The sequence below is a fragment of the Centropristis striata genome, chromosome 15, assembly GCF_030273125.1.
Source record: "Centropristis striata isolate RG_2023a ecotype Rhode Island chromosome 15, C.striata_1.0, whole genome shotgun sequence".
Lineage (NCBI taxonomy): Eukaryota > Metazoa > Chordata > Actinopteri > Perciformes > Serranidae > Centropristis > Centropristis striata.
In genome coordinates, this window is record NC_081531.1 from 31,708,502 (window position 1) to 31,924,466 (window position 215,965).

Genomic DNA, 215,965 nt, shown 5'->3' on the forward strand with positions numbered 1-215,965 from the left:
ATACACACACGCATTTATGCTGAAAAAGGTTGTTGAAATTATTACAGTTTATTTCAACTAATCAATCTAAATATATTACTAATAAATAAAATACATAATGAGAATAAAAGTCTATTTCATCTTACTGAAGGGAATGTTGATTTAGTCCATTTATCTTTTTTTTCTCTAATGGATTTTTATAGCATATTGTACATGTAAAGTCAACAATTAGGTGAACAATCAAAAACCATCTGATCAGACCATCAGGTCTGCATTTCAGTCTCTGAGCTTGAAGTTATACACTGGGAAAACCACAGCCAATTTGGTCTTTTTATAAAATTGGTCCCTTATTTTGGGAGTTCTCACTTTTCTCTCTCAGTTTAGCACTTAATTTAGTGCAATGTTTTTAACATAATAACAAAGTGCAAAAAAAACAACAATGGGGTAGATACCATCACAGGGACATTTGAGCTCAGATTTGCCAGCTTGCTCCACCTCTTTATGATGCTGTAATGAACAGGAATGAACAGTCAATCCCTCTGCCTCATACCACAGCCAGGGAGAGGCACAGGACCCACACTGCCCTTCAGAAACCTTCACCAACATTGTCTTGCCTTATGTGGGGGGCATAAAGGCACCCAGAGTTACAGGACTGAGGGAGACATACAATTGTCCATTTTTCTCAAGGTTTTGCTTTTAATGCCTTGGGAGAATGGCAGAAGGTGCAGATGAGGAAGAGATTCAGTTCCTGCGAACAGTAAGTGATGCTGTCTGCTTCTTCACAAAAAGTTTTAGTAAACTTATTAAGTCAACAATGTACAATTAATAGCCCTTTGTGTAATGAATTGTTGAATCTTAATAGGTCATAGTTTTTTCTGTGCTGGATAACTTTCTTTACATAGACTGAACACTGATTGCTAAGAACAGGTGGCTGGTTTTGTCGGCATTGTTATCTATTTATATCCCAGCAGGTTTCTTGATACTGTGTTGTTTCAAAGAAGGAAACTTCTGGTGCCAGGTGACAGAAAATCCACAGTCTTATAACAGATCACCCAAAGCATTTAGATACAGTGACATAAAAGTATTGTGTTTTTTTGAGACTGACACCGCCATATTTTCTTTGATGGTCAGCATTCACTTTGATGGCAATTAGGACAATTGAATATTTGTTTTAAAAAGTAGTTGATTCAATTTATAAAGCAAAAATCAACCTAAATACAACATTCAATTCTGATTTGTATGAATAGATTGTGTAACAGGCAGTTTTGTCTAGATTGGTGAATTTGAACATATCCATCCGGAAGCAATATGGGAGGCCACCAGACTCATTTGTTGGCAAATGCTTGAACCAATAATTAATTAAAAGCAAATGTAGTGTGAACTGATGGGCTTATTTGCACTGTAGGTTTTTTCTGTCTTTGCTTGTAGGTTGAAGATAAATTTGTTTGATCAAAAATTCTTACCACATGCCATCCTGTTAATATAGTATCATCAAGTTGTTTTGCTTGATGTTATTCCAGATTAAATGCTTTCACTGTTCTTTTTCACTTTTTGAGGGAATGAAAAAAGTAACAATTTCAGTATTGTGGGTAGTGTGCTATAATTTGTATTTGTATCAATGATATATATTTACTACACTGATAATTCATGTCATTAGATACAAAGCACCAATTTCCCTTAATTTTAGAAAAAGAAAATACATTTAAAAGATTGCAGTATGCCAAACTTATTTTTTTGAAATTAGTGATTAATTAAGGACTTATTTGCCCAAACATCATGTAATGTGTACTAATATTGTTGCTTATAGAAACAAACTGTTACGGATGGTGGTCATCTCATACAGACTACTCATTCTCTGTATGTAAATATTGACTGCAGCCCAAATGTATGATTAAGATGCCATGTTTTTTTTTTTTTTTAAATTAATTCATATAGTCTTTTCGGAGGCTTCCATACATTTCAAAGTTTTACTTCAAAGTTTTCCCATTTTTGCTCGATTGTTCTCACAGTGCATGTTATAAAACATTTAGTTTAGCTTATTTTTTATTTGTTGACATCACAGTTTATTACATGTTACACATTGATACGTTTAAATCAGTTTATTTTTGCTGCATTACTCAACCCTAAGCTATCGGATTTCCACTTTAGATCTCTGTGCCAAAGTCTACAGAAGGGCATTGTGGCCCCACAAGTAGTCTTCTGTATTCAACACTTTCTATTTGGATAGACAGCGTTGATCTCAGCTATTGTAGATATTCCACACAGCATCACTTGAGTTTCTTTAGACCCTGGTAACTTGAGCCCAGCCTGGCACTGATCATCAATAGACTTAATTTTAAGTATCACTTGAAACTCAGTTCCTTGAAGCCTCTTGATCATAAATTGTGTGTCTGATGTGGGACGGCAGTCTGTGTTTTTGCTGACACATTCAAATGTTTAACTTATTTAATCATGGCCATAAATAAATCTATAAAGGAGATGTTTCCAGTTGGCATTGTCTCAAGGCTTGTAACACAGCACTAAATTTGAATATGTTAACAATGTGTGATAAAGTTACTGTCAGTCTGGAGCTGTTCACCCTGAACTCAGAGTTCTATATATACTGTGTGAGGATTAGCAAGTTCAAAGCTTGCCCCATTTCAGCACCTGCTTACATCAGTCCATGTGGGAACTTTTACTACTAAACTAGAATTGTTCCTTTTCAGAGGGCGATTTCAAAACATTTTGTCAGATTTTTAGTAGTTCTTACATGACAAATCACCTGTGAAAAATGGTTTAAATGTAAGATAAACACCCTGCTGCTGGCTTCATGTTGTGTTGGTGCCATCTGTCTTCAGTCAGTCTGTCTGTCTGTCAGTCTGTTGGTGTTTCTGCCTGTAGACACATTCTTGTCCACACAGTAACTTGGGAACAGAACGTGACAGAAACTTGATACTTACGTCTGTCCTTAGCTATGGTAGGATTGTCCATTTGTCGCAGGGTCTCTTATATTTGCTGAATTGTCTTTAAGGTTGCAACACTGTCAGATTCACTTATTACTTAAATGTAAAGACTGGAGTAAATCATTAGCAAAGTATTGGCTTGACTTTCATGGCCACTGTATAGAATAGGTATTTCATTGTTATTGTTGAATAAGATATTTGAGTAGACCGTGTATTCAGGATATGAGATAGAGTAGATGAAGAGAGAACACTACAAACGATTACTCACGCACAATACAAAATTCTCTTGAATTGATTTTGTATTTATTTTATAATCTGTTGCAATTTTACAGTTACAGAAAAAATAATAAGTCACAAACTACATTAAAGTATGCAATAGTTTAACCCAAATACAAAATCTGTAACTATGTTGAACTCTTTTTACCAAAATGACGTGTTACTTACAGGCATGTGTATTGGTTAAGAGTATGAATGAACCAGAAGCATTTGCAGGTAGAAACACAGCTGAGTCTGAAGTTTTGAGCTGGGAGGAATTTGGAATATTCCCCTCCTCAGCAAGCTGACTAATTCCAGAATCGAATCTGTGCAATGTGCAATTTTTTTTTCCTGGCAGTCAAATCCTAAATATCTGTTGCTCTCCAGAAGGGGATGTGTGAACAGCAGGTGCAGCGGCCTGAAATAGAGATCTGAGGGGGAGTGGCTGGTGTCTTGGAGCCAGAGAGGTGGGGAGATTAGAGCTGGGCCAGTGACAGGCACAGAGAAATACACTAACAGGACAATAACAACTGAAGGTTAAGAAAAGTTGTGTAAGGAAACAGTTTTTTCTGTAGATTATTTTACTAGTGTCTTGTCTCAAGTTTCTTTCAATTGTTGGCCTCAATGTTGTCTCTCTGACTAAAGATTTGTGGGACAAAATAAATTATTTATTTGGCGAGACACTCTCTGTGTACTTCTAAATTAGCTTTAGTTATGTCACCCCTCATAAATATAGTAGTTTTCAGTTTGGGTTATATGGATTTGACCTATCAAATCATGAGTCATGAATGGCAAGTTTAATATCCTAAGCTATGAAATGTAAGAGGCATAATGTAATTTAAGGTTTACAGAAAGGGTAACTCTATAGATTTTACAGGTCCTAGTCAGAACTACAGTACAGCATATGTGAGAAAAAGCCAAAAGCCTTTTGTGAGCTCAGAGGCAGCTGCAAAAACTCTGAAGGATGAAGTCCAACAGTGTAACAGGGTTGCAATGCTAAATGTGTGTTTTCTTTTATGATTAAAGTGACATTACAAGAATACGCAGTTCTCCTGTGAAATGATAATATACACAATCCGAGTTGGTATAACAAACATTTTAGATTTTTAGTTTAATTTGGAGTGTTATTTTAGTTACACTGTAAAAAATGTTTGTAGAAATAACAGTCAAATTCTGTCAAATACATCAGAAATAGGGCGTAAAATTAAAAATTGTATATCACCGTATTAGACACTTTTAATTACCGTAAATCATGGAATAGCACAAAACTTTTACTTTTTTCTGTCATAAACTTGAAGAAACACACAGTTTCGCTGTAAAAATATAACATTTTCATGCAAAATTTAAGGAGAAATACCATGATGTTGGAATGAATGACACAATTACCCTAAAAATAGCAGGATTATTCAGTCTAAATGACAGTTTTGATATGTATCTGATATTTACATTTAAATTGAGAATAGAAAATCCACTCACTGTATTTTTTACGGTGAAGTTCTGGTAACCACAGCTGCCGGTAATATATTTTACAGTGTACATGGTTCCTGTACATGAGAATGATATTTCCCCCAGACAGTTCTGTTTGGGGATTTTTTGATGCATATCAATCCCTCATGTTTTCGTGCAAAAATGACCCTGAAAAACCATCTTCCTTTACCCTGGACTTGTTTTGTTTTTGTAGGATGACCAGGTTGTGCTACAGTGTACTGCATCTATTCTAAAGGAACAGATCAAGCTCTGTCTCTCATGTGAAGGGTTTGGGAATCGTCTGTGTTTCCTTGAGACCACCTCCAACGCTCAGGTAATAAAATATATTTTTTTAATGCCTTTGATGTAGTTTCATTAAATATTTTAATTTCGACTATACACAAGGTTTACTGGTTGTCCTGTGTTTCAGAATGTCCCTCCAGACCTCGCTATCTGCTGCTTCATTTTGGAGCAGTCCCTGTCTGTGCGGGCGTTACAGGAGATGCTGTCAAACTCTTCTGTGGACGAGGTGAGACATAATTCGGGGGAATTGAATACTACTTGGTAAAATTGTGCATTTTTTCCATGGGATATACTGATGATATAATAAACAAACAAAAATGTATTAATTCAACAACTGTAACTCACTTTGTTTCCTTTCTGCCACATGGTCCTTCACTCTCCCATCTGTCAACCATAGGCTGTCGATTTGGACAAATGGGTATGTTTGCTCTCCTGTCACTGTCTGAAACTGAAAATTCATGTCATAACTGCATTGCAGTTACCTTTCACAACCTTATGAGTATTATTATACGTAGAGTGTTATCTTGCAACACTGTTATTGTTTTGCTCATTTGCAATTAGCCTTCGTTTTACAACTGTGGACTGTGGTCTTTAAACGTACCCTTTTGAAATGAACAAGGCGAAGGTGTCACTTTGAAGGGGTTCCAAAATCAGAATGATAACCTTGTTTCTCAATCTACCTGCCTCTACCTCTTTCTTCCAGTCGTCACAAGGTGGGGGTCACCGAACTCTTCTGTACGGACATGCCATTCTTCTGAAGCACACTCACTCCAGCATGGTGAGCACATTTTCAAGTGTGGCCACTGCTAGATAGATAGATAGATAGATAGATAGATAGATAGATAGATAGATAGATAGATAGATAGATAGATAGATAGATAGATAGATAGATAGATAGATAGATAGATAGATAGATAGATAGATAGATAGATAGATAGATAGATAGATAGATAGATAGATAGATAGATAGATAGATAGATAGATAGATAGATAGATAGATAGATAGATAGATAGATAGATAGATAGATAGATAGATAGATAAAAATACAATAAAAATACAATAAAATATAAAGTGTCTAAAGAAGGAGTATGTATTAAGGAGTAGAATAGAATTCCAGTGCAGAATAAATATGAATATAAAGTATAAAAATGTTGGTGCTATGAAACAAATAAGGTGCAATGAACAGTGTGCATAAAGAACACATAAAGTGCATAGACAGTATGTAATGAACCAGACTATTATTTGTTATTGTACAGTGTAATGGCATGTGGCAGGAAAGATTTTTTGTATCTGTCCCTGTGACAGCGGAGCTGGAGCAGCCTGTGAGAGAAGCTGCTCTTTTCCTGTATATTATTATCTAATTTGTTTGGATTACATGTCACCTCACTACACTAAGCTATTGTCCTTTTTGTTTACTCTGCAGTACTTGTGCTGTTTGACTACTTCACGCTCACTGACGGACAAATTGGCTTTTGATGTGGGCTTGCAGGAAGACTCCACAGGTGGCTATGAACTTTACTGTCTGTTATGTCCCACAAACCCAATGTAGATTTCTGTATTTATTTATTTAAATCTATGTATCCTTCACAGGGGAGGCTTGCTGGTGGACCATCCATCCAGCCTCCAAGCAAAGGTCTGAAGGCGAGAAGGTCAGAGTGGGAGATGACCTCATTCTTGTCAGTGTTTCCTCAGAGAGATACCTGGTAACCAAGATTTTATTTTTTGCACTTTCACTGAAAATATGTCATCAGTAAATCCTACCAATACTGCCACCTGCACATTTTCAGCATCTGTCCTATGCCAGCGGTGACTTGATGGTAGATGCTTCTTTCATGCAAACACTGTGGACGATGACCCCTGTGATGTCTGGGTGTGAGCTGGCTGAAGGTCTGTAATATTGGTTGTTGCTAAAATGTATCTTTTGTCCAAAAAACACAATCCACTATCTTCTAGCAAAACAATTTCTTTCCTCTAGGTTTTCTGACTGGAGGGTATGTGCTCAGGCTGTTCCATGGTCACATGGATGAGTGTTTGGCAATCCCAGCAGCCGACCAGGGTGACGACCAGCGCAGGTAACCACCGTCTCTCATTGCTGTACATGCCGTCATTTATTAAGTCACTGTACCAATAGATTTTGGTTGTTATGTAATTCTTGACCATTTTCCAATCCATACCCCATACCTTTTTCTATTGAAAGACTTGAGTTTGGCTGAGAAACTGCCAAAGTTTTTGAGAGAACAAAACTTATTTTCTTTGTTGTTTTCATTACTTGCATTCAATGGCGGTTCTAGACCAATTTTACTGTGGGGGCCAAGGAGGGGCCAGTGTTTATTCAGAGGGGCACATTAAAAAAACGGCAAAGATGGTATTTAGGCATTCAAAACCTTTATTTTAGCTTATTTAAAAATACAATTTAAGTATGTTTGGAAGATAAAAATACACTGATTGAAACAATGAGATTACCAACAATAACAATTATTTTTGTACAACAATGAAATTTCTCAGTTTTGTGCACAATTACTTTTTATTTTATTTTGAAAGTGCAGTACAGTGAGAATGATTTTTTGACTTTTTTTCTTAATACACAAGCTTTTATTGCACAATTAAACTAGTGTACAGTGTACACATGCTGGGTTCCTGTTGTGTACAATGAGGTATTGTTTGAACCAAATATAGGTTAGAATTGTTCCGTTGTTCATCGTTATAAATTGATCATTTTACTATTAATTTGACACAGGGGCCACAGCAGGGGCCAAGGGCTTCTTCACAGGGGCAGTGGCCCCTGTAGGCCCCTGTGTAGAACCGCCACTGCTTGCATTCACTACCCAACATTACTTATGAGGGTTTCTCACCAGAAATTAGTTTCCAGGGTGGTCCCTGCTCTGCTATACCACCTAAGATAGTAACTAAGAGAGTAACTGAGAAAATGTGCGCGCTATCTGACAGTTTCAAGTGTCTGCAAGTTGATTGTCGTAATGTAATTTGGCTTGTTTGTTGTTGTTTTTTTCAGGGTTGCTCATTACGAAGGAGGGGCTGTATGCAGCCATGCTCGATCCTTGTGGAGACTTGAGCCACTACGTATCGCGTGAGCATTCCTTGCATTTAAATACGTGTAAATCATTTACATTTAGTGAAGTTACAGTATACTGAGGCTCATTCATCTGTGCCTCTTGGTAGTTGGAGCGGTGGTCACATTAAATGGGGCCAATCTTTCCGGATACGTCACATAACAACTGGCAGGTACCTTTATCTGGATGAAGAGAAAGGACTTCTGTTGGTGGATCCAGAGAAGGCAATTTCTAAGATGTCAGCCTTCTGCTTCAGAATTTCAAAGGTCTTTGTCAAGCAAAATCAGCTCTGCCAACTGTTAATTTAATCTCCATTGTGTAGATGTACGGATTCTTACAAGCCTGAATGAAATACACATTTGTTCTTTAAACTACAGGAAAAAATTGAAGTGACCCAAAAGCGAGACGTGGAAGGCATGGGCATCCCTGAGATTAAGTACGGAGAGTCCATGTGCTTCGTACAGCACGTTTCAGCCGGCCTTTGGCTTACATATGCTGCCGTTGATGCCAAATCTGCCCGTCTGGGTCCTCTGAAGAGAAAGGTAAAGTAGAATTATACATTATGAAGATCAGCAACAATAAAATTTACAATGAATGTATGAATGAGTATATGCTCAAGTTTTAAGAGCAACTATTCAATTCTTAGGCCATACTCCATAAAGAAGGTCACATGGATGATGCACTCACAGTGGCTCGATCTCAGACTGAAGAGTCCCAAGCTGCCAGAATGATTTTCAGCACAACAGGCCTCTTCAACCAGTTCATCAAGTAACACTGCTCCATTTTATCAAATAATTTGCTAATAGACTTGGGTTTTTTTAAGCTAAAGCATAATTGTTCTTGTATTCTTATGTTCTTTTGATGTCTCCAGAGGTCTAGATGCTCTGAGTGGGAAAAACAAATCTGCCAACACAACATCTCTGCCTATGGACACAGTGGTGCTCTCCCTGCAGGACCTCATTTTCTACTTCCGACCCCCCGATGAGGAGCTGGAGCATGAAGATAAACAGTTTAAGCTGCGCTCTCTCAAGAACAGACAGAATCTCTTCCAGGAAGAGGTTGGTCTCCATACTGAGGAATGGCTATATAAAAATGTGTAACAGTGGCTTGTTTTGGTGTAAATTTAGTTTGTTTTTTCTGTTTTTAACAGGGAATGATTACTCTTGTCCTGGACTGTGTTGATCGGCTTAATGTGTACAACACAGCAGCCCACTTTTCAGAGTATGCTGGGGAAGAAGCCGCAGAGTCATGGAAGGAGATAGTAAATTTACTCTACGAATTGCTCGGTACGCCCATCTGGTGATATTAGCTGAAATATTACTGTATTTCCAACATCTAGCCACCTTTCATGATCATGAGTATGAATCATTAACAATCTTTTTTGGTTCTTTTGGTTTTGTGAAGCTTCTTTGATCAGAGGTAATCGTGCCAACTGTGCCCTGTTCTGTGATAACCTTGACTGGTTGGTCAGCAAATTGGATCGTTTGGAGGCGTCTTCAGGTATACAATATAATTTATTTTATTCACTTAAAATAAATAAAATTAAGCTTAATTAAAATCTACAATGTTGATCTCTGTTCCTCATAAGTTCTCTCCAAAAGCCAACATATATATTAGAATGATCACTTAACTGTGAATGATGAAAGTGTCTATGTGGCTTAGACCCAATTACTTGAAACTGAATTTGAATTGTTACAAACCACATACAGAGGGATCCAAATAACGAGATCATCTGACAATATGATGCATTTGAAATAATAGTATTCCTGCAACAAACACTATGTGAAGCTTGCGATCACTGTAAAGTATTTTTTGTCTGTAGATTGGTGTATTACATTATATTTATTATTTGTACCTGTGTATTATATTGTATTGTGCTTTTCTACCATAGCATATAAACATGTAGTAATAGAGTTTATTTATATATTGTCCCATTTATTATGACAGGAATCCTGGAGGTCTTGTATTGTGTTCTGATTGAGAGTCCAGAGGTGCTGAATATTATCCAGGAGAATCACATCAAATCGATCATCTCTCTGCTGGATAAGCATGGACGCAATCATAAGGTCAGGAACATCCATCACTATTGGCTGAGCTGTTTACTAAGCATGCTGAGCAATCTGTTTACAGTTAATACATTCTTTAATATATAAAACATTTTGTCAAATCTTGAGCTACAAAGAACAATCGTAATTCATTTTTATCTCCTTTTTTGCCAGGTCTTGGATGTGCTCTGTTCGCTGTGTGTGTGTAATGGAGTTGCTGTAAGGTCAAATCAGAATCTCATCACAGAGAATCTGCTTCCAGGTCGTGACCTCCTACTTCAAACCAACATTATCAATTATGCAACCAGGTGGGTCTGCTTGTGTGAACACACTTCAATACGGACCAAAGATGATTTCTATCCTTTAGTGCTGAATCCCAATTATCTCAAAATCTGAGTTGGTTTTTTTTCTGTTCTTCAGCATGAGACCCAACATTTTCCTTGGAACTTGTGAAGGATCCACTCAGTATAAGAAGTGGTACTTTGAGGTGATGGTGGACCATGTGGAACCGTTCCTAACAGCTCAGCCATATCACCTGCGTGTGGGTTGGGCTCTGACCGAGGGCTACAGTCCTTACCCTGGTGGAGGGGAAGGCTGGGGGGGCAACGGGGTCGGAGATGACCTCTACTCCTACGGTTTTGACGGGCTTCACCTCTGGTCAGGTAAAGTAAACTGTGTATGACTTAGAAATAGTCTTTAAGTCTTATTAAAAGCTCTTTTATCTGTAAGTTTTTCATGCAATTGATTTTGTAAATCTTTTTTTCCACAGGACGAGTGCCGCGTCATGTTGCCACACCCAATCAGCACGTTCTGGCAGCAGAGGACGTTGTCAGCTGCTGTCTGGATCTGAGCGTGCCCAGTATTTCCTTCCGAATAAATGGGCATCCTGTTCAGGGCATGTTTGAGAACTTCAACCTGGACGGCTTGTTCTTCCCTGTTGTCAGCTTCTCTGCAGGCGTTAAGTAAGGCAGTGTGAATTGTATAATGGAATATTATGGATTTATTTTTTCTTTAATAAATACTTATGTCAATTTTCCACCCCGACTGCAAGGTTGCGATTTCTCCTCGGAGGGCGTCATGGGGATTTTAAGTTCCTTCCACCTCCAGGATATGCTCCATGTTACGAGGCAGTGCTGCCCCGGGACCGTCTGAGGATTGAGCCCATCAAGGAATATAAGCACGATTTTGACGGTGTTCGCAACCTGTTGGGGCCAACTCAGTCCCTCTCACATACTGCCTTCACTCCTTGCCCTGTGGACACTATCCAGGTATGATCCTATTCCATACTTTGTTGCATCCTCATCTTTTCCACCTCACTGAATTTGTTTTTCTTTCAGATTGTTCTTCCTCCTCATTTGGAGCGCATTCGAGAGAAGCTTGCAGAAAACAGCCATGAGTTATGGGCTGTTACTCGCATTGAACAAGGGTGGACCTTTGGAGCAGTGAGTGCTTTCAGTGTTTGCCATCAAAAATACAAGCGTACAATTAGCATTTCGGTAACACTTTCTATGAAGACTACATCTATAGTGCATTATGAGCGCATTCATAGTGAATTATAATGCTCATTATAATCAATCATAATGCATTATGACTGCACTCATAAACACATATAAAGCTTCATGATGCACTATATCAACAGTTATAAATATAGCTTATAATGACTTATAAATCCAAGTGTCTTATGAGTGCTCTTGACTGGTTATAAACTACAGGCTGACTGATGAGGCTTATAATACATTACAACTACTCATACCCCTCTATACACACACCTCAACAATCAATTGTTATAAGGACTCATAGGATGCCATAAGTATAAATAAATGATCAATGTATGCTTTAAGTAAAGTGAGGTTCATATAGATGCATCTATGATGCAGTATAGCTACTGCATTATAGATGCGTCTATATGAACCTCAGCTTTATATGTGTTTATGAATGCAGTCATAATGCATTATGATTGATTATAATGAGCATTATAATTCACTCTGAATGCGCTCATAATGCACTATAGATGTAGTCTTCATAGAAAGTGTTACCACAATTTCCTTAAAAATACTTTTTTTCTTTTACTTTTTAAAATCCACGTCAAGTTTCGTGACGACAACAAGAAGCTGCACCCCTGCCTCGTAGATTTCCAGAGTCTGCCTGAACCAGAGAAGAACTACAATTTAGCAATGTCAGGAGAGACTCTCAAGTAAGTCAGCGCCTTTCGCCTAATTAGCAGTACTGTGATTCCATCTCTTCAAGTTTCTCACACCTTATGTGATTCATTTCACAGGACTCTTCTGGCACTAGGCTGCCACGTAGGAATGGGAGATGAGAAAGCCGAGGAGAATCTGAAAAAGACCAAGCTCCCCAAAACGTGAGCTGCACGGCATTCATTTATTTCGTGGCTTTTTGTGAAATTGCTTCTCTTTTATCATGTATACTGTAATAACCCTGTAAAGGCTCTCTAAGACCCTGTCTGATCACAAAGCATTATTTGTTAGTTACATGCAGAGTAGCGGATATAAACCAGCCCCTTTGGACCTCAACCATGTCAAGCTCACACCTAATCAGAACACCTTAGTGGAGAGATTGGCAGAAAACGGACACAATGTGTGGGCAAGAGACCGGGTCCGCCAGGGCTGGACGTACAGTATTGTGCAGGTACAGCCCATTCATTTTATGATTATGATTACAATAATAATAAGTATGTCTTGGAGATGATGAGCCCATTCTGCATGAAGGTTCTCTTTTCTAAGTTTATTTTATTACATTTTCATGTTTTATATTATTTTCTTGTAAAGGATATAATGAACAAACGCAATCCCCGCCTGGTTCCTTACAACCTACTGGATGAAAAGACTAAAAAGACCAACAGAGACACCGTTTGTGCAGCTGTTCGCACTCTCATTGGATATGGTTACAACATAGAACCACCTGACCAGGAGAGCAGTAAGTTTGTACTGGTATCTACAAGCAGGCTGGCAGAAGTGTTTTCATTTTTTTTTAGATTCAGATTCAGATTCAGATTTGACTTTATTAATCCCACAGTAGGGAAATTTCTTTGTTACAGCCGCAAAGTTTCACACAATTAAGATAAAGATAAAAAATAAACAATCTAAGAAAAAGACATATTAACAATATACAAATATACAATAATAATAATAGTAATAATATACTATATACAACTTAGTGCAAATTTAAGTGGAGAAATGTGCAGAGTGCAGATTTATGCAAAAATGTTCAGGTTGTGTTTAATGTAGTCCAAAAAGATTCGTAATTTAAGATGCAGGCAATTTATCCCAGCTACAAGCTTTTCTATCAAGTGTTCATTACTGTGTTTGTGTTAATGTAGGTGGGCATGGACCAGCAGCAGGTGATAAGATCAGAGTGTTCAGAGCAGAGAAGTCTTATGGGGTCACACAGGGGAAGTGGTACTTTGAGTTTGAGGCTGTGACAGTCGGGGAGATGAGAGTGGGCTGGGCCAGACCCAGTGTTCGTGCAGACACTGAACTTGGTGCAGATGAGATGGCATATGTCTTCAATGGCTTCAAGGTAGGAGCAAAAACTGGTTTACATGCTCGATAAGGATTCCAAAACCTTTGTTATAATAAACTCTAAAATTAGCCACTTTCTTTTCCAGGCCCAACGTTGGCATGTGGGAACTGAGCCATTTGGTCGTCAGTGGCAATCTGGTGATGTGGTGGGTTGTATGATTGACCTCACAGAGATGAACATCATGTTTACACTCAACGGAGAAATGTTGATCAGCGACTCGGGCTCGGAGATGGCCTTCAAGGATATCGAGATAGGAGAGGGTAAGTAACGACTCACATCAAATCAAGTTCTCAGCGTGACTGATTGGATATTAGCACTAGTGGGTGTGTGTTTTTGATAATCATGTATGTATCAACTTCCCTAGGCTTTATACCTGTGTGCAGTCTGGGTCTGTCCCAGATCGGTAGGATCAACTTGGGTCAGAACGTAAGCAGTCTTCGTTATTTTACCATCTGTGGCCTGCAGGAGGGATTTGAACCTTTTGCTATCAACATGAAAAGAGACATAACTATGTGGTTCAGCAAGAGCCTTCCTCAGTACATCAACGTACCAACTGATCATCCTCACATGGAGGTACTGTGCATTCCTTATTGCAGATTTTGGATTAAAATATAAATCAATCAATCACTTGTAGATCACAAGCTGGCCTGCTTTCATTTATGCTGTAGGTGTCCCGTGTTGATGGGACAGTGGAAAGTGCCCCTTGTCTCAAAGTGACCCACAAGACATATGGGTCTCAGAACGCCAACACAGATCTGCTGTTCCTCAGACTTAGCATGCCAGTTGAGTTTCATGAGACCTTCAAAGTCCCAGCAGGCACCACCCTTCTTACCCGTGCCCTGACCATCCCTGAGGATGAGGTGGTAGAGGTGGACCCAGACTCTGACTTTGAAATACTCAAGAAGTCAGCTACTCGCAAAGAGCAGGAAGAGGAGAAGAAAGAACCCTCTGTGCCAAAAGAGATCCCTGCCATCAAAAATGGAGAGAACGAGAAGGATGCTTCAACTGAGAAAAGCAAGAAGAAAGGGTTCGTATAGCTTCATGTAGAGTGATTGATTGATTGATTGATTGATTGATTGATTGATTGATTGATTGATTGATTGATTGTCTTTATTTCGAACATGCAAGCAAGTAAAAAAACAACAACAAAAAAAACAAGTTTAAATATTAATAGATGAATAAATAAAAAACAAAACAAAAAAGCAAAAAAAAATTGAGAAGACAGACACTTTCTGCAAGCTCGAAAGGGAGTAGGAAGAAGTAAAAAAACTTATCGAGTCCTACCCCTTAACAGGTCTCTATATCTATATACATATATATATATATATGAATAATCAATATAGTCATATACAAATATTATAAACAATTATATATATATATACACTATAAACAATTTGTATTACATTGTAAATACCTATACATGTATATTGTAAATTACTATATAAATATAAATATTATGAACATAAATACAATTACCATGAGTATTACAAAACTACAGTCTACATATGTCCATGTTACAGAGGCTTTTCTAAATTTCTGTACTTTGTGAAGATGATGTCTTTATATTTGTTTTTAAACTGTCTTATGTTTTGGCTTTTCTGTACTTCCACACTTAACTTATTCCACAATTTAACTCCGTACATGCTGATACAAAAGCTCTTTTTGGTTGTGCGTGTGCGGTGGGCCTTGAAGTTTAGCTGTCCCCTTAGCTTATACCCTCCCTCCCGTTCAGAAAACATTGCCTGTATGTTTTTTGGTAGCATATTATTTCTGGCTTTGAAGAGTGTATGGGGTAGAAGGCTGGAATACCATGTTTATATATTCATATGAGTAACTGCTGCTGTTGTTTACAGATTCCTTTTCAAGGCGAAGAAGGCTGCATTAATAACTCCACCACCTGTTGTTCCCACCATGCCCCGTTTGATGGAAGATGTGGTGCCAGATGACAGGGATGACGTCGACATCATTCTCAACACCACTACAGTATGGATATAGCTGATGATATTCATACCCATTTAAAACTTAGGCACACTTTGCTTGATTGTTTTTATACTGTTATATGCACAGACAATAATTTACTCACTACATAAACAATATTGTCTTTAATCCTCATATATTTATTATATTATAGTATTTCTCATATTGAACTTGTTTTTCAGAACTGTAATAACTCTTAACATTTGCCTGAAATTGTCGTTCCACCCTCCTTTTTCTTTTTCCAGTATTATTATTCTGTGCGAGTGTTTGCTGGGCAGGAGCCCAGTGGTGTGTGGGTGGGCTGGATCACACCTGACTATCACCAGTATGACCCACATTTTGACCTCAGCAAAGTGAGAAATGTAACAGTCACTGTAGGTGACGATAAAGGAAACATTCACGACAGGTATGTTAAGCAACAAACAGCAAAAAAGTGTGTCTTTTTTATTTAAAAAGAGAACACAAATGCATGTTGTTTGCTTGTTTTTTTCTGTCTTCTTCAGTATAAAACGCAGTAACTGCTACATGGTTTGTGGAGGGGAGTTCAGCAGCTCCCAGCAGACCCGTGTCAGTCAAGAGGATTTTGTGATTGGCTGTCTTATTGATTTGGACACAGGACTCATGACGTTCACTGCTAATGGCAAAGAGATCAACACGTTTTACCAGGTCAGATAAGCTTCACTCTGGTACTCATACAGTTCCTATAGCAGTGATTCTCAACCTTTTTGACATGAAATATACCAAATTTCCACAGTAATGTATAAAAACAATTCTCCAGTCTAAATTAAGTACATTTATTTTTAATGTTTTCTTTTTTTTTAATTCCCCAAACCCATCTGGCGACCCCCAGAAACAATCTTGCGACCCCCAGGTTGAGAAACACTGTCTTATCAAGTCTTGTCTTTTTTTTGCAACCATGTTATGTTCCCTTTTTGCAGGTGGAGCCCAACACAAAACTGTTCCCAGCTGTCTTTGTCCTTCCTTCCAGTCAGAATATGATTCAGTTCGAACTAGGCAAACTCAAGGTCAGTCACACAGAATCACTCCACTCAGTCTGCCTCAGTCAAAACGACAATTACAAATGACCTTGTTATCTTATTGCCTTGATAGAACATCATGCCCATCTCAGCCGCCATGTTCCGAAGTGAACGCAAGAACCCAGTCCCTCAGTGCCCTCCGAGACTGGATGTTCAGATGTTAACCCCAGTAATCTGGAGCCGCATGCCCAACCACTTCCTGGCTCCAGAGACAGGACGTGTTAATGAGCGACTGGGCTGGGTGGTGCAGTGTCAGGAACCACTCACCATGATGGCCCTCCACATACCAGAGGAGAACAGGTCCGAGCTGCATCACTTTGCATATATCCGGTGCATTGTTAGCAGTTACAATAATGTTTTGCTCAGTCAAATGAATCCATTTTTACCCTCTAGGTGTATTGACATCCTGGAGCTGTCTGAACGTATGGACTTGCTGAAGTTCCACTATCACACTCTGAAGCTGTATGGCTTAGTGTGTGCATTGGGAAACAACCGCGTGGCTCACGCTCTGTGCAGTCATGTGGACGAGTCCCAGCTCTTCTACGCCATAGAGAACACCTACCTACCTGGACCAATGAGGAGCGGCTTCTACGACCTGCTCATCAGCATGCACCTGGAGTCTGCCAAAAGGAACCGGCTGGGAACTAACAAGGAATTCATAGTTCCAATGACAGATGAAACACGCAGTATCATTCTGTATTCTGACAAATCTCATGCTTTGCCTGGTGTTGGCCTCACTACATGTCTGCGTCCAAAGCTCCATTTCTCCTCTATTGGGTTTGTTGGAACAGATCCAGACATCTACACACTGAGTCCAGTCATCCCCTTACAGGTGAGGTTGAACAGATTTTGATGTTTTAGTTAACTCTTGAGTCAGTTATAATTAGTGGTGTCAACAATAATCGATTCGGCGATGCATCGCAATGCGGGGCATGCACGATTCAGCATTGATGCGGCAAAGTGCCATAATCGATTATGTTTATTTCCTGTCCTCCAGTGGAAAGTTGTGGGGGACAGGGTGGGAATTTCACACTCTGGCCTTGATTCCCTGTGAAAAAATGTTCAATTTACGGCCAAGGTGGCCTTTGCGCCCCTGTCAAAGTTCCAGTAAACACAACGCTAACCCGACCCACTCCCCATCCTTCGAGACTTGTGCACATCAACACATGGCTCATTTGAATATTCTAATGAGCCATGTGTTGATGCGCAGCACAGGTTAGCTAGCGGGACAAGCTGTTTTGATATGTTGTGACTGAAGTATGTGGTAGTATTTGACAGAACTTAACATTTACGTTTTTATAGAAAGTACTATTGATATTTAATTAACATTGCATTTGCCTATTTAAAGTCGACTCGTTAACGTTACATTTTTGCGTCATGAAAACTAGCGATAGCTAGCTAGGTGGGATATCGCTAACATCTTCCCTACCTCAGGAACAAGGGTTCGACATTTAGCTAATGTAAATTTCCTTTTTAAAACTTTTTAAAGTTCCTTTTTTATGGCAGGAGGAGGCATTTCTCTTTCCTTACTCTTAGATGAACTCAGGCAGAAGATTCATTTTGCCATCTTTTCAAAATATAGCCAATAAAATCTATTGTTATTAGGCCTATCTGACTGCTTGACTGACGAAAAATGTCCCTTGTTGTGTGCAGTATAATCGTGATGCATCGCAATGCATCGTAGAATCGAATTGAATCGAATCGTTACCTGGTGAATCGTAATCGAATCGAAATGTGAGGGCAGTGCCCATGCACACCCCTAGTTATAATCATATTTTTTTGTGAATTTGCAGGTGCTAAAGACCAAGGCCCTGAACATGCTGACGGAAGCTGTGCAAGATGGAGGTCAAGCCATGAGAGATCCTGTGGGAGGAAGTGTTGAGTTCCATTTTGTTCCAATCCTGAAGCTCATCAGTACCCTCCTCATCATGGGTGTGTTTGATGATGAAGACGTCACACACATCCTGAAGATGCTTGAGCCCACAGTCTTCAGTGGCAAGAAACCAGAGGAGCCTGCTGAGGAGAACGCCAATTTGAAGGAAGAGAAGGAACAAAAAGCACCCCCTAAAGTGGAGGCAGTGAAGGAAGAGGAGCAGGAATACATGGAGGAAGAAGAAGAGGAATATGAGGATGATGGTTTGGGTGAAGAGGAGGAGGAAGAAATGGAGGAAGAGGAAGAATTAGAGACCGAACCCATCATGCCACAGGTAGAACCAGCAGGTGAGACGGAGCAAGTAAATGGCGAGAAAGGAGCTGAGGAAACCGAGAAAGAGATTAAAGAGGAGAATAAAGAAGAACAACTAGAGCAAGGACTTTTCCAGATGAAGCTACCAGAGTCTGTCAAATTGCAGGTACGACAGGTCTACAGACACTTTCTTCCAGTTATTGTGTAACTATTAGTGATTCACTGTACTTTTTGTACTTTTGTCCGTCAGATGTGTGTTTTACTACAATACTTCTGTGACTGTGAGCTACGTCACAGAGTGGAGGCCATCACTGCCTTCTCAGACCAGTTTGTCAGCCAGATACAGTCCAACCAGAGGCAGCGCTACAATGAGCTCATGCTGGCCTTCACCATGAGTGCTGCCGAGACTGCCCGCAAGACCCGTGAATTTCGATCCCCACCTCAGGAGCAGGTAAACACACACAAATATACACAAGAAAATAATTTCTGCACTACTTTTTTCATTCATTGTTGTATCTTATTATATTTTCAAAGAAAACTGGGCAAATATAGATGACATAATATCAAATTGAGAACTTTTCAGTGCAGCTGGCACTGACATACTTCCCTTGTACCCTTTTTTGCTGTTGTGTAGGTCAACATGCTCATGAACTTCAAGAACTGTGCTGAAGATGAAGAGTGCCCTGTTCCTGATGAGGTCCGCGATGCTCTGCTGATGTTTCACAACGCTCTACTGGCTCACTGTGGTCAGTCTTCATCTATAGTATTAAGTCAACCGACAACGTTTTTGAATAAATACTAGACGTCAGATTTAAATACAAGTCACTCTATATAATTTAAAACTTTTCTCTTAGGTGTTCATATTGAAGAGGAAGAACAAGAGGAAGAAGTGGACAATTCTCTCCGCGGACGACTGGTCCGTTTGTTGGAAAAGGTGAAAAAAATCCGTGAGAAGAAAGTGGAGGTGGAGCCTGAGCCACAAGAAGATAAAAAACCAAGTGAGCCTCTCATCTTTTACATGTTGCATACAACTGCAAGTGGAAATACTTCCTTTTGTCAAGTGATCAATGAAAATAATATGATAAACTGTTTTTCCAGTAATTTTAGTGTAGCTGACTGATTTTTTGATCTCTTCTACAGTCACTTTAATACAGTACATAGTGTCTTTTTATTATTGCCTAACTCTTTGTTCTCTGTTTCCCAGGCACATTGCAGGAGCTTATTTCCCATACTATGATCCATTGGGCCCAGGAGTCTTTTATCCAGAACCCTGAGCTTGTGCGAATGATGTTCAGCCTCCTTCACAGACAGTATGATGGGCTGGGTGAGCTCATGCGGGCCCTCCCCAAGGCCTACACCATCAATGCAGTGTCAATTCACGACACCATGGACCTGCTGGAGTGCTTGGGTCAGATCCGCTCGCTGCTTATTGTTCAAATGGGTCCAGAGGAGGAGAGGCTTATGATTCAAAGCATCGGGTTAATATAAAAATTACATTTATTCAGAATGCCTTGCAATGAAGTGAGTTTTTGGATAATTATATATGACAGACACAGTGTGTCAAATAAATGTTTGTCTTCCTTAGGAACATCATGAGTAACAAAGTCTTCTATCAGCACCCCAACTTGATGCGAGCTCTGGGCATGCATGAAACTGTCATGGAGGTCATGGTTAATGTACTTGGTGGTGGGGACTCAAAGGTATGTTGTTTTTTTTTAATTCCACTCAATTGCATTGCAAGTATGCTAAATATACAGATTGATTTACTTTATATTACCACAATGTCACATACAGAAGTCGACAAAAAGATGAAGATAATGTTACTTAACTTTACCTCTGTAAAATGCTTCCTTCCCATAGGAGATCAGATTCCCTAGGGTGGTGACAAACTGCTGCCGTTTTCTCTGCTATTTCTGTCGCATCAGTCGTCAGAATCAGCGCTCTATGTTTGACCACCTCAGCTATCTTCTCCAGAACAGCGGCATCGGCCTTGGTGATTATCTTTGTCACGTTCCAACGTTATTCTCGATGATTTATTTATGATGTGTGAACTGTGATTAAGTTGGACATCATGTGCTGTTCTTTAGGAATGCGTGGCTCAACCCCATTGGACGTGGCTGCAGCCTCTTGTATCGACAACAACGAGCTGGCATTGGCCCTCCAAGAGCAGGACCTAGAAATGGTAAAACGCAATCAATATGTGCAAAACTAGCATTGTGATTAAGTCTTCGTCACTTGAATACACTGTTATCTCTCCAGGTGGTGAAATATTTAGCCGGGTGTGGACTTCAGAGTTGTCCAATGCTACTGGCTAAAGGCTATCCTGACATTGGCTGGAATCCCTGTGGTGGAGAGAAATACCTTGACTTTCTACGTTTTGCTGTATTCGTCAATGGTCAGATGTTTGATTTGCTACATAATATGCTATAAGCTACAGTATTTAACTCTAATGCCCATATTGTTTTTGTTTACTCTATATTTATAAAGCACAAATCATGCATACAATGCAGCACAAAGTGCTTAACATAAAAAAATGTAAGAAAAGATCATAAAAACAAGGAAAGTAAATACAGGACAGTATACAGGATAATATTAACATATTAACAGTTAATATGTTTTTATTCCCCTTCTGTAGGAGAGAGCGTTGAAGAGAATGCCAATGTGGTGGTACGTCTCCTCATTCGGCGGCCTGAGTGCTTTGGTCCCGCCCTGAGAGGAGAGGGTGGTAATGGTCTGCTGGCTGCAATTGAGGAGGCCATCAAAATATCAGAGGATCCTGCACGGGACGGCCCTAGTGTTAAGAAAGACAGACGCTTTCCAATGTAAGAGCTCTTTGCCTTGGTTTGAAGGCCTTCCACTACATAGAGTTGTAGTAACCAAACTGTGAGACACAGAGGAACAAAACTCTCTTTCTTAAGTACAAAGCTTTTTCTTCAGATTTTCAGACAAGCAGAGTAAGACCTGTAAAAACGAAGGCTGTGGATTGATTGAGAATACAGACAAAATAATGTTTTCACTATGCTCCTCCTGGACAGCTAGGATGCTTCTGGTCAGTAATCATAACACGAAAGTCCAAAGTCTCTGATCTGTTATGATTTAAAAAAACAGGATGATGTGCCGTTACCATCTCACCCATGTGGAGGCACTATTACATAAGGACACTGGAGTATAACACACGTTTAACTGTAGCCAACAACAGGGTCCTTTCTTATCTTTCCTCATCCTTTCCCACCAGTTGGACTTCTCACACACAGGTCTCTTTGTTTTGTAGATACAATATTATCATAAAGGAAAAGGCTCCAGCCTCCCTTCCAGGCTAGTGTCTTTCACAAAGATCTTTTCTTGTATTTCAGTTTTAAAACAACACAGACATTATTCATAATCTCCTGGGGGAAATGAGACAGATCTATTCATGCTAGCCCAGATTTTGATTTCAGGAATTTCTCTCAAACAGCTAGTACAAAGTTCCTTTTGGATAATTTGTCTTCCTCTCTTTGCATATTTTCTTTGCTTTCTGCTTCATAAAACATAAAACAAAAATAGATAATGCAACTATTGTATTTATTGTGATGAAAATACATTTAAGTAATGCATATCTCAGTTTTATTTCCAAACTTCAGGTTGCATTTAATGATGTGCCAACATGTGCATTATCTCCTCCAGTGTTGCTGTAGCAGAAAGATTTAAAGCCACTATTTTTTCTCTGGTAGGTTTGGAGGAGAGGAGCAGCATGAGGAGAACAAGGTGCACCTAGGAAATGCCATCATGTCCTTTTACTCTGCCCTTATTGACTTGCTAGGACGCTGTGCTCCAGAGATGCACGTAAGCTGTTTAGTAGCTACCATACTTCTAAAACAAGTTGAGAAAAAAAAACATGTATCTAGTTGAAAACATTTGTTTCTACAGTTGATCCAGGCTGGCAAGGGTGAAGCACTGAGAATCAGGGCCATCCTGAGGTCTCTGGTTCCTATTGAGGATCTGGTCGGAGTCATTAGTCTTCCCGTTCAGATTCCTTCATTCGGAAAAGGTAAACATTTGGGAAAACCTATTTAATCAATGTTGATTTCCTAAAAGCACCCAATTTGCAATGAGACATTTATAATTATTTTTCCAAAATGTTTTCTTGATGTCGTGCTTAGACAACAGCATCATAGAGCCCAAGATGTCAGCTAGTTTTGTGCCGGATCACAAGGCGCCAATGGTTCTGTTCCTGGACAGAGTGTATGGTATTGACAACCAGGACTTCCTGCTCCATGTGCTGGAGGTGGGCTTTCTGCCTGACATGAGGGCTGCTGCCTCTCTGGACACGGTGAGTCTCAATCATTTCACAAACGTACAGTCGTACATGGTTCTTGAGGAGAAGTGCAGAGCAGGATAATAACCAATAACAATACTGTTGGACTTAATTAACTTTTAGAATTTCTGTCTAACAGGTTGCTTTCAGCACCACGGAGATGGCCCTTGCTCTAAACCGCTACCTGTGTTCTGCTGTGTTGCCACTCATCACCAAGTGTGCCCCACTCTTTGCTGGCAGTGACCACAGAGCTATAATGATTGACTCAATGTTGCACACAATCTACCGGCTGTCTCGTGGACGAGCCTTCACAAAGGCACAAAGAGACATTATTGAAGAATGCCTCATGGCTTTGTGCAAGTGAGTTTAGCCTCATGGCAAACCTCTCAGAAAATCTAATACAGCCAGGTTTGTAGCTGAAGGCATCTTTGTTTATTTTTCTTTCAGACATCTACGTCCATCGATGCTTCAGCACCTGCTAAGACGGCTGGTGTTTGATGTGCCCATTCTCAACGAGTATGCCAAAATGCCACTGAAGGTATGAGGACCTATCAAATTTTTTGTTATTAAACTTTTTATTTGAAGAAAAACAAAACAGCACATACATGTTGCTCTACATCTTGTAAACATGTCAAGTATTTTCATCAAAACATACAAAGAAAGAAATGGTTTTAAAAAATAAACAACATAATATAAATAAAATCAAAATCAAATCCTTGCAAAAGCATTTAAACTCTATCACAATACTCTTACAAAGACATACTTATACCTAAATTGATAGGCAACTTGAAAATCAGAAAAAAATAAAATAAAGATAATAATGATAATTCGAAAATCATAATAACAGCCTTAATAATAGTGAGTTTATCTGCCCCATGTAAACCTTCCTTCATCCATGTTTTCTTCTGCAAACAGAACCTTATCATGGGGTGATAACATTGATGACAAGAGCAACATCAACTCAAATGATAATACTAGTAAATTAAATAAAGATAGTTTGCTACATACATGTATAGCCCTGACTAATACTAGTATAGTTATTGAAACAGAAACAAAAAAAAAAAAAAAAAACAGAACCAGGTGAGTGGAGTCAAGAACTCAAGAGGGGGTTTATCACTTTAACCAGTATCTTGCATCTAAGTTGTTAGATAGTTTGTCCAACTTTCCCAATAACTTTCAAATTTATCTTGTTCAAGCTTAAGAATGAATGTTAGGACCTATCAAATTTTAAAGAAAAAATGTTATTAAAACCTGGTGTATTTTACTTTACTATCTCTTTTCTATTTTTTATTTTTGCATCCTGCAGCTTTTGACAAATCACTACGAACGTTGTTGGAAATATTACTGCCTCCCTAATGGTTGGGCAAACTTTGGAGTCTCGTCAGAGGAGGAGCTGCATCTGACCCGCAAACTGTTTTGGGGGATCTTTGAATCACTAGCACACAAGGTAGAGCTCCTGCAATTTGAGATTTTTCTTTTCTAATATTTTAGATGTGTAAGTGCATATTGTAATATCTTATTATTGTGATTACAGAAATTCGATGCTGAGATTTTCAAAATCTCAATGCCATGCATCTGCGCCATTGCTGGAGCCATTCCTCCTGACTATGTAGACGCCAGCTACTCTTCCAAAACAGAAAAAAAGGCATCAGTAGACGCAGAGGGTAACTTTGATCCTAAACCAGTTGAGACCACAAAGTGAGTAATTTTTTGTCATTATGCCTTTCAAGACATATCTCTGTGGAATATTTAAAGGTGAATGGGCTGTTTCTCTCTCCAACCACAGCACTATCATCCCTGAGAGACTGGATCCCTTTATCAACAAATATGCTGAATATACACATGATAAATGGGCATTTGAAAAGGTAAAACTTTTTTCTTCACTCATCATAATCACTCACAGTAGTCAAATGCTATTCTAGCTAATGGAGAAGCAACACGTTGGGTTAGTTTGGTCAGAACAGCTTTACATGATGTGCTTGAATTAAAAAGGAAGTCATTATATGTGTAAGCATACATGAAAGCTGTAACATATAATGTTTGTCAATGTATGTTTCAGATCCAGAATAACTGGTCATACGGTGAGGTGCTGGATGAAAATGCAAAAACTCATCCCATGCTCCGACCCTACAAAACCTTCTCAGAGAAGGTAGGTTCACTGTCATGTTTTCAATTTTCCTGTATATTATGTCATCTGTCCCTGCGCATGATCACACTAACTTTTCCTTTTGCAGGACAAAGAGATCTACCGTTGGCCAATCAAGGAGTCAATCAAAGCCATGCTTGCATGGGAGTGGAACCTCGATAAAGCTAGAGAGGAAGAAGAGTCAGAAAAGAAGAAGGCAGTATCACGGAAAATATCACAGACTGCTCAGGTATAAAGTAGTTGTATGAATGTACTAATACTCAATCATGTTATCATGGCAGTGCTATTTATCGTACAGTATATAACGAAAACTCTTTCCCATCCAGGCAACCTATGACCCGAGCCAGGGCTACAGTCCACAGCCCATTGATATCACACACATGGCTCTGTCAAGAGACCTGCAGGTAAATGTTTGAACCTTCTGTGCTGTAAATTTGTCATCTGATCAATATTCACAATTTATATCTGTTCACAGTCTATGGCAGAGCAACTGGCAGAAAATTACCATAACACCTGGGGAAGGAAGAAAAAGTTGGAGCTGCAGTCCAAAGGTAAGATATGTTATTTTTGGAGGAGGGAACCTAGATACAGGACTATCATGACTAAGTCCAAAGGATGTTGAGACCAAGTCAAGACCATGTCCAAAGCAGATTAAATCCTGATTAAGACTATAATAGGTAATAGAGTCTTTCTACTGCTAATATAGTGATTCAGATTAAGATTAAGTTATGCAATCTAACACATAATGTTGGTAGAAATGGACAATCAGGCAACGTTCTGTACAGACCGACAATTCAGAGTCCAGCAATGCACGAGATTAAGAAAAGTGCAAGACTTAAATAAAGCTGGCCTCAAAAACTGTACTTCAGAACTACAGCCCTACGTAGACATACCAGAAATTCGTTTTTCGTTTTTTCCCCCATTCTCTTCAAGAGTTTTGATTGATTGATTTGATTGTCTCTTGTTTGTGTAGGAGGTGGGACACATCCTCTGCTGGTGCCCTACGATACTCTGACAGCAAAAGAAAAGGCACGAGATCGAGAGAAGGCTTATGAGCTGCTCAAGTTCCTGCAGCTTAATGGATATGCTGTCACAAGGTGATAATACAGAAGAACAGTTTATATACAACATTTTGCAGGGAGTTGTATTTGTTTCATAGTACTAAAGTTGATTTTTATTTGATCTACTACCACGTTCTTGGTTTAATGTGATAATTCTGTAGCACTTTGCACACAGTATCCTCAGATCACCTGGCTATTCGAATGACATAAACATGATTAGAGCACAACAGGTTACATCTGCACTGATCATATTAAAAGTAATCAAAATAAGGTGATGCAACACAGAATGACAGGATGCATTGTTTCTAAAGCTCTTTAATTACTGATAGACCAACAAAGGAAAACAGCCACACACAAAGCATTTTTAATTGTAGGTAATACCTTGTGTCACTTTATGATCATAGATCCAGAGCCAGCAATCAACTTTGGGGAAATCTTTCATTAAATTCATGTACAAAGTGCTGAACTCCGTTTCATTTTAGGGGCCTAAAAGATATGGAGTCTGACATCTCATCCATCGAGAAGAGATTTGCTTATGGTTTCCTGCAGAAGCTGTTGAAGTGGATGGAAATTGCCCAGGAGTTCATCGCTCATCTTGGTACTGTTGGGCAAGGATGAAGAGCATATACTGAAACATCTGACAATTGTTTTGTTGCAACTCAGCATTATAGTTCGTTTCCAGCGTAAATTTCATACCATCATAATTTGCAATGTGTTTCACAGAGGCTGTGGTAAGCAGTGGACGAGTGGAAAAGTCTCCTCATGAGCAGGAAATTAAATTCTTTGCCAAGGTGACTAATGTGTGAAGCTAGAGTGGTCGTTTTTTTAAAGACCTCAGTGTGAAAACTCTCTCTTTAAAAACTCTCTCTCTCCCTCAGATCTTGATGCCTCTAATCAACCAATACTTCAAAAACCACTGCCTCTACTTCTTGTCGACACCTGCAAAAGTTCTGGGTAGTGGTGGGCATTCTTCCAATAAGGAGAAGGAAATGATTGCAAGGTGCTCTCTCTTTTACATTAATATATATATATATCTCATACATGTTGTGTTGTGTTTTTTGTAACAGAACTTCCCATCCTTTTTTTCTGCTTTTCCTTTTTCTTGCATTTTCCTTTTCCTTTTCATCGTAGTATCTTCTGTAAAATGTCCGCTCTGGTGAGGCACAGAGTTTCTCTCTTTGGTAAGGTGTCAATTTCTCAACATCAGTCTTTCTGAATCTTTTCACTCTTTTTCTTTGTTTCTCATATGCTTATTGCCATAAGTCATGGGAGAGAGAGTGTCGTTGCTCTTGTTTTATATGTGTGTACAGTAAATGGTTATCTGAATGAAATTAAAAGTAGTGTATAAAAAGCCTCATGAGAGCCAGACTTCATTTGTATGTGCAGGAACGGACGCTCCAGCAATTGTGAACTGTCTTCATATTCTGGCACGGTCATTGGACGCAAGGTTTAGTAGTTGTTTATTTCTCACACAATGCCATGAAGATAAACAAGTTGTTGTTTTTTTTGAGTTATCATAATTGTTCATATTTGCTCCTTTAGGACAGTGATGAAGTCGGGGCCTGAGATTGTGAAAGCAGGGCTGCGGTCTTTCTTTGAGAGTGCTGCAGATGATATAGAGAAGATGGTAGAGAACCTCAAACTGGGCAAAGTATCCAAAGGCAATCAGGTAATATAAGTACACGGAATTTGAAATGCCGATGCTTGTATTGTTATCCCTGACTTTTGTTGCAAATGATCTTTTAAACATTGGACCAAAAATAGCCTTTGTCCAGTTTTGTGTTGCTTTTCTCCTTTAAAGCAAGTGAAAGGCGTGTCCCAGAACATTAACTACACAACCATCGCCCTGCTCCCGGTGCTTACTTCCCTGTTTGATCACATCGCTCAGCACCAGTTTGGAGATGATGTCATCTGTGAGTGCTTTCACATTCGTTTTATTTATGATTTACATTATGTTTGTCAGTGGAAGAAGTATTCAGATCCTTTACATCATTGAAAATACAAATACTAAACTGTGAAAATACAGAACTCCACTATGAGTAAATGTCCTTATTTCAAGTAAATGTAAGTATTATCAGCAAATTGTACTTTAAGTATCAAAGTAAAAGTACCCATTGTGCAGGAAAATGTTTCCTGTCAGTATTTTACTATTATATGTGTTGTTATGTTATGGTTGTGCTTATTTTAATTCCTTTATATACTTTGTCGAATCATTGTCACATAAGAACCATGTATTTTTTCACAGTCACATTTTTTTAAATAGTTTATTTAGCTCAAGAAGTAGGAGAATTTTCTATATACAAACGCATTGCAGTAAAGGGTACAATTTTTCCTCCAAGCAGAAGTAAGAGTAGAAATATAAAGATGCATAAAAGGGAAATACTCAAATAAAAAGCAATTACCTCAAAATTCTATTTAGTTACAGTCCACCACTGTGGACTGTGTACACTTATCAGTGTATCTTGACACTGCTGTACCTGCTTCTGTTTCTTATACAGTGGATGATCTACAGATGTCATGCTATCGCATCATGTGTAGCATCTACTCCCTTGGGACTGTCAAGAATCCACACGTTGAGAGGTAACCATATCTGCATACATTAATTTCTGTACAGTTATTTAAAAGTTGTACTTGGGAGCCTTTCTTTGTACTTTACTTTTACATTTACAGACAGAGGCCAGCGCTTGGAGAGTGTTTGGCTCACCTTGCAGCAGCTATGCCAGTGGCCTACTTAGAGCCCCATCTAAATGAATTCAACGCTTTCTCTGTCTACACCACAAAGACACCCAGAGAGAGAGCCAGTAAGTGCATTACCCCTTCCTCACATTTGTTTTCTGCCTGGCAAATTCCAATTTATTTCTCTTCCTCTCATCAATGCCAAAGTCTTGGGACTTCCCAACGAGGTCCAGGAATTATGCCCAGACATTCCAGAGCTGGATATTCTCCTGAAGGAGATTGGGGACTTGGCAGAGTCAGGTGCTCGTTATACTGAGATGCCTCACGTGATTGAAATCACCCTGCCCATGCTGTGTAACTACCTGCCTCGCTGGTGGGAGAGAGGACCTGAGAACTTCCCTGAAATGGAGGGCCGGGTCTGCACTGATGTCACATCAGAGCACCTTAATCAGCTGCTAGGCAGCATCATGAAAATTGTTGTCAACAACTTGGGTATCGATGAAGCTTCTTGGATGAAGAGGTTGGCTGGTGAGCACCTGTCAAAAATCTAATAACGTGTCACATGGTACACCTGAGTGAGTTTTTTTTTTACAAGTGAGATGGCACCCCTTGTTTTCTCTCTTAGTGTTTTCACAGCCCATTGTCAGCAGGGCAAAACCAGAAATGCTCAAGTCTCATTTCATCCCAACAATGGAGAAGCTGAAGAAACGCACTTCAAAGGTGGTGGCTGAAGAGGACCATTTGCGGATGGAGGGGAAATCAGAGGGGGATGAAGAAGACGGCACTATACGTGATGAGTTTGCTGTCCTCTGCAGAGACTTGTATGCCCTCTACCCTCTACTTATTCGCTATGTGGACAACAACAGGTAAAATAACAAACACCAATGTAATGTACATTTTGAGCTGTGAATCCTGCCTGGTGCTGAAAGAATTGAAACACATACAGTACAGGCCAAAAGTGTGGACACACACCTTCTCATTCAATGCGTTTTCTTTATTTTCACGACTATTTACATTATAGATTCTCACTGAAGGCATCAAAACTATGAATGAACACATATGGAATTATGTAGTTAACAAAAAAGTGTGAAATAACTGAAAACATGTCTTGTATTTTAGATTCCTCAAAGTAACCACCCTTTGCTTACTAGAATATAAGACATGTTTTCAGTTATTTCACACTTTTTTGTTAAGTACATAATTCCACATGTGTTCATTAGTAGTTTTGATGAATCTACAATGTAAATAGTCATGAAAATAAAGGAAACGCATTGAATGAGAAGGTGTGTCCAAACTTTTGGCCTGTACTGTATGCACCTATCTTTTCATATAATGTTCATTATATCAGTTTGTTGTGACTCAGGGGTCGGTTAAAGTAAATTTTCTGCTTCAGGGCAAGATGGCTGACATGCCCAGATGCAGATGCAGAAGAGCTCTTCCGAATGGTTGGAGAGGTCTTTATTTTCTGGTCCAAATCTCATGTAAGTTATTCATTTGGCCTTGAAATGCAACCATTTGCTTCAGCTTGTATATTTTCTAATGTTTCCCTGTTTCTCTCTCTTTTGTAGAACTTCAAACGAGAGGAGCAGAACTTTGTGGTGATGAATGAGATCAATAACATGTCATTCCTCACTGCTGACAGCAAGAGCAAGATGAGCAAGGTGAGTTGATGAAAGGCAGAACCAGGGCTGCAGCGGGACTGATCTTAAATCAGACATATTGTGAAACAACTGTGTGTATTCCTTTCTTTGTGCTGTTTTTTTTCTTTAATCATGATTGAAAAATGTACTTTACCAAAGATTTTCAGCCAGGTATTGATGGCCATTTATTAAACTATGATAACACTTAGTATGGCTGTAGGATAATCAAAATATTGGATCACACACTGTAATCCAACAAAGCAAACTGAAACAGAAAGGCCATGTGCGCCATCTTTACCAGGTACAGGATTTCAGTGCCTGAGTTTCTGGTAGTTTTCTGATTTTGTATATGTTCTATTTTTTATAATCCTTTTTCATTGGGCTTGGTAGAAACACAGGTTTTGATTTGAATTCACAATTTCTAGAACAGAAGCAGTTGTGTTAACAATATTCTCTCTTTGGCTGTCCCTTGTCCTCTTCTTTTGGGTTGCGGCTGGGTTTCCAGGGCGGGGACTCAGAGGTTAGACTTTGTTCCTGCACGACCGCTGTGCTGACCGCATGGCACCTCACTTTGGGGGAGCTTTTCATCAACCTCTCCAGCACACTGGCACTTCTGATCCACACACTCTCTCACACATCCACAAATACACACACTCACACACACACAAAGACACGCACATTCCATTCAGAGAGACATGACCCGAGGCAACTAATTCAGCACCAGCGATAAATGCTTTTTCTGTATATGCAGCTTGGCTGCTTAGTCATGAGTACTTTGCAGTCTATTAGCAGTGGAACAAAACTCAGTTGAGAATTTGTCATTTGCTATAAATATAGAGTTATATTTATTAATAGAATATGAAAATCCTAGCCAAAAGTTTCTTCAAAGGAGCAACAGATGGAACTTGGATCCACTTACACTGTCATGAGTATTTCAATACCCCAGTGTAAGAGCCTGTTCACTTGTGTACCAACACACACACACAGTCTTAGATCACTCAATGACTTCCACAAAGCTACTGATTTATCTCTACATAGACTTTAACTTCACTTAAATAAATAAATAAACATGCACTAGGAAGAAACACACATTATTCTCATAAAGGATCACTGGACAAAAGGGCAGGCCCCATCTGCGGGCCATCCCCTGTCCTGCCAGTGTGTGAGGGGGGGAGTCTGGAGGCGCTTGATGAAAGTACTCAGCTGTAGAGTTGGGCTCATGGCACTGGGCTTTACACTAAGCCCAAGGCGGCAGTGAGAGCACAGTGCCATCATCCTGTCACTGAGTTTGCTCTTTTCTGATCATAGTTGAGGTGGAGTCTTTTAGTATGTCTTTTGTTTCTTTTTGTTGAAGGATGGTTGACCTGTAGCTTTTGTAATGCAGCTTTTTGCCACTAGGGGATGATGTTAGTCTTCTCTGTGCTCTTTCTTCTCTCCTCCCTGGAAAAAGCCATGGATCATCATGGTTTAGTTTCCTTCCTAGTATCCACACTAACACATGACTTGATGCTTAACGCCACTGAAGCAGATTTCCTGAATCATTTGTTGGGTTCCCTCTTTAAAAAATGCTCAAAATGACCATGAACCTAACCATTACATTAATTCACTCTTATTATCTATATTATTCCGCAAAATGCTTTGCACCCTGTTCCCTCTAAACTAGTCTTCCATAACGCACTTGTGTTTGGCACTGATTTGAAGCAGAAGCAGTGGCTGGGTTAGTTAATTTGACACTGATAGTGTTTATTAATTAACTGAAATAGCGCGCAGAGGGCCTCAAGGGGATGTCTAACTATGACATTCAAACAAACACCCATTGTGAAAAGATTTCAAATAGAAAGCCTCTAACAGGCTTCATTTGTCACTTTTCCATTTCAGGCTTAATGTATGTGGTCTCAATTCTAATTTTAATTAATGAACAGGCCCACCTTTAAAATCTAGCCATTATTTTCACAAGGCAAGCTGAGGGTTTACACACTTTAGCCACTGAAAAGATAACCATAATAACAAACTTGGGATTTTATAAAGCGGACCATATTTGGTGCTTCTTGTACTTTCTAGGAGCAATATGTGTAATAACTGAGTGTTAATGAGTATTATTAATACCGCTTACCACACATCTATATAGTCATCAAGTCCCGAAGTTCGCTTTAAGTATTTGACTTTCTCAACTTGCCAGTAACTTTGCAACCTCTGCTGCACTGCGAGGTGGCTGTTACTGTGTGATTTTGTCATCTACACTTCTATGGATCAAATAGATATACCATGTGACCTATTCATAGAGCATGCATTTAATAGACTAAACATTCATATTACAAAATGCATCTATATATTGTATACTCTCATATACATTTGCACATCTTGGAGGACTCCAGAAAGAGCAGATAACAGAAGGACTGATATGCAGCCAATTTCCTGATTAAACTCAACAAACAAACCAAACATGTTTTTCAAATGCCTTATGATTTACTCATAAAAACATTGTGGCAGAGAATGCAGAATAAAATACTGCAAGTTTGACAAACGATTTCAGTGAGGGCTTTATGAGCATCTAGCAGCTATTATATTCCAACTATTGAGATTCAAATTAATTGGAGACAAAAAAAAATTCCACTCGACAAAGATCATAAACCCTTGAACTACAAGTAACTGAATAATTTAATACTGAGAAATGTTAATGCTATGGAAAACCGCAGCTCCCCTTTTTACTTGAGTTGAGCTGTCAACTTCCTCATAGACCCCTTTTTTTCGTAGATTTTTTTTTTTTGTAGAAGTTTGCAACCTGTACTTCTTCTACTCAGCTGGAGGATTACAGCTATGCATAGCCTATTGCACCAACTTCTGATCTGATTAGCTTAGTGTATTTGCTCGAAACCACTTGATGGAAATTTGCATTTCATTTTTGCAACATTTCAAATGTTCGCGTGAAATAAGCTTGGCAATTTAATCTAAACACGGTTTGTCTATGTGCTCAACCCCCTCATGTTTTTAAATCATAATGGCACCTGCTGGAGGGTGGAAATCCTCAGCACAATCATGGTGGAAAGATTATATTTATGTATTACAAATATGTTCTGTGTTTGTTTGATTGACACATTTTGTATTTCTAAACAAAATGCTTAGTTTGTTAATGGTGTTTAGCATTTGCACACCACATTGTGTGTCAGTAAATTGTGGGGGCATTTGTTAAACATGTTTTTATTTTTATTTTTTTTAAAAGTTTTATCAGGAAATTAGCTCCATAGACTGAACTCGCATAGAAACAGAACAGGAGTTCAGGAGGCGAGCACAGGGACATATCCCATGGACAGTTTGTTTTACTGTAGATGTGTGATTCTAACAGCCTGCTGACTAATAGGTCTCTAACTCTAATCTCAAGAGTTTTGTTATGTAACTTCATCTAATATTGTAATCTTTCACCAAGGGCTGCTGTTGTTACAAAATGTAATTCACAATTGGAGAAAAAGATATTTTGTTCCGGCAATTTATCCTGTCCACGGAATGCGGAATGGGTTGTCACTTGAATGAAATCTGTTTCTGTTGCATGTTTTGTAAATGCAATTTCACTTATTTTTATAAGACCCATTCCTTTCAGCTACCCTTTCCCCAAGCCAGCTATATCCCCACTTTGCCCACACATTTTCACTATACCCTCTACTTACCAGTCTGAGCTCAGAGAAACAAAGGGTTTTTTATATTTGGGGAAGAACAGACAATAGACATTCCAATATAGGTACTTCCTGTTCTTTACATATTGTTGACAGCAACATGTTTCATATAAATCCCCAGTGAATGTAGTTGGTTACTTCTACATGGCGAGATCTACTGTTTGCATAATTGCATTATTAGCATCTTGCAGTTCTGTATAGTGCTCAGCCTTTACTGAAAAGTATTGTAGAATTATGTTCAATAGTTATTATGAAAACAGTCGCCTATGTTTTGCCATACATTTTATTACATTTTATATTATATATAAAATATACTTTGTGTGATGTACAGTAGCATATACATGGAATCAGTTGCATTTTTTGTCTCATGGTGTTGCAGTCACTCCTTCCATTTTTGGAAAAAGTAGTTTATTACCAATGAGCACTTATATCCATGAAAGTGACTGCCTGGCATTGAATCAAGGCTGCAATATGTTTGGTACAAAGCAGCGGTAACTGTCGTGTCATACCTCTGGCATTTTGTGAGATACTATGAATGCTTTTTGGTTATTGTCCCTTTTCTCAGGGCGGAGGCTCAGACACCGAACGTACCAAGAAGAAACGGCGTGGAGATCGTTACTCTGTGCAGACTTCACTTATTGTGGCTGCCTTGAAAAAGATGCTCCCCACAGGCCTTAACATGTGCTCCCCGGCCGATCAGGAGCTTATCAACTTGGCCAAGATCAGATACTCTTTGGTAGATTTTTCATGACTTTGATTAAACTTGATCTAGTAAACATCTGTTGTTTGATGTTGAATGCTGTAAAACAGTAACCATTCCAGTTTTACCTCCAAAATCAGTTTTAGGCAGGCAATAGTTGATAAAACTTTTGCTTTGCAGAGAGACACTGATGAAGAAGTAAGAGAGTTCCTGCAGAACAACCTTCATCTTCAGGGAAAGGTATAATTCCTAGACTGCTGGTCCAATAGTGTTGTACAGTACAGGCCAAAAGTTTGGACACACACCTTCTCATTAAATGCGTTTTCTTTATTTACATGACTATTTACATTGTAGATTCTCACTGAAGGCATCAAAACTATGAATGAACACATATGGAATTATGTACTTAACAAAAAAGTGTGAAATAACTGAAAACATGTCTTGTATTTTAGATTCCTCAAAGTAACCACCCTTTGCTTACTAGAATATAAGACATGTTTTCAGTTATTTCACACTTTTTTGTTAAGTACATAATTCCATATGTGTTCATTAATAGTTTTGATGTATCTACAATGTAAATAGTCATGAAAATAAAGGAAACACATTGAATGAGAAGGTGTGTCCAAACTTTTGGCCTGTACTGTATTTACCACCAAGGAATCAGATTTGTGATGATAAATAATCTGCCAACATACTTATGAAAATGCTCTGTACCCATGTGTCGTGGAAAGGTGGACAACCCATCCATGCGCTGGCAAATGGCCCTGTACAAGGAGATGGCAGGGAAGGCTGAAGATGCTGACGCTCCAGTCAAAGTTGTCAAGCGAGTGCAGGAAGTTTCTGCTGTCCTCTACCACCTTGAAGTGGTGAGCTGTCATTCTCAACCATACCTGTACTAACTGTTGTAGTAAAGCATACTATCTCTCTTTAGCTCTGGAAAAAATAGGACTTTATTCTACTAGTTGTGTACATATTATCAGAAACAGATAAATAATTTACTTTATGTTTACTTTATATACTTTATAATTTTGTGTAGATGTGAAAGTTATTTACAAGTTGCTAATTATGTTGAGTTTGGAAGAAAACAGGGGAAAAATGTGCTGCTTTACAAGCACACTAAGAATACAGAAATAAGTCCCTTCTAATTTTCTTTGAAACCTTAGTTATTAGAGTAAAGGGAAGAGTAAAAACAAACAATCAAGGCATACTGCAATAAGAGCTATTTGATGCACAAATAGCTCTTATTGCAGTATACCTTGATTGTTTGTTTTTACTCTTCCTGTAAGTCGCTTTGGATAAAAGCGTCTGCTAAATGACTAAATGTAAATGTAAATGTATTAGTGTGATATGAACCATTCCACTGTGGTCCACTACAAGACAGCAAATAATAACAACTGATCAGAGGCAAATACTTGCTTGACTGTTATAAAGTCTGAGCTACAGTTTAAAAAAAATATGATTTAGTATCTGTGCTCAAAATAGAAGACAGCATTGGTGCAAATGTTTGAGGTAAATCAGTCGAAAAATGAACAGCTGTGACTTTAAGGAGCAGTGTGTAGGTTATAAGGTCAAGGTCAAGGTCACGTTTATTTATAGAGCACTTTATATACAACCAAGGTTGACCAAAGTGCTTTACATAACTGAATCACAACAAAAAATCCAATGCAATACAAGATACATAATTGAATAAAAAGACAATTTAATCTAATAATATATGAGATGAGATGTACAATACAGCACCCAGAAACAACTTTCTTCTCACGCAGGTTCAAAAGCCTGGGAGAAAAGCCTGGTCTTAAGAGAAGATTTAAAAATGTCCAATGTCTAAGGATATATGTTGGTGAAAATGGAATATAATATTCATAATTTTGTTTCCACTAGTGTATAAACACCTAAAACTAAGAATCATTAGTGTTTTTGTTCGCTTGGAAGGAGCCGTTCATATCTACATAGAAAGCGGGTGCTTTTCCACTGAGCTATGTTGCATCACAATGTTTCTACAGTAGCCCAGAACCAAACATTGGCTCTAGAGAGGGCCTTTTTTTATTATTATCGGAAGGCCATCATAGGTTCTAGTGCACACTTGGAAACAAAGGGCTGAAGGAAGGGGTAATCGGTGTATTCACACTGGTCCATTTTAAGGCTTTTCCTGCCGTACATAAAAAAATTACTATAGGAATTATTTTGGCCACTTTGTGGCTCTCACCAATGTCTATCTTCTGTGGCACAGACGGAGCACCCATTTAAATCCAAGAAGATGGTGTGGCACAAACTGTTGTCCAAGCAGAGGCGCAGGGCTGTGGTCGCCTGCTTTAGGATGACGCCACTATACAACATCCCAAGGTGAGGAAGGTGCATCAAGTCCAGAACTGACAAAGACAGACTGGGCAATTAATCAAACTTTATTTTAAATTACCATTTTTGGTTTTCAGTGTTTATGACAAGGCCATCAAGATGATACAATTTTTTTGCTTGCTTTCTGACTGGAATATCTTGAATAAAGTTAACCAAAATTTTGAATATATGTTAAGGAGTTTTCAGTAGGTTGCTGTTATGCTACAACATAGTTGATATTGTTTAATTTGATCAAATTTATTTTAATATTTTTTACATTATTTATTTGAAGTTGTACACTTTTTTTGTATTTTTTCAGTCAAGTCAATGAGTCATTATGTCAGTCATGTTTAACATAAGTGGTGGAATAATGTACAATCTGGGATGTTTGCTCACTAATTAACGTATATGTTTGAAAGCACAGATACATGTTTTATGTTTTGTTTGTTTTTTCATTGCAGGCACAGAGCATCAAATATGTTCCTTGAGGGATACAAACGCAATTGGCTTCACTCTGAGGGTTACTCATTTGAAGACAGGATGATAGATGACTTATCTGTGAGTGTCATCTCACATCTTACATCTGTTTCATCTTGAAGAGTTTTTTTTACCCTTCTGTGCTATCACTCAACCTTTCTCTTCTTGGACATGTCAGAAAGCAATGGAACAAGAGGAAGGAGACGAAGAGGAGGAAAAAGAAACAAAGCCAGATCCCCTCCACCAGCTTATTCTGCATTTCAGTCGTACCGCTCTAACAGAAAAGAGGTTAGATAAGTCCTCTCTGATCAAGCTGCTGGCATGTTATTCCTTGTTTACCAACTGTCTTCTCTTTTCTCCATTTCAGTAAACTTGATACAGATCATCTTTATATGGCATATGCAGATATTATGGCAAAGGTGAGTCATTACAAAGTTTTTTGACCTGAGCGTTGAAGTTTTTGCACAGTTTTCTTTGAAACACTCATATATTGTTTTCTTTTCCTTTCCATTTATTCAGAGTTGCCATATTGGTGAGGAAGAAGAAGGGGGAGAGGAAATGGTGGAAAATGCTGAGGATGAGATGTCCTTTGAGGTGCGACAGTCAGAACTGGTAATGGGCGGCCAGGGGCTAGGGACCAGGAACACAGTGGAGCGGTAGCTCTCAACGCATTGAGTGACGTCATCATCAGCGCATTACTTCACAATCACATCTCTCTCTTTTTCTTTGTGTCGTCTCCTTACCTCTGTCTGTTCTGTCTGTGCTCTGTCTCCTCTGTTACTATGTTCTGCTTCATTCATTGTGAGTTGCTTGATTTGGAAACACAAAGCTCCAATCCAGATGGATTTTTTTCAATGACAATGTGTAACCTAATCTTTTCAAATCCCACAACAATTTGGGACAAAGTCTTACTATACTTCAATTTCAACCAATTAATTAAACTTACCATTTACCACTTTTGTGTGTGCGACAAATCTGGATTGGGTCTTATTATATTAAATGAAGTCATTGTAATTTAACATCAACAATACTAATAAAGGTAATCAAAATAAAAATAATAATCACACTAATAAAACTTCACTTCAAAATCAGTTATCAACTCAACTTGATGGGCTGCGTAAACCACTTTGGATAAAGTTATGAAAACCAAGCATTGTGAAGGATAAATGTAGCTAAAAGATTTTCCTGTTACACAATAGCCTACCACATTGCCCATTACTCTAATTTTACTCTGCACAGCTGGCAACACCAGCTGCCACTGTGCCGGCCTGTATTGCATTTCTTTTGACAAGTTTAAACGTCTCAGTTGATCGACAGTGTCGTCACTAAAACAGCTTGTGCTGACTTTTACTGTTAGAGGCAACAGGAACGTAAGATTTGTTTGTTCTACCATAAAAAAAATTGTTGTGCTTTGTCACCACATTGTTGCTTTAAACTACTAAAGGGCTTATATCAAACTGGGGAGTTAGACATGCTAAAAGGCTGTAAAAAAAATAAAAAGGCTAGAGATTATATTTTTTCTGTTTTTAAAGGCCACTCAAATTCAAATCTCTTCGAAAATGATTGTGAATGTGATTTAACACACACTCATTGACTAGTGATGCCATTCCTCCCAGTTTATATAGCTGTCTTTCTCTCTGTCTCTCTCCCATCGCTCCATGTAATCCCTCTGACTGTCATAACATGTCAATAACTGAATGTTACTGATCAATGTTCCCTTCCCCCACTCACATAGCATACTGACAGACTACAGTGAAAGCCAGCGTAGAACACGCAACATTTAGAGCTCTTTATTTATACACATACTCATAGTATCAAAAGTCACATACATCATACAGTCCATAGTTCATAATGAGGTTTCATTAGACAGTCAGGGACTGCAGTTTGAGGTCCGACTGCACAACACGTAGTGGGTAGAGCGCGGCCAGGCATATGTGGGTAGGTGGGAGGGGGGTTGGGAGTGGGAGGGGAGGGAGGGAGGGGTGCTTTAGGGTCAGAATGTGGGATGCTACAACTTGATTTGTGATGTATGTGAACACAGGAATGTTACTCTGTCCTCTGAATTCAGAGATATTTATTTGATTGCCATTTTCCTTCTAAAAAGGCCATTTCATTCACAGTTGCTCAATATATATAAATTAAGATTTAGAGAGTAGAGTAGAAATTAAGGCCATTTAGAGCCAGAGCAATGCTTTTTTTTGTATTTGCTTTTTATATTTTTGCATTAATATATCAAAACATTTCTTAAAGCAAAGGCACACTGAATGAAATGGCAAAGAAATATCTCTGACACCAGGGGAATATAGTTCTTGTATAATTTAAAGTGTCTTATTTGCAGGGCCGCTGCAATAAAGACACTTTGGTAAACTACATGGCTAAAATGCTAAGCCAATGGGGCCGTTTCCTGTAGTCTAACGCTTGCTCCAGCCAGCAAACGTGAAGAAGTAGAGTAACAACTCCATGACTAATAAAGTGGGGTGACAGAATGTGTGCGAGGCTCAGAGAGGTACTTTATATGAACAGTAACAATCCATAATGCAAAAAGAAAATTAGCAGTGACAGAATATTTTATAAATTTATTGTTAATTCACAGAACTTAGACAACACATGAAAAGTTCTTTCTTGCTTTATGTATAGAGAGAGAGATTCCTAATGCTACAGTTATGTTTAATTTGTGAAAAGGTAAGTTGATAAGACTGTAATAAGATGAACAGCGAGGGCCTTGTGTGAAAGGAGAGTGGGTGTGAATTTAAATTGAGAATATGAATTGATAGAATGGACAACTCTTTACATTTAAACACCTGGAGCCTGTTGCACTAGGTGTAAATTCAGACTGAGCCTAGTTCTTATATAAGTGTTAAAGTGTATCTGTGATTTGGAAAAGGAACAAGAAGCCAAGCAACTTGGTTTCGGTTCTTGCCCCACCAATTGAATGTACAAGGATAAGATTTGCAACAAAGAATTGATCTACGTTGAAATATTTTTATTAAATATTGCTTCACAGGGACACCTCTAATCTGAAGGCAAATGTTGCGGTTAAAAAGACAGCTGGAGGACTTCCAGATATACTGCATCACTCACTTTTATTTTGTATGAATATTTCAAACCATATATTGAATGAGTTCTTTCAATTCTAATCTAGCACACTTTTTGTCAAATTCATTGATTGTCTCCTCACAGTCTGCTAACTGGGAAACAAACAATGAGAGACAAAAATAATCTCTCAGAGCATAACATAACATTAGTCCAGCCAAACAGCATTAGCTGCATTCATGCTTGTGCACAGAACAGTGAAAAGTTCATTAATGTGTACTGATTGGAGGGAATGTATATGTTTGGTTCAAGTTATAGTTCAAATTTCAACGATCTTTCTCCAGAATGGCAAACTCATTTAAAGCATTTTTTCAGTTCTTGTGTAAAATGTTGTTACTAAGAACTAAGGAAGGACTTATTTTTCATTGTTAATGGATTTATGAATAGTTGGTGCATCCCAATCCTGGTGTATTTGAGTCCACTCTATCTATTTAAATTCTCTGTGTGAAATATAACAGCACTAAATGTTAATGGTGTTTCTGTCCACTACAGGAAAAAGAAATGGAGAAACAAAGGCTCCTGTACCAGCAGTCCCGACTTCATAATCGTGGTGCTGCAGAGATGGTCCTGCAAATGATCAGTGCCTGCAAAGGTAGCTTTGTTCCTCATCTTCTTTTGTCCTGCAAACCTGACTGCACTGTTATTCAGTTTACCCATGCTAAGTTTATGTCTTTATCTTTTGTCATTGAGGTGAGACTGGACCAATGGTGACCACAACCCTCAAGCTGGGTATCTCCATCCTTAACGGAGGAAACAGTGAGGTTCAACGGGTATGTCTTCTGAAAACATTTTTGTCATTTTGAATATAAAGTAAGCTTAAAAAAAAGCTGTTTTTATGGGTAACCCCTCTTTTTTTGGTCAGAAAATGCTGGAGTACTTGAAGGATAAGAAGGACGTTGGATTCTTTTTGAGTGTCCAGGCGTTGATGCAGACATGCTGGTCAGTTTTCAGATTATTAACAAGATTTCAACTTTTGAATAGTGAAGTAACTTAAGTGGAAATGGGTTTATGATCTCTGCAGTGTCCTGGACCTGAATGCCTTTGAGAGGCAGAACAAGGCAGAGGGGCTGGGCATGGTTTCAGAGGAGGGCACTAGTAAGTCTCCTTACTCTCCTTACTCTCTTCGCATCACTTTTTCACACCTAATTGGGCCTAAGACAGACTAACACAGCCAGTGTTTGATAGCATCATGTAAATGATTATCTGCAGCATTTGAAGGTGCAGATCACTTTGTTAAATACACCTACATCACCCATCTAATTTCACGATAAAGTACATAATCACCAGTGATGGGGCACAAGTTTTATTTGAATATTGAAATACATGGTGACACTTACAATAACCAACTAAGTGATGTTTATAGATGGTTTATAAACCAATTATTAACCACTTACACAGTGCTATACATATTTAATCTTTAAAAGTTTTCAAACAATTTCTTAAAGGTATATGAATCATTTAAAAATCATTAACATACTTAATATGGTGTTAAAAATGTTAAAATGAGTAAAACTAAAACTATTAATAAACTATTGATTATAATTTATTGGTTTGTTAATGGTAAGGTAGCTATAAACTTACATTGATATACCATCGATTTGTCATTTATAGATGATGTAGTTAGTTAAACATTAATAAATTATGAATTTACCATTCTAAATGGCCTATATACAGTTTATAAATGGCGATTAAACATTAATAAACTATCTGTTTGCCATTTATAAATGATGGTTATTGTAAAGTGTTACCAAATAAATTCATATACTGTACCACAACAAAAGAATAATAACAGAACATGTACAACTCATGATACTACTATTGTCATTACCATTTGTTGTAATACAACGTTCAACCCAACAGCACAGGTGACATGACAGCAGCCGTCCTGTAAACTTTTGCTGAGCCTACATGGGCTAACATCATAGTATCAACCCTTTATCACCTGGAAGGATGACAATAGCAATTTTCGGAGGTGTTATAATTTCATTTTGTAATTTCTTATCACAAGCACACATTTTGGTGAACTTTGCACAGCAAGTTGTGGGCTAAAACCAAAGGGGATTTCGTATTTTTTAGCAACATCACATACATTCAGGAAGGAGAATAATGAAGCAGTAGCAAGTTATTTTCCTCATCAACATTAACATACAAAAAAAAAATCAATCAATTAAGATATAACAAATAGACATTCTGAGAATCTACTACTACATCCTCCATCTGTCACATTTCCTATTCAAATTTTGATTTAATTGAATGATTAGTTTCCTAACATGAAACATTAACACTTGTATAACAGTTAAATAATTAGATTTGAGGATTTATAGTTTAAGTTTATAGTATGTCTAGTAGTTTGACTTGTTGATTGGGCTTCACCTACTGTGTTACCAACTTTTTGTTGTCATCTAATTCTTGAGGTTCATTTGAAATTCTACCTGAATGAATTTGCCATGGAATGTTGTTAATCTCCCCCTCCTCATCTCTTAGTCCTCTACTGTTGTCAACACACTGATCCTCTCTCCCTTCCCCACGATCACTGCCACCTCTCCCTTGTCCCTCCTTTCATGGTCCTCAGACTTGAACCTAGATCGGGGTAAATCATGTTTCAGTCCATCTGCCTCTCTTTTCTCTCATTCCTTTTTCTCTCCTCTGTCCCTCTCGCGCCATCACTTCTTTTTCTAACGCTGAAACTCCACCAAGAGAGGATTGGATGCCTCTGTCCATCTTTCATGTTTCATAGCTCGTGCCCCTCCTTACATTACTCGTTCATTTCAAAAGACAATGAATGGAATCTGGTCTAATAAAACTGTGAGTGGACCCTTAATGAAAAATATTTGAGCTCCTCGTTTCACAACCTTAACTTCATCCACACTTTTCAGTTACATCATCTGTTGTTTATCGTTTGTAGTTGTCTGTTGTCTTAAATAGGTATTTTTCAACTGGGACACTATTTGACCTTGTTTTTGTGTCTAAGTGACTAATGGGGACAAGAATTTTTAAAATTGATCCCATACTGAGTGAGAGTGTTGCAGCCAGCAGCTACAAATGGGCTGTCCAGTGAAAGTGCTTGTTTTTGCCATTGACAGGCACAAAGTGTGTTTTTAAAGTCTGGGTAAAGTAAAGTATGAAAATATATTTTACAAGGTACAAAATAATAGCTGAAAACATGTTAAAAAAAAGACGATATATGACTGAACTTGCGTGTTTAAAATCATGTCTTGATGACACATTGGAGCTTCCTTTTCATAACTCTGCCCCCAACACTACATAATTATGTTTACCAATGGTGGCTAGCGTTGATACATTTACTTATAACGTTTGCTGAAGCTAACGTTAACTTGTGTCAGCGGTCATAGCAACAGAAGATTACAATGTCTAAGGTTATATCCTACATTCGCGCTATTTCTGGATCATTTTATGAACCTAAAAATAAGCCCTAATTGTCTGCAGTTGGTTGTAAGAACCTCCATGCTGAAGACAATGGCACACAAACCAAATTGTTTACACTTTTTTTTTCTCTGATTCAAATTTGGCTGGGTGTTTAATAACACAGTTTTCTGTGGTGTGGAAAAATCAGGTGCTTTATCCAGACAAAGTTTCTGACGATATTATGGAAAGCACCTTACAGAGAAATGAAAATGTTTTACCTTTTGCTCGATTCGGTCTGTTTGTTGTTGTGTCTAACCAAGAAGAAGTCTCATCCTGAAATCTGTGTGGCCTCTTCCAAACTGTCAAAATCAGATATGCTTTCAACCACAGCATTGAGTATCTTTTAGATAACGCTAAGCTTCCCTCTCTGTACTCCACCTTAGCAAACTCCCTCTCCGTCGTTGCTTGTCTTCTGGCAACAAGTCACCTTGTGGAATTTCAGAACAAGATTTCTCTTTGAGTGATGCTTGGTTAGGCCCAGTAACAAACAGACCGGATCAAGCAAAAGTTAGGGAAAAAGGTTTTTTTTGCTTTCCATAATGTTTTCAGACTCTCAGTAACAATCTGAGCCCATCATCGGTAAATACCTTTCAGTACAGCATGTTTGCCGGCTGCAGCGCTTTCACACAGAAACAAAATGAATGTGAATGTCGAGTGTACCAAATGTTGAATTGACAGATTTACAGACTTGGGTGTCTATTGGTCATTAGCTCAACTCTCCTCAATCTGTAATTTCCATTCAACTGAAGAATGTGCAGTCCTTTGTGCTGGATTCCCTTCAACATTTTGATGGACAATGCCCCAACCTCTCTGACATTTAACTCTGCTGCATTAGAGCATCGTTGGTGTGTGCTGCATGAATCTGTGTCTGTGTGTCAGTGTGTGTGTTCATTACAGTCAGTGGTGGATTGGGATTTTAAAATGTGCAGTAATTTTATCAAGCCTATCCATTATTAAATAAATACACAAATGCATTAATAATAAAAAAAATATGCCTATCAAATAAATTATAAAAATATGTTTTCCAAAGGACAATTTTTGTGTGGGAGTCAAGTCAAAAATCCAGTGTCAAAGTCCCCTGAAATAAATTAAAAGCATTTCTTTAAAATAAAGCCTGTTTATTTATTTAATGGACAACATTACCCATTTATATATATTTATTTTTACATGTATTTATATATTTATTGCCTCTTGGATTTATTTTTTCAGCTATATTTTTGTATTTCATAGGCATATTTATTTATTTATTTATTTATTTAATCTTGACTTAAATGGCATTTCATAGACACAAACTTGAAAATCCAGACTTTCTCTAACCTGCTCAGTTTTTACAATTTTTTTTGCATAATAAAAATTATAAAAGAAATGTCTACGTTAATCGATGATGATAAATCTTCAGGTGCGCCAGTTCACCCCTGAGTACTGCAATGTTCTGACTTTATTGCTGTCTTTCTATCTGTACAACATTGCATTATGTTTGTTTCTACGTGTTTTTAATGTGACTGTACAGTATGTCTGATATGTTTCTGTGTTCATTTATCACTGCAACTTTGTTTTGACATTAACTGAATGCATGTGATACTGTTTGTTGTTTGACGTTTGATTGTATGTCCGACCATTTTCAGAACACAGGCATTTGTAGTTCTTCTATGAATATTTTCATAAAATCAACTTATGCTTTAACTTATTTTTAAAAAAATGTAAAACTCGGTTCAGATGTGGTAAACTGCAGTGTTACTAAAATCAAATGAGCCATGATGGTAAGTTAAGAAATTTATTCAGTGTAATATCCCCTCAATTTTACCATGGTATTTAGTCTGACCTCAACCTGATTTTAGGATGTAATTCAACACTTTTGTTCATTTCCTTTTCTTTTAGATGAGAAAGTTATGTCTGATGATGAGTTCACCTGTGACCTCTTCCGTTTCCTGCAGCTGCTTTGTGAGGGTCACAATAATGGTGAGAATCAAATGAGAGTCAAATTAAAAAGTGTAAAAAGGAACGCTTCCGCAAATCATTCTTTCCAGCTGCCACAAGACTGTACAACACCAACACAACCTGAACATTTTTGCATAAATTTCTCCACTTAAATTTGCACTAAGTTGTATATAGTATATTATTATTATTATTATTATTATTATTATTATTATTATTATTATTATTGTATATTTGTATATTGTTAAATGTCTTTTCTTAGATTGTTTATTTTTTATCTTTATCTTAAAAATTGTGTGAAACTTTGCGGCTGTAACAAAGAAATTTCCCCACTGTGGGATTAATAAAATCAAATCTGAATCTGAAAATCAAGCCAAGTCATGATTTTCATTAAAGCAGACATTTTTCATCAAATGATCTCTTTGAACTTTTCTGCAGATTTCCAGAACTACTTGAGGACACAGACGGGCAGCACAACGACCATCAACGTCATCATCTGTACCGTAGATTACCTCCTCCGACTCCAGGTGCACTTTTGATTTAGCCAAAACCCTAAACATAAAGATTAAAAATAAAAGTTTGAAAGATTGGGGATTGTTCCGTCCCCAAAACGACATGTGTAACAGGATATACTATTAAATGTGTAGCGTTTTAGTTTTTATTTAGTAGTTCAGATAATCAAGAAAGTCAGATGATCGGGACCGTGTAAGTACTTTGTAAAAAGTAATTTTAATGTATTAAAAAGCAATAGACCTTTTGAAAAAAATCTTGCTTAAAAGTATTTTCATGTTTCAGGAATATTCTGCTTACTTCCCCTTTTTCCACTCAAGGAGTCTATCAGTGATTTCTACTGGTATTACTCTGGCAAGGACGTCATCGATGAACCAGGCAAAAAGAACTTCTCCAAAGCCATGACTGTGGCTAAACAGATTTTCAACAGCCTCACTGAATACATTCAGGTACATTTTGAACAAATCAGGCATCTAAACTAGCTGACTGTTTATTTTGCGTCTAACTAACTAACCTCTCTCTCTCAATTCAATTCAATTCAATTCAATTGGCTTTATTGGCATGACATAACGCTGTATATATTGCCAAAGCAAGCATCAGAAAAAGATAACAGTAAGGAATATTGAAAGCAATATTTACAATAAATTATTATAATTCTATTATTCATTTTAAAAGAAAACAAAAACTAATAACAATAAAAGAAAGCAATATTTACAATCATTGAATTAGAATCAACATATAATTTCTACAATCTGACTGTCCCAGCAAAAAAAGAAGAAAAAACAAAATAAAAAATAAAAACAAAACAACCAACAGCTGTGTGTCACTCACTGTCTCTCAGTGTGTGACAGGCAGAAACATAGACTGCTACTAATCTTCAGCTCTGTGACTCTTCCCCGAGGAGGAGCGGCAGTTTTTCCTCATCTGACCATTTTAAAAAACCTTTTTTGACAGATTCAAATTTTTGGAAATATGTTTCTCTAATTAGTTCATATTTTTTACATTTGGTGAGGAAGTGTAGCTCTCTCTCTCTCTCTCTCTCTATCTCTCTCTCTCTCTCTCTCTCTATCTCTCTCTCTCTCTCTCTCTCTCTCTCCCCCTCTCTCTCCCTCTCTCTCTCTCATTCTAATTCTAATTCAATTGGCTTTATTGCCATTACGTAACAATGTATATATTGCCAAAGCAAGCATCAGAAAAAAAGATAACAAGATAAGGAAAGCAATATTTACAATAAATTATTATAATTCTGTTATTCATTTTAAAAGAAAAGAAAAACTAATAACAATAAAAGAAAGCAATATTTACAATCTCTCTCTCTCTCTCTTTAGGGCCCATGCACCGGCAACCAGCAGTCCCTGGCCCACAGCAGGCTGTGGGATGCTATTGTCGGGTTCCTTCATGTCTTCGCCCACATGATGATGAAGCTGGCACAGGTACGCACATACGACTCAGTTAATCATACTTTCCGAATTAAAAATATGTGCTATAACCATAAAAAAAAATCAGGAAAAACAAAATCAGTGTTGCCATCTGCAACTTTATGTGTCGACGTAGTTCCCCGACCTCAATTCCTCAAGGATTTAAATCCATTATACAACTTTAATGTCATTACATATTTTATTTTCAGTGACCACGACAGAAATTGATGGTAACCTTGTGAACCAAATTGTGTATTGATGCCCATTTTGGGTGTCATATTGGCTCTCTGTAGTTATCACGAGTCTCAATAGTGAGCATCAATGTAGTGTTTATTGCGCTTTATGTTGGTGGAAGTTCACTTAATTACCCCATCATTGCCAAGCATTTAAGAGTGTCTCTCTGTGCACATATGCATATAACAGTATAAACCACACAGCGGCTCCTTACATGTGCATGAAAAAAATGTTAAATGTTGCCACAGGCCTCATTGTAAACATGCTTGTATATAATTGTTTATTAGGTTGCCAGTAAACACTGCATACGATAAGCCTGAATATTACATTAAGAGCAAAATCACTCATGATTTATTGATTCTATAAGTATTTCAACCTTTTATTTGTACTTCCAGTATGGGTTGGTTTCAAAGTTGTTCGACACATAAATATTCATTCAGACCAGCTGCTTTTTTTTTTACAAGACATTATGGCATGTTGCATCAGGAAACTTGCAGCTGTAAATAATAAAATGAATGATGGCTGAATTCCTCAACCTGATCAACTTAGTGTGATCAATCTGGCTGCAGGTTTTAACTTAATTATTTTAATTCACAATAAGTCAACCGTAAACTGGAAAAAACGTGGTAATGTGTTTTACATTTAATACATATTAAAGGATTTTTTTAACAGCAAAATTGTTCAGCAAAAAGGCCAAACAACTTTGCTTGAGTTTGTGTAATCTCAACAGCGAGAAACAGAACGACGTGCAGTTCTTCCACTGCCGTCTCCTCCCACCTTGTTCTGCAATGCTGGGTTGCAATGTGAATGGACGCCAATAATATGATGTTGCGTGATCAGAATGAATGTCCTTTTGGAGAAACACAGTGTGAAAAGGGCTAAAATGTGTGCTGAGAAAAAATCCTTTAATATGCATTTAATGTTGTACATATTATCAGCTTCTATTTTTTGTAAATTAAAAGAAAAAAACATTACTGAATTATAAGATGCACTTAAAGGCCATTTAACTAGTTAACAAACAAACCTGCTGAAAGTGTTGAACAACATTGATTTCAGACTTTATGGTGCAATTTTATTGCCACAAATAAAAGGTAAAAACACTTTGAGGGAAATCACCTGGCTTTTCCACTCTATGCAGTGCAGTCATTCTCTGAGGATGACTGAAGCTAATGGCACTTTTATTATCAGTGCAATGTTTTGCATGAATAACCCTTTAATTGTACATTCAGAGCCGAACCATACTTCATCCATACGTTCCCAGCTTAGCATACTCCTAACTCATATGACGACTAACACAGAATTACTTTCCCGTGCACTGTCCTTCTTTACCCGATAATTTCACAAGTATCAGCTGTTCTGTCTTGCAGTCTTTATCTTTGAAATAATACAATAAACCAGTGAACAGGCGATATTTTAAAATGTTTTATTCCAAAAAGTCTAATCATGGTGCAGTGTGTGAAATATGTGATGTAGTTTTACTTAGTTTGTGGATCTACACGATCCCAAAAATGTTTTTACTGTCAAATGAAAAAATATTTTTGTCATACACAAGAATATTTGAAAATGTAATGTTTTAAATTGTTTTTACAACTGAATAATGTATGTATTATTCAAACTGTCTTCCACATGGTCAATGCAGGGTAAAGTATGTATCCATTTTATTTATATATTGATGTGATATTGTGTTAACTAGTTTGTAATTTATTCAGTGTTGGTTTTCCTGCTCAGGCTGTTTTGTGGCTACCTGCTTTTAAAGATTAATTAAGAACACTTGATTTGAAATGTCTTAGTTAGTGATTTGTATGTCATGAAAGATCTAAAATGCCCAAATGAAAACAAAGCATTAAGTCTTTCACAATACAAAAACAAAATACATTTCAATTTCCATTTGTGTTTTATTTTTGTTTTATTTTAAAACCCATAATAAGATGTGTATTGTATTTAACTTTAATTTTGTATTGATTTGTTTGAAATTATTAGCATTTTAAATCTTTCAAAGAAAATAGAATTTAATGCAAACCAATATATTTCCAAACAAAACTAAGCACAAGGTCGAAGGAAACTTTTTTAAGAAGTTTGATCAAATACACTTGCAACATTTGTGATCTTATTGCAGCTTTCTGTTGGAATAGCTATAACAGATCCTCTTTGAAAAGTCACAAAGAGGATTGGATTTGCAACAGGAATGTAGTGCTTTGATTTTTTTTTGCAGTAAAAAGTAATGCAATAATGAGAAAACCTATTCTCAAATGTAATCTAAAATTTTTGTGTACTATACAGATTATACCATACAGAATTTTCTTCCTGAAACTACATAACTATATACACTGACCAGCAACTTTATTAGGAACACCAGTACAATGCAATGTTATACAACAGTTCTGCCATTAATTCTACAACTACAAAGATTATAGTTTTTCAGGTTTTGTTGATAATATTTCTACATCATGTTTATTACTGGTGTCACAGTGGGTGGTGGTGGTGTAAATTTAAATTGACAAGTGTTTCTTATATTCTGGCACTACCATGTCTTAAAATTGGGTGGCCAAAATATGAGAAACACCTCTTAATATAATGTACTCCAGTAAAACGACTGCAAACTACAACCTCTATAATGAAGCTGTACTTAAATGAATAGCTCTCTGACAGTGCCAGTGAAAACGGATTATTATTATTATTATTATTATTAGCTTAAGTAAAGGCATAATTTATGGATGGAGATGTTGTATTGGATCACACTAGGTTATACAACTGGACCTAATAAAGTGGCCAGTCTGTTTATATCCATACACATGTATATTTACCTTTTAGCCAGAATTCATTGTAATGTTGAATTTTATTTCTTTATTTATTTTCCATGGCTTTTTATTCATTTATTTATTGTATTTTATATAATGTAATATTTTTAACTTGCCGTCAGACAGCCCTTTCCGACATGGAACTGAAGCTGTTATATAAATGTATGCTCTCTTTAAAGACACCAGATTCCATTTACAAAAACAGTAATTTTACATCACAGAACAAAGTAGATGCTGGTCTACTGCCGTTTGAGTTATTGTGTGACTTTGGTGAATCAGAACCTTCCCTTTTAAAAAGCTAAATCCCAAAGCACACTAAATTTCTGTAGAATTCCTGTGCCAATGTCAACTCACGACATAATTATTCAAGAAAACACACTGAAACAGATCCTAAATCAATACTTGGATGAAGGTAAGATCGCAGGGTTGAAAAGTAGATTATCATCAGATCAGTCTGTCTTCTTTTAAGCACTTGAGTAAAATGTTGCAGCTTGAAGCATGCCTGCTTGTCCAATCTGCACCGCGTCAGGCCACAGGAATGACCTACTGAATATGGATTTCCAGACACAACAAAAATCTCCTTGTAATGAAGTATTTTGCTTTCTTGAACAGTCGCAACTATTGGGTACAGAACCTGGATTTTTAAAAGCAACAATATTGTAATGAACAACAAAAATTGTTTTTACTGAATCGATTAATTCATAACAAAGAAGCAGGTGACTACAAAACTTCCTGAGAGAGGGACTGACTTTTAACCTCCACTGTTGGAGTATACACTTTAATATGAGATTATTTGGTGTTGGAATATACATTTTAATGTGACATCCACTTTGTGTGCACACATTTAACAGGGGTTACGAATTTGTTGCCGATTTCATTCACTAATAATAATTAACCTAAAGGAATATGCTTTTTATTGGTGTTGTGTTGCTTTGTGGCTTCTGGTGGCTTTGGTTATAACACTCTTTAAAGCAAATACAAGGAGTCTTTAACTGGTTACAAAACATTCTCAATTTAATGCTGATATCTCTATTTGAGCTAAATAGACTATCAATGCGAAAATTGGCTGTTTCTATATCGTTATTGTTAATGCCTGTTCCCAGGTCGGATTTACTGTGAAATCAGATTCAACTGTTAACGGCACACAGACCGGAAGAGCCTATGTTTACATTTTCATAGGAATGTTTGGCAATGAGTAACATGTTAGCCAGTTAAGAGGAAGCAGGAGGAGTATTTTCTTGAGTTTTTTTTAATTTTTATGTCATATTCTGGAGTTATGGCTGAAAGAAAAAAATAAAATCACTCCCAAAACAAACACTACCGCTCTTGTCCACATGGATCGCCAAAATCAACACAAAATGAAAGTTCCTTGTATTTGCTTTAAGTATTTACATAACATTATTATATATTTGTATATTATATCTACTGTATATATGTTTTTGAAAATATATTTCATGGAATTCTGTTACGGTTGGCAATCCATGGCTTATTTAGGATTAGTCTTTCTATACACAAATCGTAGAAAGAGAATGAGACGGGCCAGTAGCATCACAAAGTATTCTGGTCTTTAATTCTGTTGACTTAATCTCTTGTTTCTCTGGATGAAGGAATAATGAGTTTAATATTTAGTTAGCAGGTTGTGTAGTGTTTTGTTAATAATAAATCCTGTAGGCAGTTGTAGCATTTATTGATGGGTTGGTATTCATCAAGGTGTTATGTTGCAAAAGATTCAGCCAATATATCTAATGCTCACAGTCATGAATATGTATTCACTATTCAGATAGGAATAGTGTGAAACTTAATGTGTGTTTGTATCTCATAGACAAAAATATAGAAATAGTTATGATAGTTGGAGATGGTTTAGTTTCATTTACATTCTGACATTTTCCTAAACCTTTCTCTCAGCATGAGGGTTTGGTTATTTAACTTCTTTTTGCAGCACCCTCTTTGTTGTGAATGTGAGTGTATGCAACACACAGTATCTTGAATGTACATGTTGTATTATAACAACTATTTGGGTTACTATATGTTCAAATAATTTTGTGTGATTCCACTTTTGTCTTGTGTTTTCCACTTCACCAGTGACTATTGCATCTCTATAATTCTGTGTAAACCCTCCCTTACGTGTTGAGTTTATATCAGATCTGTTCTCATTACTGTAAGATCTTGTGCATCTTTTTTATGGTCACAGGACTCCAGCCAGATCGGTCTGCTAAAGGAACTTCTTGACCTGCAGAAAGACATGGTTGTTATGTTGCTCTCACTATTAGAGGGTAAAAGAGTGTTTTTCTGTTGTTTGGTTTTGCAGCAGTTTTCATCTCTCCCTGTTTTTATCCTTTTCAAATCTCTTTTTGACTTTTACTCTGTATTATTCAGGGAACGTGGTAAATGGCACAATTGCCCGCCAGATGGTAGACATGTTGGTAGAGTCCTCCAGCAACGTGGAGATGATCCTCAAGTTCTTTGACATGTTCCTCAAACTGAAGGACATTGTGGCTTCGGATGCTTTCCGCGATTACGTCACAGACCCTCGAGGGCTGATCTCCAAGAAGGACTTCCAGAAGGCCATGGACAGTCAGAAACAGTACTCCCCATCTGAGATTCAGTTTCTTTTGTCCTGCTCAGAAGCAGATGAGAACGACATGATACACTACGAAGAGTTTGCCAATCGATTTCAAGAACCTGCCAAAGACATCGGGTTCAACATCGCCGTGCTCCTCACCAACCTGTCGGAGCACGTGCCCCATGACACCAGGCTACAGAACTTCCTAGGACAAGCAGAGAGTGTGCTGAACTACTTCCGCCCATTTTTGGGCCGTATTGAAATCATGGGTGCCAGCAGAAAGATTGAGCGCATCTACTTTGAAATCAGTGAAGTTAACCGCAGGCAGTGGGAGATGCCCCAAGTCAGAGAGTCCAAACGGCAGTTTATCTTTGATGTTGTCAATGAGGGCGGCGAATCAGAGAAGATGGAGATGTTTGTCAACTTCTGTGAGGACACCATCTTTGAGATGAATATAGCCTCGCAAATTTCCGAGCAGGAGGAAGAGGGAAAGGGGGAAGAAGATGACGAAGGAGATGAAGGTGGAGGCGAGGGAGGACAAGGAGGGGCAACAAACGGAGGAGGTGATGAGGACAGTAACGGAGAGGAAGTGCCGCCTGAATCAAGCTCTGCCTTTGCAGATTTCATAAACAGCATGCTCAGCTTCTTTAGCATTTTCACCTTCCGTAACCTGCGCAGACAGTATCGCAGAGTGAGAAAGATGACCTTCAAGGAGATTGTGGTTGCTTTGTCCACCTTTTTCTGGACCATCCTAATGAGTATACTCCACTTTATTTACAATGTGTGCAAAGGCTTCTTTATGATCATCTGGCAAACACTGTTTGGAGGTGGCTTAGTGGAGGGGGCTAAAAATATCACTGTGACTGAGATCCTAGCAAGCATGCCAGATCCAACGCAGGATGATGTGCACGGAGATGGACCAGGGGAGCCGAGGACAGGGGAAGAACAAGACACAGGAGGTGTAACAGACACTGGGGAGACTGGGAGCGGAGAGGAGGAAGAGGAGGACACCCAGGAGAAGGAGGGTGGGAGGATACCAGGTATTGATGCACCAGGTGGACTTGGAGACATGGGTGTAGAGTCACCTGTTGAACCACCAACTCCGGAAGGAACTCCCATAACAAAGAGAAAAATGGTGAGTTTTATTAAATGTATGCAAATATTGCCTTATTTACAGCTAAAACCCTTTTCCACTAACTTTAAACAGATTTCTCTCTCATTCACACACCTACATTCAAAGCAAGTTCAAAGCATTTCAACCAAAAATAAATTGGTAAGGAATCCGAAAGAGCAGGCTTTACTTGACCTAAACTGTGAACAATGACAGTGTCAGTGAGTGTGTCGTATTCTATTGATTGGAAAGAGAGGATGGAGAAGGCAATAATAGAAAAGTCAAGTCAGAATCGTCTGATTAATGGTTAGTTCAATTCTCCTGGATTCAATAATCCTGAGTGGAACCCGTTTTAAAACCACAACTACTTTGGTGGAAAAAAAGTATGGATGGTTATTAATCCAGTTCCTTTTTCTTGACAGATATCTTCTCCAAATTAAGACAGAAAAATATTGTATAGTATATATATATGTATAGTATTGGTGGCTTTTGTATATTTGTTTTTGTTTTGTTACAGCCACCAGAAGAGGCTGACGCGAGCCAGAAACCACCTGAACCTGTTCCTGTAGAGGAACCTCCTCCAGAACCTGAAAAGGCTGAGTAAGAGTCTTGAGTTGTTTTCTTGTCTTCATTAGTTTGCTCTCAACATATCTTGTCTCCGTCATGGTTCTAAATAACTAGACTAGACATTTTTGCCAAGACTATAAACTATAAATACTAATTTTTTTTTACCTCAATGAATATCTGCTAGCAAAACCAAAATACTGTTTCATCAAAATTACTGCCAGAATAAAATGCACAATACACCTGTAGTATTACTACACGGTGCAGAGTTGGACCTCAGTAGTGGATGTGGAGAGAAAAGACATGAGCAGAAAGATGGTAAATTCAAGGGTTGCTCATATGCACCAGTTGTAGCCTTAGTGAATCATGGTCACTAAGTTAAAGAAATACGGAAATAAAACAAAAACCTCATCGTGTGTTTGGTTTCCAGTGTTGAAAGTGGCGAGAAAGCAGAGAAAGAATCCCAGGTGAAGGAGGAAGAACAGCCAGAACCACCGAAGAAATCTGCAGCAAAAAAAGATAAGAAGCCGAAAAGGGAAGGAGGTTTCCAAATCTGGACTGAGCTGGAAACCCAAAGGAATAAATTCATGGTGACTTATTTACCAGTATTTGTTGCCAGAATAATATCTCTCTGTTATAGACTCATTAATCAAGTGAAAAATGTTCTTCTTTCTTTTGTAGAACTACCTCTCTCGAAACTTCTACAACCTGCGTTTTTTGGCTCTGTTCCTCGCATTTGCCCTGAACTTTATTCTGCTGTTCTACAAGGTAAAAAGATACTATCATATATTCAAATTATTTATTTTTTTACTCAATAATACACTCTTATATCTTTCTTACTGTTAGGTGCTTGTATCAAATAATTATTCGGTAACACTTTACAATAACCATCATTTATAAATGGTAAACAGATAGTTTGTTAATGTTTAATCATCATTTATAAACCATATATAGGCCATTTAGAATGGTAAATAGGTAATTTATTAATGTTGAACTAACTAAATAATTTATAAATGGCAAATAGATGGTATATTCATGTAAGTTTATAGTTACTTTGCCATTAAGAAACAATTAAACTATAATTATTAGTTTATTAATAGTTTAATTTGCACTCATTATAACATTTTAACACCATATTAAGTATGTTAATGATTTAGAAAAGATTCATATACATTTAAGAAATTGGTTGAAAACATTTTAGTGGGGCGGATTAGCTGAACAATCGTTCACTTTGTGATAAAAGCATGAAATTTGGTAGATGTGTTGGTGAATATGTTTCAAACAAATCTGGATATTGGGCCACCTCAAAAGCGCCCCCTAGTGGCCGTGGCAGGCATTTGTTATACAAATAAATCAATGATGAATAAAAACTGCCCTTTTAATAATACCAACTGGTGATGAATTGTATATTGCTGGAAAGCCTGATTAGTCACCTTTACAATGAGGTACAGCTTGTAAGGATCGTGCATTCATGGAATGAGCAACGGGGCTAAACGTGTGGGTAGCACCCCCCAAAAATGTGCATCCCCTGTGGGGCGGATTAGCTCAATAAATCACAAGAATTGTTTATTTTGCGATAGAAGCACACAATTTGGTGGATGTGTTGGTGGATATGTTTCAAACAAATCTGTATATTGGGCCATCGCAAATTCGCCCCCTAGTGGCCATAGCAGTCATTTTCTTCGTTAAAATTACAAAAAATATTTAAATTATTTCTTAAAATATTTAAAAAATGTAAACTAAATATACGAACTAAATTAAAAAATGTAAATACACATATTAAATTAACAAAAATCCAGTTAGACACTCTTTCAGTTATTTTTCCTGCCCCACCACAATCGGGCTAGCCATCGAGCTAGCTAGCAAATGAGCTAGCTAGCATTTGCTTCCTGGGACAAGCAGTGCAGTGCACTGTCCATCAAGGTATGTCTAAATATTTTATTTCACCTGTTATAATTATGAATAAAATATGCTATGAACATCATAAAGGCTAAAGAGAAAAACAATCATCATGGGCCTTGGCGGAAAAGCAAATTAGCAAGATAGCAAAAATAGGTACTTAAGCTAGCTAGTTAGCTTGGAACATGTATCAGTGGCTGTTGGGTGTGAAAGCTTAATAAGACACTGTTAAATTATGTCCTGTGGAATGTGGACATCCCTCTCTGCACACACACACACACACACACACACACACACACACAGGCACACACACACACACTATATGTAATGTCTCCTTTGCCCATGTGGTTCTTTTTTTCTTTTTTTTCAATGTATTTTATAACTCCATCACAGTTAGTCAGGCGGCTTAGGACCAGATTTGAGAAGAAAGGGGACACGCCGGACAAAAGCACTAAAATTTTTCCACATGCTCTCTATCACCAAAGGTTTCAACTCCTACCAGTTTCAACTGGTAGGAGCCACTTCATCAAGATTGCAGATCGGAGATGGCAGCCATATAAGCCATAAGCCATAAGTCTATGAGAACCAATATATCTTCCAAGCCACTTAGAAGGTCAATCTTGGTGTCAAAATATACATTTTCTGGGTCAAAGAATCATTTAAAGCTATTGTGAATATCACTGGATGACTCACTGTAAATAATTTGTTGATCAAGAACTGACATGAGATGAAAGCGTACCCTTGATTTTTTTGAGCAGTGTACATGGCAGCTAATCCACACTCTCCCGTGAACATTGATTCCAAACAGTTTCAACTCAGGACACCCTGCTGCAACTTGAAGCGAGTTGCCCAGTCTGAGTGAAAATGAACATATCTATTTGATCAAATAATCTTCTAGTGATATTCTCAATAGCTTTAAATGATTCCTGGACCCAGAAAATGTATATTTTGACACCAAGATAGACCTTGTAAGTGGCTTGGAAGATATAGCATTTCTCATAGACTTTATATGGCTGCCATCACCGCAATCTTGATGAAGGGGCTCCTACTAAAAATTGAAACCTATAATGATAGAGAGTATGTGGAAAAAATGTGGTGCTCTTGTCCGGCGTGTCCCCTTTATTTGGCTAAGCCGCCTGACTAAGTCACACACCTCAGTACAAGGATTTTGCCAGTAAGAGTAACCTGCTACAAGTAACCCTAGTAGAATTTTTAAAATGTATGATTTTTTTCTCTGTCTAAATGTGTTTTGTTTTTATTGTTGCAGGTCATACAATATTGAAAATTATTTTTTCTTTTTAAGGAGCAACAGAAGAATACAAGCCAAAGAGGAGGCCGTAGCCTGTGAATGGGAATATCAAGACCTAATAAAATGTTATACAAAGTTAATGTTCTTTTCTATTAGACTGTAATAAAGCTTTTGTCACTTTAACATGTCTCTAAATTATATTTGTGGTGCTGAAAACATGAAACAGCAGCTGAAGGGTAGGCAAAGCATTCCTCGCCAGTAACCACTGGCGGCCATTTTTAAAAATGGCCGCTTTTAAATGGCCATTTTTAAAAATGGCCGCCACAGACATCAGATTTTTTTTTGCGATGGCTCAATATCCAGATTCATTAAACATGTATTCAGCAATGAGTGTACCAAATTTGATGCTTTTATCACAAAATGAACGATTGTTCAACTAATCTGCCCCACTACACAGGGGATGCACATTTTTGGGGGGTGCTACCCACACGTTTAGCCCCGTTGCTCATTCCATGAATGCACGATCCTTACAAGCTGTACCTCGTTGTAAAGGTGACTAATCAGGCTTTCCAACAATATACAATTCATCACCAGTTGGTATTATTAAAAGCGCAGTTTTTATTCATCATTGATTTATTCGTATAACAAATGCCTGCCACGGCCACTAGGGGGCGCTTTTGAGGTGGCCCAATATCCAGATTTGTTCGAAACATATTCACCAACACATCTACCAAATTTCATGCTTTTATCACAAAGTGAACGATTGTTGTAAAATATTGAGCTAATCCGCCCCACTATTTAAAGATTAAATATGTAGTAAATTGTTAATAATTGGTTTATAAACCATCTATAAACATAACTTAGTTGGTTATTGTAAAGTGTTACCAATTATTCCACTGGATCAAGCTGACCTGGTCTACATTATGCTGTCTTGTTTAGGTGTCTGACAGCCCACCCAACGGTGAGGAGATGGAGGGATCTGGACTGTCTGAGGGAAGCGGGCTGTTTGAAGGCTCTGGGTTCTTTGAAGCCTCAGGAGAAGAGGCCGAGGGATCTGGAATGGATGAAGGAGATGAGGAAGAGGAAGACGTCCCAGTTTATTTCTATTTAGAGGAGAGCACTGGATACATGCAACCCACAATGTCTTTCATTGCTATCCTGCACACAGTTATCTCATTCATCTGTATCATTGGCTACAACTGCCTCAAGGTATGATGGGCAAACGGTAAAAACTGATCATAAATCATGATTTAAATATGCCCTATATTATTGGATTTGACTAGAAATTTTACCTCCATGTAGCTCAGTTTACACTGCTTTTTCTATTGTGTTGTCAGATTCCCCTGGTGATCTTTAAAAGGGAGAAAGAACTTGCAAGAAAGCTGGAGTTTGACGGCCTCTACATCACTGAACAGCCCGAGGATGATGATATTAAGGGCCAGTGGGACAGACTAGTCCTGAATACACCGTATGTGGATAAAGAAATAATCTCTGTCCTATCAGATGCTCTGTAAGGTGCAGTCAGCAGCTTTCATCCAATCCACTTTTGTCAAATGCAGCAAATATCTTTCTACAATCCACCAGCTGTCTGTTCTGTGTGCACTAGAAAGAAATCTGGTGTTTATACGTATTCTTGGCTCTGCAATTGGGAAACAAATAAAGTGGCTTGTACTGAGCCATACTACTGTTTCCAGACAGTGTCTTCATGCACAGGACAGGGGAAAGGCAAAAAGAAAAAGGCAATAGGCACAAGAGTCTTACTCCAGAATTGCTAACTGCACCTTTAATAGGGTTAAGATGTAGCAGGCACACATGTTATCTGTCTAAATGTACTCAATAAATGGTGTCCCTTCTTTTTCAGCTCATTCCCCAACAACTACTGGGATAAATTTGTCAAACGAAAGGTGAGTTTTGGTCTATTTTGGTGTTTTTTAAATGAGCTCTGTACAGCCTGTTAATGTGTGATGTAATGTCCGTGTCCAGGTTCTGGATAAGTACGGAGACATTTACGGCAGAGAAAGAATCGCTGAGCTCCTGGGGGTCGATTTAGCCTCCCTAGATGTGAGTCAACAACATGAGAAGAAACAGGAGGAACCAGACACCTCTGTGTTTACATGGTAACTTGCATATTTAACCAACAAAGATCAGATATTTTACTTTATGAATAATGTTATGAAATGGATTTCAACCTGCATTTTGTCTTTTTAGGATAACCTCCATTGATATCAAGTACCAGATCTGGAAATTTGGCGTTGTGTTCACCGACGGTGTAAGAAACCCATATTTACCTCAATATTGCACAATATACCACCCTGTTTCCAAAAATGATCAGAATTCAGAATTCAGTGTCCATCTATAAAAAAGTTAATCATTTGAGCTTAAAATATATTGTATTTGTCTCAATTTCTAACTAATTAGAAAAAATATTGCATTCTGTTTAATTTACATTTCATCCCAACTTATATGGAATTAAAGTTGCATTATACTTGTCTGGTCCAATTAATGTATAAAGCAGCACGTAATACAATACAACAGCAGTGAGTAAAGTAACATCAATAAAAGCAACAAAAAAATCTGAAATGATAAGCAATGGGGGAAAATAGAATATCATTACATATGACCAAATCTTAAACAGACCTATAATAAAACTTGTAAGATCAATTTTATGAAGTAGATAAAAATAAACCAGTATAAGATTAAGCTGAGGTGCTGGAGCTCTAGATGACCTTATCAAACTCAAATTATGGAGCATTCACACACTCAAATCTGTGCAAAAAATTCACAAATCTAAAGATTTTTGCACAGATTTGAGTTTGCATATGGTCTGTTGATTCAGTTTTAAGATTAATTTTATTAAAAACAAAAGATCACTAACAAAATGTAACGACTGAGAGCAACCAAATGCCGTTAAAAACATATGTGTCTTCAGTTTTTGTCTTAAAAAATGGAGGGGAATTATTAGTTCAAAGTGGAATGCTGTTCAAAGCCTTAGAGCTTCTACCACAAAGGCAAACAATTATTCTGAGGATGCAAATATGACCTTACCTCTGATATAACCTTTGTTGTTATCTCTTCTCAGACCTTCCTCTATCTCTGTTGGTACACAATAATGTCGCTGCTTGGGCATTACAACAACTTCTTCTTCGCCTGCCACTTGTTGGATATCGCCATGGGTGTCAAAACTCTGCGCACAATCCTGTCCTCAGTCACACACAATGGCAAACAGGCAAGTGCAGAAAAAAAGCTGGATAGTATTCATTTAGCTCCAGTTTGAATGTACTCACTGTTTCCTCCTTGTCTCTGCTAGCTCATGATGACGGTGGGCTTGTTGGCCGTGGTCGTGTACCTCTACACTGTCGTCGCCTTCAATTTCTTCCGCAAGTTTTACAACAAGAGTGAGGACGAAGACGAGCCAGATATGAAATGTGACGACATGATGACTGTAAGTTACTAGATAGATAGATAGAGAGATAGAGAGATAGAGAGATAGAGAGATAGATAGAGAGATAGATAGATAGATGTACTTTATTTATCCCAAGCTGGGAAATTACAGTGTAGCAGCAGCATTACACACAGAGACAATAACAACACAATTAAATAATTAAATAAAAAGAACAACCTAGGCATACTTCAAGCAATAAAATATAAAAAATACAATAAAATGTAATGTAAAAATACAAATAAAGTGTCTAAAGAAGGAGTATGTATTAAGGAGTAGAATAGAATTCCAGTGCAGAATAAATATGAATATGCAGTATAAAAATAAAAATGTTGCTGCTATGAAACAAATAAGGTGCAATGAACAGTGTGCATAAAAAACACATAAAGTGCATAACGACGGTATGTAATGAACCAGACTATTATTTGTTATTGTACAGTGTGATGGCATGTGGAAGGAAAGTACTGTTGATGAATGTGCACTCTTATTCATTTGTGACCACAGAACTTATCATATGTGATGTGTATTTCCTTTACTTCACTTCACAGTGTTACCTGTTCCACATGTACGTGGGTGTGCGTGCCGGCGGAGGCATCGGAGACGAGATCGAGGATCCCGCTGGAGATGAATATGAGCTTTATCGAGTGGTCTTTGATATAACTTTCTTCTTCTTTGTCATTGTCATTCTGCTGGCCATTATTCAAGGTAAAGATATGGCTATAATTGCAATTATATGGCACTTAAATGGAGTACCCTGACGTGCAAGGAAAAAGGGGAATAATGGGCCTCATTCAATGATATCTTCTTAAGTTTGTTCTTCAGAAATTTCTCAGATTCATGAAGGTGAACTTAAACTGCATAATGTTTCATAACTGTGATAGTATAATTATGAATCCAATTTCCTTATAAGTTAAAAGCATTTGGCAGTTGAACCTAATTTCCCACTTGAACAATGTAGTGTGACGTATATCCACTTTAAGATCTGCATGTCACAATTCCTGTCCAGATTACAGTAACATCATCTTGGCCTCCAGTGATCCCATTACAGGCCTTTTTATCCTTAAGTTTGTTACTTTCATTTTCACAGTTAGCTTTATACATATCGTATTATACTGTTTGTTTAATATAACGTGTTTTTATAATTTTTTATCATTTTTACCTAACTATCTAATAAGTGCAAAATATAATCTTTCTTTTTTTCAAATCAAGCCTACTATGGGTCTTGGGTGGGATGACATTGTTCTTAATGAACATAATTGCTGTGATTTGTGTTAGTGTAGTGTTCATTTATTTTAAAAGACCATATTTCTTTGTGAAATAATGAAAATATATGTAAAAAATATAATAAATAATGAAAATATTATATTTAATTAAAATCAGATAATTTTATACAACTTTATAATTATAAAAAAAACGCATTAAAAAAATATGTTGTGCACAAATATGTCAGCACTCAATTGTGCTCTTTAGTGTGCTTGGATTCTGTTCTTACCTCAGAACAAATCCCAAATAAGAAAAATATATAAGAAATAAGAAAAAAAATATAGAGAGAAATGTGCTCTCGAGAACTGTCAGTGAACAAGGCCCAATGTAAGGAGCTTTTAAAGACTCAAAACTGTTGATATAGAAAAATGATTTTAAAGGTATGTTTGGCACTTGGCAGATTTATAACTAGTGTGCATATACTGCAGGTCTGATCATTGATGCCTTCGGAGAACTCAGAGACCAACAAGAGCAAGTCAAGGAAGACATGGAGGTATGTTACTTTCAGCTGACACTATCCAGTTTTTGCATAATGTAGCTCTGATCCTCACGACTCATTATTATGCAGACAAAATGCTTCATATGTGGCATCGGAAGCGACTACTTTGATACAACGCCGCATGGCTTTGAGACGCACACTTTGGATGAACACAACCTGGCCAATTACATGTAAGTGTGCCTCCTCTCTGTTTTTTTTAGGTTGTCCCTAGATGTTTTTATTTTGTCTCTGCATAATGTACTTTATTACCCGTGTCTTTTTTTATCTACTGCTGATTTTAAATTAGTTTTTCTCTTTCTTGTTTCTGGTTTCTGTAGCACTTTGAGATTTCTGTATGAAAAGTGCTTTACAAATAAAATGTATTATTATTATTGTTATTCCTCTCTGTTAAAGTGTGTGCACATACTGTTTGTTTTTGTGTGTGCAAATATTGACATGTGAATCCTTTTTCAGGTTCTTCTTAATGTACCTTATCAACAAAGATGATACGGAGCACACCGGGCAGGTCAGCAATAATTGTTTTATTACGGTTTTGTTTTTATTGATCTTATTATTAGGATTCCCACTGACTGACAACACAATCTGCTCCTTTTACTTTTTTTTATTGAGTTATGTTATGGTCCATACAATTAAATTCATCATTCTCAATGGGCTTATTAGTCTCATTTATCTGAGCTACAGTTTAAACAAAAAAATCACAAATCTAAGTTAACATTTATAATACAGAAGAAAGTAAGAACCAGCAATGAAAACAAAAATACAGGTTAAAAAATACAAAAAGAAAACCAAACTTATCCTACGGAACTGCTAGTGCCATAATGTTACTAATATCATTTTACAAGAAAAGAAAAGATAAGACAACAAAGAAAAGATACAAATGATTGTCATGCAGGTGTTACATACTCAATCCAACATCCCCATCTTTTTTACAAACTTCTCTCTTTGCAGTATTATCAAAAAAGTAATCTTTTCTATTTTAAAGATACCACAAATTATGTAAATCCAATCTGCTATTCTAGGTATTTCTGGTTTTAGCCACTTTCTACTAATGTCTTTCCTGCCGGCTGCAGTTAGAATTTGAGAACAGATATCTAACCAGAGAATACACAGTCTCTAGTGTAAATGTCCACCTGGACAGTCTGCTGTTTTTCAGTTTCTGTTCTCATGCCGTCTCCTCCTTTGACTTCTTCTTCTCACATCCTCTGTTTAAGGAGTCGTACGTGTGGAAGATGTACCAGGAGCGTTGCTGGGACTTCTTCCCTGCTGGAGACTGTTTCAGAAAGCAATATGAGGATCAGCTTTCCTAGCTTTTAGTACTTTACACATAAAGATAAAATACTATTATTGAAGCACTACTGGTGTTCACCATTCCTGACAAAATTAACAACAAATTGATTTTGTCTTGAAAAAATAAAACTTATTTTCATGAACAGCTAATCGTATCAATATTACTACAAACTTTGGTAACTTGCAGAGAAATTGAACATGCTTTTTACATGCAAATGATAGTCACACCAACAAAAAGTTTTTTTAAGGGGAATTACTATTTAATCATATATCAAATTGCATGAAAATGTCTGTTTAGATGACAAACCCATTGTTCATGTGATAATGTGATAAAGTGCCTGAGCAGTAACATAAGCTGCATCAACTACTACATAGGTAACAGAATATCTTTGCTAGAAAAGTTGACTTTTCCTTTCTGTCTTTTTATGTAATGTAGTTTAACTCAAGTTAAAATATATACGTTTCCTTTGTGCTAATTGTCACTTTCACTTTAGCATATTTTATTTATTTCTCTGTTTAGTTTTCTTCAGATACTATAGCTTATGTTTGAGTTTAAATTATTTTATTTATTGTTTTTCAAGACAACTTTTCAAGTCTGCGATGATGAATAAATTCTGTGAAAGAATAAACTTCACTGTGGCGTGATCTTGATTTGATCTTGTGGTCAGCAGCAGCATGCATTGCATGAAATATTTGCATCATTTCCAGGATGAATTAAATTGTAGTTCAGTGAGTAAAATCTATGAAATAACGAGTGGTGATCTAAAGGTATAATTTAAAACATAGATTGTTCTTTTTCAACCTTTGCAGATTCACAGGTTATCTGCAGTTGAGCTACATTTACATCGCTGATATGTTTAAACAAAACTGTAATTTTAACATTTAATAAGTGTTTGTGTAGAAGTATTTAGTGTTGAAGACTGACTAGATGCCGTCTTAATTTGAAGAATAACAAAAGACACGATTGCACAGGAAAGGAGTCAAAAACTGTTGATCACCACTTATGTTATTTCATAGATTTTACTCACTGGACTACAGTTTACTACTTGTCTTTTCATGACTCTCTGGAACTGATGAAAGGTAAATTCTAGCAGCGGTGGAAAAAGTATTCAGATCCCTTACTTATGCAGAAGTACTAATACCACACTGAAATTACAGTAAAGTAAAAGTCCTGCATTCAAAATCTACTTCAGTAAAAGTACAAAAGTATCAGCATAAAAATGTACTTAAAGAATGAAAAGTGAAAGTACTCATTATGCAGAATGGCCCCACTGAGATCAGATTTTTATGTGGATTACAAATATATTGTGGATTATTATTATTGATGCATTTGTGTAAGCAGCATTTTAATTTTGTAAAGATAGGGCTCATTTTAACTACTTAATATACTTTTATGTGGTTGAATTTATAAACATGCGTAATAATTTTAACCCTTTATCAGGCAAAGAACCATATTTGGTAACTTGAGCTTCAGTAAATCATACAAGATTCAAGTTTTCCTTTATTGTAATTGAATTAAAAAAGTATACAACTAAATTTACGTGTGCTCCTCATATATAAGGTGCTTTAAAAAATACATTCAGACATTGCGCATATATGTAAAAAGTAGTCTAAAAAGATAATAAATAGTTTAAAGGTAAAAGATAAAGTGGTGATGGATGCAAATGATGTGTTATTGTCCATTTCGGGTTGCTGTGGGAAAGAGACTATAATAAATATAATAATAATAATGACTCAATTGACCTCGATTTGCAATATAAAAATGAAACATTTTGCAAAAAGTCTTGTAATATCCTCTAATAACACTTCAGGGTTGACATTTTCAATTTCCAGGAGTCCCTATAAAGGGTTAAACTGATCATGTTTTTATGTTAAATGTCGACCAGAAAAGTAACTTAAGATGTCAGCTAAATGTATTGGACTGAAAGTACAATATTTGCTTCAAAATGTAATGAAGTAGAAGTATAATTCCACAAATGTGGAAATACTCAAGTAAAATGTAAGTACCTCAAATTTGTACTTAAGTGCAGTACTTACTTAGTTATAGTCCACCACTGAATTCTAGCAAACGAAAAGTGCATTTTGGGCCCAAAATGTCGTTCTGGCTACTGTTGGCTTATCTGTCAGTCAACAAAGTAGATGCTGAAGATAATTCATGAATCTGATTTTGTCAATGTAAATTGATACTAAGACAAAAAAAAATCAAAGAAAAGTAATTTTACAGTGACTCTGCACACACTGCAGCAGTTTGTGTGTAACAACCCATTTTCATACCAAGCTGTTGAACTGTGGCCCTGTGGAACATCCCATCTGAACAGGGATTAAAGGCTGAGCATTAAAACTCACATTGAGTCTCATGTGCTTTTCACCCATCCTGTCCTCAAACATTTCCCTCTGAGCCTCGGACATGTCCGCTGCTAACATGAACGTCTCGGGGATCCACCACGGCGTGCTCAGGATGTATGGTGAGTTGATCCTCTTATTCACTGAACAATCATTATTTACTCCCTCTGTTATGACTGATATTTCATGCACTTCTTGTATATTTTATGGTAATCTTCAAAATTGATGTCCGTTCACTGTCAAGCTTTTAATGCTGATCTTGTTAATATTGTGTCCTGTTATAATAATAATAAGAGCATTGCAGGATTTTAATTGGAGTCTGTATCATGCTGGTGTTGTGTCGAATAAGTAGGATGAGAAATGTATTTTGTGTCTTAGTTTCTGTCCAAAACTGAGGTTTGTGCCAAAATGGCACATTACAAGTCATACTTATTAGAGTGCAATTATTTTAAGACTATTGGGATTTTGAGGCAAGGCAAGTTTATTTATAAAGCACATTTTAGCAGCAATACAATTCAAAGTGCTACCTATAAGACAGCAAAAACATCACCACAAAGGGCAGAAATGCATGAAAAGAGGACATTTAAGATCATTAAAAACAAAACCTTAAAAGATATATAGATTTTTTTAAATTTAGTCTTTTAATAGAAACTGCTGAAACAGTAGCTAAACTGTAAGAAATATAACATAAGAAATAAAAGGAGTAAAAGAAGAGAATCTTACAAATTTTCCCCTAATTTAAGAAAATGTATATATTATTTCAAAAATAAATATAGAGCATTGTGAAATGATTTTGTGGCAAAACCTGAAAAAATAATCAAAAAAATCTGAAGATGTTTTAAAATACAGTTTTTACTGTATGCATTTAGAATGAGTAGATCCAGATGTTTGCGTGTGATCATGGTCTACATCACCTGATTGGTTGAGCCTAACAGCCCCAGCCCCTTGATCCACCAACCACCTGACTGCCTCTAATCTGTGGGGATGATGACAGAGTGTTAATCCAGCTGTAGCCTGCCCTACTGCCATCATGATCACAGAGACCATGCTTAATACTGTCAACAAGATTTGGCTGTTTCATGGTTATGATTAGAAGTTCATCACAGCAGCATTTCTCCAAAAAGCACTACACTGTAAAAAAAAAAGAAAAGAAAAAGATAAACAATAGCTACTCAATAAAATTGAGGCAACATTATTATTAATTAAATCTAACTACTGTTATGACAAAGTGCCATGCGTATGCCTTTTCACATAACTTTCTGAACATTTTCACATAACTTTATAATCATTTTCACATAACTTTATATCTCTTTCAATTAATTTTATTTTTATATATAATTTAATTTTATTTATTTTCATGCGAACACAATCCGCCCTTTTCATCCTGTAAGGTAACAGGTCACAGCTGCTTCTTGTTCTTGCGTAGGATGCCTGCTATCTCAAGTCCTCAAGGTCGTAAGACTGTGCCTCCTTAACCAATACACACACACTCATTGTAACTATAAAAACTGTTAGCTCCCTTTGTCTGCAGATTCCCTCTGTGCAGACCTTTTTGACTGTACCTTGTGCTCTCCTAATTGCAATTGGAATAAAGCTTTTTTGCTTATACTCCAACGACTCAGTGATCTTTCCTCCTTATAACGATTTTTGCCACTACACTACGTTACAAGTTGAGTTAATAACAACTTAACAGGAAGTGCCTGTCAATTAAAAACAGGCTAATTCTATTGTGTTGGATTCATCCAAAATTCTCTTGATTTAGAATTACATACACATAAACATTATATTTAACGTGATCAAAATAAGTAGATTCTATCTCAAACATTTTTATGTTAAAGTTACTTAAACACCTGCCTCAAAATCAAGGATGCATTTATATTTAATACACTTTATCAAATATTTTAAGTAAAATGAAATGACTACAGAATAATTTATTACAGTGTAGGAACTATTCAGTACGTGTTCTGTGTTTTCCAGGTGGATTTATTTTCAAACAATGGAAGAAGAGGTTTCTGCTCCTGACAGCTGAGGGCAGTCTCCTTGTGTGCCACGATGCATCATCTCCCCCGGATCAGCTGGTGCTGCTGCCAAACAATTGTGAGGCGATTGTGGAAGGTGTGAAAATAATTCTTTCTTTTACATGAGTTTTATTCACAGCCCACAGAAGTTTTTTTTTCTTTTAAAAAAAAAAAGCTGTAGACACACAGGAAAATAACAGGTTAAACAGGCCTGGGCTCAGATAATTATCTGAGGGGAAAGGATTCAGTAGAGCGAAATATTATTTGATTAGTTAAGGTGTGACTTCTCGCTCAGCCGAGCAAAGATTTCACAGAAATAGATCTGTTAGAACATGTCAAAGTTTTCTTCAACACAAAGCTGGAAAGGCTAACACATCAGGATACACACAGATAAGAGTTCAACACAGAGCTAGAAAGACATATAATAACCTCCCTAATTTGTAAGAAGTTGGGATGCTTTGTAAAACATACATTTAAAAAAGAATGCACCAAATTCTAATTTCAGAGTTTATATTTACAGCGCAAAAGTTTATCAGATTGAAAATGAACCTATTAAAACCCACCTGCCCAGGTAGGTTTAGGGGATGGGAAGGAGTGAGTTCTTCTTAGAGCAGAATAATTCTCAGGCCAAAATACATGTATGAGGCTTCATTTGAAAGGTAACATCTTGTAGTTAAAATAAGATAAGATTTTCCTTTATTAGTCCCACAACAGGGAAATTTCCAGTATTACTGCAGCAAAGTGGATAGCAAGATCAAGAGGAGCTCCAATAAAAATAACTATAAATAGTAAATGAGCAGTACAAACTAGAATTACAAGAAAGGTATTTACAAATGAAGAGGTAAAAAATATTTTAAAAAGTAATAACAATTTACAATTTAAACAAGTAGAAATATAGAAAGTATTAACAATTTAGACGTGTAGAATATAAAAAAGTATTAACAGTTTAAACAAAAGGAAAATTCAAATTCAGGAACATTATACACATTGTAGACAGAGTCACCTGTTGAAGATGCAACCATTGCACGAAGAATAGTTTCTGCTGTATTATTTAGCACGTGGCTTAAATACTGACAAAAAAACTGATATAACACCAGTTTTTTGTCCAATCCAAATGGGTTCTAAGAGGTTAATTATATCATATTTGTACAGTTTTCAATTGAGTGTCGATTATAAAAGAATTAGCTAATTATCGCATTCTGTTTTGGGGTTGTTGTTTTTTTTAAGATAATATCCCAACTTTTGGTATCAGGGTTGTAAATCAGGATATAAAAATGATCTGTTAAAAGAAAAATGAACTACTTTCTTCTCCAAAAAGGCAAGGAAATCCTGGACCTGCCGAAACTCCCCTCCGGTGGATGCAGGGATTGCTGCTTTGCACTGATCCTCCCCCAGAATAAATACCTGCTGCTGCTCACTGAAACTCCAGCAGACTGCAGGTTTGCTTTCTCTACTAATTTACTTTGCTGTTGCATCTTGTTACGGTGAAACTATATACATTCCATTTCAGCTAAAGTTTTGTGGTGCAATCAGTTAGTTCCAGTGTTTTATGAAGTAAGCTTTGGGTGGAGGAGAAGATTGATAACACTGTCATGTTTGCCATTTATGCATGATTTAAACAGCTGGTCTGGCTACACTGAAGTGTAAAAACAACAAGAGAAGAGTCCACAAAGTCACTGGTCGCATCCCAAAAATTAGTCTGACACATAACCCCCCTAAAACCACAACCTTTACTCTTTTTTTCTGTATGGAATAAACAACATGTATCATTTGTTGCTTTGGCAGAGCCAGACAGCAGCTTTGACCTTTAGTGGTTAAGCCAAAATCAGGTACTTCACACAAGCATAGCTGTGTGGTCAATCCGAATACTTGCTTTGTCAGGGTGCCAAGGAAACAAAAGGGATTTATAGTTTGTTTGGAGTCTTCATGCTAAGCTAACTAACTTGTCTTAGCTTTAAGTGCACTGTAAAAAATGTCTGTAGATTTTACGGTGAAAAACTGCTAAACCATGACAGTAACAGACCGTAAAATGATAAATGGGTTAATTCAGTTTCAGTAACAATGAAACATCGTAAATGTATATATCAGCCAAAACAGTATTTAGTATTACATTTTTTTTTTAAATACAGTACTCCATTGTAAAATACACTGGCACCATGTTTGTCGTGCAAAAATATACTGTAATATATATACAAGCCGTCATTTTAGCATTTTTTTTTTTCACTGTTAAATGTACTAAACACCATATCTCCAACAGAAATATACTTTTATATTTAATGGTAAAATCTGGCATTTATAAAGTGTTTCTTGTCAATTATATGGCAGAGCAGCGTTTCTTTTGATGGAAAAACGTTTTATTTTCACGCTAAAATATGGACTAAAATGGCATCTTAAACGGGAAATTTTTTACCGTAAAAACAACAGGTTTGTTTTTATAGTGTGTGGTGCCTCATCTTACTTCTCGCACCAAAGCTAAAAGGTATATTTTCCAAAATATTTTTACCAAATTTTTTCTCATGTTGCTTATAACCACCTACTTGCCCTCTCCTCTATTTCTATCAGTCTTAACTGACTACACATTTTTCTTCCGTGCTTACCTTTGGCCTCAGTAGGGCATCTTACAACATTAACCTGTTCTGTGTAGGAGGTGTTCTCACCTGAGTGCACTGCACATTCCATCCTGTTCCTACCCTGTAGTTACGTCACTGGTATGCCCTTGAACTGATATATTGATGGATGTATAACTTGTATGGAGGTAATAACAGAATATCTTTCATCACTTTTTAGTCAATGGGTGAATACGCTAAAAAAGGTCAAAAAGGTGAGCAATAATACATATTTATTGTGTTGTTCTGGAAGCAATTCTTGAAACTTTACCTCACTGTATAAAATGACCTGTATTTTTCATTTAACCTCCTACAGAGTCTCTCATCACCTCTTAGTCCTTGTCAGCGACATCAGGTGCTACCACCACGCATTAATCTCCAGGATCTGGTGCCTGAGCAAATCCTGGACAAAGATCCACCAACTCCACCAATCAGCGACACAGAGGCAGCCTCCCCAGGGCCCATGACTTGTGCTTCCCCGAGGGAGAAAGGTGAGTTCAGGGCGTGTGCCTGTTAGAGTTTCTTGTGGCTAATCAGTATTAAATTTAATAGTTTAATCAAACTGTTTTTCAGTTGTTTACAAATCACTTAATCCCAACAGGCAGAAATTCTCCCCGCTCAAAGTATTACAAAGGAGGTGCACATTCAGCATCGTGTTTGCGCCATGGCACTATCAGTAATGCCCAAGCAGTGAGGGCGGTTTATCTTCTGATGGGAGGAGCTGCTGCTTCCTCTGCCATGGGCTACCTCGGCGCGTGCTCGCTCCCTAATCTGGAATCCAAAGCTCCCGACCTGCCACTCAACGCAGATTTCTCTGGCGTTGGACCAGCAGGAGCGTACCACACCGGCAGCCCTGCACTCGACTCCCCTCACTATAGCAGCTTTGACTTTGAAGTAGCAGACTCTGATTTTGATGCATTTGATTGTGGTGGATTTACTTTCTGATGCTGCATGGAGGCTTTGGATATGGATAGCTTTAATGAAACTGAAAATGTATTTGATGTTTCATTATGATTTTTCAAAATGACTTGGCTTCCAAATCATGATGCTTTTTTTTTTTATAGGAAAAATTAGTTCAGTCAATACTTTAAACCTGTAATAACTGATTTTTCAATAGTGAACTTACAGTTTATTTTTTATTTGCAAAAGAGCAACATTTAGCTGTTTTGTGTTTTTTCTCAGTCCACCTGGCGATTATAAGTCCAGTATTTTCTTTCTTTTAGCTGTTTTTGGTCTCTTGGACTGACTAAAAGAAGGGGATAGCCACTTTCAGCCTCGAACCTCAGTGTCCAGTAGTTGCAACTTTTCAATCACAAGACAGCTATGCTGTAAAGCATACCTGCTTTATCATCTATTTTACTCTAAATGGGAACATAATTACAATACAAATACAAAATGAACATCCTGTTGTATGGAAGAAGACTTGAAGGTGGCAATTGAGGCCATACATTTATTAGCAAAATGTTTGCTGAGGTAACAAGCGAGAAGTGAAGTCATTTTCACATGGACTTCTGTAAAATATGGTTTCTTTTTGCAGCCAGTCGAGTTGCCCCCTGCTGGCCATTAGAAAGAATGCAGGTTTAATGCACTTGACATGACCTCATTGACTTCACTTCTCAGACCCAAAGGTTGTCTCTATCAACACCAAAAGAAAATATCTGGGTCTTTAACAGCAAAATGTTGCACTAAGTTCAACAGCTGAGCAGGTGGTGTGCAATTGGGTTTTAGAGCTTTTTCTGCAATGCAGCGTCATCCAGCACAATGTTGTGTTGGCAAATCACAAACATGCAAGATTGCAAATGTGACATGAACAAAGTACTTCTACCTTGTGATTCTTGTAATGAAAGAAAAAATAGTTGTCGCATTGATAACTTTCCACAGTTGTAAAATCCTGTCTTTGATTATTACAAACCATTGTACAGTGTTTTGGTGTCTAATAAGCCTTTGAACGCATTATGCCAAAAACACACCATGAAGCAGGGAAGTGCATCTGTGCATCTGTGGAGGCGTGTAAATGCATTTTGGGAAAGAAGAAATTCTTTGCAGCACAGGTGAACACGTCACATGAGCCACAGGACTCTGTTTACTGATTGGCTGCAGGTATTTTCAGACCACAATTTGCAAAAAAGTTATACTATCCTGAAGCAGCCACTGCAGCTTTCCTTGGACTTGGATGGCACTGTTTGGTGTGTTTTCGGTGTACATCTGTTTGACCAGCTGTACTGTATTTCCTGGATGTTTGTTCATTAATGACCAATATGCACCTTTTTAAATGCAGCACTGATGATTAAATGAGCGATGATTTAATGTGTACTGTAACACCTACATTCGGATATGGGCATATGATAATTATTGCAAAATACATATTGTACATACGGCCCATACTGTATGTGATCTATTCGGCATGATAATTACTTTATTAACACTCTCATTGATATTTAATGTGAAAAAAAGTTGTGAGAACACATTATTGTCTATGTACATGTTCTGTACTGATACAAATCATAATTAAACCATGTTATCTATTCCATGAATACTAATGGGAGATTTGCAACATAACACATTCTGTAACCGTCTGTGGACTAATTAACCAATGAAGGCTCTTCTGAACATCAGCATCATCCTCTTTGTGCATACACTGTGTTTCTGTGAAATACCCAGTTGTTACTGTGCTTTATATCTATGTTAGGTTAAAAGAAGATCAATGTTATGTCTATTTGAGCCAATTTCACTCATATGAATAAAACTGATGTGGAAATTCGTCAAATGTACTTGCATTGTTTTTATTTTTAATATATTTATGCACACATAAATCACTGCATCTACATAAGAGTCACACAAGCCTGTCAGAAACATGTAACAAGTATCATGAGCATTAATGTTACTTCAAAGTGTCATTAATGTTCATGACACATCCCATGTCATGTTTATGACACACTCATGTCACTCTTATGTAGACACCTTCAAAATAAAGTGTTACCATATGTTGCTTAAGTCACAAGGGTATGTTCAAAAAATTGCCTAAGTTTACATTTTATTTTGACTTAGGCATAATAAATCTGCTTAAGTCACACACTTGACATAGGCCATTAGGGGTCAAATCACATGATCTGATCAACTGAGGATGTAGGCGATTTTACCATAGGTGGCCGGCATCATGAGGAGATGATTAAGGCACTAAAAAAAATTGACAAAAAATGACCTAGGCGATTATTTTAACAGTGTGACGAAATGAAACTATGATTAATGGGGAAAAACTAAACAAGAAACTGTTAGGGGTATGGTTTGGTATGGTTTGGTATGGTATGGTATAACTGTTAGGGGTATGGTTCAGTGCTGGTATGGTTTTTTTTGCTCATGGTTATCGCGAGAGTTTGGTCAACTTTTACAGTTTCGTATGCAAGGTCTCGCGAGAGTGTCTAGAAACCAAGATCATTTTCTCTTAATTTGTCAGTCACTATGTTATAAGTGAGGTATAAGGGGAGATATAGCTTGTGAAATATGATTGAAATATCTACTTTGGTGATTATGGAGACTTTGGTGATTTCACGTCTTGCGCCAGCTCAAAGTCAGCGCAGGAGGATTTCTCTCTCGGCTCAACTTTCACTCTTTGCTCTGTCACCGCATCGCCGCAGCAACGGTAGCCATAGCCACGCCTCGCTCCGTTGGTGTAGTGGGCAGTGTAGCAGCAGTGGTAGCAGGGCCCACCCTCTGTCTGTCTCTGCAGATAAATACTCGCAGCCTGCCTATTCCCAGGCATGGATGACGGTTGCACTCAGACATGGCACTGCGACATTATACTCTCGACTTCAAGCTCTCTACGGCAGGTAAAATAACCGCGACGAATAACAGCCAGTGCATTCAGGTTACAGCCAACTGCATGCTAGCTAGCTGGCTAGCATGCCGCTAGTCTGTCACTGCCCTTCAAAACAGTAACGCTATATCGATTTAGAAGAGACATGGCTGGTAATGTCAAATACACACATATATTTGGACAAGTAATGGTTTAAAGCTTGAAATTATTGTAGGTAAAATATCTAATTTTAATGTAATTTGCCTGGTCGTTAGTTAGGCGTTACATTTTTTTTTTAAGTTCACGACTATTCAGTCTCATTAACAATGTGGATAAAGTATGTTGGACCGAGTGGTGTCGCACAGGAAGTAGCGCATTTTCAGCCATTTTTGTAGTTGTATGTGCTGAGAATTAAAACAGAAGAGCTGTCTGATCCGGAGACTTGTTCAAGTGTGACAGCTAATAAGTCAATTAATATATACACCTTTTAAAATATATTTGTATAAATGAATAAAGTCCTTTTATACTTACATGTTGGCCCTTAAATTCTAATTTGTTTTATTGTGTTTGATTGATATCACTTATGTTTTCTGTATGTTTTTCTATAACACTGTAATAATAAAAAAAAAAAACAAGGTCTTAAACTGTAATTAGACCAGATCAGATTTATTTAAAAAAGTTGATTGCTCTTTTGAAGAAGTGTGTTTTCATTATTTTGCTATTATATTGTCATTATACTAGTGGTATTAAATTGTCTTAAAATAGCAATAATATGCATTTATGTCGGAGACAATATGTCATCCAACAAAATGTGCCTATTGTGACAGACCTAATCGTCACATTGCTATTATTATAAAACTAAAGGATCTGAGTACTTCTTTCAATGCCAATGCAGAGAATGAATTATTGTCCCACTCTCCATCTTTTCCCAGTTGACTCTGCTACGACAATTCCTGATCTACTGTCCATATTTCATGAGCAGGAAATGACAGAGACTGTCCATGAAACAAATGGGCAGGGATACCTCGGTACTTTTGTAGGCAAGAATGGCCGGTAAGAACAACATGTTTTTGACAGACAAAACTTTTGTATTTTCTTTGATCTGTGGTACAGAAGCAGGAAGTTGTAAAGAGTATTACATAATATAGATTTTAATATTGCTGCCACATGGAACCTTGAATTTTATTGTAAACATCTGAGCACAGATGTGCTTCTCATTAGTATACCCTCTGGAAATTAACGTATTAGCCGTTGTTTTTTGTTTGTTTGTTTAATGCTATGTGCGTATGTTAAGTGAGACTACAAATAGACTGTCTTTGGTTTCCCATGTACTACCCTGTAGTGTTTCTCTTTTATTGGTTTGTGGCTTGTTGCAAATGGTGACAGTTTGCTGTCAGCGTCTTGTTTGACAAGTTTAGGCAAGCCTTAGGCAACCTACAGTTTTAAGATGAAAAATGGGTGGGGTAGAATTTGGGGTCAACCGAGGTTTAGACTGGCATGCTGCTTATTTTTTAATGGAGTCTGAGATATTTTCAGCCTCAGAATGTTTTGTAAATACAGATCCAGATGTTACCAAAAGTCTAGTAGTAGTTCCAACTATCATTAAAAAACAGATGTTTGTTTGGATTATAAGGATTTTGATGCTGACAAGTTTTCGCAAAGAAACTTGTCACACCTCTCTTGCAGTAAGCGTAGGCCCATTCAATCATTATTCATTAACACAGTCAATTAGTTCATTTGGAAACGTCATGCACTTCTTGAAATAAAAAAAAGTGTATATATTTATAGATATATAATAGATAAAATATTATTTTATGCCCCAGCCTACTGTACTCGGTGACATTTTTCAGTAAGTTACTCAGTGAAAAACTGGTAAAAGCGTGCTGCTGTGAAGGAAATGTGTGCTGCACTGGAGGTGTAGCACCAGGCAAAACAAGAGTGTCATTGTGGAACAGGCTTTGAGTCAAAAATCATTTTATCTGGGGCATCTGGTAGAGCACATACCACTAAGGCTGAGTCCTTGTGGCGGGTATGAATCCGGCCGCAGGTCCCTCTGCTGCAGTGTCTTCCCCTCTGTCTCCCCCTTCCTCTCTCTCTCTCACTGTCTAATAAAGCTGAGAAATGCAACTTTTTTTAATCTTGTTTTTATAATCGTTGGAAGCCAAAATAGTAATTAAAAATATAATTTGATTTATGGCCCAGTTCAAGTATGCAGTCAGTCTGAATTCACAGTAATTTTCCAATCAACAAAATGATTAAAAAAAGATGATGCTTTCCACTGTGGAAAAGCTCTAATCATTCAACTTCCTTTGCAAAAGAGGAAACATTTCCACATCCATCTTTCAAAGGAGCAGGTTGTGTGTTCTTGAAAACTTCAGTCAAAAAAGTGTTGTAAAATTCTCTTTGTGCTAATCTCTTTGTCTTGACCCTTTATTTCTCAGGCTTGCAATTCTGCGTGTGAAGGCCCATGGGTTGATCACCGTTGATCTGCAGTGTTATGAAGATGATAACATTGCACAAGTAGACAATGTAGGTGATTTAAGAAAATTATTCAATACTTTGTCCATTTACTAGAATGGAATTTCTCTCTCTCCTGCCATCCAGTAGTCGTTGCTTCAGTAAAGTTTCCTGAATAAACTGTATTTCATTCAAGGATTATTTTTCAGCATCTATAAATATTAACGCATATTAAGCATTAGTCTGATTGGCTTTTTACTCGCTTGGCTGTCCCACTGTCTGTTTCTCCAGTCCTGTGGTAAAACACCATGCATTATAGATGACAGCAGACAATAAAATGAAGCGAGTGCATCCAAATTTAGTAAGTAACATAGATAAACTATCTCTCACTGTCTGTTTTGCTGTTGTTTTTGTGGGTGGTGTTTTACCACAGGAATGGAGAAACAGAGCAGTACAGCCCCACGAGCAAAATTGCTGTCATTTGGCCCAGTACAGAGTTGAGTTGTACTGGACTTGTACTTGTTGAGATTGGAATGGAGCATCCCTGGTTTTACAACTTGTTAGCCATACAGAAAACTGACTGTGATGTAAACAACATTTTTCAGTATTTACTGTAGACCTAAAAGTGAAATAGTGAAAGTAGGAACAGCATGGATCATTTCCTTTTTGAATAGCTTTACATAAGCACCAGTGTCTAGCATTATTGCCAGCACATGTTGTCTATTTGCCTCAGGTATGCAAACATGCACATTTGCCAATTCTGTAGAAATACAGCTGTGCCTGTAATTGCGGCAGAGCACCAGTAGATACATGCAGAGCACAGTGGAATTATATGGCTGTTGCATTGTTGTGCATTTGTTTCAGACTCAGTTTGTGTCTCCACAGCTTTTAAATGCACTGGAAACAAAGCTCAAGGAGATCTTAAAAGGCAATATTACAAGGGTGAAAAGGTAAGTATCTGGAAGTGCAATAACAATTTGTTGCAGATATTTCATGCAGTTTGCATGTTGCAGTAATACTGATTAATTGTGTTGTTCACTACTCGCCCCCAAGGCTTCCCGCCCTCGTACGAGGAGCAGAAGTGGACCGATACTGGCCCACAACTGATGGCAGACTGGTTGAGTATGACATGGACCAGATGGTGTATGAAGAAGATTCTGCATACCAAAACATAAAGATATTGCACTCACAGCAGTATGGAAATGTCCTAATACTGGATAATGATTTAAGTAAGTGTATACAACAATTAAATACATGGCATGATGACAAAATGCAGTTTGGCTGGTTAATGAAAAATGTTTTTATTCAGGTGTGTAAATGGTTTATTTTATTTACCTTGCAGACCTGGCAGAGAGCGATTTGGCCTACACCCAAGCCATCATGGGTGGTGGAAGAGTGAATTATGCTGGAAAAGAGGTGCTGATATTAGGAGGAGGTGACGGAGGCGTCCTGTATGAGATGATCAAACAAAAGCCAAAGATGGTCACCATGTTGGATATATCCTTTCTGGGTTCTGTTCTGCTGAACTTTTTTATTCCTGTGTTGTGTCTTTTTGTTTTTCCCACTAATACAGTACAGGCCAAAAGTTTGGACACACCCATCTCATTCAATGCGTTTTTCTTTATTTTCATGACTATTTACATTGTAGATTCTCACTGAAGGCATCAAAACTATGAATAAACACATATGGAATTATGTACTTAACAAAAAAAATGTGAAATAACTGAAAACATGTCTTGTATTTTAGATTCCTCAAAGTAGCCACCCTTTGCTTACTAGAATATAAGACATGTTTTCAGTTATTTCACACTTTTTTGTTAAGTACATAATTCCATATGTGTTCATTAATAGTTTTGATGAATCTACAATGTAAATAGTCATGAAAATAAAGGAAAAACATTGAATGAGAAGGTGTGTCCAAACTTTTGGCCTGTACTGTACATAATATTGCACATCTGCACCTGATGGATCATTCCTTAACGGAGTGTGCACATTGACCAGAAGGTGATAGACGCGTGCAAAAAGCACATGAGAGGAACTTGTGGCAATGTCCTCGACAACTTGAACGGAGATTGTTACCAAGTGAGTACAGAATGATTTTTTTTATGTCACTCCGGTACATTCTGTACATCTTCACATTAGTGCACCTGAATAACCGGTTTCACAAAGCTGCATTACCTTCCTCATGAAACACTTTACAAAACAGATTCAGTATTTTACTCAATTTGAGAGAAGAGCAAGTTATGTTTTAGACTGGATGCAACATCTGGATGTCTGCATGTTATTCTTAATGTGCCACATATTGTAATACATTTTTTAAATGTTTGTTGTTGTTCATTGATGTTTAAAGGGTTAAAGCTTTCTTTCAGATGTTTTTTCATATTTCTATGTGCTACAGAGGCTGAGGCATTTGATACTTTTTCTTATTTATTCATTTATTCGGTTATTTATGATGTTGATTTATATTACTTATATATTTTAAATCCTAATTAAGTTTTGGACAAAAGTAATTCTCAACAGTTAAAGCCAAAGGTTTAAGCTTTTAAATGTTTTTCTATTTCATGTCTCTATCTGCTACAGGCTGAGAAATGAATTATTCCGGAAACGACATTCTGTGCAGTTTTTCAGAAAAGCCTCAGGTTTTGGGAGGTTGTTTTGAAACAATGCTTGGGTTTTAGAGGGGGTTTTATGAGGCAGACTTAGTCATAATGGGTAAAGCATATTTTCCTAATGAAAGACACTTGAGTGGATTCTCTTCGTCTCCTGCATCACAGATACTAGTTGAGGACTGTGTCCCCGTGCTGAAGAAGTATGTCCAGGAAGGAAAGATGTTTGATTACATAATCAATGACCTGACAGCAATCCCAATTTCCACGGAACCAGAAGAAGGTTTCTATACGTTTTCTATTTATGTTTTATATACATATTCAGTTTACTCCACTTTACTGGTGCTGCATACATGCAGCTCAGCTTGTGTGTGAGCCTGTCTAACTGTCTGTTTTAGACTCTACATGGGAGTTCCTGCGTCTCATCCTAGATCTGTCAATAAAAGTTCTGCATCCTTCGGGCAAATACATAACACAAGTGAGTCTTGTCCTGTTTGGCAACAGCTGAGTATATTTAGTGCCAACTGTCACTAAACCAGGTATGCTCTTAAATTAGCCCCTGGAGGTGTGGGGTGTCTTTCTGGGGTTTCTGATGTAACGGGAAGTTTGTGCTGTTAGTCAGATTATCAACATAAGATGTAAGAATGGGGTTGAAATTGAGGGATGCCATCTATAACCAGATTGTTTCAGTTTAGCTAAGATAATAAAAGGTTGATTTTTGTCAGACAAGAGATGATGGGTTCCAGGATTTAATTTTGCCCAATGTGGTCCTTCTCCACACTGACTGTTTACCTGCAGTTGATCAAAGTCTGCGATCTGTCAATACTATGTGGACTACAAATGCAAAGCACAATGCTGCTGCCTCTTCTTTTTTTTCCTTTTTTTTTGCAATGAAGATACAAAGACATACAGAACATTTGCCGGCCCCGCCCCCAACAAACTAAGTAGATAAATGCAAAGAAAATGAGATAAGATAAAGAGATGCATACATTGAAATAAATGTTCAGCAAGGAAGGGCTAGAAGCAGCAAATGAAGGTAATGCAGAATACATAAAAGTCCACTCTATTGGTGACAACTTGGATATCAATAACATATAGGATGAATATTTAGATAAAGGCAAAGATAAAAATTAACGTGTGTAACCACAATGCTTGCTGATACCAAAATATGGTTCTGTGGCCTACAGATTCTGCAGAAAAAGTTTGCTCTTTACCTTTTTCTACTGAAACCTTCTGCATCCCTGAGAGCAATCTTTAAAAGCCTTTACAGAGTCTTGCTTCCTTTATTTGATGTATTTCCTGTTGAACTAGGTTATCTGGACAGGAAATATTGCAGGGGAGGGAACCGCAGCACAGTTGAACCAGTTGTATCGGTCTGTTATCTGATGGGATTGATGAAATTGTTCGCAGATATAAACTTTGTTCTCAATATTTTTCTCGGAATATTTGATGGAATAGGGAAATTTTTATTTTTATTGTTGCTCACCACTAGAACACACCACTTCCACTTTTAAGCCTCAAGTTTCTGTTGAAAGATTACCTATCTACAGTATGTGTCTGTTGTGAAATCTTTCTTTTCTGCTGCTGTCCCTCAGGGTAATGCTGAGACCCTGACAGAGGCACTGAGTCTGTACGAGGAACAGCTGGGGAAGCTCTCGTGTCCCGTGGAGTTCTCCAAAGAGGTGGTGTGTGTGCCCTCCTACTTGGAACAGTATCCTTTTATCACTTCTAAAGTTTTTCATATGCTAATGTTGTGAGTGAATTAATATACAACAAATAACACAATTTTCATTACATTATTTATTATTAAATGTATTTAAATTTATGATTTTTTGCACATCCCAAATGGTTTTATATTATAACATTTTTCTTATTACAACCCAGAAAGAAGTGTTGTAAAAATACACAAGTTTTTTTCAAGTAATTTTTTTGGCCCTTTTTAGCTTTATTCGATAGTGGTAAACATGCAGGAGAGGGATCCGAGCCGGATTCGAACCTGGGTCTGCTGCGACACAATAAACATAAAATGTACTCTCTAAGTACAGTTTCAATTAAATTAAATATATGTCACAAAGGATTAGTAAGTTATCACATTCTGTTTTGTCTACGTTTTAGACAATGTTCCAACTTTTCTGGAATCTGCAATTTTGATAATTATTTTTGTAGATTTGCCATTATTTCTATGGGAAATAACTGTTCTCAAAAAGTTAATTGCTGCTTTATAATCCTCTGAAGACAGTGTTATCACAACCAGTAGAAATGATGGACAAAACTAGAAAAGTTAGACCCAAGTTATAATGAACAAAAAATGTGAACACAAAAATTAAACTGAAATGAGAATTACTTGTCCACCTTAAAGGTCAGTCCACCTTAAGTGATCTGGGCTAGCTGCTTGTTGTGATGCTATCAAGTTCACTAAATGGATAAGATGAAGAAGATTACTTTTTTTAATCCCACAACGGGGAAATTCAACCTCTGCATTTAACCCCCGGGAAGCTGTGCAGGGGGGTTAGGTGCCTTGCTCAAGGGCACTTCAGTCCTAGGCCTGTCAGTACTGGGATTCGAACCTCCGACTCTCCAGTTACAAGCCCGATTCCTAACCTCTAGGCCATGGACTGCGACTACTATATACTAAAATATAGTAGTACTTTGTGTGTACAATCCTTAACTCTGTTGTGTCAGATGGGTTTTCTACTCCGTATGGAAGAAGTGAAGACGGAGACTTGTCTGCTTGAATCCCCAGCAGCTGGAATGTGAATGCTCGTCCCATTTCTGCTGTAGCCTTAAAGGTGTGTTCAGACTGAACGTGACATGAAAATAAGAGGCAACACAAAGTCTGGAAAGATACATTATTATATGTGAGCTTTAAAATATATAAAAAAAGAAATTGATCTATGAAAAAAGAAATAGCTACAGTTCCACAGTTTATTGTTAGTGAGCAGCTAACATCTGTACAAAAAGTGGCTGTTTTTAGTTAATAAGAATGGATTGCAAAACACTCCAGTGGTGAAGTTAGTGTGAATAAATCCAGATAAAAAATTGACCTTGCATTCAGTATGAGCACATCTTAAGGGGTACAATGGTGGTTTTATTATCCCCTCTCATCAACCACATTCTACCCTGACCCTCCGTTTCTTTCTTCCTGTTTTAGTTGCGTGTTACCATTGTTTGCTACAACTTTTCAGTTGTATTTCCTTTGTTGTTACTTGATTTGGAATGTCCATTTGCATGTATATTCTAAAAGGAACTGTTTGATGTTTAAACAGTGATTTGATACACTGATGACGTGGTGTAGCTCATCTCACAACAGGCGTGAGTTCTCATTTTCCTTAGGTCTAAGGTTTGTATAGACTCAGCACAGCTGAACTGAGTTGCTTTAAGCTGTTTTTGTTACTGCCTCTCAAATGTGATTTGAATCTTTCAGATTGTATCAACGCAATGTGATCATGCCCAGTGAGACTGAAGTGTTTAAGTCCAAATGTGTTTTAAAAGGGAAACGATTCCACCACTTTAATGCCACCTCTGTGCTTGTGCTGTTTTTATGTCATGTTTTATTAGCACCTTTTGGTTTCTCCTGATATGTTTTAAGTTTTTTTTTAAAAAGACTGTATTAGGTGCATGTAAAGGACGGTGAATGTAGCTTGCATATACAGTACACAGCACGTTTACACGTGAACAGCCCTGTGGGACTCAGTTGCATTTATTTATTCAATATAATTTCACCAAATGCTGTTCTGTCCCACTTGAGATATTCTGTGACCTCTACAATTAAAAGTGTTTTGGGGGGAAAAATCTTGACTTTTTGTTTTCTCTCCAAAAGAAATAGAATTGATAAATTATAATCACCTTTGGAGTATTTTAAGCATCAAGTATGAACAGTGAGCAGCAATACGATGTAGATACAGCCATTTATTAAAGGTTCGACAGTTGTTAGTGTGCCAGTCTGTTGCTCTAATAAGTTATGAAACTTTCAGGATGTTATTCTTTTTATTATATCAGAATAAAACAGTATGCTATCCAAACATTAAGGAATTTCAACAAAGTGCTTTTGCAGCTAAATCAACTTGAACATGTTATTAGAAATTAAGATGTAAGGTTTATTTGTGGCACACAGGACTTTTTGGATTAAAATTGCCATGGTGCCCCGGCTGTATGATGCTGTATTAGTCAGTTAGCTTGTCCTGATAATGACTTATTGACGATGAGTGCAACACACTGCTGGAATATGACTTATTTTATTGATTGCATCACTGTACAAAAGGTTCAGGTTCCTTGTGCAAGAAAAGTATGAATATAGAAAAGTGTGTAAAAATCAAGTGCAATGAATAATGTAGGACATGTAATTGGGCAGTATATAAATTACTTTCTATTAACATTATATACATTTTTTTAAAGAGTTGTTCTTTCTGGATTAGGTAGATCGGTGTCTGTATTGCCTGTTGATCTCGTTGAGCACCACGTCCATACTGGGGTCTTCATCCGCTGTGATTGCTCTGTCATCAAATGGGCTCCCTGTAACACAGCACTACTGTATTATTTCTATTTTTGTCAAAGCATTGATTAATTGCCTAGTCATTGTGTGAATTTGACATATTTTCTTTTGCTTCTGATGTATCTTTTTTTCTTCTATCTTCTATATTTTATGTGACAGTGAGCTCCTGGCTACTCTCAAAACAAAATGTGTTTAAACACACATTTAACTTATTTTTGTGAGTCACAATATCCTTTTTATCCCCCCTCCAATACTAGTATATCAATATATAAATATTAAATGATAACATTGCAGTCTACTGGCTGCCTTGTTTGCAGTTTTAATCCGGTTAGCACTCATCACACGAGGAAACTAATGCATGTCAAATCAAGGTAAAAGCAGAAGCTTGTTTTTGAGTCCCGCTACTCAGCCCTACCTAAAGCTTATGTTAATTGTAAAAAATCATAATCAAATTTGACTAAATAGTGACTAAATCATACACTAAATCCATCAGTCAGGTTGCTGTAACTCACCAATGCCATTACTCTGCTCTGAAGAGTCATTGACGAGGAAAGTAGTGGAGCTGGATGAGTTGTTGGATTTGGAGGACTTGTTGGACTTGGAGGACTTGGAGGATTCAAGAGATGTCAGTCTGGTCATCGAAGACTTCTTTACAGTCTTCTGTGTTGCCGTGCGGCTCCATTCTGTAAAAAGAAAAGATAATAAGGGAATTGTAGCATAATCAGTGATGCATGACATGTAGGTTTTTGAAGGTTTCCATCCAGACTGATCTCTAACCTGAGTTTTCTGCTATCCTCAATCTGCCGCAGCACAGGTAGGTCCTCCACTGCTTCCTCACAACTTCTTTCACCGCGCAGTAGAACACAAATATAAAGAAACCTAAAAAACAGAAATGGCATTTATATGAATTTTCCATGCATACATCTTCTCCCACTTAGAGCAGCTTTGTCCACTATTTTTTAAGCCATTTGATCACAAAATGCCCAATGTACGTCATTTGGTAAAAACATGTTAGCCGACAAGGAAAAGAAATATTCTGTGGAGCCTTGTTACCACTGTAGTGGTAAATAAGTCTGAGTAAAGGTTCTGTTGTGAGTGTGTGACTGTCTGGTGCACAAATGTGATGCTTTCATGCAAATATGTGTGTTCTGTGATGACTCATGATTCAGCTACAGACCACAGCCTACATTAAGAGACAAGATGGCTCTTCCAACCACCCACAGCAGACAGCACATGGCACTCAAAGGTCAGTTTTAAAATCAAGAATTGAATCATCTGAAGGTCGTAAGTAGCGGTGGGCAGGCAATTTTTTGTAAACTCTTCATTTTGTTTATTTTAAGTAAGGGAAGTTAGTGATTGTGCAATATAATGTTTTGAAGTTAGGGAACTCTTAGTTTGTTTTGTTGGCCTTAGCTCACCCTGAGGTAATTGAAGATTCACTTTTTTCTAGCTATAAGAAAATGTAAAAAATTAAATTTGGTATACATTCAGTTTTAGCCTCTGTGGCTGCTTAGGACTTGGGAAAATTTCTGACTTTACTTATTTTCATGTTGTGCAACATATTTTATGTTTTATTGTTCTCCAACTGTCTTCATCACGCAACAAACTTTAAGGTTTACTCCAGCCACCCAAAATTGTCAGATTTTCCCATTTTTAAGTTGCATAGCACAGGCAGAGTAGGAATATTATTACGTAAAGCACATTACTAATCATGAAACCTACTTTTGTTATCTTGTGCTGAGGAAGAGTTCATAGAATGAACGTTTGGCTGACGGATGTGCTAAAATTAAATCCATCCCACAATAATCTGGATTGATCTAATCCCAAATAAGATATCCCCAATAATGGTCTTCAACTCACCTTGTAAGGAGTTAAAGATGGCAAAGAGGTACATAAATGCCAGGTTAACAGGCCCCCAGGCGAAAAATGCAAAGCCCCAGGTGAGGCCCAGGAGTAGGGTTATCCCCGCCACACTGCGCACGTCCTGCAGCGTGGTGCGGTGCTGCACATTCTGAGGGTTCTGCCTCTTTATCCGACACAGCTGGACCAATACCACAACAAACATGGCAAGGTTGAAGAGAAAAATGATGCAAAAATAGGCCACCACTGCCACGTAGAAGGCAATGTCATTTTTCAGCCAACAACTGTTGAAGAGGATGGCCGAGAATTACGGGATTAGACGTTTGTTATTGCAGGTTTCATGTAGGTATTTGAACTGTATAACAGCATAATACTCACAAGTCATCACTCGAACCATCAGAAAACTTTCCATAGGAGACAAGACCATAGTTATCCTTGTCAATGGCAATGACAATAATGACCACAATCATGGGGACACCCCAGCCGACCAGTGAGAACTTCAGCATGTAGCGAGATATGTGGCTATTGAAGACTTTGACGAGGGCCAGGTACATGTGGACGGCCTCGAGTCCCATCCAGGTGAAGCTAACCAGCAGGAAGTAGTGCAGGAACCAGGCGGTGGAGATGCAGAGGCCCACGGCTTGTGGGTAGAGGGCCAGCCACGCATCCACCAGGAAGACGAGGTTCAGCAGCAGCAGAGCCATGCACAGTTGGATCAGGATTTTGGATGGAATGTCCTTTCGTAGCTTCCTGCAGTGTTTGGATAGTTGAGACAAAACAAAGCATCTCAGTGGAGTGTTTTCTTTTTTTTGTAATTTACTTTTTATTGGTTTTTGAAATGAACAAACAAACAATCAACATGAAGACCTATAGACAAATACAGAAAATATCAAAGAAAAAAGTAAAAGTGTACAAAAGGGGATTGGAAAACACCCAAAATTAAATGAATAAATAAAATAAAATAAAAAGGGGAAAGGTACAAAGAAATTAAAGTATTCTGATCGTCCAATCTGAGATTACCTGAAATCCGGTTTTATGGTAGAGACATATGTAATCAATTTTTGCCAATTTTCAATAAATACCTCTTTTTGTGTTCTTAAATTGAAAGTAATTCTTTCCATTACAAAGATACTGTACACAATATTGATCCATTCATCTGCACTAGGTGCCTCCCTCCTCAGCCATTTCTTTGTTATCGATTTCTTACAGGCCACCAATAATATTCTAAGTAAATATTTATCTTTATTCCTCCACTCCAGTTCCTCTAGATCCACTAAATATAATAAATTGAAACAAAAAGTTATTTTTGTTGAAAACACAGTCTCTAGAATTTGATGTACGCTCAACCAAAATGGGGCCACAACAGGGCAACACCAGAATATGTGATAGTGTGGAGTGTTTTCAATAAGCAATGTTAAAAAAGATTTGTGACCTATAGTAGTAGTAGCCCTACATATAAGTGGTAACTATAAAATGTTTCATTTATCTTGTAGCTCTCGATACTCACCCAAAGGACAAGTAGGTGAGGAGGGTGATCGACAGGAAGATGGCAGAGATTCCACAGCCGATATATGTGATGAAGGTCAGGATGGTGGCCTGGAGACGACTAGTTAGAGGCTCTCTGGCGAGATCCTGTACAACAACAACAAGAAAGTAACAGCAGAGTGGAAAAGTGTTTACAGAGTAAAAGAATACATGAAAACATTTAGAAAAATCCTTATATCCTCACCAGCAGTATTGCAAAACTGGTCAAATGGTTGCAGCCACAAATGGTCTCATTGTCCGTGCTGTTTCGGACAGAACAGCCTCTTGGATTCCAGCCACCTGATCCATCTGCCGTTTGAAAATGATAGATTAACCGTATATTTTTTTTCTTTGCTTACATTCACTTAATGTGTATAGACATGGTTGGAAAACTTACCATTTCTTGTAAAGTCCCAGAAAACACATGTAGCCACAAAATTAGCCTGTAGTTTAGGAAAAGGTACAAGAGCTGCTATCAATTTACAAACTCTAATTTAACATCTTTTTTTTTCTCTGTTCAGAATGATCGCTAAAACTCTGACATGTTGTGGGCTACCTCTATTTAAAGGCAGCTGCTAAAATGTTAAAATGTTAATAAAACAGTTTTTTTTACAAATTATATATATATATATATATATATATATATATATATATATATAATAGTATATAATAATATATATATATATATATAAATAAAATAAAAACAGACTTACTGGAACAGGCTCTATGTTTCTCAGATGAATTACCACATCATCCTCCAGTCTTGATATTGAGAAATTGGCCACACTTGCTCCAAGGATCCCGCTATTGAGTTTGCGTTCTCTCAAAGATCTGTCCTGCATGGACATTCGGAGACAACACAAGAAACACAAGTTGTCAGTTTGCAGGAACAATGGTATAGCATGCAATTTAAAATATGGCTCATCTGTTTCCTTTAGAACTTAACTTAATCAGGGGCATAAAATTCAAACCATATTTCACTTTGAATGGGACGTTTGTTGAATGTATTGACCTGGTACACTGTGCTCTCCTGGTAAAAATTAAACTGCACTCTGGAGACCTGCTGCTGTTGCTCACTGGTCAGGTCCTGTGTGAGAGAGGGGGGCAGCCTGATGGAGCCCTGAGGGATGGAGGAGTCTGCTCTCACACTCCTTCTGGGCCGTGTATCCCCTTTGACCTGCAACACACATGGGACATGAACACACAGGCTTACAACTAGATTTCACCATCAGAGACTTTCATTCCACTCTTTTTTTATGTGGGGCAACTGACAACAATCTGTCAGCAATCATTATTTGCAATAGCTGAGCTGCAACCAATTTCTTGCTCCATGCCACGTTCACAAAAACAAGTGTAATCCAGGGATGAACCCTTAGAAATCATATTAAAAAATGACAGTCAGTGTGATGAAAGGGAGGAGGCTGACCTTAAATGTTTTCATGCAGAAACAGAAACAGCCTTTTCACATTTGGAGACTTCTTTCAAATTAAATTAATTGAATTAATGAATTAAAACTGATGCTTTGATGTGTAAGCCTGCATTTCTTATTTGAGTAGGAGCCACTTCAGTCCAGTGTTTGTTTGTTTGTTTTTTAAATGGGTTACAAGATAGAAACCACTGATTTAACAAATGTATAGCACTGTACAAAAGTCTTAGGCAGGTGTGAAAAAAATCCTAGAAGAATTGATGCTGGTTTGAAGGCAAAAGGGTGATCACATCAAATATCAAATATTGATTTGTTTTTTTTTATTACATTACATTACATTACATGTCATTTAGCAGACGCTTTTGTCCAAAGCGACTTACAATAATTGCATTCAACCTGATGATTCATGATTCATGATTATTCTGTTCACTGACTTTGCATTTTGTTAATTGGTAAAAATAAACACATTTGCATTTCTATTTTTGAAAGCGTTCTTATTTTACAGTATGTTTTCACACTTGCCTAAAACTTGCACAGTACTGTATATGTGTTAAAAAATGTAGTGTAGTTGAAGTGTTAAATAGCCTAAAATGAAAATACTGAAGTACAACTAGTTTTAAATTGTAATTAAAAAGATTCCTATTCAGTATTTCACATTTGATTTTAACCTTAAAGTCCCCCCCCCCCCCCCCCCCCCCCCCCCCCCCCTTCCTGTTGTTCTAAGACATCAATATCTGCTGTAAAATAAGCTGTTAAAGCATCATAAATGCTTTGATGTATGACTGACACAATACTTCCGCCAGCTGTAACAAACTAGACTGTTTATGTCATACCTCTACATCACTGGGGTCTTTGATGGTGAAGAATGTTTCCTGAAAGTTGGAGCCATCTGCTGGTTTCACAGACAGAGCCACAGCCGGGGACAAGAGGGTCTGAGGTTCTCTATCGATGACCAGCTTCAACCCCACTGTATCAACAATCCCTATGATTCTGAGGGAAAAAAGAAAAGAATTGGTAATGTGCAAAATCTGAGCAATTAGTGCAATTCAGTGGTTGCCAACCCCTTTGTCGTGGACTAGAACGAGAACATTTGCTGGTGTGAGGAAGTGATATGATTTGTTAAAGAAATATGAAGAATTATGTGGTAATTACATTAAACTGAAACTTGTTCTTACCCTCAAATACGACCCATAGGAGTTAATATAATTTTTAATAATTAATAATTATATATAAACTAACTAAAAAACTTAACTAAAAAACAGTTTAAAGTTTAACATTACACAATATTTTGAAGAATATCAAATAAATTAATGTATGACCTGTTGGAGGAGTCAGACAGCACCTCAGGGGGGGCACCCAGCAGATTGCTAACGATGTGGACCGAGGTGTTCCCCAGCGCCAGGCTGACAGTCGGGCCGGACAATAGTCTCTCCAGCTGAGACACCAGCTGAGCCACCTGGCTGGAGTTCAGCTTGGACACGTCTCTGGTCAGCTCAAGCAGTGCATTGGCTTGGCCGTCAACTGTAATCAACACAATTTAAAGGGGACATTTTAATGATGTTCAAATCTTGTAAATGTTGCACACAACAACATGGTCTCACAGAAATCCGTGAAATAGCCACGGATTTTGCTTAACTCAAAATCCGTGGAATAGCCATGGAATTGCTCAAATTTCCGTGAAACTGACACGGATTTCGCTACAATGCAAGTTAATGACAGTCATATCCCGTGGCTATTCCAACACACAAAGTGATTATGTACATTCACTGAGTTAATATTTAGAAAATAAAACATATATAAGTCAAAATATTGATTTTTCACTAAAAATGAGAGAACTGTCCGCCATGTTTTTTGTTCTGACCGCCGGGACCTTGAAAGTCACGTGACTTGGAACAAACCAATAGCCACGGGATATGACTTTCATTAACTTGCATTGTAGCGAAATCCGTGTCAGTTTCACGGAAATTTGAGCAATTCCGTGGCTATTCCATGGATTTTGAGTTAAGCGAAATCCGTGGCTATTTCACAGATTTCTGTGAGACCAGGTTCCACACAATGCTGGTAACAAACCTGTGAGGTTAGACGCAGGGGTGGTGGCGTTAGGAGCTTGAGCTGTTGTGTTCAATGGGGATGAAGTAACATTTACAGACGAGGTGGTGGTGTTTGGAGCTTGGGTTGTTGTGTTCAGTGGGGATGAAGTAACATTTACAGTCGAGGTGGTGGTGTTAGGTTGTGTGACTGTCACATTTGGGCTTGGGGTGGTAGATGCCATATGAACACAGTGCTCATCCAGCTGCACAACCAATTTTTTATCATTTGGGCTATAAAGAAAAGGGACAAATTAGGAAATTTTACATCAGATAATACATTTTGATCAACCACAATACAAACAGCTCTTAAAAGATTAAGTAAAGTCAGTGCACCAGATAGAGTTATGAGAAAATCATACAAACCAGCTGAAGGGGAATGTGTCTATTTCTGGACAAGAGTCAGCAGGCTTTGGGTTAATGTCAGGCCAAATTAAAGTGGATATTAGTGGATCATCGCTGACTTCAAAATCTCCACAAATTGCTGTGTGACATAACAGAGAAAACACAAATGTGGCGTTTTACAGTTCATACCTGCAACTATTTTCTTGGCTGCATGACCTGATGTTTAATTGACTTGTTTCCCTGAACGTAATATACACACACCTGCTCTGGTCACTGCTCCATTGTAAGTGATTTTTGTCTCGGATTGAAACACATTCATCACGGCCTTTGACACGTTACAGACAGGAACCACATGGCCAAAGCGTAAAATCACTTTGCAGCTTTGACGACTAGGATTAAATTGCACAGATGTCAGTCACTGTTCAAACGTGTCAATACACATTAATATTGCTGCAAAGATAAAAATATGATTAGACTCACTTTGATGCTGTCTCTACACATTCAACATTGGAAGCCTGAGGAGAAATGTTCATTTTAGTCAAGTGATTATGTTAGTATCATGTTAAAATATGCTTTGTATACAAGATGCATTTTTGTGCATTGAAAGATAAGAAAATGTCCCTAAAACATGTTGTTTGTGCTTCAAGTGTCAATTAAGTGCCAAATGTTTTATTTCCTGAACATTCAAGCAGTGTAACACAAAAAAATGTCAAAAAGTGTCATAAAATTGCAGTGAATGCATTTTTGTGTGGTGTGAGGTGTCAATATTTCAGTTAACATTTCAATTAGCTGGTCGATGTATCAAAAAACAATATTTATTAATCCCTTGCTTTTAGATAATGCAGCAGAAATGGATTGATAACATTTCGATACGTTGTGCTCAATAGTCAAAATAGTCAATAGGCAGAAATATGTTACTTAACTTGAATCCTTTTCTTAACAACTGCCTTTGGAGTGGCTAATTTGAATTTGTATTGTTTAAATTTAATTGAAAAACTAACTAAAATGTGTTAAAATTGAAAGTTTATGCAAATTATTACACTTGTGGTTGTGCATTACCTTGTATTCAGATGCAATGTTGGACAATGGACATGATGCACTGCAAAGGAACATTACAAAGGTGGTGATTTATTTTTAAATTGATTAAAGGGTATTTATTAATTTACAATTTGTTTATGTTTGGAAAAACAGCAAACTCACTCAGCACTTGAAGGGCAGGTTGTTTGTGATTTTAGATTCGAAAGCTGTAAAGATAGACGAGTATTAGGATATGCAAGATAGCAGAAATATAATAAAATATACACCTACAGATGCCCGAATGTTTGAGGTAAGTGTGTAAACTTACCACGGTTGAGACATATAAACCGTTTATCGTAGAATCTTGTATTGAAATTTTAAATGTGTAGTATGCATCTGAAAACAAAGAAACAATATTCACTTGTAATACACTTTCTGACTGTATTTATTCAGATAGCAATCTGGCGGTTTTGTTAGGTGATAAATTACTTACCAGTTGCACTGCAGTAAGCAGAGCAGCTGCAGGTGTTGTTTTCCTTATCTGAAACAAAGTTAAAGCAAACTGGTTTATTGGATTTAAATGCTAGTGTAAACGACAAGGTCTACTGGCTATCTATAAGTATTAACTGGCTGTCACATTAGACGAGAAAGGGTAAAATACTGTTAAGATGTTGTGTAGTGGGTCAACCAAGGGTGTATCCAGCTTTTGTTATTCAGTTAATTCCTAATTTATCTGTGAAGCTCACTTTGCTTGTGCTCTATTGAGAAAGATGCTTTTTACCACCAGTGCTATGGCCATTGGTTTATCACAAGAGCTCTGATTTATGGGGGGATATATTGTTAGAAACTCACTGCATCCAGACCAAAACAAAACAAGATAGAGCATGTAAACTAGTTACTTTTAGCAGTATTGGCAAGGAAATGTGTCACCTTCAGGCAGCATCACGCTAGTTGTTTCCCCGTTTCTAGTGTTTATGCTAAGCTATGCTAACTGGCATACCAGTGGTCACAAGACTTGACTGGAGTCAGACTTGGCACATTCAAGGACTTGAGACCCAAGAATTTCTCTTTGACTTGGCATTCCTACTTAAGAATGTACTTGGGCTTGAGACAAATTTATTTAAAAGGGACTTTATCTGCATTTTTCTAGATATTGATTGAATATGTTTTTTTTTATTTTTTTATCTTTGGAACACAATTGGCAGACTTTCTTTAAAATATGCACACTCACAAACCTGGCAACCCAGGAGGCAGCAGAGGCAGCTATCATGGATGCAGCTAGTCAAATAGTAGTTTTATGAAGAATTATGTTACAATATTAAGAAGAAAACAGCTGTATACAAGGTATTCAGCTTAAAAAAATGTGACCTACACAACACCCGGCGTCATCCATAACTACAAAACCCACAAAGAAAGGTAATTTTCGTGAATGTGTGTGTGTTTTTTTATTTAATTTAGCTAACTAAGTAGCTAGTTATACTCATACTATAACTTCAGAGCTTCAATTTACTCTGTCGTTTATTTAGAAAGCTTGTTATTACTTGCCCTGAAATGAAACATTTCAGTAAAATGTGCAAGGTGTAAGCAGACTGCAACGGTTTTTGTTAATGAAAAAAAAACTTTTTTAACCACTTTCTTTCAAGGGATTTAATGTCAAAAATGACCGGTAACGTCTAATTTCCTCAATACATTTTATGATGAAACGAAATATTTCACTACATATTTCAATTTGATTTATTTTGTAATTAGCTTGCTTTCAGACTGTGACATGTTGTGTAATTAATGAAGTAAATTAGAAGCTACAACAAGTATGAATATATATATAAATAATCCCTTGTTTTAAGATAATATAGAAGAAATGGCTTGATAACATTTAGATTAGTCTTGGTCTAGCAAATAGTTCAAATAGTCTTTGGACAGAAATGTGTCCCCAGAAACTGAATTTTAATACTGTATATTTACATTTAACTCTCGTTAACTTGAATAATTATCGATCTCCTCCTGAAACTCTTAGCAAAAAGGGATATTTCCCAATGAGTAATCAATTCCTTGGACTTTCTTTTACATATTAATAATGTGCAATGTCTTTGTTGACAGTGTTCGTCAGTTAGTGATAAGGGGCTGAATACTTCCTTTCTGACTTTCTGTGGTTTGAAGGTGTTTAAGGCAAATGTTCAGAGCTCACCTCCACCACAGTTAGTTGAGTTGCTTTGAGAAACCTCATATGCAGGCCCAGAGTCTTCACTGTCAAAAGAAAGCCACATTTGATTAAAAAATGTGTCTAGCAGCCAACAACGTCATAAAAAAATGCAATATATTCAATAATACTGTATTTACCCTTAATCTTTTAGAAAACTTTGCAAAATACAACATATGAAGGGATATCCTGTTCTGTTAATTATGGTTGTTTTTAAGGATTGTAACATGTTATGTGTGTTACAATTAGGAAAAACAAACATTGTAAATTACAAACATCTTACCATGATGCACCAGTTGGGCCATTATAAGTGCAACTGTTTTGCTCTTGTATGTTGCTATCGCACCCACTTCCTATTGCACCTGTTTAATGACATGGGGTTGATTGCATTATGATAACTTGTTAGGTAGGTTATTATGCATTTCAGAGTATATTAGAGTGCAACACTCACCTATTCTATTTGCAGTCTTTCCCACCACTTGGATGTCAGAGGATGTTTTACTGGCGGCACAGAGCGCACGGAGGATACAACATGTAGGCACGCGCTGCTTCAGCTGCAGCGTCATGAAACACTTGGATCCTCTGAAGTACATGATCAGTGTGAACAACAAACAGATTTTTTATACTTATACTAGTCATTTGAAAATAGTTTATTTCACTCACCTTATTACAGGGTTTGTGGTGCATTCAACGTCAATATCCTGTTAAAATATAAATGAATCTTGATTCACATGATCCTTTTCACACACTGTAATCCACAGATACACTTAAAAGTTAACTTACTTGAAATAGCCCACTTGAACGGCCCTTCCTGACGACACTGAAAAATACATTGAGACAACACTAATGAAAAACCAGATTGGTTTAAAGCACGTCTATATCACTTCTAAAAGAAGACATATCACATTATGACCAGAGCCAACAATATGAATAGAACTCTTTTTGCAACCCAATTGAGGCCAGCATTATCTTGTTCATCCTAAATATAAGCAACAATGATGAAAATTAAACTTGGACCAAAATGTTCACTAATTCTTATCTAATCAACAGCAATAAACATACATTCATTGTTGCTTTAGGAAAATGTATCATATTTCATAATGAAAAATGATAAATTTACTGATCTGAAGTATTAGTAGTGGAGTAAATTTCGATAAGGGCCTTATCGTTTCTGCGGACAGGTCATTCTTATGACTCATCGCTTCTTGTGCTACTGCTACTCTACATATTTCAATGTCACATTTTTTTAGGGACAGGGTTGGCATACACCAGAATATGCTGCAATTCATTTTTTGCTTGTTCTTTCATCCAAGGTGTAGAAAAAGAAGCATTTTTGTACCAAATCACAAGTAACCTAAACACAAATACTTTCTCTGGATACCCTTTGTGGTCAAAACTGTGAGAATTTTCGTCTCCCTTTTGTTCATTCATTGGCATTCATTCATATTAGATTTGGCTGCAGTAATACCTGGTTTGTGTCGCACTGTCACCAATTTCTCGAGCTTTGCGCTCCTGTCTTGACTGACCGGGAGGTTTTTTATTTGTCCTTCCAGGAACGGCGTCAGGTAAAGTAGTTTCCCTGATGCTTTTTGTTGTTGCAGATGTAGTTTTGGTGCTTTTCGATGCTGTTGTTGTTTTAGGTGTAGTTTTGGTGGTTTTTGATGCTGTTGTTGTTGCAGATGTAATTTTGGTGCTTTTCGATGCTGTTGTTGTTTTAGGTGTAGTTTTGGTGCTTTTCGATGCTGTTGTTGTTTCAGGTGTAGTTTTGGTGGTTTTTGATGCTGTTGTTGTTGCAGATGTAGTTTTGGTACTTTTCGATGCTGTTGTTGTTTCGGGTGTAGTTGTGGTGCCTTTTGATGCTGTTGTTGTTTCAGGTGTAGTTGTGGTACTTTTTGATGCTGTTGTTGTTTCAGGTGTAGTTGTGGTACTTTTTGATGCTGTTGTTGTAAGTGTAGTTGCAGTGGTACTTTTCAATGTTGTTGTTTCAGGTGTAGTTGTGGTACTTTTTGATGCTGTCGTTGTAGGTGTAGTTGCAGTGGTGCTTTTTGATGCTGTTGATGTTGTAGGTGTAGTTATGGCGGTGCTTGTTAATGCTGTTGTTGAAGTTGTAGTTGTGACGGTGCTTTTTAACAGTGTTGATGTTGCAGTTGTAATTGCGGTGGTGTTTTTTAATGCTGTTGTTGCATCTGTAGCTGTACTGTAGCTTTGCAGGGTTGTTGTTGATGTTGTGAGTGTGGTCTTATATGAAGTGCTTGCAGATGTAGTTTGTGGAGAGGTAGGGGTGGCAGTTGTGTCTTCAGTGTTTGAAGACACGCAGCTCTGCATCTGGGATTGGAACGCAACCTCGAGCTGAGAAAAAGTACAATTCTCATTATGTTTAATCAAAGGCTAGAAACATCATATATCTGGTATTTTATTTAACGAGTAGTATATAACCAGTCTCCTAACATACCCATTCAGTGATTTCATCTTCAGTTTTCTGTTCTTTGACATCCACAGTGACATCAACAAAGTAGGATACTGTCATCAGAATGAAAGGCAGAATGTAGTTGAGGTGACAGATTTAAAAAATGGTCAAAATCAATGCAGCACAGATGGAGTTAACCAGGGGTAACCTAGATTATATTATACAACTGTTTTCGCAGGATGAGTTGTACTTTCCATAATTAGTAAACTGGTCTTAAAGGACAACTTCACTTTTTTTTTTTAAATTAATATTGCTTTTATTTATTTATTTTTAATCTTATACTGATAAGAATGCACTTCATTTTGTTGTACATGCGACCATGACAATAAAGATATTTTATCTATTCTATTCTATTTTTATTCTATTCAAACCTCACATAAACTTATGTTCATAATTTGATCCATTCGGTCGGGTAACATCTGGAAAGTCTAGAAGAGTTGCACAGTTGAATTATTTTATCCCCATTCAAGTTAGCGAAGCTGGAGGTAAGCCGGCTCAGCCGACAGAAGTCCCAGAAGAGCCATTGAAGAACTTTGAACTTTACTGGCTTCATGGGAAAACTTTTTTATTGTAATGAACTGGACCCTGTCTCCAATCCTTAATCCAGTTCGTCTTTATACATTCATGGTGAACTTAAAATAAGAGCAATTCATTTGGTTTCACTCCCAAACACTGGCCTCCTTCGTGAAAATCTGTTGATTTTGTGGGTTTACCTGGATTCTGTGTGTCTGTTGTAGTTCTGGAAAGAGGGGAAGGAGCAGGAAAGGTCTGAGAGAAAGCTTGGCCTGAAAGAAAGATTAATTATTTTTGTTTGCACAGATTGAATGTCAAAAGGAAAGGACTTCATTTCAGTTTGCCTGTAATTATTGTGACACTGGACATCATTGTAGACATTCTTGTATTTCAATTCATGGGGTTGACTGATATGTATACAGGTTTGTTATAGATTTTAAAGACTGAGACTGGACATTAATAATTAATAACAGGCAAATACATACATCAAATATAAATGTATCAACATATATATAAGAATGAACAAACAATCATTAAATATAGGATATCTTCTACATGATTTTTTTCTTGTTCCTTAAAAACAAAAGCAAATTAGGAAGCTCAGGTATATATGGCAGCTGGTCAAGGTTGTTTAGTTACATTCAGCTTTCTTCTTTTTGTTGTTTTTCCTTTTGGTCATATTTTTCCTCCAACAAAGAAGTTACAGCATTGTTGGGTTTTGTGTGATTAGGAAACAGCCATCAGACTAGAATTACAGGTTACAGAATAGGAGGTAAATTTAACATTTTCGTGTGTGTGTGTGTGTGTGTGTGTGTCATGACGAAACCATGAATGACTGGATTCCAGGCGTGTTAGACACCGTGGAGTTTATAAATAGAGGTGCAGAGTTGTCCGTCCAGATAAGGAAACCAGATGACAGACGCTGACACTCCATTGTCTGCAAACAACTCTAACGTGTCACAGCTGATGTCAGAGCATACCTGCCAATAGGATGACAAGCACAAGTTTGTGCAACCAGTGTAGCTGTTTGACACGTGAGCCTGAATTCTTCACTCTGTAATATAATAAAAAAAACAACCATTTAAAATGTTTATATGAAAATAAAACATTAATTCAATATTTAGCTCTTTTAAAGGGTCATCACCTACAAGAGATGCGGTCGGCATGCTCTATGTTTGGAGAGGCAGGCAGGAATACTGACATGGATGCTAAGCTATGTACTGCTGGAGTCAGAGGTAGCAACTAAACTAATGTTAGCCACCTAAAATATCAGTGTAGAGTGTTGAACCACATATAAATGTGTTGTGAACGTAAATGTTCACTTGCTTGCCTATGTACAAAGCGTGTTGCTGAAGGATTCCTCTTGAGGGGAACACCACATACCCTTAAACCTAATCACGTAAGGGCTCAAATAAAAGCACTGAAGCTTCTGAATTTACATGATGAAATGACAAACAAACATGGCGACACTCGAGAAGATCCAATTGTAGTTCTCAGATCGCGTTGGCATAAAAGTTGAAACCTGCCTCATTGACTCCTAAACCAAACGCGCCAGGTAAATGGCGAGTGGCGAGCAAGTGTCTCTCGTTTTGCCTATGCAACAAATACCTACACTACACTGCTCCTAGCGGTTATATGCATATTGCATCTCACAGGTGCGTGACTTTAATTGCTAAAGACGTGCACAACCAACGCTCCAAACCATGCAAGGTCATTTTACCTTGCAGAATGCAGGAGTTGCTGGTCTTCCGTTGCCTTTATTGGTTAGTTTGTTGGTGTTTTAAAGGGTTAGTTAAGATTGACCAAAGTCATACAATAATACAATTAAACTAACCAATGGGGGCAGCAGATAGAGTGGATTTACTCTTTTTGTCAATGAAGTATGGTGGCTTAGACAAGAGCATGTAGAATGGATTCAGATCCCCCTGCATTTCATTAACCAGGGCTGTCTGACAGCAAAGTAACAGTGGAAATATTGTAAATATAGTGAACATCGAAAGATTTTTTTTAGGTGCCTACCTTTTGCTACCTGGCACCTAACAGGTGCCAGGTACCTTTCTTGCCGATACGGGGGTTGTGCCGACAAGCATCTAGTCTAGCTAATGCACTGATTATGGATAAGTACCTCATACAACGTCATTTCAATTAATGCAAACTGTCATTATAATACCTATTGTTTAACAGCAAGCAGACAACAAAAGAGTGAGTCATACAAATAACTTCTCAGGCTTATCATGAGCACCCTTTTCCCATCACACCCAAGCCAATAAATGAAGGTCTGTCACGTTATTCTGTCGTAAAGATTTTTCTCTTTACTTTAGAACATTCAGTCAATTAACCGTATCTTGCACATTCCTCCTCAGACACACCTTTGAGTATAATCACAGCACAGTACAACAGAGTAAACACATTAGCTTTATCACAGTTTAGGGAAAGTGCCAACAGTAAAGTATAGCGAGTACATATTGCACTGTTTAGACACACATGGTGAATGTTTGCTTGGGCCACAGCTTTTTAGAGGGGCTTCTGTGGTAACAAAAGACATGTAATTCACTATACTTCTGCTTTTATATATTGACGTATTTAAAAAAATATAAAAGGATGTTATATTGTGGAATAAGTAAGGTCCAGGTATTGCTATACTACCTCAGTAATTTTAAAGACATTGTGGTATATCAGAAAAAAACTTAAATCCCCTCTGTTGTGAGTTTCACGCAGTGCTTCTTAAATATGGAGCCACAATGAGAATAAAAATCATTGCTCAGTGAGGGTAAAATCACCGCAAACATTTAAACAACAGCTGAAATCAACCCCTGACAGGAAAGACCCAGACGAAGTGACTGTTAGGAGTGATATCCAAAATATAGCTGATAGTGTTTAAGGAGAAGATGTTTTCTTGCCTTTTCATTTCGTAGAAGATAAAGTCCAAATTTTGCATCAACAGGACAAATCCACAGACCCATCCTTCCTCAGAAAGTTTTCTTTAGTCCCTTAATTCATTATAACCTGAGCATCATTGTACCACCAGTGTATTACTGGTGCATATCAGGTTTTCTTATGCTTTTAAAATGTTAATCAGTAAGTTGACATGTCACTTTACTCAAAGATCAAACATTCACAAACGCAGCCAGAAAGTCACAGAGTAAAAAACATAAAGCAAGACAGTCAGTATGACTAGAAAAACACTTATAAAACAACACTTAAACAGTTGAGAGTAGTTTAACTAATAAAGAAGACATTTATGTAGATAAACAGTATCTGAGAATAGCTTGGTAAAAGATCCAGACTAATACATAATAACTTAATTGAGACGCACCACCACCACCACCACCACCACCACTTTACCTGACGAAGGAAGCCAACATGTGCCAACATGAGGATCCATGAGAACAAATGCTTGGAGCTTTCATCATTTTGTCTTCATTTTGATGGAACATAACGTCCTGTAAGCAAATTCCAACCTTGAAAACAAAGCCAAACCACAAACTTTAGATGTACATTTTCTTCTCTGAGCCGTGTTGCTTCTTGTAGTCTGCTGTGTGAGTTCACTGTGACTTTGTCATGCATCTCAATAGCTGACACATGGGGCACGCCTTTCAAACCTGAACAGGTGGATGTCGCATGCATTCACTTTACCTTACTCTTGCTCAATAGTTATCCAGCTCCTGAACAGGACATTTAGATTTTACACAGATCAGAAAAGGGTCCACTGTGCTGCACTCTCATCCAAGATGATTATATTACACAACTAATGTCCCTGCAGGTTTTTGGAAGGAGGTGTTTTATGTTTTTCTATTTCTGCTTGGCTGTAAAGGTGCGCCTCAGGGTGTGTCCTAACCTGAATGAGTGAATGTTTTTCGTGACACAAATGACTACAAACAAGTGTTCCCAGGGAAACACTACAAAGCTCAAAGACTGCCGGCATTGAGATATTTATTGTGACGTCAGGAGAAGTCACGCACCAACAATTTTGAATAACATATTTTGGATGTTATGAGTCAAACACTAACTGATTATAAATAACTGACAAACTATGTTGTCAGAAGATATAAACAATGGTAATGAATTTGATCCTTCGTATCCAAGACATTTGTTATTCATGCATTATTCCAGCTTTTTGATCTCTAAAACATTAAATAGTGTCTATTGACACTAAAACAATCATTGGTGGCACATCATCTTGTTTACAGATTTGACACTTGTCAACAGTTCCCTGTAAATAAGTTATAATAATAGGTGTAGTTCTCTATCTGTACACCAGGGGGAGTCATGAGGATAGAGAAAACCACAAGCCAGTTTTTCATGTCTGCTACAGAGGATCCAAATAGTTTCTTTCTTTGTGGCTCCTGTGCTACTTTTGAAGGGTATGTAAAAGGCTTTATGTGATTATTGTGCACGATTGTTTTTGTTCACATAATGAAACCTTTACAACAGCTTCATCTGAAGAAACCAGGTGTCGTCAGTCACACTCTATACATCATTAGTTGCGCCGATCTAGAAAATGATCCAATGTTTGTAGAACTTGCATGTAGACTTCTATGGTACCAAACACATAAGGAGGTAGTCAACTTGGACTTATAGGTCATATGACCTGGAACAGTTGATACCTTCCCTCCAGCCTAAATATAAAAACAGTATCTTAAAAAAGTTACTAAAAAAGCATGCCACAAATCAGTTCATTCTTAATTCACTTCCTTAACGTTATTCATTCCCAGCAAGTTGATGATTAGTTCCCGGGATCCACTTTGTTTGAACGACTCTAAAAAAAATGGCATTACATTTGGTGGGGAGCACATTATGACCAAATTTAAGGCTTGGAATATGCCGGTTTTTACTTTGGACTTGAGATCAAAGACTTGCATAACAATGACATGTGCAAAAAGATAGTATTGATGCTCTTGCACCACATGGTGGAGGTTGCTTGTAACTTCTAACAGTAGGTTTTTATTCGTGCTTTGTGCAGTTTGGGAGACGTACAGATAGTGTTAGTGCATAGATATGAGTGGTTTCAGTCTTTGTAACCCTTGACAAGGGAGCAAAAAAAATATAGATTTTTAAAAATATTTAGATATTCCTATTAAATGCCTTTAAAGTTAGAAGAAAAAACCACAGGAGTGCATAAAACATATGTGGCGGTTGTGCCTGGAACAGATCAAAGTTCAGGCCTGAATGTGAATGAGTTTGAGTAACTAATGTGATGCCCCTCCCATTTAGATTTTTGAACAGGGCTGTGGTCACATTTCATCACATTATCCATCAATTACCTTTGATCAAATTAAAATTACGCTGGCTTCATGTACCATAGTACGGTGTTATGCAACCACAGTAGTATAGCTGTTTTAATGGCACGTAATCCCCTCCCTACATATTTTCTCCTTCTCTCCAATCCTCATCTGTTGATTCCTGTTTTTACATGAATTAGTATAAAATGTGCTCTCTTTTTTATTATGTACACAGTATTTATGAATATTCATAAAACTATGTGATACATTTTGCTTTTTATGGTAATTAATATTTTGTTGTTGTGATATTTATAGAATAAGCAATCCCAAAACCAAACATTAATTAATTTCAAACATTACTATACCACTTTCCCAAAATGTGGGGTTCAAATCCCCCTTGTCATGATTTACATGTGTGTTTTCTATGTGGGTTGAGAATTGTAATGCTTTTTTGGGTAAATAGCATAGAAATCCTGCTTTATGATAAGACCAGGAAATCTCACTTTTTACAACATGGGACCTTTAAGGCTATATTTTTGTAGCCTTTTGTTATACTTTGTCCACCTGCCATACACTTATGATATACATAGCATTATTAAGGATAGAAAGCAATCTCACCTTAAAGATGCAGTATGCAATTCTGGAAAAAGGTAGTTGATGATTGAGTCTTATTTCCAGGTTGTCAAATACTAATTATGTGGGTCCAAATCCAAAATCCAAAATATTTGATGACCTGGGAATGAGATTTAGCAATCAACTAGCTTTCTCTAAAATCGCATACCACACCTTTTCAGGTCTGTTTAATAGTTGTTCTAGAGCTATTGATCGTATGACATGATCATCCTGAGCAGATGGAGGTAAGGCTTTGATGCTTTAGGTATTAAAGGGCAATGATAAACTTTAAATCCTCAGCTTTTAAGCCAACATGGACGATATGTCATTACTGGATCGCGTGACTGCATGTGTGTGAAAGGAATCGTACATTATAGCATTTTTCAACTCATTGTTTCAATTTTAAGGCTGCACCTTAACAGTTTTGGTTCAGTGTTATTAATTATTGTGTGCTGCCAGAGATAAATAAAAGGTAAACTAAAGTGACGTAAAGTTAGGCTTTGTCAGAACATGTTTAACTTGACACACATCTTTAAGAGTAACCATTTATTTTTGAAGACAATTTACAGTAATTATACAATTTGATTTTTTGTTTCTAATCAAGAAGTAAAATATAATATATCTGTTAGAATAAAACTTTTTCTCTTATAAAACAGGCATGCCAAAAAATACCAAACACCCAGAAAAAATAACAGCCATTCAATCCAACAGCTGATCTCGGATTTTGTCCAAGTTGCAACTGAACACTCCTTGAGTAGAAAACATTATGAAAGGTATCTATGTTCTCATCAGCAAACTGTGCAAACTTGAGGTCATATCCCATTGCAGAGAAGTGTAAGACTGCTTATTGCAGCCTGGTGTTTTACTGTATAATGGTGAGAATAGTCAAAAATGAAGAAGCTGCATAGTTAATGCACTATGCATACATACTCCAGTAAATGATGTTGAAGAGTAGGTAAGCCATGGGAAATATGACCCTGGAGTAGGAGTCGATCATGTAGCTGTTGCTCATAATGAAGCGGAGGTTGTGTTTTAAAGGATGTTTGCGGCGCAGCCTGGTGCCTTCTGTGGGTCCGGAGACAGTAGAGTTTCGGGACTGGGTGTTCCTCTCTGTATTTGGGGTGCTGGAAACCTCTGGAAAAGAAGCCAGGTCAATCTCATTGTCATGAAAACAGCCATCGAACGCCATCGCCTGGCTTGCGTCGTAGGTGTTTGGTATCTGCAGTGACAGAGGCAGAAGAGTAGAGTTAGGCTGTCCAGATGGTAGGAAATTATTTTCTGTAGATCAAACATGTCACAGGGTGATTTAGGAAGTTATTCTAGGCCACACAAAAACGATTATGAATGACCTTTGCCCTTTTCAGCTTCTTCATCTCCTCCACCGTGGTGAAATAGTTGACAGCAGCGTACTCGATGACAGACAGAAAGACAAACAGGAAGCTTGCCCACAAGTAGATGTCTACGGCTTTGACGTAAGACACCTGTGGCATAGAGGCTGAGACACCAGTGATGATGGTGGACATCGTCAGAACCGTGGTGATACCTGGATACAGAAAGCACCAGTAAAACACATTATGAGTATTGTGATCTTACAGCCATTGTTTGGATGGATTATACTACACTGTCAAAAATAATCTGTTAAATTTACGGTAAAATACCGTCAGCTGTGGTTGCCAGAATTTTACCGTAAAAATGACAGTGAGTGGGTTTTCTACTGTAAATTTAAATGTAAATATCAGCAAAAACTGTAATTTAGACTGAGTAGTCCATTTATTTAAAGGTAATTGTGTCCTTGAGACAATATGGTATTTCTCCATTCATTTTACATGATTTTTAAAAATATTTTTACAGTAAAACTGTGTGTTTTTCAAAAGTTTTGTTCTATTCTGTGACAGTAATTAAAAGTGTCTATTATGGTGATATGCAATTTTTTATTCTAGGCCGTATTTCTCATGCAATTTGACAGCATTTTACTGTAATTTCTACAAACACTTTTTACAGTGTACAAACATATACTATGCTGGTGAATGTAAGTATCCAGATCAGAAATACCACAACATTAGTGAACAATAGGCATAATAAAATAGTTGGTCAAAATTCTTCATCTAAATATGAAGCACTTTAGTTTTAGAATAGTTTTGTAGCTACAGTAATTCAACCTTAACGTAAACACTAAAACACTTAAAAGAATAGATTGACATATTGGAATAAAAATGCTTATTCACTTTGCTCTTGCTGAAACTTTCATATGTAAAAAGACTTTTCGATAAATGTGAAGCTAAGAAGCTTACTGCAGCTGGCCAAGAAATAGTCTTGTACATAACCCTCCGTAAAACACAAATAACAGTTACACTACAGATGTATTTCTATTTAAACTACTTGGTTAGGTTTAGGCCCCAAAACTTCTTAGTTATGTCAAGTTTGTTAAGTTTGTCTAAAGATGTTAACTTCGAAGACATTCAACGTGACATACAACATAACTTAAAATTACAACATTGACTTTTGGTTTCAAATGGGACACAAACACTGTTTGACAGTCCTGTATTTTAGACACATCCATCCACCCAGACCTCCTCTCTACACGGACTTTGTCGCTCTTTATACTACGTATCTTAACTTCCTCTTTTGCTTCCGTCATAATATCTACGGCCACTAGAGGTCGCAACCGAACAAAAATGTCAACATGGGGCGTAATGAGATGCCTCTCATGGCTCATCATGATTATGTTGGTAATATACAGACTTAAGAGCATTACTTTTCGCAAAGATAGCTATGAGAACACTACTACTCTGAGAACAACTGGTAGACAGAAACCGGATATGTGTTTCAACTGATTTCATTTTTTGCTGCTTTTTCATTTTAGTGTATAAACATAGTCATTATAACATAGTCATAATAATCTTCTACTAACTCTCCATAAGAAAGTGATAAGGGTTTTTCCCCAAATGTTTCCTTTTAATAATTTTTTTTTTTTAAAAAGGAGTGATTTGTCTGTACCGATTCGGCTTGAAAATACAAGATACGTAGTATTTTTATTGTTTTATAAATCTGTCAACAAGTATAAAAGGCCATAGTGACATTTGGTCTCAGTACCCAGAGAGACACGGGCAGGTACAGCCCTCCTGTCTATCCAGAAAGACACCCAGGACAGCATCACCATGAGCATGGTGGGAAAGTACGTCTGAAGCATGAAGAAGAAGATGTGCCTCCTGAGAATGAAGTTTATGTAGAGTCGATTGTACCAACCTGAAACAGAAATAAATGGACAGAAGGTGGAGGTGGGGCAGGCGACGTGGGGAGTAGGGCATTGTAACAGTGAGCAGCAGCAGAAAATAACTAATATGAAAAACTCTGGAAAATATTGCATAAAACAAGCACAGGATTGTTTCAATTCTGAATCTAAGAAAGTACAAGATGGACCAGCAGGGAGAACCTAGAACTCTGACGAGAAAGTGATTATTTTCCGGGGCAGATCTGTCTAGAGCTGATGTTATATAACAACCTCTGAGAGCGGATAGTTCCCCACAAGATTATTTCACACTGAGAAGAAAATCTCCCTGGCCCCCATTCTGTCTCTCTTCCGACGTGACGGTAGAATCAAGCAGGGTTTCAGAAGGCTTGGTAGTCAGTCACGCAGCTGTAAAACTTTTTGAGCTTAGTGAGTGTTACCTTAAGACTGATGCAGGCTAGCTATTCCTCCCTGCTTCTACTTGTGATGCTAAGCTTAGCTAACCAGCTGTTGGCTTTAGCTTCGTATTGAGAGATATGAGAGTAGCATGTTAGAAAGGACATTACCTTTGTTTTTTTTAGTGTCACAAATATGTTTCTAATCTAAATGCATGAAGGGTGGAAGTTAGGTCGGAAGAAAACATGAGACATTCATCCAGGAGACGGCTGCACCCCAGTGTGAAACAAAAAGTCAACGTTGACTTACAGTTAATAACTTGCATAACGTACTTAACTTACGTACCTAATGTACAAATTATTGGTGCCCTATGGGAATGTTTCCAAAAATGGCGCCATCACTAGTTGCAGGTGATAAACGTCCTTATGCGTAAACATAACGGTGGCCGTTGTGAAATGGTCCCTGTTTCATTGGATTTAGCCAATAAAACTACTTGTAGTATGTTGGGGGAAAACAACATGGTTAGGTGTTATAAAAGATAGTTTGAAAAAATAGATGCACATAAATGCCAAAAGTAAGGAAGTCATGTAGCTGACATAATTACCAGAAGAGAAGTAATAACTTTGGTGATGTAAAAACCTGACACATGAAAGTTAAATGACATTACAGTTTACTTTGTTGTCACACTGGACCAGACAGCGGTCTCCTGGGTGAAACACCTTTGTTTGTCTAACCCATGCACAAGACCACCCGCCTGCCCCCCCTTAAAGCACTTTCTTTTTTACTTCCCCCTTTTTGTCATTGAAAATTATTACAGCCACTACAGGGCGCTTCAAACATAAATATGGGTCATAAAAAGATGATATACAAACTACACATGGAGTTCTATTTTGGGGTAGGACAGTCTCATAATGTAAGTTACGTAACAAACTTATTTTAATGCAAACCCAAATGTAGATATGTTTCACACTAATATCTACACATTTGAAACTGCCACGAAAATCCAGGAGAAAGTATGTTTTCTTACAAATGTAATAAGAAGAATGCAGTTCCATTTTATGGGAATGTCGTGCGTTGAAATCTGAAGCTATGAACTAATCTTCATCACACTGTTCTCACTGTTCGCTGGAGCTACAAGCAGGTGTGAAGTTGAAGAAAATCTAATACTGTATACAGGTGTTAACATCTGGAACTTTCTCTTAGAGGTGTGTTGTGGCACACATTGTATTTAGTTAAAATAAGGAGCTCTCTGGTTGTTTCCAAACCGGATACAACTCAGAGGGGCCCTCAAGACTCTGACCTCACATACCAGTACTGCTGTAGAAGGCAAGCCCAAAGGAAGGCTGGAAGTCTTCAATAAAAAACTGCGAGAGCACGATCTCGTCAGTCCTTAATGAATCGTTCCCATTCTTCCAGTAGAGCATTAGGTCGTTCTCATTGTAAGCATCTTTAAAAGAGGAGAGAGAAGAGTCATGGATGTTGTTCTCAGAGGAGAGGAGAGAGCACACAGAAATGGGACTCCCGACTCTCCTCTGAGATCAGGATCCATGCTTTATCCATGGACTATTTTAGGACAGATAGAGAGAGACAGAGAAGGAGAAACAGGCCAGAAAGACAAAAGATTTCCCACATATAGAAAGTAATCCCAACTCTTTCGTTAGTTATGACCAAAGTCAAGTTCAGAGCAGAGCAGAATGAAAAACAGAATCCCCAGTAAATCCTGCATCAGAAAAGCAGACATGTATAATGGACGGAGATTGACCTCATTGAGGATTATGACTTATTTAGTTTTCAAACGGAAGATGGCGGTGGTTACTGTGTGTTTGTGAAGTATGGTAGTGCACTGTGAGCTTTCCACTGTGTTTCTGTTCTAATAGTATAATGTTCACAGATATCCAAAAGTGTTTTCAAAAAGCAGCATCAATAATGTTTAATAATGTAGTGAGCCTAGCAGTGTCACCAGTGAGTGCCGTTTAATTACAAATCTGCGGCTCAAAGGTTGTGTAATACATTTTCTGGTAAATGTCAAGCAAGCACATTATGTAAAGTAGATTTTGTGCAATTTTAATGCAACAAAATAAACATGAATCCTCTGAAATGCAGCTTTGGTTATCCACACAGGCATTTGAAAAATATAATCAGTGTGCCAACTGTAGTATGATACTCACAGCTCTCCAGCTCCAGAGAGCAATTCTGTGTGTCCAGGGGGAAGCTACTGAAGTCCATTGAGCAAAGTGCAGTCACGGTGATCCTAAAACACAGCTTACAGTTAAAGAAACACCAACATAAATCAAGCAATTAAGCATCAGCAACTGTGTTCACAGAAATGTTTTTGTATTTGACTCAAACTGTGTGCATTCATTTCAGTGAACCAGCTAGTAAGATGTCAAAAATGATATTAAACAATATTACTGGACTGATGTTCAGCAGTTAGGATGTCAGATGGTTTGTTTCAATCACTAACTGTCTGTGTCTGACATGCTCTGTGGCCACAGCAAGCTGTTATGGATGGCGCCATATTGTCGACATCTGTGGCTGAAATGGATCTGATGAACGCTGTCTGAAAGCTTCTCATATTCCTTTCAGGCTCTGCTCGCAAATGCGTGCATTAATAATCCAGTGGATTGTTTTATATCTTGGTCGATATGCTTTTCAAAAGCTTTCATTCATACTTAAATATGTCTCATTGAATTACTATGCACAGGTAGGATTAAAGCTTGTCTATGTATCCTTTGAAACTTTAAAAAAATGACACTCTTCATATACAGTTAAATGAAGATGCAATATCATTTACTGATCTTCTCTGCTTTTGCTCATGGACTGTACAAAAGAAGTGGACATGTCCACAGTGACGTCGCCCATTGCCTTGTGGACTTTTTTCTATCACCATTTGACTTTTTTGGAGCTAGAGGTGACCATATTTGTACAGAAAAGTGGATCTGACTGAGAACTCGAGGACCAATAGCCTTACTTACCTCAACTGGCAACCTGACCCTTGTTCCTGAGGTTGCTTCTATAATTTTAGGTAAACTGAAGACAAGTTCACACCTATTAAAATGTAGCCTCTATCCTGACTGACTGGTTGCTGTGATAGTGAGTCTATTGACTTATAAATCACAAGGTAGCCAAGCTCTAAAGCATGTTGTATGTTGTTGTCTTTTTTACACAAAATTGGACCGTAATTTAAAAAATGAACATCATGTTGAATTGAAGAAGACTAAAATTAGCAGCTGAGACAAGAAAGTCATTAGGAAAATGTTTACTGTGGTACTGCGGTAACACTTTTGTACAGTCTCACTTCTTTTTGCAGCCAGCGGAGTCACCCCCTACTGGCCATAAGAAAGAATGCAGGCTTAAGGCACCACTGCATTGGCTTAATTTTTCAGACCCAGAGGCTTTGTCCACTTCTTTATACAGTCGATGCATTTGTTCTTCTTATGCAACAATAACGCATCACAGATTCACAACTGAAAACTGACTAAAGAAAAATTATGAAATTCTATTTTGTTTACCTGACACTGTAGAGGATATTACCGTCAGGAAAAACCCTCAGCATGATGTTCTCCATGGTTGTGTCATGGATAAAAGAGCGCTTTGAGTGGACAAAGAACACGTCAGGAACCCAAATTTTCTTCACAAGACGTGCATCAAATGTACGACTCTTGTTGCTGCTGGAGGGGAAGGCAAGGCGATCGTCCTGCCAGTAATGCCTCAGGTACAGAGTCATGGTGAAGTCCTGAAAACAAACAAAACAAAAAAAATAAACTGCACTGGTGCTCAAGCCCAGCAGAAAAAAAAGGTAACTGCAGAAATCCTCATGGCACGTACCATGTTTACTTCAGATATGCTGTCAACGCTCTCCACCTGGACATCGATGCCGACAGGAATAGCCGAACCTGCAAAAGGTCAAATGTTGTAATGGATCAGCGCTGTTGGATAACATCCTTCACGAATCATCTGTCTGCACATGTGGCAGAGATTATTTACTATAAATCCCACTGCACAGCTACACGAGATAAACTACATCTTATAGGCTACAGAGACAAAAGGTTAAATGGAAGTGATGCCCCTGATGTCCTGCTGGTTCTTAAGCATGATTCATACAGGCTGTAAAGCTGCAACATCAGTTACACAAGTCTGCTGGACAGGAAGCACAACATAAGATGCTACAAAATACTCAAAGGGTTTATAGATATCTCAAACATGTAATCAGCTTTTCATATTCTGGATTAGCCTTAATGTAACCAAACAGTATTATGAAATATTTGGCTGGGCACTATGAGACTATATCAGAGGAAATATCCAAATCTGTTTATTTGCATATGTAATGACCTTCTACAGTATATAAGGGCATTTGTTGTGCTGAGGGCACTCTCGCACACGCCCAAGAATTGGAGAGATGGCACCCAAAATAGATTGCAATCAGAAGAAAATTAGTAAAAACAACGTACTGCTGAATAAACTTAAAGTAAACATGATTTTTCAGTGCGTTGGTAATCAAAAACGTATATATTAAAGAAACATACACATATAAAACTAATAATAATCTCATATATAAATATACTAATAAAAAATATATGATGTTTAATATTATGTTCCTTAAATTTAAAACTTGCCTTTTCCTCGTTTTGGACAAAATTTGTATAATGTCAAAACTAAATTTTTGTTTTTTACTTATTTAGTAAAGAAAAAAAAAATTCAAGAAAAAAAAAAAAACAGGGCTTGGGCCAGCCTATGATGCCTGTTGTTGTGATAATGTCATTAATTGCACAGGATGATGTGCAGTGCCTGACAGAATTATTATTATTGTTATTATTGTTATTATTGTTATTTAGCCTGTGCTGTTGTTACCATTTGTATTGTGTTTTAGTTAAATAAAAAAATGGAAAATGTAATTAAAATTTTTTTTTTAAAAAGAAGTAAGAAAACATTGTGATGTGCAGGAATCAACAATCAAACAAAATTAAAAGGACATTTGTCCATATATCACTTGCTGTATGAGGCCCATTCTAGATTTCATTTACATAATTTCAGCTCCCTACAACAACCTTAAGGGCTAAAAAAATAGCTGAGTACGTAGATTAACAAATCACTCATCTTCCATAACTGCTGATTTCAGAGCGACTGGACTCTATCCCAGCATGCACTGCAAACAATCACAAACAATCCTATCAGTGGGCATTCAAGTTCACATGACCCGGAGTGAACCCACACAAACAAGAGGCCAGGGCCAAGAAACACACCAAGGCTTTTTACTTGCCTGTGTTATCAGTCCATTATTGATACGCTGCAAGCACTTATGCTTCAAACAACTGAAATGTTAAATACCTTCATGTTATACTGTTGATAAATATCCTATATAGTGCATAGTTGGTCCTTATGTCATCATCCAGCGGCAGAGTAGGTTAAAAGTATGATGTGTGCTTAACATCCCGTTCTCTCTGTGCTATTATCTAATGAAGGTAAGCACTCAAAACCATCAGGCTCCGATTACGGTAGAGAAGTGAAGTGGGAGGGATTATATCAGGCAGGTAGAGTCCTGGAGGGAAAGTCCTGTTTCACTTTACAGCACAAAAATAGAACATGCCTTTTTTTCAGATAGTAAAAACAAATACATTAATGTAAACAAATGAAGGACGTTTCTGGAAATTTACATTTTCCACTTCTCCCAGATTTATCAGAAATTGATTACTTAAAGCCTAATGGAGAATGTGTTTCTTTCCATTTCAAGTTTTTCACAGAAGACAGTATTACCCATCCTGTATATATGGGGTGTCTGGCTAAAGCCATTTCTTTGTAGTTACTATTCTAATACTATACTATTCAGTTTACCAAATATGTAAAAGGGAGTTTGTGGGGTTTTTTTGCACTCTCCCAGAGTCTTTGCAAGTCTCTTTATGGTCTGTTAGTGTGTCTTTGTGGTTGTTTTAGCCCTTTTCCTAGTTGTTGCGAGTCTCCGTGGTCTCTTTGCAGCTGTTTTGCATCTCTTTGTAGTTTTTGGGGCATTGGGTCTTTTTGTATCTCTTTGTAGTTCTTATAAGTTTGTTTGTGGTCATCCGGAGTTTGTCTCAGTGATATTTTGTAGGTGCCAGGGGAGAGACTGATTTGGGCTCATTCAGTCATCCATCCATGGTTCCAATTAAGAGTTGTTGTTTTTTGATCGTACACCAAAAAGTACTTACTTTTGGCTATGTGGTGGTGATTCACTTAATAGGAACCAAAGTTCCTCCAATTTACAATGTTAGCTCACTGAGGTTCTTGTTGGGCATTAAACTCTACAATACCATCAAAAGAGCAACTTGAGGTACAATACCATACAAACCTGAGGGGCTACAAGAGCTTGGCACTACAAACGAAACTTGAAATTAAATTCATGTTTCAGTAACTGATGGTGGATTGAGTCAACTCGAAGAGAGTCCGTTAATTCAAATCTCAGTGGCTGAGAGTCTTTAAAATATTTGGAAGTAGAGGTAAAACATTTATGGCCTGACACAACAGGCATTTTGATTCCATAACATGTCTTCTTTCAGACCAGTGGAAAGAAACATACTGTACACACACCAGGAAGAAATATTCAACTGTTCAACCACCCACACTTTGCTGATTTTGAAAGACCTTATTGTTTGCAAAGAAAACATGATGACATGAGAGTTGACACTGTAAAACTGCCAAACAGGAAGTGTTACGGTCAACTGGATGCTTTATGTTTTTGTACAATGCATATTTTGTACAATGCATATTTGCTGTGTTTGAAAAAAAAAAGAAAACTAATATGATACAACTGCTCCTACAGTAACTAAAAGGCAGATGTAATTAAGATTTTAAATAATTTGATACCTAAAACATCATCTAAGAGGAATGAGAGCGTCACTTAACCGCCTTTTGCGTTTAATTCAAGGTGAAATGAACCGTTTCCTCGAATTAATAGCAAGAACAAAGAATTCAGATTAAATCTACACCTGGGCTCCGATGCACGGAAAGAATACAAAGCTTGCCATATACAGATTTTTTTATACATATTCTGTGTCAGATATGAAAATAAAAATTAAGTATTCTAGTTTTTGTTTTTGAATATCCTCTTAACATCCGGCTTTTCCTCCCCCCCGCTGCACAGAATTAGGTGCGCAGTTCAGACTATTTTAGCTGTACTATTGTGTGCAGTCATTGTCTCTCACAGCAGACAATCTAGGTCACTCAGGGTTTTTTTTTGGAGGGCGTAATACCAAAGACAGCACAGTAACCCACATTAACCTTACTGAGGTGCCAGGAAAGCACATGGTTATTAAGTTACATGGTTACTGGCGCTGATTGGAAGAGATTGGGCTCAAATTTTGTCTTACAAATTCAAATCTCCACCCCTGATGTAGAAAAGAAAAGAACGGATGAGTATTTATTAATGTGTATATATACGTTTCATAAATATGGGTACATTTTTATTTTTATTTTTTTGTAATATTTATTGTTTTGGGTTGTTTTTTTTTCGATCTTCTGGTATAAATTCTGTGTGTTCCTTAGTTTCACCATTTTGTGGTATTTTGTATTGTTATTATCAAGTGTTTCTATCCTATTAATTATGGCTTTCTATCCCTGTTTTTATGTTTATTTTCTGCCAATTTATATCATGTAATTTTTTCATTGCAAAGCACTTTACACTCTGCATTCCTTATATGAAAGGTGCAACAGTCAGTAATGATAATTAAAAATAATAATTATCATGATAATACTAATAATGATGACTATTATTAGTGATCTGAATTTTTGTAAGGTATTGTCTGGTATTTCTTCAATAATAAGTATTATTATGAGGGGAAAAATTGTTTTAGTTTATACTGTATATTATGACGAATACATTCGGTTTGTGTCTTACCTCCAAAGCCTGGCCGCATTGCAAAATCATGGTCTTCAATCCGAAGCAGCTGCTCCGATTTAATTAGCAGAGACTTGGTGCTGTCCAGCTTTTTCAGCTTAAGATCCACCCGTCTGAGAACCAAAGAGAACAAATAGCAGCTTAACGTAGAATCTCTTTCTCTGTCTCTATCATCCCTCTCTTTCCAACTCAGACACACACTTGGAGCACAACTGACATCTGGTTGAAGGAGTTAGTGATGGTTAATTGGACTTTAGCACTCTGATTACAACCAAAGGCCTCGGTCTGGAGGAAATGAAAGTACTTTTAGTGATCTAACACTGTTGTAACTGGGTCACACGTAATGTGGGGCTTCTCTTGTGTCAGTCTCATGAATTAACCTTACACCTAAATTGTTTTGTTTGAGGTCCATCTGTCTTCAGCGTCTTCCTGGAAATCCTCATGAGTAGATTAATGTTAGCCAACTTTCATTTTCCAGTTAGTACGCTGAATATTGAAGTAATATTTTTTTTAAAAAGAGGAAGTCGGCCTTATGAAATACACAGATTATCTTTTTACCTAACGATGAATCACCCGCTCTAACCTTTCCGTATCTGTATTCTTGTATTCTTTACCATATTTGTGATGAAATTTTAAAGAAGTAAACAGAGAAACACAGATGCTAGATGTCAAAAAGTACATTTTAACAGCAGAAGCAGCTCCACAATTGCAACAAAGCAAGAAGATAAATGGGAAATCCCACTTTGGCTCACCCTCCATGCTTCTGTTTGGTGTTCTCCCCGTACTGCTCCTTGTGTCTCCTCTTGTTCGGGAAGTGGCTGCTGTTGAAGGTGACGGGCCACAACCAGGCCAAGCACATCAGTCTTAAGGCCAGGAGGGCCACTCTCATGGTTAAGCTGGGGCTGGAAAGACGAGAGGAACCCAAACGTTCCTCCCACTGCGTCAGTGTCTCGCCCAGGGAATGCCACAGCTGTCCCTGTCCTCTACTGGCATGTCCATGTCCCAGCAGCACTCATTCTGCTCCACCACACACACACCCTGCTACATTATCCTGCTGCTTCATCTCCTCTAACATGGTGAACATCAGTCAGATATCCAGTGCTTATCTCCAGCGCTCAGGCATCCCCCCCCGGGTGAGTTTGCTTGCACTGTGTCATCTCTTTGCTTACGTCTCCTGATACAACATGTTGCTCCGACTCCCCGCTGTCCCCACCCTCTGATTTAAAACCAAATATCAATTTATTCCTATAATGACAAAGGAATACCATTAATTCCTCTCTAATCTTCTTATCTGTGGTTGGTGAAATCTTTCGGTAACCTACAAACTGGAGGCAGCAGAGGGCGGGGAGAGGGATAATACAACCAGCAGTTTCATCATCATTCTGACCAGATAAAAATAAAAAGCCTGTAGCCTACTTTTTTATACATTGCGGGATTTTCCCTGGAGTTGCACACACTGTGGTGGTGGGAGGACGGATCCCATCCAGAGGGGACAGATGCAAGCATATGTCTGGGACACATCTGCAAACGTTGCACTTATGACTTCTGAGCAGATATCATTCATGGCAGAGGATATGATTCCTAAACTGAGGCTTTGAACCGTTTTCCCTCATCTCAGCAAAAGGGATTACGAATGCAGTCAGTGTTAAGACAAATGTCACCGTGATCGCATGCAGAACACCATTCACAACATGGAGTCAGCTCATAAACGTATCCTTGAAAATTGCAACCTTTTGTGGTTTGAATCTTGTTAAAAGAACACAGGACTTTTGCATTATGGACAAATATCGAAATAAAAGCAATGCATTATAATAAAAAAATATAATCCTTTTTAAAATCAAAACCACAATATTTTCCTAAACCTAACTAAATAGTCTTTGTGCCTCAGTCTAGTCAAGTAATCTTTGTGGCAACCCATGTTGGAGGTTTTTTTTTTTTTGTACCTTCACGTGACTTTCTAAATGTTTTTGTTTTCCTGTTTTTCACAGTTTTTACTCAACATTTATAGTGATTGATAGCACACAAGCTAAATAATGAGAATTTTACAAAATTGATAATTTGTAAAAGTATGAGATTCAATTTCTTTTTTTCCCTTAAGTTTTCTTTTAATTGTTTAAATTTCTAATATTAATTAATTAAAAGAAGCATTTAACTGCAATTAAACCAGCAATGTGTCCATAATTGAGAAATTTTGAAAAGTATGAGAATAATTTAAAAAAAATGTTTAAATGTTTTAATGTTGATTAAATTGTTCTAAATCCTTAGAAACAAAAGCATTTAACTGCATTAAACCAGCCAGCTGTCCTCATATAGATCTGCAGCATATAGATATTAATATATATTCAACATGACAGATTCTTGATGTGCTAATGCAATATGTGATATTATGCACAATAGACATACAGTAAATCATTATTATTAATGACAAAGAAGAATACAGTGTTCATGAAAATTATTCCAGTCTTAATAAAAATGATGAGGATTTACAGTCGCTCATTGAAACAAGCATGTTTAACAGGCTTTTATCTGGATCTGTATCAGAATCAATCTGAATCAGAATCAACACTGAAATCAAAACATGGACAGCGCGACTCTCCTGTAGTGACGTGGTCCCTTTAATCTGGGATTAAAGTTGATTGAGGGCAGACATGAGCAATGCCATCTTAAAGAATCATGCACGTGGACCTTGGCTCTCTTGTCCATGTGACCCTGCAGCTGCTGGACAGCAGGAGGCCGTTCACATGTGGACATGACATCTCATCTGTGCCCTCTAGAGGTCATCATCTGTCTGTAAAAGTACTAATACCACACAGTGGAAATACTCCACTACAAGTTAAAATCCTGCATTCATAAACCCTTTTTAAGTAAAAGTACTCTTTGTGCAGTAAAATGTTCCACATCAGTGTTTCACCATTGTATTTGATGTTTTTGGATTAATATTACTGCTGCATTAACCTATGTTGCAATTTGCTTCTGTACGTGTTTAGTGTGTTAATTGTAACTCCCTTATACACTGTTTGGTAATTTAACTCAAATTTGACTTGGTTTCTGATGTTTTATATTAGATATTTGGGTGTATTTCATCTAGTTGCCACAAAATAACATTGATAAATTCCAAAAATAAGTCAAAGTTTGTGTTAATAAGTTTGAATTCCATTTGCTAAGAGGATGTAACAGAATTGGGTGTTCATTTTTGAAGTACGTTATGCTTTAAAAACAATCAAACAAAAGTTGCATCTTCAATGGCAAGACAAAGTTGAATTTCTCTGATACATTTTTTTAAAAAATTGGAATAAAAAGCATGTTTTTTTATAAACACTTTTTTCCACAAGTGTCACAAATGTTGGGGGTCTCCCCTGCTTTATATATTGACCAATTTGCATTTCACAACCTCTCCTGTCCTCTCCTCTCTGCTCTGTGTAAACAGACTTTCAGTGAATATTTGTCACGTGACTGTTCGCCTTATCAGAATCAATCATGACTTCACAGCGTCTCTGAGGAGCAGGATTTAATATTATAAACAGGATCTAGTTATTACATATTTTATCTATTATCTGTTATTTATTTTTGGCAATGTTTTAATGAGACATGTAGAATAAAGTGATTTTGACAGAAAGATCCGTTTTAAGCTTCGTTTTGATTACTTTTTTGCTAACGGAACAATTGTAACCAATGGTCTGTTCAAGGATTCCTATTCAAGTTCACATTTCGCCTATTTTTTTTACATTTTCTTTCTACAATAAACTCTCAACTGTCCAAGATCTCAGAAAACAATCCTGCTATCAGCACAACGATAATGCATTTTTCAGCTGTTCCAAGAGTTTTTTAAAATGGTTTATTTTTGTTAAGAAGTACGAAAAAGATCAACACATAAAGGGACACTACATCCTTCATTTATCAGAAACATTCAAAATAAACACATCTGGAGATTTGAGGTTAACAAATGTACTGGAGTAAGAAAAATATAACACTTACCTCTGAGATAGTGAAGAAGTATGCAGGATATATTAAAGTACCAAAATTAGAAAACGTCCTTGGTTACATGTCATCTTTTTGTGACAATGTGATTTTATTTAGACAGATATCTGTAGGTTTTGATAAAGTGGCCATATCAGGAAAAAGTATAATACAAAGTGTCTTTTTTTCAGGATACAGGTTTGTCATATAGGAGATAAAAGAAACAACCTCTTTTTTTAGATACAGTGTTGTCTTGTTAACCCTCCTTCATCTACTTTAATGTTTCCCTCTGCTTTTTCTCTGCTGGGTGTGTCACTGTTTAATGATAATGTGTAATTTGTAGTTGCTTCTCCTATCAAAATATAATAACTGAACATAATTTTTGCCAGCATCACATGTCCTTTTAAAGTTAAACAAATTACAGCGGGTGTTAATGTGTCTTTGTGGACTATTTCAGTCGAGGTGTTGGGTGTAGTGAAGCGTTCACAAGGCGGCTGGTTAAACTTTTACCTGCCTGGTTAATTAGTCAGTGTTTCTTTGGTGTTAGGAAGGATGTAAACTGGAACTCACACACACAGTTCACTGCACACTGATTTGCTTTCACACACACGCATGCAAAATACTGCTACAGGACCAGCTACTCATCGCAGGCCGTCTGACATGGCAGAGACACATGGATTTATGATCATGCTGCTGATTTTCTTGGAGAAATTGTTTCTGACCAACTCTAAAGGTATTGTAATAGTCAGCATCTGTTTCTTCAGCACACAGATTATTCTCATAAAAATGATGTTAAAAAGATAAGATGCTTTACTGATGCTTATAATTCTGCAGTTTGTTATTCTAACCTTTTGGGTGAAGTGAGTTGTGATTTGTTTTGGAATTTATTTTGGTATAAAAATGCAAAATCAAAAGGATTCAATGCCAAAAGATAGGTGAGATAATGAAAAGTCTCAAACGAGAAAATGTTTCTTCACAGTTCTGTCATATATTATAAGTGTTTGCAACATGCAGATGGTGTATAAGGCTTTGTTCCATTGAAAAATCAATCAATTTTGATTAATAATGTTGCTTATTTTTGCAGACTGGGTACATTTTACACATTTAAAATATTTTTTCACCATAGAAAGCACAAATCTATGACACCATCCACACTGATGGTATTAGTTTATTTGTTCTAGATGTAAATGCCAGGCAAGCCACAGGACTTTAGCAACCTTTTAAAGAAAACATACATTTTACCAGCTGGTTGTTGGGGTTCAGAGGGTTAATTAATAGGTCAGCCATAATTTTAAAGCTCAGTTGTTCATGCAATGTAATGTCAGTTAAGTATGTGTTGAAGAATTTCATAGAGCTTCAAAAAATTACAGCTGTAACAAAATACATTAGTTTGCGTTAATACTTCCACAGCAGCAGTTAACACAGCTGCACTGTGTCCTCAACACGCTGAGTGTTACCCAGCTGTGACAGCTGCACACATCTGTGGGACTAAACAATAAAAAACAACAAAAACTCCATTTTCATAAAAACAAACACCTCAGATGTGTATTAGATAATAATACACAAAGGACAGAGGCATTTTTGTACCGATTTTGTATTTGTCGTCAGTGCATCACAGGTAACTCATAAAAAAATAGAGATTAGAACGATTTAAAGCAAACATAATCTGAACACAAACTAAAGTTTACTGTACAGATGTTAACTAAATGCATGCATTACAGTACAAACAGACATGTACTGCCATACCAAATAAACTTAAGAGTAAAATGTATGGAACAAACATATACGTGTCATCGTTTATCTGTGTGTTTACATGAGGTCAACAAAACTCACTGAGGATAAAATTAAATGTTTAAACAATAGAACTAACGTGTGAAGGAGGGTTACTGACATTTAGAGTTGTGTGTAAACAAGTGTTTGTGCCATCACAAGGGTGTTACACTAAATAGTTTCAGATTTTAGAGATGGACAGTTATTCAAATCGCTCTAAATTGTTTGTGTAGTATGTTGGCTACAGGCTGTTGAAAACACCACAGCTGTGATTGGAAATCGTTACTTAAATGCCTGAAAGAATGTGTAATTATGAAGGAAAATGGGAGAAGTGGTTACTTTAGTTGTTATTGTCATACTGCAGAGCTTACAACATGCACATGTCTTAAAATATAAATCAGATTGATTAAATTCTGTCAATATTCGCTTAATTACATAATGAGAACATAGATGCTTAACCCTTTTAATCTGGCAGTTAATTATTTGACTTAACAATTTAAAATGATGCAAATATTACTCTAAACAATTATTTCACAGGAAAGAAACAAGAAAGATACTTCATTTTGATCAGTACAACTCTAAAATTGAGTGGCGAGTTAGAAAAGCGAACAACGTTTATTCCTCATATTTCACAAGCAGGTTAATCCACAGAACCCTTTTGCTGGATATTATAAACTAAACAGGACAGGAAATGGTGTGAAAACAGTCTGATTGCATGGCTCGTCCACTGACTTCTCCGTTAAAGTTTTAAAAAATTACAAAACAAATTGCAATGTGAGTTTTTTTAAAGTGATAGTAGGTCTACGCAGTTTTCAAACAATAAACAAAATAGTCTGTTCCTGAAAATGTAGTCTTAACATTCTTAAAATGAAATGTGTCAAAAATGTACTTATTGAGTATATTAGTTCAAATGTACAAAGAAAAGTATAGAATTAGAAAACTACAACAAAACACACAAGCGGAGATGACAAATATGTAAACAATATATTCCTCTTGAGGCTTCATCTATCTCATAGTCTTGTTACCAGATGCAAACGTCACCTGCATCATCCCCGATGACTGCATCCTGCCCTGCAGCTTCAGACCCACCGGCACTGTGGTGATTCACTGGTACAAGCAGCAAATCCCTGTTCACAGCTACTACTACAACAAGGATCAGTTTGGACTCCAGAACAAGCACTTCAGTGGAAGGACTTGCCTGTTTAACCCGCACATCCCACACGGCAATGCCTCCCTGCTCCTCAGAAGGGTCAAAGTTCAAGACAAGGGCAGGTACAAGTGTTACACAAGCACACGGAAGGGCAACCAGGAGATGTTTGTCAACCTGGAGGTGAAAGGTCAGTACAAGTTGATGGTATCTTAAATTCCAGTTCTCTTCCATGTTGTTTTGGAGGTTTAATCTGTTGAATTAAGCACCGATGAAGCTGTGGGTGGTGAAGCGTCTCCATTCATAAATTACCCTCAAGGACGTGACAACAAGGTGGAACATTTTTTTTGCTCTCTTTTTTTCCACTACTGCCCAGCAGAAAGGCTCTTGGTTGTGTCTCAATGGCATAGCAGTTGTTGTAAAGCAGACAACAGCTATCAATGGTTGATTGTCATGTTATCATATAGAGAAATGTGAGTTTTAGCTGTTGGAACAGTTTTAAAGAGGTGACTGTTCAACTTTATGGTTATTTCAGAGGATGTACTCTGTGGTGCTGTTGAATTGCTTTGCAACTCAGGACAGAAAGGACATTTTGCACATGATTAGCTGTACTGGCATGAGGAAGAGAAAATATGTGTTACAGCTGGAGATTGCAGTTTTTATTGCAAAAGGCATTAAAAAACATGGTGCTAAGAATTAAAAATACATCCTTTCTCCTGCAGCTCTCCTCTTTCTGTCCTACGTTCCTCCCACAAGACTAGCACAGACATATGCACATGCTTCATTCAGAAACCTGTCAGAGTATTAGTCACTTATTTTAGTTATCCTGATCGTGATTGTGATCTCGATGCCATTACACAGCAGCAATTCTATAAAGAACTACCGTGCTGTTTTCTTTGCAAACCTGGGGGCCGGTAAAGCCCTGTGAGATGACATAATGCTACTCAAAGCTCTAGCCAGCTACATAAACATGAACAGGAATTGGCTGTGAACCTTTGGTTAAGGTTTGCAGAAGGCTAAACTATTTTCAACATTTTCTCTCCATCTCTGAAACATTTTTTGATAAGTCCATTTTCTTTTTCTGGGTTGCTTTGCAGTGAGGGAAGTTGTTGCCAGTGCTGCAGTAGAAACTTTTTCTGCAGGATTTTTCACTGTGAATCATTGAATCAGGCTCTCACCATCTCAGGGATGCACATGCACATGCATCAGCATTTGTAGAACAGCCAGTAGGAACACCCTTTCTCTTGTGATTTGATTGGGAAAACTGTCCCGTCATGAGCTAGATTTTCTAAAGTTGAAAGCAGAGCCAAGAGAAGGTGAGCAGAAAAGAGCAGGATTTTTTTTTTTTTTTTGAATATTTGCCTATTGTTGTTGTTTAAAGAGGAGATTTATACAATCGTTTCTGCAGGATTTCAGGCGACTAATGCCAAAAATATCCTCATAAAGGGTGTATAAAAAGATTAGTTCAATTTCTAACTGCAATGGCACATCTAACAGTCAGGTTTTTATTATAAAAGCTTTTGACTAAATGTCTGGATACAGTCTGCACTAGCTTATGTCGTGTCAGCTTGCCAGCCTAAAGTATATCGGGTGAATGAGGGCTTTAAAGTGCAACAGAAAAGCACAATCTGCTGACCATTTTTGGTGCTCTGTTCACTTTAAAACCATCGTTGAAACACATGAGAACACAAGTATGTGTAATTCTGGATGCCAGTGCCACTGATGTAATCACATTCCCATCAAACTGTTGTCACACTGTTATTTTCTCTGTCTTTTTTCAAGCTCTCATCCAGTCAGTGATCATGGAGATGACTGAGGAGCTGGTCACCTGCTCCTCTTACAACATCTACCCCGTCCCTCAGGTGACGTGGGCCACAGACCCCCCCTCTGCCCGGGAAGCTCTTGAAAATTCAACCATCAAAACCACCGACCACAAGGGTCTGCTCAGTGTGGAGAGCACGCTGAGGATTCTGGGTAATCTCTCCAGCTATACCTACTTCTGCTCTTTCATATCAGCTGACAAGACCCAGGTGTGGACTGCGTCTCGGAAAAATCAAGGTGTGTTTTGGTTACACAGTGAGATAGTTTTCATAAAGAAGATGACAGATAAAACCAAATATGCATGTTTAATATCTTTCAGAGGGTATAACACAAGAAGAAGGGCATGCATTGTCCATCCCATGCATCGCCCCACACAGCCTCCAGAATTTCTCCCTCACTTGGACCTTTGCCTCGTCCACTGAGCCCACAGTTATCATGAGATATGACACAAAAACCAGACTCACCTTTAACCTGTGGGAGGGTCAAGCTGAACTGGACCAGGACCTGCTTCTTCTGGGAGACGGATCACTTCTGCTTTACAAGCCAGACATTGAGGAGCACTCTGGGACATATACGTGCACACTGTCAGGCCTGCAGAGCAGACACATCGTTCAAACCAAAGTAAACATAACTGTTGCATCAATAAGTGAGTATTAGACTGTTTTGTTTTTTACATAAATTCTATAAAACCAGGTTGGAAAATAGAAAAAGAAATCACACCAAGAAATGTCACGTACGATTGCTTTGCAGGTGTGGACGAGCAGAGTGTGCAGAGATCCTGGTGGAGCACTGCAGCCTCTGCAGCTTTTTTCTTGTTCACCGTCACTGTAACCCTCCTTCAATGTGCAAGGCACAGAGGTATGTAAGATAATATTCATGGAAGTATTATAAAATACAAATCTTTCGGAAACCACCACTGACAAAACTTTAATGAAGTAGCATTTAAAATGAATGGATGAAAAGTTGTTTTCAAGCAAGTAAAATTGCATGAACACAAAGTGAAGTGACTCATGATCATTTGATTGGATCCTTTAAGCAGCAGAATCTTTTGGTAAAATAATATCTTTTTATATATATTTTTTTGTTTTCAACAAATTTCGATGTAAACTAAAGCAGTTTTGAAATATCTTGCTAATTAAAAAACAAACAAATGAGGTCATGCACAACCTAAAGTAATTGGTGGAATAACTCATTAGCACAATATCACACAGGATCTCTGTATTATAAAGTATTTCAGGACAAAGTACAATACAACCGTTTTTTTTTTGTTTTGTTTTGTTTTTTGGCCATACTGTACAATAAACATGATTAAAGTATTATTCTAGAGCGGTATAGGAAGTTTTGGACAAACTATACTATGACTGTTTTTTTACTTTTTTTTGGCATTTAGTTTTTATTTTTGGCATTCCATAATATAGTGTTTTTCTATATATATTTTTGGACATATTATACTAATGCCAATGTTTGATTTGCTCTTAGCAATGGAGACCAGAAGTGCCTCTCATAGATACAATGGAGCCAGTTTTGTTGAAGGTGGGCTTCACAAGCATCTAAATCTAAACACCACAGCTTCATACGTTATTGCACAACAAGGAGTCGAATGCAACAGACCACAACCGCAGTTTGAAGCACAGGATGAAGTGGCAGGCAGCACGCCAAACACAGCGCAGGACCGCACTGTGGATTTACCACCAGGTACTAAAATAGAACAAGAGGAAAAACCAGCAGGACCACCTGTGGAGGCAAATGATGGGCTGCAATCCAATAGTCTGGAGAGGGATGGATTTGGAAACACTGAGCCCCATGAACTTCAGCTTCCATAAATGAGCATAAATAATGCATGGAGACTGATAAACTACCTCCAACCAACAAACACATCGACATAAAAACAGATGGATTCTGTAATATTCATTAAGAGCATCTGCCTCGCCACGTCTTCATCATCAGTGTACAGTACCTGAATCATATACTGTGAAAAACTGTTGTTAACATGAGTCTAAGCTTGTTTTTCTGCCTTTAAAATAAAAAAAACATTTTGCAACATTTTCTGTACTGTGTTTACATTTGTATTCGTTTTTCGCAAATAAATAACGCAATGCACAGATGCATAATCAACAATAGGGTTTCATATAGACACAGAGCAAATGCAGAAGCAACTGAGCATTTTAGTTTATTTCAGAGTGCATAAATATTTCTCTCAGGAGTTCCCCTCCCACTAACATCAGCTGTTGTTATCTTCTCCTGGAGGATGAGGAGGAGTGAGGAGGCTCCGGTGAGGAGACGTCCAGCTCTGTTTAGGCATTTATTATGAGCTCTGTGAGGAGGACGAACCAGAGTTTGAATTTGATAATGAACAAATTACTACTACAGATAGGGACATGATTAAATTGTCTTTGCAAGCATGACACTGCCCAGAGATGTCAGTACCACGGCCCACACTACACCACAGCAGTGTGATTACAGGCTCAGTGGCGTAACAAACACTCAAACATCTTGTTTTGTGGTTTGCAACCAGTTTTCAGTTTAAACTGATGCTGTGTTCTTAATTGCATACATGTTCTTTGTACTTTTAGTACCTACCGCAGCTACCCTATGCAGTATGCATAGAGTACAATCAGGAATTCAGCTTAACATTGCACTTTAACCCTCATGCTCATATATATGTTGTGTATTGGATTGTTTGTCAGAATAACCAGGAAAGTATTCAGATCCTTTACTTCAGTAAAAGCACTTATACCTTAAAATATATCTATTTTTTAAAGTACAGTACTTGAGTAAATGTACTTTGTTACATTCCACCACTGAGGACAACCTGGTATTTTACACCTACTTTACTTCACATACTATGTATTGGGACATACTTCAACTTTTTAGGCTATGGTAAATAGTATGGTCGGATTGGAACACACCCCGAATCTGTTTATCTCGAGATCCCTGCAAGTAGGTGTGATGTGGTCATTTTACTGCCTATATCCTACTAATTTTATTCATGGAAATGGACTGTGGGGTCACCCTGCAGAAAGGCTTTGGGGCTGGTTCATTCTGTCAAAAGTCAAGAAACTGTGTTCAGGTGTGTGAAGGTTGATGGGGGTTAAACTTAGTATCCAGGGGCAGGTGAGAAACAAGGTTAGATTAGACAGGACAAAAATGAGTCGACAAGGCCAAATCAATGTTTGAAGAAAACAAACTCCAAAATTGCCTATTGACTTTGGCCTCTTGTGATTGGGTGAGACACTTGAGACTTTTCACGCTGTGACTCAGACCTTCCAACAATTACTAGAGTTGATCGTACTCTCACTCCCACAATCTGACACTAATTTTTCTTCCATCTTTCCCCCTTTCTCCTCTCTTCTAGTTTTTCCACCGCCTTCACTCAGAATCATCCTCTCTACATATGGTTCCAGTCTATAGTTTTAAAAAATGCAAACACATGCAACAGTTTGCAGCAAGCAGTGGTGTGGTTGCATTAAAGTCGTACCTTTTTTTTCCAAACCCTCTTTGGACAGGAAGTGTAGTAACATTCCAGCGCTCCATGACAATTAAATCTTTGCGTTGGCAATAAATGTAAACTGTCCCACTTTCCAAATGAGACCCTCCTGAGATGTATATGTGTCATTTTATTTCCCTGAAACTGTAAAGAATGAAAGAGAGTCAGACAGACTCGTGTGTGTGCGTGTGTGTGTGTGTGTGTGTGCACATGTGTGTGTTTTTATGACAAAGACCCCGGCTCTGTGTCTGGAAGTAATCATCTCGTCCAGGCAGCACTCCGCAGCCCCCTCCCTATGATGTAATTGGAGTTTTTTTTGCATGATGGTTTTACATTTTCAGTGGGATTCTGGGGGATTTTCTGAAGTAACTTTTCATTCATACTACTCTCCAAACTTGCTACTTTATTCTTTACCTGTTATTAATTTATTCTATTATTTAATTTACGCCCACATAATGTTTGTTTAATCAGTTTTGATATTAAAAAAAATCTATGACCTCGAAGAATAACCAGACTATGAGATGTTGCAGAGTGGGTAAAGTCTGACTGTTTTGAGGGCTTTTGACTCTTTGCCTGCACTGTCAGGAGGGGGAGTGAGGTTGGCTGGGTTTCAAACACAGCGATGGGGCCTCCTCCCGCCTCCACATACTGCTGAAACAACAATCTAACAGTCAACTTTGAGCACTAATACGTTTTTTTTGTGTGCTTTTTCTACTTTAGAAAAAACACATTGTGGAAAGAGTCCTCTGTGTGAGAACTGGGGAAAGTTTTCTGACTGAGGAGTACAGTCTATGAAGGTAAGAAGGAGTAAAAAAAAAAAAAAAAAAAAAGATATTAGACACTATCACATGAAAAGTACAGATTAGTCAGTAACTCAAACCAAGAGTCTCCATGCTGGACTATGATAATGGAAGTTAATTGATCATTTTGAGATCAGAATCAGCTACAAAACAGTGCTACAGGAGAATAAACATATTTAATTTGAAGACACTCAATAACGACTAAAAAGGTGATAATACTTGCTTAAATTATCCCTTTTTGCTTCTCCATAGGTGCAATTCTCTCCCTGACCAGAGGGGGGCAGCAGCAGCAGCGCCTGATGCTGAAAGTAAACACACCCCCTCCCTCTGCTGATCCTGAGCTTTGGCTAAAAGTTGAGGTGGGACTGGAAGGGAGGGAAAGGGGTCTTCTGTCTGATCCTTTGTCATGGGAAGACTTTACTCTGCTGTTTCAGACAGAGGGAGAGAGAGAAAGAGAGAGAGGACTTGAGCTTCAGCAGCAGCACACGCTAGAAAACTCAGGCGCAACTATGTGAATGGGAGAGAAATTAAAGGTTAGTCGCTTTTTCTTCTCTGTCTGCTCCTAATTATCCTGCAAACAGTGATGCTCTGGGAGAATCGCACGAATGCATTGACACTTGATTATTCATACTTTACAGTTGTTGCCAAATTTAGAGCTAAATGTAAGCAGAAAAAGTCAAATGACCTAAGAGTTTGTGTAGAAAATGTGAAGCTGCTGCAAAAAGAAATGTGCAAAAATTGATTTTGAGCTGTCACAGTTGTCTGGCTTTAGGAGGCTAAAAGGTGGTGGTTCACTCTAGAGGTTTATGACTTAACATTGCTGGAAAATGACACAAGAAATTAAAAAATATCAGTAAGTGCAGTTGAAGCTGCATTCCTCAGTTTTTGTTTGATGCCTGGTGTTGAATCAGAATGTATTGACTTCAGGGCTGAAATGAATAAATGATTCATGATAAATTGATCCAAAACAGACACTTCTAATTTGAACGTTGGCTGCTTTTCATTTTCTGTATGTGTATCACTGCACAAAGATATTCAGTTGGTCAGACAAAAAGAGACATTTGAAGATGTCACTTTGTAAATTAAAATAGGTATTTATCATCATTATTTTGCCATTTTATAGACCTAGTGATTAATGGAAACTGACAATATTGAGCTTACTAATTTTTGAGCTTATTTTGTTTAAAATAAATCTCCCATCTGTTTCTTTTAAATATACTTTCCATGGAAATAAAAAGAGTGGGCGAGACTTGTAAGGTAACAATGGCTCGAGCCAACATGACAGTATTTATCTGCAAAGGGTTAAAAACCTCTTATCCATGGCCATTCCTCAAACTGTTTACATCTCTCTGTGTTTATGATGTGCAGAATCCTGCCGGCTGTGGTCTGGGAGATGCAGTAAAATCTCCTGACTTGAGGCTGGGGTTTTTTTCCCCCTTTTTTCAGAAGGTCTGGAGAATGAACTCATGCTGATTGATTGTGTGACTGTGTAAAAGGATACCCTACTTCCTGTAGGCCTTCTCTCCAGACAGCAGGAGCAGAAAGTCTTGGATCAGCCATCTCTGTCTTTCTCCGCTGTGTGTGTGTGTGTGTGTGTGTGTATGAGAGAGAGAGTCTGTAGATTCAGGAAACAGTAACGTCTGACTTTTAAAATCCCACTTTAACCAATAATATCCTCAGTCAGTGTGATTGTTCTTAGATTGTGAGTTATGACCTGGAGTGTGGGGACCCGACGATGTAGTTTTATTGGGCTTATTTCTTTTTCTTAGAGGAGAGAGACTGGCTTTCTTTTGTGCTGTTGGCTGCTTAACATCTTCACCAGAAAACCTGAAGTTTTGAGGCAGTATAAGTATTGTTTTCATCATCATACAATCTATTTATTATATATTTATCTTGGGCTGATTAATTGTTTACTTCATAAAATGTTAAAAAAAAAAAAAAAAAACAGATGTAGAGTCACCAAGGCCCAGAAGAAATGCATATTATTTGGTATTTTTACTCAATTAATGCGATAAATGTTGTTTAAATGAAATAAAGAGAAGTTTAAAAATCAGTCCTGAATGACCCAGTGTGACCCCCTGACTTTGGCTGCTGTCTCAAAGAGAGGGAATACTTTTGAGAACTGGTCACTGGCTTGGGGCTAAAAGATAGATTAAGGTGCAGAGCGCTGCTATTCAGACTTGGTTTTTATTAGTGACAGACACTGAGCCAGACATAAAAACTTTCCTCCGGATCTGTTTTCCTACTCAGTCTTTTAGGAACGTTTTTTTTTCTTTCCGTTTAAATATGCACATCTGAAATATCTGCTTGAATTGAGGTATTGTTGTGGAGGATACATTGAGAGACCGCAAGGCATGGATTCAACTTCCTGTGAAGTTCTTTAAATCTTTTGTTGCTACATTGAAAGATGCTGCTGTGTGGCGTTGCAAGAAAACTATTTTAAAGAAAGTTGAAATGATACAATGAACACAAGAAGTTGATTTGGTATTTTCATGTTGTGTGAGTTTCATATTGATTCCCTCCCTTTTCTTCCTCTTCTCAGGGAAGAAAGCACGTCGGGCCCAGCTGAATCCTGCCACCCCAGACTGAATCAGAGCAAGGAAGTCAGTGTGATGAACAGCATGCTTCCTCAGAGGAGTGCTGTGGCCACACTGAGCTACAGCCCAGGTAAGATATCTCTTGATTTTGATCACTGTATTGGGTCATTGTGCAGCAAATCTCACAGTAATCTGCATTTTTAGATTGCAAATAAATGTATCCTCCCACCTCTGAAACAACAAAATGACTATAAACAAGATCATTTTAGTGAGTTAACATAATGTGCTTGATTGAGAACTTAACGGATGTTAAGTTAACATCCGTTAAGTTCTCAATCAAGCACGTTTATCTGGATAACTTTAAACAGAGGCTTTTTTTTCAGTCAAGATTGACTAAAAAATATCTTGCACTGCAGCTAGATTCTCGCAAGATCACATGAGAATCGTGGGATCACGAGATCTCAAGTCCATCTTGTCAGGCCTCAAGTAATATGTTTGTGTCTGAATAGCCAGTTGTTCGAACAATAAGCGTGCTGTGAGCCGCTGATGGCAGCTACAGGCGTGATTTAGGTGTGTGAGGCAACACGAGGCAACGTTCAAAACAATGATGGCAGTGTAGACAGTGATTGATAGATGGTTGTAAAGTCAAAAAATACAAATATAAATATAAAGCTTAAATACATTTTTCTGCAACCCCTGTCCTCAGCAGCACTTCTCCAGACTGGGCACATGCTGATTGCAAATGTTGGTAATTCACTGACTATGGATAAATACCTCATACAACACAACAACAAAATAAGTTAGGTTAAATCACTATTTTTCATACAAAGAAACTGTAAAAACAGCCATTATCATTGGAATTTGACCAGTCCGACAGTCCTTGAACTGATCAAAAGTTATGAAAGTTTCTGTTCGAAAAAGTAACCAAAATTAAGCTTAAAATAGTGATATTTCTGTCATAATCACTTTATTTTGCCACATGTGCCAAAACATTGCCACAAATAAACCGCTTGGAATAACTCGATCCTGTTAAAAACATTAAATTCTTCTTTCCTGTGTCCTTAGTGACACTCTTGATTCTGCACAGACGAACGGTCACGCGACAAATATTCACTGGAAATCTGTTTACACAGAGCAGAGAGGAGAGGACAAGAGAGGCTGCATGTAGAGGATGTCAAAATGCAAATAGTTCAATATGTATAGCATGTGGAGAGTCACTTTTCCCCCCTTTATTCATGACACTTGTGGACACTTGTAAAAGTGTTGTGTATATATAAATTCCATTTTATTTTTATATATAAAAATATATTGGTGAAATTCACTATAACATCATTCTTTTTGAGTTGTTCCCACTTCCCGCCATGATTGTGCTGATTCCATAGAGCTGCAGGACTCATATACTGCAGTAAAATACAAGGCCACAGTGAGTCAAATGTAAAAAGTACAGACAAAATACCCTGACACAGCTTGAGGGTTAAGTTAATGATACACGTCTTATTTGACCCATCAAACCAGAATTCATTTGTAAAACCCAAATTGATGATGGAGTTTTTGTGACAAAGGACATGGACATTCTTTACTATCACAACTCTGTAATGATTTAGCGTCCAGCCACCCATGACTCAGGGCACCGTCCTCACTCTCAGATATCTGGGCCGGGGTGGACGTGATTTCCCCTGCAGTCGAGACTATGATGCATTCTTGTCTTGGTCTACCAGCATTCTTCCATTTTTAGAAGAGGCTTAACCACTGATTGAGCCAGTGTTTGTATTGGGCTCAGAACTGTATGAGCGTACATTCTTCACTGGTTTCCCCCCCCTTACTCAGCACATGAGTGATAGCACTTCTCTTAGCTGAGTTGGTGCTTATTAAGTAGGTTACATTAAACCTGTCTCTATTACATACTCCAAAAAGGGGCAGATTTCATGCCCTGCCAACTCTCTCTTTTTCCCAGACTGTGTGAAGATGGAGCACAGCAGTAGTGGCTCAGTGGGTGGGACGTTGCTGAGGGGCTCCCGCTCTAAAGCAGAGCTGCAGGACCTGATGGAGACGCTGCAGCGCAGGAAGAGCGCCCTGGAGGCCAGCTTGAGGGCAGCCGAGTGCAGCCGCAAGTACCTCAGTGTACCTTCGCAGTCCACCAGGCCGCTGTCAATCCTCAGCAATACCGACCGCCCTCCGTCTGCCTCCAGAACTTTTTCCTACATGACCAGCAGCAGCGTGCCTCCATCGCCACGCCAAGGTGAACGCCAACTGAGCTCTAACGATTTGCTCCGTCATTCCCACCCTCGCCACCAGTCACAAGACAGTCTGTTGCTCTCCAACGCAGCAGAAGGAAGCTCTCTGCTCTCCTCCTATGGGCAGCACCTACCTCGTTCTCCCAGGGTCAAAAGTGGAGCAGCCAGCGTGCCGTCGAGCCCTCGCATGGGTCGCAGGCTCTACTCTCAGGGCAAAGCTGGAGGAGACTCTCGGCAGAGGAAGTACTCCACCGGCTCCCTCAACAGCCTGGGGATGCACAGTCGTTCTCTGCCGCGGCTTCACAACGCAGCAGAGCCCCCTGCTCTGTCGCTGCCGTCACGACACTCAGTGGGTTCCCACAGAGGCTCAGCAGGGCAGCGCCGCAGTCTCTCCTCGCTGGAGCAGCCGCCTGATGTGACCGTACCAGCAAGCATGCCCAGCACTCCAAGGAGAGCCAGCCTGGCCTCTCTGAGCTCTCTGGGTGTAGAGATGGACGGGACGGGCTTAGATCTGGGCTTCGGAGAGAGGAGATTGTCCTTTGGGAAGGGTGGGCTGGGTCCAGGGCAACGAGTGGGCAGCATCAGCTCTTTGAATGGGAAAGAGGAGCTAAGAGATTATCACCTGCACCAGAGAGATGAACGACTCAGGGAGCAGAAAGTCCAGAGATTGGTGAGTTTCTGTCGTAACAAACTACCTGTAGATCTGAGGTCTGCCCAAACGGTCAGCTCCTTTAAATCAGGACTAAAAACACTATTGCTTACTGAAGCGTACTCTTAACTTTAACACTTATCTGCTCTACTCTACTGCCCTTACTTTTTAACTACACAATGTTTGACTTGTTCTTTTTATTATTTTATCTCTTTTTTTTATCCTGCTGAATCTTATTTTATCCTATTTATACTTTTATTTCTATTTCCCTGTTTTAATTGACTGTTTTTACTATTTTCAATTGTGTCTTGCTGTTTTTAATGTGTATGTAAAGCACTTTGAATTACCTTGTGTTGAATTGTGCTATACAAATAAACTTGCCTTGCCTTATCCACAGCTTCTTAACAGCTTGTTAAAAAGCATGCAAGTTAACAGTAAAATGACTAAAACATTGTAATTTAATTCATCATCGTCTGCAGGAGTGTCAGCGCCTCGAGACCATCCTAAGCCTGTGCACTGGGTTGGGCCATGTGGAGAAGGAGCCGGCGGGCTCAGCTGTTTCTGACCTGCAGAAGATCAATAAGGAGCTGGAGAAGCTGCAGGTGTCAGACGATGAGTCAGTGTTCAGTGACTCTCCCAACGGCGCTGCTCCGGAGAGCTGCTTCGGAGCCAAAGCCAGAGACTTCCAACTCGCTGAGGAGCAGCAGGTCAGCCCACGTCAGCAGAGCGGCTACAGAGAGGCCAGGTCCCACTCGCCTGCTATCAGCCTGAACAGCAGCGCCCCCCTCACCCTCCACACACCACAGAGCCAAAGTAAGTTCTGCCAAATTAATGCTTATCGACAGTTTTTTTTAGAAATAAAAAACAGGAGGGTGAGATTGAATTCTGACAAGTCATAAAGATTTAGGAATTATATTAGACATTTTATTCACATTTTCACAGTTTGTGCTTGCATTTTGATATTTTTTTTAGATATGATAAGAGTTAAGATTTTCCTTTATTAGTCCCACAATAGGGAAATTTCCAGTATTGCAGCTTCAATAAAAAAAATAGTAAACAAGCAGTATAAACTAGAAATACAAGAAAGTATTGACAATTAAACAAGTAAAAAGTATTTAAAAAATAATTAACAATTTACAATTGAAACAAGTAGAAATATAAAAAATATTACCAATTCAAACAAAGAGGAAAATAAAATGTAGGTACATTATATTCAATGTAGACAGAGTCAACAGCTGAAAAAGCAACCATTGCACAGATAATATTGCACTTATAGATTAATTTAAATGAAATTAATGGTAAGATGTAATAAATCCAGGGACCATCTTAACAGAAGGAAGAGCTTTTTAGGTGGTCTGTATGTTTTTTCATGCACTATATTTGCTGTTTTCATTAGTTAATATTTGAACACTGAATGCAATTATACAAACAGCAATATCAGCCACAGATGACCAACAATACTACAAGGATTATATTCTTTAAAAAACAAGCAAGCTATAGTTACTAATTACATTTTCATGGTACATACATTTTGGAACCAAATGGAAGTTGCATTCATTGGGTTTTTTTTGTACACTTTGAGACAGAACAACAACAACAAGATAAGCTAACAAAGCCACAGTGCTGACCTGTTAACTAACATGTTATCTAGCAGATAGGGAGCAACATTAGCATTGATCTGTTTTTTTTTTTTCTGACCTCTTGATCATTATAAATCCAATATTCTCGCTAGTTTTTCATTGTTTCAGGTAGAAATTAGGTTGAGAATGAACAAAAATAGTGAAAAATTGCACCAAAGAAAAGCCCACAAAGAACCTTTTACATTTCTGGTATTATAGGAGTTACTTTAAATGTAAAAAAGTAGAATTTTAATGTCAGTCTTTTACTGTACCAGCAGGCTATTGCACCATAAAACTGCTGGTCATCGTGGGCCTTTTTTACACAAACGTTGTGACAGAGGGAAGTAAGCACAGGCATTAAAAATTGAAAATGACTGATGAGAAAAATCTATTAATAATATTTAATTTTAAGAAAGCTCCTTATTAGTTTTGGAAAAAACCCATCAGGAGGTAAAGTTCCTAATAATGGACTGAATGTTTTTGATTTAAAAGACCCAAAAGCTTCTGTCTCAAATATATCCATATACTTCTCCTTATTGAATTTGAGTTTTCCTCCCATCCTTTCTTCGCCTCCTCTTAATTACTTCCTGCTGCAGAAAGAGTGTTAAAGTGAGTGAGGAGATGACCGAGCTGTAGTGAAGCGGAATGGGACACACCCCTCCTGTGGAATGCAGTTTATCAGACTGCTGATTGCTTGTTGATCTTTGTTTGTTTACCTTTTGTAATATCAGCGTAAACGCTTTCACCCCCCCCCCCCCCCCCCCCCCCCCCACACACACACACACTGTTCCACAGAACTGAATTTTTCTGCAAACCATTTGTACAATTATTTTCAAGATATATTGAAACTTACAGCTGCTTTTAACCTACATTTTACAACCAGCAGTGTTAAAGGGGTTAATGTGGCCCAATGACAAATTTTGCCAGATATTATGTTCAAACGGGATTTGTCTGGATAAAAAGTGCAAACATATGTCATGAAGCCCTTGTGTAGCCTCTGAGTCAGATGCTCACAACTCATCCATGGTGGTTGGATTTAGTGGGTGTCTTGCACAGTTTTTACCCAAAACATCTCTTGGTTAACGCTGATTCCTCACAATCACAGCAGTTTGTACATTTCCTGTTTGTGTGGGTTGTTCAGACACATAAACAGGGAAATCACAGTTACACAAGACCTCCTCACAGCTTTCATGTTTCTACGATTTGGCCTCAACCTTTCTCTCATCAACTCTGTGAGGAGCTTTGCTGCACATACTGAGAAATGAACAAACATGTTTAATCTGCAAATATAAATATGTCAAATGTATCAAACGCTGCAATTTTAGGCATCAAACGCTGTGATTTAAGGCCCTCCTCCACTGTCCCAGTCCTAGTGCCGCTGAGTATCTGTCTCTGTAAAAATGCAGCTTCTTTTCCTTTTTTTTTTCTTTTCCACACTCTGCAGCAGTAACAACCTAATGGTGCGTCTGGTTTTAATGAAGAAGTCCTCGTTTTTGTTTCACCACTCAGCCATTCAAACTCAGGGGAACAGGAAATGACTTTATCCCAAAGAGAATTAGTGTGCCTCATGTGTGTGTGAGCACATGCACAACTGTGCGTGTGTGTGTTTCTGTGTGTGTGTGTGTGTGTGTGTGTGTGTGTGTGTGTGTGTGTGTGTGTGTGTGTGTGTGTGTGTGTGTGTGTGTGTATAAGAATGTTAGTGTGTATGGATGGCAAAGACGTGTTTTTCCAGATGTTTTGAACCTTTCTGCTGAGGCTAAATGGATAGAAGAACTTGTGAAAATGAGAATGTACACAGGTAACCCAGGTTATTTTGTATAGATTTATATTAGATTTCCAAGTTGAGACCATTGTCAGTTGTGATACAGGTTTATAGAGTCCAAATGCCGTCTCTTCCACCATCTGCATGCTCAGAGCAGTGAGTGCAGGAAGAAAGAGCGCCTGGGAAACTATAAATCCTAAAGCTGTCGGCCACATGAGACTGTGACACAAAAACAATCCTTCCGACTCCTTAAAGAGAGAATACCTGCTAATACAGGATCTTTTAAATGTACCCATGTAGGAGTATGAATGAATGTTTGCTGGTAGACGATGAAATATGTGGGAGTACTTGAGCGTGACTGGCAGTGGAGCGTACTGATAGAGATTTCCATTACACCATGGAGAAAAGAATCCTGCCACTGTTGTCAGCGATCCAGCTGTGGATGAGTTAAAACAGCAGCTGCTGTCATCTTATCCATAAAAAACTGATTCCACTGGCTGGTAAATTAGTTTAACAACAGATTTTATGTGTGGAAAAAATTAGTTTCTAATGTTAGTAAAAACTTTCAGCATTAACCCTCAGAACCCCAACAAGGCGTTTTTTTGCTCTTTTCACATTTTACTCTCTGTGGGCTTGTATTTCACTGCAATATATATGTCCTGCAGCTCTTTGGAATCAGTGCAATCAAGGCTAGAAGTGTGAACAAATCAAAAATGTCTTCTGTGCAGCATAACACCACTATAATGACATAAATCATGAAAAAATAACAAACACAAGTTGAATTTCTCTGATAAAGGTGGATTTTAAAATTGGAAGAACATTGAATTTATATATACAAAACTTTTCCAAGTGCCCACAAGTATCATGAATATTGGAAAAAAAATTAGTTCTCCACATGCTATACATTTTGAACTATTTCCATTTTTCCAACCTCTCCTCTCCTGTCCTCTCCTCTCTGCTCTGTGAAAACAGCCTGCAGTGATTTTCAGTGAATATTTGCTACGTGACGTATCAATCGTGTCTTCACAGTGTCAGTGAGCAGCGCAGAATTTAATTATTTAATATTTTTGTCAACGTTTTAAATGAGACATGTAGAATAAAGTGATTTCGACAGAAATATCACAAGTTTAAGATTTGTTTTGGTTACTTTTTCCAACCGAAACATTCATAACCTATGATCTATCTGTTGATAATGCTTGTTTTTGCAGTTTCTTTCTATGATTAACGTTCTATTTTTGGTGATAGCTGAAAGAAAACATCCCTAAAATTGGGTTCAGAGGGTTAAGCACTTCCACATGTCTATTAATTAAATACCCACCAGCTGACTCGCTGACCTTTTCCATATCGCAATTTTGATAAAATTTCTCTTTTTCAGTCCTATTATTGGCTTTAAATTCATCCACTGAATAATACATAATCATATGAATTTCCCATTGTCTGACAATAATTTATTGGAACCTTATTTATCACGCTTGCTTACTTAAATGTACACTAATATACAAGTATTTAGTTGCATGTGAACTGCCCTGTGCAGCCAAGCATTTTTATGCATTCCTGATGTCACGACAGGCCTTGGAGAGCGTGCAGCTGAAACAGGAAGTAACGCACATAGAGGAAGAGAGGATCCAAGTTCTGAACAACATCGAGGAGCTGGAGCAGAAGATCAAAGACCTGGACAACCAGATGGAGGAGTCTGTCCGAGAGGTAGAGCGCTCAGTGCAGTATAAACTGACACCTGAATTTTCTATTGTGAGATAAATTAAGTTTAAGTTAATCACTCAAGCATCACTCAATCCCAGTGGAGTCCAGCAGCCTCCTTATTTATTTTAACACAAAATTAAAAAATGGTTTCAAGTTTTAAACAATTAAAACCCTGATTCCAAAAAAGTTGGGATACTGTGTAAAATATAAGAATGCATCAAATCAGAGTATATACAAAAAATAAAAGATTCACAAATGATTTGCAAATAAATGCTTTCTTTGTTTACATTATATTTTTCACAGTGTCCTAACTTTTTTTTGGAATCTTGGTTGTATATATATTAACTTATTATTTAAATTATCATAATTTCTTTGTTCAACTGAAAAACCCTCTGTTTTAATTTTTTAAGAGTCATTGTGATTGATAAAACCATAATAACACTGCCATTGTTTAAAAAGTAAAATATTTATAAAATAAGTATGCAAATGATACAATAATAAAATAATAATAATTACATTATTTTTAAAACATTAATAAAATATGCGTGAAATGATAAATGATCATTTTAAAAATGTGTTATTATTTTTGTCTTTTACTGTATATTGTGATACCATGAAGCCATTATATATTTTAAAACTGTTATTCTACTGTGAAAATATCATACGCTCACATATATTTCATGTTCTGACAGCTCATTATAATGTCATTTTACCCTCATAAACTTTACTGCTGTTATTCTTCTCATCCTTTAGCCCTGCATGTTGTTTATGTTTCCCTGCAGGATGTGAGGAAGCTGCAAAAGTTATGCTTATTGCTCTTTTTCTGGCGAGTTTTCTACTCATAAATGTATAAATCAGTTTGCTTTACTCTGTGCTGCTGTTTTCTGCAGACAGAGGTGGAGTGTGCTCTGCTGGAGGGGGAGCAGGAGTCGGAGGTGGCGCAGCTGCAGAGGGAAAAGGAGCTTCTGGACCAACTGAAGGAAAAGCTTCATGGTGCTGAGAAGACGAGCCACACTGAGAAGTCACAGGTAAAACGATATATAACATTATCAAACTATGATAGGTTTTTGGTAGACCTATTCAGAGGCAAAGTGCATTTACTCAGGCACTATAATTGAGTACAAATTTGGGTAACACTTTACAATAACCATCTAAGTGGTGTTTATAGATGGTTTATAAACCAATTATTAACCATTTACAAAGTGCTATACATATTTAATCTTTAAATGTTTTCAAACAATTTCTTAAAGATGTTTGAATCATTTTTAAGTAATTTACATACTTAACATTGGTGTTAACATGTTATAATGAGTGCAAAACTATTAATAAACTAATAATTATAATGTCATTGTTTGTTAATAATAAAGTTACTATCAACTTACATTAATATACCATCTATTTGGCATTTATAAATTATAGTTCAACATTAATACATTTTCTATTTACCAACCAAATGGCCTATATACGGTTTATAAATGATGATTAAACTTTAATAAACTATCTGTTTACCATTTATAAATGGTCTATTTACCATCTATAAATGATGGTTATTGTAAAGTGTTACCCAAATTTGAAGTATTTTACTTTTCATTTCATGAAACTTTCAACTTCTATTGCACTACATTTCAGAGATAAATATTGCACTTTTTACCCCACTTCATTTACCCATCTGCTTTAATTCTTCTACAAATTAAGTTGTTTGCATACAAACATAAAGAGTTTATTAAATGTGTTTTGTTATGAATTAAATCACCCAATATTTATAAGTATAATATAAGTACAACTTAAAATTGTATTCAATCAATAAGTTAATAGAATATATAAATATAACAAATTAAATATTATTATTTTGAATGCAAAAACATTTTATGGTTTCCCGGTTCTCAAATATGGGGATTTGCTGCTTTTCCTTTGAAAATATATAATGCATTTGTTTAATAATTTAGAGGTCTGGACTGTTGTTTGGACAATACAAACATTGTAAATAATACTACATTGATATAATACTGTATATAATAGTATAACAGAGACTTTCTTTAAGTAATTGTATTACTTTAAGTACATTTTGCTTATTATACCTGCATACTTTAACTATAGTATGTGGACACGGGTTCACTAAAGCCGCAGCTCAAGTGAACTCTTAGGGATCAGGTTCAGTGCAACCACAGTTTCCTCTGACATGAGTTCAATTACATTTCCTTTAAAACCAAACAAACAAATTATGTTTTCAAGAGGAAATGATGACAATACCAGATGCAAGGGGGTTATAATAATAAAATACTGTGTTTCTGCACAAAGACCTTAGTTGACCTTCTCTGCAGCAGTATTCTTCTGGTACTCTGCTTAAACTAACTCAAATGGATAATACATCACAGTTTATTCTCACAAATTAGCTCATGTTAGCGAGCGCCAAGACTCACAGAAAACTCAAATACCTCAGGTCTCATTTTACACCTGTTCGATCTGTTTTATTCTTTTCTTCCCAATTTGTTCCATTTTGCACCTTTATTTTCTCTCTCAACCTTGTTCTTTGTAATCCTCCACACCTTCCTCTTTTTCCTGTCTCACATTCACAACTTCTGTTTTTGCCCTGGTATCTCTTAGACCCATATTTGGGAAGGACCCCAAATAGTTACCATATGTAAAAAAAAAAAAAATGTCAAGGCATCTGACTCCAATTTGGTGGAAAACTATAATCTCCTGAAACCTGACATCACTTTGAAGGACACAAGATTTAACACTTATTACACCCTCTGAACTCGAGGCATTATCATCGAAATTTGAACTTTCTGACAGTTCTTGAACTGATCCTAGCTTTCCGTTAGAAAAAACAACCAAAGGGAAGCTTAAAAGCTGTGATATTTCTGTCAAAATCACTTTATTCTAAATGTGTCATTTAAAATGTTGCCAAAAAGAAACCGTTTTGGATAACTGTTTTTGAATAACTAGATACATGTTAAAAACATTAAATTCTGCTCCTCAGCGACACTGTGAAGCCATGATTGATTCTGCTGAGACAATATGGTCACGTTACAATATTCACTGCAGGCTGTTTACACAGAGCAGAGAGGAGAGGACAGGATTGGTTGGACTTGGAAAAATGTTGTATTGATAAATGTAATTTTATGATTTTTGTCATTATATCTGCATGAAAGACATTTTAAGGTTTTTCCCCCTTCTAGCCATGATTGTGCTGATTTATTAGAGCTGCAGGACTTCACTGTATTGCAGTGAAATACAAGGCCACAGTAAGTAAAATGTAAAAAACAACAACCAAAAAAACATCCTGAAATGGCTTGGGGTTGAATGCTCTGCTAAAATCACACAGACTGGATAGTTAATTTCTTGTGCCCACAGTAGTTACAATTATTAAGCACTGTATTCTCCTATCTATTTATATACTTTTACTTTATTGTCTAATTGGGGTCATGTGTGTACATCTGTGCTGCTTTCAGGAGGCAGAGGAGAAGACAAAAAGTTTGGAGGAATTGGAGTTTCAGAAGCTGGAAAGAGAAATTAATCAGGACGAGGAAAAAGAAAGTCAGAACCAAGAGTTGCTGCGAGAGATTGCAGAGTGCCAGCGTCTTACCGTCACACGCAAGGTAAGGCGAGTGAGGGTTTTTTGAGTGTGCACGTAGCATGTGTTGCATGTTTAACATTGCAGGTAGTACTGGCACGTCATCACTGTTAAATGTCAATAATATCTGATTTATGGAGCATGATAACCTCTGGAATATGTGCTGTGTTTGGTTTAGAAAAAGCAGATGTTAAGTATTAGTGTGGCCTTTTTACTGCATGTTCATACCAACACACTGTCTTATTGTTCTCTTTTTCTTTCTGTTGAGGTTTCAATTACAAGCCCATAGAAATATTATGATTCTCATTTAACGAGTAGACTTCTTGTCAGACGTTTTTTTTAAAAAACAACATAATTAGAGTTTGGGTCTTAAGTTTCTAATATTACTAGATAAAGTGCATTTATTCAGTATTTAATCTAACCTTTGCGGTGACCATTTTAATCTTTTTTTTTTTTGTTTATTACAAATACTTCTTTGTGGTTTATTGTCATTAATCTTACTACAGGTTGTGCATGAAAATAAAGCTGCAAAATTGTGAGATTGGCAGAACAAAGCATGAACTAATTACAAGAAACAGCAATACCAACAATGGTAAGCATGAAGTACTGTTTATGTAGTGTTGAAGACAGAGAAAATTCACAGATTTTTCAAATGACGGCACTACCACAGAGAGAATATGTAGTTGTAGGAAAGAAAAAAATTCATCCTAAAATGAGGATTTGCTCTTGTTCCCTCTGCTGCTGCTCCAAATAAAAACACACCTGCAGTATCTGATAAGGTGACAACATTATTTGCCTCGTATAAAGTCGTAGGATATTGTGTGGTGATATTGTACTGTTTTGTTGTTGTTTTTTGTCACAGGAAAGACTCCTGACGCTGAAGAAACAGTCCTCACAGATTACCTTACAGGCTCAGCAAGAAAGAGAGAATTTTCAACGAGAGAAAAACAATTTGCTTGTCATGCTTCAGAAGGTAAGAACACTTTTTGCATGCTGATGCAGTGAAGATTTGATTTAATTTACTTAAAGATGTTATCCTGATGTCTGCAGGAAAGAGAGAAACTGGCATCTCTGGAAGGAAAGTATGCAGAGTTGTCTGAGGGGCAGAAGTTCACCACCAACCCTGCAGCCATCAAAGAGGTTGGTGTCAGTGACGGACACTCCTTTATCTTTACAAACTCTCGGTGTTGCTGATGAGAAGTCCTGGTAATCCTTTCCTGGCCTTTGTGCAGCATTCCCTGAAGGAAAGGAGGAGAAGCAGTAAAGAAAACTCTTCCCACCCGATGGACAGCCTACCTCACAGGAGGAGCCAGCAGCTCCTCACCTCTTACGGCAGATCGCTGGGACGCACGCTTTCTCCCAAGGTTATTACCTTCCTGTCAAAAGTAATCTCAGCAGACATTATACCTGAAGTAGGCAGGGTTTTTGGGCATCATTGGGCTTTCAGCATACTGGAATTGAAGTAGTCTGAGGGAAAACTAGACTTCTTCACCTCCTCTTGGCTCTGCTTTCAGGCTATAGATAATCTCGCCTGTGATGGGAGACTTCAATCACAGGTTGTTTCAGAGAAAGGTCAATCTATTTGGCTGTTCTCCAAATGCAGAGAAATGTGCAGGCCAGAAGTTGCTTTTCCAGGATTAGCAACAACTGCTCACACTGCAAAGCAACCCAAATAAGGTAGAGAAACTAAAAGAGAGTCTGACAATACAAACAAAAATCATCTGGCAATATGGGCAAAGCGTTTCAAAGCCAAAGACTCACAGCTGCAACTAATTCAGGTTCAACTAGAGCTTCAAATCACAATATGTTATCGTATAGAGCTGTACAGGCCAACAGGTTGGCAAAACAAAGCAAAAACCTCCTAAACGTCTTAACAGCCTCGGAATCACGATCAGGATAATTAAAATTAATTGGTGCATGTTTCTGTGACAGAGAAGGGAGAGCTGCAGGAAACTTGCCTAACCCAGTTTTAAAGGTGGCATGATCAAAATTAGGGTTTCAAATCTTAAAGGACGACTTGACTATAATTAAAGGATACTACAGTGCTATGGGAGAGGCCTTACTCTGATTCTGGACTGCAGAAAAGGGGATTTCACTGCCCTCATTATTTGTATCCAGACAGATTTCAGCATTTTGTCCCTGGGGAATGACCCACCCAGACAGGAATTCACAGTCTCACAACATCCACCCAGCCCATGAAATACTTTCAGTTTGTAGTAAAGGTTTTAGATCGTGATCTTTACCAGCGTGTGTGCTGCTGTTTCCTCCTCAGACCCACTTGCCGCTGTCCCAGAGCTCCAGCTGTGGCAGCGTGATCCCTCAAGGCTTCAGCTTCTCTCCCCGGGACCTGAACACCCGCCGCCTGCCCAAGAGTGAGTCAGAGTACTGGACTGTCGCATCTTGTCTTCATCAGATCTATACTGTGTGACTGGGTCGAAACCTCAGGCGTTTCACATGTAGGACAGCAGGAATCTGTGGCACGGCACAAAGAGAGCAACATTTAGTCCAAATCTGACATCAAAGACAACATGGTTGTACTCACAGAAGTACTGTACATTATATCAGATAGGAATTTCTGATTTTCAGGCACATTACTTGCTTGCACAGCTCACTCAAAGCAAGTTACATACAAAGTATCGGCACTTTGAGCTATGTATAATTCATTAGATACATGTAAACAGGTTTGAGAAACTTGTTTGAAGATAAGATCATTTTTTGTAATTCATGGATGTATACAACTTAGCCTAACACAGGTTGTAATTTCAATTTTTATTGGTAGTCAGAAATGACACAGGCATCACACATATTGTTTAAACAACACATTATTGTTTTTTGTTTTTAAACAACAGAAGGAAAAGGGAGAAAAATATATAAATTAATAAATAAATAATAAAAATAAAATACTATCAATAATAAAATAATAATATATAAATATATACATACACACAAAATACGCACATATTTAAAAATAAACTACCAAATAATAAAGAAGTACTATTAAGTATTTGTTTCGTGGGCTAAATATTTTGCTTTATATTTAAAAAAAAGGAAGACAGGAGACCTCAGTCAGTCTATCTTGGCCTTGTTGCTTCAGCTGGCTTTTTAAAAAATAAAGTTCTGATCCCACTAGGCAAACTTCTTAACAAACTGCAACCCTGTTATTGTGCTTTATAGGGCTTTTAATCAATTAAATCCTATGAATTAATTTGACTATTAGCTGTGATAAATCATGATTAATTGCTTGTTGTTTTTTGTCATAAGCCCGTAGGTTGATTAGTTAGATATTTGTCTGTTAAGGGGAGCCTTGTGGGTACCCCAAAAAACCCATAAAAACATTTATTAAACATTTTTTTCAGATATTCAGATGAGGTTGAGAGGAACCCTTGTGAAAATGGCTATGCAATTTTTTCCTACCCAAAATTTGGCCTAAGTTTGGAGCGAGAGTGACATGGTTGATACCGATTCACTGTTTAAAACTTAGCCTGAGCAGCCCAGCAAGCACAAGCTTTAACATTCATGTCCACTTTCTCACTGTAATATTTCCTTCTGTCAGCAGGCAACAGCCATGCACACATGAATGAAGAAAGACAGAGAAGAAGTGATTTTTGCAGCAGGATGGTTTCTGAGCCCAGCATGTTCTTGGACTCCTTCTCCTACCCAGACAACAGCCAGGCCTCAGACACCGTCAGTGTGGACAGCTCTGACAGCCTGGAGACCAGCTTCTCCGCCTGCTCCCCGGACAACATCTCCAGGTGAGAGAGAGAGAGCACGATGACGTGCTGCTTAAAATGATGCTTTGAAAAAAAGTTTAGACGGAGCAAAAATGTGTGAGTCAGAAGAGAAGAGGAGTTTTATTTTTAGAAATTAAGTTTGAGATTAAAGGCTGCAGGAGATGATGAGGAACAGAAAGAGGAAAAGCTTTTGGTTTTTGAAGAGGCTGTGCTTTGTGACAGAGCAGGGACAAATATATCAATGTTATCTAGCTCTCCTCACTCTTTCTCACTGTCACATGCACATTAGCGAATCCAGTCACAGCCCCTGTAATTTTCATGGTAATTTGTTGTGTTTAAAGGGATACTTTGGATTTCTTGAGGTGGGGTTATATGAGGTAAATATCAAAGCGGTTAACCTGCCCAAAGTTTGGAGAAGCAGGCAAGAGTACTGGAGTCAGCAGCACAATATATTTTAGCCACCTTAAAATAAACTATTTCAGATTAAGTTAGAATATTTTGACAGCTTTATCAGCACTTTTCGATGGGGTTCTAAAGCTATTATCCATGCTTCATTCAAAGACTCCATTACCAGACTCTTTTGACAAAAACAGCAATTTTACCTCACAGAACATGGTAGTTGCTGGTTTACCGCTGTCCCTGTTGGACATGTTTTTATGTTTGTGTTATTGTTTGTCTTTCTTTTTTTAAAGGGTTAGTCTCTCTAAGCAATCTTGTACAACACCGCTCCTGAAAATGATCCCTTTTAAAGGGGCACTTACACATTTGTTGTCAGGGAAGTCACAAAATCGTGTTATTGACCTTACCTTAGTTACCTTTTTGTGAATATTTTATACATTTTGTAAAAAAAAATAAAAAAAAATCTATGTATTTATTTTCAGTATTTGTAAAAAAAAAAAAAAAAAGCCTTAAGTATGTTTGCATGGCTTCATTTTTAAATGTTTTGTTTTTGTTAGTATGTATTCTGTCATCTAGATTTGTTTTGTTTTTTTTAATTTATGATCTATTTTCCATAAGCATGAGTGTAATTTTGCACTTATCAGAGAAATCTGGATCTTGTTGTGTTTTTGTTTTCCATTTCAATCAGTGCCAGTACGTCCAATATGGCGAAGATCGAGGAGATGGAGCGTTTACTCCGAGAGGCCCAAGCTGAGAAGCAAAGACTCCTCGAGCATCGGGTAATGTGCCAAACAAACCTGACCAAAACTTCTGGGATGTTTATGTCTGATGTGTAATTGACACTATGTTGCATGTGCAGGAGCGTGAGATGGAGATGCGCAGGCATGCTCTGGAGGAGGAGCGAAGGAGAAGAGAGGAGCTGGAGAAACGGCTGCAGGAGGAGACGAGCAGGAGACAGAAACTTGTAGAGAGAGAGGTGAAGCTCAGGGAGAAACAAAGATCACAGGTATTCAGAATCACTGGAGAGAAGAAGTTGAAATGTGGTGTTTTTCCACCAGAAACTTTGTTTAAATACTCCTTGAACAATCTTTTATTTAATTGCTTTTTCAATAGTCCCGGCTGTTGACTCGCTACCTCCCTGTACGGAAAGATGACTTTGATCTTCACGGCCATATCGAGGCAGCTGGACACAACCCAGATGCCTGCTTCCATCTGGCCATCACTGATAAAACCTGCCGAGGCTTCCTGGTTAAAATGGGCGGCAAGATTAAGACCTGGAAGAAACGCTGGTTTGTCTTCGACCAGAATCGCAGGACGCTGACTTACTATGCAGGTGAGGAACTCTTGCCCTCAGTTCTCTGCTCTAAATTTGCCGCTTTGAACCCCACCAACCTGTCGCCAGATTGAAGAGTACATTTTCTTTCACACATCGCCAAAAATACACCTTTATCTTGAAACTGTAACTGCAAGAAACTGTAAAAACAGGCATTATTGCTGGAATTTGAACTTTCTATCAGTCTTGAACAGATCATAGGCCCCAATGTTTCTGCTAGAAGGGTAACCAAAACAAAGCTTTAAACTGAAATATTACTTCTCCTGGTACACTCACTTCATTCTACAGGTCTCATTTAAAACATCACGAAAAAAAAAAGTTTGTCATAACTAGATCCTGTTAAAACATTAAATTCTGCTCCTCAGCGACACTGTGAAGCCATGATTGATTCTGCTGAATCAATGTGACAAATATTCACTTTCTGTTTTCACAGAGCAGAGAGGAGAGGACAGGAGAGTTTGTAAAATGCAAACAGTTCAACATGTATAGCATGTGGAGACCCAATTTTTTTTTTCTGATATTCATGACACTTGGCACTTGGAAAATTGTTGTATATATAAATTCCATTTTATTCCAATTTTTAAAAATAATTTATCAGACAAATTGAACTTGCGTTTTTTCTTTTTTTATGACTTATGTCATTATAACCCTGTTATTCTGCACTTAATACATTATTGAGTTGTTCCCACTTCTAGCCATGATTTAGCTGATTTCATAGAGCTGCAGGATTTATTTATTGTAGTGTACCACAAGGTATTACATAGTGGGTCAAATGTAAAAGGAGCAAAAAATGCCATGAAACATCTTTGGGTTCAAAAGTTACTGCAACATGTATGCTAGCATACTTTGGATGCTGGCCGAGCTTTGATCACAGTGTTCTCTTTATGTTCTTGCTGCAGACAAACATGAGACCAAGATGAAAGGAGTCATTTACTTCCAAGCCATAGAGGAGGTGTACTATGACCATTTAAAGAATGCACACAAAGTAAGTCAGTCTACATGCATGTTTGTGTGTCTGATTTCTGGCATGTGGCTACACATGCCTCATTTTCTTTGAATAACGTTGACATCTTCTGTTTTTTTCCCCTTCATTTGTCTTTCACCCTCACACACATGCACCACCTCACCCCTGTCCCCTCTATTCTCTTTTTTCTCAACATTACATTCACTTCTGCACCCAAGAGCCCCAATCCCTCGCTGACGTTCAGTGTGAAGACCCACGATCGGGTGTACTACATGGTGGCTCCGTCGCCTGAGGCCATGCGCATCTGGATGGATGTTATGGTTACGGGTGCAGAGGGACACATGCATTTCATGGTGTAGCTGATCCCAACAGACCACAGTCCACACCGCTAAATTTCATTGGTAAATGTTTGTCACATGAGAAGGTTTGTGGGACTTTGATCATAGTAACATTACAGCAAACACGCGTTGTGTACGGCTGAGATTTCATCAGGTCAACTAAAAAATCAACTTCTGTTTACAATTGTATTATTTGTTGCCTACAACTCATGCTCAGAAGCACACTTTATAATATAATCATGTATACCAGATCAACAAAATGTATACATAGTGTCATAATTAAGCTATTTAGTTATTTTTGTTGTTGTTTATGTACCATGAGAGGCTGAAGCATCACTAAATCTTGCACGTTTTCCTAGAGCACAACAAGTATTGGATGGAATTTAATACCCCCCTTCTATGTGACGATGCAAAGGTGCCCAGAGCTGCTTTCCTAAAAAAAAAAACTTTATTAAAGAATATTAAGAATTATATTACATGATATATAAGTATAGAAACTGAAAAAAGAAAGAATAAATAAAAATAAACAAAATAGCTAAAACCATTTTAAATCGTCCCAAGCATTGTTTTCTGCATTAAATATTCTATAAAGGAATTTTAATATAGGCACATATTGGAGAACATGTACACTGAAACAGATAGATACTATATGTCTGTAATAGGCCAAAATCAGACAATAAAATCAACAGATAAATCAGTAGAGCTCCAGCTTTAGAACAAAACCTCTGCTTCTCTCATACTCTACCTTTTTATGTTTTTCTTAATTATTCAAAAACTCAATCAGGGAAGCTTCTAAATGATTGGAAATGCAACATCTGCTACACTTCTTAACTGCGGTACATACTGATGCTGCTTGTCTATCACAGAGGCATATCTGCCAGACAGCTTTCTATAATTTTACATTTTTAGTGTTTGTATCTGACATGTTCAAAACAGAGTGTAAGTTGTAGGTCCACCTCTGTTTCTTTGCCTCCTCCTTCTTCTTCTGGTTGGACGTTAGGCTTTGTGGATCACAAATTATTGGTGAGCTTTTCCCAGCGTCCCGTCTGTATTTGTATTTGCAAAAATGCACATTTTTGTTTCAACTCAGATATCTATATTGTCACTAATATTCAAATGTAGTGAGTATAAGTAGTATTTCACATTTTAACTCAAGCATTTCATTGCTGCTGCCAGACTACAAGCATAAGCTGGTCTTGTCTGCTTATTTAAAGCACAGCTGAATGTCCTTCAAACCATATGCATGTCTCTTTGTATCACTTTCATTCTAAGTCTTAAATTGGACTTTTGTCCACATATGCAAACTTCAGTCATGAAGGAGACATGAATACAGGCACTTTTCAGGTTTTATTGTTATTATAATTATTTGTAATTGTAATATTCTTCTCATAAAAGTAGAAAAATCTGCTCCAGTCACATTGATGTGTCCAGAGCCAGTGTGCAGCTAGCTCCCTCTATCTATAGTAGAGGCTGCAGGCCTGATGTAATGTGGCCATGTTGTGCAGCAGTGATGCTGGATGTACTGCGTCACCACTTCCACATACGCATTTCAATATGCTTTTTCACCAGCAGAGGTCCTCAGTGCAGAGTTATTGCACTGACATGACGTAATGCCCTGAGCAGTACTCTTCAGTGATCCATATTTTCTCATGCTTGTATATTAAATATGTGCATCTATAAGTACATGCATGTCATGTTTGAGATTTGGAAACAAAACAAAAATCATGTTCAGGATCTTGAACACAATGATTTTTTAAAATAATTTTGTTTTGAATGTTTTATAAAAATCTATATGTTTGATCTGTATATCCTTTGACAGTCTGACTGTATCACTTTAACACCAGGCTGTTGTTTGACAGACTGCAGAGTGCAGGTGAGGCTGCAGAGCTGACAGTGTTGCAGATGAGATGCTTCTCCGTGAACAGAGGTATCTTTGATGTTTACATCTCAACCGCACACTGTCGCCCACTGTGTGAGCTTCGAAACCAAATGAATTACCCCATATATGTACAATTTTTTAATAAATTTATATTTTGTGTATGAACAATGGTAATTTTAGTCGATTATGATACAGTTTTATATCATTGGCATTTCATGTCGTGTTTCAATATGAATAAGAATAAATAATTTTGATTATGAACTGGTAATGTTATGGTTACTTGGTGTTTTAAATAGGTTTCACAGGCTGTAAAAACGTGATTATGTTAAACTCTTGGTTCTAGAAAGTTTTGATTTATATGTGGGAAAAAAAGCTTTTTAAATCCTAAAATAGTAGGAAAATGTGTTTTCCCATGGATATTGAGCACCATAGCATTATGTCAACATAATGTATCATCATGTGAATTGAAAGTCCTTTTATTTAGGGCTGCACAGTGCGTCTGTATTGAAGCTAAACTAGATCCTTTGAAAGGAGTTGCCTTTTATTTATCTTATAATAGCCCTGATAATACCACTATAGTATACCAGAAAAAATATAAACGTCTCAGAAACTCAAAAACAAGACTTTCTGGGAATGTAATATTATCTACTGTAAGCTGCTGCTTTTAAAAATTCATATAAATACATATCTTTTAGCTTTCGTAGGTGTGAACAGATGGGTTGTCTCAGACAAAATTCAGCATTTTTTATTTTTATTTTGTGTGACTGGTCCAGCTCAGGTCAACGCCAACACAGCATCTGTTAAACAAATAATCTATATAAAATATGCCTCAAAATGTGAGCATTATGATGATGCTAATTGCTATAATTCAATTTAATGCTCTTATTAGCACGTTTACTGTGAATGTGCTCATCAAGGCACTCATGTTTCTAAGCCCCTCCCCCCCAACCCCCCCAAATTCCGCAGCCTCTCATTGGTTGACCTAGTGGGGTTGGCATGGAAACACAGAATGAAGCATGCTAAATTAGGTTCTAAAGAGGCACATCGTCTCTCCAGAGGCAGAAACAGACACAAACACATACAGACCATAGAAAGCCCGGGTGGCCTCGGTGCATTATGGGTGCTGTAATTTGTCAAACATATTTGGGGCAAGGGGGCTGTCCTTAAAAGCACACAAATAACCCAGAATAAACAGATGCAATCCAAGACAGCTTATGCAATATTATTCAAAAGTGATTTCCCTGGTTGCACTTCACTCAAGGCTGCTGTCACTGTCACTTTAAAGCATGAAAGGTACATTGCTGGAAAATCATGTGAATGGATCCTGACAAAAGCCAACATTGTTTCAGACTCTTTAGCACGACAGCAGGGGTGGAGAAAGTGTTCAGATCCCTTACATAAGTAAAAGTACTAATAAACTTGAAATTACTCCACTGCAAGTAAAAGACAAGTATCAGAACCAAAATGTAAGTAAAAAGTACCCATAATGCAGAATGCACCCACTCAGATTGTTATATATTCTAAATATATGATTATTGTATTATTAATGATGCATTTATGTAAGCAGCATTTTAATTGTGCACTTTTAACTACTTAATATACTGCTATGAGGTTGTTCGGTTTTCTCAAATGGCTTTAAATTTGCCTCAAAATGTAGTGGAATAGAAGTATAAAGTTACATAAATGGAAATACTCAAGTAAAGTCCCTACAAATCATACTTAAGTACAGCACTTGAGTAAATTAGTTACATTCCACAACTTTATGACAGGATGCATTTTCTCCCCAGCAGTTTCCTGTAATGAAGAGCATGATATAATTTATCACACCGTGTCACAACGTAAAGCCCCCATAACCAGCCTGACCTCGCTCAAACAGGCATTAGTATAAATCTACATGCAGTTAAAGCCAGCTTTTAAATGCTTCAATACAAAATCGAATGTGTTTCCAAAAGGAAAACTGTGTTGTGTGAGAGCCTCAGGGGGATACTGTTCTTTTTCTCAGGCTTTTCACCCTCTGTAGTGTTTATCAGCACCTGATGTGGTGAAATCCTCGTGTTTTTCTCAGGCAAATGACGGTCCTCTCTCCTCAGCTTGTAGCCTCCAGCTTCCTGTAGCACACAGAGGTCTTTTTGTATCACCTCCACACTGCCTTTTCTTTTTCTTTTTCCACCCTTTGTCCTTTAAGCCTTATTCCTAACACCAAACCCCCGAACATCACCCCATGACTCGGATCAGCTTCCCATCTTTAACCTGAGGTTTTCCACTCCTTTTATTTTACACTACAGCCTTTTCTGTTGGAGTAACAATCTGCATTTTGTTCTTTTCTGCAATGACCTTAAGTTGATACTAAACCTCCAAATTAAATGTTCCACTCAGACATTATGCCTCTCATCCCCTGGGTGCGTTCACACTAAGAATAGCAATGACACACATTCCCTAACCCTTTTCCTGATAATAAGGTATGCATGTTAAGCGTTTTCCCTTGCAGCTGATTGGCTGAGCTCTGTCACACACACTGACATTCATGTGCTCGCTTTTCAGGTCAGTAAGCTTTGATTGTGATGGAATGATGTTCCTATGTGGACGCTCTGATTCATAGCTGTAGTAAGATGGTGCGCCACTGTGGGGATTTGTCAGTGGACATATAAACTGTTTGTCATATCTATTTACGCTGAGGTCATTTTCCTACAAGAGACGATGTATTTCTACTTCCTACATTTCTTATCTTTCTTAAAAACATGCAGAATATAATTCACAACTTAAACAGATTTCATCTTGCAAAGTACTCATTATTTTATTGATTAAATAGGAAACAGAGCAACATAAATGAGACTGTACACAGAGATATTGTTTCCCATCTGAGTATAAGTGGGATAAGGGTAAGGATGTGCCAGTGTACAAGAGATCTCATCTCAGCATCCTCTCTGTCTCGCTCAAAGTGCCATTCATAATGGCTGCTGTCCACTGGAAGGAGTTATTTCCATTCCTCCCTCAAAACCAGTCTGTTCCATAGTTCACAGTGAGATCTGATCATGTTACATATGAGCAGGCGGACACACAGGCGCTGTACAGTTCAACATCTTGTGCAAAAATTAATGGCACGTTTTTTGCTACATACAGCCAGAGATAGGTGTGGAATGTAAATTTGGTTCTTGCATTAATTTATAGCGCTCCTGCTGTTCTTCTCCTGACATAAATAAAAACGTAAAGGGACTGGTTATTTATCAAAGAGACTTGCTGGAAAGAAAGACAAAAAAGATTTGACGAGTCCTACAAAAAGTGGGAGTAACAAAAGTTAAAAGTACTGTAGAAAAAGATTAACTCTGAGAGTCTGTCGGAAAAAGCACCTTTTAAAAAGGCACTCGCCCATGTTGTGTGTGTGTGACTGTGTTCCCAGAAGACCTTTTTATCTTGCTTATCCTTAGTTACCGATGCTGCTGCATGTTCCGGTGTGACCCCGAACCTTTCCTGAGTGCGTGTCCAGTTGGCTCAACACCAAAGAGCCAGACTTGTTGCTTCGGCTCCTTGTGGAGATGTTTTGTGCTTGACTGCCGACAGCCTCCTTGACTCTATTTTCTGTTGTTTACGGTGTAGTGAAGCCAAAAGTTACAGTCTAGAAACATGAAAAAAGGATGCTCGTGTAGTTATATTGGAAAAAAAAGTTGCAGTCCAGGCCATACATAATTTGTATCGTTGCTTGATTCAGTCCATTGTTTTATTTTCTTATCTGTCCACCTCCAGCTGCAGGTTTGTTGCCAGCCCTGCGGACAGGAACCTTGGACACGGGTATCTTGGTGCGAGCGGGTTCTTTAGCTTGAGGGATCTGGGAGGCAGTGTGAGACTGTGCACCGTGCTTCACAGGGATCTTTGAGTCACGCGGTAAACTGGTGAGGGCTTTCGGCTGAGGGACCGGGTGACTCTCCTCCTGGCTGTGTTTTGAGGTGGGAACATAAGCGTCAACATCACCGATTTTATCTCTGCTCCCCGTATCATGTGAGTTGAAATGGGGCCTCTCATCCAGCACAGGAGTAGGTGGATCCCTGCTCGCTTCATCATCACCGTGTTGGCTGTCCCGGACAGGTAGCTTGCCTGCTCTGCCCCCTCCAACTATGGGTATTTTGCTAAGTCCTGATGCCTTTACTTGTGGTATCCTAGAGGCTCCCTGCAGGCTCGTTCGTGACTCATTATGCAGTTCCTCTGTTTTGGATGGCATGGTCTTTGCCCCCTGGGCAGCTGTGCTACTTGGACTCGTCAGCTGCCCATCGACTGATGCCTGTGCACTTCCTCTCATCTTAGCAGAGGTTTGGGCCTCACTCTGACATGGTGCAGGCATAGAAGGGAGAGAAGGGACAGGGCAAGGGGCAGGGGCTGGTGTGGGAGCTTTAGATTGAGACACTGGGATCTGAGCCGGAGGGTCTTTAGATACAGAAACTGGGATACGAACAGGGGCAGGGAATTCAGTAGATGCAGAAACTGGGTCACGAGCAAGGTCAGGAAAGTCTTTAGATACAGAAACTGGGATCTGAACAGGAGCAGGAGGTGCTTTGGATACAGAAACTGGGATCTGAGCAAGGGAAGGAGGGGGTTTAAATTGGGAAATCTGCATTTGTACAGGAGCAGGTAGATCTTTAGGTACAGAAACTGGGGTCTGAGCAGGAGCAGGGGGGGCTTTCGATTGGGAAACTTGAATTTGCACTGGAGCAGGCAGATCTTTAGACACAGAAACTGGGATCTGAGCAGGAGCAGGAGGAGGTTTAGATTGAGAAATTTGCATTAGAGCAGGAGCAGGTGGATCTTTAGATACAGAAATGTGGATCTGACCAAGGGAAGGAGGGGGTTTAGGTTGGGAAATCTGCATTGGAGCAGAAGCAGGTAGATCCTTAGATACAGAAATTGGGATCTGAACAGGAGCAGGAGGGGCTTTAGATTGGGAAACTTGAATTTGGGCTGGAGCAGACAGATCTTTAGATACAGAAATTGGGATCTGAACAGGAGCAGGAGGGGCTTTAGATTGAGAAACTTGAATTTGGGCTGGAGCAGGCAGATCTTTTGATACAGAAATTGGGATCTGAACAGGAGCAGGAGGGGCTTTAGATTGAGAAACTTGAATTTGGGCTGGAGCAGGCAGATCTTTTGACACAGAAATAAACATTTGAGCAGAAGCAGGAGGGGGTTTAGTTTGAGCAGCCTGCATTTCAGGAGCAGGAGAAGACTGCACTTTAGGTGCAGAAATTGGGATTTGGAAAGGAGCAGGAGGGGCTTTAGATTGAGAGACGGGGATCTGACCTGGAAGAGGTGCTGAGGATGCTGCAGAAACAACAGCATGGGTGTAAGGGGTCGGGGTCGGGGTCAGTGTGGGAGCAGAGGGTGTCTTATCTAAAAAGACAGGTGCAGGAGTAGGTTTAGTTGTGGGAGGAATCTTGTCTAAAGGAGTTGAGGATGGAGTTGGGACAGGTGCAGGACTGGGTTGAGTTTTAGTTGTGGCAGTAGTGGTAGAGGAAGGAACTGTTACAAGGGAGGGAGGGGGCTTACTTAAGTCTATTGGGCTGGAGGTCAGTATAGGTTTGGAAAGGGCCGCAGATACTGAGCCTGAGGTCGTAGTTAATGTGGGAACAGTTGTCGCCTTAGAGGGGATAACTGGTGCGGCAGAGGATGGTTTGGTTGTAACACCCAAGGCTGCTGATACTGTCACCGGGGCTTTAGATTCTCCTGCACCTGAACTTAGGGAAGTTTTGCTAGAAATTGAAGTTTGCTGGTTCAAACTGGGAGCTGAATCCAATTTAAGAGGTGGAGGTTGGACATAAGGAGGTGGGGGTTTCGCTGCTGGAGGAGTTGGAGTATATACAGGGATAGGTTTACTTACTGAAGCAAGTATTTGAGGAGGTGCTGCAATCTCTGAAGCCAATTTGCTAGCCGTAGAGGTAAGAGTTAGACTAGTTGAGGGGGCTTTGACTACAGTGGCCGGGGTGTTCGGTGGAGCTGTAGTAAGAGTAGAGGTGGTGCTCAGTGTGGATTTAATTGTCATCGCAGGAGGAGACGTTATTGGAGCTGAAAAGCTTGTTAATGTCGCAGGGCTAGTTGAGGGCTTTGTTGCGATTGCCGTAGGAGTTGGTTTGGTTTTAATGCTAGCAGGAGGCTCTGAAGCTGGAGTCGAGTCTGAGCTCACTTTGACTGAGTGAGTCGTCAAAGTGGAAGTTTTGGTCAGCGTCGTGATGATGGAGCTCGGCTTGGTAATGGGAGAAGAAGTTAAAGTTGTCTTCATCAGGGGAGTAGAGGATTGGGTGGAGGCTGTTGTGGGGATGGCTACAGGAGAGGGTTTTGCCGTAGCAGCAGTGCTGACAGAGGCGGAGGTCACAGGAGATGAGACGGCAGGTTTGTAGAAGGGAGATGTGGAGGATGGCGGGAATTCCTTTGCCACGGCATTGACGGGACTGCTGGCTTTCCCCCACTCTGCCTCTACATCAGCCATTATATCTCCACCTCCTGTGATCGAGTCAAAGGTCAGGAGAGAGGAGATGTCTGCCAGCAAGCAGCTCAGGCTGTTATCCCCGGGTACCAAGGGCGGTTCAGAGATGGGTAAAGGCAGCACATGCTCATTAGTTTTACTCACATTGCCTGCTGTCACCTGGGGACTTGTGGGCTTTGATGGGGACGTAGTCGCACTATCACTCTTGTCCGGCTCGCAGCTCTCAGTCTCGGGGCTGTCCAGAGAGCGAGGCTGGGATTTGGGGGTGAGGGTGAGGTCCTCTTTGATGATTTCCACGCTGTTGGCGCGGGACGACATGAGAAGCGGGCTCGGAGGGGCTTCCTCCTTCTCCTCCTTATCTTTCGATCTGAACTTAACATTGCCAAAGAGACCCTTCAGCCCGCGACGTTGCCGACCCACTGGCTGGGACAAGGTGTGGACTCTGCGGTCTCCAGTTCCTTTGCGGCCGCCCCTCAGCAGCGACAGGAAGCTGAGGGACTTGGCCGAGCTGGCTGAAGAAATGGAGGCGCGAGCTGGGGCAGCAGCGAGAACGCCATCTTCACCGAGCGTCTCCTCCTCTGACTGCTCCCTCTCTCCCTGACTCATCTCCTGTCCGTTTTCCTTGTCTGGCTCCTGCTCCGAATCTGGTGCAGTGTTGTCAGATAATCCATCAGTAGTAGTGCTTCTGATAACAGGTGACTTGTTGTTTCCGTCCCCTTTGCTTCGAATAGAAAAGATGTTACCTGGCTTGCGTTTGCCAAACAGCTTGAATCCTTTTCTGATTTTTCCACTGGACTGGGATTCACCAGGCGGGGGGTCCGTGTTCTCCGTTTGTACATCCATCTTCTCTCTGTTTCCCCCTTTCTCTGTATCCTCCAGTCAGTTGCTGCAGCTATTATTCCCCAGCCGGTGGAGTGAGCATTTAAATCCAGACTCTATCTCTGTCTGCCGCCTTGCTTTACCTCTGTTGCTCTCAGTGCGTTTCTTTATCGCTTGTCTGTATCCCTCCCTCTGTCTATCTCTCCCATCCAGCCCTTTCTCCTCTATTTCTCCCTCGAAAGCCCCTCCCCTTTGCATCGCTTTTTTTTTTTTGTCTGGCTGCTCTCCCCGGTTGCCATAGCAACTGAGGAGCTAAGCAGCTTTCGTCAGCAATGCAGAGCCAGGGGCTGTCATCAACCCACCCTGAACACAGCTTTCCCTTCCTCTCTCTCTTCCTCTCCTGTCTGATGACTCTGTTTACATAACAGCAAAGACAAATACTCCATTAATAGGGCTAAATTTTGATTCCAAATGATCTGGCTTTATATAAAACTTCTCATCCAGATTAATGCAACGTTTACCTTTATGTGCAGCCCTAATAATCTTTTAATGGAGCAGATCTGCTTTTATGCTAAATAAACCAGTCTCTCGTATCACAGCAGCATACAGTAAAGTTTTTTTAAAAATGTGAAAAACATTGCAGTTTTATAAATAGCTATTGAAGTGAAGTGCAATCATATATGGCATTTACATTTGAGAGATAATTATCATATTGATCTATATGCCAATATCTATCCAGTGTGCTTGATATTACTTAAAAAGCATAATTATAACACTAATTAGAGAACATATTTTTTCTAAAACAAATTTAATTCATCCTGTGAAATATAACTGTTGATGTTTCTATTGTAAGATCAAATTAAATCTTTCTTATTAATAATATGCATTAATTAATATTTTTGGGCGTGGCCTTATAACAACCAACAACAGCCCTGAGGAATCAATCAATCCACTGAGAATATTTACATTATTGTAAACTGATGGTAATGTTTATATGATATCTTAATGTCTAAAACATTTTGGCCAATATAATTTTGTCTAAACATAAATTTGAGCATTGTTTAGAATTCTGGCATTCAGTAAAACTGAGATGTGATTATTAGTTTCACACTTTTTCAGGTGATTGATGTGACAAAATATGTTTAGGAATCTCATTTGCCAATCTGTAGAAGTTACCACCACATGCAGTTTATCTGAGAAGTTAGTCTAAATTTAGTAAAGACCTTAGGAAGTCATGTGCATCCTGTCTTGCTTTTCACACACACACACGTTAATACACAACTTTTGAATCTAAAATTTCTTGCGTACATAGTTTTAAAATGCAAATCGTTTCTTCTTTAAATGAAAACTGTTAACTAATATGGATTAATTAATGAGAGTTATTAAGGCAGAGTGACTGGCTTTGGGGTGGAACAAGCGCGACCTCTTGTGGTAGATTAAGAAAGAGCATGCGGCACAGTTTGGCTGTAGACGGCTGTTAAGTGCACACTGAGTCTGAAAATAAAGCTGCTGTCTCATCCGCATGTATTCCCTGTCCCAAATAAGTCTGAGTAAGTGGGTCAGCTATCTTTGAACAAATCTGGCTGTTTTTCCAGGTTGTGTTAAGATACATTTGGGTTGAGGGTAGAGTCACACTAGAACAGAGTTACAGAGAGCAAAGAAAAAAGATTATGTTTTATTAAAAACTATTGGCCTGTTTTACAGGGAACATTAATGATTGCAGTAGAGATGAATTGACATGAAACCTAATTAAAAAATGTTCAGTGTTACAAAGATTTCCCTTTACAGTACATGGTGCTCAGTGAACAATAGAGAGAACAGATCATTTTATCAAATGTTATTATGCTTATAATATTTAGTATAATACATTCAATATGGTCATTGCAATAAATACATACATCAATAACCAACTAAAAACTCTGTGTCATCATTAATTGCCTAATTAACGACAAAAAACTACATCAGATGTCAATGCACAGTAGGCCTTTCCTCAATACCCCCCCCCATCTCTCTCTCACACACAAACACACACATTAACACAAATAAATAGGTGTTGTTATTTAATGTTCTCTAGGCAAATGTAAAAATACGAACCTGCACAATCCCATTGTTAAAGGCAACTGTTTCAGTTTTAACACTTTTTCACGCTTTGACACTATGTTTTGTTTCACAATTATTGACTCTAATAATTAGGCTTAAAGTAATAGTAATAGTTAGTAATAGTTTTCATTATGGCAGATATGCATGTTGCTTTTGCCAGAGATTTAAATGAGAAGACTGATACCACTCTGTATAGTTAATACTGTATGAGACATTAGCAAGACTACTGGAAGTTGCTGTGCACAAGAAAGAACAAGTCCTGCACATAAGCCACTCTAAAAACCAGCAGATTAAACAACAACATATAAGAAATACAAAATAAGTTCAAAATGTTCTGTCCATTCACTTGGAAAGTTGTTTTCATCATGCTCCGAACAATCGCTGTAAAATGTTTACACATGCCACCTACTGGCAGGTTGAGAAGGTTGTTATCAGCCCATTCAATGCCCTCTCGCTGAAAACAAAGCGGTTACCTTTAGTTAAAAAGCTGAAGTTTCCTCAAAATTACGCTACAAAACTACTTTTAAGGTTAAGGGGAAAAAAATCCTGGTTAGGCGTTATAAAACATAGTTCAAAAAGTAAAATAAATGCACGTAAAGGCCAGATGTTAAGTTGTTATGACGATGACGTGACTGGAAGTAATAGTTATGACTGTTATATAGAAAGGTTGGGGTTCATGTTGATGATGTTTTGATGCTGATGTTTCTTCAAATAGCTTTGTCTTTTGTTTTGACATGGGGCTCCTGGGTACTGTCGCCAGTACTGTCGTGGATGCAAAGCTATAAGCTTACTGGCCGCTCTCCGGCGTTGGTGGTCTGGCCGGTTTCCATCTTGGAATACATAGTTCTGTTTTATGTAACTAACACACTCTGTCATTGTATTTGCTGTCTTTCTCAAGAAACAAAGTAGTGCCAAGTGAAGTTGGTTTCTGATATGCCTTCCAGAACGGAAAGTAAGCTAATAGCTTTGCATCCACTACACTAGTGGAATGTATCTCATACAACTTAATGTCTAAAATCCCGAACTATCCCTTTAAGGACCTGGCTTGATTTGCCTCTCCCACCTGCTCTTAGAGTGACTTTTCGTGTTTAATACTCTGTTTCCTTGCCCCTCCCCCCCTTCACTCACACTCTATAACATCACTTCTGCCTCTGCATCGTTCATAATTACTATGGCCTGGCGCCCACTAAACAACACCCATTAATATAGCTTCCCATTCAATGGGCTGCTAACGACCTACTAGCCTACCAATAGGTGGAGCAGTCCCCTACTCGCCCATACTTGAGGGCTGATAAACAGCCATTCAATCTTATAACATTCGATTCAGGTGGTGTTGATTATGCTAGGAGGAACAGTTTCCCCGTTTCTAGTCTATCTAACAGGCAGTAGCTTCATATTTACTGTACAGACATAATGCCGGTGTCAATCAAAACAGAACAAGCACATGTCATAAATTATCAGAATTTTTCTTTAAAGCTTCAGTTCACCGAAATCACAAAAAGGAAAAAAAAACAACAACTCCCCTATCACATACAATTAACTCATTTGTTTTAACATCTTTGACATTTTAGCCTCCACTCTAATACAATTAAGGTGAATTAATTTATTTTTGGTGCACACAACATTCAAAAACCTTTAAACAATTCAACAGCCCATGTCTCTTTTCACTAACAGTGTCTCTTTTGCTCAGGGTAACTCACACCTCACTGTGGACAATCCTCACAGGGACTCTTTCTGGGGTAGAAAGTAGTAATGTGGGTATGTTGTCACCTAAAGGACACAAATATTGATAAATGTCAATGAGTACTGTGTGAAAAATGTTAACAAAAAGAAGTGATGTTTTCTCCCTACATTTGAGAGACAGAATGAAGTAAAATGATACATGAGATGGCTATTTGATGAGCTAGATGATCTGGTACATTCATAAAAGAACAGTTTTACCTTGGTCACATTTTTTAGCGTTCTGCTCATTGTCATGTTCCTCACAGGGGGGAAGTGGGTCATACGTTCGACGGTACAAAAATCGATTGACCAGACCAATGATGAACATCTCCATGATCATCATCTGCTGACTTAGCACTGCAGGAAAGAAAAGAAGAGAAAACAATAGGGCTTCAGATAGATTATTTCACCTCATACTTGAGCAGCTAATATTCAGAGGTGTTTCTTACTGGAGCCTCGAGCTGCACCAGAGAAGGGAGGGGAGCAGGCGATGGTTCCATCCAAGGCCAGGATGTTAATGACTGATGTCTGCAGCTGGCTCAGTACAAGCACTAGCTAAGGAGAACAAACAATACTTGATCAGTTACATATTATAGGAAAAGCTGTTAAAAGTGCATCAGGTGTTTCTGATCCAACCATTTGGCAACATCAGGTTAGTGCCCATTAGGAGCAAAATTGCAAAGACATGTTGCAGTGCCATGTAAACTGCCCTACATTCTAGAAAAACTTGTGTGCACTGATGCCCCAATGCATCCAGCTGGTGCCCCATGCACTACACATGTTAGTGGCTGTATTGACTCACCTGATACATGGCATACTTGGGTATAATTTTGGTGCTGCGTAGGAAGCGGTTAGTGTTCATGAAGATGATGGCAACAGGCCAGAGGGAGATGATAGTGAGAACGCCAATAAATGGATTAATCCAAATGGATGTACCAGTGATCTCTAGCTGAAAAAGTAGAAAAGGAAATATTTAAATGTCATGTTATGCTGCAGAACAATCATTGTGGAGAGAAGCATTTCAAACACTTACATCGCTTAGATCAAAGTTGCCGTTTGTCCACAATATTATAGAGAGGACAGAGAGCACCGTCTTTAAGATTGCATACTGAAGAGCACCCAACTTCAGCCAGAATAACAGTCGCCTGAAAGAACCACATTAGAAATGTACATCATCATGTGCAATGTGCAGTCAATACAGAAATAGTATAAAATTACTATAAATAAAATCAGGATTAAGAACACAAGCTTCAGTTATTAGAACAGTAACACCCAGAATGTATCTGTATAAACTGGTATAAATACCGTGAAAATGGCACCCAGGGTAAACATGGGCAGCAGCAGCAGCAAGGTCCTGTGCTGACCCTAAAGGTTTTACCGGAAAACCGCTGCAGAAAAGGATTGGTGCCCCCAAACTCCTCGATCAGCAGAACCAAAACCTTATACACCACAACTGCAAAATAACTACACAGAGCATAAGAAGAGATATTTGTTTAAAGGCTGGATTATAGAAAGCAGATATGTAGTGTACAAATCACTGTGGAATACTGAGTTTTGGTTTTGCCATGTGTGATTTTATATTTAAGCTTTTTCCACAAAGGGGGTCAAATGACGAGGTTAATTTGTGAACTTAAAAAATAAAGATCAGTTAATGGACATTGACCGAGCTGTGTAAATTGTTGCACTGTATGCACTGCACATAAAACAGAAAGCACGTAAAATTTATCACTGCAGGCGGCAAAAGCCTATAAAGATTTCCTGTATTTTATTGAAGTTGAGCACATGCTGATAGATATGGCGTGCTTTTCTGTGTGTGTAATGATTCATTGACTGGTTAAACTATATCATGTTCATCAACTTAATTTATACGATGCTTAAGTTGACATGATGTGTGTATACATAAATTGTTGCATATGAGAGGCTAGATTCATTTTTTAAAAAAGCATGGACAGAACATAACAAATAACTATGAAAAACTAGATTTTGTTTCAGTAAAATGCTCTAAATTCAGGTGTATTCACTGTGCTCTAAATTCAGGTGTATTCAGGTGTATTCACAGCATGGCTGACTCATTGGTAAAAAAGGCTGTTGAGCTAAATATAATTGAATAAGGCTTGATGGAGGGAAACATGATAAAGGTAGATATGGGTTTCTGTGACCTAAGAGTTGATATGTCATACAAGATAACAGCGGTGGGGAGTTCACTGCAAAGTGAGAACCAGCTACTGGTCTTGGCTTTTAGATAACAGACAGATCAGTGATGTTTAAAGTAAGAAAAGTAAGTCATTGTAGATAAGAGAGCATCCATGAATAGAGCTTCATATCAGATTCAATAATACCTTGGAGCTTTTTAGAATGAAAGACTTAATTACTCTTTTAGTTGAGAGGAAACATACCAGTTAGACGTCATGTCTGTGAACATGACTGCCCTCGGGATCCACATCCCAAAACAAGACATGGTAGAAATGACCTAAAACAGAGCAATGCAATAATGTGCACACATTTAGATTTCATGTTGTATTTATTTGTGGAAAGTTATTCCACAAAGCAATGATTAATATTTTCCTTTTAGAATTACAGGAGTAGCAACATCACAATAAGTCTGAATGCTTACTGGTGCTGCACCACTTATCCAGATGAGGGTCGTCTTCTTTGGGTAGGGTTGGGTTTTATAAATATACATGCACAGGTCCAGGTAGAGCAGCAGGGAGATGCAGGACATTAAGGTGAGCATGGAGTACAGGCACATTTGAAACAAATCTAGCTCTGATTTAAAACAGAGGAAAGAGAGAGACGGGACCAGATTATTTCATTGAACAAATATGTTTTTTGGCACAAATAATGACACGCAAAGCAGATTTAGCTGGGGTTAAAAATGGTGAGACAGTCTTGTGTTATTCTGGAACAGGGGCAGATAAAAGAAGAACACAACAACATCATAATAACAGCTCAGGCTCGTTGATAAGGAAATATTAACAGGAAGCTGGAAGATGTGGGTCACTTACGCTTTATCACGTCAATAGCCAGCGGTGGCTCTTGTAAACAAGCCGGATCAATGGTGATGTTGAGTGTTTCCTCCATGGCATGCAGATATTTCTTTTCTAATAAACTAAAGTTTAAAAAGAAACTGCTTCAAAAGAGCTCTCTTTGGAGAAAACCTGATCTTTTGTAAATAAAAGAAGGCCCATATGATCTGTTCTGCCGGTGAGCTCTAGTATCAGATTCAACAGCAAGTGTACTTTATCCTTTAGACGACTTTTAAGGAGTGAAGGTGGGGTGACAGTTTATGACAATACCTCCGTAAATAACCGCCTTCATTCATTCACAGACTTGTCAGGAGAGATGAACTTTGACAGGGTGTGTTGCTTTCTTTTCTGGTAATTATAAAATGTTATAAAAAGGCAAAGGAATTTCCTCTAAGCTCAAGCTATGCGTAATACATTTTTTAATTATGTTTCAGTGCCATCAGGGCACTTCTGAGTCAAATTGGGGTAACAAAACATTATTTTCATTAGTTTACTTCGTCATTGTTATGTCCACTAGTTCTCTTCAGGAATGGACAACTGAATTCTGTGAAAATGTGAGTGGTTGGCTTAGTGGTTCACAGGATGGATTAAATGGATCAAATATTTCTGACACTTTCCCACAGAGTAGTGTTCTGCCGATATAATCTGTAAATAATTCACATCGTATATATAAACTGATACTGATAGATACCAATATATATATGATAGGTTCATATCTGTCTGATAATATCACCCAAGGTATGTCGAGCTTGCTCTAATTGTTCCTGTTCTTCGGTTAGCTAAACTACAACCCAGATTCCCAAAACGTTGGGACGCTTTATAATTAACAGAATGTGTGGTTAAAAAAACCCCAGTCAGAGCAATAGGTATCTAGTCTTTCCACTGCATTCTGCTTTCATTAGGCTAAGTTTCTCCCATCGTACCACTTAATTTTATTTATGTTACATAGTTATGGAGACACATCGGTGCTTTCAGCTAAATGCATATTAACACGCTGATATCTAGCAGGTGTAATGATGCAATGCAGTCAGTTGCATTGTTATGGAGAGGTGAACGCCACGGGGGTCATTCACCTTGTTCCCAGCTCGTCATAACTCATGTGCCAGAGAAAAAGATAACAGAAACAAAACGATTACCTGAACATGTCAGAAAGGGCCAACTTCTTCAGTTCGTCCTTGAAAAAGTGAATTTTTAATTTTAATTTTTTATTTATTTTAACATAAAAACTTATACCAAAAAATGACTATATACATATAATAGACAACCCAGAAAACAATAATAATAAAAAAATAAACTTAAAAGGCAGCCTTCACCACTCACCCACACAGCACCTAAATAGTTCTTTTTTTTTTTTTTTAAGATTATTTTTTTGGCATTTTTACTGCTTTATTTGATAGAGACAGATAGAAAGGGGGAGACAGAGGGGAAGACATGCAGCAAAGTGACCTCAGGCTGGATTCAAACCCGGGTCTGCTGCAGCAAGCACACGGCCATGTGGTAAGCGCTCTACTAGTGTGAGCCACCAGGACGCCCCACCTTGATAGTTCTTAAAAATATACAGACATATATACACATAATAAGCCCAATCATATACATGAACCTACATACATAAATATACACATTCATTCTCTCTAAACAGTCGCCCCTTGAATAGAAAATTTTTTCTGCCATATTTGTCTACAGCTATCCTTTTTAAAAACTAAGAATCTTCTTTCTAAGGCCGACCACAATGACATTTTTGTGGTCAAAGCCAATTTTAGAAGTGGAAAATTCACTCATCATCATTATGGCGTCTGATACAATGGGGGCAAAACTGGCCATTTTTTCAAAAAGTCCCCAGTGTTAATGACACCTATGGGGAAAGTTTGTCTGACAGCAAGCTCAAAATCAAAGATTAGAAATTTCACAAATATTTTGTTTATTGTGCATGTCTGGTGTATACAAATAAAATTGTAAGATGCTCCGCATTTGATTTACAAATGCACAATTTTTTACTGTAGTCTTATTGTATTACAGATATGATTGCCTCTACAAAAAAACACATTTATAGCTCAAATTTATCAAATCATTTTCAATATTATATAGTTTAAACTACTTATGTCCTCTCTTTAAATTCCTCCGATTTTTGTTTAAAATAAACAATCACACCTTGTAGTTTCTTACATTACATTTATTGTTACAGAACATGAAAGCCCCCCTGCATGAATAGTTGTGTCCCAGTAAAACAGCAGTTCTTTACAGGCCTAACTACGCTAAAAGCAGCTCTGGCTGTTTGGGGTGCGTTAACTTCAGTCAGGGACGTTAGTTATTAAACTTCTGTGAGATTCTTTGAGTACATGCACATGGGTTAGCCCTAGTTATTGTCTACTGATTATTATCTGTGTCTACTGATCACTCCGGCAAACCCTACACTGTGCTCAGCATCATTTCCACTAAAATGAATGAATTACGCTACACAGAGAGGAGCGTTTATGATGACATATGGAATATAAAGTCTGCCTTATCTATGCTGGTACAGACTCAAGGACACAGTGCATCAAATGTCCCTGACCTTTCTCACAATATATTTTAACAGTTTCATTTTGTGCTCTTACTTTCAAATAAATCTTACCATTAAAAAACCCCAATAAAGACATTTAATCATTGGCATTGACACTCAAGATTGATTAATTTAAAAACAAATACAGACTTTAGCAAATAATTGATCATGAAAGTGAAAACATTCTGTTGAAGAGAACAATGCCCATAAAAAAAACTAAAATATAAATAAAACAAATACAAAAAATCAATAAACATGAAAGACTATTTATAAAAGCTTGAAAACAAATAAATTAGATATCTATAGTGCATAAAAAATGGCAATCTCATTGATAATTTCTACCCTGAACTAGTGGTTAGTGGTGCTTAAATAATTATTTGAAATGAAAGTGGATTTGGTCCTCACATTTTAAGCTTATATCACCTGTATGTTTGACTGCGGTATAAAATTTGAAATGTAAAAAACAAACATCTTAAAAGTGTAAACAGAAAGACCTTTTAAATATTTTCAATCATGTAAACTGTAAACTAAATCAGACTTTATGATAACTGACCACTGGTCGTAATAATTGCACTGTGCTTGGAGTTTAAAACTGTGTTGAAACGTTATACACGCCTCACTTTAGTGGTTCTCTCTTAGTTATTAATGCTTGATTAATACTGATGAAGGTTGATTCTCCAGTAGGAATGTATAATGTGATTAGTCAATGTATATAAAACACAGACAAAGTAGACAGGCATGGCTCAAGATGGAAAAAAAAAAAAACAGTCCCAGAGTTATTCAGATGCAATAAAAAACATTATTATCTTTGGCTCAAAAAAGATAAAAACCTGTGAATAACTTCTGCTGTACAGTCTGTGTTGACATGATAACAGTGTTGTGGTGCTGGTTTAAAGCATGCTGGATGAAGAATGGTCCATTTAATGTGCATACAAAAAATATTGCTTGAGGTTGCAAACTCAAAGTGAAGGAGGAGGACAGCTCCTGTAGAGGTGCTGATGCTCCTGGTTTAAGGCTTCATAGTTATCTGATGCACCTGCAACCTGCTTACCTTTGCATGGCAGCTGGTTCCCACGATTATCTGGTAATATCGCAAGATCGCAAATCAATCTCGTCAGGCTCCAGGTATTGTGTTCTGAGCTATCAGCGCCCCGTAAGGAGCTACTGACAGCTAAATTGAAAACACAGAGATGTGACTGTTCATTCTAAAAAACAATGGTGGTGACTCCTGAAGAGGTTATCATCAGATATCAGAACTGGAGATTGTTTTTAAGAAGAGAAAGCACTGAAAGCATTTGCTCTTCTACTGAGTGGTTTCAGCATGGACAGTGTGTGATGGTGATAAGACGGATGGTTCATCCAATCACCTGCCTGGTATTTTTTTTTTTTGTGAAAGTGTCTACTTCCAGTGACCGCTTCTCAGAAGGTTCTCTGTAGCAAACCATCTGGCAGCATCAGTTCAGCGGCCTGCAACAGCAACAAAGTACAAATAAACACAGGAGGACTAACCACCTAAACTCTGCAGTGTTCATGTTGTGTTTACGTACCGGCTATGGTTCACTCTCCATTGTCACCGACACTATCTGGCCTCCGTCTGCAAGGAAAATTGAGAAAAACTGTTTTTGCAAGAAAGTATTGAGCAAAAACACGGAACATAACAGCCATAATGCAGAAAAAGAAAATTGTGAGAAAAGGCATCAAAACAAACCGGTTTTCTCTTTGCTGTCGTCCGCTGCATGTTGAATGTTGTTACCAAGTACACACGGTTTGGCCTCCACATCAGCAGGGCTGCAATTAAAGTCACATTAGAGATAAAAACCAGCAAAAACGACTGAAATGAGATTGAATAGCTGAAAAAAAAAAAAGCTAACCTTTTGCCATTTTGCTGAAGGACACTGTTTGCCTGTTCAGGATCGATGTGTACCAATCTGGTAACATAGGAATGTCCATCTCCCAGACTGTTAAAATGGAGAGAAAGCCATAATTATTAAACATTAAATTTCATTAAAATAGCACTATTAATAGAAATGGACTGATACGTCTTCTAAAACAGAGCTAAGCTGTCTTAACGGTGTAATTTGCAATATTTCCACGTTAAAAATGTCCCACATGTTTCCAACAAACCAGGGAAATGTGTAATTTTATTAAAATCGGTTATAACAGTGTTTTTCATTTGGTGTCATAACGCTCTTAAGCCCTTAATTTGTAAGCATACAATGTCAAACACTTTTACTCAGTAATGGTAATACAGCATCATTTCTCACTAACTACATGCTATTTTTCCAACATAGTAATCCAGTACAAATCTAACTTATTTATCTCATATTTCAATATCGATCCAGCTTACTCTGATCTGCAACTAAGACAAGTGGCTCATGAAAGCCAACAAGCGAATGCGTACGGTTACAATTTACTGTTAAAGCAATGTTCAACATGCTTATAAAGATATTTTTAATTCTTCTCATCACAGATAACAGTGCCTGGCTACCCCTAGGCTAGAATAATGTGAGCTACAGTAGCTATATGGGTAGTCGACTCATCTAATGGTAAGTTGGTTGCAGTTATTTGATGACTGAAATGACATGCCGTTAATAAAGCTGCTAATATAATACATTAAGTCATTAACCATTGTTTGGAATGAGAGGCCTCCAGCTGCAGAAATTGCACCTATACTGTGCATTTAAGTACAAGTCAGAAGTCAGTAGAGTAGACTCGCCTTGAGAAAACAGGAAACATGCAGTACTTCGCTTGATCTCCAAACACCTCAGCTGCATTTCGGCTAAAGCCCAGAGAAAACCCATTTTTGTCTGGACCGTTTGTGAAGACAGGAGCCCTGAAAGCCTCTGAAAACACATGCAAAGATGAAGTTAGTCAGTCAGTGGTGACTTCTAAAATAAATCATAAGCTGAATTAAATATATTGTTCATAGCTACCTATAGTGGTCCTGTTCTTCCCCACGAGCCACAGATGGTAGCTGAGGAGTGACACGATGCTGATGAAGAACAGGGCAGCCACGAAAAACAGAAACAAGATGTGGAATTTGGCATGCGTGTCAGGCAGCTGTTTCTTCAGACAGGAAGTAAAAAGAACAAAAGTGTTAGTCTTGTCAGTTGGCAAGAATGTTTCCTGTTCCCTTGTCAAGTCATCTGCAGGAAAGTGGAAGATTTTATTGTTATTTTGGTGCCTCACGACAACATTCGACCTTTGCACGGGACAGTATGTTAGCAATTTTTTGTTAAAACGCAATATTCTCCTTCTCTGTTGGACTACGAGCCAGGAGCCATTGTCTCATGCAGAGCAGTTTGCTGAAGAGGATCTACTGATAAGCAATCACATGACACACTTGCAAACCACAGTGACACGTGGAAACAAAATTGGTCAATATCTTATAATGCAACCATCACATGCTTCACCGCAGCCCGACTGCTCTAAATGTTTCACTTCAAATCAATAATCAATTAAGTTATCATTCAGAAGATGTACGTTATTTGATTTTTTTGTTAAAATGGCAACATTAAAAGAAAGTTAACTGATTTGAAACCCTTGGCTAAAATTGTATTTATGTTTTGTCCTATAGTTTAACTAGCACTATGGTATGTCCTACTGTAAGAAATACAAAAAAATAAAATCATACAAGATCAAAATCTGAAATTAACTTGCATTCAAATTTTGCTCTTACTTGCATGATTTTATCCTTTTTTTATTGATATATAATGATTATTGCTGGAGGTTGCCTGATGCTTTAGATTTTTTTTTATTATTTTTTTTTTTTTTTATTTCCAACGTCTGCGTCTCTGTAATGCTGCACACATAAGAATAAACATCTTGAACTTCTAAATGGGCCTTGAAACATGCTACACATGCTACAGCCACCTTTATTTAACTGCAACTACAGAAATTGTTTACACATAAGAGCATGCCAGACAAACAAATGAATTAGCACATTTTTAAAAAGAGGAAGTTTCTGTACTCACTGTCCAGAATTTGATGAAATACTGGATGACTGTAGCACAAATGACGACACAGTAGAGTGAGGCATAGGCCAAGAACAACACGAAGTACTTGTAGTTTGAGAATCCAACACAGTTATTCACCCTGCAAGAAAAAACATCACACAAAGTTGCTCTAGATCATCCATAAATAAGATCATTTACTGATAATGCATGCATGAATGAATGTAAACAAGCTTAAATTAGCATACCAGGGGCAGTGATGGTCCATTTTCAACACACACCTTGAAGCGGAAGAATAAAGAAAACAAACGTGCTATTGGTACCATTTTGAAGATTTTAACATTTAAGATTAATTCTCCTGATCCAGATATCAAAAAGCAGTTATAAGACATGAGTAAATGCAGATGTAAGAAAAAAACATATTTCAAGATATTTTGTTTTCTCGCAGCCATTTCAACACTTAAGATGTTTGGAAACATAAAATCGTGAGCGAGAATCAGTAGAAACATGTCTGCTCAAAACAGCAAAAAAATTAAAAATCATGAGCCTCAATTATTCAGTGTGCACAGTTATAAAACACTCACATTTCACAGGTTGAGCAGTGATGGCAGCGGTCAGGTTTGATAACCTGGCAGTGGTCGCAGTATCGGATGGCTGTTCAGAAAAATGAAAGCAGAATCATTAAAAGTACTGTTGTATCTCTATGACTGTACTTTTTATGAAAGACAAAACCATCATGTGTATGTGAGGTAATAATAATAAGTATAAACAAAACAAGGATTTTAAGTGTGTTTTTCTGCCTCTTCCTTTGTTTAGAAGTGCTCTTTTAAATGTTTCAATCACACATTGACAGTGTCCATCACTTATTAATAATGGTTGAATATAAATATATTTATACAAATTACTTATTATATGTCCCAGTAACCGAGCAGCTGACATCATGATTACTAATGCCTAGAAAAACCAGGTGTAATCTGTTGAGTTGACGAGGTGCACTCAGGCAGCAACCTCCGGGTCTGAGCAGTGAGGCAAACCAGGAAATGCCTTAAGCTGCATTCTACTGAAAATTCCAACAGGGGTGCTGAGGGTGGCTGCAGAAGCATTTGGGTCCATCCATTTCAATACAAAATGAGAAAACTTCTCACTTGATTTCTAACCTCAGAATTTTTTTTTCGGACAACACTATAGTCTCAATCTCTAGTAAAAATCTTCTTCAAGACAATATGATGTTAATAGTGTAAATAATGGCCCCATTTAGAAGAAAATAAAAGATAAAGAATCATATGATTTAGGGCGTGGTTACCTTTGATTGACAGGTCACTGAAAAGGCAAGCCATCATCAGAAGAGAAGCAGAACAATGTGTAGCCACGGTAACGTGTCAATAAAGTTTATATACACACATGTATATATATATATATATATATATATATTAGGGCCGGGACTTTAACGCGTTAATTAAGATTAATTAATTACACAAAAATTAACGCGTTAAAAAAATTTACACATTTTAATCACACATATTTTGCACCGTGGAACGTTTCTCACTGGATGAGTTTCAGGCGGACCGATTATACTGGAGCACCAACTAGCGCTCATGAGTTCAGACAACAAAGTCCATTATTTATACAGTCTACGAGTGCACCTGAGTCTTTTTATGAAAAAAAAAACAGCGTTGCTCCTTTATCCACAAGGCCAAGATGCATGTGGCAATACATTTATGCAATTTTATTTGAGGCAATGCTTGTGACTTAACAGAAATGTTGCTGCTGTCTGCTTTAAAGCCACAGCTGGTGTTAAAATAGGAAGCTGATGGTTGAAATCCTCACCTCCGCCTGCTGTGCGTGTATACACGGGTAAATTTCTCGCCACTTTCTTCAGAATTTCTTGTTGTGTCTCGGCTCGTTCCTCTCTCTCGTACAGTTCCTTCTCTGCTCTGGGTAGACCGAACTGACAGGAGGAGAAAAGAGAGTGGAGTCAGAGACAGCTCGACAAACAACATCCTGTAAACTTGTAATGGACATTTATAGACAGATTTCTGTATATGTATATTTACCATATCCTTCTTTCTGAATAAGGCTATATTTGTAATTTCAACATTGGTGGGGACATATACTAAGCAGGGGTTCTGGGGTAAAGAAATATAGACGCCAGTCTACCAAAGGCGTTAAAAAACAGACATTTAGCAGCTGGTATTGTGTTTGCACCCTTCGGGCAAGGCATTTGGTTCATAACACGGAACGATTTTTTCACTATGAAATTGAGATGGGAAAGGATTTTTTATGGGACTGGGATGGAACAGGAGTGGGTTTTAAGTGTAAGCATCAAGCACTTAATTTCCAGCACTCCGATACATTTTTATGTACAAATTTATGGTGGTTATGTATTTATATGTGTAAAGAAAGACAAAATTTAGATGCCAGGAGACAATTTGAAATATAAAAATAGAATATAATGCAGTAAGGCTCTCAGGCATTCTGTATTGCTTTCAAATATTTATTCTCGTCTTGATCAACTTAATTTAATGTTATCCATGCAGAGTCAACACACATGTAGTAGTAACCTCTTTAAATGTGGATGTGGTCAATGATAAATAAATTAATCTTAATTAATTCATCCTGTATACTTTAATAGCTTGCGTGTTTCAGCATCCATATGTGTTTGCTAAATAAGTCGATATTCATAAAATCATAATGTCACAAGAATAAAGTCACAATATCTCAAGAAAAAAAAATCATCAAGCCTCCATAGTCTGCTGTGCATTACATTATTGCTCTGCTGATAGGGCAGTATATCTAAAATATACATAACCTCATTTGCAGTTTAGTAAAGCTGCTGTGTGTTGCTCTGAAAAACAGAAACTCTTTCCTAGTTTATTTACTTTCTTACCGCTTTTGAGGGTCCGGCTGGTTTGGTCCCGATAGTTTTCCAGTAGGACCATATAAACATGCCGAAGAAAATGTGAAAGATGACCAAATAGCTGACTGATGAGAGACAGAAAAAGTTAGATTTGCAGTTTTGACTGAATCTTTTCTCTAACATGAGAGGAATTGTGGGTATAACTTACTTCGTTCTGCATTATTTGGGATTGTATCTACATAAGGCAAAGAAAAAATGTTTATTAATGAGCAGTAATGAAAGAATGCATGACTGCACATCCCCCACCACCACACACACCACCCCTCTCTCACACCATGTGGCAGCAGCCTGGCACGGCCAGCGGTGACCCACCCATAACAGAGAGCTTTGTTTAAGCAGCTGGGATGTCCCTGTCCTGACCACAGCCGCTGAGTTACAGACAAAACTACAGTACGGCTACATGCAGATAATGGTGTCATCAGTTCCAGGCTGAAAAAAAACATACACAAAGTGCAGGGGAAGCAGTGCATGTCACGGCATGCAAAAGTGATCAATATCTATCTGTTGAAAATGACAATCAATACTCATGGATGAGATAAAAGAAGGAAATCATGTTCTCTACTTAATATTAGTCTGCTTAACAACGAATTAGGCAACCTGTTATGCTTTGTTGAATCATTGATTCCTCATTATGGTTAAATTAATGACTGTACAGCTGGCTAACAAGTGTTATGCATAACCGTTAAAACAACAACTTAAGGAATAACATCTTCTCTATCTTCTTATCGAGAACAGACATGAAAGAAATATGATTTAAAGTGTAATTGTATTCGCATCTCCAAGATGAAGTGCATGTGTTGAAATAAACATGCAAATATAAATACTATTATTATAGTATATATATATATATATATATAAAAGTTGTGTCAAATGAGTCAAAAATGAATGCAGCATATGTACCAAATATATTTTTTAGAAAAACATTTTAATAAGCTTTATATTAGTGAGCTATCTTGTCCCTTCATTTACAAGACACTGCATAGTTGAACATAAAACAACCAGAACTGTAATCGTATATGCATCTCCAAATTGAAGTACACTTGTATGTGTTAAAATATATAAAGTTAAAAAATATCTATAAAATAATAATAATATAATGTAATTAAAACGTCAACTGGTAAGTTGACGTAAGATATGTATAAACTCAAAATAAGTGCGTCAAATGTGTCTGAATAAATGCAACAAAAATGCAACAAAATTATTTTTAAAAAATGGGTAATACATTTGAACCCACTGATAATTTAACTAAATGTTTAAAACTGTGAAGAAAAAAATGATTATTTACATAAGCTTTTATACTAGTGAGCTATCTTGCCCCTTACTCTCCAACGCACTGCATTTTAAACAGAAAAAACAACCATCTAACGTTGAAAAAGTTTTCTTGCACCTGTATTCCAGTTAACTAGTTTTGTAATATGACAATGTTTATTACAGATGTCATGATGATTATTACTGTAATTATTCATTGCTGACTGCACAAGAGACCCAGAGACTGACTGTCTTTTCTCTCCCAGTCTAACGGAAAAAAGTTGTCCGGTTATATTAACGTTGTAAACACTGCTCAATGTTAGTGGTTTAATTGTTTGTAATAAAAGGAGATAGAGTCAGATTGTCCTGAGGTTTGTAAACAGTACGCAGCCTGGGGGTGACTTTAAATCTCACTTCAACTAGCTTATCAAAGTTGGCAACCCTCAAACTGTCAACACGAGCAGATATCCAGCCCCGACAGCGGCTAAATACTTACGAAAAGTGAGTGTACTTACAGACACAGAGCTCCACGACATAAGCGTAGTAAGACCAGCCGACAACCAGGTTTATAAACAGGACAGGTACCCAGTTCAGAGCCCGTTTGCAGCACCTCAGTACATGACAGGGCGCCATCTTTAATCCGTGTAGGGCATCAGCCGGCGGTGACGTCATGCTAATGGTTTTAAAGGGCCGAGCCAAAGATGATACAAGAGCAAGATAAGTACCTGAGATAGACGAGAGGCGCGGAGGTGTCTGTAGTTCTCAAGCATCTTGTGTGTAATTTAAATATAATTTTAACGCTCAGTTGAAGCCTTATACTCTATACAGTGTGCTTTGGTTTGACTACAGAGACCATAAAACGCAATAATAGACAAAAGTGAAGCCCTGTTTTAAGTCATTTTAGGTACGAAATTATTACACACACAAGTGAGGTATCTTGCATAGCACTTTGCATCTTTGTTTGGCTGTGTAAATGTTATTTATCTCTTTTAGTTAGGGATTGAGAACATAATGAAGAGTAGTAAATAGAAGATTTTTGTATTTAATTGATTGATTTAAATTACCAGTGTATATGGTGAATGGAAGATGTAACAATCATGAAGGAAGGAAGAAAGATACGACTCAATAAATACGTTAAAATTCCATTAAATAAAGTTTTTTTTTTTAATGATTGTATGCATTGATTAATGGACCAAAAAATCTGACGGTTATGTCAAAAGCTTGCGTGTTAACTTATTTCCCTCCACATTTTTTCCCTTATGTTAATTTATGGTTATTATTGTTATTATTATTATTATCATTATTATTATTATTATTATTATTATTATTATTGTTTGTTTATTTGTTTCTTTTTATTATTATTCATTTTCATTTAATTTTGCCAGGCAGCACATCAGAGCTTATCATTATTATTATTATTATTGATTATTATGATTTTCAGGGCTGTTTTGCTAAAAGCGGTTTATTCAGGTCATAAAACCAAAGGAACAACCCCAAAATAATCCAGGTTTTCATAACTACACGTGACACATTATACATTTCAAACCTGAACTAATTGACAGTCCGGCCACTTGGGGGCAGCAAAAGCAAAGTTAGAAACACAATAATATCACATCAATAACTTTTGTTTTGATATAGGACACTTTTTGGTAAACACTGACGGAAAAACTTTTAATTTCAGTCAAATTACTGACCAGACAGCCAAAGAATGAGCTATATATAGATCTTGCATTGCACTTTGCATCTTTGTTTGGCTGTGTAAATGTTATTTATCTCTTTTAGTTAGGGATGGAGAACATAATGAAGAAAATAATAAATATAAGATTTTTGTATTTAATTGATTGATTTAAATTACCAGTGTATATGGTGAATGGAAGCTGTAAAAATCATGAAGGAAGAAAGAAAGATACGACTCAATAAATACGTTAAAATTCCATTAAATAAAGATTTTTAAAAATGATTGTATGCATTGATTAATTGACCAAAAAATCTGACGGTTATGTCAAAAGCTTGCGTCTTAACCGATTTCCCTCCACACATTTTTCCCTTATCTTAATTTATGGTTATTATTATTATTATTATTGCAATAATTATTATTGTTTGTTTATTTGTTTCTTTTTATTATTATTAATTTTCAATGAAACACCTCAAAATTATCCAGGTTTTCATAACTACACGTGACACATTATACATTTCAAACCTGAACTAATTGACAGTCCGGCCACTTGGGGGCAGCAAAAGCAAAGTTGGAAACACGATAATATCACATCAATAACTTTTGTTTTGATATAGGACACTTTTTGGTAAACACTGACGGAAAAACTTTTAATTTCAGTCAAATTACTGACCAGACAGCCAAAGAATGAGCTATATATATATATCGCTCAGTCTGAAATTATTACAACTCACTCATACTCAATTATTGATTTCTATAAAGCAATATAAAGTACATATTGTTGATTATTGAAATGTATTTTTAAAAAGACCATAAATAAACAAACCAACCAAAAAAGATTGCATAAAAAAATAGTAGGTTCTAATTTGAAAAGGAATGGGAAGATGTGTGAACTTATCTAAGGCTTTGTTAGGCTTCCATATAAGAGTCACAAATGACAGAAGGCAAATAACATCCAAGCAACATTTTAATGTTATTTTATTTTCAGTGAAGAAATATTATGTACATTATGCTATATTGCACTTAAATAAACCAGTACTTATTTTTATTTGTTCATTTTCATTATCACCCTCTTAGACATTTTACCTACCAGATTAATAACCAAAGACAATCACAAAGATGATGTTGAGGATGACCTCATTGTACATGTTTACTGTATGTAGAGGCATCTTTGAGAGAGGAGCGTCCCCTCCCCGTCCTCACCTTTCTAGGTGAGGACGGGGAGGAAGGAGGGGACAGGGAGGGAGAGGCAGAGGCAGAGGCAGAGGCAGGGGAAGAGTCAGGAGAAACGGAGCGTCTTCTGGTTGGACTGCTGCTGGGGGAGCCGCGCGGTGACGAGTAGGGTGACAGAGCCTGAAGCACACGGCCACTGCGCTCCTGAATTGCATGCTACATAAAGAAAGAGACAGAAGAAAGTTCAGACGTACCTGACTACACTGAATCTATGGATGTATGGACAACTATCTAACAAAATAATATGAATGAGCCACTAAACAACAAACTAAATGTGACATTAACCCTCTAAAATAGTTATATTTCTGTCAAAATCATTTCATTCTACATGCATCATTAAAAACATGGCTAAAATATACTGTTTGGAATACCTAGACCCTGTTAAAAACATTAAACTCTGCTACCCAGCAACACAGATTGATTGCCATGATTGACTCTGCTGAGATAAACGGTTGTCATGTGACAAATATTCACTGAAAATCTGTTTACACAGAAGAGAGAGGAGAGGACAGGATGTAAACAGAGGTTATAAAAAATGCAAATAGTTAGATATGTATATCATGTGGAGGCCCAATTCTTTTTTTCCAATATTCATGACACTTGGAAAAGTGTTGAATAGTCCAATTTATTTATCAGAAATTCAACTTGTTTTTTCTTTTTCTTTTTAAGATTTATGTCATTATAACTGTTATTTTGCACCAAAGACATACAGTTGTTCCCACGTCTAGCCATAATTGTGTTGATTCCATAGAAGTGCATGACATATTGCAGTTAAATTCAAGGCCAATGTTGGTAAAATGTAAAAATAGCAAAAAATGCCCTGAAACTAAGGGCTAAAGCAAACTCACCCAGGCTCCGTCAGGTCCAAAAAGCTCCAGGAAGTTGCCAATGAATTCTCGTGACTTCTCTTCCCACTTGTGGATGAGATCTTGGCTCTTCTCTTCCACTCTGTAGACGAAGTGTTTGGACCTCTCCTCCAATGTATGGACCGTCTCTTTCATCTTGTCCACCTTCTCCTGCAGCCGGTATTTCTTCTCCTGGTAGTAAAAAAAAAAAGCACATTTGTAAATTTTGGTAGTGTTTATTTAAAATATGTCAAAATTATGCTAAAGGAATAAAATGAATGTTATTAAATTAAATGTTACTTACATTAATAAACCCAACATTGAGTTCCTGGGCTGTGTAGCCTCTTTGAAGGTTGCGTCGGACATAGATGTCATAGTTTCGGACGATACGAGTGATCAGATCAGACGTGGAGATGCCTTCTGTCCTCTCAGTGGCCACGAACATCCCTGACATGAAAACATCAATCATTATAATTAATAATGTAATGTGAGAAAGAACAGGACTAAAATTCATCATGTGAATATTTGAACCTGGTCTCACAGAAATCCGTGAAATAGCCACGGATTTCGCTTAACTCAAAATCCGTGGAATAGCCACGGAATCGCTCAAATTTCTGTAAAACTGACACGGATTTCGCTACAATGCAAGTTAATGACAGTCATATCCCGTGGCTATTGGTTTGTTCCAAGTCACGTGACTTTCAAGGTCCCAGTGGTCAGAATAAAAAACATGGCGGACAGTTCTCTCATTTTTATTGAAAAATCAATATTTTGACTTAGTTTCTGCATAAAAATGGATTTTGATCACATTTCTAGCGAGAAATATATGTTTTATTTTCTAAATCTTCACTCAGTGAATGTACATAATCACTTTGTATGTTGGAATAGCCACGGGATATGACTGTCATTAACTTGCATTGTAGCGAAATCCGTGTCAGTTTCACGGAAATTTGAGCGATTCCGTGGCTATTCCACGGATTTTGAGTTAAGCGAAATCCGTGGCTATTTCACGGATTTCTGTGAGACCATGTTGGAATATTTACGTCTTCACCTGCTTCCTTGATGTGTTTATAAACGTCCTCTGATCCAGCAGAGGTGTACGGGATATCATCATGGGCCACAAAGTCAATCTGTGAGTGCAACATTAAGTGTTCAGACTGACTGAACACCAGATATCTTTGCTGTTATCTTGATACATTAGCTGTGTGTCCTGTGACTGCGTGACCTTTGACCTTATGTTTCTGGAGGAACTCTGTGCACAGGGTCCAGGGAGCGTCCCGCACCACCTCGTCAACGTACCGGCAGTGCCTCAGGGCTTCGTAGCGTTCGTCCTCTGTCATCACTGTGTAACCCTTATACTTGTGAGTGAGTTCATCACTGCAGACTAGAGACACAGAGAAACTTAGACTTAATATAAATTGGGGTTAATCTGGTAGATTTATCCCAAAAAGTTGTACGATTTTGACCCTTTAAGAGGGAGTGAGATCCATACTTTACCTCCCACAATCAAGTGCACGTTGGGAAAAACATTTTTGGCCTGCATCAGAGCTCGAGCATGCCCCGAATGGAAAAGATCAAAGATCCCGTCAGCGTAGACACGCACCGGGCGATGAGCTGCAAGATAAGAAAAGCATATCTTTAACATGGGCGTTACAAGACTTTACTTTCTTTGTTCTATTTTTTCAGTTTACTGACGTGGCATGTCGAATCTGATGCCTTTATCTGATCGGCCAGATAACAAGAAAGGAGTTTCAGGGCGTTTTTCCTCTCTTCACATTTTACTCACTGTAGGGACTCACTGCTTTGTATCTAACTGATATATATACAAGTGCATTTCAATAAATTAGAATATGATGGAAAAGTCCATTTCCAGTCGTTCAAGTCAAATAACCCAAACCAAGTATTGAGTGCATATACTTTTCAGAGGACAACATTTCCATTTTAAACATACTTTTCAAAATAATTATTATAATTAGAAAAAAAAAAAAAAAGACATGAAATGTTTCATTCTCTGTGTAATGGATCTATATAATATGTTATTTCCACTTTTTGAATTTAATTACTGACATAAATAAACTTTTCTATGATATTCTAATTTATTGAGATGTACCTGCAAGTCCTGCATTTTTACTACCTCTACTGTCCTCTCCTCTCTGCTCTGTGTAAAACATGGGAATAACTGTCTGTATTTTGTGCAGTATAACACAGGTATAATGACATACATCATTTAAAAAAAAGAAAGAAAAGTTTAATTTCTCTGATTAAAAAAAAAAAACTGGAATAAAATTGAATTTATATATACAACACTTTTCAAAGTGCCCACAAGTGTCATGATTATGACTATTTGTATGTTTACGTACTTGCAACCTCTCCTGTCCTCTCCTCTCTGCTCTGTGCAAACAAATTTTCAGTGAATATTTTTTCATGTGACCGTTGATTTCAACAGAATTAATCATGGCTTCACAGTGTCGCTGAGGAGCAGAATTTAATATTTTTAAGAGGATCTAGTTAGTGCAAACTGTTTATTTTGGTGACATTTTAAATGTGACATGTAGAACAATAATATTTTGACAGAAATATCAGAACGGTCAGAAATTTTAAATTTTGATGATAATGGCTGTTTTTACAGTCAGTTTTTACAGATAAATGGTGTATTTTGGGCGATCTTTTAAAAAAAACGTGTATGTTTCAATAAAGTGGGATGGTTGGGTTCAGAGTGTTTAATCATTTAATTCTTTGAATCTGTTGCAAACTCTTTACTGGAATGGCGTGACACATTCCTGAAGAAAAAGCTCATAATATAACAGCCCAGCAATCAGCCAAATAACTAGCAATAAAACAATATTTTACTGATAAACTAATCAATATCAACCTTTTACAGTTGATATCATTTGATGCCAACATAATGATGCATCTGCAGTTAATAATTCTACCACTATAGTCTTCCCTTATTCCTTCCTGCCACTAGCTGGAAGGACATTATCAGCTCAGAAATTAATAAGCAATTTAACCAAAAACTATAAAGATAAGTGTGACCTGGTGTGCCTCTCCGTGCTTGGGCAATGGTCAGCTTTTCATGGGGGGTCTCTAAGTCACAGCCTGTAGACTTGGCAAAAGCAGCTGGCTCCCGAAGAGCCAACTACAGAGATAAGACAGAGAGAGCAAAAGGGAAAACAAGTTTGATCAAATATTTTTTTTCCAATTCATTTCATCCACACTTTAAACCACTTGTCATGTTCAGGGTCTCAGCATGCATCAGGGGAAATCAAACAAGCTGCAGGAAAGATAGCAGGAAAACAATATACAGTAACAGTGTTATTGTAGAATTAAGATTTAAAGTGGTGCAATATTTACAGGTAGGCAGATGGGTTTAGGATAGTTTAAAACTTTCCATCCATCTTACATGTGATTTAAAAAAAAGGAATATTGATAATATCTTCAAGACTCAATCTTCAATGTAAATACTCTCAGAACTCTAAAGTATGCGTTTCCATATGTAATGGACTTTGTGTTGTGTGTAGAAACATACTATATGCAGTTTTATCTGCTGTTTTGTAAGGTAAACTTTGAACTCTGCTGATTCTGCTCAAATGTCTGATGTTTCTCCTTCTGTGATAAAGTAAAAGATCATTTATTTTAAATGCTTGAATTTTATATTTAAATATCTGATGTATTTATCTATTTTACACTGTAAAAAAAGTTATTTTCTAGAAATATGCTCTATTATTTTACAGGGGTTTTCTTGTTTTTTTTCTACATCAAGTGCAAATGCCATAAAAAGGTTATTATAAATTATTGTATTACAAATATTAACCATAAAATAGATGCTAGATCTGTAGATTACTGTATGTTTATTATTTATTTTTATTATTATTACTATATATATTATTATTCAATTCCTTAACCGTCTAGAATGTTAAATTACAGTGAATTCTATATAAAAAAAACAATAATAATAATAATAATAATAATAATAATAATAATAAAATCACATAATATTGCTGAATGTAAAATTAAGGCAACTTTCTGTTTTTTTAGTAGTAATAGTTTAAATGTAATGTTATTATCTGTATCTGTAAATAAATAAATAATTCTTGAACAGATTTTTTTTCTGTTATTTGATGGTAAATGTTTGCCAATTTTTGCTGATTTTATTTTTTTACAGATTTATTTTTTACAAATAGGTTCACCATTACACCTTCTTGCAGGTTTCCACAATCAGGACACAAATGTTAAAGAATGACTCTTATCAAACCAAGTGCTTTCGTAATGAGAATGATAATCATGTATTGCTGTACTGTACTGACGACATAAACATGAGTCATGGTTCCATCGTCCCACACAGCTAATAAGTGTCCACTTCCAGGAACAAGTAAAAAAACCACAGGGGGAAAGTTTACTTATGTAAGCTTTAAAAGCAGTCACATAAAATAATAATTCAAATCTGGAATTATGTTCATTTGTATTGTATTTTGTAGTTGTATTCAATAAATAGTCATAGTCATTAACAATGACTACATTTGGACCACTTCTCCACATCAGTGCAATAAAAATGAGACAGAAACAAAAAAACTTAATTCAACAAACAGCCAATAACACGTTCTAAAATCACAAGTAAACAAATAATCAAATATTATTTTGTACTAGACATAGCATATTATTATTGCATGATAATAAATAAATAAATGTAACTTTTTCTCTAGTATGATTGCAATTATTGCCCTATCATGAATGTAGTTATTGCACTATAATAAATGTAATTATTGTAAAAAATATCTGGAAGTTTGCCCTCAAAAGTCTACATATTATACATGAGGAGACTTGTTGGAGTTAGATGTACATTAGGCAACCAGAATGTCCTTTATTGGACTCTAACATCTCATATGATTTTTTTTTTAGCGGTAGAATTAACAAGGAAGCAGTGTTTCACATTAACAGAACAGGACTCACCCTGCGAGTGCCTCTTCTTTGGGCCTGCGGGGCCTGTTGTTGCTGGACTCTGCTGCCCCGTCCTCGTCTCTTTCCAGCCATGCCGGATGTTCTGCTTCCTTGTGTGCTAAAAATGCCACTGCACCCACCAGCCGGTCCTCTCAGCTGGCTTTACTCATGCACATGGGGGACTTCCCTGCCTGCGTGTGTTTTAAAGTATACATCCCTTCGGCCGGCCTGACCCTGATGACGGGAGAACGTAGTGAGCAAAGTTCAATTTGCTGGTTAAAGGATTCAGACATGGAGATTGCACTTGTCATCAATACTGAGCTTGTGAGGACTTTCTGTGTCTTCCTGTGCTCAAGCTTGTAGAGACAGGATGTGTATGTAATGTTACACTATTAGCCTTCCAGTTCCAAGTGGAAGTGTTTAGAAAGAATGCGCTTGTTTTGAACATTTCTCACATTTCCTTCCAGGCCGTGGAGAGCAGAGACTGCTAATAGTGTATCATTTCGTGCAGAGGGGAGCAAGATAAGAGCAGGACTATAAAGGTGAGTATGTGCCCAGAGTTTTTACGCTGGCAGCCTTTGGAACCAAACACAGAGGGACAGTCTGTTCCAGCTTCCCACCAGCAGCCCACTGTGGAGACGCAGCTGGAGATTATATAATTTCTGTTGTGAACACAGTTTTGGTACATTTGAAATCAATGACATGTTGCCCTGTCTATTGGTTAAAGCAATTATTATAGTGCCACTCTAGCGGCTAAAAGTACAGTCAGTTCACCACTTTATTTGTCTGTCTGTCCGAAGTTAATCTCCCATACTACTGAACCAATCAGCCTAAAGCTTTTTTTGCATACATGTATGACTGTATGCTGAATGACCACTCATGGTTGCATCAACTCATAATATTTAAACTGTCACTGTTTTTGAATTATCATTTACTGCTGACTCCTCTCTCCTTTTTAACTGGCCAGTAGGGGCTGCACATAAACTGCCTCAGTCACACAGCTGAAGGCATTTCTGGCCTAAAATGAACCTTACCTTATCTGCCTTTGTATACCTGTTTGTCATACATCAATAAAAAAGAATTGAGGGGAACATTTTTTTTAAAGCCTTACCTTGTGTGCTGCAGGCCATGTGTTGGCTTTTCTTGTGGCTCAACCATAAATAAATAAAAAGTAAAAAAAATAAAAGAACAATTTAACATAATTCACATGCATCACATAGATTAATACACATTATTTTATTCTGTTTAATCATCCCTCATATTTTCCTATGTAGCACTTTTCATGATTAATAAATGTATGACTTTTTTTTAGAGTTATTAAAATGTAGAAATGAATACAAATTTTACCCAATTGCTAAGATGTATTTGCTATTCCAATTGTTTGGACGGCATGTTTACTTCTATAGTAGATTTTGTTACTTTTATTTTGTGCATTTTATCAGTTATTATATTCCTTAACTTCTGATGTGTTGTCTGTAATACAAGCCTTTATAATATTGATTTTCATTCTTTGATGGTTGCATCTTAATCATGTAGCCTAAAAACACCTGAGTCATGAATGTGTTCTTTCCCTTGTATTGAAAAAAAAAATCCATATGCATAAGGTGCGTTTCCACTATAGTAGAATACCTTGAATGATGCGGGTCTCCCTCGCCAAAACGCCTTTTTAATTTGTAATTTGATTTTTAATTTGATTTAATTTTTAAAATTTGAATATCAGTCTTCCTATTGGCCGCTTGACCAGCCGTTCTTCCTCTCCTAAAAAAGCCTGGTTGCTGATTGGATAGAACGCTAAGCAGCGTAGTACTCAACGCCACAACAACACGCGCCATTTGTATATTTGTATATTGCTGGGAAGATCTGTGCCGCCTTTTCACCATGTGGCGTTCATAGTGATCCCGCGAAGGTGTAATTTTCTGCCGTTTCATAGTGCAGTGCGGCGTTGCACAGTAACACAGTGCTAATAGGCTAACAGTGTGTGTGTATGTGCTGCAGCAGGAGGTATTCAATTAGCGATCTCTGTTTGTTTACAACAAGCACCGGACACTCTGTGTTAATTCACGATCAGTGGCGGACACTTCGTGTACAGTTTGCATGCCCGTTTGTTTATGATTAGCGGCGATTGTGTACAATTGACCATGCTGGTTTGTTTATGATCAGCGGTGGGCATTGTGCACGGCACAACAATGCAATGGCGGCCACAGTTGTGTCTCCAGTGTTTAATCCGTTGCGTATGTGACATCACTGTCGAAACTGTCCCTAAACGATTACGCGAAAACTATACATCAACTCCGGGGTCTCGTGAATCCCTCTGGGGCCTTTATTTGTAGAGACACGGACATGGAGATACACAGAGTGAGTGGCCATTTGAGAGGGCGTGGCCTGAATCTTTCCCAGTGGCCACTTTTTACCCTAATGGAAACACGACTATATACACAGACACACTTTTACCACAGTAAAACATACACTATTAAGTAAACAAAACCTTGTGCAGCAGAGGTAGGTAAACTAAAATTTTAAAAAGGCTGCTTCTAAAAACTCGAGGTAAAATTAAATAATAAAGGAAGAAAATGCTATCACAAATTCTCCAAAAACTCTCATATCCTTATGGTATACTAAAACATACTGAAATGTGGGGGAAGCTTAAATTAGGGAGTAGAATTTGTTGTGCAACATTTTACAAATGTCAACTGATTATTTTTGCCTTCAGGTGAGTACAGGTGTGACAACAGTCCTTTCTGCAGAAGTGACAAATTCTTGAAAATGTCCACTCTGGAAATGTTTCACTTTCACTCTGAATCCCTGCACATGAATAAGAATGGGCACAGATCAGGAATACAGAGACCAGGTTGTTTTTATAAGATTCAAATCGGGTTCAGAGGGGACACAAGAAACCGTCTCAGAACCGGTTTGAGTACACGGGAACCAGGAGTGACTTCACAGGAATGTTTCACCTGTGAACACAATGACCTGGGGCAAGGGGTGTGGTTATCTTCATGAGAGCATTCGAGGCGGGAGTATTGCTCTGACGTTCCTCCTCTCACTTCCTGAAGTGAACACTGCCCAAATATGTGGAGTTACAAACACGGGATGATCTTTAATGTTCTGGACCTTTGACACACCAGACCAGGAAATATTATCCTACGGAGAAAGGTAAGACTCTGATAAGAATGACATGCTGTGCTTTCTCATTTTTGTCACATTTATTCTTAGTTAAATCTAAGGAAGACCGTGAACACTCAGTAAACATGGGGTGTCTACTCTAGCAGGAGAACTTAGACAGATTTCTGCAGATTTCAGTTTCACTTACAATCATGATACCATTGGTTAGGTTTAATCTCAGTGGGTGGGGCTTGAAAAACACATTTTTATCATGTTTATGACCAAACTGAGACTTTATTACTTCTCTTTTACCACTCATTTGTGACATTTGAAGGTAAGTAGATAAGTAACTGACCTCCTTTCTTTGCTTCAGTTCAATGAGATTTGCACTAAAAGTTGAAAATAGAGGAAGAGTCACGGATACACCTGAAGGGTTTGGACAGTTTTTGCACCTGTGATTTGCTGTTATGGGTCAAATAATGTCTAAGTGGTGTGTTTCTATGTTATGGTCTGACTCTGATTACTCTGTTTACAGATTATTTGCACCTGCTGGTGTAAAGCATGTTCCTGTGGCACTATCTGACACTGCTCTTGCCGATAACTGTTCAAATATGCAAAGGTAAAGCCCAAAGCATGACACTTTGAAATGTAAATGTGAGTACATACACAGACATCTGAGCTTGATATGAATGTATTGCAATTATTGTGGGAAAAGGTACCATCAAGCAACACTTGAGGAACTGAAATTTCTTGGGAAAACCAACACATTTGAGCAAATGGCCTTCACTGTGGTTTGCAGAAACCACAGGCACTCTGCAGACCTGCACAGGGCTCTCAGCTGATATACTGTATATGCAGCCTGGCAACATTTACGCACATGGAAAGCCACATTTATTGTGTCACAGTTACTGAGAACTGCTGATGGCATTTCTTAAACATGAAGCTTCTCAGTAAAACTAAATATACTATACACTCATTTATGTGCTGGTTTTTACTAGGAAAAAATTCCAGTAAGTCTTCCAACGCATATGACGACATCGGTCAGATGTTCCTTCCCTAAAAAACCCCCACAGGAAACTACAACCACACAAATTCAAGCAACACAGCAACTTGGTTTTATAGGGGGGAAAATACACTGGCTTTAGGTTAAATAAGTTAACTGAATTAGTCAACTTTAACTTTTGGTTCTTACCCAGCACACAAACAACAAAGAGCTGGGCAATATTGAGAAAATCATATTTCTGTAAAGGCAAGTGAGTAAAGGCAGGTAATAGGTACAGATAATTACATCACTTTACAGAAATGCAGCAGTTATTTCTCATGTCATGTTATGAGATATATACATGAGGATATAATATGTCAATATATTGCCCAGTCCTGCTCTGTGAGTCCTGTGTTTATCTGACCCATCTATGCAACCTGACTTACTTCCTCCACAGACTTTGTCGCTCTTTATACTAAGCAGTCTGACTCCCTCCTTTGCTTAGTACGGCCACTAGAGGTTGCAGCCTAACACTCAACATAAAAAATATACATATGCTACTTGTACAAGCAACTTATGGCGTCTCTGAATGTGATAACATGTTTACACGTCAGGTTGAATGTGAGAAAAACCTTCTAACGTTTCTCTGTATCAGTCATCATAAAAACTTGATCCTCTTTTAAACAGTTCATTTTCTTAGCAGACTGTTACACAGGAATGTTTATCTTTTTATTTCTTAATTCTAATTTGTTGATTGTTTTGATAGGTGAATTATTAGATGTTTTAATGCAACTGAATGCAGCAACACACACAACATCATGCTTCTCACATTTCTTTGTTTAGGCTCTGTGACTTTATTTGTCAGTGATCAACTTACTTTAAACTGTCTTTAAACTTTTTGCTTGAATTGGTCTGCAACAGTGCCACAGTGTGTGTCTGCCTGTGTCAGTTTCACTCTTAAATGTCAGTGTTGCAAAATAGTTTGCTATCCCAGTCCAACTCGTTCATGACGTGCCTGAAGGTGGGAGAAACTGTTACAGTGAATACTCCCACACTGAGTCATATATGGGACTATGTCACTGATGAAGTCACTTAATATATAAAGATTTCTTGAGAAATGATTGTTCAGATCAAACATGTGTCATGTATTGTTTCTGACACACCTTTCTCTGTCTGCTCCTATGTTTTGCTCCCCTCCACTCTCAGCTCAGAGATGTGAAGAGTTTACAGATCTGGATTTGGCACATGCAATCATTGGAACCAGCCTCAAAATCAGGCTGTTGCTGCACACCAGGGAGAATGTCACCTGTGCTTCACTCTTGTCCCACACCAACATGTCTGCCAATCCCCAGTTCAACGTGTCCAAACCAACCACCTTTGTCATTCACGGCTATCGGCCTACAGGCTCTCCTCCAGTGTGGGTGCTGAGGTTCCCCAGCCTGCTGCTGGCCAAGGGAGACGTGAATGTCATAGTGGTGGACTGGAACCACGGGGCCGCTAATGTGAATTACTTTAAGGCGGTTGAGAACACGCACAAGGCAGCCGACAATCTCACAGCTTTCATTAAAATGATGCAGGTAAGAGGTGCATGTGACCATCTCTGCTGTGTCTCCATATCAGGCTGGGTTTTGTGTAAAATGACTAATAATGGCTCTTTTCAGGAACATGGTGCCTCTCTGAGCTCCATCTACATGATCGGTGTCAGTCTTGGGGCTCATGTATCAGGATTTGTAGGTGCAAACCTGAACAGTTCAATTGGAAGAATTACAGGTAAGAGTGTGCCATTCAAATTCATATCTCGTAGGCCTTACATATCAGTTCCAATCTTAAATTATGTTTCTCTCTGATTTTTAAAAGATCACCAAAATGTTCATTGTAGAAAGAAACTGTAAAAACTGTCATTTAAATAAATTTGAAGATTTACACAGTCTTTGAATGGATTATTACAAAAGTTTCATAACAGAAATCAACATTAAGCTTAAAATCATATTTTTGTCCAAATCACTTTATTCTACGTCTCATTTAAAATGTCATCACTATAATAACTAGATCCTTTTAAAAACATAAAATTCTGCTAGTCAGCAACATTGTGAAGCTATAATTGATTCTGCTGAGATTAACAGTCATGTAACAAATATTCACTGAAAATCAGACAGAACAGCAGGCTGTTTACACAGAGCAGAGAGGAGAGGACAGGAGAGGTTGTAAACAGTGGTTGTAAAAATGCAAATAGCTCAATATATAAAACATGCGGAGACAAATTTACAGTATTTTCCAATATTCATAACCCTTGTGGGCTCTTGGAAAAGTGTATATAAATTATATTTTGTTCACATTCAAAAATATATATGTATCAGAAAAATGCAACTTAGCATTTTTTTACAAAGAGATGTAGACATGCATAGACATTTGGATGAAAATCTAACAAATTAAAATGAAAAAACAACTTCACACTTTTGTCCATTTAAACTTTACAGAAAGCTGAACGTTTAGTATGAACATCTGCGGAAAATTGTTGCAAATTTTTATAGTCATATGTTGACACATCAGTCGAAGAAATACTGCACATATTGCCTCCACAATTAATTCAGTTACACAACCTTCTGCGTCAGGTTATAAAAGTTTTGGGCGCTTGGACTTAATGCTTATCAAGTATGTTTCGTTATAATTGTGGCACTCAAATGAACTTTAATTCCTAGATTGTGAATATAACCAACAACACAGAGTGGAAAGTCCTTGCTGACAAAGTTTGGCAAGTATATGCAGGATTTTGGTCAAGGTTGAGGTGTGGCATTGCAGCAGTTACTGTTTTGTCATCTGGGCAGGAGTCCACATGAAAAAATCTACAGTTTCACTGATTCCTCTCCAGTACAGACAGAAGCACAGATATCCAGGTCAGCAATGCTGCAAAGAAGTATAAGGCATAAAAACAGACAACAAAAAAAAATGAAAAACTGCTCTAGAGGTCTGAAGTTTCATCATATATGAAAGAGAAACCAGACTTGATGGTTTAAAAATACTTCTGTGTGAGAATAATAATAAAAGATGTTTGGAAACAGTCCAATTTATAAAAGGAAAAGGGCATAAAGGTCAAACAGGAATGGGTTAAAAAAACAAATTGATAACAAAGTAATTACAAATACCCATGTAACTTTTCCCCTCCCAAAAGCTAATGTTGGATTTGGACTAAACTTGAAGCTCTTCTGTTTTCAGCTTTGGATCCAGCTGGGCCTCAGTTCAGAGACACTCCTCCAGAGGACCGACTGGACCCCACAGACGCCCAGTTTGTAGACGTCCTGCACACAGACGTAGATGGTCAGTTCAACTGAAATTGAAATGCTTTAAATATATATTCACTCAGTCTTTTGCTATGCATGTTATAATTATTATTGTCATGTCATACACAGCTCTGGGCTTCAGACAAGCTCTTGGTCACATTGATTTCTACGCTAACGGTGGAGCGGACCAACCCGGCTGCCCAAAGACCATCTTGTCTGGTAAGGTCTTTAAAATGATTAAGAAAAAACCAACAACACAGAAATGTTGCATGTGGTACAATTCTGACTTAAGACCAATCTTTTTAGTTGAGCTTTTAACTGAGTATTATCGATCTATTTATTTATTTATTTATTGTCTTTTACCGTTTTGGTCTGGCTTTTTATAGAACTTTATTTAGTTTATCTTTCTTATTTTATTTTATTTACTTTTTTAGTCTGGTCTTTAAGTGAGGTCTTTTATCTGCTTAATTATTCTATTTTTTTTTAGTCTGGATAGCTTTATTTATATATCTTCATTATATTTTACTGATCTTTAATAATAATAATACATTTAATTTATATAGCGCTTTTCTAAACACTCAAAGATGCTTAAGAGGCAATAAGTAAATAAACAAACCTTCGGATGGTGAGGTCCATTATTATAATTATTATTATTATCTATTTATTGTATTGTTTTAATCTTGATATTAATAGAGCTTATTTATTTGTATATATGTAATATGTATTGTATTTTACTTTTTTAGTCTGGTCTTTTGGTGAGGTCTATTATTTTTATTATTATTATTGGTATCTGTTTTAATTATTTATTGAATCATTTTAGTTTGGCTTGCAATTGAGCTTCATCTCATTTTATCTGCCCAGTTATTTACTTTTTTACTTACTTTGAATACCTCTAGTTTATAGATTTATTTATAAATTTAAAAAAAAAATGTTTTTAATTTTTCACATTTTGGTAAAGGTTCCTGCCTCTGGTGTTTCCTCACTGTAAATTGATGAGATTTTAAAATTGCATTTCCTCTCTTTGTATGAAAAGTGCGATGCAAATAAAGTCTGATTGACTGAATTGTGACTGACTCTTGTGCAGGAACCTCCTATTTTAAATGCGACCACCAGAGATCAGTGTTGCTTTACCTCGACTCTATGGAAGGGTGTACCAGCAGAGCCTTACCCTGCTCTTCCTACAAAGAATTTCTGGATGGTAACTGCTTGAACTGCGACCGCTTTGGGGCTGCTGGATGTCCTGTCTTTGGTGGGTACTTTTTATGATCTTTCAGGAATAAAGAACACACAATTACATGCATTTTATTACAGGATAGATGAGTTTCAATTAGATAATGACACAATATTGAACAAAACTGTTCAGTCAGTGGCATAACTCAGTGAATCTTGCAGGTTTATGCATATTTATGGTTTAACTGTTTAGTATGCATGTGAGCTGATGTGGCTGTTTTACTCAAATCCAGGTTATGGTGTCACTAAGTGGAAAGATGTCCTGCTGAGTTTGGGACAAACATCAACTTACTTCACCACAAATTCAGTCGCTCCGTTCTGCAGTAAGTCACACAACACTAATAATAACATCATAATTTTAATCACCAGACAGAACCACATTTTAATATGTTATATTGGCAGTGCTGTGATGTGGAGGTACTTTACTAGAGTCTACTCTTCTGCAAGAAGAGGGAAATATTGTTTCTGTTTATTTGACTATATTTATCTGACAGCTTTAACTCGCCTTGTAGTTACTTTAAAGGTAAAGTGTTTGTCTACAAAATGTCAAAAGAGTTTATTAACTAAACAAAAAAATGCTTTGTTAAAAATAAATCAAACTTCCAAACCATTTATGCAAGTGTAGTTCAAACAAAACATAAAAATTCCAACAATTTAATAATAATTTCTGCAAAAAATACATATTTTACAGTATAAGCTTCTCAGATGTGAGATTCTGCTGCTATTTCTTTTAAATATTTTAAATTATTCAAATCATTTTGAGTTTTGTTTCAGATCTTTTTCTAAACTTTTAAAGTATATTTCCTAAGTAAGTAAGGTTTTGAATGCAGAACTTTTACTAAGAGTAAAAGAATAAGCATATAAAAGAACATTTTATACATATTGTACATTTTATACACGTATTTTCACAGTGTGGTATTGTTTTACCTCTGTAAAGGTTCTGAATACTTCCTTAATAATTGATTTTAAAAGATAAAACATTTTGTAACTACTACATGATGCTATATTTGGAGAAACTGTGTGTGTTTTCACTGACTGGAGATTTGTCCCACATTAATGTCCTTGAACTGTAGTTGGATGTGAATGAGGAGTGTAAAATAAGAAATTCAAAATCAATTCTAATTTCATCTGACAGTATTACATTCATGAGGGAGATTTGAGCCAAAAATGTCATAAAAGATTTTCTATCAGTTCTAAGTGGAAGTTTAATTTCATTTTTAAACGGTGAACATGTTTTTCAACAAGAGTATGTATCTTTTAGTGACAAACTACGGGGTGGAGGTGATGATATGGAACGAGGAAGTCCGCTGGGGATACATGACACTTAAACTTTACAGTAAAGGTAAAGTGGCAGTGGCAACCATTAACCAGTAAGTCTTCACTTTATTTATCAAGCTTTGTCTTTGTCCTTCTGTTTCTGCTTTCTCTCAGTAACATCTCTCCTCCTTTTCACATCAGTAAAGCATCAGAGTTCAAGAAGTTCACAGTAACCAAGTTGTTGGCCCGGTTTGACAAAGACCTTCAATCTGTAGAAAAAATGTCTCTTAAATTCTCCACTGGGAATCCTTTAAAACCTCAATATAAGCTCCGTGTTCTCCGAATCCGTCTCACACATCTGGAACGTGATGAAAGGTAAGCAACATGAACTGGTTTCCTTCAATACTTTTCAGAAATTGTATCTATTTCATGTGAATTTTTAGTTGTTTTCATTAAAAGATCACCAAAAATACACAGTTTATTAGAGAAAGAAACTATAAAACAGGCATTATCTTTCCGACAGTCCTTGAATGGATCATAGGTCAAAGTAATCAAAACAAAGCTTAAAACTGTGATATTTCTTTCGAAATCACTTCATTTCTCATTTAAAATGTTGCCAAACTGTTTGGGATAACTAGATCCTGATAAAAACATTAAATTCTGCTCCTCTGTGATACTGTGAAGCCATGATTGATTCTGCTGAGACGAATGGTCACGTGACATATTCACTGAGAATCTGTTTACACAGAGCAGAGAGGAGAGGACAGGAGAGGTTGTAAAAATGTAAATAGTTCAATATGTTTAACATGTGGAGACTTCTCGCCATGATTGTGCTGATTCCATAGAGGTGCAGGACTTATATACTGTAGTGAATTGCAAGTCCACAGCGAGTAAAATGTAAAAAAAAATAAAAATAAAAAAAGAGAGTGAAAAAATACCCTGAAACAGCTTGGGGTTCAGAGGGTTAATACTGACTTTGTCTTTCACAGGCCTCTGTGTCGATATGATGTCCTTCTCAAAGAGAAGGAAGAGGTCACCTTCAGGCCAATTCCCTGTGAAGAATCCAACTTCTGAAACAAAATCCGACACAAAGTCAAAAATTTCAAACATATGCTCGTACTGGAAGATGTGCTGCCGACTTTTCAGTCCCTCCAGCATTGGGCAGGAAATCAAGGACTGCAAAGACAGAAGTCAGAAGGACCAACCTGGCTGTGATCGTTTGTAATCTGTAAATGAAATGTGATATACTGATATATGATGTATATGTATTTTTTTAAGAAACATTTAGCTTGAAACGGGAAATAATTTGCATTTCACATGTAGGGTGAATTATACTTTTCATTCATGCATTTAAAATTGTATTAACCTCATAATGCACTATGATGACAAATTATCTAATTGACTTTGTAACTGCTATAACCAAATGGAGACGAGATTCAAAAGAATAGTAGACACTTTTTTTCTTCTTTTCTGCTCTCAGTTTCGGTTTCTGGAAATCAAGCAGTTAAATAAGACAGAGAGAGACGGATAAACTGATAATTATCAGTCAGATTTATTTAGTAGAATCAGACATTTCTCATTAAGACTGAAAAAGTAACAAGTGTTAACAATTATTGTCATAAAGAAAATTGATCCCTGACTTTCTTTCCATACAAAGTGCTGAACTGAAGATATTTCCTCAATCAAACAGATTTTTTAATTTTTTTTTTACATGTTACTAGTAAATATATATTTATTTGTGTATATGTATGCATCCTTAATTATTAATAAAAAGTCAAGTCAACAATGGGAAACACCTTTTAATGAGTTTACAATCTTCCAAAACATCAACACCTGATGAATTCACTGATGGATCCATCAAAAGAATAACATTTTTTAAAGACTATATGCACCTAAAATACGATAGAAGCGCTATGTTTGTGCTTCTACATCACATTATTATAAACCAGTGATAGCTTCTTTACTGCTGGTTCTCATTTTATTTCCTATTCTTTGTTTTATCAAGTTAATTTAATGCAATCTAATTTAATTTAGTTTAATTCAATTTAAATTTTATTGTATTTATTTCTGTGTGAAGGCCTGCCAGTGGCCCTAATCAAGAAGAACATTTTTTTTTTTTTTTTTAGCAATTATTAATAATTTAGCTAGCCTATAAATAAAATCACCTGGCTGCCGTCACATGACCACCTGCGGCAGGTGAAAGGTCATCATGTGACGTGGCCTCTGTTTTGTTCGCGTGCAGCTGTGACGCAAGACGCTGCGGTCAAACAGCGGGAACGTTTAAACGGTGAGTTTTATCTGTGTGATTGATTATCAGTTTCATTTATAGTGTCAGCGTCGTTACGCAGCGTCATTACGCAGCATAACATCGGTCCTGACTGCTGCTTCTTCTGATTAACAGTTGGGACTGACAGTGACGCTCAGCTGTGTTTAACTGTTGCTGTGCAACGGTTGATATTATGGTCTGTCTGTTGCTGCTGATGTTACAGTGAGATCATCAATCTGGATTTTAGAAGTTTATGCTGTTTAATGAGTCATTAGCGGTAATAACACCATGTGTTTGATACATGCAATGAAACGTCTTGATGTGGGCCAAACTTTCAAATCTACATAGTTTTTAGTGTTCAGTGCTGATCTGTACCTCTGAGTTTTGTAGTACTGTCTATGTTTGTATGCTAAGAAGATCAGTGGTGGTAGAAGTATTCAGATCCCTAACTAAGTAAAAGTACTAATGCAACACTGTGAAATTATTCCACTACAAGTGAGTCCTGCATTCAAAACTTTGTACAAAGTACAAAAGAATCAGCATCAAAATGTACTTAAAGAATGAAAAGTAAAACCACTCATGCAGAATGGCCCCATTCAGATTGTTTTATATATTCCAAATATATTATTGGATTATTATTATTGATGCATTCAGGTGAGCAGCATTTTGCTGTTGTCCAGGCAGTGTTAATTTTAACTACTTAATATACAGTTATGTGGTTTAATTTTTTTTTTTTTAAAAAGGGTAATCACTTTAAAATTATCATGTTTTTTTATGTTAAATCTTGACCTGAAAAGAAACTAAATGTCATGGTGTAAAAGCACAATATTTGCCTTTAAAATGTAGTGGAGTAGTCTAAAGTTACATAAAATGGAAATAAAGTAAAGTAGAATTACTGTACAGTATTTGAGTAAATGTACTTAGTTACATTCCACCACAGAAGATAAATTAGAAATGTGTAAGTCATGTGTCTATGATGTGCATTTAAAAAAAAAAAATTTGATTGTATGATAAACCATGGCATTCTACTATATCTGAGATCAGGTTTTTTAGGTTTGGGATATCATTAAATCAGTAATTGAATCAGTTTCTCTTTAACTGATTTGAGTTTAGATAACGCTTTACCAACCTCGCTCTGCAGGTTGGTAAAGTGTTATCTTGCCTTTGTATGTACTGGTTATTAATATTTTGGATTATCCCATATTCTGCATACTGAATCTTTTAAGCCACAAGAGGACAGGGTAGCTAATAGGTTAAGAAATGTATGCTTTTTAACCTAAAATACTTACTTGGTAAGCCGTTATCCTGGCATGTTTTACTTTAGTTACTTTTGATTTGAAGATGATTAAAATATTCATAATAATAATAATTATAAACACTAACAAGCACAATTAATCTTACAATTAAAGCAAGAGTTTGACATTTAAAAAAATAAAATAAAATATTGTTCCATGTGCTTCTCTAATTGTCCCCGACATGGTTGGATAAAGGAAGAATTATTTAGAAAACAAATCAACAGTCTATATGTCTGATACATATACAAGCAAACAGTCACTGAATAAAAAGAAAAATAATTTTCTCTTCATGGAAACCTCATGGAAACTTAAGTCCACAGTCATTAAGTCAAAATTATGTAATTTAAGAAATATATAAAACAAATGAAATATATAACCAGGGTATGGCATCTTCTTCACCTTTCAACATGACTCAGTGAAAACACTCAGTTCTTTTGACTGACCTGTTCACCAGGCCAACAGAAAAGTAAATTTTCTTTAAAAAAAAAAAGAGTGATACTTTTTTTTATCAACAGGACCTTTAAAACTTGTATGATGATGGATGAAGCTCTCTACTGCCCTCATTTAGACATGTGCTTCTTCATACGTTGAATCTCCATCTAAAAACAAAACAAACAAAATCAAACCATGAATGTATTTACAAGAAAATGGTCTCATATTGTCACCTTTATATAAAAATATAAAATATAAATTTGTTTACAAACTGTAGGCGGCAATTCCTGCATAATATGCCTTTAAAAAGAATAAAAGTTCAAACAAAAAGAAAATAATTTTCTTTTACAGATCCTTTCAGCTACATTGTATGAATTCCTTTGTGTCTTGATGCCGTACCTGTAAAGTCAAGCGAATCCTTTTCTCCTCATCAAGCTCGTTCATCAGCAACTTCATTTCTTTGCTGGAACACAAAATATTTTCAGAATAGATTAATAATTATATAACAAAGACGCAGTGATGCAAATGTCTTGCAACCCACCAGGCTGAGGGTGGGCAGGTAAAAAAATGTCTGATTATATTATATACATAAAGGTGCAATTTGTAATTACTGGCCACATGCTCAAAAATGTAGGGGGCAGTATTGACCTTGTGCAAGTAATGTAGAAATAAGTTTGTGTTCAGTTAGACACACAATAAACTCTGCAATATCCTCAAAAATGTATAGTGAGCTTTCCACACCTAAAAATTAAGACGTCACCATTATGTGTGGGTCTTAGTTTTAGTTTTAGCTCAAATAAACCTGCTAGGTGATGTAATGCTGTAACAGCACCTAACAGCATAGCTTCTCTAATTGCAGACTGATTACTACAGAAGCCGTGGTTCCATTAAAGTCAAAGCAAATTTTGAAATGTGTAATTAAAGAAAATGCAAATTAGGGATGTTTCCATCAACTGGTTTAGAGCGATAAACAAAGCTGCATAAACGTACTTTGGTCAGAAGATGGCAGTGTGATGTGTTGCTGCAGGTTAATTTGTCAGTAAATAGCAAAAGAAGTAGAGATTGCTCTCTCTCTCTCTCTCTCTCTCTCTAGAGAGAGAGAGAGAGAGAGAGAGAGAAAGAGAGAGAGAGAAACAACAACAAAAAAAGTTTGCTAATCAGACAATTTGGCCTCCCAAGAGAAAATGGAGAGAAGTCTTCAGGAATTGGAATTAATTGGGCAACTTATAATTGTTCTTTCATGTCAGCTCGGGAATAGCTGATCAGTCATGCGAGTTAAATGTTCTTTACGTCAGAATTTATTCGGAAAAATAGTTTCCATCTCCTGTTTAGTGCATAAACTATTTCAGTAGTTAATGCACTATAGAAATTAGTTGATGGAAACAAAAATAGTGACTCACATCACACCAAGTTTACAAGACAGAGGATAGCTGGTTAGCATGCTAATTTCCATAGATATCTCTGCAACACATCATCATCAAGTCCTTTCCCCTCTCTTAATAATGTTTTAGAACCTTTAAAACTACACATCTGGCCAGATGTTAGGGATTGCATCTTTTTAAAAGAGCCATACTTGTGCTGACTCTTCATCAGTTCAAACTGGTCCCTCAGGTCTCTCAGCTCGGTCTGTAGTTGCTCCAGGTTTGGTGGATTCCCGCTCGGCTTGGGGTCGGAGTTGAGGCCTGGGTGCAGCCTTGGATGTAGCACAGCGGAGAGAGCCTTTGGTAACAGGGAGGTGAAGGACTGTGTGGCCACACTTTTGGGAGCTGCTGCCTGGAGAGAGTAACCCAACGTCAAAACAAAAAAAATCTGTCATATCAATTTGAATCTTTTACACTTACAGGCAGGGCAGATCCATTCTGGCTTGTTTCCTGTTCTTGTGGTAGAGAATCCTGCTCTTCGCTTAGTTTTTCTTTTCTTTCCTCCTCCATCATGAGTGTTACCTGTAAGTCAAGTCTAGTTTGATAAGTACACATTTAGCTGAACACCCTTTAACACAGTTTAAGGATACTTCAGCCAATTTAAGAATGAAAGTTTTAAGTAAAATTCTGAAAGCATTCATAAGTACCTTTTAACCTTGTATTAAGTTAAGTTAAAGTAGATCTCTTTTGCTGCTGTACGTGGCCGTGTGTGTGTGAGGCAGCTGAGAAAAGTTAAATTTATCCCAAGGACAGATAGGACACACACCAGACCACACACTTTCATACAGTGAGCCAAGTTATAATAGTCGTCTTTAACTATTATTTTAGAGAACTATTATTAAAAGTGTATACTTCCCAGAGTCTGAAGCTCTGACTGTAACCTCTCATCTGCAACATGAGCTACCTGCTCATTCAGCTTCTCCGCAATCGACACAACTGAGTCAAACTCTTCAGTGTCTTTTGAGAGAAAAAGAGAATTAAAATTGAATCCACATCTCGCAGAAACAATTTATACCCACAACTGTAAAGATTGAAAGTAACCAATCTACATCTTTGTGATTACAAAGCCCTTTTAACATGCAACATTCAAGCATGGTAGTGTTTTAAAGAACGTTGCAACAGATAGTTGTAACAATAATAGTTGCATGGCTTACCAGGAATGAGGGCTGAGCTATAGCTGCCCATCGTGACAGAGAGGAATACAAGTGTAGAGAGTGAGAGACAGAAAAACCTGCAGAGTCTTTAAGTCTACATCTACAAAATGACAGATTGGAGCAAGTCAGTGGAGCAGAAATCAACAAGCTCATAGCATTCTCACATCTTGCTACAATGAAAAATAGTCATATTTCTTTTTTTTAAAATATAACATGTGCTCTTAGTAAGATAACACCAACTTTTGTATTTTAAACTGGGATAATGAAATATATAAATGTGGGTGGGACACTAGAGGCAGCTGTTTCTCTCATGCCAAAGCAGTGAACAAATGTGCAACACGTGCTGGAACCAATGCACAGAAAAGGAGCACAGTGACAGATTATACTACAGAATCATTAGTAGTCAACAAATTACCATGTTATTGTCGTTCTAGTCAAGGATCTGGGGCATGCACTCACCTTGTTTGGCTGACGACACTGGTGAGATACAGCAGCATCTGTGGTAACGCGACACCGTCCATTGTAACCCACTGTGGTCTGCAGAGTATGTTGTGATGAGGAGTGGTACTGTCAGGGGCTAAGTTTAGCTCCACTCTGCTCACAAATATCACCGGGGCAGAGCGAAGGGCGTCACAGGCTCAAGGGTGAGGGGTGTGTTTAAAGGGGCGAACTGGAGTGTAGTTTTACAAGGGGTGATGTTTAAACTGCAGAAAGAAACTAGAAAGTTGATTTCCATTGAAGTGTTTTGACTGGCTTTCCTTAATGCTTCATCAACAACCACTCTGAACCCCAAGCCGTTTCAGGGATTTTTTGCTCTTTACATTTTAAACCAGGGGTGTCAAACTCAAATACATAATGGGCCAAAATGTAAAACTTGAATAAAATCGCGGGCTAACATTGAACAAATAAACCTTTTAATATATACCAAACATGTTTTGCTTTAACATTAAATATGGAACCAGCAACACTTATAAACATACAATATATAACTAAATAGTGCAGACATGCAAAATCAAATTTCAAATAAAAAACACATCAATGGCATTAATTTATTAAATAAAAATCGTATGCCTCTTTTCTATTTGCATCCTTCTGATTTAAATATCAAAATAAAGTTTTTCAACAGGTTAATACATTTAAAAATAAAATAACAATAATAAATCTAGTATAAGCGGTAAATGCGCTGTATAATACCGGCAGGTCAGCTTTTATTGTACAATAATAATATAATAATTTGGTATTGCCTCACGGGCCAGAGTGTGGCCTTGTATTTCACTGCATCATATAAGTCCTAGGAGTGAGAACTCAAAAACACATTTTGTGCAGAATAACAGTTATAATGGCATAAATCTTTTTTTTTTTTTTTTAAACTAGTTGAATTTCTCTGATAAATTATTTTTTATAATTGGAATACAATTAAATTTATAAATACAACACTTAACCAACTTCCCACAAGTGTCATGAATATTGAGAAAAATAATTGGGTCGCCACATGCTATACAGGTTGAAATATTTGCATTTTTACAACCTCTCCTGTCTGCTCGGAATTAATCATGGCTTCATTGTCGCTGAGGAGCAGAATTTAATGTTTTAACAGGATCTAGTTCTTACAAATGGTTTAATTTTTGTGACTTTAAATGAGACATGTAGAATGAAGTGATTGACAGAAATATGGCAATTTTAAACTTTGTTTTTTGCTTTTTTTCAAATGTAAACTTCTGTGACCTATGATCCTTTAAACGACTGTCAAGAGTTCAGATTTGACGATAATGCCTGTTTTTACAGTTTCTTCTAAGATAGTGTTTTTGGCAATCTTCATACATTTTGTGGGGTTCGGAGGGTTGAAGGGAGACTCGGGTGTATATTATTGACTGTCAGAAAAAGCTTGCCTTTTTCTATTCTGACCAACAACCCCCTGCAGAGGAAGATGTGTTAATGACGGCTCATTGACAGAAGATGCAACAACTATAGCAAGAGGGTCAAAGTTCAAGGGGCAAGTAAAAACAGGATTTAGAACGTAGCAATAAACTCATTAGGCTTATCTCAGCTTGGAGTCATGACTGACACATAAGCTGAGTTAAAAAATGGAGGTGTGGAGTTTGAAATAAATGGGTATTTAGGGTGGAGAAAGCAAAATAATTACATTATTAAATTGGATAACAGGAAATGTAGTAACCACACAGCCAAAAAAAAATATGATAAAAACAACATACTTGATGAATAAATTCTGTCCTTAATCCAAAAGACAAGTCAGGAAGACAGTGTTAAATTCAGTTTTATTTCAAGTTTCAAACAAAAAACGGAGCATGTGATTATACAAGTTTTACAAGTAGGATCTAAGCGTCTTTGACAACCTGCTGTTTCTAATCAAAACACCAATGATTAATCAAACAGGACATTTTACAAGTGGTAAAGGTGCAATATTAAAGTAAACGTTTTCTGGAGTTCACAAACCTAAGTTGACTTCTGCTTATGAACAAAGAAAAAGCTATAACTTCCAGTAAAAATGACGACTGCCAAGATAACAAGCAGCAACTCCCGAATAACTATACACGTGAAAAAAAGCGGGACAATATAGTGTAATGGCATATGTTACAAATAACCTAAAACAAAAGTATGTCAGTAGTTCAAAGATGCAACGAATGCAAACGCTTTAACCAACAACATTTCCACAATATACAGGCTTTTTAGGGCTGTAGTGAGGGAAGGGTTTGTGCAGTCCGCCCAGCAGAGACGATCGTCAGATTATTCTGCCTCTTCCAGTATTGTGTGTGCAGAACGTGGGACTGGTGCTGGAGTCAAGAAAAAAGTAATTGGAACACAGCATTTCTTTTGACAGTTTGTGGGCTTTTGCTAAATTGTCACAGTAGAGGTATCATGTTTCAGCGCACACAGAATACACAATATGTAGATTAATGCATGAAATGGTAAACCAAAGTTCCACCAAGAAACTTGTAATGCTTTTTAGTTTTATGGCCTATACTGATCTGTTGCTTTCGGGGAAAGTTTTTGTGAAGCCCAAAAATCTGTATACAGGAGCTGCACTCACACATTTGGAGTCTTACTAGAAAAGAAACACTTTCACATATCAGTGTGATAAGGGCTGCCTAAAAATGAGTGGAGTGTAAAAATGTGCCATCAGCTTACAGAGAGAAGGCAGAAATGTAAAAGCTACACAGGAAGAGAGATCATGATCTTTTGGGGAGCCATCAGGCCGTTCACCTTTTATACAAAAGTGTTTGAAATGTTCCTTATTTTTATAATGAATATAGTTTACTCCGTCCCCAGCAGTAAGATTTTATTTGTCGTTGACCCCTGAACTACAGGTTGCTGAAACCTGTTGCTCTTTATACATTTGGTTCTCTTTTCCACTGCAGTAGTAAAGTCGCACCACACCATAACTTTTATACCGGGGTATGAAACGAAACATGGCCTACTGTTAAAATACTGGCATCTCTGGAAGATCTTGTTATTTAGTAAATTACAGATTGCTTTGACATGACGAATCAAGATTTCTTGACAGAGAATAAATGACTAATGCAGATGATTTATACAAAATAAATAACGGGCCTACTTGTATGTAAAAAAAAAAAGGGCAGTTCTACAATATAACACACTATAGGACAGATTTAAATTGCCATGCTTCCTCTTCAGTCACGTTATGCAACTTACCATCGGTTATCACCAGCGTTGTTGGTTAGGCCCTCGGTTGTACGGTGCACGCTGACGCATCACTCTCATGTTGCGGTATTTGGACATGATACTGTGAGTTTTTCTGAACACTGGCCTCTGATTTGGGAAGGGACGTGGCACTAAGCTCTCCTTACAAACACAAAGAAATTCAAATATTAGTTATTCAGAAAAAAAGAGTAAATGAGCCATTTCACATAAGAACTGAGTGATCTTCTGAAGTGGGCATGCGTACCATGAGTGGTCTTCTAAAATTTCCTGACATGTCAGGGCCCATCTTCCGTGGACCACCAGTAAACTTTGGTCTCTGTAAAACACAACAATGAATACAAACAGTATGAAATTACCCAAATGTATTCTTTGAATACTTTTAAGATTAAAAAGGACACTGCACAGATGTAAATGTATATTCACATCATTGCCCAGTAGTCACAATCCAAGCCTGAAATGTTTTATATCTGCAAAAATATGTCAAATTACATTTTTTAGTGGTATTGAATTCAACTACACTGGTATGGCTCCAATTACTGAGGCCAGTACACATGTAGACAGCTAAAAATAAGCTATTCAGTGTTGATCTCTGTGTCTCAATAGGCTTAATTTACCTCTAGAGACGCCTCACTGCCTTTAATGTATATGTGCTTTAGCAAAACATTATAATGATTCAATTTTAAAATATGTATGTTTTTCTTTTGACCACATTCTTCCATACTTAAGTACAAGTAATGCACAGTCTTATGCACTGAATGTTTCCCTCACCTGCATGGGTCCTGGTCCTGGTCCCGGTCCTGGTCTCCTGAAGGGCCTCCAAGATCTGTGGTTGTCCTGCATCATATTATTAAATGGCCTAGAAAAGATATAAAGGAACATGAAAAACAGGATGCATTCTGTGCAAAACATTAATTTCACCTACCAGAACACAATGCACTTCCTAACAAATCAGGACCTTGCTTCAAACACTCAGAAAAACAGATTGAACCAAATGTACCTAAACATCCTCTTATCAACGTAGCCCCGTCTTCGGTCTTCAGGTGATGATCTGGAATCATTCATCTTTGAGAGTCGGCTGTTGGGTGAGGCATCGTGATCTGAACCGCGTTCTACAAAGAAAAGAATATTGATAAGCTACAAAACAATTGGGGAATGTAAAGCAATATGAAACGTAAAAACAAATTGTCGATTAAAGCCCATCCTCTTTATTGCCCTTAAAATACACAAGAAACTTACCACTCTTTGGCCTCGGGCTGCGATCTTTAGAAGGGGAGCCGTCCTTGGAGGACGAGCTCGGGCCAGGTGGCCAGTGGGACAAAACAACAAGGTCACGTTTCTCTATGGGAGAAGATCTGGAAAGAGATCAGTGGAGGAAATATTAATGACATCAGCATTCCTAAAGTGGTATCATGAGAGGCTTACGTCAGTGTTTGAACATCTTAAATGTTGCTTGGATATATTATCATCACGGTATTCAAGTCACAGTGTTTAAAGGAAACAGACTGCAGATAAAAACTTAAATCACCTTTTCAACTCTTAAACAATGGAATGTAAACCAGTAATGAACAGCACTGTTTTGCAGGCAGACAAATGATCATAAAGCCACGCATTACATGGGTACTTACAAAAAAACCATGGAATGTCCATGCTTCTTTAGTCCTATTTTTTGTACCCTGAATCAATCTGAGCTCTCTTCATTTACTCAGTGATTGTTAGAGCGGGCAAATCTTGGAGACAACGTTTAGATATCGGTCTAGATCACATCACCAAATCTTCTCTCTCGGAAGCCAGGAGGACAATGCCTTGTTTTCACAGTCAGCTTGAACTTCTGATGGTTTCCTTCATCAGGTCATTCCATTTGTCTTCAATCGTCGTCATCCAAAAGGGTTTCTCAAGACTTGGGTCTTTTGTAGATCAAGTGAATGGCTGAACAGATCCAGGCTGGTGATTACATCACTTACAGCTTCTTCTTCATAGCTGTGCAATGGTTTTAAGAGATGATCTTGTGTTTTGTCTGCCCACAAGTCCAGGTTTCAAGGCCGCTGACTTAAGGCTTTGCAGTGCCCACAAGTTAGACTTCTGCTCCTTTATGTCTCCTACTCTTCTTAACATCTGGGGCTTGAGCAATGTCCTCTTGATGTAGCATGTGAAGTCAAAGTGGGATAAAGAGTTGATCGAGAACATCTTTCGTCCATCATACTTGACAATGTCTTCGCTGGCTGAGATTGGGATTAGAGACATTCACTAGACTTCGGCTGCCTTGAAAAACAGCTACACCTTCTGATTTCCCTCAGCTTGATGATGAGCACCTCTGATAATTACATTAAGTCACAACTGACCACAGCACATGCTGAACTGTGGGTCCAGACCAAATCTACTCACATTTCAAACAAGGTACCGGTAGTACCAAACTGGTCTTGCTTCTGTCATCGTGTTACAACTACTTGTTTTTCCTCTCGTTTTCATCCGCTTTAAATCCATTCTCTCACATCTGTCTTGTTTCATCGTTTGTCTCTTGTCCTTCTAGACCTGAAGTAATCTTCTTTGGTCTTCTCTGGTCTTCCATTTAAAATTAGGGCATGTTAACTGCAAGCACTGCTGTATGACTAATATAGAGGCGTCAAATAGTTGTGACTTCTGCAAAAGTTGCCGTGACCATCCCTGGTGCATTTCATCAGAATACCTCAAGGTACTTCTCCAGTTCTGACGTGGTTAATGCGTGTCCGAATGTGTCCTGTGACATTCCTATGACTGTGGAGAAGCAGAAAATTCCTCTACTTAGGCGCACTGTATGAAGTGCAAGTTGTAGTTTGGCTCCTCTTTGATCAGGCCAGGAAACTACAACCATCCACGAGATCAGCTGGTGTGGTTTGGTGTATTTGATTCTGATGAGCCATTCCTTTTGAAATTAATCTTTCACTGCATGAATGACATTTCCACTTCCTAATTCCATTTCTTTGTAACACAAAAATTAGTCATTACTGCGGGTCTATGATGCACATTCAGATGTCCATATGCATCCTGTGTGTGAAGACGAAAAACATGTTTGACTCACTGTATTAGTCAAAAAAGATCACTTGTCAGCCAATTCTGTCTTGGCTTTTAAAATGTTTAAAATCCATTATAACATGGGGATTTTATAAAATGTCCAATGTAAATTTTGTAAATGTTAATTTTATTTGCACAAATGGCGTCAAATATTAAGATTAGCCTGAGTTATGCATCAGTTAATTTATCAGTAAAAATGAATGCCCCTGCATTCTGTCATCTAACTCTGGTAGCTTGTTGTTTCCTTGCAGATACATTCTTCTTCGTTTTCTCGCTTCTGTTGTCATCAATCATTATCATCATCCATATCGACATTGTTTTACTTCGAATTAAATCATGAAGTATCACAGCTCAGATGAACTTTGGTTTCGATAATCCCTTGATCAAACATGCCACTTGACTTGTGACTTTGCCGTCTCATGTTTAAGTGAGTGCCGTGAACAGTCACCACTCAACTCTGTAGATTCATTTGATGTCCTTTCCCCCCAATGGTCCTATTGGCTGGCATGTTGCCAATCATTTCAAAGGGGCCAGCATGGCAATTTCAGTTAAGGCTTTGTTAAGGGGTGTCCTCTTTAGGTCCTCATTTTCCACACAGATACATTGGTTTACACTATGTTGAAACTTCAGCTTCAATTTGCCTTTGTTCTCTAGCGAGGATGAAGAGGTTTTTACAACATGCTGAAGAGCACTTCTTTCAAGTGTAATGCTGACAAACTGAGGCATCCTTTTAAAAGCACAGACAAACAATTTTTTTCCACACTCCATTTCAAGGGCATTAAACATTTGTCAGGTTTTAAAACAGGTTGGCTTTATCGATATGGTGCGTTAACATAGCACTTTCTCTTCAGCCCACTTCATAGGAAGATATTTTGAAAAATAGGCAGCACGCAGACAGGGAGGCATTTGAAAACCTTTGGCGTTTTTCATCAACTGAACCAGTGTTGCACATTAAGCTCATCACGACATCTCCATTTTCCACAGCCGGCACCCCCTTCACATAGAGACATTCTTTCTTGACCTCCTAATCATCATCAAGCCCCTGCGAACAGTGCTAGTAGGAAAATACCGTACCTGTGTGTGGTCAGGGACCGGCGAGACTCCACCTGTTCTTTCTCTCTTGAACCAGAGTCTCTTGAAGACTTGCTGGAATTGCCTTCTTCTCTGGGGGGTGACTGCTGTGGTTTTCCCCTTCTTGGTTCCAGCTTTCTCAGGGGGGCTGCATTTGCCTGGAAGCGTTTTTTCCTGATGGCAAGAACAGAGCTGACATTTTCCCGTGAGGAAGTGTCGTCCAGGTGTGGCCTGGGTTTCACAGATGGGGGTATTCTGAGCTTCATGAGAGACTCTGCTCTGACTTGTCTGCTCTTTACCAAGTAACTTTTATCTCTAAGAGACAAAGGTTTACCACCAAATGGCCTGGGGATATTGAGCAGCTGAGGCCTCTCTCTCCTGGGGTGTTTTGGATTGCCATGCTCCTGTGCAGGATTTGAAGAGGGCATGCTGATGTCTGATATCCTCCTCTTGCGAGGTCCTCCCATTTGCCTCTCCTGAGGGTTCCTGTGGTAGGAGGTTGACGGTGCTGGACCTCCTTTCCATGAGGGAGATCTGAAAGGGGGCAGGTGAGGGACATCCTGTGCCCTCTCTCTACTGTGGGATCTGCTGCCCTGCCTCTCCCCTGGACCACGCTGCCGCCTGGAGTCTTGCTCAGATGACCACCTGCACATCCATCAAACAATAGAGAAATCATTACAATGAGAGATCCATTGTCAAGTGGGAGGCGGAACTTTTAACTTTTATCTTAATGCTGCCCCTTCATTATGCCATGATAGAATGAAACAGGAGAAGTAAATTTTCAAAGAGCAATTACAGATGTAATATTCCTCTCAATGGCAGATGAAACCACATTTACATCAGACCCTCATTAACTCCCTCTAATAATTATGAGTTGGGGCAGAGTAGACGTAATCATTATGACCCCCAGTGACTGGGAGGACTGGGCCAGCTTCAGGCCTCCTCCTTAATAATTTTACCCAGCAAGGGCTGTGGCTTCACTCCTGTACCTCTCTGGACATGGGCCTCTCCCATGCATCTCTCTGGGGCTCCTCTGTGACCCAGAGGGCCCATGTTCTCCATTGTGAGGGTGAGAGAACGATCCGTGCTCGTTCCAGCGCTTCATGCCATGACCTGAGTGCTCATGGGGCCGTTCTCTGGGACTGTAATTCCCACGGGGGTCTCGACCTCTCTGCTCCTGATGCTGAAAACCTGACTGCCTTTTGTGGCCCCTGAACGACCCCTGGTTGCCCGGCATGGAGCCTGGCCTCCTGTCTGCTGGGTGGTTGCGAAAATGTCTTGGTGAGGGTGACCTGTGACCTGAGGGGTGGCCATGGAACGGTGGGCCCCTGTGACTCAGGGATCCTTGTGCAGGACTGCGAGAGGAAGACGGATGCTGGACATGGGGGGAGCGGTTTTGCCTAGATGGAGATGGTCTCCTCTGGCTGTGGTGTGGTTCCATTTTGGGAGGGTACGGCTGAAAGGAATCCTGATTCTGGGACCTCCAGTTATTGAAACGTGGTTCCCTCTGCTCACCCATCAGGGGAGCTCTTTTAACAATCGGGGGTCGTCCTCTACCTCTGGAATCTCTCCAGTTAAAAGGGGCTTTTGGTGGGTAGCCCTGAACATCTCTTCGACCTTTGGAGTTGGGGTTGTAATTCCCTTCACTGGGTCCAATGTCGTGACCATCTCCATAAGGTCTGAAAGAACACAAGAGGAAAAAAAGATACCATTTTGGAACATTAGAACACATAATGCCACTGTAAAAATTACCATAATCTTACAAAAACAAGGGCCTCTTAGATCACTAATAGCACAACTAGTGAAACTTGAAATACTCAAAAGACATTACCTGGGCTTCAAACGTGGTGGTCCAAAATGTGGTCGAACCATCTTCAGAAGAATGTGCAGCAAACAATCTATAGAGAAAAAAGAAACTATAGTTTGACAGCTGAAAGCAGATATATTGCTAGATTTTTTAAAAACCTTTGTCAACCTGATTCTATAGTTTAAAAAAGCACCTTGTAGCCTGAAGCTGGTTCAGTTAGTAAAAGTTGCTTAAAAATATTAAATGGCATTCCACGAGTTATAACAATGCAGTTAAAAATCTGAGAAAAAAATGGTGTGTTGTTATAAAGTATGTGACGATTTGTTAATTCTCTTTATTATATTCACACTGACGTAATTTTATGTATGCAACTGTTTTATGTAGTGTATTTGCCCAGGGAGAAAATCTAAAATAGGTGCTACCTAACTCTGGTGCAAATACTTTTAATTATGTGCTGTAAATGGATGGCAAATTAAAAAAAGCAAGAAACACACAAAATCACTCACATCATTTAAATAACTTTTTACTCAACACTGCTGATTTTAACTTGTAATATGACAAGTATATTAAAAACAATTGTAACTGCATTAAATTCAGTTTATATATTAAACAATGTGATATTAATTATAGTATTCAAGCTGCATTAAAAATAGTGAGTAAATCAACTGAGAAAATTCAAGCAACTTCATAGCAATGGTTAAAAGTATTTGTTGTGGTTCAAATTTGCTAAAGGCAACCCACAGCAATATGTAAACTATTATTCACAGGTAAAAGTCCAGTCACTCCACTCACTCAATACTATCACAGATCAGTATCTTACACTGTATTCCAGCTGCCTTCTATCTAAGGCGTATTTTAACTACCATGTTACTTAATACAACACAAAAGTATCTAAATTCCTATCAACTAGACTAAAAACATGTATAAAGTGTTTTAGAAAGTTGTACAAGGAAATTTAGAGAAAACTTTTTTCACATTTAGCCCAAACAGGTTGTATTCCTGTCATAAGTTGTGCAATTCTTACATCAAAACTGACACATTAACATTAACAGATACTTCTCATCATGACAGAAACATGTTGGTTGTCTTCTTTTAAGTAACTAGAGGTGGGCTTAAATTCAACATAGAGAAAAATAAATAATAGAATATAAAAATAAAAATTCAAAATGTCCATGCAAACTTTCTCAGGCATATGTGGCAACAAATTAAATCAAATTTATTTTCAGACTGGTCTAACGTAGCAGTGTACTTTAGACACGGATCTGTTGTCATCACACAACAAGATCATCAAATCAAAATTACTTTATTTATCCCCGGGGGGAAATTCAGTTAGTTTGTTAGCTCTTAGTGGAAACAGTTTTTCAAGCAAAATTAATTAATTCTATACTTTTTTATACTATGACATTATATTATACTTATACATTTTTCTATATGCTGTACAATTTACAGTATAAATGTCTTCTGTATACTTTATATTATAAATCTGTTTTTATAACCTTTTATACTATACTATGTATATCCTTTGCGTATATATATATATATATATATATATATATATATATATGCTTATTTTTTAACTGTATATGATGTCTTACTTAATCATTTTATATGCAAATTAGTTTGCACATTCTTTGTAACTCCCCTGTCTGTGACGACTTAATTCCCCCACTGCAGGATAAATAAAGTCTTCTCTTATCTCTTATCCTTGTTTTTCTAAGGCTGGCCTGCAATCCACCGTAGAGAAGACTAAATAAAATATACAAACATATTCATTACATTCTCGTGCAACTTGGTTAACTTTTTAGGCACATGTGGCGACAGATTATCAAATTATTGTCCCACACGCTCAAACTGGCCTAATGTGGCTGTTTACTCCAGACGCGGATCTGTTGTTATCAGACACAAGCTCATACTTGAAACACCAATAGCATTTTAAAAACAAAAAGAGTAATCAAATATAGTAACCAAATATGATTGCGTATTGAAATAGCTTCATGTTCAGGTAGAATATGTCGCAATGGTCGCCTGGGGTTCCGTTTCACTCTGATCCCTAAATCCTGGAGAGGAATCTGGGCAGGTCGTGCTTCCATTTTTGGTATCAGCGACTTGCTAACTTGAAATAAGTCGACCCAGTTAATGTTTTCAACCATACAGACGCTACACTCGATGCCGAGCATACTAGTAATGTAATAAAGTTACGTTACCTCAATGTTGTTGCTGCTTCAGATTTAGCAACAAAAATAAACGCAGCAATCGCTACCAGCCTTATCGTGTGGCTAAGGCCAGTTAGCTAACCTGGTTGTTTCGCTAGTTTTTAACGCAGCTCTCACAAAACGCCATTCACATTGTGCGTCACTCGAACATCTTCACGACAAAGGTAGGAAAGATAAATCACGAAAAGTTAACGTTTACTACCATTTCGTTAAATAAAGTAATTTAGAGAAACTACTTACCAAAGACAACGAGTCGATTAAGTGAAAGCTACGTGCGACTGCGACACAGTTTAGCTCTCTCTTCTTCGTCGCACCGCCGTCTTACTTCAAAGCAAGTCTGAAGCGCCACCTACCGCCGCGGAGTGTGTACTGCATGGAGGCCGCTGGAAGGCCACAGTATTGTTTGTTCTTTCTGCAAACGAATCATTTTATCCTGTGAATAATAACTATATATTCCAGCAAAATATATAATTATTTTTTAAATCAGAATATGGTTTAAAAAATACTATTATTATATTAACTGTCTGAACCCCAAAAACCTGCCAGGATTGAAAAATATGTTTTCTTGAAAAAGAAAAAAAAATCCCCCACAATACACACAGATTTTATCACAGAAAGAAATTGCATTATCATTATAATTTGAACTTTCCATAAAGACATTTTTTCAGTTCTTCTCACATCAAACCTCCTGAAAGAGATATTTAGAAATTAGAAAGCTCTTCAACAACATGCAAGAGATTTCTTTTATTGGATTTAAAAAAAAAACAAAGTTTAATTAGGTTAAGTCAACAGAAGAACATGGATGACATTTCTCAGTAAATTTTGTCTCCCTGTTCATGTTAGTTTTATCAATTCTCTGCTGTATACATATGTCTATGTACTTTAGTGTTATGATGTAATCAATGTTTATGAATAGCCTGCCAGGCTTTATAGCCTCAGAGCTTCTTGTTTACTTGTGCAACTCAGAAGCTAGTGCATTATGTTGGTATTTATACTATACTGTACATTATTGCACGCTTTAATGTAGTCTACATTTTCTTCTTTTATGAATAAGGCTCCTTTAATTTTATACTCAGCTCACCTGGTAGCAAAAAAAAAAGTACAGCCGCCAAAATGACAATAAAAGTTTAAACAAACACCTTCCTATATCTTCAAAACTTCATGAGGTTATTGTAAGATTTATTGCGTGGCTGTTATATCAGACAGCTAGCTGTGTTTATGTTTTATGGAGGTTAGCAACAACAATTTTCTTCTCTGAAGTCTCCCATTCCGTCCTCCATCTGACTTCATGTTCATGTTCCAGATAATCATCTTCTCCCCATGTTTTCTATTAAATAACACACCAACAAAAACACAGAATTTCCAGTTTTACATTTTATTGTTTCCGATAACTATGTTATGCCCATGCTAACCATGCACAATGTCTACAGTAATTACATAACTTAGAGATGAGCTGATTGTTGAAATATGGTGGCTGTATATACTGTGTAATTTCTATACTCATCTGCTGTTCCCTTTGCAAAAAAGCATAATTTTAGTGAATATGGAACAGCAACGTCTGAATATGTAAAATATACATATATATATACTGTATATGGCTACTTCACTTAAGACAACTAAAAAGCCCCTGTCTTTCAAGGCTATGTATGTATTGTCTAAAGAATACACATTAATGTCACTTTATAAATGACATAATCATTTGTACAAGCTGTTGGCATAATTGTCTTTTGCAGCATGGCGGAGATGAAATATTAAACTAAGGTTCAAGTATAACAGGTAACACACACATAACTCCAGTGGCCAAACGGAAGTAATACACAGAGATTGTAAAATTATTTTCACAATTTGCTAATCAATCCCTCATAGGCATCTCTACTGTACTGAAATTACATTTAGATGCAGAAAATGAAAATAAAAATGCAATTATTAGTAATTCCACTGGATAATTCCTACACAGTACAACATGATGGAGGAAGGAAAACTTTAACAGCATCTCTATAGCTACAGGGCACATTTCCAAGTCGATTGTGAAGCAAACATTCCTGCCCTAGTGCACTTCAGTTTTGCACATTAACAGCCAGAAATTCATTGATTGGAATCTATACATTACTGTATGTTTAAAATATTAATGCATCCATTAGTGCTGTGCCTTGGAAACCCTTTACATAGCAAGGCACATCTACAGAAAACTTTTTAAATGGCATGTAGCTGCTGATATGTCACTGAAAATCCTTTTTTTAACCAATTAAATCGTTGAGAAATTGGCATTTAAATAATCTTTTATGAATTACTCAATTATTGTATTTTGCAGCAGAGTCCCAGTTAGCAATTCACTCTAGTCTGCAACAAACATGTACTAAAGCTATGCGCCTTCATTTG

General features: G+C 37.6%; 11 protein-coding genes and 1 long non-coding RNA gene across 13 annotated transcripts; 4 read left to right on the top strand and 8 right to left on the bottom strand.

Moving 5' to 3' along the window:
• The first annotated feature begins 691 nt into the window (after positions 1 to 691).
• LOC131986242 (ryanodine receptor 1-like) lies at positions 692 to 65,698 on the top strand. Its single transcript, XM_059351095.1, has 105 exons — positions 692 to 736; positions 4,858 to 4,977; positions 5,074 to 5,172; positions 5,344 to 5,364; positions 5,650 to 5,724; positions 6,371 to 6,449; positions 6,538 to 6,650; positions 6,735 to 6,834; positions 6,923 to 7,019; positions 7,958 to 8,032; positions 8,125 to 8,281; positions 8,393 to 8,557; positions 8,662 to 8,783; positions 8,887 to 9,073; positions 9,166 to 9,301; positions 9,420 to 9,515; positions 9,963 to 10,081; positions 10,235 to 10,368; positions 10,481 to 10,722; positions 10,830 to 11,022; positions 11,112 to 11,328; positions 11,398 to 11,502; positions 12,151 to 12,254; positions 12,339 to 12,422; positions 12,550 to 12,709; positions 12,850 to 12,997; positions 13,401 to 13,600; positions 13,689 to 13,863; positions 13,968 to 14,176; positions 14,272 to 14,630; positions 15,457 to 15,586; positions 15,826 to 15,986; positions 16,084 to 16,246; positions 16,519 to 16,605; positions 16,691 to 16,917; positions 17,011 to 17,449; positions 18,411 to 18,968; positions 19,053 to 19,253; positions 19,437 to 19,548; positions 19,657 to 19,800; positions 20,007 to 20,280; positions 20,388 to 20,502; positions 20,663 to 20,795; positions 20,890 to 20,984; positions 21,062 to 21,197; positions 21,438 to 21,624; positions 22,513 to 22,624; positions 22,709 to 22,829; positions 22,942 to 23,111; positions 23,236 to 23,456; positions 23,544 to 23,634; positions 24,403 to 24,543; positions 24,631 to 24,794; positions 24,883 to 24,961; positions 25,156 to 25,245; positions 25,331 to 25,471; positions 25,569 to 25,646; positions 25,718 to 25,793; positions 26,216 to 26,339; positions 26,786 to 26,901; positions 27,027 to 27,094; positions 27,182 to 27,303; positions 27,435 to 27,484; positions 27,690 to 27,750; positions 27,846 to 27,972; positions 28,105 to 28,216; positions 28,802 to 28,883; positions 28,974 to 29,104; positions 29,187 to 29,507; positions 29,605 to 29,845; positions 30,373 to 30,460; positions 30,548 to 30,640; positions 34,853 to 35,023; positions 35,168 to 35,227; positions 35,719 to 35,853; positions 37,218 to 37,330; positions 37,783 to 37,879; positions 37,977 to 38,086; positions 38,166 to 38,217; positions 38,318 to 38,410; positions 41,384 to 41,483; positions 41,582 to 41,661; positions 41,754 to 41,830; positions 41,913 to 41,986; positions 46,196 to 46,276; positions 46,691 to 46,779; positions 47,083 to 47,211; positions 48,091 to 48,195; positions 53,404 to 53,485; positions 53,589 to 54,910; positions 55,404 to 55,486; positions 55,881 to 56,040; positions 56,132 to 56,218; positions 59,538 to 59,807; positions 59,936 to 60,066; positions 60,460 to 60,502; positions 60,582 to 60,715; positions 60,807 to 60,867; positions 61,678 to 61,824; positions 61,906 to 62,040; positions 62,586 to 62,742; positions 63,729 to 63,793; positions 63,869 to 63,969; positions 64,253 to 64,304; positions 65,011 to 65,698. Exons 1-105 carry the CDS (start codon positions 692 to 694, stop codon positions 65,104 to 65,106), a joined length of 15,210 nt encoding a protein of 5,069 aa, XP_059207078.1. The 3' UTR covers positions 65,107 to 65,698.
• A 9,995-nt stretch (positions 65,699 to 75,693) lies between these two features.
• Positions 75,694 to 84,484, top strand: sms (spermine synthase). The gene is made up of 11 exons (XM_059351946.1): positions 75,694 to 75,880; positions 76,779 to 76,899; positions 78,288 to 78,375; positions 79,189 to 79,253; positions 79,357 to 79,532; positions 79,646 to 79,800; positions 80,296 to 80,385; positions 81,078 to 81,192; positions 81,308 to 81,387; positions 82,505 to 82,620; positions 83,592 to 84,484. The coding sequence occupies exons 1-11, from the start codon at positions 75,835 to 75,837 to the stop codon at positions 83,620 to 83,622; spliced, it is 1,083 nt and encodes a 360-aa protein (XP_059207929.1). The 5' UTR covers positions 75,694 to 75,834; the 3' UTR covers positions 83,623 to 84,484.
• Positions 84,485 to 84,895: 411 nt separating this feature from the next.
• LOC131986243 (adhesion G-protein coupled receptor G2) lies at positions 84,896 to 99,085 on the bottom strand. Its single transcript, XM_059351096.1, has 25 exons — positions 99,038 to 99,085; positions 98,310 to 98,377; positions 97,861 to 98,206; positions 96,641 to 96,677; positions 96,309 to 96,439; positions 94,154 to 94,201; positions 93,989 to 94,056; positions 93,844 to 93,887; positions 93,703 to 93,742; positions 93,124 to 93,158; positions 92,905 to 93,032; positions 92,665 to 92,782; positions 92,282 to 92,532; positions 91,531 to 91,732; positions 91,045 to 91,201; positions 89,798 to 89,962; positions 89,499 to 89,621; positions 89,183 to 89,228; positions 88,991 to 89,094; positions 88,769 to 88,893; positions 87,640 to 88,011; positions 87,262 to 87,545; positions 86,179 to 86,280; positions 85,914 to 86,084; positions 84,896 to 85,421 (listed from the first exon to the last, which is right to left on the bottom strand). The coding sequence occupies exons 3-25, from the start codon at positions 98,180 to 98,182 to the stop codon at positions 85,321 to 85,323; spliced, it is 3,174 nt and encodes a 1,057-aa protein (XP_059207079.1). The 5' UTR covers positions 98,183 to 98,206; positions 98,310 to 98,377; positions 99,038 to 99,085; the 3' UTR covers positions 84,896 to 85,320.
• A 6,160-nt stretch (positions 99,086 to 105,245) lies between these two features.
• Positions 105,246 to 116,536, bottom strand: gabrr3a (gamma-aminobutyric acid type A receptor subunit rho3a). The gene is made up of 8 exons (XM_059351944.1): positions 116,164 to 116,536; positions 112,125 to 112,192; positions 111,809 to 112,032; positions 110,465 to 110,547; positions 109,606 to 109,743; positions 107,765 to 107,917; positions 106,021 to 106,214; positions 105,246 to 105,890 (listed from the first exon to the last, which is right to left on the bottom strand). Exons 1-8 carry the CDS (start codon positions 116,180 to 116,182, stop codon positions 105,588 to 105,590), a joined length of 1,182 nt encoding a protein of 393 aa, XP_059207927.1. The 5' UTR covers positions 116,183 to 116,536; the 3' UTR covers positions 105,246 to 105,587.
• A 14,937-nt stretch (positions 116,537 to 131,473) lies between these two features.
• Positions 131,474 to 152,129, top strand: phldb2a (pleckstrin homology-like domain, family B, member 2a). Its single transcript, XM_059352453.1, is given in 17 exon segments — positions 131,474 to 131,812; positions 133,637 to 134,586; positions 135,045 to 135,347; positions 135,349 to 135,378; positions 139,516 to 139,650; positions 140,538 to 140,675; positions 143,103 to 143,249; positions 144,087 to 144,197; positions 144,275 to 144,364; positions 144,457 to 144,588; positions 145,497 to 145,596; positions 146,778 to 146,976; positions 148,043 to 148,133; positions 148,214 to 148,360; positions 148,468 to 148,687; positions 149,587 to 149,672; positions 149,870 to 152,129. Coding segments are annotated over 17 exon segments (3,195 nt in total). The 5' UTR covers positions 131,474 to 131,637; the 3' UTR covers positions 150,011 to 152,129.
• A 2,507-nt stretch (positions 152,130 to 154,636) lies between these two features.
• si:ch211-244c8.4 (mucin-17) lies at positions 154,637 to 159,271 on the bottom strand. The gene has a single exon (XM_059351710.1). It carries the CDS (start codon positions 159,175 to 159,177, stop codon positions 155,584 to 155,586), a length of 3,594 nt encoding a protein of 1,197 aa, XP_059207693.1. The 5' UTR covers positions 159,178 to 159,271; the 3' UTR covers positions 154,637 to 155,583.
• Positions 159,272 to 162,940: 3,669 nt separating this feature from the next.
• Positions 162,941 to 166,056, bottom strand: LOC131987108 (organic solute transporter subunit alpha-like). Its single transcript, XM_059352265.1, has 9 exons — positions 165,981 to 166,056; positions 165,590 to 165,741; positions 165,372 to 165,445; positions 164,281 to 164,439; positions 164,009 to 164,120; positions 163,778 to 163,924; positions 163,425 to 163,530; positions 163,195 to 163,332; positions 162,941 to 163,023 (listed from the first exon to the last, which is right to left on the bottom strand). Exons 1-9 carry the CDS (start codon positions 166,054 to 166,056, stop codon positions 162,950 to 162,952), a joined length of 1,038 nt encoding a protein of 345 aa, XP_059208248.1. The 3' UTR covers positions 162,941 to 162,949.
• A 2,100-nt stretch (positions 166,057 to 168,156) lies between these two features.
• On the bottom strand, positions 168,157 to 177,306 carry zdhhc20a (zinc finger DHHC-type palmitoyltransferase 20a). The gene is made up of 13 exons (XM_059351929.1): positions 177,174 to 177,306; positions 175,559 to 175,585; positions 175,381 to 175,475; positions 174,321 to 174,441; positions 173,078 to 173,147; positions 172,742 to 172,774; positions 172,515 to 172,635; positions 171,474 to 171,606; positions 171,257 to 171,383; positions 170,412 to 170,498; positions 170,249 to 170,328; positions 170,088 to 170,134; positions 168,157 to 170,007 (listed from the first exon to the last, which is right to left on the bottom strand). Exons 1-12 carry the CDS (start codon positions 177,289 to 177,291, stop codon positions 170,091 to 170,093), a joined length of 1,056 nt encoding a protein of 351 aa, XP_059207912.1. The 5' UTR covers positions 177,292 to 177,306; the 3' UTR covers positions 168,157 to 170,007; positions 170,088 to 170,090.
• Positions 177,307 to 179,331: 2,025 nt separating this feature from the next.
• pcyt1bb (phosphate cytidylyltransferase 1B, choline b) lies at positions 179,332 to 185,815 on the bottom strand. Its single transcript, XM_059351928.1, has 8 exons — positions 185,362 to 185,815; positions 183,448 to 183,550; positions 181,909 to 182,025; positions 181,644 to 181,795; positions 181,463 to 181,541; positions 180,716 to 180,858; positions 180,415 to 180,603; positions 179,332 to 179,722 (listed from the first exon to the last, which is right to left on the bottom strand). Exons 1-8 carry the CDS (start codon positions 185,440 to 185,442, stop codon positions 179,471 to 179,473), a joined length of 1,116 nt encoding a protein of 371 aa, XP_059207911.1. The 5' UTR covers positions 185,443 to 185,815; the 3' UTR covers positions 179,332 to 179,470.
• Positions 185,816 to 188,340: 2,525 nt separating this feature from the next.
• Positions 188,341 to 196,994, top strand: lipia (lipase, member Ia). Of its 2 annotated transcripts, XM_059351711.1 has the most exons (11): positions 188,341 to 188,502; positions 188,987 to 189,070; positions 190,640 to 191,010; positions 191,095 to 191,203; positions 192,647 to 192,748; positions 192,841 to 192,930; positions 193,796 to 193,960; positions 194,175 to 194,264; positions 195,203 to 195,311; positions 195,400 to 195,573; positions 196,188 to 196,993. In XM_059351711.1, the coding sequence occupies exons 2-11, from the start codon at positions 189,013 to 189,015 to the stop codon at positions 196,270 to 196,272; spliced, it is 1,353 nt and encodes a 450-aa protein (XP_059207694.1). In that variant the 5' UTR covers positions 188,341 to 188,502; positions 188,987 to 189,012; the 3' UTR covers positions 196,273 to 196,993. The 2 variants fall into 2 exon arrangements, with proteins under 2 accessions (XP_059207694.1, XP_059207695.1); XM_059351712.1 differs by lacking the exon at positions 188,341 to 188,502 and having other exon boundaries at positions 196,188 to 196,994.
• A 1,832-nt stretch (positions 196,995 to 198,826) lies between these two features.
• Positions 198,827 to 200,880, bottom strand: LOC131986298 (uncharacterized). Its single transcript, XR_009395691.1, has 3 exons — positions 200,765 to 200,880; positions 199,591 to 199,654; positions 198,827 to 199,358 (listed from the first exon to the last, which is right to left on the bottom strand). It is a non-coding gene; the product is annotated as an uncharacterized LOC131986298 (long non-coding RNA).
• Positions 200,881 to 204,023: 3,143 nt separating this feature from the next.
• si:ch211-114c12.2 (uncharacterized protein LOC336578 homolog) lies at positions 204,024 to 213,915 on the bottom strand. The gene is made up of 10 exons (XM_059351178.1): positions 213,827 to 213,915; positions 211,398 to 211,464; positions 210,556 to 211,245; positions 209,570 to 210,211; positions 206,684 to 206,799; positions 206,445 to 206,556; positions 206,216 to 206,303; positions 205,692 to 205,763; positions 205,439 to 205,588; positions 204,024 to 204,558 (listed from the first exon to the last, which is right to left on the bottom strand). The coding sequence occupies exons 2-9, from the start codon at positions 211,436 to 211,438 to the stop codon at positions 205,448 to 205,450; spliced, it is 1,902 nt and encodes a 633-aa protein (XP_059207161.1). The 5' UTR covers positions 211,439 to 211,464; positions 213,827 to 213,915; the 3' UTR covers positions 204,024 to 204,558; positions 205,439 to 205,447.
• Between the last annotated feature and the right edge of the window lie 2,050 nt (positions 213,916 to 215,965).

What these genes read in the sequence shown, in the direction of transcription:
- LOC131986242 (XM_059351095.1), top strand. Translation starts at nt 692, where the DNA reads ATGGCAGAAGGTGCAGATGAGGAAGAGATTCAGTTCCTGCGAACA. An exon ending in ACCACCTGACCAGGAGAGCA is followed by an intron (nt 12,998 to 13,400) that starts GTAAGTTTGTAC and finishes GTGTTAATGTAG; the next exon opens with GTGGGCATGGACCAGCAGCA. An exon ending in TGCCTCATGGCTTTGTGCAA is followed by an intron (nt 23,457 to 23,543) that starts GTGAGTTTAGCC and finishes TTTTTCTTTCAG; the next exon opens with ACATCTACGTCCATCGATGC.
- LOC131987108 (XM_059352265.1), bottom strand. Translation starts at nt 166,056, where the DNA reads ATGGAGGAAACACTCAACATCACCATTGATCCGGCTTGTTTACAAGAG. An exon ending in ACAGACATGACGTCTAACTG is followed by an intron (nt 164,440 to 165,371) that starts GTATGTTTCCTC and finishes TGCTCTGTGTAG; the next exon opens with TTATTTTGCAGTTGTGGTGT. An exon ending in GCAACTTTGATCTAAGCGAT is followed by an intron (nt 163,925 to 164,008) that starts GTAAGTGTTTGA and finishes CTACTTTTTCAG; the next exon opens with CTAGAGATCACTGGTACATC.
- si:ch211-114c12.2 (XM_059351178.1), bottom strand. Translation starts at nt 211,438, where the DNA reads ATGGTTCGACCACATTTTGGACCACCACGTTTGAAGCCCAG. An exon ending in AGAGGCCCATGTCCAGAGAG is followed by an intron (nt 210,212 to 210,555) that starts GTACAGGAGTGA and finishes ATGGATGTGCAG; the next exon opens with GTGGTCATCTGAGCAAGACT. An exon ending in GTTGATAAGAGGATGTTTAG is followed by an intron (nt 206,304 to 206,444) that starts GTACATTTGGTT and finishes TATCTTTTCTAG; the next exon opens with GCCATTTAATAATATGATGC.
- si:ch211-244c8.4 (XM_059351710.1), bottom strand. Translation starts at nt 159,177, where the DNA reads ATGGATGTACAAACGGAGAACACGGACCCCCCGCCTGGTGAATCCCAG.
- zdhhc20a (XM_059351929.1), bottom strand. Translation starts at nt 177,291, where the DNA reads ATGGCGCCCTGTCATGTACTGAGGTGCTGCAAACGGGCTCTGAACTGG. An exon ending in CACTGCTCAACCTGTGAAAT is followed by an intron (nt 172,775 to 173,077) that starts GTGAGTGTTTTA and finishes TTCCGCTTCAAG; the next exon opens with GTGTGTGTTGAAAATGGACC. An exon ending in CGACAGCAAAGAGAAAACCG is followed by an intron (nt 170,135 to 170,248) that starts GTTTGTTTTGAT and finishes TTTTCCTTGCAG; the next exon opens with ACGGAGGCCAGATAGTGTCG.
- gabrr3a (XM_059351944.1), bottom strand. An exon ending in GCATATCTGAAGTAAACATG is followed by an intron (nt 112,033 to 112,124) that starts GTACGTGCCATG and finishes GTTTGTTTTCAG; the next exon opens with GACTTCACCATGACTCTGTA. An exon ending in AGAAGCTGAAAAGGGCAAAG is followed by an intron (nt 105,891 to 106,020) that starts GTCATTCATAAT and finishes CTGTCACTGCAG; the next exon opens with ATACCAAACACCTACGACGC.
- lipia (XM_059351711.1), top strand. Translation starts at nt 189,013, where the DNA reads ATGTTCCTGTGGCACTATCTGACACTGCTCTTGCCGATAACTGTTCAA. An exon ending in CCCAAAGACCATCTTGTCTG is followed by an intron (nt 192,931 to 193,795) that starts GTAAGGTCTTTA and finishes ACTCTTGTGCAG; the next exon opens with GAACCTCCTATTTTAAATGC. An exon ending in TTCAGTCGCTCCGTTCTGCA is followed by an intron (nt 194,265 to 195,202) that starts GTAAGTCACACA and finishes TGTATCTTTTAG; the next exon opens with TGACAAACTACGGGGTGGAG.
- sms (XM_059351946.1), top strand. Translation starts at nt 75,835, where the DNA reads ATGGCACTGCGACATTATACTCTCGACTTCAAGCTCTCTACGGCAG. An exon ending in TTTGTAGGCAAGAATGGCCG is followed by an intron (nt 76,900 to 78,287) that starts GTAAGAACAACA and finishes TTTATTTCTCAG; the next exon opens with GCTTGCAATTCTGCGTGTGA. An exon ending in AATATTACAAGGGTGAAAAG is followed by an intron (nt 79,254 to 79,356) that starts GTAAGTATCTGG and finishes CTCGCCCCCAAG; the next exon opens with GCTTCCCGCCCTCGTACGAG.
- pcyt1bb (XM_059351928.1), bottom strand. Translation starts at nt 185,442, where the DNA reads ATGGCTGGAAAGAGACGAGGACGGGGCAGCAGAGTCCAGCAACAACAG. An exon ending in CGTGCACTTGATTGTGGGAG is followed by an intron (nt 181,796 to 181,908) that starts GTAAAGTATGGA and finishes CTGTGTCTCTAG; the next exon opens with TCTGCAGTGATGAACTCACT. An exon ending in TAAACACATCAAGGAAGCAG is followed by an intron (nt 180,859 to 181,462) that starts GTGAAGACGTAA and finishes TTTTCATGTCAG; the next exon opens with GGATGTTCGTGGCCACTGAG.
- LOC131986243 (XM_059351096.1), bottom strand. Translation starts at nt 98,182, where the DNA reads ATGCAGAGCTGCGTGTCTTCAAACACTGAAGACACAACTGCCACCCCT. An exon ending in AAGACCCCAGTGATGTAGAG is followed by an intron (nt 89,963 to 91,044) that starts GTATGACATAAA and finishes TGTGTGTTGCAG; the next exon opens with GTCAAAGGGGATACACGGCC. An exon ending in GAGGATAGCAGAAAACTCAG is followed by an intron (nt 86,085 to 86,178) that starts GTTAGAGATCAG and finishes TTCTTTTTACAG; the next exon opens with AATGGAGCCGCACGGCAACA.